We start from the raw sequence: 288,358 nt of genomic DNA on the forward strand, positions 1-288,358 counted from the left end.
AATACAGTTATTTCAGCACATTTAATATTGTGTCAAACATTTACCTTCCTTTAAAAAAAATCACACAATTAAAAGAAGATTTTACTTTCAAAAGCAGAATTTAAATGTTCAATTTGCTTAAATTCACCAAGTCAATGACAAGACATTTATGAATTTAGCCCAGCAGTGACAGGCTGAAGTGGGTGGTGGGGCAAGATGAGCAGCTCAGCCCCAAAGTGTGGATCTATTCACCTTCTGGAAATGGAGTGGAAACAGCAGTAAGACGTTGATAGAATATTGGAGAAGAAAAGAGAAATTTGCTAAATTCCTCCTTCCATTTCCAAATAACCAACAGATATGACCAAACATCCACCACGGGCAAGATGTTGCGTTGGCATCTTGGATGTAAAAGCCAATTCCTGACCTCAGCTCATTCCTTTCTGTGCAAAGGGCAATCTCTGTTGGATCATTATCTGGCCACACTACATGACAAATAATGACAAAGAATTTCATTCCTTTCTTCTGCTAATATATAAGCCTTGCTGCTTTCTTTATTTTTCCCTTTGGACTTCACTTTCCTTTTTTCAAAGAAATAAAAGTCTGGCCCCTGCTTCCTAAAGGCAATTTTATTCCTTCAGTACTGCTCCCAAGACTCTGCTTAAGCTTTGCAAAGTCAGAGATGTTAGACATAAATTATCCTAGGGAGAGAGGTATGCTGACTTAGTAGCTGTCCTTTGTGAAATACACCGCTTTTTTGTTGTTGTTTTAAACAAAGCCTATAATACCTTATTGTATCCTATTCATGAGGATTGTGGTGATAAGGATCATTGGTATAAACATATTTTAGACTAAAATGGTTGAGCAGTGAAGAAAGAAATTTAAAACTCTGTGAACTATTTGGCTGGAGCTAAGCCTGAAGAAATCAGCTTTATTAGTTTTGTTTCTTAGGCTTGTGGGTAAGTCAGTGTCTTAGTTGGTTTTCTGTTGCTATGACAAAATGACTGAGACTGGTAATTTATTAAGAATTTGTTTGGGCTCATAGTTCTGGAGGCTGGGAAATCCAAGAGCATGGTATCGGCATCTGTTTTGGCTTCTGGTGAGGGTCTCATGCTGTTTCAACTCATGGTAGAAAGAGCAAGAGCAAGTAAGCATCCAGGGAAGAGATGAAAGACAAGAGGCAGCTTTACCCTATAGCAACCTTCTCGAGTGATAACTGATATTGTCCTTTGAGAATAACCTAGATAGAAGAGAAAGGAGTCAACCCCCTCCAACCATCCAAGGACCTATTAAGGCCCCACTGAGTCCCTCAATTCTTGTATTGGGAACCAAGATTCTAGCATATGAACTGTTAGGTTTGGATATGAGGTGTCTCCTGCAAAGGTCCTTTGTCAATGCAGGAATATTCAGAAGTGAAATGATTTGATTTGGGAAGCTGGAATGTGATCAGTCCATCCTGTTTTTGAATGGACTGACTGGGTGGTAACTGTAGGACGTGGCTGGAGGAGGTGAGTCACTGTGGAGGTGAGTCACTGTGGATCTTCCCTGATGCTCCATTCTGTCCCCCCTCTCCCTGCTTCCTAACCCTGCCTCCAGGTGAGCAGTGTTCCTCCACCATGCCCTTCTGTCATGGTGTTCCACTTCACCCTGGGCCCAGAGCAATGCACTCAGCCCACCTTGGACTAAATCTTTGAAACTATGAGACAAAAAATAAACATTCCCTCCCCTAAGTTGTTCTTGCCAGGTATTTTGATCACAGAGAGATGCAAAGCTGACTAACACAATAGCCATCTGTTTATACCATGATATTCTTATCCACTTCTAGAGTTTTCAAAAGAAATTACCAATTGAGAAGATCTCCTCTAATCTGGTTCAAATCATAGAAGTTTTGCTCCTGTTTCTGGTGTTGCCTTTGGTGTGGAAGACCAGTTAGATTTGTGGTTGCTGCTTGCATGTGTGGTGGTGTGGGTGGGAGGGACCTTTGTGGTAACAGGACTAGCTTCTATTCATGGACATAAGTTGAAATCCCAGAACTACAATTACATTTGATTGAGAGGACTTTATTGGCACTAGAAATGCAGAATTCTGGGTTTCACCAGAATGTCAGCTCTGGCTTTCTGAAGGCTTTTTTTTTTAATTGGTTGCTCAAAACATTACAAAGCTCTTGACATATCATATTTCATACATTTGATTCAAGTGGGTTATGAACTCCCATTTTTACCCCGTATACAGATTGCAGAATCACATCGGTTACACATCCACGTTTTTACAAATTGCCATACTAGTGTCTGTTGTATTCTGCTATCTTTCCTATCCTCTACTATCCCCCTTCCCCTCCCCTCCCCTCTTCTCTCTCTACTCCATCTACTGTAATTCATTTGTCTCCCTTGATTTTTTTCCCCTTTCTCCTCACATCCTCTTATATGTAATTTTGTATAACAATGAGGGTCTCCTTCCATTTCCATGGAATTTCCCTTCTCTCTCCCTTTCCCTCCCACCTCTCGTCCCTGTTTAATGTTAATCTTTTTCTCATGCTCTTCCTCCCTGCTCTGTTTTTAGTTGCTCTCCTTATATCAAAGAAGACATTTGGCATTTGTTTTTTAGGGACTGGCTAGCTTCACTTAGCATAATCTGCTCTAATGCCATCCATTTCCCTGCAAATTCCATGATTTTGTCATTTTTTAGTGCTGAGTAATACTCCATTGTGTATAAATGCCACATTTTTTTTTAACCCATTCATCTATTGAAGGGCATCTAGGTTGGTTCCACAGTCTTGCTATTGTGAATTGTGCTGCTATGAACATCGATGTAGCAGTGTCCCTGTAGCATGCTCTTTTTAGGTCTTTAGGGAATAGACCGAGAAGGGGAATAGCTGGGTCAAATGGTGGCTCCATTCCCAGCTTTCCAAGAAATCTCCATACTGCTTTCCAAATTGGCTGCACCAATTTGCAGTCCCACCAGCAATGTACAAGTGTACCATTTTCCCCACATCCTCGCCAGCACTTGTTGTTGTTTGACTTCCTAATGGCTGCCAATCTTACTGGAGTGAGATGGTATCTTAGGGTGGTTTTGATTTGCATTTCTCTGACTGCTAGAGATGTTGAGCATTTTTTCATGTACTTGTTGATTGACTGTATGTCCTCCTCTGTGAAGTGTCTGTTCAGGTCCTTGGCCCATTTGTTGATTGGGTTGTTTGTTTTCTTATTGTTTAATTTTTTGAGTTCTTTGTATACTCTGGATATTAGGGCTCTATCTGAAGTGTGAGGAGTAAAGATTTGTTCCCAGGATGTAGGCTCCCTATTTACCTCTCTTATTGTTTCTTTTGCTGAGAAAAAACTTTTTAGTTTGAGTAAGTCCCATTTGTTGATTCTTGTTTTTAACTCTTGTGCTATGGGTGTCCTATTGAGGAATTTGGAGCCCGACCCCACAATATGTAGATCGGAGCCAACTTTTTCTTCTATCAGACGCAGAGTCTCTGATTTGATATCAAGCTCCTTGATCCATTTTGAGTTAACTTTTGTGCATGGTGAGAGAAAGGGATTCAGTTTCATTTTGTTGCATATGGATTTCCAGTTTTCCCAGCACCTTTTGTTGAAGATGCTATCCTTCCTCTGGAGGCTTTTTTTTTTTTTTTTCTAGTCTCTTCCTAAGCCTTGTCAAGTTAATTCAGTCATCAGTCAATATTCCAATCCATCAGCCACCTGGGCACTTGCCACAGGTCATGTGCTGTACTGTGTGTTAAATATACATAAATTAATATAATATCCCTAAGGTACTCAAAGACTCATAGATCGAATCATTCTACTGTTTTTTTAAAAAAATTAGATTCTTCTTCATATGCACTTATGATAACAAAGTGAGACTAATTTATTTTTTTGATATGTCTGATATGAACTTGACTCCATCCTGTTCAAGGATAGCCCCTTAGTAGATCTCTACTGAGCTCATCTGCTGACAGAGCTCCCATTTCATCCCTCCTGTCAGGAAAGTAGGAATGGCAGGATTCTGGCTTGAGCACTCTAAGTATGTTTGAGCTTCTATTACAAAATACCATGAACTGGGGGGAGGCGGGGAGTGAAGAACATGGTGCCAGAAAATTTGGTGTCTAGTGAAAGCTTGTTTTCCCAAAGATGGAGCCTTTTTGTCGTATCTCCACATGGTGAAAGAGACTGGCTGGCTCTCCAGGGCCTCTTTTTATAAGGGCATTAATTTCATTCATTATGGCTTGACTCTCACGACTTGAACAGTTCCTAAAGGCCCCACTTGCTAGTACCATCACACTGGTGCCTAAACTTTAATATATGAATTTGGGGAAAATAAGCAAACACTATCACTTGTCATAAAAATGCATATTTTATTGTTTCTTCAACTATCTAGAAGCCCCTGGAATATTATCATAACATTAACCTTTTACTTCCTCTTCCCACACTGCATTTGGAGAGTATGTGGGAAAAGTTTGCAGGACCTATAGGCATGTGGGGCCACAGGAGAATTTAGACACGTATTTTCAAAGATCAATATTAGCTGCCACGTTGGATCAATTGCTAAGTCATTTCAGAGTTACTTTCAGGGGCTGGGGCTATAGCTCAGTTGGTAGAGTGCTTACCTTGCATGCACAGACCTTGGGTTTGATCCCCAGCACCACACACACACACACAAAGATTTACTTTCAAACACTGCTCTAATTTGTCCATTCTCTACATCCATGCTAGTAGCAGTCCCATCATTCCCTGCATGAATTACTCTGGCCTCCTAATTGGGCCCTTACTTAGCATCCAGGTTTGCCTCATTTCCATCCATTTTCTCTGCATTCACAGCAATCCTATCTGCTCAGGTCACTCACCTGCTTACAATGACCACCCTGCTTTGCAATGGTGGTCACAGAGCCCTTCCTTTTAACCTTCCTTTTTTCCATTTCTCCCCAATTTTCTTTACTCATCATTCTCCAGTCCTACTGGACAAGTTAAATAAGCAATGCTACACTCTCTTGCAACTCCAGGACTTTTTAAATACTGTGATCTTCCTTTGAATATCCTCCATTTTCTCCTTCCTCCCCTTCATCTTCCTAATCCCTACTTATTCTCCAGGTTTAGAAGCCACTTCTTGCAGGAGAACTACTCTGGGCCTCATAACACCTACCATGAGCTCTACCCATGAGCTCCCTGAGCACCTGAGTAAGGAAGCCTTGACTTTGAATGGACCCTGGGTAAGGAAGCCTTGACTTTGAATCCAGGATTGGCCATTTCCTTGCTATGTGGTCTTAGATCAATTTTCCTTTTCAGATGCAGTTTCCTCATCTATAAAAATGGGAATGATACTAGTAGCTACTTTTTATTGCTGCTTTGTAAATTAAATGGGATAATGCACGTGGTTTCCTATGGCTCAAAGAATGAAACAGAAAGTATTCAATATATTTTTGATGTTGTTGTTATTGTGCTAAAGGTCTGCAGACCATTAGTCTGAAGAGAAAGTGCCTTATTATATAGCAGCTTTCGCACCTTAATATATGCTCAATAATGAATGGAGAGATAGAAGGAAGTTGTAAGTTATTCCTGTAGCCACATTCTCCTTCATTTCTAAAGGGGTTTAATTCCATTTCACAATAGAAAGGTCTTAGTTTGAACTAAGTGGTATGTAAAGAGCTTTACATTTGTCAACTCAATTAGTTTTCATAAGCACTCTAAGAGATACTTGTTATTCTTCCCATTTTATGGATCAGAAAATAAGCTCACAAAGAAATGTATAATAAAGAGTAGAGCTCAATCCAAATTCAAAGGTGACTCAAAGGTGTTAATGTCTTGTCCCTAGAGAAATAAATCCTCCCTTGGGCAAATTCTGAGGAGGAGGATGAAATCCAAGCTCTTGCTGGGTGACTGTGGAGCTGAGGGCATAGTGATGAAGAGGTCTGTGGTTCATTCTTGGGTGGATTTCTCATTCCTCCTCAGGGGTTCAACTGTGAGGCTTGGAGAGGATGTTTGTTCCTGGCACAGGTGAAGGTACATGTGTACATACCCACTGGAAACCTGGGAATAAAGAAACACATCTATAGCTCACCCTGAAAGGGCAGCTTCACACAGAACCTGATACAATGGTGCTGGAGGTGGGGGCGGGGGGAAAAGCAATAGCTAGGAATGGAAAGGTCCACATGCATGTTTCAAATGGTACCTGTTTGCAGGAGCAGCTGTCTAACCAGATACTGTGCCCAGGAGCTCCTGGTGAGGATGGCTAACAGTGACCGTGGTCATGACAGGGCGGGGTATACAGCTAGGGCTGAGAATCATAGAATAACTATGTTGGTCAACCTAGACACAAATGAACCACACTTCCCCTGGAACATTCCCTGACTCCCACAAGGAGGCTGAGGGATTGGCTGATAAATATTTTGTTGGTTTATTAAAAGTAATTTCAAATCTGTCTTTAGCATCCCTTTCATCTAGTACAGTGTATTGCTTAATCACTGGGATATATTCTGAAAAACGTGTCATAGGTCATTAACTTGTGTGAACGTCGAGGGAACCTGCATACACCTACGTGGCATAGGGTAACCACTTGACAGATCCTCTTGATGTGGTGAAGAAGCATGCCAAATACAAGTAACACAGGTTGCTGCTGCTGGTGTCACACGGCATGCTATTACCTTTGATGGTAAACTTATTATTATTTATTCATGTTGGTGCTAGGGATTGAAATTAGGATTTACACATGCTAAGCACACGATTTACCACTGATCCACACAGCCAGTAAACTTAAAAAAATAAGTAGAAATACATTTTGAAATAATGATAGACAGTAGAAAGAACTGGACATAGCTTTCCTATGTTTATATATGAATATACCACCCGTGTAACCTATATCGTGTACAGCCACAAGAATGGGAAGTTATACTCCATGTATGTATAATCTAGCAAAGTATACTCTATTGCCATGTGTAACTACAACAGATTAAAAAAGAAAAAAAATAATGATAAAGAATATAGTAAACATACTAGCAGGACTGGGGTTGTAGCTCAGTGGTAAAGTGTTTACCTTGCATGAGTGAAGCACTGGGTTCAATCCTCAGCACCACATAAAAATAAATAAAGACATTGTGTCCATCTACAACTAAAAGAACATATATATAAAAAACCATACCAGCATCATCCTCATTTATTGCCATTGTGAAGTTTTTACTGCATGTAACTATATGTACCATATTTTTATGTGACTGGCAGTGCAACAGGTTCCTTTACACTGGCATCACCACAAATGCGTGAGGCACTGTGATATGATGCTATGATGTCATACTAGTCAACGGGAATTGTTGGCTCCATTATAATCTTTCTTTTTTTGGGTACTGGGGATTGAACTCAGGGGCACTGGGCCACTAAGCTATACCTCCCATCATATTTTGTATTTTATTTAGAGACAAGGTCTCACTGATTTGCTTAGCACTTCACTTTTGCTGAGGCTGGCTTTGAACCCTTGATCTTCCTACCTCAGCCTCCTGAGTCACTGGGATTATGACCACTGAGATCACAGCACCCAGATCCATTATAATCTTACGGGACTCTCTTTGTATGTATGGCCTGTCATCGACTGAACATTGTGGCGATGTGTGTGTGACAGTTTTTATTGGAAAGGTGCATTTTTTTTTCTGCTTGGGAATGATGTTAGGCACGTCCCCTATGATGCTGATGAATTAAGTCATGCAGTTGCATACCGGCCACCCTTCCTTCTTCTACCAGCCTTGGAGACCGATACCTTTCTCCAGGGCTGTTCACCTAGTAGAAGTCTGGCTGTGAATAGAACACGTTTTCTATAGAATAGAAAGTCAGACTGGGGAACATTTTATAGCAACATAATGAGCTAGCTGGACATAGAATGAGACTGTAAAAGCTATTCAGGGATGTATGAAATTTGGGTGAAGTCTGAAGATCTAAGAAGTCCTAGGGAGAGAGAGAGAAGAAGCGTAGACCAGGAGAAGGCAGAGTAGATGGGATCCTTCATTTTCAGTGGATGTGAGGTAGGAAAGTCACTGAGCTGGGTCAGGAGGTGGAAGAAGCAATGGAGAGCCTGAGGGCTTGCTGTCTATCAAATCCCTCTCCCAGACAACTGCTCACTTCTGCATATCCTCCTGAAACTAAATCACACTCTGATATGGGGTGATGATCAGGAGGGGACAAAGCCAATGGATGAAAGATGGATTCTTTAAAAACAGTCAATAACAGCAACATGTTAAGGCAATACATAAATAAATTAAATAAACTGCATGCCTCTCAAGGAAGCTGGCCAGGATTAAATTGGTAGCCTGGTTCCCTTAAGCTTTAATTCTGGTGGATATGCTTGGAAGTTAACTGGATAAGAATGCGTACTTCATTTTCTCATCCCGTATTTCAATTCCTTTTTATAGTTCGTTATCTGTGAAAGATAAGTTAGCTATCACAGGCTTCCAAATAACAGACTATCAATAATTAACTGATTTCTGATCACAGTCCTTTGTGTATCACCTTAATAGTGGTCTTTCTACAGGTTGCCTTTCTTCTGCCAGAAAAAATAATTTCCACATTTTTTTATCACCCATGATAATGAATGCAGGGAAATCTTGCTTTTCCCAAATGTGCTCCAGATAACTGGTGTTACTCAGAGCTAAATTCAAGTGCTATTCTCATCCAATAGGAAAATGAGAAAGAAAATGAACAGTCTCTAAGCCTGACAAAGAATATGACAGAAAATGACCTGATTTGCAATTTAACTCCATGGAGGAAGAGGTTAACAGTTAAAAGATTGAGATACACCTTATCTAAATAATTGCATGAACAATTTAAGTTGCAAAATGAGGTCCAGATGGAAGAGCTCAGAACTGTTCACTGTAGGAATGAGACCTGCTATGCTGGACATCTCTAAATCCAGAAAGAGACCATCACAGGATGAAGGCAAAAGTCCTGGCCAGGTCTCAGATTTTGAGATAAATGGGTTCCTCAGTGATCCTGCCACAAGGGTAGGAAACCAGTCTCATGACCTCTGAAGGTTGCATTTACTTCCATGGTAAAATTATTTACATTACTAAATTTTATCAAAAGCAGACAGGAGCAAATAGGATACAGATGCAAAACTGGCATAGTTCTACAGTCCTCTTATATACAAGGCACCAAAAGTGAGGGTCTATAGATGTGTTGGATGAGGTGATGTAAAAAGAAAAATGAACCCAGCAGATAATTTTACAACAAGAAATAAATTTCTGTGACTTGTGGTCCATTCAGAAAAATCGTATTCTCCATGACTTTTATTTACAAATCACCAAAGTGGGGGAAGAAAACAGGTGACTAGGGCTATATGAAAACATGAACTGGCAGTTGCACTATTTCAAGATGGCAACCTAAACTGTGAAAAATGGACTTGTTAGTGTCACAATACACAATTAAATCATTCAGGGTCACTCCAGGTGAATTCGAGTTGGCATGAAATAATTGCACAGACACAGAAAGTATCTTTTTCTTGGGGTCAAGTGATGGCTCTCAACCTTGGGAGTCCATTGGAAAGAGAGTGAGTCACCTAAATTCTTTATTTTTATAAACACAAAGGGAGGTTCCATGGAATGTTCTTTCCAAATAAGGCAAAGGGTCAGTTTTCAGGGGGTTGACTCTAGCTTCATGATGTCTTGTGGTCAGTAGATTGATTGACATCTTGGCAAGTCACACCCATCTCAGATGCTGTGTGGGATCAAAGGCAGAGGAAAGTGTTGCAGGCCCCAAAGAGCCCATCCAATCCTCCCATATGCTCAAAAGCTCAGAGCTCACACACACCGCCCCGGGCTGGCCTGCAACATGTTAGTTTACTGGATTTATAAAAAAATTAGTTCCTGCTTTAAAAGTTGAACTGAAAGAGACTTGCTTTACTTTGTCAATAACTGTGATACAGAGTAGTAAAGAACATAAAAAATGAAGTGGAAACATTTATACAAAAATGGCCATTTGACAATTTCTTTCTTCTTCTTCTTTTTTTTTCTTTTAGATAGGGTTTATCTCGTCTTTGAAGGAGGAGGCTTTTTCAATCCTAACTTGAAAGACAACTTTAGCACAATGTTACTTGATTGATGTTTGTTTCAGGTTATGGGCTTTGTTGCTCAAAATCAACCATCGAAATAAAACAAACAAACAAACAAACAAAAACCACCTTTTTAAAAATTTATATATGACAGTGGAATGCATTACAATTCTTATTACATATATAGAGCACAATTTTTCATATCTCTGGTTGTATACACAGTATATTCACACCAATTTGTGTCTTCATTCAGGTACTTTGTATAATAATGATTATCACATTCCACCATCATTTATAACCCCATGCCCCCTCCCTTCCCCTCCAACCCCTCTGCCCTCTCTAGAGTTCGTCCATTCCTCCCATAAACCAACTTCTTTTTACTTAAGAGCTTCTGACTCACATTATTCCCTTTCAAAATCCCAAAGACTCAGAACCAAGAATGAGCCAGGCATTATTATAGGTCCACTTTGCACTTTGAAAAAGCCCTCTACTCTCTCCTGAGCAGACATCTGGTTTGAAAAAACACTGAGCAGTGCCCCGTTTTCAAATTCCTTGTCTTTCTTGAGCCACTCTGTTTACTCATTTCCGTAGATCCAGGATTCCAATGCCTTGGGCTGAGGAAAGTAAAATGACAGATGGGAAGACAGGCCCCTCCAACATGCCTAGACTAAATAAACATTAGACTAGGCTCTGATCCTTGATTCCCCATTGTAGTTTAGCTAGAGTTGACTGGGGTAATCCTTGGGTAGTCATGGGCTGTGTGGAAGAGCCTGGCACCCTGTGGCCATGTTTAGTACTACAGCTGCTTCTCCACGTAAGTGCAGTTTATAAGCTCTCCCTAGCGGTGGGATGAAAGGTCTGTATGGTGCTGTCAATCTTTTACATTTTATTTTATTTAAAAAAAATTTTTTTTTAGTTGAAGACAGACACAACACCCTTATTTTATTTACTTATTTATTTTTATGTGGTGCTGAGGATTTAACCCAGTGCCTTACACACGCTAGGTAAGCACTCTACCACTGAGCTACAATCCAGCCCCAATCTTTTACATATTATGTTTACACCTCATTTAGTATCTACATTGAGTCGTTCTTCTTGATCAAAGGGAAAAATGTGTGTTCTAGTGTCTTGATTTGCACTTAGTATTGTTTGGGGAGTCTCAGTTGAGGGTTATCTTTTAATTTTTCAGCCTTAGAAGAGAGTATGGGGACTTGGGTAGGAAATTCCATGCACTACGAAACTGTTGTTATTGTTGAAAGTTAAAAGTTGAGGAGACTGGGAGCCAGTGTTATGATGGAATGAATACAAACTAGAAAACCAGATCTTATTTCCAGTCTTTGCTCTGTCACAAATCATATGTTGTAGTCTGGGGAAAGTCATTTACCCTGTATGGGTTGGATGTCTATGAGGTTAAAGAGGATGGGCCAGTTCATTTCCAAAGTCCTTCTGGATTTTAAACTTCTGTGCACTGCCTGTGGATGGTATTTTCTGAGGCCTGAACCATGTTTCCTGGCCAGTTTTAGAGGACACAGAACATCTGCTCCTCTTTCCCATCATTGTCCCTCCCTGAGAGCAGTCTTAGCTTAGGTTCCAACCATATCTACTACTTTTCAATAGCCCGTGTCTGTTAGAGCTAATATCTGTTATCAAGCATTGATCTCTTTGGTTCATTTTATATCCATCCAAAAATGAAAGTCATTGGCTTATTCATTGATAAATGATGTAAACTCAACCTGGCGGTCTCTGAAACAAGTTTCTGTCTTGCTTACTTTGGTCTACTCAGATATTTTGAGTATGTGTCACTGATATCATTCATTTGACTTATATTTTTGGTGCTGAGGAATGAGTCCAGGGCCTCACATGTCTAAGCATGTTCCCTGCCATCAGGCCACACTCTGGCCCTCATTTGACTTCACTTCATTGTTATCTTGTGGTTGCAGTCTTGATCTTGATGGCACAATTGGACACTATCAGGAAACATCATGGCATCCATGCTGTCATTCAACAGAACCTCAAGTCACATCTACTTTGAAGAGACTATGAAGACACATACAAGCCCAGATACCAAGGAGCTTGTAACTCATAGGAGATTTGTACAGGGAGCTCTAACAGCACAGAGTGAAACCTAACTAGCCTGGAAATGATATCTGGTAAACCTGGAAGGATGTATATGAGTTATTTAAGCAAGAAGGAGCTTAAGGAGAAGGTAATTTCAGCAGTAGGAATTTAGCCAACATTTCATGATTGTTTTCAACGATATGCCCCTTTCTAACTTCAGATATATAGGAATTGGAGGACGTTCGAGTCTAAACTTATGTCTAAATTCACTCTGCAATATCCAATTTGGAGTCAAGTGTCCTGGTGTGTACCTGAGGAAAGTACTCCTAGGTCTTGAGATAGATCCTTGGAAGTTTTAGCCAACCTCCATCAAGCCTATGGATTCTTCCAGCACACACCCAAATCCAGCAGGTGGCTATATGTGGGCTATCACAGGTCTTAACCCCGTGGAACAGGAGAGCAGGATTAAAGGCTTAAGGAGAAGGCAGAGTGAACAGTTTGGGGATGTTTTTAGTCTAGTAAAAGAAGACAGGAAGATTGAGGGCAGAGAATGCTGGGAAGCCATTTTATGTTATTTTGAGTAGAATAAAAGCTCTCTTAATTGACTTCTACTTGTTTTTCTCCAACTTTGCTGTAAAACTTACTGGCAGATGCCATAGCAGGCTGAATGCTCATGGCTCCTCTCTGGTACTCTTGGCCATTTCTGCTCAGTTGTGCTTACATAACTGAAACACATGTATTATACCTCTCTTGCACCCCATTTGAACATGCAGACTTTACTTAAAAGCTTACCACCTAAACTATATTTGTCTCGAGCTCCATCTCCTGACTGTACTGGTACTGAGTTCTCTTTGGATACTACCGGGTCACTGGGTTACCAGCTTCTTCTATGTACAATAGCTGTGGTCTTCACACTCTTAATCCAGGATGGGGCTGTGGTATTTGGAATCCCTCTAGACCAGCTACCATATCGCTTAATAAGGACAGGGGGAAAGAGGCCCTAGAAAACTGTACTAGGTTTGCTCATCGAGGAAAAACTGGAAGAAGAGCATCTTTGAAAATTTCTTTATTTATAGACATTTTGGAACCATGTAGATCAACAGACAATGAGTTCTTTTAGACATAACACACTGTGTTTATCTTGAGGTACACACTGGGCCCACTGGAAAATGATACAACTGTTAACTTATAGTTAACAACCTCAGTTTTCCAAGCCAAGAAACTGTAAAGACAGTTACAAAATTCTCTGCAAACAATACAACATCTCCATTTAAGTTGAAGAGAATTCCCCAAATTCTTAATGGAGTTCAATTTTTTTTTTTTTAGGCTGAGTTGAAACAATATTTTGAATGGAACTGAATGTAAAAATGGGAGTTTATAGTTAAGAAATTATCTGAGCCCTATTACATGAGATTGTAAACAAAAAAATTTGTGATCTGATAAGCTCTATTACAAAAATTCATAGCTACAAATTAGAGCAGCAAAATTACAGAAGATATTTATATATAGACATTTATATATAGTTTTAACCGAAATTGCATTTACTCCTTGTTTCTGGCTACCACAATGAGACAAATTTCAAAACTCCAAGTTTTGAAAACTGACTGATGTGATTTAACAGATGCGGCCTAAGAATCTCACAGTATAACCACCCCATAGTATGAAAGTCCTATTTGCCATCATTTGTACGTTGGGCCTTTTCACTGTTCTTGCCTTAGTAGCCTTAAGATTACTAGAAAAATGGTGGAAATTGATAATAATGGACATGTTTCTGAAGGCCTTATGTGTCCAACAACAGATTTAACTTTTCTGGGAGATTGAAACTAAAATTTTCTTTGAACAGTTCACCAGGTTCTTGGAGAACTAGTTTGCTTTCTCGTTTGTGGAATGCCAACCTTATACTACTTAGGCTAGACGAGTAGCAACTCATTATACCAAGTGTTTGGAAAATGAAAGACTTGTCTATCCACACTCACCCCCTGCACTTCTCCGGGAGATGTGTGGCTGATGTGCAGGTGGCTATGGAATGTGAGCAGAGGCTGTTAATGTGTCTGCCATAGGTTGGAATGGACTGTCATAATATTTCCCATAAGATTGCTGGATTTTTCCAGGAGACAAGAATAAACACTGCGATTTAGCTGAATGGGTGTCTGCTACAACTTCATAAACTTGGATGGTATATGTGGGTTGGTTCAAAGAGTGTGAGCGTACATTTCACAGTTCATAAAGTTGAACAGCTCAACTTAAAGAAGAGACAACTTGAAGGCGTTTACAAGATTCTGAGAAGGAATTGATCTGTGTTTGAGTTCTCCTTCTGCGTTGGGTCATTTTACGTTTCAGCTGCTTGGCTTGGTTTATTGCTGATTTTCTTCTCTGATGGGGGCTGTGAAGATGATTTTAGCCATGAATTTAAGTACTGGAAAAAAAAAAGGTACTTTCCCCCAAACACCATGGTCACTCTTCCGATCCTAGGGACCTGTCAAACAAGGATGCATTCAGTCTTGACCAGCTGGTAGAAAAGATTCTGCTCATGGGATCTCTGCACACTGCTTTTCATTGCAGATCACAGCTCTCAGAAAGGAGGGGCTGTTTCCTTCAGATTCCTGTTCTGCATTTATTGTCATGATTCTTTTGGGGGCTGTGCATACTGTCTAATCAAGGGCATGCCAGACAGGTGCTCAGATCAGAACAACAGTTACGTTTGTGGCTTTTAGAAATGCAGAAGATACTTTTTATTAGGATTAAACCAAAATTCCAAGTCAGTAAAAGAAAAATACAAGACAGTGAGAGGACACTTTCTGCCTCCATGTTACAAGTTTGAACAGTCTTGTGGTGTTTATTTAATACCCTTAGCTGCCACTGCTCTCATCTGTGCATATTTAAAAGACAGGACACACTTCACTCTCCATACAGCCAGCTGCCCAGAGGAGTTCACGTCTCTCTTATCCATACCTACACCGTCTCAGCAACTGTGATTTTAAGTATGAACAAAGTGAGCTCCAAGAAGGCAGGGGCTGGGTCTTTTTATGGTATTGGGCCTGGCACAAAAAAGTTGCTCCATGAATGTATCATGAATACATGAATCTAAGGCAGGTCCTTGTCCTTGAGGACTCCAGGTTGCCAATCAATATAAACTTGGCACGAATACACCAAGATCAAAACAAATGAGCAAAAGGAAAATGACCCTATTTTGTCTAAGGTTTTTCCAAAAGAAAAAAAGACAAATGGAGTCAAGTGTTTATGGGAGGTGACCTTTTGTACGAAACCAAAACAAACCCTGTTTCTTGCTTTTGAGTTTGAGAATCGTGTCCAAGTGCTGAATGCTGAAAAACTGTTGGGAGCAAGGGTGTACCAATGAAAGCAAGCCGCTTTCCAACCACATCTCGTCTGTTTTTATCCTAAAGGGAAATTCTGAGAGGTTAATTTCCTAAGAGGGATGTTTTCTAAATAACAGTCTTGTGGGTCACGTGAGTGTGGCGTGGGAAACTTCTTCATACATCTGACAGCTACTTAGGAAGAGGTGCTCCAGTTTTGACAGTTTATAGGTTACTCTTTTTACCTGGAGTATAGTATTTACATTTTGGGAGGCATATTAGGAATGAAGAGCTGTTTTTTTTTTTTTTTTTTTTCTTTTTTAAAGGACTTCTGAGATGGAAAATTAAAATAGGTACCGATTCACCTCACTACTACCATCAGATGCATTAGAAACATTTTACTAATGCTAAGAAATAGTAGACATATTTCACAGAAATACAAAACCCAGACTGGCGGGTCTTGTCTTTAAATTAACTTATTTATTTTTTAACTTTGGGAAGTAGGAAGAGGAGACAATAAAATATGACCCAACCCTGCAAGGCATGATGACACCCTAGTGACTGATCTGCCGGACCTGAGAGGCCACAGCGCACACTTGTCGAAGGCTGTCTACACATTCAGGATCCAGGGTCGGACTTGGGGGCTGTCTGGATGCCTTGATAAGAGGACTCAAACTTCTCTAAGGTTAATAATGGTCCTTCAAAAAGTCAAGAATGGGGATGAAGCCATGATGTTCTAGAATAGTTAGTCACTGTTTAGCAAAAATTCTCCGACTTCTGGAATTCTTGGAACAAAAGTATGGTGACCAAGTATTTTCTTTGGAAGAGAGGAAAGAAAAGGTGTATGAAATTAACAAGTATATTTATTGATATTTTAAAAATAATTACCCATCAGATGCAGGGCATAGAATAACAGGGTTGGTATGTTTGATTTGTGAGCTCTCAGAAGGGTGTTGACACACCTCATACTCTGAGAAGTACTTTTTGGACCGATTATTGGCAGGCACCCAGGAAAAGACCCTCAAAGCTGAGAATTATTATTTGACAGAAACTATCATTTCTCTGGATGCCAGCATGGATATGCAAGAATTGGCCCTGTAATGGGCTTGAAAACACACTAATTTCTTCATTACAGATATTTCACGGGTCTGTTCAAAGTTTTCAGCAATGAAGCCTAGTAAGACTGAGCTTCAAGATTTAGGGTGTGGAGAATCTTTGGAATCATCCCATCCACCGTTCCTAAGATAATCAACTTTGTTGAAGGTCCCCAAACCTCAATGGATATTTATTTGAATGCGAATAGATGTTACCTGAAATATCAGACTCAAAATTATGTTTAAAACATAGGCTCACATATGTATATGTCTTTTTTTTTTCTCTGCTCAATAAAAATTAGCAGCAGTTACAGATCAATTACTGTGGTCATGATTTGTATTATTTCTAAGGACATCATCTATCTTCTATCAGCACATGACTTTTGGAAAATGCTTCTAGATAAAAAGATCCCCACCAAGCATAACAGTAAAGTGTCATTTCATATCACTAACATTTTCAGGCACAAGAGTAAAACAATAAGCACTAAGCAATCCAAACAACAGAGCACAGAATATAGTTAATTGTCTAAAGTCAACTCCCCCAAAGAAGGGAATTGCTAAAAAAAATGTTTATTTATTTATTTTTTTAAGATTCTTATGTCTTTCAGCTTTGGCTATTTTGTAATAAATATCATACCTTCTCGCATAAACCGACTGGGTAAGAATGAGTTCTCTGAATATGCCTTTGTTCTGGTAGCAGCTGCTGAGTGTTGAGGGACGTACAAGGCACACCTCTAAGTGTTCTGTACAGCATCTTTATTGATGTACAAAATAGCCTGTTCACCATTCAAAAATGTAATCTGCATAGTAAGAGTTTCTCTTATCCCTATTTACAGAGAAGGTTTTTTAGTGCAAAAACATGAAACTGTGTCCCAGCCCACCCCTCCTGGCACATGTGCCAATTAGTTCTGTCCCATGCTAGCTGGGGATATTTGGCTATATTTTGGGCCTCCAGCCATTAATGAATTGCATTATTTTCTTCACCTGCAGTTTGCTTAACTTGAAATCCTCTGAGAGAATTTCTTCCGTTAGTTGAACAAGCAAATTCCCATCAATCTTTTCGGTGACAAAGAAGGATATGACGTCTTCGGACAAACCAATGAACCGCAAGGACTTGGACACTTCTTCTATAGACAGTCCAGACAGGTCCGCGGGTGGCTGCCACGGGGAACCATCACCACAGGACCTGGGGGCCAGCTGGAGGTGAAGCGGAGATGAGAAAGGGTAAGAGACAGCAAAGATGTCCTGCATGCCCTTTTTAACAAAATATTGGTCCTCAGAGAGGTCCGGTGACCCCCGCTCGGGGTCCTCCTCAGCACCATCGATTTTCAGAGGCAAAGGAGATGTTTCAGGGACGGTTTTCTGTTCCACTGGCTTTGGGGCCCTGGGGGGTAAGGCAGGGCAGGAGATACTCTGCTTGGTCATGCAGGGTGCAAGAGCACTCTCCTCTGTGCTCTCCAGAGAGTAGCTAGCTGACTTGGGACAACCAGAGACAGTGCTACTGAATTCTGCAGTGACTGAGCTGGGGTTGCTGCTCAGGAGCTCACAGCCATCAAAATCGAAAGGTGCTGGGCAGTTTCTCTTTGGTGTGCCTGGTGTCTTTTGTCTGGGATAACTGTAACTCCTGCTTGGGTCCAGCAGGAAGTCACTCCTGGTCTGGCTCTCTGATGTGGCTGAATAATGATTAGGCCATGAGAGCCGGGAGGACAGGGCCTCAGCAGAAGGACTTCCGAATGGGGATTTCAGGTCCACAGAATCAGCTTTCACTCGGTTGCACGGATAGCAGGAGACAGGAACACTTTCAGAAGGACTTGTGTCACTTTTAGTAGAGCTGCTTAAAAAAGCAAACACACACAGAAAAGGAAATTAGTTTTTTTTTTTTTAAAGCCACATCTCAAGCCTTTTGTTCTTCACCGATGTTAGTTACTTCTGAGCAGAAAATACAATTAGGAAAAAGTATATTTCTTATCATGAAATCAATGAAGTACCTGCTAACCTCATAGTTTTTTTTTTAAAGAATCTTTAATGACATATATTGATAATTATAGATATGTACGTAATGATTTAAAATGCTACCATGGAGATAGGAACAAAAATAATTTTTAGTTAAGAAGAAAAGCTTTGTTAGTAAACGCTTGGATCTTTATGATGATAAAAAAATTCCCAAACCATGTTTTGGGCTTTGCACCAACAGGTGTCAAAATTGATTAGTGATATATGCGGTGGGCAAAGGGGAGCAAAAGAGTGGTAATGGGTGTCTCATCCTTGCCAACCTTGTGAGACAATGACAGAACACATCACTACCACCCATGTCTCTATTTACACCCAAAAGTCTGACACAGGAAGACATGTTTCCAATAATATGCTTTCCTCACCTTGGTTTCTACACTACTGAGTTACATTAGCATAAGAATTTAAGTGTCCAAAGGACAACAACAACAACAAATATGGAAGAGAGTTACTTTAAACTTCAAGGACACATGTGGTGGCACATTTAGCCTGGGGGCCCTATTTTAAGAGGGACAGTGAAACTAGAGTGTGCTGGAAGATGGGTAGACAGAGCCAACCTGCTGTCTCTTTGGGATAAGACTTATAGAGACTTTAAATTTTCATGGGCTGACAGAAGTGTGGCAGACCTATTTTATTTCTCTAGATGTAAGAAGCAGTTGAGTTACATGGAAATAGATTTTAACTTGACAGTCTGAAAAACTTTTTTTTTTTTTTAAATAAAATGTTGGCATTTGCCAAAAATGGATGGATGGCACTGCCAAGAGAACTGAGCTCACAGCACTGGGAGGATCCAGACAGGAGGGAAGGACCACCCAACAGCAGTGATCAACGAGGCATTTCTGTGTCAATGGGAATTTAGAGCAGAAAGCCAAGGGGACCCTTTCAATTTGAGGTGCTGTCTGCTTGTGTCAAAGTGGAAAGAACTAGGTGCTGGCATGTGAGAATGGATGGCATCCTCTACACGCTGTTTCCAAGAGAATCCAGAGGCTTTTACACTGACTTCTCATAGACCCCTGACATCTTTTCTTCCCAAGACACTGGCTCTTCTGTCCAAGGTGAAAAACAACAAGTGCCACCCCTTCATGCTCTTTCAGTAAAATTACTTTAAATGATAAAAACCATTTCCTTTCCCACTGCCCTGGCTAGAGGACACTCTCCTGGCTGAGGAGAAATCAGGTTGCCGTGAGCCCTTGCAGCCAGACTTACATGTTGTGCAGCCCTGAAGAATAGTAGGACAAGGTGGGGCTGGGAGAGCGAGTCTGTGGCCGTGCTGGCTTGACTGTGCGAGGAGGGATGGAGGGACTCGTGGACAAAGGCTTTGTGCTTCGGGGTGGAACAGGTGGGGCGTTCAGGAGCCGGCATTCTTCCCTGACCTGGTGTAAAAAAGAATACTCCAGATTAGCAACAAACTGACAAGGACCCTGGGGCCAGCTCCATCCTGTGGGGTCAAGTGGCTACTCTTTAAGCAATAACGGCGGGAGAGAGAGAGAGAGAGAGAGAGAGAGAGAGAGAGAGAGAGAGAGAGAGAGAGAGAGAGAGACACACACACAATGGGAGCAAACAAGAAAGATGGTAAACACAGAGCTGCCAGGGATAGAACTAGACACCTGTCACATACTTGCTGGGAACCGACTGATTTTGAAAGAACCCTGTTTGGTGAAACATTAGCTGCTGCAGAAATATAGCAAATCATGTGCAACACAGCAATTACAGTGCCTTTGGTCAAAGACCTAGTGAAATGTGAGGATGTACAGCAGAAGTATTAGGAAATAAGGATAGAAGGTGGTTCCCATGTTAGTAGCGGATTAGACTTTCTTCCGTAGATGTGTTTATTCACTGTACAAATGAAACTCACTTTGACCCAGGTTGGGAATGATAGACTTTCTCTAGGATTAAAGCTCCTGAAGCTATGTTGTGTGGACACGCATGTGTATGTGTTTATTAGGGGCTGACAAATGGGATGTGTCAAGTGTATATGTTCATGTGAATCACCTGGGGAATCCTGTCAAAATGCAGATTCTGTTCAGGAGGCCCACAGTGGGGACTGAGAGTCTGTATTTCTAACAAGCTACTAGGTGAAGTGGAGGCTCCGGGATCAGGAAACAAGGCTGCAGAGGGTACAATGGAGTAGCACTCCAATTCCAAAAAGTAGAACTTTTTATAAGAGCTGCTTCTGACTTGCTTGCTCTCCCTTCAACTTCACACTGGCGAGGATCTGGGTGACTTGTGACGTTCAGGTCTTTGGAGCTGGCTGTCCTGTGCAGCTTTCCAGCCCGTGCAGGCATTTCCCAATGCAGTTCTTGTTAACCTGGTGGGCATTCTGTATGTAGTTCTCTAGGTCAGGCAGCAGGGGGCAGTTTCCACCTGGTCCTTCTAGTCAACTACAAAGGTAAAAACAGCCAATTTGGACTCTCAAAAATCCTGTGCTTTGAAATGCCTCATGCCTGTTTTTAGGCCATGTTCCCACCACTTTTCTCACCTTTGCCTTCAACTCCTTTCTGTCCCAGCGGTTGTGGGACAGAAAGACAAGGAAACAGCAAGAGCAAGCTTTGGTGTTGAGTTTGCTTCCGATGAAATGAAACGGGCTCCCACTATTGACATCACATCATCCACCTCCTACGCCAACTGCACACTGGGCCTCCTACTGGCGTCCCAGGCCTGAATCACTTGCCAAAGAAAACCAGCCTTTAAGGAAAGTCACTTGGTCATGGGCAATCCAGCAGATCTTGATTCTAAAGTGAAATGGAGGCGATTTAAAAAAAAGTCTCATCCACTGTGTTTCTTCCTGGGGCTGGGATCACTACTCCCATCTGCAGGACCCACAGCCCTCTTACTGGGGACCCCTGGGTTGGTAAGAGGAGTCTTTTTCATATGGAGAAACTCTTTAAGCTAAAGCAAAATATTCAGAGAAGCAGAATTCTTCCCTAACAGCCGCATGCTTCTCCTTTTTAAGCTTTTAAAAAGGTGGCAGGTGAATGGGCGCAGAAAGAAAACCTGGAGGCAACGAGGCTAGTGTCAAGATGAGGGAGGACTGTTCAGCTCGGGCACCCTTTCCCCAAAGTCTTCTTTCCCTTCAAAGCTAAGCTCGCCCTAGAACATGGAAGGCCTGGCTGGGTCACCCCACACCCTGGCTTTTGGGGGGCATTGTTCGTCTTCCTTTTGTCTTATTAGTGACCTGTACCGTAGCCAGTTGTGTTTCTTCTCTTTTTTCAGGAGTGTCTACCAAATCTAGGATGGACTGGTGTAACATTATAACAGGTGGCCTTGGTTGGGTGGATGTTTATAAGTAACAGGCAATATGGGAGATGTGAGCAAAGGGCTCTGCTCACTTAAATATTAAAACAAACAATCACATCTCAATACTGGGGTTGAGTGGAACTGAGGAAAACAGGTCAACGCTTAATTCAATTTAGAATTTTCTAAGTTTTGGAATCAGTCATTAAATATGACATTTCATTAGGCACTGCTTACCTGGGATGTCAATTATAATATGCTGAGATGTCAATTATAATATGCAATTTAAAATAATTGGCTGGCTTAAGTCTTGGCACTCAGAACAGAATCCACTTGTAGTTGAATGTGGTGTAAGGGAAATCCAGTCTTCCTATTTTTATAACCAGCCCCAGATACCCAAGGTCTGCCACTTCATTCAGAGCGAGGCAGTCCTGAGGGCTTCTCAGGGGCTTTTCATGATGTGGGGGAGGTGGAAAGTAAGTTTGAGAAACAGGCTATTTCTCAAACAGAGAATCACCTCCCCCAGAGGATCCATCACCTCTGGCACAAAGATGCTGTGCAGGATGCCAGGCAGAGATTAACAGATGAACAGGTTCATTTTTTTTTTTTTTTCAACAAACATTACAACAAAAGGCATTTTTACTTTTAAACATATACCACAGAATGCCTTTTCTATTTTTATGTGGAAACTGATATTGATGAGTCATTCAGGCGGGGGCTAGTTTCTGTGACACCCATATTCACTGATAACTTAGGGAACAAAAAGAAGCCCCAGACCTGGGCACATGGCCCACCATTGTAGGCTCCAGGACGTGGCGAACAGAAAGTTATGGCCACTGGGAATGTTTACAGCTGAGACCCTAAACAGAATCTGGGACATGGGCAACTTTTTTTGCCGGGGGTAGCGGGGACTGGGAACTGAACCCAGTGACACTTTACCATTGAGCTATATCCCCAGTCCATTTTATTTATTTATTTTGAGACAGAGTTTCTCTAAGTTAATTAGGGCCTCACTAAGTTGCTGAGTCTGACCCTGAACTTGTGATCCTCTGGCCTCAGCCTCCCCAGTTGCTGTATTATAGGCATGCACCACCATGTCCAGTCATGGGCAACTTTTGGGTGGCCACATGGCTCCTGAAAGGAGTTTGGGTGCAATTATGAGTTCAAAATAAAAGGATTAAGCTTACTTGAAACCCACTTTGGAAAAATGGTCGTTTAAAAAAAAGACAAATTTAAAGGTATTCATCTCATCCATGATAAGAATTTCAGGTGTCATTGTGTTGAGGCACAAAACCAGTGCTGGACCAGCAGGTGGGAGGGGTGGGCATGGATAGGTGAGCACAGTTGATGATCCCTCCAGGGAGCTTTGGTATTTTCAACTTGGTGCTGCAGATGTGGCTGCTCCGGTGAAATCATATTTCACAGCATTTTATGGGAAGAATTATATGCTTTGGTGGGATGTATACATTTTGGGGTTCAGAGTTATACTTTCTGTCTCATACCCTTAAAACAGTAATCATTCTTTGCTTTTTATTTGATTCAACATGGACGGTTTACATCCAAGAGGAAGGTAGTTATGCTGTAAATGAATTTTATCTGACAATAAAGGACTGGAAAGGTCAATCACCCTATTTCTAGCTTCCTCTCATATTCAATTTCACTTTTAAGGGCTACACTTTTGGCACATTCTTTCTAAAAGCCTCAGCATATGGCTTTCATCATGTTGTTCCCATCTCCAGTGACACCCCCTTCCTCCCATTGCTGGATAAAGGCCAGACTCTTCTGCCTTCCACCCAAGTCCCTCTGCCGCCTGTCTGGCTCCAACCTACCTTTCCTGCTCTCTCTCCCGCTAGTTCTCCTTAAGAACACACCTTGTGCTATTTTGCCTCTTTCCCTGCTTTAGTGTATTTTGCCCACTCTGACTTAAACACCCATTCCTACCGCCCAGCCCAATGTTACACGCTCTGTCCTGGACCATCTCGCAGCCACTAGGGCTGACCCCCACTTCTGAACACGCTGTCACACTTACTCACCCCCCACATATACATAATTAGCCTGAGGGCTAAAATAATAAGGACTGTCTTTATTGTGGTTCTGAGGACAGCAGAATTGGGGATGCCACATAGGATGCCTGGCAGAGATTAATGGATTAACAGGTTCATTTTTTTTTTCAACAAAAAATTACAACAAAAGTCACTTTTATTTTTTATGTGGAAATTGATATTGACGAGTCATTCAGGTGGAGGTTAGTTTCTGTGACACTCATATTCACTGATAACTTAGGGAACGAAAAGGAGCCCCAGACCTGGGCACATGGCCCACCATCGTCTCCCCTCCATACTCGGATGTAGTTTGGAGTGAATGGCAATGGCAATGCCTATGTTCTCCAGTTAGGACATGTGGCTTTGATTTGTCACAGCCCCTAGAGTAAATTCATTCCAAGATGAAGATAAAATAGACTATTTTGTGCCTGGTGGATTAGAGCCTTTCTGTTATTTCAAATGTAGTACTGAAGACTGAACTTTAGTCGGTGACTCATGAGGGAGAGGTATCTGAATTTTCAGGAATAATATCAGTACCAAGTGAGGGGTTGGCATCGTTTTGAGGTGGGTGTTAATCTACTCCCAGTGTAGATTATGGGTGACCTCTGCTTATCTCTAGGCCATTTATGGCTATGAGCAGTTTGGTGTTCACAGAGAAACTCTGTGGCACCAAAGTCTTACTGTTTAAGACAGAGCCAAACCAGGTTGTGGCACACACCTGTAACCCCAGCTGCTTGAGAGGCTAAGGCAGGAGGATCTCAAGTTTGAGGCCAGCCTGGGCAACTTAGGGAAGCCTGTCTCAAATTGGTGCAGCCAATATGGAAAGCAGTATTGAGATTCCTTGGAAAACTTGGAAATAAAACCACCATTTGACCCAGCTATCCCTCCCCTTGGTCTATACCCAAAGGACAGCATGCTACAGGGACACAGCCATATCAATGTTTATAGCAGCACAATTCACAATAGCTAAACTGTGGAACCACCCTAGATGCCCTTCAGTAGATGAATGGATCAAAAAAATGTGGCATATATACACAAAGAGAACAAAATCATGGCATTTGCAGGTAAATAGATGCAGTTGGAGAAGAGAATGCTAAGTGAAGTCAGCCAATCCCCGAAAAACAAATGGCGAATGTCTTCTCTGATATAAGGAGGCTGACTCATAGTGGGGTAGGGAGGGGGAGCGTGGGAAGAATAGACCAACTCTAGATAGGGCAGAAGGGTGGGAGGGGAAGGGAGGGAGGGGGAAGGGGGTTAGCAATGATGGTGGAATGTGATGGACATCATCATCCAAAGTACATGTATGAAGACATGAATTGGTGCCAACATACTTTATATACAACCAGAGATATGAAAAAATGGTGTTCTATATGTGTAGTGAGAATTGTGATGCATTCTGCTGTCATGTATTTAAAAAATAAAAGCAATATTAAAAAAAGGCAGTGGGGAATGGGGGGTGGGGAGGCTGGTGATATAGCTCAGAGGTAGACTGTTTCTGGGTTCAATCACCAGTACCACATGGACAGAACCAATAAGCACAACGCAGATCGAGTGGCAGCACGGAGGGCTGACTCCTGTCACATCCAGAGCCTTGTTTTGTGAGCAGTTTCCTAGTCTAAAGCTTTTCTCTGAAGCTGCATAATTCTTGATCCTTGCTCCTTCACAATAGTCGTTTCCCTTTCTCAAATGTCAATGACTTAATTCTTATCAAATGACACCGCTACCCTGGGCATGATAACCCTTTCTCTGGTATGCACTAGCAAGACTGCTAACCTAGGGTTAATAAACCTAATTCATAAAAAGGGAGAAATGGTGAGTTCTGTTCTAGAGTCTACGGAGCACATTGCTAGGGAGGCGTATTCGAGAGACTGCCACTGAACACACTGAAATAATCTAATAGCGGGGGCTTAAATAAACTGTCCAAGGCGGAAGAGAGTGGGGGACCACAGGCACCGCCTGCTTCCACTGTCCCCAAGAGTCTGCAGGACACAGCTGTCACTCCGCCCTTCCCTGTGTATTTATATTAACTTCATTTTCCTGCTTATTTGTTCAGATGCATGTTGAACGCCTGTCATGTGCTTGGGGAGCTCGTGTTGAGTATACAAAAATGAGCAACTTGTGGAATTAGCTGTGACTGGCGGGAGACAAATACAATTAAGATACAAATTGTTAAGGGTAATAACAAAAGTATGTGCAAGGGCTCATGGGAACACCAGGAATTTACTCAAGGTAGTAGAGAATAAATTCATAGGAAATTTTACTGAGAAAGTCTTGAGGAAGAAAGAACCACCGGCATGATGCTCTGGCCTGGGAGCTTTGATGATAAGGCAGACACTGGTGCCATTTATCAGACAGAAACTCAGAAGGGAAAACAGGGCTTGGGAGAAATCGAGAAGTTCAGTTTGGAGATCCTGTTTTCGTTTTATTTTGTTCTAAAGTCATGGTGACATTGAGATCCAGACAAGAGGCAAAGAAGGGTGAACCCCAGCGGACGGGCAGAAGATGAGGAAAGACAAGGGACAGCATCTTACTGCTCACAGAGCATAACCATGACTGAAGGAAGCCAAAGGCGGGGGAGCACAACTGAGGAAAGATGGAGACAGGCAGGAAGCCATGGAAAGCACTGCAGAGGTTCACCACCGTGGAAGTTAGCAGGTCCCTGGAAAGCTTAGCAAATGAGGCTTGAATTATGTGAGGTAGCTAGAAAGCAGATTCCAATGAGTCGAAGCTAGACCAGGAGGTGAGAGTGGAGTCAGTGAGGCAGTCTGCTCTTTTCTGGAGCTGGTTAGAAAGGAAGGGGTGCAACAATTGTTAAAAAGGGATACTGGATGGAAGGCAGCATGCTTATTAAATTTTTTTTTGGAAGAAACTTGAAAAATTGTGACTGGGTATGTATATACATGCACATAACCCAGAGGTTAAGTTACATGCACCCCGAGCTCAACTTTTATTTGAGGACAGAGAGGAGAACGCACAGTTCCCACTGCTCTCTACCTTTGCTGTGCCATCACTGGCCACATAAAGCTAGAAAAATCACTAGTGATAGCTTACCAGAGAACTACTAAAGGAAGAATGAAATGTACCCAATAGAACCAACAGCTGGAAAGCTTCAGGTTTCTAAGCAAAGAAGGTCAGCAAGAAGTCAAACCCAATTCCAATCTCTGTTCAAAACCTAAAACATCATGGAAGGGGACTACTTTGTTAACTTTTAGAAGACTCTCCAGAAAGTTTAACTCGATTTCATGCCTGCTGGAATAGGCATTTGCCCTTCCTTTCCTCTCTCCACTCCCTGTAGTTTGGTTTAGTTGGGAAGGTCCTGAGCACAGATTAAAGGGTCAATAATTTGTGAAAACTGAAAACAAGGTCTTTTCTCTAAATATCCACATTAAAAACAACACATGAGAATTTCTCTCTCTCTTTTTTTGTGGTGCTGGGGATCAGACCGAGGGTCTCACACATGCTAGGCAGTAGGTGTTTCACACTGAGCTACCTCCCAGCCCAAGAATTTCTTAATCAACCAAACACATTATTGCGTGATTAGAAAAGAAAATGTACATGTTTTCAGGACAAAATTGCATACACTACATTACACTATATGTGACTGGAATATTTTATAAATATTACCTATAAACTAATTTCTTTCTTCTGTTACCTATCTTTGTCTGATACTTCTATGAAATAAAAGACACACCAAAGTGTTTATGAAACAGTTCAGTGTGAGAATGGGGCTTGCAGGTATCTATTTTGGGGAAAAAATCAATTTCAGAGCAGTTCTTGCTCAACTCCATAGAAGACAATGGATCTGGAGACCCCTACTAGTAGGGCCACACACTTCCTTAGAGTTCACAGTGGAAGATCCAAAGCACACACCTGGTGGGGATGGTGGTGGTGGTTGGGGGAATGTATCCTGTCTCAAAGATCATGCTGCTCGGAACTGTGAGAAATCACTAAAGAGGCTTTGGAATATGCAGGTGGGGGCATGGATCATTTTGTTTCCATATTGGTGACTCAGAAAACATAAGATCTAAAACTGGGCTCACCTTTATCATGAATATTCTCTAAAAAGCCACATTCAGGATGCAGTCAATTCAAAGAAAGGAGTTTTGTAATCATCCTTTCTTGAACTTTGTAACTTTGCCTTCACTGCATGCTCCCTGCCCTGTGTTTCACATTTCTTCCCATCCTCCCTCTCCCCCAGATAACAAAATCATTACAGCCTTAAGAAATCTTATTTATAAAGAGGCTTTTATGCAGAGTTCACAACCCTGTCATAGAGCTATCAGTGGGTATTTTCAGCCAAACAAATGAAATGAACCTCCATTTAATTCATTATGTAAGGTCAAGTGCGATTTACAGTCAGAATCCTGACTGTCAGATGAATATGTTTCTTTTTTCAGTTTTATACATTGATAACAAGGACCTAAGAGACCTTTTTCAGAAAAGCCCTCCAATCCTCCAATATTCAAGCCTCAGGCAAGGGAGACTGGGGGAGGAGCCTCTCAGTCTATGGCAAGAAGGGCAAGTGCTCTGAAAAAAAAAAAAAAAAAGCTCCTGATTAAAATCTAGGGTGCTTCCATGGACTCTGGATAAAGTATACTCCTTTGGGGAAAGACTTTCCCTGAGTAAAGAGTATAGTAAAAGTTTAAGACACGACAGACAACTTAAATAGTATTGTATCCTAAAAGCGGAGATCTGAAATGAGACTTATCCAACAGAATATTACAATTATCTTCATTAACATTTGAGTCATTGAGATTTTCCATGGACACCCAAGAAAACAAAATGCTTGGCCAAGAAGGTTTCATTTAAAAGCAACCTACATGAAACGGAAGGCAATTATTTTTGAAATTATCAAAACACAATAATAATTGAGGCCTTATTTCAATTAACAAAGGGAACACAGGTAGGCCTTGCTTACAGAGTACTCTTCAAAAGTTGTAATTAAAATTAATTAAATGTCAAAAGCCCTATGAGACCTCATTAATTAGTGGAATCTTGAGTGAATGTTTTTGTAGAGCTGTTATTTTGAGAAGTAATAATTGCTTTTGTACCTTTTTTTTTTTTTTTTCCCCTTTGCAGTGCTGGGGAATTGAACCCAGGGCCTCTTGCACACTAAGCAAGTGCTCTACCACTAAGCCACATGCCAGGCCCCATCACTTCCATATTAATCTTTTCAGTATCTAAACTTGAATATTAATACACCAGATTTATTTAAGAGAACCTGTCTGTTAGTGCCTTTTTAAAATATTAATATTTGAAAGAGCCCAAAGGCAAAGTAAAAATAAAAATTCGGAATACAATCAGCCTTCATAGTTGCTTTCCTCATCTTATAAACAAACTTTTTCATAGAGCTTTTTTAGCTTGGGTAGTCACATGAGGCTCAAATACTATGTGACGGACTTGTCCAGGGTTACCCGTGCCCAAGGAATGAAGTTACCCCGGCAACTTCTCAGCTTTAAACATGGCTATCCAGCTTTGCCTGGGAATAGTTTCTTGACACTTGTTTGAAGCCTTCAGGCACCCTATAGCTCTTCAAATCCTCTAACTCCCCAATTGAATACAGGATTGAATACAGGTCATGGGATCCACAGGATGTTAAACAGTTCTGTAGCTCTTTTTTTTGGTTTGTGATGATTACAAAATTCATGATGACATCACAGCCAGGTAACAGTAACATAACCTTATGCTATCAAATAGAGTTTAGAAGTCAGATGAAAAGGTTCTCTTTTGAAAATCAACTATGTTTTTGTAGTATCTATCAAATATGAAACTACCACAATTTAGGGGGGGGATGTGAGGACTAGAGGACCCTGTCTGAGTGTCAAGGACGCCTCTGCTGATCCACTAGTAGGTGGATATGCTCATCTCTAAGAAGCTTCTGGCTCTTGTTAGGGCCTTATGAATCTAAAACGGTGACCTCTTCTCTCCATCTCTTAGTCAAGGAAGGATAGAGGGCCTCTAAAAAATCACTTTCTATCAGGCCCTACGCTGGAATCCATCCTATATTAAATTATTGCTACTCTTTATTTAATGCTTACCAAGTGCCAGGGAAAAGTGCCAAGACTTTGTATAATACAATAATGCAGTGAAGAAGTTATTATCCCTACAGGAACTGACCCAGGGAGGTTAAATATTTTGCCCCAGGTATAAAACTGCTAAGAGGCAGAGTGAGAATCCACATGTGGCTCTCAGACACAACTACCTGCATGTAATGCTTTATCTCCTAATACGGTGGACTATTTCTCTCCTTCATTCCACTAAGATGGGAAATGAAGACTCCCAGGAGACATGGTAACTCCTTCCATTTTTCCATCAGTTGTTCAGCCTGTGGGGCAGACTCAGGACCTCTAACTTATGTTATGTTAAATCAGTGTTTTCCAGTACCTTCTGGACTAGGCCTTTTCAATCTGGTATTATATTCATCCTTTGAGTGTTATTTTTCTCAAACTCCAATAACACAATGTGCTTCATCAAGGGAACTTTATTTATGATGGACTTCCAGCCTCCTAATAAGGAATATATGCTATCAATTTATCTCAGAGCTCAGTACCTATGCCCTGTTTCTCATACACCATAGGGCATCACTGTCATCAGTCACAAAGGTTAACAAACTCATCAATATTGCAGTATAACTTGGTTGACACGAGTGGTTTGCAGCCTAGAGCCCCTTTTATAAATTTCCTTTCATCAGCCTCAGGTATCACTGTAATGGCAAAAACCAACCACAGGTGAATATAATTATTCCTGTTACCAGAGATGGAGGACACTGATCACTGGCATTTGGGGTCCCTGGTAGAATACTGCTGCCCAAATGGCTTTAGAAGAACTGCAACCTACAGTTTTGATAACCATTTGCAATTCACTGCATAGACCACAGCACTCTGGAAGTCATTTTTATTTTTAGAATTTCATGCAGTTTCATGTAGTATAAAGTGTTCCCATCACTGCTCTCCAAAATGACATTTTCTAAAGAGAGAAGGGGGGAGAAAGAAAGATTCTGAAGACTGTCACTTATAGAGTATATCTGGGTAAATGTTTTAGACATATCAGTCAATACCTAGAAATTAAAATGATGAATAAAGGCCCACAATATTATGAAATGGAGGCTGTATTTAGAATAAATACATGGATCAATAAGGATAATCCACTTAAGGGGGATTGTCAGGTATTCCAGTCTGGGGGCTCCTTGCAAAATTTTGAAGAGGCAATGCCAACACTTAGTGAGCTGGGCATGCTCCCTCACCCTGCCATCTGCCCCAGCAGGTCTGGGGATACAAGTGGCTGTGTCCCTTCTACCCCTGGAACCAGAAACTGTTTATTTTTCCCTAGGACATTTCTGTTAGGAAGGAAATACCTTCTCATACTACGGAGAGGTGAGTGGCAGAGCTTTCTCTAAAAAAAAAAAAAATCTATATTAAACAGCGTTTACAAGCACACAAGAGACCAGTGTGTAATCCCAAAGAGCCACGGATACAAGGTGGTGAACCAAATACATTAACAGGGCTCAAACAATTCCTCTGCCACTAAGGGTGCTCTGGCTCTGCAGCCTAGCTTCCCTGTGTAAGATGTGAGTGGGAAGGCGTTCTGGAGAACCACGCAGACCCGCCAGGGCTGCAGCACGCTGCGCTGTGGGAAACGGCAAGCATGATCGAGATTCATTCTCACTTTCAAACAAAACCCATCAAAATCTGCTGGGGAGGGAGCATAAACATGTCACAACTTAGGATGCTGGAGCGGAAAGTGAAGAGTTGAGGAGCCGGGAGACAGGAGCCGACACCTCTGCACAGCCAGGGAGCCTCCAGATTGTAAGCATGTGGCTGGGTTGAGGAGGCGGTTCATTCACCAGTCGCCAGCTATGCAGACTTACGATGAAAGAAAGACACCTCTTCTCTGACTCTTCATTGCACCAGCACCTTCTCTTCCTAAGGACCTGGGTGGGAGTTGTCCTCTTCCCAGGTGATATCCCCCAGCCTCACTTGAAAGCTCACCACTATCTTTATTTATTGGGTGAGATGGCTGTTAGACACAGGCCTGTCTCTTCTAGGACTCACTGCATTCTAACTATCCGAGGCAGATTCTTTATTTAATTCTGTGGGAGCACTTGAATTTATGCCCCATTAAAGTTCCCTTTTGAAAATTACAAGCCGAAGCCACATCTAACAATTATGACGTTTTCTGGATCACACACACATCCTAAAAATGGAAAATTCATTTCATGGTCACAGAACCAATAAAAAATATGACTTAATTTAAAATGCTTCATTTTTTTTCTTTAAAAATAAATTAAATGATTTCAGGTGTTTATAAAAAATTTTATGTTTATAGTGTTTTATAAACACTGGACATACTCTGAAAAGATTCTCTTACATCATAAGAAATTACAGTTTAGACTGGGGACTAAAATCTTTTCTTTTCCTATGAAATCTGCATCAGTTTCAAATTTAACTCTAGTTGTTTTTCTTTTAGCACCAAGGTCAAGATTGGACTTCTTAATATTTATGTTCTTACTCCTCTTTCATCAGCCACTGAAAAAACAAGTGATGCTAATTTCCTACCTCTAGACTTGACTACGTAAATGATCCTGGGTGGGACCACCTTGGATGAGGACATCAGTCAGTCAACAAATATGAGGCCCACAACACACCAGGGAGGACCAAGATTCAGTAGGAAAAGCTCACACTGTCATGTTCCTAATAAAGATCAAAGTCTCAACCTTCACATAACATCAACTACATAAGCTGGATTTCCATGCCATTAAAGGTATTACAGTGCTTGCTAGGAGGGGGTCCCTTTACTTTTTACCTGTCTTTTGGAGTCTCCATCAGGGGACCTCTGACATGAATACAGGATTGAGGACCTTAGTTCTACCAAGAGTTCCCCAAATATTCCATGATCTCTAATGAATACAAGGATCTCTGTGCTTGTGCCTTAGGGTCCCTGGAAGATCCTAAAAGGAGCATGGGAAAGTCCAGACCTGCAGTTTCTGGGAGCCAGAGGTGGATTCTCTCTTGAGAAAACTTTGGAGAAGCGAAGGCTCTGTATGGACAGAGAAGCAGAGCACCTGGCATGAACTACTGCCCAACATTCAGGGCTGTCTATGTCCTGGCTCCAGCCTGTCAGTCACTGCTGCCCTTCATGCTCCCTATCCAAACTTATTCAACTCCATCTAATCTATCCAACCCTGTCCAAACTTATCCAACCCTTCCCAACCTTATCTAACTCTATCCAACCTTATCCAACCCTATCCAAACTTACCCACCTTATCCAACCCTACCCAACCTTATCTAACCCTATTGGACCTAGCCAACACTATTCAACAGAACTTAATTCCCTCATGGGCTTAAGCATCCCAGCTCTCATACCCTTGCTCACTCTTTACTCGAAATGTTCTGCTTTCTCATCTCTCTGCTCTTTCAATCTATGTATATGCTCTAAACTCACTAAAATATCAGAATCCCCATGAAGGCTTCTTTATTTCATTTCCAATTACAAGTTTCTTTCTGTCCTCTGAATTCCCCCCCCCCCACACACACTGTGTCCCTCTCTTTAAAAATTGTTTCTCTTTTAACCTGTATAACAGTCATCTCTTTTTGTCTGTTACCTTCTCCATAAAATTAAAAGGTCCCAGGGGCTCAGAGTCTAGGTTTTACTAGACTAGGTATTCCTAACATCTAATCAAGTAATTCCATGGTTTGGAAACTGGGTTCTGCACAGCCTAGGGGTCCAGAGAGCTGTCCCAAGACACCTGTGGGGGAAGAGAGTGGGTGGGGACACAAAAAAGACTGCCTTTTCTCAATCTGTGCTTAAGTCAGGTGGGTTTTAAGTTTAATTCTTATAATATATCGGGATTTATGTAACATTTTTTTTTTAAAAAAGATTTTGTTAGAGCTAGAATAAAGGAAACCACTGTAATAGATATTGTCAAATACATGAACAGAATTATACCTAGTGCCTCTAGTACTCCTCCCTTCAGATAAAATGAAATTCAGTGATCAAAAATGAGTAGTGGAGGTTCAGAGTGGCTGTCAGTCAAAAACATGATCAAAACAGAAGAGTTTTTTTCCTGTTTGTACTGAACCCCCTCTTTTGTGGGTGTTGAGAATTGAACCTGGGGTTCTTATGCCTGATAACCATGCATTCCACCACTGAGCTACACCCCCAGCCCCACCAAGCTCTGAGTTATGCTTAAGGTGTTTAGAATCACCTGGTTCCAGTGTGCACACCCCCATGCATTGATCTCAGTGCAGTTTCAGAGATACAGAAGAGTCATGAGGGATGCCAACACCTCCTGATTCCCCTTTGCCTCCAATCAATGTTCTCCTCTTTCAATCTTTCCTGTACTATACATGACAAGTATCTACTCTGTTGCTATGGTTAAGAATCTAGTATAGTTTAGATGTGGTGTCCCCCCAAAACTCACGTGTGAGATAATGCAAGTACTGGGTTATATTCTTAACCTAAAAAGTGAATTAATCCCTGTGGGATTAGCTACATGGTAACTGCAGGCAAGTGGGGTGTGGCTGGTAGACGTGGTTCCGTGGGGGGCGTGGCTATGGGGTATATATTTTGTATCTGGAGAGTGGGGTCTCTCTCTCTCTCTCTGCTTTCTTATCATCATGTAAGCTGGTTCCCTCTGCCACACTCTCCCACCATGTTGTTCTGCCTCATCTTGAGCCACAAGGAATGGAGCCAGCCTTCTATGGACTAAGACCTCTGAAACAGTGAGCCCTCAAATAAACCTTTCCTCCTCTACAATTGTGCTGGTCGGGTCTTTTAGTCGCAGCAGAGAAAAAGCTGACTACAACAGAAGCTAGGGGTTTGCTGCTCTCCTTCTTTCCCACAGCTGCTTCATCAGTGAACATGCTGGCCTACCTCTGAGCCATATTCCAATGCAGCTCATCTCTCCCTGCCACCCACTGAACCAGCTGCTCTGGGCCAGACATCATCATCTCATACCTCTGTCACTTTAACTGTCTCTTCCCTGGTCTCCTAGCTTCTACTCTCTCCTCCCCATAATCTGTTTTCTAGACAGCAGCGAAAGTTTTAAATGTCTCCTTCTTTTGTGGGGGTCGCGTGGGGTGGGGTGGGTACTGGGGATTGAACTCAGAGGCACTTGGCCATTAAGCCACATCCCCAACCCTATTTTGTATTTGATTTAGGGACAGGGTCTCACTGAGCTGCCTAGCACCTTGCTTTCGCTCGAGGCTGGCTTTGAACTTGTGATCCTCCTGCCTCAGCCTCCCATGAAAAACTTGTGGAGAATTTTTCATCCAACACCGAGTACAACTTTAACTAGTGAGATGATCTAACTAACAACTATATTTCATGCCAAGTCAAACAAATTTGTTCATTCTGATCACCTTCCATTGGGAAGTTTTCCTTTTTTAAAGAAAATGAATGAGTAGATGACCATGCAGAGAGACATGGAGAGCAGCACACCACTCACAAACAGGAACAACTTACGGCTTCAGACTTGGGAGGCACTGGAGGTGGAGGTAGGGCAATTTCTGAAGACTTCATTGTGGCTCCCAGAGTCTCAGGGACAGGAAGAGGAGAAGTTGCGCATTTGGACCGGGCAGATCCTCTCGACGGGTCACATCTGCTCTTCTCACTCAGAGAGCGAGTGAGAGGCTGACGGATGGGCTTGCCTTCCTCCAGCCACAGCTCTTCATAAGGAAGTTCTGACTTCCCTGGGACACCTGCTGATTCTTCGGTAGCTTCTGGGAAAAGGTAGTCACTCCCACTGTCACCAGAGTCCTGATAGGGCAGGATGTCATGAGGAAAGGGGGCCCAGTCTCCCCCCAGGTCCCTGCAGCCATGGAGGTTCACCTCACTGTTGCCATGGAGATTGTTGCCATACACACAGACTGAGAGCCGGTGGAAGGACTGGGTGAGCTCATCCCGGGCATAGCTGAGGGAATTGGGCACGTGGTTGTGGCCAGAGCACCGGGCCTTCTTGGGGCTCTTGCAGTCCTCATTCCAGTCTGTCTTCACATCCCGGACAGCCCGTGAATACTCATCAATGTCAAACTGCTCTTGGCAGATACCCAGCCAGTGATGGACCAGGGTTTCAGGCCATACCTCTCCCTTTACCAGGTGTTCTGGGAGGCTGAACTTGGGGACGGTCAAGTGCAAAGGGAAGTGCATGGGGAGGATCTTGTTGTTCCGCAGCACGCAGCAAACCACCACCGTCTTGGTCTGGATGTTCACAAACTTGTAGCGGTGCCCCTCTCGGATGAAGTGAAGGTCGTATGGGTTTCTGGGCGGAGGACTTGGGACAGTCACATTCACAGGAAGCCTGGTTTTCTCCACGATGTTGCGGATGGTGTGTTCCCCTTCCTGCATCTGAAGCTCCAGGGGGCTTCGGGTGCTGAATCTGCCCTTGCACTGGAATGGAAGGCTGATGCTTTCGTTGGTCCTGTGATTCATGCAAATGAGGCATGGCATTTTGCCTTTTCCTAGTTTGCTGATGGAATTGAGCTTCCCAATCTTTTTGAAGATTGTGTTAAGTCGTGACTTTTCCTTGAAAGTCTTTGCATAAAGGATTTCTGCCTGACCCATTAGAGTGAGTTCATCCCCAGTACACAGGGTGATGTTGTAAACTTCAGTGTCCTCATTGCACTCTCCTGAAGCCACCTATGACAAATAAAATTTCAGGTTGGTTTTCTTTAGTATATTCACACAAATAAGTAAAGAATCTTTTATCATGATACAAACACACACGCGCGCACACACACACTCACACACGAAACACTGTGCTTTAATACTAAATTTAGACAATTTCCTTTATAATGTTTTGTAATTTCATTTTTGGATGGTCAATATTTAGATGATTAACAAGTACCACTTTTCACCAAGATAATATTGGTTTATATTTTTAAAAATACCCCTTTTCTGTTCATCATCACTAGCAATCAGAGAAATGCAAATCAAAACCACTCTTCAGATTTCATCTCACTTCAGTCAGAATGGCAGCTATTATGCATATAAACAACAATAAGGGTTGGTGAGGATGTGGGGGAAAAGGTACACTCATACACTGCTGCTGGGACTGCAAATTAGTGTAGCCAATATGGAAAGCAGTATGGAGATTTCTTGGAAAATTGGGAATGGAACCACCATTTGACCCAGCTAACCCTTTTCTCGGTCTATACCCAAAGGACTTAAAAACAGCATATACGGGGACACAGCCACATCAATGTTTACAGCAGCACAATTCACAATAGCTAAACTGTGGAGCCAACCTAGATGCCCTTCAATAGATGAATTGATAAAAAAGTTGTGGCATATATACACAATGGAATATTACTCAGCAATAAAAGAGAAAAAATCATGGCATTTGCAGGTAAATGGATGGAGATAGAGAAGATAATGCTAAGTTAAGACAGCCAATCCCAAAAAACCAAATGCCAGATGTTTTCTTTGATATAAGCAGGCTGATTCATAGTGGGATAGGGAGTGGGAGCATGGGAGGAACAGATGAATTCTAGATAGGGTAGAGGGGTTGGAGGGGAAGGAGGATGCATGGGGTCATTAATGATGGTGGAATGTGTTATCTAAAGTAAAGGTATGAAGACACAAATTGATGTGAATATACTGTGTATGTAAACAGAGATAAGAAAAATTGTGCTCTATATGTGTAATAAGAATTGTAATGCATTCTGCTGTCATATAAATAATAAAAGAAAAAATACCCCTTTTCTCCTTACACATGCAAAATTATTATGGAACATTATCTGTCTTTCTTAGTTGTAAATAATTCCTTCATGAACACCACTGCAGAATTTTTTTAAATTATTTAACAATTTACTATTGTTTTTAAAAATTTTCTAACTTTTTAAAAATTTGGAATTGAGACAAAGGATTAAAAAACTTCTTCTTCTTTTTTTTTTTAAATGTGTGCTTCTGGGGATAGAACCCAGGGTCTCATTTATGCTACTTAGGCAAGCACTCCACCACTGAGCTACAATCCTAGCCCATAAAAAATGTTTTATTTCTCCATTAAAATTTTTTTTAAAGAGAGAGAGAAGAGAGACAGAATTTTTAATATTTATTTTTCAGTTTTAGGTGGACACAACATCTTTATTTTATTTTTATGTGCTGCTGAGGATCGAACCCAGTGCCCCGCGCATGCCAGGCGAGCACATTACTGCTTGAGCCACATCCCCAACCCTCCATTAAAAATCTTTTAATACTTTATTTCCTAGTTATAGCTGGACACAACTTATTTATCTATCTATCTATCTATCTATCTATCTATCTATCTATCTATCTATCTATCTATCTATTTATTTATATGTGGTGCTGAGGATTGAACCCAGGGCCTCTCACGTGCTAGGTGAGCACTCTACTGCTGAGCCACAACTCCAGCCCCCATTAAAGTTTTTTAATTATTTAAACTATTCATGTTCAGTGGAAAAGTCAGAAATACAAATACAAAAATTAAAAATTCTATACTCTCTTGCATATAATCTATCAAAATTTTTACATAAATAGAAAAAAAGAAATGGTATCTACTGTTTCAGAGATAAATACCTATATACATAATTTTATTACCTGAGTTTCTAACTACAATCTGTCCATTTTCCATGTATATACTTCATTGATTATAGCAGTGATAATATATGTGTGTGTGTAATTCATATATAATGTATTCATATATGAATGTATATACATGTATTATATAAGAATGTGCCTTAATTTATTTTGACCAGTTTCTTATTATTGGACAGATGGGGTTTTTCCAATATTTAGCAATTATTTAGTATAGTAATGAACTTTTTCACAGTCCAGTTATTTCCAAAGGATAAGGTACCATAAGTAAAAATGCACAGACAAAAGCTAAGTATATACAGGAAAGGTGTAACATGTATTGTCTATTGCATTTCAATGTTATATTTATTTATACTTTTATCAGTTGATGAAAGTACCTATCTCCCCAAATTCGAGTAAGTTTATTTCATATTGACTAATTTGAAAAGTCAAGTCTGCATTTTGAATTTTTTATCTTCCCATAGCAAAGAATTATTCAGTTCAAAACTTAAACAGTTGAGAGTTGAGAAGTTGAGAAATGCTTATATAATTACTACTATTTTCTCCTAGTACTTTGAAGGTTTCATTTGTTAACTATTAAATTTACTTAACTGAATTTTCTTTGGTGGACTGTTTAAAGTAGGGATTTAACTTTATTTCTAAACAGTTTGAAGGCTGGTATACTTCCTAAATAACCATCCCTTTCATCACTGATTTGAAGTGTCACTTTTTAATCTATACTAAATTCATTAAATACATACACTTTATGTTTATATATACTTGCATCTATTTTGAGGTCATTTATCCTAGTGATCTATTTTTCCATCATAATTATATTGCTTAAAATTCTATGCTTTTATCATAAATGTCCACATCTGAGAAAAAAAGCCCTCGCTTGTGATTTTTCTGACTAAAATATTTTTGGGATAGCCAGAAACAAGAGAAGCAAAGTCAAAAGTTAAACGACTGACTGACAAAAAGCATCTGCAAAATATAGCACAAAGAGCAAGTATCCCCAATGTATAAGAACCTTTTTAAAAATGAGGGCCAAAAATGCTGTAGAAAAGCCAGCAAAAGAAATGTAAAGCCAATTCACTAAAGAGGCACACCAGCTTTCATATCTATGAAAAGATGTTCGACTGTTCTCATAATAGGAGAAATGTCAATTAGAATCACACTGAGATACCATTTCTCATCTACCACACTGATGAGGCTGTGGGGTCACTCCAGAACTCCTGGCCATAGTTAGTGGGAATGCAACATGATACACCCCTGTGGTAGGGAATTTGGCAATACTCAACCTAAATATGCATACATTTATCCCTCCACCAAGCAACCCTACTTCTCATGATTTATCTTGATGATAATCTTCCACAAATATGAAAATATACATGTACAGGGTTATTCACTACAGCATTATTTATATTTGCAAAATACAGGAACTGATCCAAATAACCAAATACAGGAAACTGACTGAGTAAACTACAATATACACATATAATGGTCCCATGTGAAAAAGAATGAGAATAATGAGTGCAATGAATTGATGTGAAATGACTTACAGAATATATGGTTAAGTGAAAAAAAGCAAAAAGCAAAAAAGTCTATACAGTGGCTTTCTTAAGAAAAAAGTGAAAATTCGTGTATGTATTTTGTCTGTTTTTGTAAAAAAAGAAAAAAAGAAGAAGAAAAAGAAATACTGCAAAAAATAATGAAAATGGCTACTTATAGGAGGTAGGGGAGGAAAGAACCACATTGATGTTCTACATATATATTAAAAAATTACCAAGCTGGGTGTGGTGGGACATGTCTTTAATCCCAGCGGCTCGGGAAGCTGAGGCAGGAGGATCATGAGTTCAAAGCCAGCCTCAGCAAAAGTGAGGTACTAAGCAACTCAGTGAGATCCTGTCTCTAAATAAAATACAAAAATAGGGCTGGGGATGTGGCTCATTGGTCGAGCGCCCTCGAGTTCAATCCCTGGTACCCTCCTGCCAAAAAAATTTTACAATGTTCAAAAACAAACAAACTTAACTCTGAATGCAAATGGAAACAGATGACTCAAACTGCATTTTAAATTAGTAAAATAACCACTTTGGGAACAGAAGTGGAGGAACAATCCAGTAACTTTGGAATCCTTATTCTCTGACCACATAGTGCCCATGCCAGAAGACTACCTTTGGCAACATAATGCTGGTAGGGGAAAAAGACCAATAAATATGGTGTTTCTGTTAGTAAACCTGTTTTTCACAGGGACATGGTAGAGTGTGAGTCAACTGGATGTGTATCATAGGAATGAAGGAATGAGTCAATGTGTTGATGTGTTGAAAGTTACAGTTTTCACTGGGGAAGAAGAAACAGAAATGTGAAATGGGACAAGGCAGGAGAGGCAAGATAGAACTCTGTGGGGTATCAATATTAACTTACAATTTTCAGAAACTGTACACACTGGAACATACACATATAACATCTTTGTCTTTCTAAGCTACTAGAAGCTATGGCTCTTAGTATCCCCAATTCAGTGCCCAAACCACTCCCCATCAAAAGGAACTGGGGCTCCTTGAAGAAACGACTGATTCCAGCAGTCGGGCAGGAGAGACATAAGATGAGCTTGGAACATTTTGTTGTGCCAGAAAGTAAAGTGCTTATAAGTAATATGTCAAGAGAACACAGGAGCCAGCCCGAATTGGCTCCCACTGGCAAAATCTGGGACAAACTGGGCATCACTATAAACATACCATAATGAATTATAATCTACTGAATAAAATAGGAATGTCTAAGTCTCTACTGACAGCCAAAAGATTAATGAATGAAAAAATGGTGGAAAGGAGGAGGAGTGGTAGGATTAGAAAATTTTGATGATGTAACTGTCATAGTAAAGGCTAGTTTTTTTTGTATAAAAATTTTTTCATACTATTCTTGCAATAATTCTTTAAGATGCAAGTGATATGCATGGCTTTAAAGAATCTCCCAGAATATTTATTCACTGCAAGGAGGAAAAAGTCAATAATATAGAAAAGAAATTAGACAACTCCTTGGTAGGGTGATCAAATTTAATACCATTCAAGTGACGTATACCAACAACCTGAGATACTCACAAACTCATGGAACATTCCAGCCAAGACTGTATTATGAAATCCTATCATGAGAAAATATTAGACAAAATGAGAAATATTCTAATAAAACACCTCGTATGTATTCTTAACAAAATGTGAATGCCATGAAAGACAAAGGCTGAAAAACTGTTTCAGGCTAAAGTGAAATAAAGAGAAAGGAAAAGTCAATGGAATAAAGTATACTATTGGGACAACTGAGAAACTTTGCTGAATGCACTGTGTTCATCTAATAAAATTTCCCTTATTCTTAGGTAAAACACACTTAATACATCAAGGGGTAAAGGGCATAATGTATTCAATTAATTGTCAAATGATTCAGAAAAAGATCCATAAGTCTAATACCTATGTACATATATGCACGTGTGTGTGTGTGTGTGTGTGTGTGTGTATAGGTAGAAAAGCTAGACCATGATAAAAATCAATGTGGCCAAGTGATCAGGGAATTTTCATACTATTCTTGTAATAATTCTTTAAGATTAAATTATTTAAAAATGGAAAAGAAGAAAGCAAAAAAAAAGACATGAAAGTTTTAGGTATTTCGCTGGCTTATTTTTCCATATGATCTTTAAAATCATTTGTCTGTGGTTTGAGTTGATAATTTCTTTGAAATGTATTAAATCACATGGTGTTTTGACAAGAAGCGACATCATTAGAATGGTATTTCCAAAAAGGCACATAATTCTCATAATTTATTTAGATTTTTTATTTCCCTAATTAGTACTCATTACCAACCCAATTCACAGTGACTGAATGTTATTGCTATTCTGTATGTCCAGTATCTTACTCAATAGTTTTTTTTTTTCCTTTCCAGTTGATTCTCTTGAGAATTTATCTCCAACTTTTCAATTTTCATTCCTTCTCTTCCACAACCGAGTGGTGGTGGTGAGAGTATTTTTATGTTGTTTTCAGATTTTAATGTGAATACAGTCAGCATCTTTATATAAAACTATAAGAAGTACGTTGGTTGGAGATGTTATCATATTAGTAAGTTATCTTACAATTCTCATTTTCTAAAAATTTCTACAAAAATTTTGAGTCAAATGCTGTTTCAGTATCCATTAATATGGTCATGCTTATTTTTAGCTTTGTGTACTGTTTTGATAACAGTAGATTCCCATGCATTAAAATAACTCTACATACTTGAAATAATCTGTTCATCAACATGGCATACTTAAGACCACATTGCATAATTCCCTTTGATAGTATTTGATCTATGATCTATAGATCTTAGTCACTGATGAGATTGGCCTACAGTTTTATTATGCCATCTTTATTATGCTTTATCAGCTTTAGGTATCGGGTTTATACAAGAGCCTGAGACTGAACTTGTATGTTAATAAAAGGTGGCGGGGTAAAGTAATTGATGGTGTTCATAATGCTTACTGAGTGGCAATTGCCTGTTAAGTGTTTAGAAAATGAGGTAGAACATGCTTTGTAAATAATTTCTCATTCTAGGTCATCTGGGTATAATTTTAATCTTTGCAACAAGCAATTTGTCAATCATCATTAATACTATAAAAAAACAAACAGCTTTGCTGTTTCCATGGTGAAGTGAATTTCTCTGTAGGAGTCATTATTAAGTACATAAATGACAGCGCAATATTGTTTTAATGGCAATTCATGCTGATAAGGTTTAAAGTCCATTTTACTTTCAGACTCGGTACTCACCTGGCCCTGACATGGATGCCACGTGTCTATACTGGAGTAAGTCTAAGGAATGTAAGTAAGTAAACGAGCAAATTTTAACTGTTTACTTGAAAAAATTCCAGATTGGCCAAAAACAAATTGCTAAGTAGGAAGACAGTTCCTGTTAACAATTACCGTGACAGCCACACGTTTACCACACCAGTCCAATATGTAGGCTACCAGCTTTCTTTAGATTTCACCAGTTTCTCCACTGGTATCCTTTTTTCTTTTCCAGAATCAGACCAGTATACCGCACTGCATCTAGTTCTCCCCTCTGTGATTTTTTTTGGTTTTGCTTTTCAAAATTCTGACCATTTTGAAGAATATAGCTTGGAGTTTTTATTTGTTGTTTTTTTTTTTTTTACCACTAATAAGTCATTTTTTAAAATGCCAGCACTTGGCACATGTGAGGGGTTACTTTCTTTTATTACAGGATCTTTAGTGTTCAAGGCTTTAGTTATTTTCTTCACTTTGGTCTCCAAGAATTATTCTGCTCTTCATTTTAACTTCAGTGTATTCTTACTGTCAGCCAACAACTCAGCTTAAACACTATATGTAGATCAGAGGTCAGCAAAAGACTGCCCACAGTCCACATCCGGCCTACCACCTGATTTTGTTAATAAGTCTTTATTAGGCTACTGCCACACCCATTTGTTTATGAACAGTCTATGGCTACAAACAGCCTATGTTTTGCTTGACAGTGCAGTGCTGACCAGTTGTAACAGTGACTGTATGTCTGCAAACTCGGACGTATTTATTTTCTATCCTTTTCTAGAAAATGTTTGATAATCTTGGGTATAGATGAATGGAAAGAACCATAGCTTTGGAATTTGACTGGCACAATACTATTAGTTAACACTATTAACTGAACCACAAGTTGAGTTTGAATCCCGCCTTTACCATTAAATGATCTCAGATAAAGTGTTTACTGTTTTGTTTTGTTTTGCTGTTGCTGCTGTTGTTTTTGGTAGTGGGGATTGAACCTAGGTATGTTTAACCACTAAGCTACATCCCCAGCCCTTTTTGTTTTTTATTTTGATTCAAGGGCCTCACTAAGTTGTGGAGGTTGGCCTTGAATTTGTGATCCTCCTGCCTCAGCCTCATGAGAGGCTTCATATGCAGGAAGGTGAACACACCATCAGCAACATTACAGAATAAACCATGCTTCCTGTGAATGTGACTGGTACAATTCCTCCACCCAGAAACCGATATGACCTCCCCTTCATCCGAGAGGGGCACCATTACAAGTTTGTGAACGTTCAGACCAAGACGGTGGTGGTGATATGGTGAAGTAATATTAAGTGCGTTATCTAAACAACTCTAATAGGTCTCATCCAGGAAACAATCAGGGTTTTACTCATAATAGCACACAGAACTGACACTCCACGGTCAAGAAACATTTTAAAACAATGAAGTAAAATCTTACATGAACACACACACAAACACACACAATGATGGTGTTGTCAACAAGCAATCTGTTCTCCAACGGACAAACAATGTGATAGAGGTTAAAATTCTAACTCTTAAATGGCAACCAGGATTGATCTGATTGATACACAAGTATTATATTAAGATACAATACTTGATCAATATTATAAATGTTCTGCCAAGTTCAATTCTTATAACTCTTTTCTTTGGGAAAATGGAAGAAAATGAGAATGATTACAGGTGTGCACCGTCAAGCTGGGCAAGTAAGTGTTCGCTGTTTTGGACCTCAGGTTCCTCATCTGTAAGATGGGAACACCACCGTTATTTTGCAGGCTAAATGAGTGTTATGCACACAACTGCCTACAGTTTTTGGAGTAAGGTAGGCTCTCAGTAAATGCAGGCCATTTTGACTAGGACTTTTATTAACAATAAAAACATTTTATTAATCATTCTTGTGGTTCTGTTTTCCATTGCTTTTCACATTCTGTATTTTTGTGTTGATTTCTAAGTTTCCATCTACTACGGCTTTCAAGCCCAGACCCTTATTTCTAAGCCTTATCCTTCTCTATGTACTGAAGTCTAGCTCAAGTTTTTACTGAATACATTATCCCAGAATAAAACTTAACGTTAGAATACAGCCTGAAATATCATTACAGATATATCCCAAAGGAAGTGAGCATGTGGAAATGATTCAAAATATACCAGTTTGGAACAGAGGTAGTCTGCAATACTCTCTGCTCATTGCTGTACTTCCTTTTATTGGAACTTTGTGAAAGACTTGGCAGTTCACCCATTTGGATAAGGATGGAGACGAGGATGTTGAGAAGAAGGGGTGCTCATGAGATTTGAGACACACTCACAGAACCAAGTATTCCCAATTAGTGTACAGGAGAGCCAATTTGCTATTTGCTATTCCAAACTTGAAGGAATAGCAAAGCACAGTTTCTTTCTATTGCATTCAATTGATACTATATTTTCTCTAATTTACCTTTGTAAACATACATCTTGAAGAATGAAGAAATTAGAGGCCTAATGAAATACTGACACCAAATGAGAATGTCAGTTTCTGAGATGCAAAGTAGACAGCACATGCACAGATTAAAAAGATCAAAGTTATCCTTAATAAATGTGGCTATCTGGGCACATTCAACAGTTTTGTGTGTACTCAGTAAGTTACTTCTACTCCCATATATGAAAACGCATAACATATGTGAATACAATCTGTAATTCTATGCTTCCAACTCTAATGTCATCATTAATGCTAGCAATTAGCCTGCATAAATTACAAGACTAACATACCGACCAATTTTGTGGTCCCTGTCAGTGACAGATGAGGAATCTCATAAATAAATGCCCTTCCTTTGGCAGTTGAGCCAAACAATCTCCTTAGGTTTCTACAGATGTGATTTATTTGCATAATGTCTTTCCTTTTTTATTTTTTAATAGCAAAAGAAACAATGTGTTCTAAGTGCTTTGGCATGTGTGCCTGGTTAACATTTCCAGTTTCAATGTTTCCTGAGAGGAAGTAATTCAAAGTGTGTTATCTAAACAACGCTAATAGGTCTAATCCAGGAAACGATCAGGGTTTTAATAATAACACGCAGAACTAATACTCCATGGTCAAGAAACATTTTAAAACACTAAAGTAAAATCTTATAGGCGTGCACTCGTGCACACACACAATGATGGTGTTGGCAATAGGCAATCTGTTCTTTAATGGCCAAACAAAATGATAGAGGTTAAAATTCCAACTCTTAAATGGCAACCAGGATTTATCTGATTGATAAATAGATTAAAATACAATACTTGATTAATATTATAAATGTCCTGCCAAGTTCAATTTTTATAGCTCCTTTCTTTGGGAAAATGGCAGAAAACGAGAACAAAAGTGCCTTAAGAGTTAAGATAAATATCAGTTCTGAGTGGTGCGGTGGTGTTTTTAAACAGGAAATAAGGCAAGAATGACAAGAGCAATGGCAGTGATTTAATTTGTGACGGCATAGCAGAGGCTTGCCAACTGGTAGTTTTTCAGAGGAGGTCTTAAAACCTCAAATGATTAAAAAAAAAAAAAGCACTGAGCTGTCTTCAAACACTAAAATAATTAACCCCACAATTGTATCCAATTTATCATCCTGATTGAATCTTGAAAATAAATGACATCTGACTCATCCTGAGGAAACCATACAACTTTTCAAAAATGGAAAATAAAAATAAAAATTGGCTACATCTAAAATTCACTTAATCTTCATCTTAAAAAATCCTTTTTATATCTGACAAAATGCATGTTGCACAGTCATGGATCATTTCTGACCTCTCTGGAACGTAGCCAAGAACAAAGCATGAACTAAAAGGGCACTAGCCAAAAAGGAGAGAGAGATTGCTGATGTGAGGGCTTACAGGAAAAGCCTGCATTGCCCTGCTCCTATCTAATCAACACCCTGCTAAACCGGGTTCACCATTTCCAGCCCATGGCAGACTGAAATGAAAATGAAAACTGGGAAGACGGACTATTAAGGCAGATATTCTAAGACACAGGAAGCAAAAATCCAACAAAAAGTTATATAAGACCATAAAACACCAAATTATCAGGGTATAGGGGCTGGGCATACAAAAGCAAAAGTCACACACATCTCAAGAAGTATTAAGAGTTTCAGTGAACTACAGAACAGGAGATGAAGGTACATTCAAATTTTGCTCCAGTACTCTTCTTTAGTGGCAGAAAAGTGCAACATGTTATTAAGGAAATGAAAGGAAATTAGAGTCATTTTGGAAAGAATTTTCTTAAAAATCACAGCTAACACTGGTTGTCTAGAACAAATTTGTACTCCAAAGGTCATTGAGAAAATGCTGGAGCAAATGATCCCTTGTCAACTTCTGAAAAATCACAGGAGAAACTGTGTCCCTGATGTTATCATAAACATAAAACACAAGCAGACCCCTTTTCCGAACTATCAAGTCAGAAACTAGGGAAAAGTATTTTAAACTGCCAATGGTGGTTAGACCAAACTACACTCAGAAAGCAAATCAAAACAAACAAAAAACGCCCCTCAAAAAACTGTTTTAGAACTACTCTTTTATATTACTTTACAGGACAACCATGAGATGCCAATGTATTCAGGACAATTATCCACTGTTTTTGCATTTTAAAAGATAAACATGATCAGAAATCTCTCAGAGCATAAATAATTACTAGAGAATAATCACAAACAGCCCAAACCTCTCCACTAATATATTTTCAAGGTCCTGTATATAGTTTGTGCTGTTGTAATGAATATGGTCAACTTTGATTTATGTTTAATTCAACTAACTACTTTATCTATGAAATAGACTGGCAGAAGGAGAAGGTCTTTATTTCCTGGGTACTTTTTCAGATAGCAACTTTAAAAAGGGTAACTAAAATGCTAAGATAAAAGGCACAAAGATTGCCTCTAATCTTTGACTTGTGAAAAAACTGGCTGATTTTCCATAAATTGGAATTCTTGGAGGAAACTCAAAGTTCAGCATCAAGGTGCACTAATCAAATTAAACTTGAGAACTCTTGCTTATTTATTCAGTGATACATTTTAGCACCTTCAGTTTATCTTTAACACTGCTTCAAACAGCAATGCTGCAAGAACTCAACTCCAGTCTTGCTTCTTACTAACACTGGTTAATACTTCAAAAGTTCTGAGTTAATACTTTACAGTGATATTTCTGATAGAATTCAGTTGGACCCATGATATCTAATTAACTAGAAACTACACTGAAGTTGATAGAAAGAAAACATCAAGATAACTGGTAGGATTTTATTCTTTAAATACTAGCATCATACTTTGGGGTATATGTAAAATATAAAAAGTGACAGGCATAACATTCAACAAAAGTTGCCAAATCCTTTGTGTCAGACCATATATTTCAGAAATACAAAAACAAACAAACAAAAAACCAAACCAAAACAACAACAACAAAAACCCTGAAGGATCTTGGTCATATATGTATTGTATAACATGCAATAATTATTGAACACATTTCTTTAGATTTTAAAAAAAGAATAAGCTGCACAAGCTACTATGTCAATGTTAATTATATATTATGATTACAATCTTGAGTCTTATCTCAAGTCCAGAAACAAAGTGATGGAGGAGAAAGATGACTAGATTGAATTACAGTTTCCACACTATGGAACTTGCTGCAACCTAGTATTGTGACTTTGTGTGAGTCAATGAACTCGGCTAATGTATCTGCATTTTAGTTTTCATATTTGTTAAAAGGGATAGAATTAGGTCATGTCATGTCTAAGGTCCTTTCCGGACCTAAAATTTGATCATTGTAAAAAACTCAAAGTCTGTAAGCTGCCTAGTTCTGCTGGATTATTTATAGTACTTCATTATTTTATTCTTGGTCAAGTTTCTTGGTATCAAGGGGCTGAGGCTGTAGCTCAGTGGTAAAGTGCTTGCCTCGCATGTGTGAGGCACTGGGTTCAATTCTCACACAAAAATAAATAAAGATACTGTGTGTTCATCTACAGCAAATAAATATTTTAAAAAAGAAGCTATTACTCAAATTCTCTAAATCTTACATGAAATTGTTTCCGGTTAAAAATGGCACATCTGGGTAAATATACACAATGAAATATCATTCAGCCATTTTTTTAAAAAAAGGTAATAATATAATTTACGACAACTTGAATAAGCCTGGAAGATACTATGCCGAGAGAAACAAGCCAGACACAGAAAGATAAACATTGCTTGTTCTCACTCCACGTGGAAGCTAAATAACAAAACATACAGAAACAAAGAGCAGAATGGTAGTTACCAGGGGGTGGGTAATGGGGTGAATGGGAAGATGTTGATCAAAAGGTAAAATGTTACAGTTAGGAAGAAAAGTATTTGAGACAATGGGTTATTTAGCCTGATTCAATCATTCCACATTGTATGCATATATCAGAGCATCACTTTGCATTCTGCAGATACAGCAATTATAATTTGTCAATAGCCCCAAAAAGGCACCCTTAAAATCCTTCGCCCCAACTACAGTAGCACTGTTGCTTGACAATGACACTCCTGACACATAGCAGGTGCCAAATACAGTAATTAGGAGCTGCTATGCAAGTGACAAGACTGTCAGTTCGGCTCCCTGCCTATACCACACAGTATGGAAATGGTACTTAAGAGGTAGGAGCCAGCAAAGGCTGCTCCACCACATTTGACTGGAATCTCACACTCCTCAGTGGGTCATTTTCCCTAGCTGAGACAATGTAAACTTGTTATTTTTGCCTCTGGGGTAAAATCTCTGCTGGAACAGCTGAAAGCATGGACCAAACTGGTTGGAACTAAAATTAGTGACATTAAAGCATCCAGATTAGACTATCTGGGTTCTCTGACTTGAGGGCAGTAATTTTAAGGTATGAAGCCTTGGGCTGTTGCAACGAAGACAGGGAACCTCAGATCCAATGCTAAATCGAAATTCCCCTTTCTTTCCTCTCCCTCTACAACCTTCACAGTAAGGACAGAACTGGATCAAAACTTAATTGATCAATAATTATTCTGATGGCAGAAAAATGTATGTTGGGAAAATTTCTCATGATCAGTGTGCTGGGTTTGAAAAGCTGGAGATATCTGTACTTTTTTTTTTTTTTTTTTTGGTACCAGGGATTGAACCCAGGGATGCTTAACCACTGAGCCACATCCCCAGCCTTTTTATTTTTTATTTTGAGACAGGGTCTCACTAACTTAAGGCCTTGAAATTGTGATCCTCCTGCCTCAGCCTCCTGAGTTGCTGGGATTACAGGCGTGCACCACTGCAACCAGCTGGCTGAAGATATCTGAAATAGTTCACCAGGTATCAGTATAATGTCTCCAAAAGGCGTATGAAGTGAAGGGGTATTCCAAGAAAAAATAACAAGTAGCAGCTTCTCTGTATTAAGTTCTTAATATTAAGACACTGGTTGTAAAGTATTTAATAAAGGTAAGTTATAACCTGTGGTGGGAAATTATTCATAAATGTGAAACAATTTAGTACGATTTTATGCTCTGAATTAGGTACTGGCAAACTTTTTCTTACAGGGCCAGACAGGCTCTGGGCCATATGGTTTCTGTTGCAACTAATGCAGCTCTGCTGGTGGTACAAAAGCAGACACCAACAATTCATAAACAAATGGACTTGGCTGTGTTCCAATAAGACTTTATTTACAAAAATAGGTGGCCTGTCCACAGGCCATAGTTTGCTAACTCCCCTACTGGACACTTGCAAAGGACTTGAGTGCACGACTTCATTTAATTCTCACAACAACTCATTTTGCAGGTGAAGATTTGCCCTTGGTCATGGTCAAGGCCTGAAGCTGGGAGCTGAACTCAGCTCCAAAATGCAGAGACTGAACTACCACACAGTTTGACCGGTGACTTAAAAATGATTGATGTGGCTGTTTAATGATTGGCGTGACTTCACAGTTGGGATGGCCAACTCAGAAATGACACAACTTTTGACTTTGGAAATAAACAGAATAGAGATGGTTGATGAAAAACTAAGAGATAAGAGAGGAAAAGTCCATTGCAGTTAAAAACAAATATTCAGGAAAGAAAAAACAAAAAAACAAACAAACAAAACAAAAACACCAATATCCTCACCATGCAAACTAAAAACTGGATGAATAAAGGAAAAAAAAAGTGACAGAAGCATGCAACTGCTGTTCTCTAAACATGGAAAGCCTTTAGCTCTGCAGGAATTAGAGTAAAAATGCACATAAATGATTGGCAAGAGGCTACCTGCTCACATATTGTTGAATTTTCTGGACCATCTTGCCTCCCGTTTCCTGTTCTTATCTGGGGCTACTTTCTGCATTTGCACTTCTTTTCCCAGTGAGGGTTCTATGGCTCAGTGCTACCTGTCTCTCTACCATATATTCACTAACACCTTGGCTAATCTGGGTAACACTCACCTGGTAGAACCTCAAATCTGATCAGCCCCAGCTCTCTGTCTACTCTGTATCTGCATCTAGGCAGCTGCAGATGGCGGGAAGAAACACAGGATGGTATTGAGAAATCTCACTTGAATCTCACAGTGACAAAACTCAAAGACTACCTTATGTATAGTTCTGCTTAACTTAACCTTCCAGATCTTACAGCCGATTAATATTTCCTCCTGTCAAGGCAACTAATGGGCACCATTTTGCTAAATTTGTCCTCAACTCACTCAGCTACTAAGCAGCATTTGACACAATTGTTCATTTCTCCTTGAAACTTGGCTTTGGACACCACCTGCTCCTGGCTGTCCTTCTACCTCACTGCGGCCCCTTTTTAGACCCCTAGATGCTGGGGTGTTCCAAGTTCTATCCTCAGACCTCTCTTTATCTGGTCTCTAGGTTAAGGCTTAGAGGTGGATAATTCTTTGTTGTGGGGGCCTCTTTTCTACCTTGTGGTATGCTTAGGGACATCCCAACCTCTACCCACTAGATGCCAGGAATGTCTTTCACCCCACAGTATGACACTTAAAATTATGTACAGGTATTGCAAAATGTACCCTGAGGGACAAAAATCACCCCTGGTTGAGAACCTATGGTACAGGTTAAACTCAACTGGATGCATGGCTTTAAGTATCTTCCCAGAGGTGACGAGTCCCAAACTCCAAGCTTAGACCTTTCTTCAAGCTCCAGATCTGGACACCAAACTGTCTTCTTGGTATCTCTACTTGGAGGTAGTATTAACACTTTTTATTTATCTATTAACCTTATTAATCAGACTGTTTACCTTATTAATCAGACTGTGGTCTCCATGCAGGTAGCCATTTGCATATTCACAATGTATTCCCAGGACCTAAAACACTGTTGGGCATATAGTAGCAGCTCAAAATATACTTGCTGGTTAAAAAATTAACACTTTATATATCGGAATTCATTTCATGTAGTTAATCAATGATGGGGCAACCAGGCAGATAATTTTAACCCACTAAGTCTTAAGTTTTCAATTCTGTGCATATTTCAATGAAATTGACATAGGTACATTAAAGTGTGTTGCACTGTATATATAATATTATTAAAATCATTATAGTATAATACAATTATATTCTTGTTATAACATACTTATATATTACATACTATATTTAAGTTTTTATAGGTGTTTTACATCTGGGATGATGAGACAAAATGGGTTCAACATATCTTTAAAGACAAATTTTTGACAGGTATGGTGATACATATATGTAAACCCAGCTACTAAGGAAGCTGAGGCAGAAATATTACAAGTTTGGGGCAAGCCCAGGCAACTTAGGGAGACCTTGCCTCAAAACAGAATTTTAAAAAAGAGAGATATACCTCAGTGATAGAATGCTTGCCTAGCATGCGTGAGGCCCTGGTTTAATCCCTAGTACTGGAAAAAAACATTAATTTTGGGTTAAAAGAAATGTCTCATTTTTAAATAAATGTGGAAATGGTACTATGTAGTAAATTCGTTTAGTTAAAATTTTACTATAGTCTTGGACAAAAAAAAAAATAGAAATAGAGTTCTCATCCTTTCAACATACTTGCTCTTCTCTAAATCCTTTAGATTTGATTTTAATTTGGGCATATATATGAATATAACATAAAAGTATTTATTTATACTTAATGTATAATATTATACAATATTGACTTCAAATAATACTTGTGTCTTGACTGTTATCAGGCCAATTAGATATCAATTCTTAACTGCAAGTGGTTTCTTCAATGGTATATCCTATTGGTCTAAGTTATATTGTGGATGGTAGAGTGTGAAGGTTTGATTTCATTTAAAAAACTGTTTCCTGGTAATATCTACATCTGTGAGTAAACGCCACTGTTTTCATTTGTTCTCCTTCTCCTAGGGAAGTAATGAACCAATGTGTCATTTCTTTATCCCCCACCCCCTTAATGTTCACAGACACTATAATCATGTTTATTTTTAATTAAAGAAGACTATGATTCCCAGTATTTACTTTTAGGCCAGGTAGCATCTAGACAACTTCTCATAGCTTTCCCCAGTTTATTTATTTGCTTGGGTGTCTATTCACTAAGCTTGCAAACACTGTATTTCCTTTACACAAATTTCCTGAGGTTTCTATATCAATCATCCTTTGAAAAGAACTGAATAATGTCTTATTGATTTATGCAAGCTGGAGGTGATGGCTCTCAAAACTTTGTAAGTAACAGACTATAAATATTTATTTTTGCATAGCATGGAACTCAACCCAAATCCAATTAGCTCTATGGATATGATAAGCTCACCTTTTATACACTTATCTGTGCCTTCAAACTGTTAAGAGACATCTCTACTACATACACTTTAATGAATATACTCAAACACGGTATTCTATATATTTAAGACTATTAAAGTTTATAAATTTAGTATTATCTTTTTTTTTTCTAATCCATTTTTAGTTATTTGATTTGACTTCAGTATGGCTCAGAAGGCCTTCAGTAAGCCTTCAGAAAAAGCTAGATGAGTTTTCAAGGTCCTTTTAGCCTGAATAGTAAAAATTTTCATTCATTTTTTTCCTTTTGTGAAGGGCTTTTTAAAAAAATGTTCTAATTAGCTATATATGACAGTAGGACACATTTAGACACACTGTATACAAATGGAACACAACTTCTTTCTCTTGCTGAACATGGTGTAGGGTCTCACTGGTAGTATAATCATACATGTCTACAGGGTAATAATGTCCTTCCCAACCCCACAGCCCCCTCCTCCCCTCACTCCTCTTTGCACAATCCAAAGTTAGTATCACCTTTTTAATCATCACTTCTTTAGTGCAAAATTTACAAAAAGAAAGCCTCTAGAAGCATTTTTTTAAAATACTGTACAGGAATAATATGTCACAAAAACTGGAATGCTAACTTTAGTACTAGAGGAAATCTTTAAAATCATGAAAAATTTTTATGCTTGATTTTTCATCATTTATTTTTGTTTATTTATTTATTTTTGGTGGTACTGGGGATTGAATCCTTGTGCATGTGAGGCAAGCACTTTACCAACTGAGCTATATCCCCAGCCCTCATCATTTATTATTGATGAAATATTTTTTTTTGTGGGGGACTAGGGATTGAACCCAGGGGCATTTTACCTTTGAGATACATCCATGGTCCTTTTTATTTTTTATGTTGAGATAGGTAAGGTCTTGCTAACTCGTTGAGGATCTCTCTAAATTGCTGAGGCCTTAAACTTGTGATTCTCCTGCCTCAGCTTCCCCAGTCACTGAGATTATAGATGTATACCACCTTACCCAGTGCAGATGAAATATTTTTAGAAAAAAGTTTAAAGGTATTAACCTGCCTTTTAAAACATTTTTTTTTCATTAAGTAATTCTAAATATAAGTTTTAAGAAGAGCTTTAAATCATATGGAGACATTAATGAAACTGATTCAACTTCTTGGTGCTGGGAATATGGCCCAGTGAAAAGCACTACTAGCCCACCATGCTGAAGGCCCTTCCTTGTTCTGATCCCTGGAACTGATAAAAACCAGACAGAGGGACAAATAAAAACAGATTTAACTTCCCACAAACCAATTAATGCTGGTAAGTTTAAAAAGTACAGAAAATGTCCTCATGAACTTTGAGTGTAACTGAATGCACGTTGTCTTACATTCTGGGCCACCGAAGGAGTAAAAAAAATTATATAAATGTTCTTGCATATAAATAAAATTTATTTAGTATAAGATTTTACAAATTATAAAATCTCATTCACCCTAAAAATAATGCTAAAGAAAGTTGATCAGAGGAGATCCATATTAGAAAAAATGACTTAGCTTAGCCAATAAAATAGACAGAACCACCTCTGCAATAAGAAGTTTGATTGGATGTCTCCATCTTTCCTGAAGAGTGTGGGCAGACTGACTCACCCACAAAGACACTGATGCATTCTTGGGCCAAAATGCCATGCAGTCTGTTGTTCACAGAGAGCGGATTTCTAAGAAACAGAATTCTGGCCTCCTAAATCTTGAAATGTTCAGAGAATGTGACTTAATTGGACTTCCTGTGGAAATGAGGTTAAATAGGAAATCCTTTCAATGTGAACACTTTCTAATGTGGTTGAATATAACTGTGGGTGCTGCTGAAGAAAACACAATAGACGTGTGGGTCATACGACTGGACCTAGTTGGTGGCAATGCTTCAAGATCAAGTCTGGTCAAAGGAGCTCACTGTAAGTGTGGAAGGGGGAGTGCCTTGTTCCTTTAAGAAGGCAAAGCACATGAAGCAGAGCAAACCTTAGCTAGCATTTTTTTCTGGGTAAGATTTTTATCCATTTTTTTGGTGTATATTGCAATAGATCGTTCACAAAGAATGGAATGAATCGAGGCTGATCTCAGGGCAGCTTTGGAAGTCTTTTCTTTCTTCCTTAATTAAAGGTTGAGTATTCATTTCATCATATGCCTTTGCTCTGAAGAGTCGAATACCCAGCCCCACAGAAGGTCTAATCAAACATATGTTACACATTAGGGAATAAATTAAAAAATATCTTTTATCTGCTTTTGCAATTTTATTTCTGAATTCATCACTTAAATTCTAACAAAAGACAATGCTAATGAAGAGAGTATGTGGTCAGGAGCCAGGTTAGCTCTGTAATACATGCAGTTTTGGTGGCTAACACTAATCCACTGGGAGGATGGAACTCTCCTGGGAGGCAGACACGCACGTACTGTGTACATACAGACTTGAATGTTAAATTATTTTAGTGAAGATAAATATTTGGTTGTTCAAGAGCTACCTTCACGTTGAAAGTAATTTCCTCCATGACGTACACGCGTTCAGGAAATGCTTTAGCCACCTCCTCCACACTGTTGAAATATTGCACTGGCTCTTTTATGTCTCTGTCTTGTTCCAGCAGCTTGAATTGCCCTAAAACACATGATAAACAGAAGAGATGTGAGATGTTTCTGTTGGACAGCTGTCACCGTGGCGACAGCACCCTCTTCATGCCAACCTTTTTTTTTTTTAAATCAAAGATTCCTATTCATCATTAAAAAAAGGATTCCCATAGCACAGAGGTTTTGTTAAACTGAAATATTACATATATCATTATTATACTATATATACTATGTACATATAGATCAGCTTAAAAACGAAAACAAAGACATAAGTTTTCTCTTTTTCTGTTTATTTTCAGAGGTCCCAAATTACCTGGAATGAATGCTTACTTGTCTTTTGGTCTCAAAGTGAAAACCTACAGATATAAAAGGTTGCTTATTTTGTTTTTAACAGTAAGGTAACTTGTCTTTTAGTTATAATAATACCCACACATGTTACATTCTAAACCAAGGTACAGCAGCCTAGCAGAACTAAAATTTTAAAGTTAATATATAAAGTCGAGTAAAGCTGGGTGCAGTGGCACATGCCTGTAATCTCAGTGGCTCAGGAGGCTGAGGCAGGAGGATCACAAGTTCAATGCCAGCCTCAGCAACTGAGTGAGACCCCATGCAACTTAATGAGACTGTGTCTCAAAATAAAAAAAATAAAAAGGGCTGGGATGTGGTGCAGTGATTAAGCAACCCTGGGTTAAAATTTCAGTACCAAAACAAAAACAAAAACAAAACAAAAAAACTGGCCTGGGGATATAGGTCAGTGGTACAGCATTTGAGTATTATGTATGAAGCCCTGGGTTCAATCCGTAGTACCACAAAAAATAATAAATAGAATAAAATAATATAATGAACTCTAGCTTTCACAAAATTGAAATTCTTGGTTTCAACAATACAGGGGAAACACTCTGTATCCAAGAGCTGTTGTAATGGTGACACTGCAGAGGCACAAGCATGAGGCAGACCCGCTGGGTTACAGGGTGAGCCCCTTCCCAACAGCTGAGCCTGGCCAGATGCACAGGAGCCAGGGCTTCACGTAGCTTCCTTCTTTTCTTTTGACTGAAATCCAAGTTAGTAAATATACTATTGCGGTGTACACGAATTGGGGAATTTGTGAAGAACATTGAATATATTCTTAAAAATGTCAAGGATCAATTATTTACACATTTTCAATATTAGTGGATAGTGCTGCTACATTTTAGGGGAATTGTTTTTCAGTTTAAAATAAAAGACAATTTGTAATCAAGACTAGGACACCATTTTCGGTGGTTATTTTCTGAATCTCTTTCTGATATAACACTTGAGAAACTTGAAAGGAATCAAAAGCTATCACCAGGTGCTCTCAGCAGATTCTGCGGGGCATGAGGCAGAAACAGAAAAACTCTTGATTTATACCCTCAACACATTGCTTAGTGTGTATTCTAGATGCTGAAGATCTATCAAGAAACAGAACAGACAAAAATCTGTGAAATTCTGAAGGTTACATTCTAGTAGGAGGTAGAGAATGTAATAAATATCTGAGGAGGTGAGAAGAAGTACAGGAAACAGGGCAGGGTGAGGGGCAGGCCAGAGCACGTAATGCTGAATAGGTGACCCTGGAGACAGGTGAGAAAGTGTTATGCTCAGTAGCGGGGGTAGAGTTCTCGGAATTCTAAACACAGGCAATAGCTTGTGAAAGACCCTTAGGTAGTTGGGTACTTGCCTGCCATCCTGCCAGCACGGCTGGAGCAGGCTATAAGCAGGGGTAGTAGAGGGAAGAGAAAGAACTTCAAAGTAGAGGAGAGGTGCTTTGATAGTTGAAGACCACTCTGGATGCCATGTTGGAAGATGTTGAAGTGTGCGGTGTAGAGTTAGGAGGCTCCTGCAGTAATTCAGGAAGGAGATGAAAGACGTTTGGGAACAGCAAGAAAGTGTTAGGAACTGACCTGGGCCACTGAAGGGACAGAACTGTGATGAGATGGAGCAGACTGTGGGGGATAGAAGGAAGACCAGGTAAGTCTTAGACAAGTAAGTCTGAGATATGTATCGGACATATAACACAATACAATGAAGATACCTAAAAGCTCTTAGTTGGGCATATAAATGTGGAGGTCAGGAGAGAATCTGACTGGGAATAAACCTGGGAGTCATCAGCACATAGATGCTATTTCAAGTCATGACCCTTTATTGATGATGAACCATAGTCTTGGGTGCAGACAGAGAAAAGGTTTAAGGTCTAAGTCCCAGGACACTGAGAACGAATGGCCAGGCGAGTGAGAGGCAAATCAATAAAGGGCGCATCCTGGAATAGGCGATGGAGTGCTTCAAGGCGAGGGAGGCTGAATGTTGTGAACGGACATGAGATGATGGCTGAAAACCAGGGGATTTAACTGGGGACTTGGATAGGAGCAGTAAAACCACTGGGCCAAACATTGAACTGGATGCAGGAAAGATCCAGAAGGAGAAACTGGGAGACATAAGAATGGGCAGCAGATGATGTCTGCAGAGTACTGCTGAACAGGGGAGAGGAGGCATGGAGTGGGGGCTGCAGGGAGGGATGCAGTGGGGTTTGGAAATGTATGTTTTCCTAAATATGATGGGAGAAGCATCAGAGTCACTGCAGGTGGATGGGAATGACCAACAGAGAGGGGCAGGCTGACTTTGGGAGTTACTAGAGCCCCGGTGTTGAGTAGGCAGATGGGACACATCTGACACCAGAGTGGAGGGGCTGCCTTCAGACCAGAGTGCAGGCAGCCTATCTCCAGCTACAATGGGGCAGCAGCAGTGGGAACTGGTGGAAGCTCCCTGTTATTGCTTCAATGTTTCCAGCTAGAGCTAAAGCTCAGTGATAGTGAATAACATATAATGTGCCTGCTGGGCAGCATTAAGTACCCACTTGAAGTTTGTGGGCATGAATTAAAAGTGAAACCAGAAAGTACAACCATGCTTTTCTCCAGTCAAATTCAGAGGGAAAGTCAGTAGATGTGGTTTCTGCTAGTGTGAGAAGAGAGGGAGGACAAAGGAATAAAGTTGTGTGCACGGGAGTGATTTTGCTGCCTGTCCATGGGCCTTGAACTGAGTAAAGAGGGATGCAAGATCCTGAGTGATAAGAAGAGAGATAGTGAAAAAGGTAGTGGGATCAATGGATCGGGGGCTTTGATGAAGTCGATTTTTTTGGCTTTGGAGGCAGTTATCTCAGCAGTCACAGAGCAGAGTGGCCTACTTAAAAATCATTACGTAAAAGCTACAGACAACATGAAGAAATACTTTTCAGGGTCAACCCTACCAAAGAATAGAGTAGGTAAGCACTTTGAAAATATCTCCCACGATGAAATAGACGATCCTTCAGCATTGCAATGGGGTGGACCCAGGGCAAAAGCGGTTGTCAGCTGGAGTTAAAATTTATAAGTACACTTGGTTGGAATCTCCAGAACCATCTGACAGAGACACTGGATGTTTGCCAACATTTCCAATTATCTGTAATTGTGATTTATATTTTCTAATTTGTTAGATGAATAAGAAAGAAATTATAGATTTGGAACCCGAACACAAATCAGACTATCATTAAACCAGGCATGGTTTTGTAAAAAACTGCAAATGATATCATTTTTTTCCCAAGAGTATGAAAGTTTATTTTAAATTTGTGATCAATATTTCAGAAAACATGTCCTAAGATGGTGGGATCTATATGTACATTATTCATTAGGTTGGCAGATGCTTAATCTCTTGAGTTTCATATATTTTCTAGTAGTCATATTAAAAAAAGAAGAAAAATTAACTTTCATAATACATTTCATTTAAGCCAATACATCTAAATTTAATATGAACATCAAGAGATTATTTTACACTCTTCAAAAAATTTTGTCTTAAATCTAGTGTATAATTTTTATCTCTTGACATAATAGAATGTTTCTTCTCATGAAATAAGAAGGTTGAGAACTCTTAATTGATGTAACTCCTTCTCTTCTCTTTTCTTCCAACTTGAACTCTTGTTCTTTAAGCTTCTTTAAGCCTTCTTTAATTATTTTTCTATTGCATCTACAGTTTTGTGTGATACATCTCAAATTTATTTTGGCCAAATGAGACCAGATGAATAATCACATTTGGTATGGCCATGATGTCAATGTTCTATAGTCTCACCTATGTTTGTCACCTTGTTGGACATGAAGCCCAGAATCACATATTTGGCAGCATTTATAAGAAAAAAATAAAGCAACAGACAAATGTGACCAAATATAATAACTTTTAACATTCGAACATGTTGTACATCAAAAAGTAGGTTCTTTTCATTCTGTAGTTTTTTTCAAATTGTCACGGAAAATTTTATTTGTGTGCATGTTTTAGCATATTTTGACCATTCTCTTGTGATATGTTTAGTTTCCTAAAATGAATTAGTTACTTTACATTTCTTAAGTCCCACAAATGTCTTTAAAACATCTCAAATAGCTAAGACCTATCAAATGTCTTCTTAATGTGGCAGGGTCACAGTACACACATGACTTCCTACTGCAGGGGTTGGCAAGTATGTTCTGTAAATATTTTAGGCTTTGTGGGCGAAATGGTCTCTGGCCAGGTTGCACAAAAGCAGCCACAGACAACACAAACGGCCAGAGTGGTTGGATTCCAAGCAAACTTTATTTACTGAAACAGGCGGCAGGTCAGATGTGGCCCTTAGGCCACAGTTAGCTGATCTCTGACCTGTTGAATGGAGTGGAAAGTACAGATCAGGGGAGTGGCAAAATAAGACAGGAGAGTGAAATAACCAGTCCTTTCATTCCACATGACTAAAGCGTCACACCAAGGTCTCTTGTGAGGTACCTAGAACCAGATCCTAAGCTGCCCATGTTTATCTTAGAATTGCAGTTTCCCCTTTCAATAGGTGTCAAGAATCAACATGTAAAAGCTCTAGAAGTGGACTTGTATAAGGAGAATAATGTGCATAACCACACGAATGCCTGCATTTTCTCATGGTGCTTTACGAGACTCAATTTCTATGAGCTTTACTTATCTTCTATTCTTTTATTAAAAAAAAAAGTGACATTCTCTGATGAGTCAACTCTGTGTCCTCTGGGAAAGATGCTGAGCTCTGCTATTACTGCATTCCCTGTGACTGCTGTGGCCTGGAAATGGGAACTTGCTGGAGTCCAACCTTGGAGACTTGGATGAGTTAAGAGCCGGTGCCCTGCCAAAAGTGAAATCAATTGACATAACACATATTCCCACAACCCCCCTCATGGAGGAACTAATTTTTTAACAGACCATTTCATGAATAACAGAGTCTTTTGTGCCACCAAATAAAAACATTTGGAGGTTGTGGAAACATCTGTTCTGAGATGTCACTGTCAAACTCTGTTCTTGGAGAGGGGGGGGAAGCTGCATTGTCTTGCAACAGCTTTGATGATTCTGTTGTGAGGGCTGGTCCATCTGCAGAGTCTGAAATTTCCCAGGAATCGATCCAACATCAATGACATGCTCACTGACTACAGTTTAAATAAATTTAAAGGAATATCTAGAAGGCAAAGATGGAGGCTATATTTCATGAGTTATTTCTCAAACTATATTTCATAATTAATATGCTGAGAAATAAGTGTCACCTAGAAAATATCCATTTTTTTGCATGTTTTCTCATGATAGTCTGTGAATTACCTCACAATGGATAACACATTAAGCACAGCCAGGAGGCCCCAAATCTTCCCTTGAGCATCTGAGTTTCCAGAACTCGTACAATACTGAGACACCACACTATAATACATTCTCCTTTACTTACAGAGAAAGGTCACTTGTCAGAAATGAAAAATGGAAATGAATTTTGCTAATTAAGAAGAGAGAGCCACAATGTTGAGATGCATAGATATGAGAGGGAGAGTGCAGAGGTAGTAGAGTTCAGGCTCAATGGGCACTGGGAATTCACTCTGCGGCTCTGGCAAGGACAGGGCTCTCCATGATCTGTGCTCCTCTGGTCCCCATCACTGTTGGCAATAAGCATGGCTTGTGGTAAATCTTCTTTTATGGCCATGGTCTTACTGTTTCCCATCCCTTCAGCACAGTGGTATACTTTATGTAAATAAATAAATAAGTAATGAAAGCCCAGGCCTACGGAATCCATCTGTGGGCCTGTAACTCAAATAAACAATACTTCTTACTGAAGTCTCCCTCATTGCTGGTAATAGGAAAATGCTGCAAAAACCAGCCCCAAATGGTTAAACAGAAAAGAAAGCAAGAACAACACAAATGGTACCAGAACACCAAAGCAAGCAAAAGATGGCTAAAGTGAGCAAAAGTGTAAGCAAAGGAAGCCCCAGAATGTTGGCAATGTCACTGAGGGGGTGGGCACATGTCTGCCACTCAGTGTGGTATACCTTCAGTGTGGTATCACGTTGGCACAGAGTAGGTGCTTACTAAATAGCGGATGAGTGATCAAACTTAATTTAGATGGCTCCAAGTTAGTTATGCAAATGAAATGCATGTTAAATGGCTCAAATAACTGAGCCTCAAACCACCTGGCTATCTCCAAATGTGAAGAAATGAGCAATTCTCAAGTGATAGAAACAAACTAGTTGTTGTTTTTCAAGGGAAAAAAAAATCCAGGCAATAATTTGTACTTATAATCAAGATCCACATCCAAAATACTCTTTTATGTTTTTATCTTTAGTATGTGTGCAGGCTAGAGTCTCTACAGACCTTGAGTCAAAGTAGAACTGCCAGGCAGAAGGTATGCCCCTTGTTACTGTGAACAGCAACAACCAATATGTTGCCTTTACAAAGTTTATGCAAGTGTCCTCTCCCACCAACAGAGTATGAAGATTCATTTACTTAAACCTTTCAGTGACTGCTACTTAGCTTTCTTTGTTTTGAGTAATGTTAAGAGTTTGATCAATACCTGTAATTAACAAAAAATTCAAATAGACTATACAGGGTAGATGGTGAACTTCTTTCCCAATTGAATCCTCCAATCTCACTGAGATAGTCAGTACCATTCTCTTGTATCTCTCTCCAAAGGCAGTATCCAATGATGTATCTACACATATAATGCCACCCTTTACAAAACAAGAGGAGTGTTTTGTACCGTTATTTCATCAATGTGTAAAAATCTGTTCATCCTAATTACCACACCGAGTGGCAGACATGGGCCCACCCCTCATCCTTATTAAGGGCTGCATAATCTTCCATCCCATGCACATACCATAACTAATTTAACCAGTTCTCTATTGATGGACATTCAGATTTATTTCAATTTTCTGCAGTCACGGTGATGTTGAAGTTAATATTCTTGCACTGAAGGCTTTCTGTACTTAATCCAAGTACATTGGTGGGAAAATGCCTAAATAAGGCTGGGCCACAGGCTAAGTGCATTTTTACTCTTGATACACACTGTCAAGCTAAGTACAAGGCTGTGCCCACTTACACTCCCACCGACAGTACATTTCCTCATGCCTTTCCTAATAGTTCATGGTCAAGCATTTTTTAAAAATTATCACTGTCACTATGATAGGCAAAACACAGTATCCATTGGGATTTAACTACACTTTTCTTATCATACAGGAGGATGTGATTATTTTTATAAGTGGTTTCTATTCATATTCTGTGAATTTTCTGTTCATTTTGCCAACCTTGGAAATTTGTGCTAATCTTAAACATAGCTTTAAAAATAAAAAATGCAAATGTGAAATACTATGACATGACATTTCCTATTCTAAAATCTGATTCCCTGTATCACTTTGAGGTAGTTCCTAAATTTATAATTTTGGGAAGAGGGAAGGGAGAAAAGAAGCAGAGTTGGGGAAGAACACATCCCCAACAAAAGAAACCAATCTCAGGACAAAAGCTCAAAACATCACTGCAGCGTGACTCCAATTGGAGAGGGGGCGGAGCGGAGCCGCCACCCGCACCCGCAAGGTGGGCAGACCCGCGACCCAGTGGTACATGGGCGTGGTAGGAGGGGCAGGGCAGAGCCGCCGCCTGCACTTGCAAGGTAAACAGACCTGTCACAGACTGGCGGGTCAGGCCCAGTGGCCTGCCAGTGTGGTACACATGTCACCCCAACTGCAGTAGGGGCAGAGCAGATCCTTCTCCAAAGCCCGGATCAGGCCCTGCCGGTGTGGTGGCCACGTGACCCCAATTGGAGTGGGGGCGGAGCGGAACTGCCACCCGTGCCCGCAGGGTGAGCAGACCTGTGACCAACCTGCAGATCAGGCCCAGGGGTCCGCAGGCGTGGTAGGAGGGGCAGGGCAGATCCGCCGCCCGCGCCTCCACCTGCGACAGACCGGCGGATCAGGCCCAGGAGCCTGCCTGCGTGGTACACACACCACCCTAATTGGAGTAGGGGCAGAGCAGAGTCGCTGCCCGTGCCAGGAACAGGCCCAGCGACCTGCAGGCGGGGTAGTCACGACACCCCAATTGGAGTAGGGGCAGAGCAGAGCCTCCACCCATGCCCGAAAGGTGGGCAGATCTGCGACTGACCAGCGGGACAGGCCCAGTGGCCTGCCGGTACGACAGACACGTCACCCCATTTGGAGTAGGGGCAGAGTAGAGCCGCCGCCCGCGCCTGCAGGGTAGGCAAACCTGCAACCGACCGGCGGATCAGGCCCGGTGGCCTGCCGGCATGGTACACTCGTCACCCCAATTGGAGTAGGGGCAGAACAGAGCCGCCGCCAGCGCCCAGAACAGGCCCAGCGACCTGCCGGCGTGGTAGCCACGACACCCCAATTGGAATAAGGAGACAGCAGAGCCGCCGCCCGCGCCTGCAGGAAAGATACGCAAGCAGTATGAAAAGACAAGGAAAGAAAGGACCACAAGCAATGCAGGTCAACGCAACTTTAGAAGAGGTAACAGCTGCAGCAGATGGAATGTCAGATAAAGAATTCAGGATATACATGCTTCAGACGATCTAGAGTATCAAGGAAGACATTAGACAGCAAAATCAGACAATGAAAGATCACTTCGACAATGAATTACGCAAACAAATCCAGGAAGCAAAGGATCAACTATACAGGGAGATAGAGGTTATAAAAAACAAACAAACAGAAATCCTAGAAATGCAGGAAGCAATAAACCAACTTAAAAACTCAATGGAGAATACTACCAGCAGAGTAGAACACTTAGAAGATAGAACATCAGACAATGAAGACAAAGTATTTCAACTGGAAAAGAACATAGACAGCTCAGCAAGACTGTTAAGAAACCATGAGCAGAACATCCAAGAAATATGGGATAACATTAAGAGACCAAACTTAAGAGTCATTGGGATACAGGAAGGTACAGAGCTCCAAACCAAAGGAATGAGCAGTCTATTCAATGAAATAATACGAGAAAACTTCCCAGACTTGAAGAATGAGACAAAATCCCAAATCCTAGAAGCCTACAGGACGCCGAATGTGCAAAATCATAAGAGATCCACACCTAGACACATTATAATGAAGATGCCCAACATACAGAATAAGGAGAGAATTTTAAAAGCTACAAGAGAAAGGAAGCAGATCACATTTAGGGGTAAGCCAATCAGGATAACAGCTGATCTTTCAACACAGACTCTGAAAGCTAGAAGATCCTGGAATAACATATTTCAAACACTGAAAGAAAATGGGTTCCAACCAAGAATTGTGTATCCAGCGAAATTAAGCTTCAGGATGGAAGATGAAATTAAAACCTTCCACGATAAACAAAAGTTTAAAGAATTTGCAGCTAGAAAACCATCTCTTCAAAACATCCTTGGCAAAACATTACAGGAAGAGGAAATGGAAAATAACAATGAAAACCAACAGTGGGAGGTAGGACAGTAAAGGGGGGGAAAATAATCAAAGAGGAAAACAAACCATGTTTAGTAACAGAAATAAACAAATATGGCTGGAAGAACAACCCATATCTCAATAATAACCCTAAATGTTAATGGCTTAAACTCACCAATTAAGAGACACAGGCTAGTGGAATGGATCACAAAACAATACCCAACAATATGCTGCCTACAGGAGACGCATTTGATAGGAAAAGACATACATAGGCTGAAGGTGAAAGGTTGGGAAAAATCATATCACTCATATGGACTTCGGAAACAAGCAGGCGTGTCCATACTCATATCAAATAAAATAGATTTCAAGCCAAAGTTAATCAAAAGGGATAAAGAGGGACACTACATACTGCTTAAGGGAACCATACACCAACAAGACATAACAATCATAAATATTTATGCCCCAAACAATGGTGCAGCTATGTTCGTGAAACAAACTCTTCTCAAGTTCAAGAGTCTAATAGACCACCATACAATAATCATGGGAGACTTCAACACACCTCTCTCGCCACTGGACAGATCTTCCAAACAAAAGTTGAATAAGGAAACTATAGAACTCAATAACACAATTAATAACCTAGACTTAATTGACATATATAGAGTATACCACCCAACATCAAGCAGTTATACTTTTTTCTCAGCAGCACATGGATACTTCTCAAAAATAGATCATATATTATGTCACAGGGCAACTCTTAGACAATATAAAGGAGTAGAGATAATACCATGCATCTTATCTGATCATAATGGAATGAAACTGAAAATCAACGATAAAAGAAGGAAGGAAAAAGCATACATCACTTGGAGAATGAACAATAGGTTACTGAATGATCAATGGGTTATAGAAGACATCAAGGAGGAAATTAAAAAATTCTTAGAGATTAATGAAAACACAGACACAACATATCAGAATCTATGGGACACATTGAAAGCAGTTCTAAGAGGAAAATTCATTGCTTGGAGTTCATTCCTTAAAAAAAGAAAAAAAACAACAAATAAATGATCTCATACTTCATCTCAAAATCCTTGAAAAAGAAGAGCAAAACAACAGCAAAAGAAGTAGAAGGCAAGAAATAATTAAAATCAGAGCTGAAATTAATGAAATCGAAACAATTGAAAAAATTGACAAAACTAAAAGTTGGTTCTTTGAAAAAATAAACAAAATCGACAGACCCTTAGCCATGCTAGCGAAGAGAAGAAGAGAGAGAACTCAAATTACTAGCATACGGGATGAAAAAGGCAATACCACAACAGACACTTCAGAAATACAGAAGATAATCAAAAACTATTTTGAATCCTTATACTCCAATAAATTAGAAGATAGTGAAGGCATCGATAAATTTCTTAAGTCATATGATCTGCCCAGATTGAGTCAGGAGGATATAGACAACCTAAACAGACCAATATCAATTGAGGAAATAGAAGAAACCATCAAAAGACTACCAACTAAGAAAAGCCCAGGACCGGATGGGTATACAGCAGAATTTTACAAAACCTTTAAAGAAGAACTAATACCAATACTTTTCAAGCTACTTCAGGAAACAGAAAAAGAGGGAGAACTTCCAAATTCATTCTATGAGGCCAACATCACCCTGATACCTAAACCAGACAAAGACACTTCAAAGAAAGAAAACTACAGACCAATATCTCTAATGAACCTAGATGCAAAAATCCTCAATTAAATTCTGGCAAATCGGATACAAAAACATACCAAAAAAATTGTGCACCATGATCAAGTAGGATTCATCCCTGGGATGCAAGGCTGGTTCAATATACGGAAATCAATAAATGTTATTCACCACATCAATAGACTTAAAAATAAGAACCATATGATCATCTCGATAGATGCGGAAAAAGCATTCGACAAAGTACAGCATCCCTTTATGTTCAAAACTCTAGAAAAACTAGGGATAACAGGAACATACCTCAATATTGTAAAAGCAATCTATGCTAAGCCTCAGGCTAGCATCATTCTGAATGGAGAAAAACTGAAGGCATTCCCTCTAAAATCTGGAACAAGACAGGGATGCCCTCTCTCTCCACTTCTGTTCAACATAGTTCTCGAAACACTGGCCAGAGCAATTAGACAGACGAAAGAAATTAAAGGCATCAAAATAGGAAAAGAGGAACTTAAATTATCACTATTTGCAGATGATATGATTCTATACCTAGCAGACCCAAAAGGCTCTACAAAGAAACTATTAGAGCTAATAAATGAATTCAGCAAAGTGGCAGGATATAAAATCAACACGCATAAATCAAAGGCATTCCTGTATATCAGCGACAAATCCTCTGAAATGGAAATGAGGACAACCACCCCATTCACAATATCTTCAAAAAAAATAAAATACTTGGGAATCAACCTAACAAAAGAGGTGAAAGACTTATACAATGAAAACTACAGAACCCTAAAGAGAGAAATAGAAGATCTTAGAAGATGGAAAAATATACCCTGTTCATGGATAGGCAGAACTAACATCATCAAAATGGCGATATTACCAAAAGTTCTCTATAGGTTTAATGCAATGCCAATCAAAATCCCAACGGCATTTCTTGTAGAAATAGAGAAAGCAATCATGAAATTCATATGGAAAAATAAAAGACCCAGAATAGCAAAAACAATGCTAAGCAGGAAGTGTGAATCAGGCGGTATAGCGATACCAGACTTCAAACTATACTACAGAGCAATAGTAACAAAAACAGCATGGTACTGGTACCAAAACAGGCGGTGGACCAATGGTACAGAATAGAGGACACAGAAACCAATCCACAAAACTACAACTATCTTATATTTGATAAAGGGGCTAAAAGCATGCAATGGAGGAAGGATAGCATCTTCAACAAATGGTGCTGGGAAAACTGGAAATCCATATGCAACAAAATGAAACTGAATCCCTTTCTCTAGCCATGCACAAAAGTTAATTCAAAATGGATCAAGGAGCTTGATATCAAATCAGAGACACGCCGTCTGATAGAAGAAAAAGTTGGCTACGATCTACAGTCGGTGGGGTTGGGCTCCAAATTCCTCAATAGGACACCCATAGCACAAAAGTTAATAACTAGAATCAACAAATGGGACTTACTCAAACTAAAAAGTTTTTTCTCAGCAAAAGAAACAATAAGAGAGGTAAATAGGGAGCCTACACCCTGGGAACAAATCTTTACTCCTCACACTTCAGATAGAGCCCTAATATCCAGAGTATACAAAGAACTCAAAAAATTAGACAATAAGAGAACAAACAACCCAATCAACAAATGGGCCAAGGACCTGAACAGACACTTCTAAGAGGAGGACATACAGTCAATCAACAAGTACATGAAAAAATGCTCACGATCTCTAGCAGTCAGAGAAATGCAAATCAAAACCACCCTAAGATACCATCTCACTCCAGTAAGATTGGCAGCCATTAGGAAGTCAAACAACAACAAGTGCTGGCGAGGATGTGGGGAAAAGGGTACACTTGTACATTGCTGGTGGGACTGCAGATTGGTGCAGCCAATTTGGAAAGCAGTATGGAGATTTCTTGGAAAGCTGGGAATGGAGCCACCATTTGACCCAGCTATTCCCCTTCTCGGTCTATTCCCTAAAGACCTAAAAAGAGCATGCTACAGGGACACTGCTACATCGATGTTCATAGCAGCACAGTTCACAATAGCAAGACTGTGGAACCAATCTAGATGCCCTTCAATAGATGAATGGATAAAAAAAATGTGGCATTTATACACAATGGAGTATTACTCTGCATTAAAAAATGACAAAATCATAGAATTTGCAGGGAAATGGATGGCATTAGAGCAGATTATGCTAAGTGAAGCTAGCCAATCCCTAAAAAACAAATGCCAAATGTCTTCTTTGATATAAGGAGAGTAACTAAGATCAGAATAGGGACGAAGAGCAGGAGAAGAAGATTAACATTTAACAGGGATGAGAGGTGGGAGGGAAAGGGAGAGAGAAGGGAAATTGCATGGAAATGGAAGGAGACCCTCAGGGTTATACAGTGGAGGGGGTAGAGAGAGAGGAGGGGAGGGGAGGGGAGAGGTGGGGAGGGGGGAGGGTGGAGGATGGGAAAGGCAGCGGAGCACAACAGACACTAGTATGGCAATATGTAAATCAATGGATGTGTAACTGATGTGATTCTGCAATCTGTGTATGGGGTGAAGGTGGGAGTTCATAACCCACTTGAATCAAAGTGTGGAATATGATATGTCAAGAAATTTGTAATGTTTTGAACAACCAAGAATAAAAAATTAAAAAAAAAAACAAAAAAACATCACTGCAGAGAACAGGAATTAAAGCCAAGTTACAGAAAGAAATCACCAACCCCAAACTAATGACCTTCATCATAAATAAGCTTTGAACAGTGGCAGTATTATAGTCAGTGAGGTTTAGCTGAGGCACGATTATTACTAAAAAATAATCTGTGGGTATCTCTGTTGATTTCTGTATCTGAGATTGTACAAAACAAGTGGTCACTCCACCAGTCTCCATGGTGAAACTCTACCCTTGAACTTGAACCAGAGATCAGTGGATTCAATGCTTAATAAACTACTCCATGCCCTGCAAAAGGTTTCCCTACTTTTTGAAAAGGGGAAAACTGCATTTTTCATTGCATCTAATTGATTATTGTTTCCTCAGAATTATGTGAAATTTTCTGGGGCCAATTTATCATAAACATGGTGGAACCTGAGAAGGTCTTAGATTTGAACAGGGTTGCCACCATGTCATAATGGAAATCTTGGTGGCATCTTTATCTTTCTTTTTCTATATTCATTTCTCCCCAACTCTTTTCCTTTCTTTCCTTGAAATCTCTTTGCCCTAAGCAATCACTGTAACTGTCCTGGTTTTGCTCTCTGTCATTTTGTAATGATATAACTGCTTCAGATTTTAAGCCCATTTCCACTCCTGCCTTTCCATGATCACATTATTCACCTTAAAATACAATCTAAAACATATCCTTCTCTCTCAAGAACCCTAGTTTCCCCACAAGCACTTGTTGAATAAATGAATAAACAAACAACATAATAGCCCTTTAATCTCTCACCACCAAGCCAGGCTCCTCTGCCTGGGCTTTTTAAGTCTCTCCATGATCTGGCTCCACTCAGCTTAGGCAAACATTTCTCCACCATCTGTGTACTAAGTGCTCATTCTCTCCTCTCTCCTTTTGCTCATGCTATTTCCTCAGTCTCTATAAAACTGTGGATCCTTTTGTGACATTCTGAGTTCTGTGATGACCAGCTTTCTCTTATTCTACTTCTTCTCTAACCCCTTCAGCTCTCTTTAATCTTGGCTTCAAGGACCACCAAGCTGACAACAACACACTAACCAGCCAGATCGCTCCAGAACTCAACAATGGCCTATCCAATACCTGGTACACATTTCCAGTGGCTCTCCCACAGAGATCTCAAAATTGACATATGCAAAACTAAACTCATCTTTTCACTTCTTGCATCAAACAGACACCATGTCAAAAACCTGGGTGGCCATTGTTACCTCTTTATCTCTCAATCTAAAAATTTCAACTCCATTTTCTTTACTATATCAATCAATTTCTTTCTGTCTCCATTTATACCATATATTCTCAACCATACTATTTCTCACTTTGGCTAGTTTTCTTCTCCAGGGAACCACCCCATACCACTGCTTAAAAATACAATCTAAACCATATTTCAAATTAGGATAATTTGCACAGTATTTATTCACAATGGGACTATTGGTAATGGTTTCCCATATACCAAAAGAGCTACAAAATTTTTTTCTTTGGCTTCCGAGATACTCAGGAAGATTCACCTTTTCACTATACACATTTTATTTTTCAATGGATGAGCTGTAGGTGAACCACAGTGATAATCTGGAGATTATACTGGGGGAGAAGATGTCACCATCACTGAACCAAAGCGGCAAGAAGAGAAACTCATTACTGGAAGGACACAGTTGTGTAAATACCATGGCTGTGAAAAGGGGAGATGCAGCTGGCTCTGGGCAATCTTTCAGGGGAGGAAGTAGAAAATCTGACCTCACTCTCTTCCTGCCTATCACCTGCTGGGGTTATCTATCCACTGGTAGAACCTAACTGGGAATCAATTAGTATGAGAGCTTATTCATTTAGTCCTACAGGTTACCCTCTAGGGCAGGGCAGGGTAGAGGTAGAAAAGAATGGATACAGAAGAGAGGTGGTACATGCAAAGTATGTACAGAGTCTCTCCAATATCTGGCTCTCAATTTCCTCTTATCATGACAAAACCCACCTAGATTCATGTATGGTAGACTATGGCTCTTCTCATACTGGACCATCTGGGTTAGCTCTCCTCTATTCCCAGGTTTGGCCAATCTATTTGTCTTCCAAATTCAATTCATTTATCATCTACTGTATTAAAAAAAATCTTAACCTGGGACATAACTGACCATATTCCCTTTAGAGAACACATTATCTATCTATAGATTTTTTTCCAAGCATGTAAAATACTTCATTGTCTTTATTTGTTTACATGTCTATCTTTGTAAACTAAGCAGAAAACTCTAAGCAGGGTGTGTGTCTTTTACTTCTCAGTTCCCAACTTTGGGCGAGACATATAGATGGTACTTAATAAGCAACAGATGAATGAAGGGATGAATTTAAGCATTAGGTCAAGTCCAGAGTCATGTATGAAGTATTCCCTAACAACCTCAGCCTGTTTTATGGTTATTATTTAATAATAATAGTTTAATATTTAATTACTCCCTGCTTGTTTCACCTGCTTTTATCTTATTTTCTTAGTCTACAGTGCCCTGACAAAAATCAAGTCTTCTGCCTCCCTGAGAGCAGTTTAAACCTATAATAAGAAACTATTTTAATAAATGCTTCTGCTCTATGCTTGCCTATTTGCACACTATTTTAATAAATGTGTTGGCATTTGGAGGGAGAACTATACGTGTGTGTGTGTGTGTTTATATATATATTTTTAAGCCTCAAACTCAAAATGCTTATGGGACCAGAGAAGTCTTATAGATTGGTAAAACTGATAAACAAGTTGAGATGGCGACCTCCTAAGTTTTATCATCTCTGATTCCCAGAAGCACATTTTATGCAAATGCATGCAATTTTTAATATTTGTCTCAAGTAAAAAACATCTCACCCAGCTCAAGGACTATTATTCATTTGTGAAAGACAGGGCACAGGTGTAGTTTGATCAAGGGCTTATCACATCACCCATCTCAGTGATAATATATTCAAGTAGATGAATGTTGATATAGAAATGTTCAAGATTTAGGTGGGGAAACTAGGTTCCAGGAACACTTCACTTTCCCTTAATCTGAAACCATGAACCTGAAGTGAAAGAACTCTATTTCTAGCTTTTAGTGTAAACACTATGATCAAGTTCATTTACAACTTACACTTTTGACACTGTTTTGCTCTGGCATAACCTTCTACTTCCAAGGCCTGCAAATGTATTAAAAATGTGGTAACAATCCACTATTATGCATTCATTATACTGCACCAATAAAAAATTAAAAATAAAAACAAGGTAACAAAGGATGGTAGATCCTGAATGATTGAAGGCCAAAATGTGTCCAGTGCTAGTGCTGACAAAGAATTAGAAGAGAGAATCATAGACCAAACAACCAGCTTCTTAAGAGACTACCACATCTGGAAAGACAAAACAGAAAACATGGAGCCTGACCCTCTGGACTAGAGTCATCTCAGGACGATTCTCCACAGTTAGCCTGCTTTCCCACACACATTACCCTGTTCAACAATCCATGGACATGGGCAGGGAGTATTAGAGATTTTACTGGCAAGAAAACTGTATCCCACAGAGGCTAAGGAATTTGTCGTGGTCAGAGCAAGTCAGTAGCAAATCCAGGATTATAACTCTATGTTCTGACCCAAATCCACTGTTGCTCTGATGCATACAAAAAAACCACCAATACTTTCTTAGAACGAGGTGCTGGCTATGCCTTGCCTGTATTTTTGAAAGAATATCAAAAAGTTAGTCAGAAGAGGGTTATTTACTATTTACATATGCAATGAATTCTTTTGTGATAGAATTTCTATTCAGACTGTCTTTTTTAATTCCCAGAGTGACCCCAGCAACTGGTTAAATGGCAAACTTTATCTTCATTCAAATGTGACGTAGGGTGACTTAAGCATGAAGGTCCACAGAGTCAGTGGGGATTCACCCCATTCTGTGTAATCAGAACCCAGCCACCCTTTCACAATGTCTGGCATTGTGGCTGGCGGCCAGGATGAAGCAGCTGCTTCTATTAAACATCAAAAACCTATATTAAAAAAAGAAAAAGCACGGTTCTAATATGTAAAAAGCAATTTCGTCTGATATAGCTCCTTCTTGGAGAAATAGAAAAGTGTTTAATTATTTGCAAAAACAAAAAAATTAATTGCATCAAAATAAAATTTTGCTTATCAAATTTTAAGTTGTATTACATGAAAAGCGAAGGGGGAAAACAAAGCTGACTAGAAAACAAGGAGCAGGAAAGATAAAATGGAGAGAAAGGAAGATGTGGAAACAGATGGGTAAAGAAAGAAAATGCGATGCAGACACAGACACAAGAAAAAGACATTATGCCCAGATAGACATGATTTCATCTCAGGAGAAAGGAATACCACACCAACATAGATGCAATATGGAGGTTCACAACACAGACGGGCTTTAAAGCCTCACTGTCACTTATAACAACAGGCCAAAGCGAGGGCATGCTGTTTAGAAAACTCCTAGAAAGTCTAGGAGTTTTTGATACTATGGACCTTCTGCTCTATGCTTGCCTCCCATGCCTTATGGAAGTATTTAAAAAAAGAAAAAGAGAGCCAAGTTGCATGACCAAAGACGGGGGAGAGCCAGGAACACACTCAAGGATTTTAGCATTCCACCATTATTTCTCTATTGAAACATGACCCCGTTCTTGGCTTCTTAGGCGCTCCCTTTTCCACAGCCCAACAGTAAACTCCCACACACCAGTGGGACCACAGAGGAGAGACAATAATACAAGCAGCTGCTCAAGCTGTGGTTTTTATTAGGGAAAAAAGTGCCTTGATTATAAGAGATCCAGTTTTTAACCTCTGTGCCAAAACTGAAGTGATTAAAACACCATGTAAAGAAACAAGAATGGTTTCTTAAAAGTATGTTACAGAGCAGACACTGAATTATCCAGGGAGGGACAGCCCAATTTTTCACACCAACACTGGTTTAGTGCACTGAAATCCAGCAAAGACAAAATAAAAACATGCTGGCATAGGTCCCACGCTGCCCTTCTGGAAAGGCTAAGGATACGTTTCCACCAAATTCTTTAGCTGCAAAGAGCAAAGTAATCAAGCAAGCAATGAAAAGACACGAAAGAAACTTAAATGCAGAAAGAAACTTAAATCACAGGGTAATAACCCTGTGAAAGACGCCAACCTGAAAAGGCTCCACAATTCTAACTATATGACATTCTGGAAAAGGCACAACTACGGAGCAGAAAAATGATCAGTAGCTATGGGCTGGAGGGATTAAGAAGAAGGGGAGGATGAATAGGTGGAACACAGGCTTTTCAGGACAGTGAAGACATTCTGCATGCTACTGTACTGGTGGTTACACGTCATTATACATTTATTCAAACCCACAGAATGAACAGCACCAAGAGTGAACCCTGTATAAACTATGAGCCTTTGGGTAGTAACGTGCCAAGCATAGATTCATCAACCATAACAAACATACCACTGTGGTACGGGATGCTGATAACAGGCGAAACTGTGTACAGGTGGGGGTAGTGGATATATGGGAAATCTCTGTACCATCTTCTCTATTTGGCTATGAACTTAAAACTGCTCTACAGAAAAATAAAGCAAGGCAATGCCTTGAAGTCTGGCACTTAATACAGAGCAGAGCCAAGGTAGGAGGCCTCCAGAGGCAGGTGTGTTCTGCTCTCATGGCTCAGCACAGGGTTGTTAGCTTGGATTATCATTTTGGCTTCACATCTTTGCCTGGGAGCTAAGTGCATAAACTTCTGAAGTCCAAATCCCAGTTTTCTCTCTTACTGTGCGACCCTGATTGAGTCATAACTTTCCATGCCTCCGTTTGTTTCCTAGTTCTTCAATACAGGTCAGTAAAACCAACATTACACTTGGGGGTGACTGAACACATATAAAGAGCTTAACCCAAAGTGTCACACAGCACGGGCTCAGTGAGTGTTATTTATTAGAAGGGGTCGGGGGGGGGGGATGAAGCTGTACTTGTCATCAATGAAGAGAAGAGCAATCCTGGAAAAAACTCCTCCAGAATATGAGACATCAAAGGTATTCTAAATGTGACGCAAGTAAAGAAATAGAGCAACTGGTAATGGGGTAATGGGGAAGAAGAGAGGAGGAAGAAAGGCAGAAGGTCCTAGGGGTGGCTCACTGGTTCTAGGAAAAAGACTGAAAAAACATCAAGCGTAATCTTTTTTAGGCTTACTCAACAGTGTGATCCATTATCTCATGCTTAAAATTAAAATGTATTTGTGACCATGACGACAGTGGACTAGAGTCCTATGCTTCTTAGGAATCTGTTAAAACTGCAGGGGGAAAGAGAGAGAGAGAGAGAGAGAGAGAGAGAGAGAGAGAGAGAAAGAAAGAAAGAAGAGAACTCCATAAAATGAAGAGCTCTTCATTCTTGCCAATCTTTTTCTTTAATTAAAAAATGCAGAATACCCTGCGGTTGGTTCTGTTGGCTTGTAGCGCCACTTTTGCTAAACTGCTTAATGAATGAGCAAGCTTTCAAACAGCAAAAACATACCTTTGTCCTACTCCAAAATCAGCAAATGGGTTTCCCTTCTACTCCCTCTTTAGTCTGTGCTGACAAGAAGCCCCGGCTCTTGCTCTAAAGCTTTATTTTCCTCCAAATGCCTCTATTCTTATTCAGCACAGACCTGGCTCACTGGGCATTCTGTGGAGCCTTTCAGGTTTGACCCTCTTCCATGTTAAACAGGCTGTGGTGCATGTGTAGGACGGTGCTCAGTAAAATATTCCAACCAACAGGGGCAGTTATGTAAATAGGGCTGCTTCTGGCAGGAATGTCAGATGGGATCAACAGGGCTGGGGGGCGGGGGAAGGATTTTGAGAATGAGGAATGACTTTGTCAGGGAATAGAGATACATTCCAAATAAAAATACTCTCACTCCAATGTGAGATCAGGCTTTTAATAAACAGAAATCATTGGGAGAAATTTTAAAAAGATCAATAACAACTGAGTCAGCAACTCTGACTCTGTACTAAAGGGATCACTTTTTCACCTGGTTGCTTTAAAATTTTATTTCTTGAAAAAGAAAACCCCAAAACATTTAAAGCTCCAGGGACATCACAGAAAGCTACTTTAGAATTTATAGTATCGAAGAAACTATACAGATGTTGAAAGGAAATTATGGCTAATAGTCAATCAATTAAATAAGACAAATAATTATCAGATTTAGTGGATTGTACTCATGTTGACATTTGTTGTTTATACTAAGGCTTAATATTGTTTTCATTAATGTCTAGGTACAAGTGATGAAATAAGATATTTTAGTCCTGTAAACAAAAGAGTATAAACAGAAAATACATTACATGAAGGTGACCCAAGATCATAATCAAGAAAACAGATATTGATAAAAACAAACAGAAATTGCAATACATAAAACTGGACATCAGGAAATATATGTGACAAGGAAAAGATGACAGGAGAGCTAGTGAGTTAGGGCTGTGTTCACAGTTTTATTGTAAAACACACAGGACGTGACTGAAGGCTGAGTTCTTGGTATGAAATGCATAATGTAATATTCAAATATTTTTGTGTAAATATCAACACATCCTCATTTAGTGTGATGGCACTTAGTTTTAATTCACACTAATGGGAGCGGTTTGAGTAGCGGCAAGAGCCTATCTTTGGAATGGGCTGAGTTTGACTCAGCCTTGTTCCTTAGTAGATATGTGATCTTGGGAAAAGGACATTTCTCTGGCCTTCAGTTTCTCACATATAAAATGGGGATGGTAAAACATACTTCATGGGGCTTTTGAGGATTAAATGAGGTCACTTATGTACCATGATCAGCAAAAGGCAGTATGTCCTAATTAACAGTAATATTAATAATATTTTTATTATCAGGATTCAATTGATAATTGAAAATAGAAATATAAAATTATTTGTTCTTCCCTATTTTAGCTATTAGTCAAAATAACATGGCAAACTTGAAGAAATTTTAATTTATTATTCTGTCCAAGGCAGTGTGTAAAGTCCTAAAGATATTTCAAGGCACTCAGAGATTACTAGATGGAAGCATTCTTAGAAATGTTTGTGCTTCTTTGTCTTTCATTTACATATAGGTTTGAATTTCCCCAAAGTCTAATTTTTAAGATACAAATGTTTAGGGTAGCACATCTGTTTATGTATTTTTGCATGCCCTATAAACAATTCATAAATCCACAATGAGCAGAGGGTTGATAAATGAAATCACTACAGGATATAGTTGGATGGGGCCAGAATTAGTTCAGGCTGACATGGTTGACACTCTACAGCCAGAATGAACAGAGTCAACAACTAATAGTTATTTCAGCAATTACACTGTATTTCCACCTAGCGTGTAGATGAAACTAGGTGGAGGCAGGGTTAAGAGCAGGTTGACATCATTTTTGAAGTGTTATTCTTACTACGCAGTGGGAGGCAGCTTATTTTAGTAAGCTTCTGGTCATTTCAACTTACACAAGCATTTTTGTGGAATAAATGAAGTTAGAGTTAGGGAAATGGAAAAAAATCTTAATATTAAATGATAAAAATATTTTAACAACCAACTGGAAAAGGTTAGTCTTTGGTGTTGGTAAGACTGGCTCACTCTGTGGAGAAAAACTTAAATGAACTTCATAAGCAGAAACTGTAAGGTAAGACAATGATTTCGTTAAAACTAGGGATTTCTGTTGAAGGAGGGATACTATCAGAGCAATAGATGGGTGACAGGACAGAAGATTCTGAAATGAAAAAGAAACAGGTAATGGGAAACTTCAGTGAACTCCTATAAAACACCAAGAAAGATACCAGCACCAATACAATGACAGAGAGGTAAATGGTTGTTTACCAAGGAAGCCATCCAAAGGACCAGCAAGCATGTGAACAAAAAGAAGCTTGAGTGGTCCAATATATGTAAATTAAGAGCTATTATTTTATACCCATTAATACTGCACAACTGCAATTTCCTGCCACGGGTTAAGGAATCCAAATGGACTGTGGTGGAACTGGGGCTGGGGCAGCCACTCTGGAGAGGGATCTGGCACTACCTAATCGATTAGTTCTTCATGAGTCTTAACACCCAGCAATCCCACTCCTGTGTATAAGTTCCGAAGAATATTCACACAAGACCAGGAGGGGAGCTCATGAAGATGTTCACTCTTGCTGACCACACTTGGGAGAGATCATTCAAACACACCATCACAAGAATGGGTTCTGAAATAGAAGTATTTCTCCAAGTGTTGATGAATAAAGTAAAATAACGCTGAAAAACACGAGACTGAAAATAATACGGTTTACATAAATTAAAAGTATTTGCCCACAAGCCACTGCACTTTTGAAAAAACACACCCAAAGAAATAAGTCACACTAAACACACTTGAATGGTTGTGCATGCAAGAGGATGGCAGGGAGAGGGCTCTCAGGATGAGATAGGGTAAAATCAAACTTTCCAGAGAGAAAAAAACCTAAGGCTGGTATTTTAAACCCTTATTTAAAAGATAAGGAAGGAAAGAGGAGGAAGAGGAAAAGAGGAGGAAGAAAGAAAGAACCTGATGAGTATCTTACAGGCCAAGTGTTGAGTTTGAGGAACAAATTAAAATATTCTTTCTTCAACCACATTTCTAGCACTCTCTTTAAAATCCCACATGGGCCCCCATGGAGACATCTTCTGACCCAAACCATACCCTAACCTCATGACCTAACCAAGAGTCCTAGCTCACAAAAAAAATCTGTTCCTTCCTCTTCTTAAAAAGCCCACAAAGAGTGGTTTGGAGTCCAGCCCCTTCCTGTGTTATACTGCATCCTCTTCCCATGAGAACTTCTCAGCTGGTTTCAGAGGTTGTGAAGAATGTAGCAATTCTCTCTATAAACCATGGGTTCCTAAGCAGATCAAGATGAAATTATTAGTCACATGGAAGGAGATGAAAACAGATTGAAATGTCTATCAACGATTTTATCCAAATGTGCATTAAACTTAAATGCATCACTCTGTAAACAGACAAATGTGGGCAAAACAGTGGACTTAGGATTTCACTGTGGAGGTGAAATATTAATATATGAAATAAGCAATCAGGCAGCACACAATTAAATTCTAAAGGAGTCAAATAAATGAGTGGTTCTTAAAAGTGAGAATTCACCTGGAAGTCTTGTTAAAACAGGCCACTGGGCTCCACCCAGCCACCATGTCTGATTCAGGAGGTATGGGCTGGAGACTAGACTACATTCCTAACCAGGTCTCAAATGATACTGATACTGCAGACCTGACCCCATATTGAGGACCATTGCCATCAACAGAGGAGGGACAGATCACAATGGCATTTTGAGAGAAGGGAAGAGACTGGGAAATGAGGGAGGCTGGAGGTGGACTGGGCTTTGGATAACTAGAAGGTAAAGGTGGAGAACTGAAAAGAAAAAAAAAAGTAAATGAAAACATCTATGCACAGGTAGAGCCAACTGGGTGGGAAGGACCAACAGCAGGGACGGTCCCAAGGGTTTGATGATAGGTGGGAAGACGAAAGGAGGATCTGGATCAATCTACTGAAAATCAGTGCACAGAGACCAGCACAGACCTCATGTTGCCCCATGGCCCTTTTGTCCCCTTAATCAATCAGCACCTTGTCCAGCTGCTTTTGATTCTTTAGACAGAAAGCTGGGAGACAGCACAGTTACATGCAGACAGACGAGGGCTACTGCCTGCCACGCTCTCAGAGCTCTTATCACAGTTTCAATTAACTTATAACTAAAACTAGCTGGGTTCTGAATAACTAGAGAAGGTAGAGGTATTTCTCCTGGTTATATGTGATAGCTGGGGCTAGGCTAGATCTCTAGCATGTCACTCAATACATCTGTGTACCATAAATATATACTGAATGAATGACTGTGGATGTGCATGACTTCAGTCCAAGCTGGACCGAGAACAGTAAACTCTCCCTGGCTCCTTCCATCACTCTCTTAAAACCTAGTAACAAAGCTCACACTGAGTCTTGTATTTTTCACTCCTTCTCTGGACAGAGCCAAAGGTGTATCCCAGAAGAAGGCACAGTAGCTGGGCACGGTGGCGCATGCCTATAATCACAGCAGCTTAGGGGGCTAAGGCAGGAGGAACTCGAGTTCAAAGCTAGCCTCAGTAAAAGTGAAGGGCTGAGCAACTCAGTGAGACCCTGTCTCTAAACAAAACACAAAACAATAGGGCTGGGGATGTGGCTCAGTGGGCAAGTGCCCCTGAGTCCAATCCCTGGTTATCCATCCCTCCCTCCCCCCCAAAAAAAAGAAGGCACAGCAAAACTATATCTTACCACTTCAAAGGAAAGAAAAGGGGAAGGCGATTCAAGTTTCCAACCACAAATTCCCTGAGAAAGGTGCCTCACCAGGCAACCTAGATTTATAATCATTCACACTTCCCATAGTAAGAGACAGTCAGTCCTGGATGTCTGACAGGAGGAGAGAAAGAGCCATGCCTGTTCTCATTACCTCTACAGAGCACGGGTCCTCCTATTACCATATGACAGGATGCTGTGCGGACCACCTGGAGTAAGCCGAGGAAGCGCTTACTGGAGTGCTTGGCACTTAGTACTTCACAGATGGAATGAGTCATTTTTTAAGCTCTTAATATGGATCCCTCATACCTGTGCCCTGGAAACTTGCATGGGCTCTTTCCTGAAAACACTGGCACAATGGAGCAATAGTACTGGGGATCAACATGGTGGCCTAGGACATGGACTGAAGTGACAATGACAAAAATAACAAAGGCATATCCAGCTTAAGGGAGAAACTGTATGTGTATGTGTATGTATGTACGTACGTATGTATGTATGTGTGTGTACATATATATATATATATATATATTTTTTTTTTTTTTTCTTTAGAGAAGCTAAGACTGAGATGATAAAAAACAGAAAGTGAAAATGTATTCAAAATGGGAAAAGTCAAGATTAAAGAGTCAAACCAATAAAAGGAGAGAGTGGAAGCTGTGAGGCTTATTAGTTTCTGGGGAGATGGAGAGAGGGGGAATAGGAGAGGGAGACATTAAGAGGAGGAAGGAAGGGGGTAGGAAGGATGAAGAGAGACTGGGGAGGGAACGGGGGAGGTCGTGAGAAAGAAGCAGGAGGGGGGGGTAACAAACAGGCACAGAGTCTTATAGCCAACACAGTAGGGATGAACCAAAGGGGACAGAGAAGGAGCTGAGAAGGTGGAGGAGACTCAGAAACATGACCCATTAGGGAGAGTGGGGGAAGAGTTCAAGGACAGTACCCACTAGTGCTCAGTGCTGCAGAAGGTCAAGGAGCAGACATGGAAAGACTATGGGTCTGATGATGAGAATCAAAATCTACCCAACACAGTAGAGAGGAACCAAAGAGGACCCTTTTTTTAATTCAAAAGAATCCCCAATACTGATTTCCTGTGAAGAGGCAGCTCATGGCAATAGACCTCCTCAGCCTCACTGGCTGCTCCAAATGAACTTCTTGGGCTGATAATGACATTGATGTTTTGATGTGATTTTTTTTAATTCCCAATAATTTGGAAATTATCTCTAGGTGCTAATCATTGGTGTAAATAAGGGGGTAGGAGCAGCTGTTTGGAGGGAAAATTGAGATCTCAGCTCAGGCTGGATCTGCAAAGGCTCTTCTGGTCCCACCTAAGCATGGAAGCCATCACCATCCAGGAAGATGAGTCAGGGCAGGACTCATCAGGGATGCTATGGACCATATTGTGCATGGAGCAGTTAAGAACATTGTGAAATCACAGAAAGCAGCAGGTGTCTAAAGGGGGGAGGGAGGAGAATGGGGGGAACAGAGAGAGAGAGCAAGAGAGAGAGAGAGCACAAAAACCCACACAAGCTGTAACTAAGCCAAATATTTCAATTCCCAGCCTAATTTAGCCACGTTTTCCATCAGAAAAATCCATAACAGAAGAGAGCTTTACAGAAGGCTTAGTCAATCATACCCTGAGAGGGGCAAACTTCCCAAGGGGGTCTGATGAGCGATGAGAAAGCCCAGAGGTATATTTAGACTCCACTGAGAACAGCTTTGAGACACATGACACCTTGAGATGTCAAAAATGTTATTTTTGTGGAAATAAAATCTGCTGCCAAGTTTTTATTTACCAAGACTTCTCACCTTACAGGAAAAATAAATAGAAAAGTGCAAATACTCTAAAACAGTCCCATGCTGGGGGAGGGTTGCAAGAGCCAAAGCCAGGATGATCTTGATGTTTTTCTAGCCCAATAAACAGATGCAGAAGAGGCTTCAACTTCATGTGGCAGAAGGCACTCCCTCAAAGTGGGGGTTCCACATGGGAAGAGCATGAGAAACAGGCAGAGGATGGTAAGAGATGGAGTAGTTCTGAGGAACACTTGTCCATTACAGTATGGCACAGCGGCTCCCCCATTTTTGCTGGGTTTGGGTTTCTTATGGATGTTGACTTCAACAAAAATTAAGGATATCTTCACCTTTTTGTGTTCCTCCCTCTAATATCTTTGGAGCTAAACAGGGCAATATGACCCCCCATTAAGCCATCCCTTCACCCTGGCTCAGTGAAAACCCTCTGCTTCTTTCCATTTCACTCCTTTTGATAGAAGTGGGAAACAGATCTGGGGAGGAGACGTGTGGGAACTATCAGGAGAGTTGACAAAAATAACATGGACACCTGCGCCAGAGAGGGTGGCTGATATTGCCCTCTCTTTGCCGGTGAATGCCCACTCAGACCAGAGGGCTTTAGGAGCGTTCTTTCCACCCACTCCTTCCTTCCTCCTCACATACGGCCACCACTTCCCTTCACTGCCAATTTTCAAATCGACACAATGATTAACGACCCCGGCAAGATCTTAATTTCCTGTCCAGCAGTCCGAGGCTGATTTCCAATAAAAGAACTCACTCAAGACAACTATTCCCTCTCCACAGCTCCTAATCTTTTATTCAATTGTGGCCATTCTTTCCTCTCAGTGTGAAAGCTGAATCAATTTTCAAACTTCCATTTGGTGAATATTCCAAAGAACCACAGAATAACTAAATCTGGAAGGAACCTTAAAGGCAATGGGGTTGAGCCTCTTCTTTCCCTGCAATCACAAAGAACTGAGGGGGAAGGCTTTGACTCTTACCGTTCTGTGGGTACAGGGTCAAGCGGCCAGTGAAGGAGGTTTGCTCTCACTAAGGGAGGCTGCTTGGGTCCTCACTGGGCTCATTATGGAATTACCTTTAATTAAACAGTCTATTTTAAACTGGGAACTGATCACCATGGGAGCATATTTTTGCAATTATATACTTAGGCAAAACACAAACAAAAACAAATGTCAGCGAAACCCTTCATATAACAGTTATCACATCCAATTGCCTCAGGACTTCTTAATACCCAGTGCAGACAGAATGAGCCATCCTGATGTCAACTCCATGTATCCATCTCTTGCATTTTTTTTTCTCAGAAATGCTTGATTGATAGATTCCACCACTGCTTTCTGTGAAATGAATTCTGAAAAGCAGAGGTTCCTAAACAAGATGCTAATGACTGCATAATATACCCTCTTCAGTTGTATGATTTCCTGTAGACAATTCCAGTTAAAATTCAGAAACTGCTTTCTGCATCGAAGCCAAAGTTATCTAAAATTCACAAGTAAAGGTATGCAAATGGCAAGCCATAGGTTAGGCTGAGTAACAGCAGAGTGACCATACAGGCAATCAAGCATGCTGTGAGCGGTGAACATCAGCTCTGCTACGGAGTCCAGCATGTGAAGTCAAAAGATTCTGGTTCAGATCCAGCTCTATTCACTGTATTCCTTTCTCCCAATAATTCATTTTTTTTTAATCACACCTTCCTTATCTGAAAATATGCAACAATTAAGGACTGTAGGGATGTTATAAAAACCATATTAAAGACTATGCATAAAAACACCCCTCACAGTGCCTAACAATTCTGATGCTCTTTAAGTACTTGTTGAATTTAAAGATCTTAATTTTGTCATGTAACATTTATTCCTGTTTGACACATCTCAACGGCCATCAAGCATGCAAATGTAGGGATTCATATCATTTCATTATTAAAATTAGCATATGCAGAATATGGCTTGAACAAGTCAGATCCGTACCAGCTCTACCCTATTTCTTGGCTCTGATAAACTAAAAATTACAAATGGATCTTAGACAGCCACAGAACTTAAGGATATCAATCTGAATACAATAATGAGGCACAGCTTGAATACTAGAAAAAGCATGGACTTCAGACCATATGGGCTCCACTTCCCAGCAACGAGCCCTTGGTAGATTATTTAACTCCCCTGAAACTTGCCTTCATCTATAAAGCGAGGTCCAGCAATATCAACAGATGCGTGTAAAATAACTAGCAAAATTCCTGACTTGAAGTAGGAGACTAAAAATGGTAATTGCTAAAAATTTGCAGCCCAGGGGTTCTCAAGGGAAGGCCATTCATTCCTCTGTTCTCACTTAGTTTATAAAGCAGTGTTGACATCAGTTCTTCTACCTACTGCACAGATTTGTTATGGAGGTCCAGTGGGAAAATTTAAGCGGAAATTCAAAACTTTAAGTCATTAGGTATAGGCACTTCTATATTCAAGGTGAAAATACATTGTACTTTGGTACTGTTTTTGGGAAATCAATCATTGTTCAATTTTTTAACGTCCCAGTTACAGCTCTAGAAAGCTTGAAAAAGTGCCAGAATTGGGACTAGCAGAGCCATATGTGATTTCCTTGCGAAAGACCAAATGGAGCTTTGGCTATGAACTTAAAACTGCATCTATAAAAACAAAGCAGATGAAACATTTGGTGTACACAGAAAAAAATCTGGGAGGGGGGCAGTGCCAAGGATTGAATTCAGAGGCACTTGACCACTGAGCCACATCCCCATCCCTTTTTTGTATTTTATTTACTGATGGGGTCTCACTGAGTTGCTTCATGCCTCACTGTTGCTGAGACTGGCTTTGAACTCTTGTCCTCCTGCCTCAGCCTCCTGAGTTGCTGGGATTACAGGCATGCACCACTGCGCCTGGCAGGAACATTTTTTTGAAAGGTTAAACAATGTATATACGTGGGAGCAGTTAATCCACATTTTGGAATACTACAATTCGGTACCTGGCATAGGAGCTTCAGAGTAGTAACTGAGGCAGATTTTGTAGTCGTGTGTGCCATTACCCAGCATATCCATTGAGGGGTGAGGCTGCTGCCTAAGGCTTACTGCATCCCATTGATATTAGTCACAGAAAAGGGCACCAGCTATGCTTTCATGACCTTTGAGATTCAAATAATCTAAGGTAGAATGCTAAATTTTCCAAACTAAAATCCTGACCGCACTTAATATGATAATGAGCAGGGATATGAGCCTTTAAAATGGCCAAGAACTAGAGAGCCAGAAGACAGTTCCAGTGGCTATAGGAATATCTTAGGAGGACATTATTTCCTATAAAAATTTCAATTTGTGCTCCAAGCTCTTCCAGCCTAAAATTAGTGGGTGGTTTGTTCAATCATCACCCCAAGAACTTAAGACAGCCTGCCACTTGTAACTTGGATGGCACTTCCACCCTCACTAGCTTTCAGAGACAGTATTTTGAACTTCTTGGTTGAATGCAAAACACATTAGCTAACTAACCAAACAAGCTAGCAGGAGGCATACCACAAGACCCGAGCCTGGCAGACTGGAAGACTGTGGAAACTCTCTCCGAAAGGTTAAGGGGAAGTAGGAGGGTGATCCAGGGAGTGAAGGAGATGATTTCTTTAAAGTTTCTAATACATATTCATCTGCAACTATAGCCACCAAAAATGCAGACCTACTAAGAAATGAACTATAAACCTATATCTTTCTTATATTCAGGTAGCGTGAAATACCCATAGCCCCAGAGAAATTAAGTAAGGACTATAATCTTGTGTATAATTTCTGTTTTTAATTTTTCCTATGATGAATTAGGTAGTTCTGTGAATATTTCTTTTCCTTTTCATTCATATATGCTGCCTCTGTCTCACTCTCCCCCTTCCATCTTCTTTAGATACACAGTCTTTGAAGAGGAGAGGAAGGGGAAGAGCTCAATATAAGGTGAGAAGACCTAGGTTCAAATAAGCCACTTAATGTCCTCTATTTGGCATGAAATCTAATGTTGCCCAGCCTTGGTTTCCTCATTTGTAAAATAGGAAAAAAAAAAAAAAAAACAAATCACAAAATGCTGGTTTCATTGTGTGGATGTATTTTAGTTCAGAGTGTTAATGTGAACTACAGAAAAAACAACAACACAGGAATCATCATGCTTTCCACAAGTCTAAAGCAACAGCAAAGCTCATCAATTAATATACATAACAACAGTCTCTAGTTCTTCAAGGTCTCAAAATTCTGTATGTTTTGGGCACTTGACACTTAAGCTCTAGGTAACTGGACACAGAGGCAAACTTGTGAGACCCATGGTGCTCTAGAGCTTTCCTGGAGCAGGCTAATGACATAGGCCATAGCAGCCACCTTCATCCCCCACAGTACAGCTCACGACTGCGCCATCGCATGGCATTATTAGTTCTTCCATCTGCATACTTATCAAGCTGTTCCCACCGCTCCTTCCCTGCTGCGGAAGTTCTGGCCCTAGATGATTTTCATCTCAGCACTGAGCTGCCTTCTGGCTCCCTACTCCACCTGTCCACCACAATGGTGTTGGACTGACCATTGCTGAAATGTAACCTAACCCTATAATCATCGGTCCTGGCTGGAATTCTTGACCAGCTCCTCAAAGATGTCTGGATACCATACAAAATCCAAGCAGAGATGCCAACATCTTTCAAGATGCAGTGGCTTTCCTCCTCTCTAGTGTCACTTCTCCCAAGTCCTCTCAGAGCCTACACTCTCTCCCTTCACTCCCAGTTCCAAAGGACACCGTTTCCTTCTCAGTTTGGCAGACTGCTGGGCTAAGGAACTTAGGGATATAACAGTGAGGGGAAGAGAATGGCCTCTTAGAGATTCTAGTCAATTGATGGGGTAATGAAATTGGTTATCAAATACTTAAAGAGAAATGTGTGATTACAACTGGGATAAATGCGCTAAAGAAAAAGTGTCAAGAGGTGGAGGGAACTAGACTTTGTCCAAAAGGCCCCTAAAATGAGCTTCCTAAGGAAGTAAGTTTGCCTTGAAATCTCAAAGATGAGCAGAGGTCAGGCTGCAGAGGCTGAGAGAAGACTGGCGTGACTGGAGAAGGAAAGTAAAGGGAAGAAAAACAGCCAGAGATAAAGCTGCCAGAGAGGTGGGGACTGGCAATATAAAGCCTTGGAGGCAGTAATGCAAATTTCCCCCAGACATCCTCAGACCCCTTCAATCCTCCCATTTAAAAAAAAAAAATGCTTCCTTTAAATTTTTAAATGTGTTGTAAAAGCAAAGGATATTTATCACAATAAAGCATGTTTATCACAATAACTTAACAATACTGACAAAATAGATAAAAATAGTAGCACTTGGTAAGTGCTTTCATGCAATGAGTATCCATACAGAGGTAGAAAGTGGTAAAGTGTAAGTAACTGCACTGCCATACAGTTAGCAAGTGACAGCCAGATCCTGAGCTGAGCCGTTTAGTCCACATGTTAAAACCCCTCGTTGGTATTAGCCTCACTCCAATCTTGCCCCCTTAAAGGCTGACAAAAAGTGTGTTACATACCTTTGTATAGGTTTCTTTGCACTCAAATATATAAAAACAACTGAAAAAGAGAGAATCAACATATTTTGGAAAAACTTTCTTCCTTCTCTTAAGAGCTACAGGAGGTCACCAGGGTTTGTTTCTTTAACATGGTGGTGATACAATCATATTTATTATTTTTTTTCCACAGTAATGGTGATTGAATCCAGGGGTGCTCTACCACTGTGCTACATCCTCAGCCTTTTTAAATTTTTCCTCACTAAGTTGCTGAGGTTGGCTATGAACTTGCAATCTTTCTAAGTAGTGGATTACAAGTGCTTGTTACTGTACCTGGCCAGATTTATGTTTCTAAAAAATATTCACACTGTGCTTCCTAAGTGGAGAATGGGGTGTGGGGGGAGTGGGCAGAGCAGGAAGAGGAGGATAAGAGTTGATGTCCAGTAACCTGTGGAGAGCTGACAGCAATTCTCTGAGTGAAGATACCTATAGTGGAACCAGAGAGAGCCGAATGGATTCCAGGCTTATGCAGAAGATAAATCATCAGGAATCAGTGATAAAAATCAATATAACAGGAGAGAGAGGGCCTGTCAAGGCTTAAGTGAGTTGCTGGCTGTGCATCTGGACAGATGATCACAGTGAGATGGAAGGCACTGATTTTGAGGCCAGTAGAGGAATGGTATGCTCTGGCAAAAGTTGAATTTGAAGGGCCTTTGAGACCTGGAATCGTAATAAGTAATGTAAGTATTACTGCACACTTTACTGTGTATAGGCATCACATAAGTGTCATTTCTATCTACCTCATACCCTTTTTTTGAAGTTGGTACTATCATTATCTCGACTTTACAGACAAAGAAATCAAAGCTGAGAGGTTCAGCAACTTGCTTGAGGTCTCAAGGCCAAGGAGAATCAGAGGCCTGGAGCACACTTAACATCAGGACTCTCCTGGATTATTTTATTTGCCTCTGAAATGATCCTCTGCACCTAGGCTAGTCCCCTCCTCCTTCTCACTGCAGCTGCACGCTCACCTGCTCATGATACTGCCTTCCTGAACTCTTCTGGGGCTCCAACTGCCTCCTCCTTGGTACGACATGGAGTCTTTCATGACCCAGGCTCAACCAACCTGTCCCATGGCTTTTCACAGGGATGTTGGGCACATGGGGCTCCCAGGACAGACAGTGCATTGTGCCATTTTTCCTCTACTTGCCCCTTGTATTTCCAGACATCTTAGCTCACAGTGGATTCCACATCCCTATTGCACTGTAGCAATTATTCTAGCAGAATTGTTTGACTGTCTTTGTCTCTCCAATAGACCAAAGTTTCCTTGGGGCAGTCTTGTCTTGAATCCCTAGCCCCCAACACACACACTCCTTGAAATGAAGAATAACAGTCGATTAATATACACTTCGAAATGTCTGCTGAATAAATGAACCAAGTGCTGCTGAACAAAAGCTTGAGACACTTTGCAACAAAGAACAGGAAATTTCTACCTTCTAACAGAGGATGCCCAACAACCCATTCATTCTATCTGCAATCTCCTTTGCCTCATCTATGTATTTTTCCACGCTTCATTTGCACCAAACTATTTGGTAGACATTTATTAGTCCCAATTTGTAAATGTGATCAATAACTTGAGCCTTGAAGTGGCCGGGAGCAGTGGCACACAACTGTAATCCCAGCTACTTGGGAGGCTGAGGTAGTGCAAGTTTGAGGTCTGCCCGAGCAAGACCTTGTCTCAAAATTTAAAAATTAAATAAAAAGGGCTCAGTGGTTGAGTGCCCCTGGGTTTAATTCCTGGTACCACAAGACAAAAACAAAAGCCTTGAAATATCAAGAACACCATGGCTGGGTCTCTGAAAACCATTCCACTTTGTAAATATGTTGCTACTTATTTTATCAACTGTTATATTCCAAAATCATTCAAACCAATTGAAGTTTATTACTGGATTTTCCGCTACATAACACATAAATTAAGAAAATTATTTTTCTTACAGAAGGCATACTATCTAGACAGAAAATACTAAAAGTGGCAACCCCCCCCCCAAACAAACAAACAAGCAAAAAACGAAACAAAAACAACATTAAGAAGAGGGTGGGCAGATGCAGAAAAAGCACCATCCTTGAAAGTCCTCAAGTGATCTTTTGAAAAGCCACAAAAGTACTTATAAATCAAACCAGTTGAAAGAAAATGGACAAAACCTGTACTACCTATCCTCAACCTCACATATTCCAGATCATGATGTATTTTACCGTAGCATTACCATTTGCCTAACATGTATCAGAGCATCTTCATAGGAAAAGTGTGGTTGCCATCTTTAGCACTGTCTAGATCCATCTGAGCAGCCAGAAGGCACATCCAGTGTCAGCAAGCCACCCACTCCGGCAGCCTGAGGGCAGTAGTCAGGATATCCAGAGGCACCTCCCACTCCCAGCTCTACAGAGGGGCCGCAGCCTGCCTGCTTCTCTACCCATAAGCTTCTCTGGTCCCCTCCTGGCACACAGGCAGTCTTTGGATCACCCCCTGCTTTGTTTTTGCCAAGAGTCAGATCTCCAGGGGGCCTGTGTGCATCCTGCTCTCATCTCCTCACATCCTACCTCAAAGGAAGTTCTGGCAAGCCCACCTGGGTAACTGGCATTAACATCGCCCCTGCATTATATTCACAGAACTGGGCTGCTTCCCTATCACTACCCCAGTTCAACTGTCAGTATCCTTTTAATTTTATTTTATTTTTTGTATTAAGAATTGAACCCAGGGGCGCTTTACCTCTGAGATACCTCCAGGGGCCTCTTTATTTTTGGAGACAAGGTCTTGCTGAGTTCCTGAGATTAGCCTCAAACTTGTGATCCTCCAGCTTCAGCCTCCTGAGTTGCTGAGTTTATAGGTGTGCACCACAGTGCCCAGCCTGTCAGAGAATTTCATTTTGATCTGATATCTTTTTGGACCTAGACATTCAACTTAAGACAGAACAGGCTGCCTTCCTTGCTTGCCTCTTTCCTAAAATTTAATTGTTCTGAAAATTTCCCAAAAAATCAGAGATAATGCTAACCAATAACTTCATTCCTGTTGAGGAAAGGCAATATACAACCTTCTGCTGAGAGCCAATGAGGTTAAGATGATGCATTGATGGTCAGACATTTAAGGTGCAGAACAGATTATAAACACAGAAATTATCAATGAATATGTCTAACCATGCTAAATGGGAAAAAAGTGCTCACTATGCTGAATAATAGATATACCAATTTGGTATATGTGGATATGCCTAATTACTTGAATACTATTTTGGGAACTGAAACACTGTCAAATGATAAAATGCTTATACTTATATATAAATTTGTAATAATGAACAGGGCACATTGGAATAAGCCTGTAATTCCAGCAGCTTGTGAGACTGAGGCAGGAGGATTGCAAGTTCAAAGACAGCTTTAGCAGCTTAGTGAGGCCTAAACCAAATCAGTGAGACCCTGTCTCAGAATAAAATATATAAGAGGGATGGGGATGTGACTCAGTGGTTATGTGCCTCCTGGGTTTAAAACTTGGTATAAATAAATAAATAGTAATAATGAAGTAAAAGGTCAGAAAGCTAATGATTAGTCTACAATAAAACAGTCCACAGTCTATAAGCACAGTCTATAGATGAGAAAAATCTATGTATGAATAAATCCAATGTATGCAGAGAACATGAACTCTCAATTATCTAGGGTACAGAATAAGCACAAAGTTTTCATTTGTGAGGAGGATAAAATGACTACAAATCAGTGAAATGTCTATGTACTAGAAAACCATTATTAGGAATCCAGAATTACAATTCTAGTGTGGGAAATCTTCTGCCTAGCATATTTCATCTGTTCAATAGTTGAAATCCAAATCAAAATTATAATTTGGCAAAAGAATTTCAACTATCTTGACAGTCAAAAATATTTAATGATAACAGAGAAAATGTGTGATATGAAAGAAGATAAAGGATAAAAAAATTCCACTGAATCTGTACTAGTTCTTCAAATAGACTAAAAAATAGGAATGCCTATAAGAAGTGGATCCTCAACAACCTTGATAATGGCAACGACACTTTGGTTATGCTGGCAATGAAGACAGGAAATGCCAATTTCTGGTTAAATTTGTCCAGAAAAGCAAATGCTCATTTGACTCTCAGAATGAAAAGTAACTAATGAATTTCCGGCTGAGATTCACATCACTATGTTGATGAAAATGACACTGGGGGCAACTTGACCTGGGAGATGATGGCACTGTGGCCGCTGGACAGAAAAAGGGTCCAACCAGCCGAGAGCAGATGGCCCCAATTGCACAGTTCTCACCCCATTTGTCTACACGCTGGGTTTGCTTCCTATTGAGATGACACTAACTTCCTTTTCTACTACATTCTGGGCTGGCTTTATTTTAACTCTGACTTGAGTTAAAGTCTGAAAGTTCTCATGTAAATCTCAACGTTTCTCAAAAGTTGACAATAATATCAATGTCAACAGATTGCTTAATTATAGGCCTAACTGGAAATGAGGCAAAAATCTCACATGCTTGGAATTTTCAATATAATGATTAAATGCAAATATTTTAGAATATCCTCACAAAAAATAAAATTATTGACCTGGCTTAGCTCTACCAATACAAATGGAGCATACTTTTATGGAAATTTCTTTAAATATTTTGCAAATGTTTCATCAATATAAAGTGAATCTTCTTAGCAAGGTGATAGATATTATTAGAGGTAAATTGCTACATGAAAAAAAGTACCCAAGCCCAAGCCGATGGTTCTTTTATTTTAGACCATATGTAAAAATAAAATTCTACTACAACCCAAGGATATGGGCCCTCCTTTCGTAGCAACAGAACAAATGGCTTTTTGTTCTACTTATTTTTTAGTGCATTCATATATTACGGGAACTAGAAAAATCAATGAATTACTACCCTGGTTGTATCAGACACTAAAAAGTGAAGGGGTGCAGAATCCTTGGATTGTGTTGCATTTAACAGGATTTGATTTTAAAACATCGAATATGGGTCCCCAAACACAACCTTAACACTAAAAGGATGTTTATAAAGCAGACCTGAACTGCAGGGGAGAAAAGGCCTTGCAGACGGCTCCAGATCTGAAAAGAACTTTCTACAAAAGGGAAGAGGTCGATCACCAGGGCTAAAGAGAAGAGAAGAGACACTGTGTCGGCTCAGTGCAATTCAACCTTCAGTCTCTGCTTTGTTCACACTGCATTTCTGTTTGGAAATCGAATCTGGAGAAGTCTGAATATGAACCCACCCCAAGAGAGCCAGGCTTGAGGCCTTTTATTGATGGAAGTATGTACGGTATACATCATGTCTTCAAATGCTAGCTGTGAACACAGGACAATGAAAAATAAAGTGATTTTTTTAAGAAAGTTAAGGATAAGAAGTAGTAGTAGTAGTTGCAAGAATAAAAGATTAACATCATAGTAGCAAGACGATTAAAAGAGAAACACAAAGCATAATGCATCTCTGATCTATGAAAAGTAATGTCTGTGGCAAGGGATATTAACCTTATGTCCTTGTTGAGCAAGGACTCTAGCTGGGAGAATTCTAGTTTGCTGTTTGTGAACAAGAGGAACAAATCGGAGTTTATGCTGGAAATAAGGAAAGTGTTAAACATAATCAAATTCAGAAAAACAATCTCTTTAAAGAGGGAACTATACTAAAGGTGGAGAATGAGTTAGGTTAACTGGGAAACATCTAGAAGGAAAAACAAAATCTCTCTTTTACAGGAAATGCTATAAAGGTACATAATACAAATAACAACTTTAATTCAAGCATCACAGAAATGCCAAATTAATGTCAATTACAACATTTATATACTTTATGCAATCAACAGAAGTGGGAAGAAAAAGGAAAAAAACAGTTTTTTTAAACACAGCTCCTGCTCACAGGGAGACAAGAGTAGTATCTAGAATAATACAACATGGGACTTAGTAGACAATTTTGTCTATCTTTTCATGCCCAGTAACTATTGCATGTTTTTGAAAATCGTTACAGTATTTCTATTGTATAAACACATCATAAGCAATTCACTGAATTTGATCTGTTGTCATCATAAATTAGCTCAGGGAAGGCAGGATCTGGATGCCTGAGACTTTCTGGAATTCAGGTCCCTTTCTGGTTCTGGTAACTAACTCTTGAAATTCTAGAGAACATGATGAGGAGTTCTAAGATGGGAATGAAACATTGGTTGAGGCCTCCTTGCTAATTTGGAAACTACTTTTGGAATCTGCAATTATTTCTTAAAATAGAGATTTAAAAATCTCTGCATTCAACTAGATTTTAATTTGCCTAGTTTAAATTTGTTTTTAAGATTTCTATAAAAAGCCACAAGGGACCGCTCTAAAAATCATCAAAAGGATACATGTGCAAGAAAGCAAAGCTAGTAGGATTAAACTTAAAATTCACAATGGTCTGAGCTTATGAACTGGGATCTCGTCAAAAGTAACGCTGCTCAACGAGAACAAAGAACAGAGGGTCAGGGTTTTGCCTGTTATGAACAATACTTAGTGTGTTGGCTAGTATCTGTCTCAAGAAGTTCCATGATTTTGAATGAATCAAAACTTAGTGATTAAATGAAAACTATTAATAACTCATATTATGATACGAGAAATGAAAAGCAGGCAATATCCAACATAAGCCTAGAAAGTCAACCAAAGCTCAACTTGAAAATTTAGTTTACAAAATCCCCTTTTCTCCCTTATAAACGTGTCATTTACTAACTCAAGAGAGAATACAAAAAACAAAACAAAACAAAATCAAATATATTTACAATATTAATAAAAATTTACTGGTACTATTTCTTATACTAATTATTAAGTCATTAGTGAATGTTAACCATAATAAATTCATGTAAACATGCTCATATTTATTGGGTATTTTTACAAAGAATTCTGAGGACTAATATTTTTTTCACAGAATTGATCATATTTAGTCCAATTTTCCCAAAATGGACACTGTCTGAAATCAGTTATGTAGGTCTCACTTAAAAAAAAAATAAGTCAGACTCATAATTCAGAACATATTCTTTAAGGATCATTTCGGAACTAGAATTCTACACCCTGCGTTGAATTACATGGAATAAATAGTTTAATGCAGCAGATATAAAATAGAACAGGTTTTATTTCAAGCGTTTGTTCTCTTAAAGTCCATAAAATCAAGTTTACACACTCTTCAAATGCTGAAAGGTCCTAACTCTTCACGGATCTTATAACTTCTCCATAAATGAGACATCTGTTAAGTTGTCCAGACAAGTACATACATACATAGTTAAATTAGTCCCTCCAAATGTAGTCATCTCTCTATATAAATTTCAAAGACTGTCCAGTTTTTCCTCATATTTATGGCTTATGGATCCAAAATCATTTGCTAAATGATTGGAAATAATCATCTATAGCACCCTGGTTTCCAATGAGCTAGAGAAGAACAAAGAAATACTTTGAAGATAACTGAGAATTCTATATACCAAATACCACCTGCAAATAGGAAATACTTTCCCAAAATAAATGTAATTGTAGTTTATGAAATGAAACATTTTGAAGTCAATGAAATAATATATTGTAAGTAAATTTATCATAAATGTAAATATAAAAAAGACAAATATTTGCCAAATGAGAGAATACTAAAAAAAAAAAAAAAAAAAAAAAAAGTCAATTTACTGGAATAGCAAATCCTACTGGTTCCAGTACTTGATAAACTTTTGGTAATTCTGTATTTTCTTAATTAACAGATACAAAATGTAATGTGGGCTTGTAAACTGTCATGCTATTAAAAAGGGATCCTTGGTTCTGAAAAGGTAGCATATGTAGGGCAAGGGCTACAAACAAGGCATGCTTTTAAAATCCAATCCTGAAACTTCAGTGAGCTCTAAAAGGACATTTGCTGGAGTCAGGGAGTGTGGAGCACAGCATGAGAAATGTGAACATTCTTGGTAAACTGACATCATCATGACAACTCTGGCAGGGCTCCAAGTGTCTGAAGCAGGACGGACGGAGTCTTGTTTATGAAGTGGGAGAAAGAAACTTGGGACTTTCTGATTTACACCTTGGCAACAAGCAGAGATAGTCAGAAGAAAGGGAATACTTTTTGTGTACAGTAACTGGCAAGTTTCAGCAAAGAAAGGAGAAGAAGGAAAGCTATTTGAAAAGTTAAAAACTGCAACCCCCCTTTTCTTTTTCCAGAATGAGTCATTCAAAGTCTCGCTCCTCTCTAAATATATATACACTCAGAAACATTAAAAAAGTCTATTTATGAAAGCAACAGAACCACTTTACAGTTTGGAAAGTAAGAAATAAAAATTATCTATAATCACTTTACCTTAATAGAACTATTATTATTTTCTGATTAGAATTTGGAGCTAATATTGGTATATACTCTTGCTCCAAATCCTTTAAAAATAGAGCCAGGGTCTTTTAACATATTAAGTATGGATCAAAAGATATTTAAATTAAATGGCATAAGGACTGATGTTTCTTCCTTCTCCTCCTTCTTTGTACCAAGGGCTGAACCCAGGGCTCTCTACCACTGAACTACATTCTTAGTCCTTTGTGTTTTTTATTTTGAGACAGAGTCTCAACTAAGTTGCTGAGATTAACCTGGAACTTGGGTCCTCTTGCCTCAGCCTCCCTAGTAGCTGGGATTACAGACAGGTGCCACTGTGCTTGGCTCAAACTTATTTCTATGAGATACTACTTCACATTAAAGACAAGACCCTTCTCTCTAGGAAATGTGACAGCTGCCTTCAAATGAAGTTTTGAAAGATGGCTTTACAGGCCAAGTGAACTCCTGCAGGTTGTAGGTCACTTTAAAGTTTTTACTTGGATGTTTGTTCATTGTGGATTCAATGAAAAGTTCAAGTTTTCACTCAATGTGAGATAAAAACGTGTATTATAGAAACATCAAGGTTCATACTGTAGAAACAAACCAAGTGATAGCCCGCTGGTTTCAAACTACACATGAAACCCGACTGGTCAAGTTTTAAATTTCTGCTACTCATTAAATTTTATGGCATATCAGGGATGTAAAGCATGATATTTTAATACAATTTAATAATAATTTAATACAATTTCATTTATTAGAATAAATTCCTACCTTTTAATAAATACACTCTGTTCTTGAATAGTGTATACATTTTTAAACAAGGAAAAGGGCAAATACTAGCAAAATACATTGTGAAAAGTTGACTCAGAAATTTACCTAGCAACCTGTATCTTGAATTAATTTCTCAGTCTTTTGGTTAAACTTCCAGTCCTTCTGTCTTTCTCAGCTTCCAATTTTTATGACGCACTGTTGTATTTCCTTACATCACTTCTTAAGAGTTTAAAAGTAATTAATGATGCTGTTGCTGATGGAACTAGGAAGTAATTTCCATTTGATTGCGTTAAATTACAAAAGAATACTCCATGTACCCTATGAAATGCATTGCGGTGCCTTAGTCACATACTTTCAAATCACAATTATAAATTTACTTTCTTGGCTCTCCAATAGTTTTAAAAGGTTATCTTTAGATTTATTACTCATTAATCTGACTCAACTATATCAGTGGTAAGGGCTTATGTGAAACTACTGATGCGAGCAGAAGAACAACAATTACAATTCTCGGCCCTCATTTAACTCAGATATAAATAATCCATTTTCCAGGAGAAGTAACGGAGTGTACATTAAAGGGAGTGGATGATAGGACTTCACACAATCCAACCACGCTCCTGAGTATATACTTCATGTAGTCTAGTACAACCAGGAGAAGTGTGAAGATAATACTTCAAGGATGATCTTCAACACTCAATGTCCCAGTGCCCTAGTGAGTAAATATTTTAAGTCATATTCTGAAAAATGAAAGTAAGTATCTCTAAAATAACACATTCCCTTACTTATCACATACCTGAAGACATCACTATGGGAAAAACAACAAAAAACAAACAAAAATCCACAAGTTTGTTTGACATGATTTATACCATAGTTTAAGTCAGACCAGCTACCCAACATTAAATTTCTCAGTACATTCTTTGAAAAGATGGATTAAAATATTAGTTTTCATGCCATAAAAAATGTCTGTGAAAAGGAATCTTTTCTTTCACAGAGGTACACAGCTGTTGATACATAGATTTATGGAATTATGTATCTTTTTCTATGGAATACACATATTTTCCTGCACACATTCATTATATATAAAATGCTCAAACTTCAATAGAAAGAAATATAAATTAAAATTATAAAGTGCTTTCAGAGATAGAAATTCTCAATATTCGAGCAAACCAGAAACGCCTCTCTCCCCAACCTCCAAACCCAAACAAAGCCCCTCTGAGCAGCTGCAGGATACAGCCTCATCAGAAAACAGACAGCCCCCCACTTACAGAGGAATGGGATTCCAAGAGTTCATGATTAGTTCTTCAAAACTTTAACATTTTCTCAGGGACACAAGATTACAACTGGGGACTAAGTTGCAGATCAGTGCACAAACCCTGATTTAATACAGCATTCTAACTAAGATGGGGCAGGAGTTCTACAGAACACAGGGAGAATACACCCATGGTCAACCCCAATGGGTGTCCTCTTCCTGTGTTGCTCTGAGTGGGAAATCCTGTCCCTCCCCCTGAGAGTCCACAGTTTTCATAGCCCATCTCTCCTAGGAGGTACAGGACACGGAAAGGGCTGGGGGTGGCCTCTAAGATGGACATGTTAAGGGGTAGAGCCAGGGGTTGGGAGTGGAGTGGGAAGCAGAGGAGGAAGAGAACAGGGGCCTAGGGCAGGCTGGTGTGGGCTGATGCAAGTTGACCTCAGAGCTGGAACACTTGTGATTAAAAGGAAAGGCAAGAATCTCCATGGAAGAAGGGGAGAAAATTCCAGGCCCATCTGGGGAAACTCCCTAGTGGGTGGCCACAGGACAGAGGGTTTCCCAGCAACTCCCTTCTGAAGCTGCTACTAAGACATAAGTGGTGCAAACTGGAAACAGAAAGGTAAGTAAGCCATAAATAATTACACAAGTCAAATTTTCATTAATAAGACCACCCCACACTAAATATTTCCACTATAAATTTCTGTATTCCAACTAGATGGCTAGACAACTAGATGTCTCTTTTAGAACAGACAGATGTTAATATGGAGATAAAAATTATTAATTTCCTATTTAGAATGAGAAACCATAAGTACTATTTTCCATCATTGACTTTTATTTTTTATTTTATTTTATTTATTTATTTTTTTGGTACTGGGGATTGAACCTAGGGGTGCTTAACCACTGACTCACATATCCAATCCTTTTTAAAAATATATTTTATTTAGAGATAGCATCTTGCTAAGTTGCCAAAGCTGGCTTTGAATCGTGATCCTCCTGCCTCAGCCTCTTGAGCCGCTAGGATTACAGGCATGCACCACCTCGCCTGACTCTTATTCTATTTTGTTACATTAATATCTTTAAAATGTCCCCACATTAAGAAATGTATAAAAAAGTTCTAAACAGACAATAATAAAACCAGAAGATTTTTTTTTCAACAATTATCTTTTGAATGACTTTGTGGGCCATATATTTTCTGCATGGGAGACAATGATGTGGCATCAGAGAAGGTTTAAAGGCTGTTTTTATTTCTTAGTGACAATACTTCCAGTAAGGGTGGTATCTTTCAACTCCTAGCTGGCCTTATGATCACTACGTATGTATATGCTATGTTTTTAGTGTATACCAACTTTTTTTTTCTTTACCTTAGTGCAATCTTATGTGTTAAAAGGATCTGTCACACCTCAAGTTATCAGGTAAGTGCCGAAAGTATTGACTTTCTTGCTTTGACTACAATAGGGCCTTCTTAAACTACAGACTTCCGTTTGCCTGCCCATAGATAAAGCCTAAGAAGACAAATTTGAGTCCCAGAAGGAGAAAAAATTATTAATCATCTGAGCACACTGAAATCACATCACTTTTGGCAAGGTGACTCTAAGGTACTTCATGAAATAATTCTGTGCTGTTCTATGTGTGTGGAATTACTGGCAAATGAACCTGGACCTTTCTGATTTAGAATTAAGAGAAGTTTGGAAAAAACACTTAATGGGGGAGAAGGAGAAATAGTGAATGGAAGAAGAGAAAGGAGAAGGAAGAACTCAAACTCTCAAAGTCAAGAAAACAAAGTTATAACTTTAGGGTGATAAAATCTTCTATGGATAACTGATTATTGTTTAAAAATGAATGATTATTAATAAAAAAATCTCCTTAGTCAATGGTAAGTAACTGATGAATATTAGCAAAGCCAAAGGAACTGAAGGCACCACGGGTAAACATCTTGACTATCTAAACTAACAAATTCATTGGTATTACCAGGTTGCCGTAAAAATGAAAAGGCACAAACTCAGTGCCACCGAGTTTGTGCCTTGTCTGCTCCAAATTTATGTTTCCCATTTCCTACATAGAAATTCCAAATTCATGGCAAAAGCATTACATAATAATATAAGCAAAGCAAAATTAGGGAAGGATTATGTGAAAGGGGTTCACAGACTTTGAGTATACTTCTAATCATTAATAACTTAGTTTGAAAGTATGAAAAATCATTAATATTCATAGAGTTGCCAAGTTTAAGACAACTATATTATGCAGTGTGTTTTACTTCGGTGCCATTAAGACAAAGGAGAGATAGCTGTGGCTAGAATGTGGTTCATCTGGGAGAGCCAAAATTAACTCTATCGTATCTCTGGAATTATGCCCAAATGAAGTCTTGTTTCTTTTCTACCTATGATACAAACTTAAAACCTTAATAACACATTGAAGCTAGGGGAGAAACAAACCAGTTATCATCCTCTTTTAACCTCCACAAAAGCAAAATAGATGTTTGGATCATCCAGACTGGGCAAGAGGAGACCTCAGAGAGGGCAGAGTTCAATTCCCTCTACAGATTGGCTTACTTGGTCCAGAGAGATTAAATGATTTGCCTGAGGTCAAAAAGCACAGCAGCATCCAAGGTTCTACTCCTCTGACCCCGCTTCAGTGTTTCACTCTTTTTTAATTTTTGAGAGAGAGAGAGAGAGAAAGAGAGAATTTTTTTTAATATTTATTTTTTAGTTTTCAGTAGACACAACATCTTTATTTTATTTTTATGTGATGCTGAGGATCGAACCCAGCACCCCGAGCATGCCAGGTGAGCTCGCTACTGCTTGAGCCACATCCCCAGCCCAGTGTTTCACTCTTTACTGTGTTTAAATTAATGTTTTGTGGGGAACCAGAAAATTAAATTAATTTATAAAGAAAAATAAGAGAAAAGGGAGTGACAGAAACAGCTATTGCTTTTGCCTGGTGATCAATTTACCATAGAGATCACTGTGTCAAGGGACTCTGTTGCAGAAAATTCCACAAACAAAATAGACTTTATGGACTAAAGGAATAAAAATCGGGAATGACAGAACAAAGAAAAAATTTTACAAAAAAAATTTTATGACCATTATCAATATTAAAGAGCTCTTGTCTACTTATGGTATTCTTTTTGCAAAACGATTTAGTGATTACATGGTTTTCACATACCTATAACTAGCTTCTTTTTAAAACTCTGACAGTATGAAGTCTATGATAAAGAACATAATAATTCCACTTAGAATTGCATTTTTCTTTAAAAAGCAAAGTTTTCTTTCTTGACAAGGTTTTTATCTTTGCAAAATAAATTTTACATACTGTCATTTTATTTGGATTTCTGTTTATGCTAATTACTTGTGAATTTATAAAATCAAGAACAGAGAAGAAAATGGTCAAATTGCTGGTTTTACATGCATGTTTCAGAGCTTTATGCTCAATGTTTCAGTTACTAGCAATAAGGGGAAAAAAATCAACAAACATACAGAATACATAATAGAAATTTATTTCTTTTCTTTTTTTTTGGCAGTGCTGGGGATTAAACCCAGGGCCTTGTGCATACCATGTACACACTCTTACCACTGAGCTACATGTCTGACTTCTTCTTTCATTTTTATCTTTTAAAATAATAACATAAAAATTACTGATTTCCTTCTGCTGTTTATAAATATAAGGGAACTAAGGCCTTTTTTTTCTTTTTCCTCTAGTATCTGGATACCTGCAAATTTGATTTAAATTCACAGAATGAACGAAGAACAGTGTTAACAAGTGAAAAATGAAAAATATTCTGTTTTTAAAAAAAGAATAGGGTGGGAAGCTGGGCACCACAGTGCATGCCTGTAATCCCACCGAATCAGGAGGTGGAGGCAGGAGGATCACAAGTTTGAGACCAGCCTCAGCAACTTACCAAGACACTGTTTCAAAATAAAACAAAAAGGGCCGGGAATGGTAAAGTTCAGTAGTAAAGTGCCCCTGGGTTTAATTCCCAGTACCACCACAAAAAGGGGGCGGGAGGGAAGATTTTAAGATAAATACAAGTATTCTAAAGCTTAAAAGTCTACCAAATGAAATATTATTTAGGTCAATACAATTGCTGAAAAATAAAGAACACTCAGTACAGTAGAACAGGAAAATTCCATACACACTTATTAGAGAAGGCTTATTTTAGAAAATTAATATATCTACAAGTGCTCTTTGTTGCCATGAGCAACACTCTTACAACCACAGTCTGCTGCTGAATCAGGTCATGATCACCTTCTCAACAGACCTTGTCATTCTAGAGAGGCACTTTTTCTTTCATTCAGATTTCTAAGGAAATAGCTTTCATCCTGGACAACTAAATGTCTGGCTTCTCGGTTTGTTTTAAGGAGCAAAATGGGAAAAGAGTGAATCATCATGAAGCAGGTCAGGTTAGCAATGTTTTCCTAATTAAAAAAAAAAAAAAAAGTTAGTTTCCAAAAACTTTCCTTGAGAAAGTGAGTAATCCAAAATGCACTGATAATTATATATCAGGGATTTTCACATTTGTCTAATGATCATTCTCATTAATCTCCCAAGTTTGCTTTCTAGACTCTTACATGCACACTGTTAAATCTTGTAATTCCGCAAAATGAAAATACCCAGGAGGAAAAGAAGTGAATCTATTCAAATTTTACTGCTATGCTTTTTGAGTTTTTCTATTGCAAAGATAATTAAATAAATGTAATTTTTGATTCTTCTCTTTAATTCTTGGAACAAATTATTTTACTTTATATTTTTCCTATTTAATGATGATAGTTTATTTATTATTTTGGGCCCCTCTGTCCATTTACATATGGTTAAAATCCTCAAATACATAATTAGAACAATTTCTATTATTCCTAGCATTACCATCTAATGAGAATGTGCTACATATAAGATACTGCACAAGGCATTATATGTGCCTTAATCTCCCTACGGCACATGGTATTATCACACCAATTTGCAAGTAAGAAAACTGAGACTCCCTGGACTGAAGTCATCTGTTCCAGGCCACACAATGAGCAATGAGCAGAACCAGGATTTGGACCCACACTTATCTGATTAAGTCAAAATCTTCAGCTAAATATGAAAATAACCTTCTATGGGAACAATTAATCGTTATGAAGATATTTGAATATCCAAGATTAGTTAAATCAGACCCGACCATCAATGGGTTCCCTGTGTGTGTGCACGTGTGTTGCTGAGGACCAACCCAGGGCCTCACACATGCTAGCCAAGCACTCTACCACTGAATTATATCTCCAACCCGATATAATTTTAAAAGGAAAATCCTTAATAGAGTTTTTGGTCCTGATTTCTTTGCCCCTCGTTGCCTTCACAGCACAATCCCACGTGACAGCACTCCTGTTCTGAGAGGGCTCACTGAGCCTCTTCTGATTCCTTCCATTCAGAGCCCGCTGTTGCTTTGTGTCCTTCCATTGCATACTTGGTACCTGGTGCTTGCAATTCTCTTTCTCCTAACAAACCATTCAGGCTTCAACTTATAAGTCATTTCCTCAAAGAGATTTGTCCTGAACTCAACCTAAATTAGCTTTTCCATTTAAACTCCAGGACACCTTGAACTTTTCACTTACAGCCTTCATCTTGATGTGCAACTATGTAACTGTATCCCTCCCTCCCTGAACTGTGGGCCGGATGACAAAGGCAGACATGTTATCTTGCTCCACCCTTTAGCCTAGTGTCTAGCCAGTGCTGGGCACGTGACCTGACTGGGTATCAAGAAAAGCCATTAAAGACAGTGCAGCAGGGTTGGGTTGTATCATCGGCTTCACCTAGAGCTTCATGGCATGCCACCATTTCATCCTTTACAAAACTACCTTATCCAAAACATAGAAAAGAAAAAAGTTTCATCTAAGCCACCTACTGCTTTATATTAAACATAGACATCTCTAACATGCTGCAATCTTTAATAATTTGATGAATAAAAAGGACATGACTATAGTTGATATAAGAAATACAGCACAACACATATATCCAAATGAGCAGTGCCTTTCTCATACATCATTCTGGGGGCACCACAATGATTTCTATGACTGTATTACTGCTCTAAAACATTTTAAGGCTCCTCTTTGGCAAGTGTCTTTAAAATCAACCTCTGATTAAACCTGAAAGCCTGCCTGCTCTGTCTTCATGGTGACGAGCCTTTATCCCTCAGTTGGCACACTCTGTCCTCTCCCTACTCCCCACATGACACACTCAGCTGAACCCCTATCACTGCACTTGAATGACATGCCATCCCTATGTAGAGGCCTAAGCCACTCTGGCCTGGGTATGGGAGACCTGCTGCACAAAGGCCACAGGCTCATTCTGCCAGTGTAGGAAGGGGACAGTGGAGGCCTCTGAGCAGTACACAGGGCTCCTAACCTCCCCTGTGCAGTCTATAATGAAGTTACCAGCCAGGAAAAAAGAACTGCCTGTGGGGGACACTGCTCAGCACAGGAAGCCAAACGAAGTCTGGGTAGTCATAGGGCTAGGTTTTAGTCCTGTGTCCTCCTTGCTGGATGGGAGAAGGGAGAGAAAGGGAAGGTCCAGTCCCTTCACTCCTGAGGGTCACCATGAGGTAACCAGTCGGGACAACAATCTGAACTTCCTCCTTTCCATAAAAGGGTGAGCAAGCTTAGCTTTCCATGTACTAATATTCTTTCTAGTGAAAACCATTTCACGTAGTGCAGAATTTAAAATAATCACTTCATATGTCCACTGTCATCTTGAAAAGGACACAAAAGTCATCCAGGAAAGATGTCAGAATAACTTTCTAGGTATCTGTGCAATATATGACTTCCAAATTCCTTTGTGAAGAATGTCAGTTTACCCCAGTCTTTGTTGATATAGGACAAAACAACAGACCAGGAAAAGGTCAGGGTCAAAGGAAGGAGTAGTAACCTTACTCAGGCCAAATCTCAAACAATGTATCCATTAGAGGCAGACCTGGCTACATAATTTGCAGGGCTCACTGAAAAATGAACTTGTAGGGCCCCTGGCTTCTAACATTATTAAGAACTTCAAAACTGCAATAGCAGAGCATTAAACCAAGTGTAGGGCTCTGGTACTGCAAAGAATGTACCATCACCAAGCCAAACCTGAGTAGGAGAAGCAGTTGGCTACTCTCAAACTGCCTTGTCATGCAGTTTACATTCTTTATATTGTGACATTTGTATGTTATGTGAAAACTGGATGTGGTAAGCTTTGTTAAACAAAACTTTACCCTCTGCTACTATAACAAATACTTGAGCTAATCAACATGTAAAGAGAAAAAGTTTATTTTGGCTTAGTTTTGGAAGTTTCAGTCCATGATTGATTGGCCCCATTTCTCATCATGGTGGGAGCGCATGGTGCAGAGCCACTTACCTATGGCCAGAATCCCACAATCCCCTTCAAGGGTCCTCCCTAACTACCTTAGGAACCAAGTCTTTGGGGGAGGCACTTAAGATTCGAACTATAGCAATACTAAAAAGGCTTGTAATAAAAGAAAACCTCCCAACCTGACTCCTGCTCCCTAGAGGTATGTATTTTTTTAACTCTTTAAACAGTCTGTTATCTGTCTTTATGCTCCTGAATATGAATGACTGGTACATTACAACACTCAACTGATTTTCTATTATGTGGGAGGCTTATGATGTACCTCCACCCCCACCCCACACTTGCTTTCCCCAATCCCCCTGGTCTGGTTCTAGGATAGTCTGGGGATTACAATCAATTTTCAGTGTTTATATCATACAGCTCATGGATTATATATCCAAGTGGATTCTACATCCTTTCCTGTGCAATATGTAAGCAATTGCCTTACTTTTACAATTGCTTTGTTTTTTAACTATCACTAATTCTTGCTAATCCAAAGCACAAAACCACTACAATATGATTAAACACATCATGTAACCTGTTCCCCCTTTCCTTTAAAAAAAATTCACTTTTATTCATTTCTTTCTTGGAACACCTATTACTCAAATGTTGAACCCTGAAGATACTTCCTTCCCCCTAGTTGTTGTTTCTTTCCTTTCTGCCTCTCCCTTTGAACATTTTAATTTCTGGAAAAATTTCTCATCTTTAGTTAGGTAATAATTCTAATGAATCAATCTATTTTAGCTTAAAAAGAAGAGCTTGCATGTTCTGACTGCTTTTAAAAAAAGTCATTCGTAATATAAAAATATCAATATATAGTAATTAAAAATAACTAGTAAATATCCTCCATTCTGTGATCTTTTAAAAGCCATTAAGAAACTTTTCTTTTGATTCCTGGATGGTATTTTTCCCAAGTGTGGTTTGCTCCCAGCAATCACACTGCAGACATTCTTCACAGGCCTCCTGCTTGGTTGCTGGTCCTCATTTAAGAAGAAGGTGGGAAGTTTGGAGGCAAGAAAGTGGAAGTGGCTTGTTGAATGGTTAATTTCACTGCAGGGTGATCAGAGGAGAGCCTATTTCATTGAAAGTCCTCAAATGTGTCTATAGATCCTTTCTTGGGAATGGGGGGGATGTCATTTTTCCAGAAAAGGATCCTCCCACCTGTAAGACCTAAGCCTAGCCAGCAAATATGCAAAAGCCTGATGTGGGAGGGCCATGGGGATTACATTGGGGGATTTGGACTTCAATAAACCTCCTATTTTTGGTACAGGCATCTTGTCCCCACTATGGCTCTATTCTGCTGAAAATCTGGTAGATTAAGGATGAAATTTCCAGAATTTATTCCAGAGATGTATTAATAGCATTCATGCTCTGTCATCTCCTTTCCCCTTTTATTTGTTTTTTAGGGTCAGAATAACATTTGTTCCTCACTTCATTTTCCTGGGTATGGGGAGGGAACAAACAGTAAATATCTGTGCTGAAGCTGCACATTTCTTTTTTTTTTTTTTTTTAGTTTTTATTGAACCCAGAGACACCCTACCAGTGACCTATATCCCCAGATTTTTTTTTTTTTTTTTTTTTTTGAGACAGGGTCTGGCTAAGTTGCTGAGGCTGTTCTCAAACTCGACATCCTCCTGCCTTAGCCTCCCAAGCCAACAGGATTATGGGCATGTGTCACCTTTTGCCTCAGATGTTGAATAGAAATACTATTAATTATGGCAGCATTTCCAGTTAGGTGGAAATATCCTCCTACTAAGTATTTTAAAAATATTAAAATTCTCAAAACATTACAAATTTCTTGACATATCATATTCCACACTCTGATTCAAGTGGGTTATGAACTCCCACCTTCACCCCATACACAGATTGCAGAATCACATCAGTTACACATCCATTGATTTACATATTGCCATACTAGTGTCTGTTGTGCTCCGCTGCCTCTCCCATCCTCCACCATCCCCCCTCCCCTCCTCTCCCCTCCCCTCCCCTCCTCTCTCTCTACCCCCTCCACTGTATAACCCTGAGGGTCTCCTTCCATTTCCATGCAATTTCCCTTCTCTCTCCCCTTCCCTCCCACCTCTCATCCCTGTTAAATGTTAATCTTCTTCTCCTGCTCTTCGTCCCTACTCTGTTCTTAGTTACTCTCCTTATATCAAAGAAGACATTTGGCATTTGTTTTTTAGGGATTGGATAGCTTCACTTAGCATAATCTGCTCTAATGCCATCCATTTCCCTGCAAATTCTATGATTTTGTCATTTTTTAATGCAGAGTAATACTCCATTGTGTATAAATTCATCACCAATTCTTGATAATATTTAAGTTACTGAATTTATCTAAATCTATTGAAACTCCAACTTCAGTGTGTTTACTCTTCATTTGCTTGACCAGTATTTTCTGGACACCTAATATTTTAGGCACAGCTCTTAAGTCCTGAAGGTACACAAATGAACACAACAGGAAATAACACCTATGTTCTGAAAGAGCTTGCCTACTGTTAACAGGCACATGGCTTTAGAGACACCTGGTAAAATAAGTACTTTTCTAAAACTATTTTTTGTATTGATTTCAATTTTTAAGTCCTCAATAAAATCTCTTCATTGCCTAAAAAAAAAATATTAAAATTCTCAGACATTGCAGACTTGAATTTTTACTTAATCTTTAGGTTGAGCCATGCAATTATATGAAAACAAAGCCAGGGATCTTGTCAGGTCTTCCTTCCTCCCTGTCGTCACTACCACTGCCACCATGGCTCTACAGAGGGACACATATATAGGGAGACCATCTACTTCAGGGATTGCCTACAGGTAATTCTGAAACCTCAGACTGGCTCTTTCACCTCTCCATTCCATCAGACTTCTACCTAGCTGACTTCTTCATCCATTCTTCTTGTCATAAGTCTGAGAACTCAGGCTGTTTTCAATGTTAGAGCAAGTCAAGTAGGTCTGATGCAAAATCATTTTGATATTAAATAAAATATCATAATATCCAAAACTAAGTAAAATCATTTTTGGATTTTTGGTTTGCCTCAATGAAATTAAGACAACAAAATTAACTACAATAAAATTTTTGAACAACTGGACTTTACTAACTTTAATAGTATGATTAACCACAAATTTATTTGGTACACAGGCAAACTCTCTTCCAGTTTTGATATCAGAAAATTAGATTGAAACTTTGACATTCCGTCTTCCCTCTGAAAAGCTAACAGGAAATGGAATTAAGACATTCTAGGAGAGATTTTACATCAATACTTCATAATTTCCCATTATCCTGAAGAAGCCAATTACTTTAGGAAACTATAAACTGTTTCCATTTCCTAGTAAAGTTTATAAAAAAGTACTATGTTTATCTCACATGACATCAATATCAAGAGGCTAAATTAACAGGTAGAAAATGGAATGGAATGGGGTCTCTTTCCCTTGTATACATTCCTCTGATTCTTTTTTGAAGACATAAGGGCTGTTAAAAAGTTGAATACAATACATATCTTTATATCTGTGTTTATGTGCATATTAAGTGTAATCTATATGAAGTGCTTTAAAATGACTGTTTGCATGCAGAGATACAAAAATAAGCTTATAAACCATTTCTGTCACCTTCAAATGTTACTAGAAACTCCAACTGGTATGGTAAGAACAGCAGATGACAGGGTCCTGGGGTTGTGGCTTGGTGGTAGAGCAATTACCTAGCACGTGTGGGTTTGATCCTTAATACCACATTTAAAAAATAAATATAATAAAGTAAAAAAAAAAAAAGGTAGATGACAAAAGAAATCCTCAAAGGATTTGGATGATATAACAATGACTATCAGTATTTCCCATAACAGATGTTCTTGTTAAGAATTCTGAATTCAGGATACAGTCTTTCATTCCTTCATCTCTCCACCCATCTTCATTTTCCATTCCCATATGTTTATCCTATGGGTATCCAATGATGTATCTATCTAAAACAAATTGTTTTCTAGCATAAATCCTTTTCATGTCTCTGTAAAGATCTTTTAAAGAAATTTAGTGATTATTAATCTAACTCCTACTGCACTTCTAAATTAAATTTACTTAAATTACAGTATTTAAAAAATCTTACTTTCCTTCAATTGTTAAATATTTGTGGTTATCAATAAGAATCAACAGGAATACGTGACTTTTCTCATTTTCCATGTATCTAGTTTCAAAGACAAATTACAGAAAAAAGGGAAGTTATCTAGAGACACGAAAACCTCATGAAACCTTAGGAGACACATTTATATGAGTTTAAACAAATGACTAAGCAAGCTAGTGTTTACTGAGATATAATCCTTGACATTGTGAAAGACATCAGAGATAACCTAACCCTCTATTTATACTTTAATCTGCCCCTCCAGTTTCAGTTTCAAAAGAGCAAAATTCACAATATTTTAACTATCAAAACAAGAGTGGATGTTAATGTGGAAACGAGATGTTTATCAGCCATGTTTGCATTTTAAAAACAGTAATATCTCACTAATTTTATACTTACTCATTTGTAGAACTAAATTTTATCTATAAGTAAATTGTTTTATACTGACTAAGATTCCTCTTCTAAGGAATCCTTTGGGCATAATAATTTAATTCATATACCTTCATGTCTGTATTCATTTATCAAGTTTTCTTACATTGGAATTGTAGTTTGTAAGTATTCAGTTTTATCCATGAGTTATATGAGATGATTAGTTCTGAGTCCAAGATGATTGATCTATTTTAAGAAAAGCAGAAATATTCCTGAAAAAAAAATGAATATACCACAATTTCCCTAGTGATTCTTATAAAAGTAAACCTATGTTTATTACAGGATAAAAATAGTTTTCTGTCTCAAAGCAAAACAAAAAACAAACAACAACAACAACAACAAAAAAACTTATTTAAGAAACGGTCCACTTCTACAATATCAATTATTTTAAGAAAAGTGAAACTAACTGCCTAGGAGTTAACCATAAACTATGGCTCTATCCTCTGCAAAGGCAGATATTACTTTATGAACATTTCCTTGCCACTGTTTCTTTATAAAACAAATATGGTATCATAATTGTATACAATTGTAAAGTTAACTATACAATTATAGTTAAAATATTAATGATCATCTAAAACTATTTATAGTAGGTAAAAGTGAATCATTTCCCTGATTCAACAAGATTTTCTACTCCTGGTGAAGGATCCCTTTTGACTCAGGCACTGATATCCTAACTCTGTCTTCATCCTTAATAAATCAGGTTTTGGTAAATTTTCAAATGCAAATGATAGAAAAGGTTTAATGAGTTAACTTAATCTCATTTCTCCTATTCTGGGCGCTCTGGAATATTCTGAACTTTCAAAAATGACGAAGTCTTAATGTTTATGGACTTTTTGGTCATCCATATGCAGAGGAAGGGTCATTTTGAAGAGGGCTGAGATAATCTTCCCAGAACTTTCTAAAACACCACAGGGGAAGCCCTTGGCAGATCTAAGACTTAAGGCTTATTCTGGTCGAGATTATCTAGTATCAGTAAAAAAATAATTTTGATATTTGACTTCCATGAGTACTTTTTCCCCAGCCACACAGAGAATGCAACATACACAGTAAGTATGGTAGAAAAGCAAAATTCAAAATATATTTAAACTATATTTATTGATTTTATCAAAGTCTGATGTGCCATTATTAACACTTTACCTTTTGCAAATAAAAGTTGGTAAGCTACATTCATAAAATTTTCTAAACTAGCTTGCAGCACTGATGAACAGAAAAAATATCTGTAAACATGCTAACAGAACTAGAAAAATGCAAAAAAAAAATATACCACGAGATGAAAAGGATCAGATCAAAGTTCTTAAATATAAGAAGGTACCACGTAACAGGCACATAAGAGTACAAAAAGAGTCAAATCCTCTACATTTCTCTCTCAAGACTTCTCAATATATAGTTTTAAAAATAAACCGAGGAGGAAACCTATCTCCAAAGCATTCACTTCATGAAATCTCAGAGTAGTGAATGGCAAAGCAAGATTCAAACTCAAGACTGCTTCCAGCCTGTGACCTTGAATATCTACAAGGAACTTTTAAAAATGGGGCCAGGCAGTAAGATGGGATTGTCTTCACTCCCAGTTTTCAGAAAGAACTTTGGTTCAGAATAATCAAACTATAATAAAGACCTATATAAGCAGAATTAATTTTATTCTTACTAGGAAATGTTAAGAATCATTCGAATGGTCTTTCACATTGATGATCTGCTCTAGCAATGAGATTTTTATTTACTTAACAGAAAAAAGTATCAGTCATTAATATCGTGAAATTTATTTGTCATTCCACACCAGTGGTCACTAAAGCAACAGAAACCGTCTTGATTTCAAATATTCTGTTTACTATATAAATATATCATGGAGATTTCCTGTAACATTACTTAAGGGCCAAAATAGCTCAAATAAAGTAGTAGAAAAATATGAACACACGAGGTAAATGCCCTCTTATACCATGATAGGGAAATGGAAGTAGAAAAGAGGGCTGCCCCAAACCCTAAAGATGGTGACAAGCAGTTCCTGACCTTCTTCTACTCCATCCAGGTGTCATTTCAGGATTTTCCCTGCTGTACACTCCAACTTCTGGCCTCTTATTGCCTCTGCCCCCAAGCAGCTCATCCAAAGGCACTCTTGACACTAATCCTAATTTCTCCTGGGATCATGGTGGAAGGAAAGCAACACCATTAAGAGAATGCACAAGAAGTGTGGGGATTTTTTTGTTGTTGTTTTTTCATTATGAGTTGAACCTCTGGAAGGACTGCATCTGACAAGTGAAAAGCTAAAGGAGGAATTGCACTGTTGGGAGGATTTATGGGGGTGAAGGATTTCCAGACTCCCTCCGATGTTGCTTAATGATTTTAGTAAGTCATAAAATGTGCTCCTGATGTGACTCTGGTTTAACAATGCAGCTCCATCTCTCCATTTTCTCTCTTCAAGCTGCTGGGGCCAGCAGTTTCAAATGTATTATTTTTATTTCATTGAGACACACATACTGCCATTTGTCTCTACCTATGACACTGCTCTCTTCCCCCATCCACCTTGTCCCCCCAACCCACAGCAGGAATATCCATCCTCCGTGATTCCCCCAGCTCTACCTAGTCTAGTTAGGAGCTCTTCCCAAATAGTTCTGTTAGACTCTGTCCTTCCCTCTTTGCTTATTATCTTACACTGTAATCATCAGGCAGGCTCCCTCCAGGTAGGCTTATGATTTCTCTGTGTTCCAATGACTGGTCCAGTGCCCTGCATACAAGAGTCCTCAACAAATATGTACCATATGAATGAATTCATTTTAAGAAATTGTGACAAGAGCTACCCCAGAAGAAGGCAATTAAGAGAATTTAAAGTATACTACATTTCTATAGATTTATAGAAAGGGAACCTATAAACAACAGAGAGACTTACTTACTTGTTCACTGAGATCCATCCATTCAAAAAATTACAGGGCTGAGAAAGCAATGATAATAATTTTTTTTTTGTCATTTTCCTTACACATTTTTTACCAGAAAGGTTAACCAACACATCATAAAATGAGATAAACTTTGAATAAAATCATTAAGAGTTAGCACTAGAGTCAATTCCTAGTTACGCAATACAGGAGTGACTTGAAATTATGTTTTGCTTCCGGCTAGCTGGGAGGTCTACATACCAAAACAGGGTTGGCAGCTCTTGCTGAGAAAGTCATACAAATATTCTGGAAAAACCAGTGGGTGGAATTTAGGTTCTCAGTAACACAGCTTTTGTTGTCAACAGGTGAAATGTAAGGTTGAGAAAGCAAGTATCGTCATTTTAATAAGGTCATGCACTTCACAATGAAGGCCCTATGTATTAAAAAATACTGGAAATACTAATAGTTCTCTTTCTCTCCCTCCCTCCCTCTCTCTCTCTCTCTCTCTCTTTTTAAATGAGAAAGAGTTACTGATGCATAGACAAGGGCAAACTGTGAATATTAAAAAACCCTAATCTCACCTAAGCCCTTCCCTAATCCCACAGCTATCTAGCAGTGCTAATAGTCTTTAATTTTTAATCTTACATTTCTGATTTTCAAATTGATTGGTGTCAAACCACATGAAATAAACTGGGATATTTTCTTTGTTTTAAAATACAGCTATGTCAATCCTTTCATTTTCTTCAAAGCTCAAGAAAAATAGTCTCTATTTTTAAAACCAATGAACCACTGTTTTCAAGCAGTATTTTTTTTTTTTTTTAAATACTATTTAACAAATAGTTATCAGTGCTTAGGGTTAATATCAGATACTGATTTATTTTTTTGGTACTGGGAATTGAACCCTGGGGTGCTTTAATACTGAACCATATTCCTAGTCCTTCTTATTTATTGACTTTATTCTGAGACAGGGTTTTACTAAATTGCTTAGAACCTTGCTAAATTGCCCAGGTTGGCCTTGAACTTGCGATCCTCCTGCCTCAGGCTCCTGAGTTGCTGAGGTTATAGGTGTGCACCACCGTGCTTAGCACAGATACTGTTGTCTGATTGGTAGAATATTGCTGAGTAGATAATATACATCCATGTAATGTAATAACAGATAATGATGATAAGAGTGTGTTCTTCCTCATGATAAACTCAGAGGCAATAAATTTGTTAAGACTAAGATTGTACTTTAAGCCTAAAATTCAAACTAAGTGTTTTTATTCTTCTAAAATATTTAGTTGTGTAACATCCGGGGATAGCAAAATCCCATTGATTTACAGAAGATACACTGCTCTGAGAAGTTTCTGAAACTTTAATCACTGAGTTTTGAAATCACCTCCCTTACCAAACGATGCATAATCTCTTAATAAGTTCTCCATGGCCAAAGTCCAAATTTTATGTATATTTATTTACTTTTGTTTTGTTCGCTGAACATTTCCAAACTGAGTACTCACATAGGTCATAGGGAAACAAGAGTGATGAACAAGGCCCACTCCCATTCTGAGCAAGCTAAGGAGGCACATACTTAATGCAATCAACACACAAAGAGAAACACTGCAGGGAAATAAGAAGAGCAAGCCAAGCACGTTCACAAAAGGATGACTAACTGCCTAGGGAGTTAGGTAAAGTTTCACATGGGAGGCGACATTTAATCTGGGGCTCAAGAGTTGGTAGGGAGAATGGCATTCCCAGCAGAGGAGGCAGAGGAAATGAAAACTATGAAATGGCAAAGTGCAGTGAGGCACCTGTAATCCCAGAGACTCAGGAGGCCGAGGCAGAAGAACCCCAAATTCATGGCCAGCTTTAGCACTTAGCAAGGCCCTAAGCAATTTAGCAAGACCATGTCTCATTTTTTTTTAAAAAAGGGTAGATGGGGATGCTCAGGGGTAGAATGCTCCTGGGTTCAATCCTCAGTGTCAAAAAAACAAACAAGAATCTATGAAATGTTGGAATGTTCACTCCTAAAGTCCTACTCCAGGCAAACCCATCTAGCTGCTAGCTGCTCACTTTTCTCTAAATACATCAAACACATTCTCATCCTTGCTTAACCTCTCCTTCTATTGGCCCTTCTCTTCTGCCTGCTGAAATCTTAACCATCTTTCCAGGACCAGCACAAGCCAGGCCCTGGCAGCGACCCCTGGTCTTCTAAACTAACTACCACGGTTCTCATCAGTACTCCTCAATAGATTCGGGGTACTTTGACTATGAGGCAACTTGCATTTAAGCCTAGGTCTCTGTTCTAGAGGGTAGGGGCATAACCTTTTATCCTCTTCCTCATAAGACCAATGTCTGGTCTTATATAGGGAAAAACCGGTTAGTGAATGTCAGCTGCCAATAAAGAACCCCTGATCAAAACTGAGCTGTATTATTGCCAGAATTTATCAAACTTCTGGGCACCTGTGGATCTTGACATCCATTGCCAATGTGTCAGGGCTGTCAAGTAATCTTCATGGAATACCAGGCCAAATCCTACACAGAGGTCTCCATGTTTCAATACATCTTCACTTGGTAAAACACCATTTTCCTCCGCTCTGAATCATTGCTCCTACCACCTTATTTATTACAAGATGGCAGGAACTCTGTCTTTAACATGTTAAAGTCATAAAGTTTCCTATGGAAACGAATCCATAAAGACCCTTCATGAACCAGGGCTGTAGCTCAGTGGTAGAGCGCTTGCCTAGCAGGTGTCTGGCACTGGGTTCGAGCCTCAGCACCATATAAAAATAAATAAATGACAATATGTGTCTATCTACAACTAAAAAAATATAAAAAAAAAAAGACCCTTCATCAGTGAGCCTTGGTTACTTTTCCAGCTCTTCTTGGTCATTATCCTTTATTCTTTCTCATATTCTCTCTTCCTCACACACAGACATTATGAATGTGGCTTTTCAGTGGCCTCTGTTTTGATTAGGAATTGGCAAAAACTTAGCTCCCTGGTAATAATACCAAGAGTAAAGTTAAGCAAACAAAAAGTAATGCCTAGTACTTTAAGTAAAGCTAACTAAGGAAAAATCCACTTTGTGAATTCAATACAAAATGTAATAATTGTCCTTTCAGAAAGGACAGTTGGTGTGCATTGGATCTGAACAGGATACCTATGCCATTGTTCCTAGGGAAGAAAACATCTGAACAGGGGCAGCATTTCAATGTTACCTCCATTATCCTACCTTCCCCACCAAAAGGCTCTATGTATAACCATATTCTGGCACAACTGCAGGATGTCAGAGACAACCTGAGAGTGAGCGAAAGGAAAAGAATTCCAAATGCACATTCACATTTCAGGGCCCAGATGCTTCCTCAGAAGATGTGGAACTATATTTTCTCCCTGTTTTTAGTTGATACACTGTAGCTGTACGTGGTGATAGGATTTGTTGTTACATGTTCCTACATGCATGCAATACAACAATCTAGTTTGTCCAGTATTATTCCCCAGTATTTCCCCTCCTCTCTGCCCCTTGGTGGAACTACTTTCAACATCATGAATCTAGTCAATAATCCAAATTACTTTGTGTCTGCATATATTAAATAATTTTACCTGTTTTTGAGCAAAAATAGTTAGAAATTGATCCTGCAGAGAGATTTCTGATGGCTATCAGTTTACCAGTCTGAAACTCTTTCCTTGTATTTTCAGGCCTAACAGAAGTTTTGTTGGTAACGGCATTTATTGAAGGTTAAAAATTTTTTACAGAGATAAGTTTTATTTATAGATTAGGAATATCTGGAGGCCTACACATAGGTGAATAGACTGATCTCAAGCCTCAAAGTCTTTAAAAGTAAAGAATGATAATTTTGTAGCTGGTGATAAACACTACTTTTGTTTAAATCATCATTTTTTTTTTCGGTAGCAGGAAGGTCAGATATTATTTAAAATAAATTTACTTAATTTTCTTCCCGATAATTTAAACCCTCATGACAGGGTATCCTGTCCTTTTTCCTCCAGCTACATGCATGCCATTTATTCTACAACTGCATGCATAACCTTAATCCTGTAACTGCATGCATGTTCCTTATCTTCTAATTGCATACGCATCCTTTATCTTCTTCAACTGTTCAGTTTGGGGCCAAACAAGATGACTCTTTCCTTTCAGGTACAAGCTTTGATAAGCACCATCAGAAAGTACCTGAGACAAGATTCTGTTTAAACAGGCCATAGTTAAAGAAAATTACAAAAAGTTCCTAATTGGTAGTTTACACACTACTTCATGGTAATTTTAAAGTTAATCATTTATATCAACAGGCTTATAAAAGTGTAAGATGAATATTCACCACAGGCATAATTCCCAACATTTACATTAAAATTTTATGAAATTACTTAAGCCAATGTTTCTTAATTTACAAACCATATTTCTTGGATTCCCAGATTTTCCACATTTCCCCTGTAGTTGAAATTTGAAGTGAAATAAATACTGTGTAGTACCTAAGACAAGGCAGGTTTAAATGTTGAATATACCCCTTGATACTGCTTGAGCAGTACGAAAATGCTTGTCACCTTCATGGCTTAGGCTGGCAATCAATGACAGAAGTCAAGGTAACACTAACATTAAGATGATGTTCAAACTACCTCCTGTTTTATATCCTAATGCCTATCAGCAATTCGAATTACATAAACACATCATTGATCCAAAAGTTTATCTTGTTGCACTCCAGATCTTCTGATAGGTGCTGAGACACAAAGGGAGATCTGTACCTGTCCTCAAAGGGTTCAGGATCCACTAGGGAAAGAAGTAGTTATTAATGACACTATGTAATCTCAGGGACAGGAGTATAGAAATGCAAAGGAAGCATCTGAAGAGACTTTGCAGATGATGGATGATCAAGCCAAACCATGCCACATGCAGAGGACAGAATGACTGGGGACAGACGTGGACAGGAAGTGCACTGAACGTTGCAGACGTGGGCAGGCAGGACCTAGATTGGGAGTGTGCGGTTTGGTCATACGGACAAACCTGGACTTTCTCTTGGCCTGGGGAATCCATGAGAGAGGATTTTAAAGCAAAGTTGTGAGGCAGGCAAATTTTAAATACTGTGTGTTTTAAATACCGAGGGCCTCTCTGGCTGTTCCGTGAGTAGGACAATGTAGGGGAACAAAGCTAGAGGTAGTGAAAAGATAGCTATAAGTAAAAGATGAAGGGAGTTTGAATTAGGGCAGCAGAAACATGTTTCTTTAAAAGGCACATCTGATACGCAGAGATGATAGAAACCAGTGGGACTTTTCATCACAGGATGTGGGGGATGAAGTTGTGGGAAGACTCCCAGATCTCTGTCTTGGGTAATGATGCCACCAAACAGGATACAGGAAGGAGAACTGCGGGTGGGGGTGCAGAAATGTGGAGGGAGCTGAGCCCAAGCTGTTAGACATTCCTTTAGATATATCCCAGGGAGGGAGAGGAGTGGACCACGGATGGCACTCTGTGTGACACTGAGCCTCACGGGCAGGTCAAACTGACAGTGAGAGCTTGAAGGGGGAGCCAGAGGCATAAGATATTGTCTTAGCAGCCTAGAGGACAGGAACATCAAGGAGAAATTGTGAACAAGTCTCAAGCAAGATAAGGACTAGAAAGGGCCAGCTCCATCTAGACAGCAGAATGAACTAAGAAATCTGGTGATGTTTCAGTCAAGTAATGAGAGCAGAGACTGAACTCAAAGGAATTACAAAGTAAATGCGAGGTAAGAGGTAAGGAATGGAGATGTTTGGTTGAGAAGCTGTTAAGTGGAGAAATAGGGTTAAAGGTGAGGTTTAGCTTGCTTTATTTTTAAAACTAGTTGAAACTCACCATCTAGAGACAGCCAACATTTAACATCTTGGTGGCCATCCTTTCACACATTCTTGTATATCTGCACTGCCAACACAATGCAGACACACACAAAAAAACATTTATTGTCTATATTACCATGTACTAATAAATTGAATTGCATCTTTCATCTCAATTTCCCTGTATCAGGATCACAAACATACACATGAAGTGCAATCTCTTTTCCAAATCAAAACCCAGTACTTCTTTGTGACACACACTACCCCTTGACAACAAGCCTGTATCTTCCTTCTGAGAAAAACAACCTAGAACAGTCAGCCTAGGAAAAAGACATACCCAACCCCCTTGGTTCCCAGGAAGCAGAACACAATCACCCCATCTGGTGTGCTTCCAGGGATTTAAACCCACAGTCCTGGGAGGAGAGCACCAGGAGCCATATCTCTGAGGACAAACGACCTCTCCAGCAAGAGGGCACTGATGACATACACCCAAAGAGTGGCACCCTGTGAGTCATCAGAGAGGAACAAGTCCCACCCTGTGAAGCTCCCACACCTGCCTTCTGTCTCACCCCCCACCAAAAGAGCAGCACACAAAGCTCTCTGGGGTGGTGTGGCAATGTCAACAAGGCTGAGAATACTGGTTAAACTGGTCTCCTCAGCTGAATAGCCACTGGATTTGGCTTGGGTTTGCTCTACCAGGAAATGGGCAAGAGCTCAGAAGTGTAAGGTAGAAAAGGCAGCCCATAAAAACTTCCGGGGAAGACAGCAGGGATGGTTAGAAAACTGGGCACTGTGTATTCTGCCCACCCCCCCCCCCAGTAGAGGAACATAGCAGCTCCCAAGCAGCTTCACTTTGGCTACAGTTCACACCCCTCAGCCTCACTCTTACCAACACTGCTCTTAGCTACTTCCCTCCCATAAACAAAGTTATCCTAGCAGACATCAGAAAGAACATGGTTCATAATGCTTTTCTGTGTTAATCACCCTCCCTAATCTGTATACAGACTTCAAAGCATTTATGCCATATCTTTAGATTTATATATTAGATAAACCTGACTTTTCTCTCTCTCTCTCTCTCTCTCTGGAGAATAAGAAACTACATAGTCAAACAGCTTAGCTGGAAGGGGTACATAAAATTGTTATATCAACTCAAAAGTTAATCCAGTTTCTTGTTAGTAATATCAAAATTCAACTTTTTCTGAAATGTTTTAATAAAAGGAAATACTATATACGTTGAGAATAAACTAGATCCCATTTAGAAGGAGGGATTTCTTTCTACCACTGCTATAGACTGAATGCTTGTGTTTGCCCCCTAAAATTCCCAGGGTGAAATCGAATCTCCATTGTGATGGAGATGAGGCCTTTGGGAGGTGGTGAGGTCATGAGGATAGAGTGAGTCTTCACGCATGGGATTTGTGCCCTCCTAAGAGAGACCCCAAAGAGGTCTTCACTCCTTCCACAATGTGAAGCTGTAACAAGAAGGTACCACCATGAATCAGGAAGTCATCCTCACCAGTCACTGAATTTACCCATGCCTTGATCTAGGACTTCTCAGCCTCCCAGAACTGTAAGCAATAAATTTCTGCTGTTTATAAACCTACCAATCCCTGGCATTTTTGTTATATCAGCCTGAATGGACTGAGACAATTACCAGGAATAGACACTGGTGTACAGTTGATGAAATCCTGGGATACAGTAGACAAGACTATACAGAACCCAAAATCCAGAACATTCTATGGGCAACCAACATGTTAGGTGGTAGAATGCTTCCTAGTCTCCTTGGCTGCATCTTCCAGGAAACCGGGGAACACTCAGTAGCCATGTGCCTCCCCTACTTTCACTCACAGAACCAAGAGGAACATGACATAAAAAATAGAGGGCACTCTCTCTTTGGTAACAACCTACAAGTTCATGTCTGGTTTGGGTAAACAATAAAAAAGGAAAAGAAAGAAAAAAAAATACCTGCATTTTCTCTTCCTACACAATTTCCCAAGAAGACTCTCACAAGAAGTAATGAAACAGTGAATTTTTCAGGCCTTCAGGGAAACCATTGATCAAGCAGAGCTCCTTGAAAATAAGGCATTTGGAAGATGCCAAAATGGAACATCTGTCACACAATATGTTCTAGCTGCCCACAGTATTTCCATGAGAAAATTGCGAAATTTGGTCACTAGGTACAATCTTGATTTTCTTCAACCCCCAGAGAGAGAAACCTAGTAATCTCTTATTATCTGCTTCATAGTGGACTAGATTTACAGGTCATGATGTCAGTTTATGGGAAGTCTCTTACACTATTTCTGTAAATGAGCTTTCCAAGGTCTTATAAAACTACTGATAACAATTTTTGGCAAAATGAACACATTGCTTACACCTAAGAAAACCATGTGTATTCAGTAGCGATGGACAACATACTTACAGATTTCATTTTGCCAACACACTGAATGCTTAAAACATGGTGTGTGATTTCAGCAGCTTTCACAAGTAACAGAGTCACGGCTTGTTTGAGTTCTCAGATGCAAAATGCTTCAGCTTCCAACAAAGACCATGAACCTAGCACTCACACTGCGTATTTCCTATCAAATGCTTCACACATGGTTTTCAAAGACATGAGGGACATTCAAGTAGATGCTAGAAAGGTGACACTCTGCTGAAGGCATGCACAGTGAGGTCACTCGGTCATAAATTCCTTCTCTGGGCAGGTAGCCAACTTTTTACATTGTGTTTGGTCATTACATACTACTCCACTTCTTGCTCTGCACAATAATTAAAGTGTTAATTTTTGTAGATTAGTTTTCTAGATATGAGTTTATGTGTTCTTGGATCATTGACTTAACTCCTCACCCGCCTTGCTGATGATCTTATCCTTGTTGCAGGTGCACATATGATAATATTCAACCTCTAGTTTAAGACAAAATGAGTAATCAAGGAATACCAGATCTTACGCTATTCCCTTTCTCAGGTTCAAGCCAAACAACTAGCTTGAACAACAAGCTCCAACAAAACAACTAAAATTTGCATTTGCTTTAAGTAGCACCTCTAGAGATACACATACATCAACATGATAAAGAAGAGTAGAGTATGAAAGGCAAAAAAAAAAAAAAAAAATCCTGAATGATGACAAAAATAAAAACCGTTCTGTATAATATGTGCCTTTGAGAACAACTCTTTGTGGTAAGACAAGCAATAATTTTATACTAGCTCATGTATTCAACTGTTCAACAATTTAAGTGCTTACTATATACCTGGCACATGGCAAGGTACTGTGAATGCAAAGATAATGAGATGTTATATTTGAGCGCTCACAAAAGAAAGTAGCAGATGTGTGTAAGAGACATTTTATATGCTGAAGTGCCAGACATAATTCCAATAAAGTGTTATGTGATTTACAAGAAGAAAAAGTTCTTCCAATTGGGAGAGTTAAGATGAGGGCATTTAGGATGGATTAAAGATCAGATACCATCTGTTTTAAGTACAAAAGACACCAATTTGTTACAAAAGAAGACACTAAGTATATGAAACATCATGAAAATGCAGACCTATTCAGTAGGTCTATAATCAATATATTTACTAATCTAAACTCATGGCAACCCAGGTATTATAATTATTTTGAAAAATTGGAAACTGTGGTTTATAAAGGATAAAAGCACTTTTTGAGGTCGCAGAGCTAAAAATGTAAATTTCAGAGGCAAGCACCACAATTTGCCCATTCCATCCCACCTCAGTCACCCAGGATATACAAAAGAATAATTCCATGTCCTGGTGGGACTGAAAGTCTCAAGTTATATGGATTTTTCCATGGGTTCCTCTGAATTTGGGGAACCTCCATATCTTACTCAGATATCAATTAAATTAAGTGAAGAATTACTTGAGAAATAAATCCATTCTATAGCTGTCAACCAGAGCAATCTTTTCCTTGAGTTACGTCTCACACTGATATAGCACTGTCATCCTACCTGTTCTTCCCAGCCAAGCTGGAAGTCATTTCATTAAAGGTGATGGTTGCAAGTTAGATGAAACAATTGGAATTGATTCCATTGTTGAACAGATTTTAAAAGACAATGGTACATGTCTGGCTCTTCAGTCCAATGCACATCTACTTTGTAGGGAAAGTAATCAAATAGATTTTGTAAGATTAAATACTGACTTCAAATGGCCACTGCTGAGCAAGAATGTGATTGGAGCAGGTGTCTTGATATAAGGTTTGAGTGATGCTTATTACTCTCCTCAAACCTCCACTGCTACAGTTGCTGCTGCACAGCTCCCATGGATCACCACCAGCCTTAATTTCCACCAAGTGCTCTTCATGGACTTTCGCTGAATTTGGAAAAATAAAAATCAGTCTTATAAAAACTGTTTCATCGTGCTTCGTTGTATTTAGGAAAATGGCTAAATCAAAAATATGGCACAGATTAACCAGAATTATCTCAAAATAAAGGCAACACCCTCCGTGTAAAGGTGTGAGAAGCACTTAAATATGTAAGCAAATCAACACATATCACTTGGCATGTTTTCACACACCATCAAAGAATCACTCATCTTACTGAATAATTGATGTGATGACCTTTCAAACTGTAACTGTCTCCATTTAGATCCAGGCAAGGACTTTTCAAAGTAAAGAAGAATGTGTGCTGGATGCTGCTCTATATTACTTTGTAAAAAATATATTTTGACCTGGCTATTTCTTGTATATTAGAAACATTATTGACATTTATAAGCTATACTGATATTTGTCCACTAACTTCAGATATTATCATCTGTGGCTCAGCTTGTTTACTTAGATTTTCTAGCCAGACTATTATAATCTACAAATAATGTTTTTCTCTTTTCCATGATTTAAGATATCATCTCCCCCCCCCACCTTTTTGGGGGGTCTTACTACATCTATTACAAAGTAATAGCAACCCTGGCAAGAATGTAGACAAAGAGGAATACTCATACATGGCTGGTGGGAATACAAACTGGAATAGCCATCAGGGAAAACAGTATGGAGGTTCCTCACAAAACTATAGATAGAACTACTATTATATAAATATAAATAGAACTAACATATGATCTAGCAATCCCACTACTTGGTAGATAGCCAAAGGAATTTAAATCAGTGTGTTGAAGAAACTTCTGCACTCCCATTTTTATGACAGAAGTATTCATGACAGCCAAGATACAATCTCAACCTACCTGTCCATCAATAGGTAAATGGATAAAGAAAATGTGGTATATATTTCCAATGGAATATTACTCAACTGGACAAAGGAAATGAAGTTCTTTTTCATGTTGCAGCAACATGGATGGTACTAGAACACATTATGATGAGTGAAATACGTCCAACACAGAAAGATATCACACGTACTCACTTCTGTGGAAGCTAAAACATTTACCTCAAAGAAGCAGAGAATAGAACTGTGGTTACCAGATCCTGGTAAGGGTGTGAGAAAGGGAGGGATGGAGAAAGGATGGTTATTGAGCACAGGGTGCAGTTGGTTAGGGGGAATAACTTTTAATGTTCTATAGCACAGTAAAATAACTAAAGCTGACAACAATTGAATATTTCAAAACAGATGATAGAGAGGATTTTATAAGCTTTCAACACAAAGAAATGATAAATGTCCGCAGTGATATGCTAAATACCCTGATCTGATCTTTACACACTGTAAACATGTACCAAAATGTACTAAATCCCATAAATAGGCATAATTACTATGTATCAATAAAAATAAAAATGTCTTTTTAAAAAGAGCAGCAGAGAACACTTACATGGTGCTTAACATAGGCCAGATATGCTTCTAGGTATCATTTAATCTTCATGATAAGTGTATTAAATAGTATTATTATCCTCATTTGATAAATGATGGAATTGAGGCAACATATGTTGAACGGGGTTGAGCCAGGACTAGGTACCTTGACTCTGCATCATCATTTTGGTACAGTACTTTACTGTAGTTGGGGAGAAAACTGCAAATTGTTGGTCCACAGAAAGCTAGAGGTGACGCCAGGAACCTTTGTCTTGGTCCTGACTCCAATGGCATCAGTATCATAATGCTGTTGTTTGTTTTAAGCGACAAGGAAGGTGGAGTTGAACTTGAGTCTTTGCCAGGAATCACAGAGATCACCCAAGGTGGTTGTTACCACCTAAGCATCTTGGAGACAAGGTCACTCTGGGTCTGATGTGACTCCCGGGTCAGTGTGGCATTGCCCAGCCACCAGGTGTGAAGACAGTGTCCAGGTGAGTGGGCCGCAACACTAGAGGACAATGTCCCTCTAAATGTCAACATGCTTGAGAGTTGCCACATGGAAACTCACCAGAACCACTATATAAAGGAGAAGATAATGTCTCCATGGCTCCTGCAACAGGTAAGAAGCCATCATCCGATTTTCCTTCCACCTACTCAGAAAAGGTTAGTCATTTGTTGTATCTGTGTGCACCTAGGAGGAGAGTGGGGTGCAGGTGAAGTGAGTTATAAATGCCAGGAATTCTGTAGTTCCACTTCAAAGTCTTCATTCTTTACCTTTCTTTCTTTTTCTTTTTTTTGGTACTGGAGATTGAACCCAGGGGGTGCTGTATACCCAGCCCTTTCTAATATTTTATTTAGAGACAGGGCCTTGCTGAGTTGCTTAGGGCCTCACTAAGTTGCTGAGGCTGGCTTTGAACTCCCCATCCTCCTGTGCTGCTGGGATTATAGGCGTGTGCCTCCGTGCCCAGCGGTCATTCTTTACTTTTCTATGTTTGTCCTCTTAGTTCAGATATGGGAGTTTTTTCAAATGGAAGGGCTGCCTTTTCTCCAGCCCATTTACACCAAAGACCTTTGGGAACACACCAAAGACCTTCATTGGTGGTACTCCAATGCCAGGGGAAGGAACAAAAGCCCTGGCATCTGTGAGCATTTCCTAGTGGAAGAGCTATCATTAAGAGCACAGGCTGATGAGAGGGCTAAAGGTAGGGGAGAGAGGGAAAAAGAGAACAATTACAGCCTCAATCACAGTGCTTTCTCACACCTGAGATTGTATCATCCCTTTCATCATGATTCATATGGCCTTCCTGTGAAAGAATCTGGAACAGTCCCTCCAGAGTCCTGAGACTCAAGGAACAATGGAATATATTATGTGCTCCTTCCACTTGACTTATGCAATTTGCTCATTACAAAGGGCCATTCCCACCTACTGCCAAAGGGTTATCTCTGAAACACAACACCAAGCCATAAGCTTACTGCTCACAGATACGGTTCAAGCCCTTCCAGAAGGTTCACAAAAACACTGAGATTGTGCCATGGTAGCAGGCTGCAGGTTAAGTGCTTAGGCTCTGCAACTGCGAGGCTACAGGTGTGACTCCCTACTTCACCTTCTGACTGGAGGACCCAAACCTTGCTTTCCTGATCTAGAAAAGGACAGTTTTTATATTAAATGAGATAATGGTAGTGTGCAACACACTGACCTAGCCACCATGTGATAGGTGCCTCCTGATGCTCAATTAGTATGATCCTCACTTCGACACTGCCAATTATTCTTCCACTCTCTGTATCCATCCACTGCCAGCATCTAGTAGGTATTTGATCATTCAGTTACTACCTGAATCACTCCACATACCTGAAGGGAGACTGCTTCAATATCCATGTTCCTACTTTCTAGATTAGGTTCTCTTTGCAGTTGCCTGAACTTAAGAACAAAACAATACTGCTATTAAAATGCTGGGGGAAAAATGCTGGGAAGAATAAAGAATTAGCAATATAAGAAAAACAATGATATGCTTTTGCAGGGGTTGGGGAGGTAGATCAAGGAAAGACCCAGATTATGACCTCATATGGATAGATGCTAAACTCTTAATTTCAGAGCATTTGAAGCACCATATGTCATGTAGCTGTGTATCTGATCTGTAGCAGGTAGACCTGGTTTTCTTTTAAATCTGTTTATTCTAGGCATTGATACATGTACTTTCCTTAAAACAAAGGATGAAGAAAAAGGACAGTTCTGTTAGATAAACAAAGCTTTGCAACTGAAGGGATTGCTCTACTGTTGTTGCCTGAATATGCTGGCCATGACATGTAGGGCTGCTGTCAGACTTATGCAGTGTGTGAAGAAAGTAATGTGGACTCATGACTTACTGAATTTTTGTTTTTCCAGTCTGGGAAATGGCTGGTTATATCCTAAAAGTCAACTCTTGACACTGATTTTCTAGACAATATGTCTGACAGTTTCTATTAAAAAGTTAAAATTTGGCCAGGTGTGGTGGTGCAGGCCTGTCATCCCAGCAGCTCAAGAGGCTAAGGCAGGAGGATCACAAGGTCACAACCAGCCTCAGCAACTCAGTGAGGCCTTAAGCAACTTAACAAGACCTTGTCTCAAAATAAAAAATAAAAAAAGGCTGGGGATGTGGCTCAGTGGTTCAGAGCCCCTGGGTCCAATCCCTAGTAACACCCCCCAAAATTAAGTTTTGATAATGTAGGGGAATATAAAACTGATTACAATAATAATAAAGAAAGTAACCTAGTTTTTCTATCTTGGCACCATTTAGGGCTGGACACTTCTTTGCAGTAGCAGCAGTCTGCAGCCTTGGTTTCTACCCACCAGACCATAGCAGCTGCCCTCCAGCTGTGACCACCAAGTATGTCTCTAGACATTGCAGTTGTCTTTTCAGTGGGGAAGTGGGTGTAAACCTTCAGCCTGGTTGAAAATAATGGTATACGTTACACAGAAAACAATTATTTTTTTCTTAAATAAAGAAATAATAGTGAATCATGAGAAATTCCTTAACAGATGTTTTGAGCTTAACCAGTTGACCTACATTACACACATTTTCCTTCACAAAGAAATTCATCATCATATTGAAAATATATAACCATAATATTTCATGTGATTCATCACTGTCCTAGATTTTGACACAAAGAACAAATTCTAACTGGATGTAGGAAATACATAATTGTTAAATACAGGTAAAACTATCAAGTCTTCATGGTATTTATCTTTTAGAGCCTGAGGTTTGTATATACCATTTTTTTTCTATCTCTTGATCCTTTACTCCAAATACACTTTTCTAGAAAACTCCTAACTCTAAGTACCAGGCAGGCCCAAGAAGTTAAGAAGAGTATTTTTTTTTTCCAGTCTAGAGTCTAATATCTGAGATGATAAGAAACTTACTGGAAGGCCCCATGTGTCCCAAAAGATCACAAAGAATTTTAAAAAGAAATCTAAACCTTTATCTTCTTATTCTATTATTTAGGAAGAACTTGAAAGGTTGCATTTTGTTGACAAAATTTATTCTAAGGGGAAAGGGTGTTGTAGCAACAAAGAAAATACTAGAAATAAATTAAAGCCATTGGGAAAAAGTATGTGCAAGCAAAGAGAGGACAGGAGAAGCGAGGAGAGGAGAGGAAAGAAATCCATTTCCTTAAAAACCGGACAAAAGCTTTTAAAAATTCTCAGATTTACCTCCCCTGTTTCCATACTCCTTTTATCTAGACATCAACTTTTAGCTCATCAGACCTCCACCAGCCCAGCTCTTCATATTCTTCCATCAGGTCGATTTCAACAACTTCCGAATCAGTTTTCCCACCAGCAGTCTCCTGCTGCCTTTGCCTCTTCTACTCCCAATGGATTTAACTCACATGTAGAACAGATTCTGTGAGTGCCTCCCCAGGCACAGAGGTTACAGCTCCCAGTCGTCTACCTGGATTCAAATCCCTTGCCGTTTCCTGCATACTAGACTTCCAAACTTACCTCCTCAATGTTCCTCCCCTATCCCATACCCATTTAAGAGATGCCCACTGTTTCCCATAAGCCAAAGCTTTGTTCAAGCTGGTAACATAGAAAATGCCTTGTCCTCCATGTCTGCCTAAAGCCTTCAGGTCGCAGTCCCAGACAGCAGCCACTGCCCCTCCTTCAACAGTCCCACCCACGTGGCATCCAGTTGCACTTCCATGAAAGCATTCCCTATGACCCCCTACGGTCAACGTGAGGTGTACAGTTGCATCTGCCTGTTTCAAGGGAGTAAGAGACCAGATTTGTTTCCTAAGTGGTTCTCGGACATCTCTGGAAACCCACTTAAAAAAAAAAAGTCCTTAAAAGATGAATCAATTTCTGTTGGGTCAGAATTATTTACTGAGCCCTTATGTTCAAGCCTGTGCAGGATGCTGATAGGATCAATCCTACTCACGACTGCCCTTGAGGAGCCTTTAGTAATGGGAAAAAAATAAGAGCTAGACAACTTGTTCTAGACACAAATGGTTACAGGGGTGCTGAAGTAGAAGGAAGGAGGAAGAGTATCTGTATGGCATGGAAGATGGGGAAAATTTTCTGGAGGAAAGCGGTATTTGAGGAAAGACCTCACAATTGGGGAGTGACTATGACAAGAGAGAAAACAGAGCAAGACAAGCAGAGCCTATGTGAGTGACAACCAGCCTGGACTGGCTCATTCCCCAGGGGCATCTGTTGGACTTCAGGGCCCAGCACTAATCAAGAACTTATATCACATGGGGAAAGTTCTGAAAGGTCTTGGCCCGTCATTAAATGAACAGAGGTGCACTTGAGAAGAACAATCTGACAATCACATATAAAAGGACCTATGGGAGAACGGCAGGTCTGGAGCAGGTGAGAGAGCTGGGCTTGGCTGAAAAGGAAGAGCAGCTAGTTTCAGGATCAAGGGGGCAAAATCAAGATTAGACACACACCTACCTTGGGGGCAAGGAGGAAAGGGCCTGAGGTGGATGGAGGACTGGTTTCCCCACACATTTATGTCTAGTTTCATAAGTGGAAAAAAGTTGGGACTATCAAACGTTGTAAAGGGCCGTAAGAAAAAAAACCAAATAAATAACTGCCACTGAGTATTAAAACTTAGGGAATGCAAAAGGCACGACTGGAGAAATGGAATATTTCGAATGTCTATGTGCCCACTGCATTTCATTTACCTACAATGATTTTTAACATCTAGAAAATAAAAGCTCTGTGTTTATTTTGCTTGCCTCACATTCACTAACTGGCCTGACTCACGGTGAGGGGCAAATCCCACAATGTTCTGTCAGCCAGTTCTGACAAGCTGGAGTACTGTGTAACGTTCAGCTGAGAAAAAACAACATGGAAGCATTTGAATGATCTATCCTCTTGTCTCAAGTGGCAGAAGTTTGCACAATACACTTGGTTTTGCAGTTTTCCTGTTGGAGTCCACTAAAAAACTACCCATATGGGTCAGAGTCTTACCAGAGAGCCAGCATACAATGTTCCCTGGATAGTCAGTCAGAAAGGCAAGTGATTCTAACCCTAAGAAATGGAGTGGAGTGATTTCCAAAAGTTTTACTAGCATCAAATTCAATTTTGGAACACGTTGGTAAGTCTGTTTTCCGCAAAGAGAGAAAGCTCAAGGCAATTCTGAAAAAGCTAAAAGGGAACCTTTTGAAAGGTCACACTAATTTTTAGAGGTACAAATCCAATATGGAAACCAAATTATGAAGTGACACAAATGTATTCCCACCCATGCTATAAACACTCCATTAACAGTGTGGTCACAGGCAGCTTGTTCAAACTTTCCGCCTGATGTTAATCACATTATCTCATAGGTTAAAATATACTTGAACTGGAGTTAGTCCTTTCCAGTACCAACTTTCCATTGAGTGCCTAAACAGAAGTAGAAAGGAAATACAAAATGGCAGCCTAGGAGTTTTGAACCTCGAATGCTATTTCTGATTTGAGCGAGAGTTTTTTTGGTTTTGTTTTTAGGTTTCTGGGATTTTTGTTTGTTTGTTTGTTTGTTTTTAATCTTGGTGTTTTTTTTTTTTTTTTTGTATAGTCAGCATATGATTTGCAAGATGATGAGCAAAAACAGGCTGAAATGTGGAAATACCAACTGAGGAATTCTAAAATTTTTGTTAAAGTGATTTTTTACCAGTGTTTATAGGATAATCAAGAAAAGCCACTTGATGTGACATGAAAGAACTTTCCAATGTATTTGCTCACATTCCCTTTTTCCTCCCTATATCTCCCATAAAACTCCTATTTTAAGAAGAAAATAAAGGGGGAAAAAAGTAGTTCCTTTCTCCCTAAGTTTTACATCTATCCACCAATCCCTCTCTCCTTTAACACTTCAGGCACTAAATTGGGTCAACCCCTGGAAACCAGCCACAATCTCCATAGGACGCCACCAGCTAAAGTGGCTAAACAAAACCTGGAAAACAAAACCACTTATTCCTAAGTTCAACCTTTCACCGTACTATTTGACACTGAAACAAAATGACCCAGTGAAAGGGAAACTTTTATCCCTAGAAAAATCAGACTATATAATCCAAGGAGGGAAGCAGAGTGGTTTTGGTAAGAATATCACTTAAGAGTCCCACAATGCAATTAACTTTGCTGCTGGCTACCATGTTACCAAGTCATTTTCTTATCCATTACTAAAGTTTTCAAATGTAGAAAATCAGGGTAATGAATATCAACATTCCCTTTACCTAGTTTTAACAGTTTGCCAGATATCCATCTGTTTTTATCCTTATGTTTTTGCCAAAGTATTTTATAAATTTTAATCATATTTTACCCCTAAGTAATCCAGTATGTCTCCAAAAAATGAGAATATGTCCCACCATAACTATAAATGCCAGAATCACAACTAACAAAACCAAAATAATTCACTAATATCGTTTCATCTTGAATTATCATTCACATTCAAATTTCCTTGGGTTACAAGCAAAGAGAAGTGAGACTAGCTATACCAAAGTCATACCAAAGACTGATAACCTTCAACTCATTCTTGAAGCAAAGGTAGATATTTATATAATTTATACTGACCTTCAGTTCATTGGAAGGGGCTCAGAAGCAAAGTCTACTTGAACTTCCCCTGCTCTTAATTCTGCTCCCATTTTTCCCCCAAGGAAGGCCATGGAAACTAAGAATTTTTTTCCCCTGAGCTGGGTCATAAAAACTAGAGCCCATTCTCTCTGGAGCCTGCCATAAATCCCAGAAATATTACTCTAACCTCCCTTCCATGACTCCACCTTTCTGTGAAGGAGCTGGCCATAAAGAACTTCTCTACTATGTCTGATAATAGCTCTTGGGACTCTCATTCTAGAAGGATCCTGACCTCTACCTGGGAGGAAGGAACAACACACAGAAATATCATGGAAAGTCTGAACAGACCCAAGCCTTGCTGGTTTCCCCTCAGTCCATTACCCTTTGTGAAAGAGTTACACTCTTTGTGGAATCACATTTCTACACGACTGTCCATCCTTAATCAAATCTAACATAAAAATGGACATTTTCACTGGGTCTTTATTCTGAAGGCTTCCATGTCATGTAAGGCTTTGATAAAATAAACCTACTATGCTTTTCTCTTGCTAACCTGGTTTTTGTTAGGAGTGCCAGCTGTGGCCCTTGTGAGTGGTATGGAAAGGGATCATACCTCTCCACCCTGAAGAAATAGCAAATGCCTCTTGAGGGAAAAGTGGCAGAAACAATTTCCCTGACATCAAGCTGTTATATTACTTAATTATTTTCTCTCTCTTTTCTCTTTAGAATCATTCCACTTAGCCTAGAAAGATTCCTCAGGTTGCATTATTCTTTAAACATTAAATATTTAAAAGGGTTGTGTGTGGTGGCACACACCTGTAATCCCAGTGGCTCAGAGGCTGAGGCAGGAGGATGACAAGTTCAAAGACAGCCTCAGCAATAGCGAGGCACCAAGCAACTCCATGAGACTCTGTCTCTAAACAAAATACAAAAAAAGGTCTGGGGATGTGGCTCAGTGGTTGAGTATGAGAGAGAGAGAGAGAGAGAGAGAGAGAGAGAGAGAGAGAGAAAGGGGGAGAGAGAGAAGGAAGAAGGAGGAGGGGGGAGGGAGGGAAGGGGGGATGGAGAGGGAGAAGGAGAGGGAGGGGGAGGGGGAGGGAGGGAACATTAAAAGACTTTTATTCCTGTATACTTTCTTGGCTTCCTTTTAATACAAAAATCTTAGAGAACAATTGATTCTTGCTTGCTGTCAGACTTCTCACTCATTTCTAATCTCCTCCTATGATCTAATTTTCCTGTTTTATTCATTGAGACTGCCCTGTTGAAGATAACCAGTTTCCTTAGTCTCTATGTGAACGACCCTTCTCCTGGCCTTTGTTCAACTCTGGGCCCAGCAGGTCCCCTCTCCCTGGAAGCTCTTCCTGTCTTTTCCTTCTTCCTGGCAAATACTCAGAAATGGGAATAATGTTACTTCTATGGAAATGACGTGTATATGTTAAAAGTCAAAACTTAATTGTTTACTTAAATTTTCCCTGGAGTTAGAACACAAGTGGGGAACTATATGTGAAAGGAAAGAAAACAAAAGATTTACTCATATGTTACTTATTATTACTCATGGTTAATTCTAACAGACCTCTCTTCTCTAGGATGCATACACACCTTCCACATAGAAGGTGCCTTCTAGCACTTTCCAAGGCATAGTGGTGAGGGAAGCAGGCTATGGAGCCACATACCCTCAGTTTGAATCACACTTATTGGCTGTATTATATGACAAGATACTTAACATCCCTGAATCTCAGTTTGTACTTCCCTGAAATGTAGATAATAATGAAATAAGCCTCGTGTTTTTGTTGTGAAAGATATATATGAAGAAATCAAGGTAAAGGCTGAGTTAACAAATGCCTAGGAAATAATAAGCACTAAATATATTTTAATTGTTAACGGTGACCTAAGGATTCAATCATGAAAAATGGTTACTCCTTAGATCTTTTAATATTTATTCATGGCAAAACTGGCTGGGATAAATGTTCCTTAGTATACCAAATTAGTTTTTAGCACATTTCAAAAGAAAGTTCAGTTATTTTCCATCTTATCACAGAAGCTTTATCCCATGTAACAGAGAAAGTACACAAAGTGTTGTTCAACATTAGCAGTTAGTTTTGTAAACTGATGATTCATGCTAATTAAACTTGCAACCCAGGAGAATAAAATTAGCTTGTTTCAACATTTCCTTTTGTTCAGTAATTACAATTCAAGGTTATGTTAGATACTGCGTTACTATAATTTTGCCCATGAGACAGACACTGCACATCCCACATTTTTAAAATCAGGCACTGCCAATGTAATTCCAGGTGCTTGCTGAATAAGGACCTTGAAGACTACATAAGCATTTCTTACCAACCTTGCACGCAAGTGTCACATATTTCTGTACATATTACAGCTCGGAGGGAAAGCATTGAGATCATTTTAGCTTGTTATAGATTCACGGGATTTGCAGGAGGATGAGCATTTAAAAATAGAAGTCAAACGAGGCTGGAGTTTATCTCAGATGCCTATGTTCATGGAGCAATCTGTTCATCCATGATGACAGCGAGCACTCCATTGAATGATTTAAATTTTCATAAAGCTACTCAGTATTCTATTACTTTGAAAATTGGTGAACCACAGATGCAGAGACGCCTCATATTTGGATACCTTCAGCTTCCCCAAGTTATGTCTTGGCAAGGTTTTCTTTGTTTTTTATAAGAAGAGTGTGAGAGAAGAGTCCCTTATTCCAAACTCATCATGTGCCAGCACAGTGTTGAGTCATTAGGGACCTGAAGTTTAGATTCCATTTAAAGAAAACAAATACCAAATTATGAACCCCAAATATGTAGATCCTAGAAGAGGGTCACATAAGTGAGACACATGCTTTCATGGTAAAATTTGGGTCTGCTTGACTCACTACTCTGAGGTGCAGAGACACAATGAACTTGGTGAATAGATATGTGAAAGATAAAATGAAAACTTCACCTTTAGGAACTCTTGAGCTAGGGTTTGGAAAAAGTTTGTTTTTTTAGAGTAGGTATTTTTTGTTCAATGTGTCAGGGTAAAAGAGAGGAAAGGATGGGCATACAGGCTGAGCCAGCAGTATCTGATGAAGTTCCAGGCAATTCTGAAGTTACATGTTTTGAGTGTGCAGAATGCAGAAAAAAATCTGAGTTTAATACCGCACGTTTCTTAGGAAATCTTTGCCCTTCTGGTAGCAACATGAAGTCAGAAAGTTAAGATAAAATTCATCTGCAGCGCCTTTTGAATAAAACTTGTGTGAAACAGGCAGCCTCTTTCCTCAACACTGAGCCAATTTCTCTCAGTGGTTTCTTCACTGTTAGGAAAAAATGTGGTGCTGACTGAACACATTTTATCTCTTTTATCAAACTGATTACTTGTTATACCAAAAACTCTTCCTGTTTTCCAAAATTAAAACTTTTTTTTTTTTGCCAGAATGAGGAAAGTTTTTTTGTTCTTTGGTTCTAGGGATTGAACCCAGGGGTATTTTACCACTGAGCTTCATCTCTAGCCCTTTTTATTTTATTTTTGAGACAGGGTCTTGCTACATTGCTGAGGCTGGCCTCAAACTTATGCTCCTCCTGTCTCAGTCTCTCTAATTATTAGGATTCCAGAGTGTGTGCCACTGTGCCTAGCTAAAAAGAGGAAAGTATTTGTCAAAAGCACACCTCTAATCATCTCAGAATTTGGAATAAAGAATTTTATACTTCCATTTCAGCGTGTAGTTGTAACAGACTTCAAGTCACAGTTTTTCTCAAAGTTTTATGACGTTATTTCTTTTCACATGAGGAATTTCATGAAAGTCTTTGATGTGAACCATGGATAAGGCACTCGAGTCATGATTTTTAAAAAGTGCTCAGTCTCACCACTTTCCAAGGTATATGTGAACGCTACTGCTGTGTGTGGCTGCCCAGGCTGTGTACTGCCCAACTCCACGGGACTCTATCTACAAAACCACAAAATGGGAAGCACTGCCTGGAACAGAATGATGTTGCAGCCCTGACTCAAACAGTATACTGACTGAGAAGAATGCTTGTTACCCACACCAGAAGACAAGGGTATACCTGAAAAAGACAGAGGGAGATAAAAATACTAGCTCATACCCCAATGCACAAATCTGGGACAATATGGGCGCTAATATAAATTAGGAGAGTAATATGTTGTAATCCATCAAATAACACAGAATCTGTATGTCATGCTGATTACAACAGATAAGTAAGTAATAAATGGGAAGGAAAGAAATGCTTTTCCTTTCCATGGAAGAAGGCTAAGAAATAAGAAGGAATGAAGCAGTAAATGTTTTGCCACCTTCAAGTAAAAACAAAATTAGATAGAAATCTTCAACAGAATTGCAGAATCAGGTTAGGGAGGAGGGGCTGGAAGTTTTAGAGAAGGAGCAAGGATACTTATAGGGTCTTGAAGTATCCTCTCTCAAACTCCCTAGTAATGCCAATTACACAGCCAAAGCAATCAGACGACAACTTAATCTAAGTGATCAAAACTGACATCACCAATAAGGGGCACAAGGACATCCCTGGTGCTAAACTGTAATTCCTGAGAGAGACACATCACGTATGTGGTAAGCCAGCCCAAAATGCACAGCCTGAATCTAATCACAAGGAGAAGGGAGACCAAAGTGAGGGCTATTCTATAAAACAACTTGCCTGCACCCTTCAGAAAATGTCTACATCCCAACACACAAAGACAGCTGAGGAACGGCTCCAGATTAAAGTAGGCTAAAGAGACGTGACAGTGAAATACGATAGGTGGTCCCAGGCTGGATGCTGTCCTGGAGGGGAAAATGCAAAAAGGGACACTGTTGGGACAACTGACAAAACTGGAATATGGACTGTAGATTAAAGTATTAAGTGTCCTGAATTTGCTAAGAGTTACATAAGAGGATATCCTTGCTCTGAGGAAACGCGCAGTGTGTGCATCCACCTGTGCATTGGAGAGGGAGAGAAAGAACGAACATGACCAAATGATGCTAAAATGGGCATAACAGGGTAAGAGATATAAAGCAGCACACTATTGCAAACTCAAAATAAGAGTTTTTAAACATCAAAGCAAAACAAAACAACAACAGAAAGAAAACAAACAAACAACCACCAAAACAATTTTGAGGGATGTCGTTGTTCAGCCGGCTTCAATGAAGGAAATTCAGCATGTGATTAGTGATACAAGATACAGTTAAATCTTTAGAAACATTTTGTTAGTAGCATTATCATGATGGTCACCATTAACATTGAGGGAGCACTTAAAAAGTACTAAGCACTCTGAAAAGGGTTTCACACGCATTATCTCTTTTATACTTTACAACCACTTTAGGAGCAGGGCATTATAATTACCCCCACTTTACAGATGAGGAAAATAAAATTTAAAGAGATCTGTTAACTTGCCTCAAGTAAAACAGACAGTAAATGAGAGAACTGGGAATCAAACTATGCTGTTTGATTTTAAAGCTGGTGGGCTCTACTTTAATTATTAACTATTTATTAATTTCCCTCAAAGAATGAAAGATTAATCTTAACCTAGATGAAATGTCTACACTTGATCTTAGCCAAAAGCTGGGAAGTGATCCTAGATGAAATTTCTGACAAATTAGTCAAATATGCATGGATAAAGGTAAGCTAGAGAGATATAAATGATATTTTTTGGTCTCCACAACATACTTTATGTTCTTTTTCTTCTAAGGGATGAAGTTCATAATAAGTCCATGCTTCAAAACAAAATATTTGCTACTACAAGCTGGACATGGTGATGCATACCTGTAGTCCCAGATTCTCAGGAGGCTCAGAAAGGAGAATCCCTTGAGCCTAGGAGTTTGAGACCAGTCTGATCGAGAGAGCAAGACATCATCTCAGGAAAAACAAACAAACAAACAAAAACAGTGTGTAATACCCAGTGTGTGGAATCACATTACTTCTGAAATGATCAAATCCAGACTCATAAGTCTCAATTTTACACTATAATCAGAACGCAATGTCCTCTTGTTTATTGGTTAGCTAATAGTTGTTTTTATTTTTTAAAATAACTAATAAGTCACTAAATTTGTCTTTGTAAACTTTGCTAAAGGAACTTTCTTGATATTATCTCTAGATGTCATATCCCTAAACAAAATGATCAATCACCTATTTGCACCCCAAAACTTCTACCTAAGTGTCCTGCTGAAGCAATTCAGGCAGACAGCTCAGGAGTATCACTGACCATCCATTCTATTGTGCTTAATGGCAGATGACCTCATAAACCATTTGAACCTATTTCAATTTTTTCTTTCTTTAATATGTTTTATCTGCTTTCATGTAAAGTGGCATGATCCTAATGTCCATATTTCATTTTAATCTTGGCACCTCAATTTCTTTAAAAACAATATGTATCATTTGTAACAGGATGCCCAGTTTCCCAGTTATATTCATCATCATTTTCCTTAAAAACAGAGTAAACTGCTGAATGTACCATCTCTGTCTTTCCAGTGAAAACTGAATGGCTGTGAGTATAAAAACATACATTCAAATACTATTATTACATTTGCAAATATTTTTAGGTGTTTGGAGATATCTTATTTATCATCTGCCACTGTGGGTGTCCACTCCCCACTTTGGTTGCGTTTTTTAACCTTGGGGAGCTTTTAAAATCCTTTAATTAGTTCCACACTTCAGACCTATTAAACCTGAACTTCTGGAGTTAGGACCCTGTCCTCTAAAACTCTCTTAGGTGATTCCACTTGTAGCCAAGTTTGGGATCCCTAGGTCCAGCATCTACCTCCATCAAAAAGTGTATCTCTTCTGTACCAATTCAAGGGATAGGCAAGAGTTTCTCAGAAATGCTTTAATTTGTTAAAGGTTCTATAGTCCAACTGGTGAAAACGTGTGTACACAGGAAGAGGTAACTGAAGAGTGACCAAATGTGCCCAATGAATGTGACATGGTGAGTACATCAGGAGACCACATGGGGCAGTGGAGAGCCCCTGCACACTCCCAACCAATGGCAGGCTCTGAGAAGCAGCAAGGCTGAGGGAATCCACTCTAGTGGGGATAACGGTACAAATGGAAAAGTGTCCCAGGTATTCAGGAAACAGTGGGAGGTCTAATGTAGCCAGAAAGAAAGCTTCACTCTCCAGAGTAGAAAAGGCTGGAGAAGTAGCCTGGAACTCTCGGGGGAATTACCCAACAAGGCCAAGAATCTAATGCAGCAGGAAGTCTCCAGAGATCTGAGGAAGTGACCAAACCAAAGCAATCCTTTGGGAAGACTGATTTGGCAGAGCTATTTATTCACAATGGTTTTGGGGGGAAGACTAAAATTATGCAGTCTTCTAATAAAAAGAATACAGCAGATTAGGTAAAATCATAGATGTGGATGAAGCAATATAACCATTTACTTTTCTTTTTGGTTTTCTACAAAGAAATCAGAATTTGAGCTTGCTAAAAATAACGGGAAAATCACCTTCTGTGGGAATCACAGGGAGAGAGAATGGGCAGCCTTGAGGGTTTGTCTCATTCTCTGCACCTAGGAAAACTGGTCCATTGTCCTGGCTCCTTTCTCCCAGGTGCAATCTCTTCAGCACCCAAGTGATTTTCTGTTTTCATGAAAGCTACTCATAGGACTAGGAGATATTCTAAAGGACCAAGATTAAGGCCAGAGAAATTCTCACTTTCGTATAATATTTTGAATAAGAAGGATCTTTGAGTCATATTAGCAACTAAAGACTTCCATAAATTGAAAAGGGTACCAAAGCACCCATTCATAAAACATTTATATATTGAAAAAAAAAATTACTATTGTTCTAGACAGTGGGGATTCTGCAAGATCCCTTTTCTAAATAGACAACTTCTTCAGCATTGTAGAGGCCAGTCCAAAAAAAAGTCAGTCTAGGGCTACAAAATTTATGCTCCATTGGTTAAAATGTTCTGCTACTGACTTTTTAAAAACCAAGCAACAACAGTGAAAAACTTAAGATTCTTTATATAATGAACTATACTCACCAGAACAAAATATAAAGCAATACTAGGGTTGTTTTTTTTTTAAACATTTATAAGCTACCACTATTGAGTTTATTCAAATCACTAAACATATCCCAAGCTCATTGCTTGGTTATAGAATGAGCTCAATAAAAATTAGTTAAAGGGCATTGTTGAACTGAATGGAGTTCAAAGAGAGGTGAGAAGGCAGCTATCATCCCCATGGAATTGGAACAGTGAGGTCATCGCAGGGGCTGTGTTCTAAAAGCCTCCTTGAAAAGAAGGACACACCCACTCAGGTATCTGAACTTCCAAGTCAATACTTTCAAACCAGACTCAGTGGCCACTTGTGCAATGGCACCTCCTTGGAAATCATTACGTCATAGTCATTCACAAAAGCAATGTTCAAGCTGCACAGGGTTATTCAGAGATATGAGTGCTTGGAGCTCAGAGGGTGGCTACATATTTTCTTCTTAATTCCAAGACTACAGAGAAGTAATTTGTGTTTGTAAAATTTTCATCTTATAAATATCCAGCTGCATTAATTAGAGCTATCAATCACAAAATGCATCTGAACTTTCACTGATAGATAATCACATAAAAGTGCTTAATTTTTCTTAAGAGTCCCATTTTCCCACTGTGAAGGTAAGAAAAAAAAAATCAACTGTTCAAGTCCCCTTCTTCTCTTTGCTTTTTCTTGCCCTTTGAGAGGAATCTTACCTGCATAGTGTACCGGAATCTCTATCTTTGGCCCAATGACGTAATGGCCCTCCTCCAGGCTATGGGCAGTGATGGTGGTCCACTGCCGGCAAGAATGAATCAGAAGGTAGTCATGCTCCCGAAGCCCTTCTATGCACTCTCCTGCAAAACACAATTTCATATAAGAAACTTAGAATTCACACCTAATAACTCCATACTTGAGTTAAAGTGTCACTAATGCAGACGTTAACAGCTCATCCCAAGATAAGACAAAGTTTACCATTTGAGTTGGCGTAAAAAAAAAAAAAAAAAAAAAAGTATTCCATACCAAGTTTAAAATTTCACATAGGGATTCCATAAAAATCTTTCCCACCTAGGGGCAAAGTGATATTCAAATGGTTCATTAGATCTAAATGACTATATCTCAATGATAATAAACATTGTTAAAGTGCCTGCAATACTCTGGCACTATTTAGATGCGTTTGTATTATTTCATGTAATAAAACAACTTTATGAAGTAAGTCCTGCTCCTTTTTTATAGGTGAGAAAAATCAAGGGTCAGAACGTTAGGTAACACGTCTAAACTCAGATTTAATCAGAAAAAAAAAGCCAGATTCATTTCAAAACTTATGCTCTTAATCACTATAATAAAGCTATCAGAAATGAACTTATGCCTCTGTTGAAAGAGTACTTGAAATGAAATGCCTATATTTCCTTTTAAATTTTATATGTTTGCCAGTTCTCTCTGGCCTTCTACCAAACCTCCCAATCAATTAAGCATAATGAAGCCTTATAGCATACAAACAAAATTATTTTTCATCTTAATATTTTCTGGAGTACCTTTTTAGCCTTTGAACTGATGACAAACTATTGCAAAGAGAAATCCATTCCATGAAACATTAAAAAAAAATGCTTTTCAGATGGAGACATAATCCACCCCATTAAATCTGGGTTGGTTCTTTTAAATGTGTAATGAAAATATCTGAAAAGGCTAATTCCTTTACACAGAAAATAGCCTTTCTTATATTTTATGTTAACTTTATTATAACAATTAACAGTTATTAGTGATATAAGTGTGTTTTGAAGTGGCATCTGCAGATCTCTCTAAAATTAGAAGACTCAGTACTTTTCAAATCAATAGAAAGGACAGTAATGATCAACTTGGTTATCTCAACCATAAACCATCTCATTTGTTTCCAAACCAATAATGCAATGATCCTTACAACAGTCTTAATGCAGGAGGGCTATATCTTTGCAGTGGAAAATAACAGAGTTAAAAGCTTTATTTTGGGGGACGGGCCACAAACTGGAGGCAGGAGTACATTAGCAGGTGGGGAAGGATCTAACTCATCCAGGGGGCAGTTTCCAAACAGACTCCCTGCCCTTCAAGCTTTGGGGGGACCAGGTTTTTTCATAAATTCCTCCTTGGGGGCCACTGGTTTTCAGGAGCCCTCTGCAAACCTCAAGAATATTATGGCAGCAAAGCAGCAAGGTAAAATCTAGAACCCCTGCTCCAAAGGAAAGGTCCAGCAGCCCAGGAGGGGCACACACACAATTGGCAGAGGCATTAGGAGCATGAAATTTGGAGTTCAGCAGACCTGTCAGTGCTATCAATGCTGTGCCACCCACCACTGTGCAGGACCCTTCTTCTTTTCATCTATAAGATGGGGGTAGCCCTCTTCTGCTTCACAGAATGGCTCTGAAAATATACAGTGACAGACAAATGGAAAATGTGTCGCAACATGTCTGGCGAACTAGCAAAGATCAAGAAACGTCAGCTATTAACTTCACTGCATGTGTTTTTCTTTTTTTTTCCCCCTAAAATTTAATCCTCATGTAAACAATGTAATTTAGGTTGTGTGATCCTCGAACAGGAAATTACCTTCAGAGCAGTTAAGCAACTTGCACAGAGCAGCAGAGCTAGTAAAGAGCAGAAACTAACATGAAGGTCTTACTACATTGCTCCCTGATCTTCCAACACCACACTGTCCTTTACATTGAAAACCACTGACAATAACCCAAGAAATAGGGGGAAGCTGACCTTCAGCTTCAAAGTTTTACTTATTCACTCAACCAGTACGACAAGCAGGGTTCTGAGCACCAGCGATACATCCCTGAACAAAATGAAGCACCAGGTATCTCCCAACAGGGAGGAGACAGCCAATGCCCAAGGACGAAAATGAAAAACTACGTTACAAACTAATCAGAAGCTGGGGGGAAAGGTGAAGGGTGAGAGGCTCACACATTCATAAGAAGGGGCAGTGTGAATGTTTGTTATTTTAAAATAGTCCCTTTTCATTGACCCAGCAAACATCTGTTGAGACTCTTCTATGAACAGACAATGGCGGGGTGTACAAAAAATAAATAAATAAATAAATAAATAAATAAATAAGGAGACGTGGCTCTTGCATTCAAGAATTCCACATTCTCATGGGTGAGATGTGTTCCTGTAAGGCAGGGCATGACCCATGCAAATGCAAGAGGGACAGAGTCTACCATGGAGACAGGGACTTCAGCAGAGGAGGTGAAGGAAGATGTTCAGGGGAAAATACAGCATTTGGGCTGCTGCTTCTTTGACGAATGAGCTGGGCTTAGATGAGAGGAGACGATGGGGAGCCATTGAAGGAAAAGGGAATGACCCAATCTCTGCTTAAGAAAATTAATCTGGTGGTATTATAAAAGATGGATGGGAATGGGGGAGAAACCAGAGCCATGGGACAGATGCAGGAAACTCAGGGATAGCACACACAGCCATTCTGGGAAAAGAGAAAAATGTCATTTTCTGCAACTAAATTGTTATATCATAAAAACTGTTTTAATTTTATTCCACAGTGGGCTCTAAAGAGGCAGCCAAGAAACGACTGCAGTCAAGTTAATCAAAATGAAAATTTAATGTTAAATCCTACTGCTTGCTGTGGTAAACACTCCAGCAAGAGGATTCAGAATGTCTTTCAAAGCCATAAAGTAGTAAGAAACCAATGCCTATCTGAGCTTATGTCTTTTTTTGTTTGTTTGTTTTGTTTTTGTTTTTTTAAACAACTGAACTGTGTACCTGCTTTGGGCAAAATAAGTTTCACCAAAATTGTCTAGACACAAAACTTAATAAGTTAAAATATCCTAGGGTGGGCCGTTAATAGAGACACTACATTAAATGAATTCACAAAGTAAAAAAAAAAAAAAATTTTGTGATATAATTATCCTGTCGCTTAACTACTATGTATAACGTACTAAGATTTATATATTTAGCTCAATGATGTAGTAACAAGAAGTCTAAAAGAACTGTGTGTCAAATTCCAAAATATGTAAACACAAAACTGAAATCTCCCCACATTTAGCATACTTCTGGGATCTATTTTATTTGCTTGGTTTGACCTTGTAGCCCTCAACAGTAAATCATACATACCTCTTAAAATAATTATTGATGCAAGGGTAACTTTCAAAGTCTGCTTTAAAAAAAAAAAGTTTAAATTTCAAAATCCAAAATAAGTCTTTATAAGCTAGACAGGCCAAATGGGCCATGGATATCTCCCTTCTGTCTTTTGGCTTCTGGGCCAATATCTCCTCCTGAGTCACCTTTCCTTCCCTTGTTACCATTTCTGTGTTTCCCCTTAACATCAATCACAACAGTAGCTAAGGCTCCACCCTTGGCCTATTCCCTGTCTCTCTCCCCTTTACAATCTTTTTTTTTTTTTAATTTATTGATGCATTATAATTACACATAATAGTGGGATCTGCTGTTACATATTTGTACTTGCCCACAATATATTTAATATATTTAATATTTAATATTGTTCTCCTTTACAATCTTATACATTTCTCAAGGGTTCACTTCGATATAGATGACTCCCCAATCCACACTAGCAGTTGCTAATTTCTTTTTTTTTTTTTCTGGACTTTTTTTTTTTACATTTAAACAATGTCTTCCTGCATTTTTGTACATTAGCTTTTAACATCCATTATGACACAAATGTGTTCTAGACCAGTATTATACATAAACGCTTAGCTCACAAAGCCTCTTGGTTTTCTATCTTATTTCCACTCTCTCAATGTATTACATATTGCTACGATATATCTTTAAAAAGACATATATCGCAACATCATGTGCCATAGATTCTTGACAATACTCGCATGTAGGTCAAAAGCCACATCTCCATCGCTCCTTACTGTCTCTAAGGGACACTCTTGTTTTCTGCTGACATATAAGGTAACTGGTCCTCTCACATTGTCCTGCCTGGCCTTCCTACCTCCAACTCATTGCCAGCAAAAGACTAGTCACTCTCACAGACCACCTCCATATGTGCTTGATACAATGTATTTGCTGAGCCATACTGGGGAAAAGTAATATTCCTGTTTTCATTTTTGGAAGTAATTATTAGCATATTTACACTTATTTCCCATTATTTTGGAAAACAATAAAGTTAGTAAGCTAAACTAGATTTTAAAAAAATTTTAGTATATATCTTTATCTTAGAAGTCAAAATGTAGTAGTAGAGCTATATTCAAGGTATACAGTGTAACTCTTTGGGCAAGAGATAAGAACATGAACAAGTAGCCCTCCTCATCTTACACCTAAAATGGAGATCACGGCAGGTAAATATAACAGAGTAGCCTTGCTCAGTGCCTTAGGTCTTCTTCTTTTTTTTTTTTTTTTTTTAGGGGAGAGTACTCTTTAAATCTGGACTATCCCAGTGTTGAATTTTTGTTTTTTATAGTGCTTATAACTATTTTGGCTTTGTTCACCATTACAATTAAGCATCCGTGAATTACTGAATAGACTACAGAGTCTTTATGTATGAATTACCTAGGATGGCTTCGAATCAGTTGAAGTAGTTATATAACACTTGTCACAGTAGGATCCAAGTTTCTATTAAATGTTTAAAAACATTTTCAAAATAAAGATGAACTACAGGTTAAATATCCCTATTTCAAAACATAGAAATGACCCAAAACCCCCCAAAATTTTGAGTGCCAACATGATGCCACCATGGAAAATTCCACACTTGACCTCATGTAAGAGTTGCAGTTAAAATGCAATTGCCCTAAAAATACTGTATAATGGAAACCTTCAGGCCATGTGTATGTATAAGGTGTTTATGAAATATAAATGAATTGGGCTTAGACTTGGATTCTATCCCCAAAATGTAATTGCAAACATTCCAATATTTTTAAAAATCTGAAATCCCAAAACACTTCTGGTCATAAACATTTCAGATAAGGGATGGTCCATCTGTGTAAGCATATTCAGATGACTAAATACATGTTGTTATTAAACCCATTAACACACTACTGACCAGTTTTCTTTTTGATTTTCCAGTATTTTAATGATAAATGCTTTATGCATATGTAACTCAAATTTAACCATTTCTAGTCATTATTTACCTATTTATTTTATTACAGCTTTATAGTTATACATAGTAGTTGAGTTCACCCCAACAAACTATCAGTGTTTCCTTGACCTTACAATCCCTCTCATGTAGAAAGGAAATCAATTGGGTCAATTAAATGCTCAAAACACTGGGTTTCTCTTGCATCTTAAACATTTTGAAAAGTACCTTCTATGGCAGGGACAGATCCCCAAACGAGTTTCCTCTTCTTTCCAGGCATGCAGTGGACCACAGTGCCTAACTGCCTTTGCAATTACTATTGGCAAGTCAATGAGTTCTAGTCAGTGGTGTATGAGCAGAAATGACATTTCCCACTTCTTGTCCTTACCCATAAAGCAGCTCATAAGCTATCCTTTGAGCATTGCTAAATATTGCTACATACTGATTCCCCGGAACACCTTGGAACAAACTAAAGATAGTACAGTTGCCAGCAGTCTGGGTTCCTTAATGATATTTGGTGGACCAATGCACCAACCCTGCCCTGATGACATACTGAACTGTATGTAAGGGGTACCCTCCACTGTGTACTATGCCAGGGACACGCTGCAGCCTTCCTTTCTCATTCCAGTAGTTGGCCTACCTGAACTAACACTTCCATACACATAAACTTCAGCACCAGCAATGTCTCCTAATTATAATGATCAAAAGCTTTTGTTATAGACGGTATTCTAGATAGTTTTCATAAAAACAAACTTTCCTCCACTTTGCAAAAGTAGCTTAGGTTTTGCATTTCATTCTATAAGGTGAAGGATATGAATTAAATGCTATTTAATTAACATCCTCAAACATTGTCAATTTTTGAGATCCTTAGGTGGTTATGCTGTCTCCCAGACAAACAAGAAAAGAATGCAGCGTTGTGATAATATTTCTCTGTTCTCAAAGGACTAAAATCTGAGATCTTTGGTACTACAAAAGGACATGCGGGAAGAGGAGGTGAAAGGTGAGGCTGTAGCAACATGTTATGGAACAGTGGAAGAGAGATCACAAAATCAGAATACTAACACACTGTCTTCCTCGAAAAGGTGGGAGGGTACTCCAAAGAGGAAGTAAGAGAAGAGGAAGAGAATCCTGAAAGAAAACAACAAACTGGCAACTAACTATTAAGAGGGAGAAACTATAAAGTGATCAGGAAGGAAGGGGGTACAGTAAATCACTGAAGCACAGGTAATAATTTGAAATCAATGGGAAATGAAGAAACCAAAGCTCTAGGAACAAAAGAATAAATTGCTTTTAGCCTAATGGTTGAGGTATTATAAGAATGTGTAGGACTGAAGAAGAGGGAAAAGATACGGATATCAATCAAACACATGTGTTGTTTATCCACAGTGAATTGATAACAGCTTCCCCCAAGTCATTAAATCAGAAAAAAAGAATTGAAGCTTTGAAGACAGGTAGCATGAATGTAAAAAATAAAATTAGTGTCCCCCCAGCCACATCAATGTTTATAGCAGCACAATTCACAATAGCTAAACTGTGGAACCAACCTAGATGCCCTTCAATAGATGAATGGATTAAAAAAATGTGGCATATATACTCAATGGAATAATACTCAGCAATAAAAGAGAATCAAATCATGGCATTTGCAGGTAAGTGGATGGAATTAGAGAAGATAATGCTAAGTAAAGTTATCCAATCCCCCAAAAAACAAATGAAAAATGTTTTCTTTGATATAAGGAGGCTGATTCATAGTGGGATAGGGAGAGGGAGCATGGGAGGAATAGACAAACTCTAGATAGGGCAGAGGGGTTGGATGGGAAAGGAGGGGGCATGGGGTAAATTAATGATGGTGTAATGTGATGATCATTATTATCCAAAGTACAGGTATGAAGACACGAACTGGTGTGAATATACTGTGTATACTACCAGAGATATGAAAATTGTGTCCTATATATGTAATAAGAATTATAATACATTCTTCTGTCATATATAAATAAAAATTAATTACACAGAAAATAAAATTAGTGTCCCAAATCTGGGCCGATACGATGAATAATTTTAGCTTCCTAAAAGTCACCAATAAAATTCCACTATCCAAATGATCCTCCAAGGATGTGCCTACACCTGCGTTTCTACACTCATTCACTCCAACAGTGCAGCCCATTGCTAGGCAATGTCATTTTGTGAATCTCTCCTGTGACACAGAAAGGGCTCTGGAAAAATGGTAACAACTACCGTCAACCACGGAACCTCTGAGGTTAGTGGCTGTCCTGTTTCAATCACTTCCAGAAATGAGAACATATGTGATTATCTTAGGGCCAATCACCCCTTGTGATGAGGGGACCCTAAAGCCCCGAGTAAGACAGTCCTGAACCTGGGCTGCATGCTCACTGTAATCATCCAGAGACTCCAAGGGCAGGTCCTCAGATGGGCCAATGAAATCAGAATTAGAGGGGGGTGTGACCCAGGAATCTGCATGTTCTAAAATTTCAGTGGTATCTCAAAGCTCAACCAGTGTTCAAAGCAAGGGACCTGGAAACATATCCGAATGACTCAGTTCTTGTACCTGTTCTGAGAAAGGTGAGAGATGATGCAGATCAGGTGCTTCAAAGTATGAGCCACACAGTAAGCTCTCTAGAAGTGTTATTCCTATGACTGTCGTCAAATACCTCAGGTCCTAACATTCTCAGGCAGCTGAATTTGTATCATTTATTGTCATTTTTAGGTAATTTTAAATTATCATGTGTTACTTGACATTTTATGCACATATACAATGTTTCTCCAATTAGACATTAGCATTCAAGGGAGTCAAACACTTTCTTTTTCCTCCTTCCAAACTAGGATCATTCACCTACCTGGTATCAATACACCACTGATACTGATAACTGGGCATGATCATTTTCTCACTATTCAGGTCCCACATAATCATGGTTAAACCACCAGAAGAAATTAAAGTTCACTGAAATCCAAGAACACTATGTAGGTGTTTTTAGGCTTTTTAAATCATCTTCCTTTAAATTAAATTACCTATTTATTCTAATTTGTTATATGCAATGGCAGAATGCAATTCATTTCATATTAAATATATAGAGCAAAATTTTTCAAGTCATTGATTGTAACACAAAGCATTTTCACACTATTCGTGCCTTCATACAGGTACTTAGGGTAATGATGCCTAACTCATTCCACCATCATTCCTACCCCTTTCCCCCCTCTCTTCCCCTCCCTCCCCTTTGCTCTATCTAAAGTTCCTCCATCCTCCCATGCCCCCCATCACTGCCATTATGAGTCAGCATCCTCATATCAAAAAAAAAAAAAAAAAAAAAACAACATTTGGCCTTTGGTTTTTTGGGATTGGCTTACTTCACTTGGCATTATATTCTCCAACTCCACCCATTTACCTGCAAATGCCATGATTTTATTCTCTCTTAATGTTGAATAATGTTCCATTGTGTATGTATACCAAAGTTTCCCTATCTATTTATCTACTGAAGGGCATCTAGGTTGGTTCCACAATTTAGCTATTGTGGATTATGCTGCTATAAACACTGATGTAGCTGTGTCCCTGTAGTATGCTGTTTTTAAGTCCTTTGGGTATATACTGAGGAGTGGGATAGCCAGATCAAATGGTGGTTCCATTCCAAGTTTTCCAAGAAATCTCTATACTGCTTTCCAGATTGGCTGCACCAATTTGCAGTCCCACCAGCAACGTATGAGTGTTCCCCACACCCTCACCAACACTTATGGTTGTTTGTATCCTTGATAGCTGCCATTCTGACTGGAGTGAGATGAAATCTTAGAGTAGTTTCGATTTGCATTTCTCTAATTGCTAGAGATGTTGAACATTTTTTCATGTTTATTGATTGATTGTATATTCTCTTCTGAGAAGTGTCTGTTCAGTTTCTTGGCTCATTTATTGATTGGCTTATTTGTTTTTTTCGGTTTTACGGTTTTAGGGTGCTTTATATATCCTAGAGATTAGTGCTCTATCTGATGTCCTAGTGGGAAAGATTTGCTCCCATTCTGTAGACTCTCTATTCACTTCACTTATGGTTAATTATTTTGAAAATTTGTACTCCAATAAAATAGAAAATATCGAAGGCATCAACAAATTTCTAGAGGCATATGATATGCCCAAACTAAATCAGGATGATATACCTGATTTAAACAGATCGATTTCAAGCAACGAAATAGAGAATGCCATCAGAAGCCTACCAACAAGAAAAGCTCAGAACCGGATGGATACATAGCTGAATTCTACAACACCTTTTAAAGAAGAACTAACATCAATACTTCTCAAACTATTTCATGAAATAGAAAAAGAGGGAACACTTCCAAACATATTCTATGAGGCCAATATCATCCTGATTCCAAAACCAGACAAAGACACATCAAAGAAAGAAAACTCCAGACCAATATCTCTAATGAACATAAATACAAAAATTCTCAATAAAATTCTGGCAAACCAAACACAAAAACATCAAAAAGATAGTGCACCATGATCAAGTAGGGTTCATCTCAGGGATGCATGGTTGGTTCAACATAAATGTAATTCATCACATGAATAGATTCAAAGATAAAAAAAAACATATGATCATCTCAATACACGCAGAGAAAGCATTTGACAAAATACAGCATCCCTTCATGTTCAAAATGCTAGAAAAACTAGGGATAACAGGAACATACCTCAACATTGTAAACGCTATCTATGCTAAGCCTCAGGCCAATATCATTCTAAAGAGAAAATTTGAAAGCATTCCCTCTAAAATCTGGAACAGGACATGAATGCCCTCTTTCACCACTTCTATTTAACATCGTTGTTGAACCTCTAGCCAGAGCAATCAGACAGACAAAAGAAATAAAAGGGACACAGATAGGAAAAGAAGAACTCAAATTATCACTATTTGCAGACAATATGATTCTCTACCTAATAAAGACCCAAAACATTCCACTGGAAATCTCCTAGAACTAATAAATGAATTCAGCAAAGTAGCTGGATATAAAACCAACACCCATAAATCAAAGACATTTCTGTTCATCAGTGACAAATCCGCTGAAAGAGAAACTAGGAAAACTACCCCATTTACAATAGCCTCAAAAAACCAACCAGCCGACAAACAAACAAACAAACTTGGGAATAACTTAATGAAAGAGGTGAAAGACCTCTTCAATGAAAACTATAGAATGCTAAAGAAAGAAATTAAAGAAGACCTTAGAAGATGGAAATATCTCTCTTGTTCTTGGATAGGCAGAATTAATATTGTCAAAATGACCATACTACCAAAAGCATTATACAGATTCAATGCAATCCCAATCAAAATCCCAATGACATTCCTTACAGAAATAGAAAAAGCAATCATGAAATTTATCTGGAAAAATAAGAGACCCAGAATAGCCAAAGCAAACCTTAGCAAGAAGAGTGAAGCTGGTGGCATTACTATTCCAGACCTTAAACTATACTATAGAGCAACAGTAACAAAAACATGCATGGTATTGGCACCAAGATAGACCTGTAGACCAATGGTACAGAATAAAGGACATAGAGTCTAACTCACATAACTATAATTATATTAGACAAAGGTGCCAAAAACATACACTGGAGAAAAGATAGCCTCTTCAACAAATGGTACTGGGAAAACTGGAAATCCACATGTAACAAAATGAAATTAAAACCCCATCTCTCACCATGCACAAAATTCAACTCAAAGTGGATCAAACACCTAGGAATTAAACCAGAGACCTTGCGCTTAATGGAGGAAAAAGCAGGCCCAAATTTCGTCATGTCGGATTAGGCCGCAACTTCCTTAATAAGACTCCTATAGGGGCTGGGTTTGGGCTCAGTGGTAGAGTGCTTGCCTAGCATGTGTGTGGCACTGGGTTTGATTCTCAGCACCGCATATAAATAAATAAATAAAATAATAAATAAATAAAACAAAGGTCCATCAACTGCTAATAAAAATATTTTTAAAAAGACTCCTATAGCACAAGAATTAAAACCAAGAATCAATAAATGGGATGGATTCAAACTAAAAAGCTTCTTCTCAGCAAAAGAATCTATAATCTAATTTTGATCACTACTATGTATCACCCCAAAAAGAAACCATATCCCTATTAACAATCATTTCATAATCTCAACCCAGATTTTGGCAACCATAAATCTACTTTCTAGGTCTATAACTTTGCCTCTTCTGGACAATTTGTATAAATGGAATTATAAGGGGCTGGGGATGTGGCTCAAGCGGTAGCGCGCTCGCCTGGCATGCATGCGGCCCGAGTTCGATCCTCAGCACCACATACAAACAAAGATGTTGTGTCTGCCGAAAACTAAAAAATAAATAAATAAATTCTCTCTCTCTCTTTAAAAAAAAAATAAATGGAATTATAAAACACGTGGGCCTTTTGTGTCTGGCTTCTTTCACTTGGCATGTTTACAAGGTTCATCTATGATGTAGCACATATCAGTACTTCATTCCTTTCTATGGCTAAAAAATATTCAATTATATGGACCTACCACATTTTGTTTATCCATTCATCAGATGATAAACAATTGGACCATTCATATCTGATAGTTACTGAATAATGCTGCTGTGAACATTGTATACAAGCCTCTGCATGGACATGTTTTTATACTGTTTGGATATATACCTAGTGGTGAAACTGCTTGGTCATATAGTAACTTTTCAGCTGGGCCTAGTAGAGTACCCCTGTAATATCAGCAACTCAGAGGCTGAGGTAGGAGGTAGGAGATGGAGGATCACAAGTTCACTAGTCCCCTCATCACAAGTTCACTAGTGGAGTACCCTTGTTCACTAGGAGTGCCCCTGTAATCTCAGCAACTCAAGAGGCTGAGGTAGGAAGATCACAAGTTCAAGGCCTACCCAGCCAACTTAGAGAGACACTGTCTTAAATACAATTTTAAATGGAGATAGGGATGAAGCTGAGAGGTAGAATGCTATGTCTCCAGTATTATAATTAATCAGCCAATCAATTAATTTAGCTTTTCAAGGAATTGTCAGTCTTTTTTTCCAAAATGGCTGCATGATTTTACATTCCCATCAGTGATGAATGAATATTCCACTTTCTCCACATACTCATCACGTATTGTCCATGTGTTTAGTTATAGGAGTGAAAAATTACTTTTTAGTTACAGGGGTGAAATTACAATCTGATGATTTGTGATTCCAATTTGGGTTTTTCTTTTTCTTTTTTTTTTAATTGATTTTATTTTTTAAATACAGGACAGCAGAATGCATTACAATTCTTATTCACATATATAGCACAATTTTCATATCTCTTTTTGTATATAGAGTATGTTCATGCCAATTCATGTTTTCATACATGTACTTTGGATAATGCTTAGTGATGGGGAGCATCTTTTCATGTGGTTGTGTTCAATTTGTAGATTAATGTGGGGAAGTTATGATCTTACAGTGTTAACTCTTCTGATCTATGAACATGAGATGTCTTGTCATTTATTTGGACCTTATTTAGCTCAGATGTTTTGTAGTGTTCCATACATAAGACTTGTACTTATATTTGGAATATATTGTCCAGTTTTGGAATGTTTGTTTCTAATGTACAGAAATACAATTCTTTTTTGAATACTTATATCCTTCAGCTTTGCTAAATATGTTCTAATAGCTTTTTAAAAAATGTGTTCCTTAGAATTTTCTGCATAGAAGTACATGTCATCTATGAACAGAGATAGTTTTATAACCCCCTTTCCAATTTGGGTACTATATATATTTTTCGTTTTCTTGCCAGTACTCCTACTTAGAATCTCCAATACAAGGCTGAATGTAAGTGGAAACACAGATGTATCTTAGTAGAGGATGTGCCTTTCTTTTACCTCGTTATTCTTCCTGAAAGACGGAATGAAGATACGATTACTACAATAGAAACAATCATCTCAGACCAAGAGGAACCAAGGACTAGAATTAAGGCTATTATGTCACAATAATTGAAAAAAAAAATGTGTCTCTGCTATCTTGGGCACCATACCAACTTCAGATCTCCTATATGAATTTTGTCTTTGGGTTTCTGTGACTTGCAGATAAAACACAGCCTAAACGGATACTTAGGAACATCTAAATAAAGCTTAAGGATTACAGTGCCTGCATACTTAATCAAAATATATAAACTGTCTTCAAAACACGAGAGTTTTGTCTTGTTTTAGTTTTTTAAGCCAATTTTTGTAAAGATGCTCACCTAATAAAGTACTATCTCAGCCTGGTTTGTAAAATTTGAACTATGTCTGGATTTTTTTTTATTTCAAAAAGTCTACAGGGTTTATAGCATTCATCATTATGCTTCTGATAGATTCTTTCAAACTTCCTAACTAGTTCATGATTATAGAAGCTGCGTTATGCTTACTAATCCAAGTTTATTTCATAAAGACTGGAAAGCTATCCTAAAAATCACCAAAATATTCTGATTCACATTTAATAAAACTCTAAAAAGTGAAGAATATATAAAACATATCTTCTAGAATTTATCACCAACAGAAGAATTTACATCAGCGTGAAATACCTCAGTGATAACTTCCCCACATAGTGAGCACCATAAAAGATAAAAATCCAGTCTATAGGCTTCAGGTTGTATATCCATTTGACCATGAACAAGACCAAGTAGCCAGTAACTTAACTTTCAGCTCCCCTTGTATCTTATTTTGGCCACGAACCTATAGCCCAGAAATTCGAGTGTAGCCCCATTACTAAGACAATCCTGTTTTCTGAAAATGTGCAAGAATTTAAAAGAAAGAAATTTAATTCTTTGAAGTAGAATCTATAATAATATGCCAACAAAATCAGGAAGGTTATTGCCTTGGTCCCCAGGATATTGTTATTTAAAAAAAAAAAAAATCTGATTAAGTTAAGCTATCCATCTGCCTTGATGGTATACTGACTAATCAAAAAGTAACTTCCAGTTCCTTTACCACACACACATTTAGGAAAATAAAATATATGCTAAGAAAGCATTTAAGTTTTCTTAGACCTATCTTTACTTTGAATGCATAGTTATGAAACAAACAGGATCATCCCTGTTTCCCCACCTAGACCATTAGCTCCTTAGCTCCAACATTACCCCTTTTTCTGTTCTATCTGTATTTCATAGGACAGTTGAGCAACATGTTAGGTGTGTAAAAAAATGTTTTCTACATGAACCATCTTGTGTATTAACTAGTGAACATTCATATCAAATAAATCTAAATGTAAATTAAGGACTCAGAACTTATTCAAAATTTAAGCCTCTCAGGGAAAGAAGAGGGACCATGTGTGTGTGTGTGTGTGTGTGTGTGTGCGTGTGTGTGTACATGTGCATGTGTGCAGTGCTAAGGATTGAACCCAGGGCCTTACACATACTAGTCCACCACTTAACACTGAGCCATACTCCCAATCCCAAGCAGAGTATTTTCAACAAATCTACATTGTCTAAGGTCCTATTTTTAGATGAATACTATATTCAAAGGCCCAAAGACTTGAGTTCTAAACTAATGAAAGAATTGTGTTTACAATTTTTAAATATTTATTGTGATATCCCAGCAAGAAGGAATGAAAATTAATTTAGATAAAGCATTAAACAGTAACGTGGTCTCTAAGAACTTCATTGTGAAATCTAAGCAAAAAAGAATGTATAAAACAAAAGAGAAAAAAGATTAGAGATATATTATTATCTCCTTTTTAAATAAACCCTTGGACAAAGGACTGCTTTTTCAACATTAGGATTTACCAGGAACTATACCTAATTGAATTCTGATGTGTGAAATAGAAGTATGTCTACTTAAGTCAAATCTGAAATTTTATGCTTGAAATATTGAACTGTACCTAATATTTAAAAGATTAGGAATTCTACACCAAGCAATTTTTTAGAAAAACAGGTGAGCAATAGTAGTTCTAATATTTCTACCAACATGCAAAACACACTAAATTTCCTAGCACAGTGCCCAGCTCATACCATGGAATATTTCTGGCAGGTGAGGGAGGAGGCTAAGATTTATATAGGAAAATCCATTATGTTACAGTGGACAGATATTCCTCTTTCAGTAAGTCTGATGCATCCGGTCTACTCTCCCTCCATGCTGGATGGTGAATGTTAGCTTGGTGTTAGGTTTGTGTGACATGGGCATTTACCAGGCTGTGTGAGCACACACACAGCATGAGACCCACAGCAGCAGGCAGGCTCAGCTCTAGCTCCACCAGTAAAGGAGAATCAACAGGCACATTTCAAGATTTCCCTTTTCCCTGCCTCCAACTCTCTGCCTCTAATAGTTTAAATGAACACCTGATAACTCCACAGGGTAGGCTGGGAGGTTGCCTTGGGTTTGCAGCCAGATTTAAATTGCGGTTTTAATATTTATTATCTGCACAGCCGTGGGCAAATTACTTGACTTCTTTGAACCCAGTAAAGAAGTTGGGATGACGGAATGAGAATAAAGATAAGGGATTCAACAAAGTACATGTGGAGAGAAGGCGCCCCACAAATGGGACTCTGGCTTTATTTACTCCTCCATCAGTTCCCTTCCCCTTATATTAGCCTGGCTGAGAACACCACACAGTTCTTTTACCCATTGCTACTAAAGTGCAATGATTCACACTTTATGTTTCACTTCAACTAATAAAATCAAGGGGTGATTCCCATCAGTTGTAAATACTGTGTAAAACCTACTTTCATTTCAAGAGTATAAATCAAGCCACAGACCAAACTTAAAGAGATCTGCAGGGCCATTTTGTTTTAAATTTGGCTTAAGCCCCCTTGGAATTTTATTATGTGACAAAATATAAAATATGAAAGAATTATATTAAGAAATATAATTCACTGCCACAGAAGTTACACCAGAGATATGGTCTTAAGAAAAATGTTTGAATTAGGTGTTTGACAGGTTTTAGAATCTTTTCATATTATGTGGATTTCCAAAAGTACTGTCTAGCCTTGAAAACCAGACACAATTTAAAAGAAACAAGACTCATTCTTAGACCAAAACGTTGAAAATCTAATGATGCTTCCAGAATCAATATACGAAGCCAATGAATTTTAATAGTCTCTGTACACATAACAGTTTTTAAAATGCAGATGCTGAACAAGAGTAGAACTTTTTTTCCAGGTGGTTTGCCCTGAGAGCAGCACCAGGTAACTCTCTATAACTTCAAAATACAATTGAGAATTTCAACATGAAAATCCCACTATATTAAAACTATGGCCATAAGCAAAGAATCAGATCAAATTTACAGACAAGTCTATAAAGATATGACAGCTAAAAATAACTACAAAGGGTTTCAGTTAAGTAAGGTGCACCTTTTCCAAATAGAACTGGAAAATAAAACATTTCTTTCTAAAATTCTAAAAAGAAGAGGATATTGGAAATATTCAGAGCATTAGAGAAATCTGACATGAGACAGTTCATCTGTTGCTGCGATGAGGAGGGGGCTACAGAGCAAGGACCTGAGAGTGGCCTATAGGAATGGAAAGCAGTATCTGATTAATAGCTAGCAAGAAGTCTCCATCTCTTTCCTTCAATGTTACACAGGATACAAGGAGAGGTCAGCAGTCTGCAACCATGAAGAGCATCGTCCCTAGGATCCAACCATACTGGCAACTTTATCTCAGATTTCCAGCCTCCAGAACTGTGAGAAATAAATTTTCTGTTTTATAATCTACCTAGTCTATGGTACTTTGTTATAGCAGCCCAAACTAAGACACCTCCTACCTTAACATCAACTAACTAGGGACCATAATTACATCCGTAAAATCCCCTTTACCATATATACAACATAATGTGGCATAACACCAGAGGACAGAGAACAGGAGGCTATCCCAGAATTCTGCCTATCACAGATGTTAATCCAGGAAAGAAGCCAGTCATTCAACTATGGAATAAATACAGAATTTAAGAGTATTATGGGTAAAATTCTGTGTTTATGTAAGAACTTTCAAAGAGACTTTATGAGTATAAAGCAATCAAAATCAGTTTAAACTTGGAGATATTATAATATAAAACAGTTGTTATCCTGTCTAAGGTGAGTCATAGGAAGAGTCCAGCAAGAGTAATGTTTTTCACTAACCCCATCACTAGGCAAAGAACATACTTCACTTAAGACTCTGGAGACAAATAATCATACCATGAGATAAATTTAAGAGATTAATGAAGCCAAAATCCATTATCCGTATTTAAAAATAAAATCTGAAATATTTTTCAACAATTTCACTTGGCTTTTATGAGTTAATAACACATAATTCCATTGCTTTTTACATAGTTTCAAAATTATTATTCTATATATCATGCTTATGTCTCAAAACTTCTTTGCTATGCTCCTCTGTACTTTTCGACCCTAGAATGAAAAAGGGAAAGAAAAAGGAGAGTCTTTTTCCACCCCAAATTAAGTATTTAGGCCCAATGAATATTTAAAATTTGGAAAAGTGCTAGCCACCCCTGTATTGAGCCAATGGACACAACCTTTTACACTCTCCCACCTCCCACCTCCCTGGTGGACTGTATAACCTGCAGCTGGACACCTACTATTCTTTGGAATCCACGTTCCTACCCTGATCTGCCTTTCTGTCTGGAACTAAACCTCCCAACCTGCTTGTGGGGGTCCAGGTTTCTCCTTTTAGTACTTTTTTTCCATACAAGTGACTGTCAGGAAACCACAGACCTGCTGAGTTTGTGAAGAACATTCCCATTTAACTTGGAAAGAATAGACTCCAAAGCTGGGTGCAAGAGAGCTATATGGTACTTAGCAACACTGTTTTCATAAACATGAACGCTTTTTGCTCTGGCAGAGAATTTTCATGGCAGAGAATCCAGCCTCAGGCTTCTCAGACTGTTCCCCCTCAGGATGAGGGTGGACCTCCCTCCCCTGTATTTGTGCTGCATGTACCTATTTTAGAGAAATGTGTGTAAATACTTCTGGGGAGATATAAAATGAATATATAATAAAGTTCCACCCAGGGACCTTCACATAGAAGCAATTATGAAAGGGTCACTGAAACTATATGCAATGAATGAACTTCACCATTCATTGGTTTGTCCTGTTAACAGCTGTAAAGTTACATACTGCTATCCAGCATAGGGCCCATTGCTTCAGTAAGCTACTTAACTTCTCTGTGCCTAAGTTCCCTCATCTGTAGGATGCAGACGCTAATAATAGCAGTGTCTAGTTCATAGGTTGTAGTGAGGATTAAAGACTTTGTGGACATTAAGCACTTGGACGAGGCACCTGTTCATCATGGTCACTAAGTCTTAGCCAATAGGATTTATCATTCTTCTAACGCAGTACCTCTCAGCTACAGTCCCTTCTTCATGTCCCTTCTATAGTCCCTTCATGTCCCTTGGCTTAAAATAGGCCCTGGCACCCCTTTAACCTAGCTTCCATTCTGCTACTGCTGGAATCTTCCAAATGCAAATCTGCTCACATTATTTCTCTGCTTGGAAACCCTGGATGATTCTTCGCTGCTCAGGGAAAAAAATGCCTAAATTCCACAGGATGCAGGGTGAATCCTCCAAGATCTGGCCACAGCAATTACACTGATAAAATATGAGGGAAATCAGGGGCAGAGAAGGACCCAGAGATAAAGGCTGCCGCTAATTCAGGTCCCCAGGGTTTTTCCCACATTTACCTGTTGCCTGGAATATCCTTCATCCTCTTGTTGCCCATAGGGAAATTCCAGAATCTCTGTCATCTCTGGAAGGGATCTGTTCTTCCTTGCCTTCTTAAAAAAGTCACCCCAGTGCCTACAGCACTCCTGAGCTGGACACAAGTTACCCGTCCTGCATGGCATTCTCCTCCAGTACAAACAGAGCTACCTGAGGTTCTCTGAAGGTATCTCTGTCAGTTCTTGGATCTTCTCTACATGCCTCCTTCTGCCTAAAATGATCTTTTCCGCAGCTGGTAAATCTCACTCTCAGTGAAGCCTCTGCTGATACATGCCCTTCCATCTTCCCTGCCACAGATGGAACTACTTCCTTCTCCTTCCTCTCTTGGCACTCTGGGAACATCGCCCCAGTGTCCTTGTAACTGGAGTGACATTTCCTATTTGTGGGTGGGCCTTCCGCACTAAGCTGGCTGCTCAAGGTCTCAACAGCACAAGTACTTTATATTGATGCTCAGTGGATGTTCACTGAACTGTGCTACTGGCACTGCTCTATCATTGTCTATTCTTCAAGCTCAGGATAAGAGCTTCTTCACCCATGTCTATTTCTTAGAGGACAGAATTGGGTGGGGAAAAAGGTTTTTGGGAGCTACTGCAAAGAGATTTCATTATTACACTATTCAAAACTCAGAGGGTATGAATTCCTGGCTTAGATAGATAGAAGAAATTTTATGTCAAGATTTGGGCTCATGATATGTGGTGGAAGTTTGTTAAAGCAAGTAGAGGAATAATCATTAAATTTGGAATCATAGAATTTTAGAACAAGAAGGCTGCTCGAAGAGCCTATAGTCTAACTGCTTCCACTTGATCATCGAGGAAATACAAAGTTCTGGATCATTTCCTGGTCAACAGCAAGAATAAAACCCAGCTTCCTGCTTCTTGGTCCCAAACATTATTCCACCTGAGAAGAAAAAAAAAACTGCCTGTTCTATAAACTAAATAGGATGCTCAGATTTCATACAAGCACATACACAGTTTACCCAAGTTCTATATCTCAATGGAGAATCAAAGCTACTACGAGTGAAACCCAGGAGCATACCAGGAGACACTGGACAGTCTGGTGGCTTAGAAGCCTGAGAGCTGAGTGTGAATCCAGTCTGACACTAGCTGTGTGCTCCCAATTAAGTCATGAGATTTTGGAGGCATTTTCTAATCTCAAACGTGAGAACAATACCTCTTTTATAAGGTGTCAGAGGATCAAATGAGAATGATGGTGAGTGCATTCTGTGAACCATAAATGGTGCACAGATGCCAGTTATTGATAAAAGAGAAGAGAGGTATTAGTTTACACTAATACCTTTTTCTCAGTAGTGAAAATTAGCTACAAGTTGATTGTTCTTCTTACCTCCTCTTTTTGTGACTCTGGCATTTTTTATGTTTGATAGAACTGCACCAGTGACAAAGTAAGGAAAAGAAAGAAAAATGCGACTATTTGACTATGCAGTCAGATGTTTTCTTAGGCTCTACTGCCAGTGACAAAATACCAACATCTCTTCAAAATAAGGTCACAAGTATATTATCACTGTGTAACACAGATTGCTACTTGTATATTCAGAGACTATACCTTTCACACAAGCTTACTGTCAGTGAAGCACAGAATATTTTGAGTTGCAAGGAACATTAAGGACCATATAAATATTATGTTTCCTCCAAAGCATATCTAAGGAAGAAGTCAAACTGGGGTGGGGGGAACCCACAGGTTATAATATTTTATACTTGAACACACAAAAGTTTATTGTTTTACATGTTGTACATGACCAAAGATCGTAGATTGTCTATAAAAAAATGGAACTAGGTTTGAATGTCCCATAGGAATATTTTCATATAGTAAAATCTATTATGGGGGGCCGGGGTTGTGGGTCAGTAGTAGAGTGTTCACCTAGCACGTGAGGCACTGGGTTAAAACCTCAGCATCACATAAAAATGAAATACAGATATTGTGTCCACTTACAACTAAAGCACAAATCAATTTACCAGAGTCCGATACATTTCACACAAATGAGGCCAAAAATCTGAATTCTAAAAATAGCATTAGCTATATTTGAGTTATTGCATATATTTGGAACTAGATGAAATCGTTTTCTCTTAGCATACATATTCATATGTGTTGAACAAAATTTTAAAAATAAAGCTTTCAGCACGGGGCTTTCTATTGCTATCAACTTACATATAAATAGAACTTGTGAACATCAGATGTTTCACCCACTTTCCTTTGTGAAACATCCTTATAACATTCTCTTAATTCAGCATGTTGTCAAACAGTACTTATTAAGCACTATTCTCAGTAACTACAACAGAACAGTCTCTTGTTCTGGGTTGTAATTTGGCACAGACAACATCCACAGAGGCCAGCCCTGCAAAGGGTCTATCAGAACTGTTCTAAAGAAAGATCACAGCAGCAAGGCCCAAGAAAAAGGCACTTAAAATTCTGTACCAGTCCCAATTTAGTGTCTGTGATGCAGTAAAGGGTCCACGACACCATCACTTGGCCCCTCCTCGCCACTATTTTTATATTAACTCATTATCACTCACTTACATATTCCATTATAAATGTGCTTAGCGTTTTCCATATACTTAGCTTTTAAAAATCTGTTAACATAGCAGCTCCTACTTAAATATATTTGTAAATATGCAGTATACATTTTACATATTTTGTGAGAATAAATGCGCTTGTCTAGACAATTGACTAAACTTTATCATTATGGCACAAATATTTGCTACAGACTTCCCATCACCAACAGTGTACATGTCTCAAGGAAGGTGTTTCTCTTTTTAGATGGACTGTACTGTTCTCTGAAGTAAACAGTGATTCCAAGTGTATTCATAAACACTGAAGGGCGAACTCCCTCTGTAGTCTGCTAATGGATCAGGTCTAAAAGAGTCTCTCTTAGTGGCCACAAGAATTCCTGTTGTCTCTGTACTGCTGTACAATTGATTTGTAACAGAGAAAGGGGAGTCCGAGATGCCAAAAAGAGACAACGTGCATGAAAGATCCAAGAAATAAAAGCTACACATGATAAAGTGCTAATTTTGAGGCTGAGTGCTAAATTTGTGGCAGAGACTGTAAGTCAACAACTGCTCAGGAAGACACGTAGTCCACCTCTAGGAACACAACCAAACATCAAAGACAAGCAACACAGTCAGTCTGTACATGACATACCTCTCTCTTTTGCAAGAAGTACTTTTTCTTATCTAACCTAAGTTTCTTCAGTTCTTAGTGAGAAAGAAAACAATTCTTCACATTCTTTTCATTATAGCCCCTCACATATTTGAAGACAGTTCTTAAGTAGCCTCTTAAACTTCTCTTCAAACTAAAGATTCACAACTCCTTCACCATTTCCTTAAGAGCCATATTTTCATAATGCTTTGATTAATTCTACTGCTTCTCCATGGATCTTTTCCAGTTTTCTTTAATTCTAGAATCCAAAAGACAAAGCAAGAGGTTCAATTAAAGGTCTGCCAACAATGAGCAAAGCAGAATTGCTTTACTGTTCTTAAACACTATATTCTTTTATTGACATTAAGATATGAATCCCAGGATCTAAGGTAAAATACATACATGACAACATAAGTTTCAGCCCATGCTTCAATTTACCATGTAGTTTTTTGTTCCTTCGATTTCTTTTCCACTTCAGTATTAGAGTCTCCAAATGTACCAATGCCATTTTCTTATTCTGCAATCTGTATTTGGGGTAAAAATGGGAGTTCATAACCCACTTGAATCTAATGTATGAAATATGATATGTCAAGAGCTTTGTAATGTTTTGAACAACCAATAAAAAAAAAACCTTATACAATTACAAAAAAAAAAAAAAAGAAAGTCCTCTTTTAACTCTTGAGTTTTCACAATTTAATCAGCACAAGCAATCTGACATTACCTGAAGAGCTAACGAGTTTGACCCTTATTTATTCTGTTTACTCCTAAATTTCTATTTCTCTCATCCTACCCTGAGAGCTCCAAGTCTGGAGAGCCACAGTAACAAAGGAGATAGCAAAATAATGGACAGGAGTTTGTCACTGGTGAAGCCATGTTGCACAGGAAACACGTGCATCATTAACTAAACATTCACAGTGGCTCCCACCTACTGAGCAGTGATGATTTTCCAGGAACCGTGCTGAAGTTTTTAAAGGTCAACAGCTATATAAGCTCTTTCCCCAAAAAATTTATAGATGAGAAAAACTCAAGTTCAAAGAGGTGAGATATTAGTCCAAAGTCACTCTGTTGATAATGACACATTTGCAGAGAAAACAAAAGAGTTTTCCACATCCTTTGATGTGGAAATTGGGAACTCAATCCTGAAACAGTGATAGGAAAGGTAGCTATGGTCCTGGGACACCACCACTGTTATCAGAGGCACAAACAGAAAAAAAGCTGGTGGAAGCAACAATCCACCCACAAGCACACATGAAAATTTCCTACTCCAAGGGACTGTGTCACTGTATTCTGTCACACTGCAAAAATTAAACATGGACATATGGAGGTAAGTGGTACTCTGTATTTAAATCAAGCATCTAACCTTGGAGGGAGAGAAAACTGGCATTGAACTCACTTAGACAACTAGAATGACTCACAAATATTTCCGATTTTCCTTCCAACCATTAAAAAAAAAAATGTGACCTTTCAAAAATGCCACATCATTTACAGCTGTATTAAAGCTATATTTTCTAAAATTGAAAGTTGAATTTTTTAGGTTGCCAAAACGTTCCAACACATAACAGGAGAGAAAAGGTCCAGTGTGATGACCACAGAGGGAGGACTTCGCACAGAGTTACAGAAATGGTGACGGATTATGTAAGAGGGGAGGAAGTCATCCCTTTTAGAAAATGTAATGCTATTAGGAATGCAGTGATCTCTGAGATTCAGAGCAGCCACCTGGAGGAAACCTGTTCAAACAGTCTGACAGCTTGCAAATGAAAGTGGTTGGAAAACTATATTTGCAAGTTTGATAAATTTTGTAACCTTCCTGAAGGCCACAGGCCATTAGAGGCTTTAATTATAAGCTGGTGAATTTTAAACAGGGTATTAGAATAGATGGCTTTGGGGGGTTCTGTCAGGTTTAACCCTTCACTATTAAGTGTCACTACTCTGCCTCCAAGGGAAACTCCAGACACAACATTTATAGTAAATGTTTCAACCTCCTAGAGGATTACTCAGGAAGGACAGGTGACCCAGCAGGAGCAATCAAACCATCCTCCACCCTTTGGGTTCCTGGTTTCAGTCCTTTGCTACATTCTTGCCCTTGGTTTCCTGGATGGTCCTATACTCTCCTTTTCTGATTTAAGCTCAGGCTTGTTCTGTATCATCTGCAAGGCCCTAGCAAGCATTTGCATTTTTATTTTTTTGTCTATTTATTTATCTGTCTACCCACCCACCCACACACCCAGGACCTCATACATGTGAGGCAAGCATTCTACCACTGAGCCACACCCCCAGCCCAGATTTACATTTTAAAAAGCATTTATAGAATGAATTTTATGTTTTGTGTCTGTGTGTGGTGTATGTGTGTATGGACCCCGATTCTTCACTCGAGGGAAAAAGAAACTCTAAAATGAGGACGGCAATGATGCCTTCCTTTTATTAGCGGAGTAAAAAGGACACAGTTGGTTTTGGATCTCTCATCTACGGCCCAGATTAGTTTTGCTCTCTCCATCAAAGAGTAAATGCCCTCAACTCAAATCTGCATTCAATGCTAGACTTTTTTTTTTAACATCTGTAACAACCAACTTAATAAAACTACATATCATTCTACACTGGTTATTACAAACTTATTCCTCACAGGTCATCTGAGTGATATTCAAACTCAATTTAGTGGTTTTGGAGCCAATGGGCTACCTCTTAGGATTATTTCTCTCATGAGAATCATATATAAATAGTTCACAAACAACCTCAGCATTCTGGACAACGATGTTCACCCCCCAAAAGGACTGTGATCAATAGTCAAGACTGAATCTTTCCAGCCAAACAAATCCTTTCTTCAGCTACAGCCATAGAGTCACCTCAAAGGAAGGGCGGCAGGCCATTCGGAATTCTGTTGCCGGCATGATACTTTTCAACCCCGTAACAGAATATTTCAAACTTTAAAAGTGAATTCAAGCTGTGAAGATAGGAAGTGAGAAAAGCCAGAGAGCACTTCAGTTAGCCAGCTGCGTTTCTGGCTTAAGTCTTTGATAACATTTTAATCTAAGCTGACCAAGGACATTTTTACTTCTCTACTGAAAAGCAGTGACCCAAGTAGAGGTGAACTTTATTCTAAATGAATAGCCTTTCCAGCTCACCCCTTCCTAAAACAGAAGAGGAATGACATTCTTCTATTTTAACTGTTATTGGTCTAGATTTTACATGCAAGACAGTGAAACCAGACAAATACCTGCCCACATTCTGCACTATAGAGATTAGCTAACAGAGTTGAAAAAGACTAGAAGTCATGGTTTGTCATGGACAATCCAATGACATGAAACTGAAGTACATGATATGGTAACAACTTGATTTCTAACATCATGAAACACAATGGCTGTCATATGAATTTAAGTCTTTTCCTTTAAAGTTATCAAGCATATTGTATGTCAAATGCCATGAAATAATCACCGATCCAAAACTAAAATATTGCTCACATGTTACTACTCTGGTACTGCAGTAAGAACAGATAACAGTTATTGATGCATAGGGTCAAAGATGGTAAGTGGAAGAAACGATATTGAAATACAACTTTGCATATTGCCAGATGCAAAAATGGGATCCAAGAATCATGTTAGGCCATACTGGTGCTTCCAAGTATCTTAAAGCTGTGAAATCCAACTTTTATAATACCACACTGTCTTACCAAATGAATCTAACTATATTACAAATTATAAACATAATACAAATATATTACAAATGAATGACTTACGCAAATACACCAAAAGGGGTGGAAGGAGCAGACGCACAATAGCTTGAAAACAGTGTTTCTGACTTGATACAATAATGCTAACAAGAAAAAGACCTGTACAGAAATACTGGATTCTGGTTGCTAATTTTGTTTCTCACGGGAGTATGGGTCCATAAACCCATGGTCTGTATACACTATGGTTGAACAAACAAGCAAATATGCTGAAAGCAAGGGGGTCTCAGTCTGGCTCCGACTCTCAGGATAGTCATAGCCTGTCCAGGAATAGCCTACCCACCCTGTGACTCCACCTAATGCTGTTATAAATTCTGGATAGAATGCATGCAGCAGCATTCTGAGAATTCTAAGAAATAAGCAGTAGCAGGCAGAACAGGAAATAGGATAGGAATATGAGGAAGTGGAACATCAGAAGCTTCAAGCAATCCAGTGCAGTGGTGGTGGTGGCAACAGCTGGGCAGCTACCCCAAACCCTACAGAGGCCAGAAAGGAGCAGAACAACATTTTTCAAGTCCTAAAAGAAAAACTCTATCAACCCAGAATTCTATGTCCAGTGAAAATATCTCTGAAAAATAAAGGTAAACCCCAAACATTCTAAGATGAAGAAAAACTAAGGAAAAAAAAAAAAAAACCACCAAATCTGTCACCATTAGATCTGCTCTAAAAGAAATACTAGAGAAAATTCCACAGGCAGAACTTTCTGGGAATAGGAGGAATGAAAAAAGAACAACAGAAATGGTAGATATTTGGGTAATTTAAAAATAACATTCTTCTCTTAATTTCTTCAAAATCTGTATGATAGCTCAAAGCAAAAACTATAGCAATGCCTTGTCAATGTATGTAGGATGCTACTAAAAGAGTGATTTGAAGGAAACTTATAATGTTCAATGCTGGTATCTTAAAAGTAGACGGGCTCAAATCAACAATCTAAACTTCTACCTTAAGAAACTGAAAAAAGCAAAGCAAAACAAACCCAAGCAATCAGAAAAAAGCACAATAATCGGAGCACAATTTCTTCTTCAGTTTTAAGAAGTCAGAAATGAGAAATCAAAATTAAACAGACAATAGAGGAAGAACTCAAGCACATCTGAAATGAGCTATTTGAAAAGACAGTAAAATTGGTAAATCTCTAGCCAAACTAAAGAAGAATAATAGAGAAATCACAAAAACTGTCCATATCAGAAGCAATATCACCACAGATCCAACAGACACGGAAAGGAAACAATAGGGAGAACAACTCAAGATGTATAAATCCAACAATTTATATCATTCAGATAAAAGGACCAATTTCTTCAAAATCACAAACTGCCAAACTCACTGAAGAGGAGATAATCTAAATAGTCCTTTATTAAGAAAATTAAATTTATAGTTAGAAACCCTTCCCTTAAAAGAGAACTCCCAAAGCCCAGAGAGTTTCATTGGCATAGGCTACCAAATGTTGAAAGAAGAAATAACACTATTCCATTCAATCTCTTCTGGAAAATATAAGAGAAAGGGATAATTCCTAACTCATTCTCTGGGGCAAGCATTACCATAATACCAAAACCAAAGGCAGGAACAGGAAAAAAGAATTAGAGTAACATCCCTCATAAACCTAGAGGAAAAAAAAAATCCTCAACAAAATATTAGTAGTAATATAGCACTTCCAAAGGGAGTTTATTCCAGGAATTCAGTTTGGTTCAATATTTGAAACATAAATTAACATAATCAACAACATCAATAAAATAAAACACAAAACTCCACAAATGACTGTATCAACGGATATAGAAAGAGTACTTCACAAAATTCAACATCCATTCATGATAAAAATTTTTAGCAAACTGGGAAAAGAAGAAGACTTTCTAATCCGCTGAAGGTCATATGCCAAAAAACCAGAGTTACCATTCTACTTTGGGATAAAAGAATGAAAAATTTCCCCTTTAGTTCAAGAAAGCGGCAAGGATACCCATTCTTTCTATTCCTATACAAAATAATTCTGGAAGTTCTATCTACTGCAATAAAGGCAAGAAAAACAAACCAAGAACTTACAGATTAGAAAAGAAGAAATAGAAATTCTTCCTATTTGCAAAGAACATGAATATCCACATAGAAAATCCTACAGAATCTACGATGTAGTTTCTAAAACTAACAAGATTTGCAAGGCTGAAGAATATAAAGATGATTCACCAGAGTTGAGCAGATTCTATATATTAGCCATAAATAACTGGAAACTAATTTTAATGTACTGAGTCTGTGTGCTCAAAATGACAAAACCTTTGAAAGAAATCAAAAGATGTAAAAGACACAGCATGTGTATGGACTAGAAGCTCATTATCGTTAAAATGTCAATGCTTCCCAAATGATTTCCAGATTTAATGCAATCACAATTTTGGGTTTTTTTTTAATTATTATTAATATGTACAGAGGAAAGCAAGGTTACTAGGATTGCCAAACTATTTGAGTAAAGTTGGAGGACCTGTATTCTCTAATTTTAAGACTGGGTTGTACTGGTGAATAAGTGACCTAAGATCAGGGGAATAGAACAGAGAATCCAAAAATGGATTCCTCCAATTATGATTGATTGATTTTTGATAACAAAAGCCAGTTTCTTGTCAGAAAAAGAAGTTACCAATAAGCAACCAATAAGTAAAGGAGGAGATAAAATAAATCTTCTTGTGGTAGATATAAATCATTTATATATCACAAATTCCTAAGTTCATACACATAGATGGATTAAAAACACAGAGATGTATATATATACATATATATATAAATTTGTAATTAAACATACATATATTTTTCTTTCTTTTTTTTTTTTTTTTTGTGGTGCTGAGGATTGAACCCAGGGCCTTATGCATGCAAGGCAAGCACTCTACCAACTGAGCTATATCCCCAGCCCCACACATATATTTCTTATCTCTGCTAAGAGGTCTAGAAACAGTTTTGCTCCTGGAGCAACCCCCATACCTAAGGCCAGGATCTTCATTACAAGGAATCAGGGCTCGCTGGAGAAGTGGTTGATTTCAGGACCAGGCTGGGGAAAACAGACAGTGAGCCTGGAGCATCTCTTTTCAGAAAACAAGAAAGAACATTTTAAAAAGAAGAACGATGGAGGCCCATTGAAAGATACAGAAACCAAAAGGAGAGATTCCTGGGGAAAAGCCGGAACAAAGTAAATAGAGATAATGCTGGATTAAAAACCCAAAGAATAACATAAATATTCATGAGTCATTCTGATAAAAATTAATGATAGCAAATAAGTAAGTATGGGAGGAAAAAAAAATCTTCCTTACAGAATTTCTAATTAATAAATGTAGAAAGAATGAGAGAAACAGAAAATTGCCATCAGGACAGCACCATAAGGTTGTTACAGGCAAGATCCACAAATCAGTGTTCAAATAAGTGAGCAAAGTTTTAGGGAGAAACAGCATATATTTATGCATAGTCTCCAAGTATTCCACCCCCCCCCCATATTTATTAATTACAAAGGAAACATAGTTATTTTACAATGGCGAAATCTGGCAGAGACCATCTTGGCCAAGACATCAAGGTTATCATCACTACTAATAAGCTATACCGGGGCTGGGTTTGGCTTGTGGCTCAGTGGTAGAGTGCTTGCCTGGCATACGTGAGGCCCTGGGTTCGAGTCTCAGCACTGCATGAAAATAAAGGCCCATTGGTCACTAAAAAAATATTTTTAAAAAATAAGCTATACTGACATAACACTAAGAAGAGCCAATCAGCTCACCTCTGCAACCCTTCCTAATAATGCACAACCTCGATGCCATTAAGAGAAAACATCAGACACACCCAAGTTGAAGGATGTTCTACACAATAAATGACTTGTATTGTTCCAAAGCGTCAAGGTCATAAAAGACAAGAAGACGGAAGAACTGCCATAAATAAGACTAGGAGGTAGAACAAGGGAATGAACGCAAACTGGGATACTGAATGAAATCCTAGAATAGAGAATGGACAGTAGTGAAGAGTTCTGAAACTGAAAGGAAGTCTACAGTTTAATAATAATGAAGTAAGAAAAAATAACTTAAAATGAGAAGAGGACGTATATTTATCTATGTTCTTTTAACCTGAAAGAAGCTTCAGATTAACACCTGGTCTAAAATTCTGGCTATAAAAGTTTACAAAATTAAGAGCAAGGCCTCTGACTGCAGGCAAACATCAGTCAGTGTTCCTTCATATGCTCGTAATTAACCTGAGCAGCTAAAGTCAGATGTCATTTCAGCTTCATTCTTAGGGGCGGGCCTACATGCACGGCCCCAGTCATACTAGCTGCTTCCCATGAAGTTTGTTTTTAAATGAAAGTAAAGCAGAATAATAGTTTAAGAAAAATAGCTTATTCTGATTTGATCATTTCAGATTTAAAATTGATAAAAATCACAAGGGTGAGAGGTTTATTTACTCTGAATGCACCTATTATGACTGTGGGATGCTCACAGGGTGGCGATTCTGGAGACAGAGAAAACAGTTTTGAGTCTTAGTCCTCCCCTAACTTTAGCTGTGGGACCTTACACAAGCTTGATCCTTTAAGTCAACAGATGCAAACCCTACTTTTACGGTTATCCCAGAATTAGCTGAGAAACTACATGTACAACTCCTAACCCAGGATCTGCACAGGATGAGCCTTTAATACATGGGTTGAGAGAAAGCAACTATATCATGTGCTTATTCAATTCACATGTAGATTTTAAACCTCTGAGTGCTGATAGGTAATCATTAAAATGACAAAAAAAAAAAAAAATGAAAGCTGGGCAACAAACAAGTCTAAGCAACCAAAGCAGTGTTACCATGAAGAGAGCACCAGGCAGGCCAGCAAACAGGAGTGTGAGCTGTATTTCCACTGTCAGTCAGCAGTGACCCAGAACCCTGCATCCCTACCTGCTTCCTCCTGCTGACCCTTCTGTCACAGGAAGGGGACAGCATGAGATCATCTTGGTGCTTTCCTTCCAGCTCCAAGGTTCAGAGAGCCTAGCATGCCAAACTGTACTGGGTACTTGAGAAAGAGCTGAATAAGAAAGTCATAAAGGGAGAAAAATTGGGACTGCAATTAGTTCTACAACAGAGAAGAGGGAAAGAAAGAAGGCAACCTGATGGTCTCTCCCAAATGCTTTGGTGTCTACAACTTCCGGACCAGAGATGCATGCCAGTAGAAACCAACTTTCACTTTCAAATGGTTAAAGTTCAAGAACTGAATACCAGAGATGATGAACGTCAAAAGACAATGATTAAACCCCTGACACAGGCTGCCAGGCTAGATATCCCGAGGCAGCCAAGGTAGATCCACCTCTGGGAGCAGTGACAGATTTTCCTATAGACGGACAGCATACTAGGAGGCTTCCAGACCCAAGAAGACAGAATGAAATCTTAGTCACTCTTTCTACTTTCTTCTTAAAAGTCCAATGTAGGAAACAGCAAGTGGACATTTTAAAGAATGTCTCCATATTCAATTATTCAGAAATGCATGTTTACGCAACTCCTACACTCTTTGCATACTTAAACTGGGCAAACTGGTGCTTACCCAAAGCAGCATTACCTTCGTGTTTCATTTAAAAACAGTTGAACTGGCCTCTTGAAAGTGAGGAGCTAATGTCTAATAGTTCAAAATAAGCAAGACCCAGAACTTTCAGCTGCTATTTCTACTCTCAGCAAAAATATAAGGGAGAAGAAGGCCTTCAACATACAAGTAAACAGATAAACGTAAGAGGCTTTATCTGGCAGAGAAGGCGTGTTTGCTCTGGTTTAAGGCTAAGCTCCCATGCAAGCAGCAGACTCCGGATCACTGTGAATTACAGCTTCAATCCGTGAACTTCCTTCCACAGGTCTTGCTAAGCCCTCACACTTTCCTCACCTTGGCCGCCTGCCTGACTCCTGGATGACAGCTAGCCTCTTCCCGCCGCCCCTTCTGCCTAGAGGCAGCTGAAGCCTGATCAAAATGACTCTTTGCAGGGCAGGCTATGAATACCAGGAACTGCTGAGAACAAGAGGACATGGAGTTGGGGGGACGATAGTCCTCCATTCTTTCCAGACTCAGTGACGAAGGAGAGTCAACAACAAAAGCATGTCAAATCCTCATTCTGACCAATTAACACCTAAACCCCCAACCCAGGAACTCTGGCTCATTTACAAGTTTATAACAGGACTTACCTTTTACTTCTGTCTTTGGGCAATTACCTAACCACTGATGAAATTCTACCTTTAAGATGAAAGCTAGGGGCTGGGGATGTGGCTCAAGCGGTAGCGTGCTCAGCATGCCTGAGGCCCGGAGTTCGATCCTCAGCACCACATACAAACAAAGATGTTGTGTCCACTGAAAACTAAAATAAATAAATAACTCTCTCTCTCTAAAAATAAATAAAAGGCACTTATTTTAAAAAAAAAAAGATGAAAGCTATAATACTACTTCTTTTCAAGAATGCTTTCAAGATTATATATGATTGTCAATAAATATTTTAAGGAACTGTCAGTGAACCAGTGTTTAACTTCTCATGGTGGCTAATTTGGAAGCATGTTTCAGAGACTGAAGGAAGGTGGGAGGGGATGGAAAGAGAAGCAGCCCAGCTTTGACTTCTGTCCCTCCACATACTCCCATGAGCAAGACTATTATTTGCAAGATCAAGAGCTTAAACAACCTGATTTCAGAAGATTCTCACAGCTTTCTGGGGATAGATACTTTTGCCCCTGTTTGATAGACATCAAAACTGAGTTTGTGGAGGCTTTGCCAGGCGCTGGGAGGCAGGCCAGTAGGGATTCTAAAGCCTACTTTCCTGGCCCTATAGTTACGTCTTCTGTTATTTAACATGAGGAATTCTTTCCCAAAAAAACATGGGGGTGGGGGACAGAATTACATGAAAATAAGAATTTTGGTTCTATGTTAGGCTGATATCAGATAAGCATAAAACTGGCTTGGGAAAAAAGCCCAAAGAAGGCAAACCACATAAGGAGAAACTTTGTCACTGCTGAGGTTAACTGACTTCTGATAAGGTAATGCATCCTTCCAGAGGTCTCTCCCATCCTATAAAACCTCTCCAGTAGAAAAGGATCCAGCGGATTTACAATCCTGCACGTTGGCTCTTATCCTGGGTCACTTCTGGATAAAATGAAATGGAGAAAGCAGATGAAATGTTCTGGTTGCAAAACTAACAAAATGACCAAGTGACCTTTAAAAAAATTGTTTCTAAACTTTAAAAAGTACAGAGTTACTTCTTGATAGGAATACTGGAGGTCAGTAGTTGACACAGCTGAGCAGGGGTAATGTTGGAGAGAGGAGCCTTACCACCCATTGGTCCCAGCCCACCTCCCTGTAGACTCTATGAGCCGCCAATCTCCACTCTGGAACATGCATGTGTACACACACACACCTGCACACACACCTGCACGCACACGCGCGCACGCACACATACACACCACACCTATATTTACACTCCAGTAAAGTTCTGTGCAGAAGAAGGTACTTCCTGTCCTCCCTCCTGCTACAGGACTCCCAGGCTACATTCCTCCAGTAAGGAAGCAGCTCAAGAAATTCTTTGATCTTTGCTGTGCCGTCAGCATGGGCCACCTGATGCAGTTTCTGCATGTCTGTTCTACTCTCCTCTGCTTCTACCCAGTTCCCTACTTACTGATGATATTGGTCATTTGTTTACTTACTAAATAATTTAACACAAATAGTAGTCACCAGTATATCACTGTTTTAGAAGCTCTATAGATATTAACAAATTGAACTAAAAAACCCGACATGAAAACTATTATCCTTACTTTTTTTGCATGAGGAAACTGAGGTTCAGAGAAGTCAGGTAACTTGTGAGATCATATAGCTTCCACATGGCTACAAAGGGCTTTTGGCACCTCTCTACTTCAGGGTATTCTAGCTTCAGATTCCAGGACTATTGATATATCCAAGTTCAAATTCTCAAGAGAGAATTAACCAAGCAGTCCTATTTCATACTATAATTAGCACAGTGCTTGTACTCTGTTATCATTACTAATAATGAGCACGAGCACATTCAGGAACTGTTAATGATGAGCGCTTACAGGTGATGAAGTTCAGAATTCTCGGCTTTTGATTTTGTTTCTTCCTTTACTATTACAGTCATAGTAAATAGTACTTTACTATTATAGTACTCTGTTTTGGTTCCATGATGAATCTCCAAAATTGGGCTGTATCTCACAATCACTGCTGGCCTGATGCAGTGGTAACAATCCTCATTGCCTCTGTGTGCCCATTAGCACTTGTGGAAGGGGTGTCAGACACTTGGAAGAAAATCCTGAGAAAACAGTGGCATTCCTAAGACATGCTGTATCAACAATTCTCTTGATGGAACAGAAGACCATACTGTGTTGGAAAACATGGACCTCTATGGTGGAATGGGAAAATGCGGCAGAAGAACACAGCTAGGAACATAAAACAGCCTTTGAAACACCTTATTTCATTATACGAGCCCTAGAGTGAAGATCTTTGTGTAAATAAGTCTAGAAGTCTCAAAGAGCTAATTATTTAACATGTAGAAAATAAAAGCTTAGGTAATTAAAAGCACCATAGTGTATTTGGCATCTTTTTTGTTTATTTGTTTGTTTGTTGTTTCTTGGCTATATATAAAATAATAGTGTCTGTTAAACTGATGCTTTCTTCGGACTTAATAAAATATAGAATTTAGCATCAAAACTAGCAGACGCTGTCTCTGGAACTCAAGCACCATCAGGAATATAGCTCCTGCATTTTCTTGGAGAGGGAAAAGACCCTCTAAAATTTCACATAGGAATTTGGATTCTGCATGGACGGCCAGCTAGACTCCAACAGCAACCAAGTTCTTGGCCAAGTGCGGATGACAACCCGACTTAACAGAGCTGCAGATGTGAAGACTGAGTGATCCACCCGACAAAGCACTTGCCTGGTTGACAGTGAACGCTCAACAACTGTGAGCCAGTCCTCATAGACAACCATCCAGAAGGCACAGCTTTCGACTATGGACGGTCAAAACAGCAGAGGCATAAAGCTGCTACCTACGGTGCTCAGGCACACAACCAGGACTTCCTCCGTGACCCATGCCTCTCTGCTCTCCCAGACACAACATCTTTTAAACATGCAGAAGCATCCCCTCATACCCAGAAACAAAAGCAGCCCTACTACAGTTTTACTTCCCCTCTTCTGCAATCAGATCTGAATCTGAAAGGGCTCCTTCTTTAGACACAATCCAACCCACTCGGCAATCTCTCCACACACAGCCCACCCTCTCCACCCGCACAGAAAGAAACGTGCTCTTAAAAATTGCACTGGAGAAACAATGTGCCAATATTTTTGCTTGCATTCCAAAATACAGCAAACTTCCTGTCCCTGCTGCAGCCAACCCAGCCCCCCAGAAGGTCACAGTGGAGACACTTGAAGCAATTCACAACTAGCCCCAGAATGCAGCCCCCTGTGGCTGAAAGCTGCTTCTGTCACATTCCAGGCAGGTGCAAATTGCCATTTCTCTTTGCAGAAGAAATCCTTCTGAAGTGCTAGAAGCCCTGCCAAATACTAAATTACTGAGCTGCTACATGAAAATCATTATTGATCTACCTTTGAAAAATAAAATTTATACTGAAAATCCATTGTTCTATTTATTACTGCTAAGTAAACTATTTTATGGTTTTATGTAAAGTCCACTGCCACAATGGCAGTATCTGTCACATAATTCTCAACTTTTACATTCATCAGCATCAAGTGTGAAACTACATTATTTGTAACAAAATAATTTTTAACAATCTGAACAGCTAAGTATACCAAAATAATAACTAAGAATAGAAACCAATTTATGTGACTTCAATGTAAAAAGTCCATTTCGGTTTCTTACTCAACCTGGGATGTGTTCAGGGAACGGCAGTTCTTTGAAATACGAAGCATATTTTAAGAAATTTTGACATCTTTAAGTTTAAAACACGCTGTTTATGAATGGAGCAGTGTCATTGAATGCTGAGCTAAGCATATGAAAAGACCAGGAAGAGCATCCAGTTTTAATGAAAAATTTAAAAATAGGTGACTTTATAATAAAACTGTCCAGCATATTGCCAGATGAGAACAGACTGAGAAGCTGCACATTAGACTCTGGAATAGATGTTAATCTTCAGCACCAACAGCATATGGGATGCGATGGTTTCCAAGTCACCTGCACATCTTAAGCTTTTGCCCTCTACTCAGTAGCTTTATTCATTGTGCAGATAAGAGGCTGTTGGGAAGAGAGATGCTTTCATTGAAAGATCCCAAACAAATGTTCTCAGAAAATGAAGATATTGTTCTAGAACAGAGACCAACTGTTCAGGTTAACAGAGCAAGAGCCTTCAGTAGTACACTGACTTGTATTTGCTACTGTAAAAAAGAACATGTGTATTCTTCAACTCACAATAGCATTGGGTTAAAAAAAAATTGAAATTAATAACTCTGTCAGTAACTAGATTCCCCCTAAATGATCAAACACAAAAAGAGTGAAAAACAGCTTTTTTAAAAACTTTTCAATTCATGTGGTTGAAACACTTGAAATACTTTAAAAATAAAACAGAAAATACAAATAACTCATCACCAAACAGTAATCTTTATAAAAATCAATGTGAAATAGAACAATGTGAAAACCAAAACTATACAACTCTTAGAAGAAAGCCTAGTTAAAGTAAAGCTTTGTGACCTCAGATATAGCAATGGTTCTCTTTTTATGTAGGACACCAAAACATAAGCAAGATTTAAAAAAAAATAATAATAGGTAAGTTGACTGTGTCAAAATTTAAAAATTTTAAAAATTTTAGGCTTCAAAGGATGTCATCAAAAAGTGAAAAGTTAACCCAGTATTTGTCACATAATTCTCAACTTTTACATTCACCACCATAAAGTGTGGAACTACATTATTTGTACCAAAATAATTTTTAACAACCTGAACAACTAAGTATACAACAGGAGAAAATATTTACAAAACATTTATCTGACAAAGGGCTTGTCTCTAGAATGTACTACGATCCCTAACAAATCACAATAAAAAGGTAGATAACCCAATTTAAAGATGTGCAATATGAATAAACGTTTCTCCAAAGAAGATACACAAATGGCAACATGCAAATAAGAAGATGCTCAACACTATCAGTCATTAGAGAAATGCAATAAAACCCACCATGAGATGCTACTTCACACTTACTGGGACAACTGTAGTAAAAACAAGAGACAATAAGCATGTGTAGAAATGGGAACCTTCATACATGATTGGTGGGAATATAAAAAAGTTAAGACACAGTGGAAAAAAGTCTGGAAGTTTCTCAACATAGTTAACTATTAAACATAGTTATTATGACCCAGAAATTCCTACCAGTGTATCTATAGAGATATGAAAACAGATGTCCACACAATACCTTGTACATAAATGTTCATATTAGCAGCATTGGTGGAAAACAACCCTAATACCCAATAACTGCTGAATGGAAGAACAAATAGGTTAGATCCATGTAGTAGAACATTATTCAGCCAGGAAAAGGAATGAAGTATTGTGATAAGCCACACATGATGAACCTTGAAAACATTTGGCTCAAGTGAACCAAGAGCAGTAACAAAAGGACATAAATGTTATGATCCCATTTACAGAAAATGTCCAGGATACGAAAAGGCATACAGAGAGAAAAAAGATTGGTGGTTACCAGGCAGTAGGGAAGGCGGAAATGAGAAATAACTGGAAATAAATACTTATGCTAGTGATAAAAATGTTCTGTAATTAGTAAAAATAGTTATATAATTCTGTGCACATACTAAAACCTACTGAATTGTGCATTTAAAAGAATGAATTTGTGGTATATGAATTATTCCTCAATAAAGCTGCTCATAAAAATAACTTTTAAGCTACTGTGTGTTAAATACCATGGACCTCAGAGTTAGGGGTCTCAAGTCCTGGCATGTCTTTTCCCAAAAACTATGGTTCTTCAGCCTTAGTTTCCATGAATATGTTATCTACTTGGCTTGCGTGCTATCATACAAGGCCTTCTCTGACTTCAGTGAGGTGAGTTTATGATCACACCACAAAGAAGATATCAAAACACAGCAACAATCCCACTACATATTTGAGAAACAATAGAAATTTCACATTCTGTGCTGGTTTAGGTAGCATCACATGAGACATAATCATCAAGAGAGTTAATACCTCCAAAAAATAAAAGGAACTGCAGGAAAACCAGCTGAACGAGGCCAACCTGGAATCTCCAACACTCAGTAGTGCCAGGTCCCACCCCAACTCTTTTCAACCAGCCCAGATGAATTAACTCAGCACTGGAGAAGGGATCATCTCTTCTTCTAGATGAGTTGGTTCAAAAACTTACACATTGAATGCATATATTGTTACAGCACAAACATTTGAAAGGGTAGGACTTTCAAAGATGAATAGAAGACCACATGTGGGTAGAAAGTATTTGAGAGACAAAGGAAAACACAGCTGGCCCTCTTCACCTGCTCAATCCTCTCTGTCCTTCAAGACTCAGCACAGTAACTCTTCCCCCTGGAAGCTTATCCCACCTTCCTTCCCAGGCAGTCCGGATCTGTGGCTGGCCTGACATTTCAGAATGTGTGTCTGTGCCCACAGACATGCACAGGTAGATGAAAATGTCAGCCACCTGGGGGGATCTCCACCCTGATGCTCACCAACAACTTCAGCTCACTAGGTCCAACCTCACCATCTTGTTTCTCTGCTACCCACTGCAAAATTGCCCTTTGACTCCTCATTTTAGAAAAGGACATCACCATCTCTAAGAATAATGGATACAGGTAGAAAAATTCGACACATCTGTAAAACAATGAATAACAGAACTGTTAAAAGACATACAGCTTTTGTTCAGGATCAGACACATGAAAAATCCAGATAACTGCTATAGAGCCTTCTGAATACCTTTCATGAATAGAATAGAATTTATTCATAAGTCCCATACCTGTGAGCTATGTGTAAAATAGCTCATCAGAAATGCTGCCACTCAAAGGGAGTGTGGGAGGAATAGATGAACTCTAGATAGGTCAGAGAGGGGTGGGAGGGGAAGAGAGGGGGCACAGGGTTAGAAATGATGGAATGTGATGGACATTATTATCCAAAGTATATGTATGAAGACATGAGTTGATGTAGATATACTTTGTATACAACCAGAGATATGAAAAATTGTGCTCTATATGTGTAATAAGAATTGTAATGCATTCCACTGTCATATATAAAAAGAAAAAGAAAAAAGAAATGCTGCCACTCAAACAGGGTGTTATATTTCCTCAGAGCCCTATTCACATTATTATTTGGAGAGAGAAAAGAAAATGAATAGCATAAGTGAAAAAAAATCTTGTCAAAATTATTGCATATGACAATATTTAGAATTCATAAATTAATAATTTCTTGTCATTGAATACAAACCAGAAATCTTCTGATGAAAAATGACTACGCCTAGATGAATGGCTGAAGCTTCAGTGTCCTTGTTCAAACAGCCAAAGTTCCAAGTGTAAATACGATTTGGTTTGTTTTGCAGAATTATAAAACTCAATTAATCATCTCACTGTAGCATGACAAATTATTCCTACTTCTTAAAAAGTTTAAAATCTCTATAGTAAATCACAAACATTTAATTAGCATATATAACAACCCCAGAATCAAACCATATGGTATTAAGCTAAATTCATCTTTCTAGAAAAAAAAAATATAAGGCAATAGCAGCATGATAGAAACTACTTTCACAAATTATGACTTCAGTAGCAAAATCATGTTATTCCAGGAAATGTGATGTTAAGGTAAGATGTATGCTGCTTTTCAACAGAAACGCTCTTAAATTTGAATGATCTTCTGCCACAAGGGTACTACAGCCTTCAAATTAATTTAAATAACAGATGGGGACTCTGAAACAAGGATACACAGAGCTGTGTGGTAGAAATCTCTAATGACATAAACACCGTAGCGATTATTTCTTTTAAAGTGTAGGGAGTTTTGATTACTAATACAAAGTAAATGGTAACCAAAATATTCTCTCCATTTCTTGGACAGCAACTTCCTCATTGTGAGTATGTGCAAATAGTTCACCATGGTTCCATCATTCAAGGCTATTTGCTATAACAAAAATTTTATTTGTGCAAACCAGGAATCCCGGTGTTCATCTCCATGTTATTTTATTTAGTCATCACAGTGAAACAAGGAGGGAGGTACTATCTCCACCTATAAACAGAAGGCCCCTATAAGGTGTCACCCAAACTAGGGCATTTCCAAGAATGGTAGGAGAGCTCCAGGAAAAATGACACTAGGACCAGCAGTGCAAACAGGGGATCCCGGGATTCCCCATATGATGAAATAAGTTCAGAAAAGTTCCTTAATCTCTCAAGTTCGCACACAGGGACAGGAGGGAAACGGACATCTGCCTGCAATTCAAAACAATAAAACAACTTCCCAGACACACAAAAACCAGGAGGAAGCTGGGGATGTAGTACCAGTGTCTCTTTCTTTCACAATTGGCCACAACTGTCGGCTCACTGATGGAATTTGTATGAAGCTTCCTGAACTGATTATGAACTGATTATTACTGCTTCTTCCATGGACGACTTTTCCCAAATCCTCTTGCAATCCCTTAATTATGCTAGCTTAAAAAAAAAAAAAGGTGGGTGTTAAATTTTGAAGGCACTGAGAAGATAAAACTGAGTAGAATAGAAACAAAAAAATTCAGCTGAGTCCTGGTGCGTGTTATCAGGCACAACCTCCAAACAGTAACTGGGCAGCAGTATCTTATTAAGGGACATTTACTGTATATATCAATCCAGCAGGCTCAACTGCCACAGCCATCAATGGCCCTGATTGTACTGTATACACAGAGAACACTAACTGCACGGGACTTCACTGCTTTTAAAACTATATATGCTGTTCCTATCACAAGCACACACAAACAGCAGTTAAAACTGTTTCACAGCAACTCTCACCGTCTAATTTACATTCAGAAGAAAGCTGTGAGTGGATTTCTGATAATTCATTTACATTTACTACAAAAATTATCTCCCATGGCTTAAGCTAAAGAATCTCTGAATAAAATATTTCCTATTGCTAAATTTAAGACCAACTTTTTTTTCTGGTTGGAAAAAAAATGTGTGTAGATACACAAACACACACACACTTTTGTATGTGTGTGCGCACATATATTATATATGTGTGTTTGTGTATATACATATATATCTAATAAAGATATCAGTTAAATTACCTATATAAAAGTATTCAACTAAATTGTTTTCAAATTTCATCTTTGCATATTTAAAAGCTTATTCAACAAAACACTAATCAAATAAATGTCTAAATAATGGTCTTACTGATATCTGATATAAACTCCCTCACTCCATATTATAAACAAATTTCCTCGGCTTTGTAGAAAAGCTAAGCCTCATAAATACAGATTTTGTGTGTGTGTGTGCTAGAGCTTGAATCCTGTCTCATGCATGCTAAACATGCACTTCACCACTGAGCTGCATCCCAGCCCAGGAGACAGACATAATGCAACTTTTTCTTTTCTTACATCAATACAATGGCACCATCTAGAAAACTGTACCATGTTTGTTTCACAGGAAAGCAATAAATGATGAATAGTTATCTCTCTCAATTGGTATAGATTTAATTTTCCTTCTTAAATCTTTCAAATCTACTGGAACAGTTGTTAAAAAAATGATGTAACTCTAGTAGTAAAACATCAAGTGCTAAATTTAAAAACCTCTAAGGCCTTACATATCACAAGCATGTTCACAATTTACTTCTACAGACAACTCTCAGTCACACTAATGAAAGGATGTACCATGGATGACCCAAGAAACCACATAATTTGAAGTTCTGTTGTTGAAATTCATTTTATGTTATTATTGGAGTGGTTTTGGCTTTCTGGCTCTATGCTCTGTAGGGTTACATTGAATAATTTAGCTTGTAACAGCTAAGAATACTGTGAGAAGTCACCAGAGAGCCTGGTCTGGGATGAAAATTATGCTATTTCACAGATAATAAGGACACAGATAATAAGGAATTGCCATACTGAATTTCTAAAGAGTTTTATTCTGGGATCTCTCTTGCCCCATTTTCTTTGAGTTCATTTATTAATGAGCATACATGAGTCTCATTTAAATCCATACTGGTTAACTTTGCAGGGTTTACAGATATCTAACTTTCATCCATGTAAATGAACACTGGTCTTCAAGGACACTGGTTAAGAACAGATGGTTTAAGATGAAGATTGGTGCACTTCTTTTAAGTGCAAGACAGTCAAGATTTTAGGCTTGGGGTGGGGGGCGGTTACACATTTTCTGTCACATCTATTCGCTTCAGCTATTATAGTCCAAAAGCTGCTATAGACAGTATGTGAACCAATGGGCATGCTATTTTCTAATAAAATCTCTTTTACTTCACCAGGCAGCAGGCCAGATTTGGCCCATGGGCCATAGGTACCAACTCTGATTCAAGGTAAACTCATTGCTGTTTGTGGGGGGGGGGGGATGACTTGAACCAAGTGACAACAGATTTGTGTGAACTGGAGAAACCTCTCACTTCCTATTCCAGGGCACTATCACCTTACCCACATACTCCACCCCCACAAAAATAATCACTACTTGTCTAATAAACTGAAGATTTTAATGTAAAACAATAAAGCTAAAATAAATAGTGTGTTTCTTTCCATTCTTACTAACATCTGCAATTTTATTTTGTTGCCTGGTGATTTGTCCCATGTCCAAGTCCCATGGAGTGTCAGACACCCCGGCCCTGGGGAAGGTCTGACTAGGGATCTGAACACCAGAAGCAGAGGTATACTCAAAAGAAGGATGCAATTTCTTCAAGTCCTATTCCAAGGTAAATAAAGTGCATTACTATACACAAGGGTTTATGTGCAGAAATATCATATATATAATGTGTGTGTGTGTGTATATATATATATATATATATATATATATATATATATATATATATAAAATGTGTGTGTGTGTATATGTGTATGTGTGTATATATATGAACAATTGTGGACAATTTGGGGATAAGTGTTTTAAAAGTCAAGAGAGAAAAACAAACCATTCTTATTTTGCTGTTATATGTCACCTCTCACCCCTATTGCTGGTAAGATTAGGGTGGGGGAAGATATGAGCATTTCAAATAAGAAACCCACCTCAGTTAGGAATCTCCAGGGTCCACACTTTAGTTCCTATCCTCTAGAAACAATTCTGAGTGGGCCTTGTGCTCTCTTTACTTCAGTTAGTGGGATCAGGTCTATCCTTGGTACCTGTGCCTAAGAGGTTCACTTTTTTAAAAATGATGGTTGAGCGGGAGGGGCTGGGGCTCAGTGGTACAGTGCCTGCCTAATGTGTGAGGCACTGGGTTCGATACTCAGCACCGCATAAAATAAATAAAGATTTTTTTTTAAAAAAAAAAGGATTAGTAATCTGTCCAAAAAATAAAGATGGTTGACAAACGATGTTCTTGCTTTGTAATGTGCAACGCACATGGGGAAAGACTCTTGGTTGTTTGGAGACTTGGGAGAGGCTCTAAAACTGCCTCTGGCTGCTGGCTGCCACTTGTTCACTCCCTGACCTTGAGCGTATTCTTCTTCTGACAAGGGTATTATGAGGAATAAATGAGACCATGTATATAAAGTGATGTGCAAGAGCCAGCACCATTATTAATTCTCAACAAACCTAACTATAATTATCATCCAGGAGTAAACATCCCTGGCTTTATTTGCAGAATATGAAACAGTTACTAGTTTTACATGCCTGTGTCAAGAAGTTAAAGCTAGCTTCCTATTTAGAAAGTAGTAATAATAATAATAACAATGCATGGATGGTATAGTACAATCAAAAAAAAGAAAGAAAGAAAGAAAGAAATTTAATGTTGTCTTGACCAGGAAAACAAGAATTACCATTTGTACCATTCCTGCTATTATTATGCTGCAAAATCTTCATCAAAGAGAATGAAGGCATGCATTAAACCAGGTTTTCATTTTCAATGATACATATACAATCGTGGAGAGAAGAGAGTTTATTTTGGATAATCACTGAAGTCTACGCGAAACATTTGAAAAGTGAGTAATTTTGGTATAGACACATTGAGGACAGGCTGGCAAAAGTCTAAGACCCTTTAAAGAGAATGAAGAACAGAAAACACAAGTCTCCTTCCGTATGGGGAAAACTGTTATTAACTACCTCCCTTTGCCAGTAATTGAAGCTATAAAAAGAACATCATTACAGCAAGGCAGAGCTGATCCTGCTGTCTGAGGCACAGTCAGAAAAAATTTAAAGGTATGCTAATTTTCAGAGTACTCAGCAACCTTGGCATCAATCAACTTATAACTGATCTTCTGTTTCAACTACAATGGCTATTCTACGCAATATGTTTTCTTGCCTGCTGGGTCAGAGAACTGGTAGAAATCCTACCGCAAAATCTAAGGACCACCTTTTAAACTACTAAATGCAAGTCAGCAAATTTAGTCTTAAAAAAAGTTAAATTCTATTTAGGTAATTAATTGAACCTCTATGGTAACCATTAAATAAAATTTAAGTTATAACTAGCTGCTTAAAAAATATATATGGTTTAAGGGCTGCAACATTTGTAACCACAAACTTATTAACCTTGATCTTTTCCCATCAATAGCACTGGCTCTAATCCCTAATGTTATTCACTTGATTTATAACTATGACACAGATCTCCCAACACTATTTCTCTAGCCCTGAATTCTCTCAAGATGCAAGATTTCTAACTCCTTCTGGAAAGAATTCTCTTTCAATACCCCAACATATCCATATATTATGCTACCTTCCCACACCTGTCACCATAGTAGTTAGTGGATTCATAAGGTAGGTGTGGATAGGGAACTCTCCACCAACAACTACATGTAAGGGAGATCTGAAGAGCACCACTTATAGGCAGCATTTAAAAAAAATTAATTAACTTACTTTTTCTAACTAGGTATATATGACAGCAGAATGCATTTTGATTCGTTGTACACAATTGCAGCACAACTTTTCATTTCTCTGGTTGTACACGATGTAGCATTGCACTATATGTGCAGTCATACACATATGGTAATGATGTCCATCTCATTCCACCATCTTTCCTGCTCCCATAACCCCTCCCCTCTTCTCCTCCCCTTTGCCCAAAATTCCTCCATTTTTCCCATGCCCCCCATCCCCGCCATTATGGATCAGTATCTTAAGGGGCCAGTGGATGATTTGCCATGATGCTCCAATCCCTCTCCTTCCTCAGTAAACATGGATGGACGCACAGTTATGGGTCCCACAGTGGGAAGAAGGACAACAGAGGGCAGAGACACTCTTCATCCCCCCAGCCAACCAGTGATGAACATGTAGTACAAGAAGAGAATAAATCTTTACTGTTTTTTTAAATTAATGTATTTATGGGGTTGAGGATAAAACCGAAAAATTGTGCATGCTGAACAAGAAACTACATCCCAAGCCTAACCTTTGCTGTTTTAAAAAAAACTGACATTTTGGAGTTGTTACAGTGCCAAACCTGGCCTACCTTGACTATACACTTCCCTGCAACCTGCTTTTCCGTGTGTGTTCTTATAGAATTCTTATAAGGGCACTGGCACCTAAACTGGTCACCTCAGCACTAGTTGATGCTTCCTTCTTTGTTATATCCATATCCAATCATCAGTCCTGGAAATCTCTCCTTCACATAGCTCCTCCTCTTCTACGTTCCCACCTTTAGTTTTGGCTAGAGGCCATCCTTCTCCTTGATTATAACCCTATAGCTTCAAAAACTGTCTTTCCTATTCCATCCTTTCTCTATTCTAAATGATCTTCCAAAAGGACACTAGAGTAATCCTTGTAAAAAATAAACCTAGGTCTTTCCCACATTTAAAGGCCTTCAACATTTTCTGACTGTTTAAATGAACATCTGAGGAGCATCCCTGTAAGTGGACAGTATGCCATGCGCCTGGGAACAAAGATGAGCCATTTACCTGCATACTCATCTTCACTTCAACGGCAGCGCTGTGAGCCGGCTACCTATAGAACGCATTGCTCAATACTGCTTTCAGTAAAATACTAAAATATGTGAAATGATTCACTTTTTAAAAATACTTTTTGTAGTTGTAGATGGACACATTACCTTTGTTTTATTCTTATTTTTATATGGTGCTAAGGATTGAACCCAGTGCCTCACTCATGCTAAACAGGCGTTCTACCACTGAGCTAGAGCCCCAGCCCGAAATAATTCATTCTTATTTTTAATATTTATTTTTTAGTTGTAGGCAGACACACTATCTTTATTTCATTATTATGTGGTGCTGAGGCTCGAACCCAGTGCCTCACGTGTGCTAGGCAAGCGCTCTACCACTGAGCCACCATCCCAGCCCTAATTCATTCTTAATATGAAAACAGATTCAAGTTTCTCCATGAAAGCCTGATACACACTCACATTCTGACTTGTTTTCTTGATGAGGACAGAAACATGATGGTTATCATGGGCTGGGGAAGGATGGATACATAGCCCAAGATTCTACATTGAGCCTCTCCTGAGACTGCTACTGATATGAGTAGCTTATATATTATTAGAATACATATCATTGTAAGTTTGTTATTTGTTAATTTTTATGCTGGAGTTTATAAAAATTTGGGACCCAGTGGATTCTGCTGTGATCTATTCTGTTAGAACATTCTGTTATTTGTGTCCTGGAAGGGGACCAAAGGTTAAGGGCTACCAGTGTAGCCACGGGATAAAGGTCAATCTTCAGTATTCTATGGCTCTACAAAATCTGCTTCTAACTTGCCTTTTGGGCCTCATCCCCTATTTCCACCCCCACATTCCCTTGTTCTGGATGTTCCAAACCTCTGTCGGGAATACCATTCTCCCTCTTCCAAACCCAGAAAATTCTACTTGTACTTGAACTTGAATGACCAACTCGGTAGTCAATTAATGTTTTCTGTAAAAAAACTGCCCCAAGAGTTGTTGGCAAGGTTAACTGACCTATAGGATGGAGCATTTCCATGCTTATCACATGATAACTGTCTAAGAATCTGGGCTTATGAACTCCTTGAGAATCAGGACTGTTTATTTGTCTTTGTGTTCCTAGCTCTTGGTACTGTGCTTCTGAGACAGCAAGCTCATGTTCCGTTGTTCTAAATGAATGGCATTGTGAAACCACATACCACACTCCCACTTATCCATCAGCCTATTGATGGATGCTAAGAGAAACTTTTTATTTTTTAATCCAGAGGATGTAGTTCTATATTTATAACTTCCATTTTTCAAAAAAAATCTGGCATTTTACTTAATTATAGGCTAGCAAAATGTGTGTGTGTGTGTGTGTGTGTGTGTGTGTGTTTGTGCAGCAGTTTCCTGTGGGTGATATAATAAATTAACACACAATAAGTAGCTAAAAACAATAGAAATTTATTCTCTCCCAGTTCTGGAGGCCCAAAGTCCCAAATCAAGCTGTCTGTCGGCAGGGCTATGCTTCTTCAGAAGTCTCTAGAAGAGATTCTGTTCCCTGCTTCTTTGGGCTTCTGATGGCTCCAGGTAAATAAACCTCAGCTTAGAGCTGCACCACTCCAATCTCTGCCTCCCTGGTCACACTGCCTATTCCTATCTCAGATCTCCCTCTACCCTTCTCTTATAAAAAGACACCTGCCATGCCATATGCAGGCAAATGGATGGCATTAGAGCAGATTATGCTAAGTTAGCCAATCCCTAAAAAACAAATGCCGAATGTCTTCTCTGATATAAGGGGGGGGTGACTCAAAAAGGGATAGGGAGGAAAAGCATGAGAAGAAGATTACCACTAAATAGGGAAGAGAGGTGGGAGGGAAAAAGAGGGAGAAGGGGAGTTGCACAGAAGATGAAAGGAGAACCTCATTGTTATACAGAATACATGTATGATGTTGTGAGGAGAAAAAAAAGTGTGTCACATTAGATTGGATAGAGAGAAAGGATGGGAGAGGAGGGGAGGAGTGGGGGGACAGGAAGGGCAGCTGAATAGACAATATGATTGATGTATGTACTTTCCATGTATGTATTATATGTCAAAATACATTCTGCTGTCATGTATGACTAAAAAAAATAAAAATAAATCGTATGGTTTAAAAAAAAAAAAAAAAAAGACACCTGCCATGCATTTACAGCCCACTCAGGGAATCCAGAATAATCTCATTTCAAGTCTGTTAGTTACATCTGCAAAGACCTTTTCCAAATAAAGTGACATTCACAGGTTCCAGGGATTTGTACACGGACATCTCCTTGGGCAGTGGGGGCGAGGAGACACACACAACCATTAAACCCACTACACTACTTGTGTTTGTATATTGTATATCGTGCCCCCACCCCTCAAAAAAAGCCTTTAAGGCTCTACTGAACACCTACATGTTGCCAAGGTAATGCAATTTGAAAACCATCTTGGGTCCTGGGGACACTTGAGACAAACATGAAAGACACAATCCTAGCCTTTAGAGGGGTCAAAGTTACTGAGGACACAAAATTAAGTTATTCTTTGAATTTGGAAAATGTAGCACAGAAAATCATAACATGTTTGTGTACAACAAAGAACCTAACCTAATCTGTGAGTAAGGAATGCATCATGTTGCTTCATGAGTAACCCAGCAGCGCTAGAAAGTCAGCCTTAGCTCACTGTAACGAACACCTGAGAAAATCAATTCATACAGGTAAAAGGTTTACTTTGGCTTATAATTTGGGAGATTCCAGTCCATAACTAGTTGACCTTATTGCATTTTGGGGCCTGTGAGCACATCATGGCAGAAGCACATGACAAGAGTAAAACCATTCATTTTGTGGACAGAAATCAAAAAAGAGAAAAAGGAAGAGACCAGGGTCCCAAATCCCCCTCCAAGGGCACAGACCCAATAACCTGAAGACTTCTCCTGAGGCCCCTCTTCTCATGTTTCTGCCATCTCCCAACTGTGCCAAGATGAGGATTTACCTTTAATACATGAGCCTTTGAGGGACGTTCCAGATGCAAACTGTAGCATTCTTCATTAGAGATGGATGTTTCAGGGAATATTCCTTGACTTTCAGTTTAGATTATCTCCCATCTTGTACTGGGACATTCACTAATACTCTTTGTCTCACTTGTTTGCTTTGTACATGGGATTATTTGGCTCAAAGATATCCCATGAATGGACCATAATTCATGTACTTAGGATGCTTTTGATTAAATGGTAGTCAAATCCCAATGATCTACCAGCAAAATTTTAACACTGTTGGCTTCCCCAGCCTCAATGTCTCAACTTCTTTCCATCCATCAGTAAGTTTTAAAGAAAAACATACTCTTGTCTATGAGTTTCTTCTAAATTTGAGATACTTTGAAAACTAAAAGTCTTAGAAAGAAGCTAAGTCCCTAGAGCTAAAGCAGAAAGGAGTGGTTGCTATATTCATTACTTCTTTCCTTGCCCAGAACCTGCTACTAAGTCAAGGGGAAGAACAGAGCGTGTGCAAACCTGTGTGTAAGCCAGAGTATCCTGATAACACTGTGGAACAGTCAGACAAGATTTCTGATCCCTCTGGGGGAGCATAGTACCAGACCTGTGAAACCTACAACAGAAAGAGAAGACGGGATCCCTGTTCTCAGACAAATCTAAGAAGAGAATAAAACTTTTAAATACCCTCTATTCCAACCTGATAAAGTTCCTCAGGGGATCCAGGACTGAGGTTCAGTTGTAATTTTACACAAGGATCACGTCGTACACAAAGTCTCAAAAAAGAATCTATGTGTTCTCCTCTCATTCCTCTATTTATGCACACACTCTGGGTTTTGAAATTAAGATCGACAGTCCACATTGCCCTACATTTTTTCTAGAAAGTTTTAATTCTGGTCCTTATGTGTAAGATTAAAAGGAATCAGGAAGACAATGCTATCAAAGAGTTTGGAAGAGGTAAACAAAATGTAAGAGAAACTTAAGTCTTCAAAAGTAGATAACAGGACATTATGGGATTTTAAAGAAATAGACACATTTATTAAATAAGAATAGTGCATGAAAATGTGTATGGGGAAAATAATGGGGAAATACACGTTTAATTAAGTAACCTAAAATCGAGTATGACTGCAAATCCTTCTTAAATTCTGAATCTCTCCCCACCATACACACACACACACACACACACACACAAAGTATAACAGCTTAATAAAGTATCAATTTTAAAACAAATTCTTCCCTGGAGAAAACTTTTTGCCAAAGCATCTGGACTATGCTTCTAGAAGGCATTTAACAAGTTACTATCACTTCTAAATCTCACCAGGGTAGCTCTTCTTCAAAAGGAATTTAATTTTTCTTTAAAAAACAGACCATGGGTCTCCCATGGCCATTGGAAAAGAAGAGTAAGTCAAGACAAGGGGCAGTTCTAGCTATAACTTCTCTTCTTTGGGGAATAAAATAATTGTTTTCAGGGGCTGGGGTTGTGGCTCAGTGGTGGCGCACTCGTCTGGCATATGTGAGGCACTAGGTTCAATCCTCAGCACCACATAAAAATGAATAAATAAGTAAAATAAAGGTATTGTGTCCATCTAAAATTTAAAAAAAAATTTTTAAAAAAGAATTGTTTTAAGACTTCACTAATCTTATGTGTTCTTAGAACACAGCCAAAAGCATATCCCAGAAAGACAGGTGTGGCTCAAGTATATTTTTCTACTGTTAAAGAGCAAAATAAATTTGACAAAGATAGTTCATATCAGCAGTAACAGACTTTTGAATAAATGGGCGGGCACAACAGCAGCCTGCAAGAAAATGCAAAGCTTGCATCATATGCAAAAATTAATTAATTCCAGATGGACTAAAGACAAATAAAAAAAGTTGTAAATCTTCCTAGACATTCTAAAATACTACACGTACAATCTAAGAGAAAGGAGATTCTTCTTAACCAAGACTGAAAACAGGAAAAAGAAACTTTGTCCACAAGAAAATTTAAAAATCTTAAATGGAAAAATACAACATAAATAAAATGAATAAACAAAATAAATGTAAACAAGGGGAAATATCTCCATAACATACAAATAGCATCTAGAAACTGATGAGAACAAGCCAACAATAGAAAAAACAAAGAACATGATTTTAATTCGCTTCTTAAAAAGCAGCAAAATGTTACTAATAGCTATATGCAAAATAACAATAAGCAATAAAGATCTCACTTCATAACCATTAAGCTGACATACATATGTATGTGCGTATATAATAACTGTGCTTGACACAAATTTTGAAGATATAGTATTTTCATATTTCTTGAAACAAATGAGAATTGTTATGGACTTTTTAGATTACATCTTGGCAATTAATTACACTCTGTAAACTGAATTTTGAGTGGGACATGAGATTAATTTAAAAAAACCTTAATTTTGCACATGGGATTAAAGGAATCAGGAAGGCAATGCCATCAAAGATGGTTTTGGGGAGAAATTAACAATATTAGCTAGAAAATGCAAATTCTAGGGTAACAATGAACAAATTAATGACATTATATATGGTGAGGTTTAAGGAGGTATAACTCAACAAAAGTCAATAACTAGAAACAAACTGAACACAAAACAATGAAAAGAATGAGCATTTCTATGTTATAGAGTATTAATGCAATTGTTAAAAAATGAGTATGTATGATACCAGATGATTTACAAAGATTCCCATGAGTGACATGAGAATCCAAAAAGTATTTGTAATACAATCCAATTTTATTTAATAATAATAGAATTCTGTAGGTGTCTCTTTACACATATGAAATGCCAATGTAAAATAAATACAGAGGAAATATGAGAACTATGTGCTGATTGTTGAAGTAGATTATGTGGGTAGGCAGGATGGTCAGGGGGAGGGAAGGGTTTGATATGAGGGGAGAGAGATGTTTTTAAAATAGTTAAAATGACTCATTTATGTAAAAGTTTAAATATGTATGTGTATGAGTAAGGAATGCATCAAAATGTTAGATAGTGCTTATCTTAAGATGGTGGGGACTTCGATTACGTCACTGTTTATGTTTCTATATCCATATTCTTCATAGGGAATACATTATGCTTCATAGGGAATACAATAGTTTTGTTTTATTGTGACACTTAAAACAATTAGGTGGATTATAATTAGTGCACAATCTCCTTCCATCTCTTCTAGTCGCCAGTTAGCCTGGAACTCTCCTCTGATATGACGCAGTGTTTTTCACCTGTATGCTCTCTACTCAGATAAATATCTTTCAGTGGAGTCAAAGAAAAAGGAGAGAGGCTGGGAGTTAGCGCAAGCACAACTCACAAGTTACCTGATCTACTTACTGGGAAGTTAATTTGAGGCTTTTTCTTTGGCACTAGAAGATACCCTGAACGTTATCTTACACTTCACTTTCAGCAACTGTCACCTCGACACTGATAAATACAACTATTTATAGAGTCTTTAGGTGCTAAATTGGCAGACTGATAATGTATTTTATTTCCCATCAATCACTGGCTTTACATACAGAGAGAATTAAACTGGTCTCTTCCTTCCATACCTGTCTCCCTACCTAATCACTGCAGTGAATTCAACACTTGCACTGTTATTCAACAGAAGAAACGAAATGACATCTGAATCATCACATTTGCTTCTATGGGTCTTGAAATGATCTCAGAATTTCTATTATATATCTACTAGAGTCAAGACTCAATTTCTAAGCTTCAATATACTGTGAAGTTGCTCTAGTCTGTCTCATTTAACTGTCCCACACACAGCACTTCAGGGTATGTTAGAGATTACATAAAAAAAGAATTCAGGGGCTGGGGTTGTAGCTCAGCGGTAGAGCACTTGGCTGGTATGTGTGAGGGAGGCCCTGGGTTTGATCCTCAGTACCACATAAAAAGATAAATAAATAAAATAAAGGTATTGTGTCCATCTACAAGTAAAAAAATATTTTTTAAAAAAATTCAAAACTTTTTATCAACTTGTCAACTGCATTCTTAGTCTTTAAAGTCAGGGTGATGAATCTAATCTGTCATCTTAGTTTTATGCAATCCACAGGAATTTACCAACAATAAATCATCTGCAGAAAAACTCTTGACTCCAACAAAAATAGAATTACGGTTGTGAATATACACATGGTCTGACCAAGATTTTCACAGGATTATTTTATTTTATTTTATTTTTTTAAAGAGAGAGAGAATTTTAATATTTACTTATATATTTTTTTTTTTTTTAGCTTTCGGCGGACACAACATCTTTGTTTGTATGTGGTGCTGAGGATCGAACCCGGGCCGCACGCATGCCAGGCGAGCGCGCTACCACTTGAGCCACATCCCCAGCCCAGATAATTTTATTTTAAACAATGAAAGGGGATTCTTTCTTTCAGAGGATCAGTCCCAATATGACAGTGATCACTATACATTTAAATCTGATATTTACTTTGATCAAAAAGTAAATTAATCACAATTACTCAATTTCAGAAACAACAATAACTACTTACAAACATAACTGGAGAAAAATAGAAAGCTTACAAAGTGATTAACTGACATTAAATTTGAAGATTATAAAAATTCTGTAGAAAATAGAGAACAAAGTACATTAGGATTTTTTTATTATTATTATGCTACCAAAGAAAACTGAACAAAGAGATCAGGAAATGTAACAAACAAAAACATATTACTGAAGTTATTCTATTAGTAACCAAAGAAATAAAATAGAAAAAAGTGGCAATTTCTTAAATTATCAAATACTAAGAAACAACTATGATACTCAAGGATGTACAGAGTGATGTGCTTACTTACTCACTGCTGATGGTCCCAACTTACCTGGATGCAAGTTAGTGATGTCCATCCACAATCTAAAAATAACAAAACTCCCCCTTCTACGAACCCCAAATCATGAAATAATATAAAACTGACAAATTTAAGTAGGAAGATATTATCAAAACCAGGACACTCAAAATCTCATGTCTCACAACTGAAAAACAATCAAGGAAATAATAGTTTATTGATAATAACAGAATCCCATTTAGTGATAAACATTTTATTTTCTAATAATAATAATAATAATAATAATAATGAAGAAACTTGTTCATGAGCAAATGTAAAATTCAAGAAGTAGTTTCATATAGTTTGGTTCCACTTTTACATATATTTTCCATGCCTGCATAACAACAAACAATGCTTATATAACAAATTATACATGCTCTGGAATAAAAACGGATAATCAATTTCATATTTATTTTTCTCTATATTTTCCAAAGTTTCTATAATGATAACACTGGGGTAAAAACAGAAAATATTGTTTTATACACAAACATGAAGACCCTGGCAAAAGGAATATAGAGTGGTGGTGGGGGGGGAGCACCTTTAAAAACTGAAAAGCGGTTCCACTGTGTATGGAATCAGAGAGAAAAATGTTGAAGAGTACGCAAATCATAGGAAAAAGACAGTGAGGAGTGCCTCTATCACTGCGACTCCTTACAAGTAGCTTTCGTGCCTTACTTTTTATAAAGCACTTCACCTCTAATAACAGGCTTCTTAAATACAGAACCACTTGGAAGTTACAGTTGATGCTCAAGGATGAAAAGAGGAGAGGTCAGGGCAAGAGGATCATACCATCTTCGCTGAGGAAGAACCCGGGCAAGGGAGGTGTCAAGAGGCTGAGGCCCAACACGTGGCTATTTTAATAGTGTTTTTGAGAAAGAGGGAAAATGGGAAGACAGAGCACAAAGCAACAGTCTGAGTGGCCAAGGTTGCTAAAGCAGCTCCTAATACCCAATGTTCACCACTTCTTCTGCCATAGGAACCCCTGGGCATCATGACTCGTTAGGACTACAGTTCCCTGCCTTCCAGTAATCCTGGACAGAGTACTTAAGTCCTGACCAATGAGATCTAAGTGAAGGGTTGTGCAAGACTAGGGGTAAAACAAGTTTGGCCCTACTTGCTGTCTGGGATGCAGACATGATAGCTAGATCTCCAGCAGCTCTTCAGAACCATGAAGTGACCCTGAGAGTGAAAAACTACTTGCTCAGGATATCAGAGCAAAACACATAAGCCTAGGTCCTTGATTCTGAAGTCCTGGACTACATGCCTCAGGGCTTCTTTTATATGAAAAAGAAATTTCCATGTTGTATAAACCACATTTTGTCTGTGTGTGTGTGTGTGTGTGTGTGTGTGTGTGCATGTGTGTGTTACCCCTGTTATGCACAACTAAAGTTCACCTTCACTGGTCTACATGGATGTGATGAGCTTAGGAAAACTTCTAATCCTATCTACTCTCAATGGCAACCTTACTCTTAAATGGCCAAAACATGGGAACAAACTAAACCGCAAAATATGAGCAACATTTCTTATAAAACATGGTGTGACTTGGCTTTCTGTTCCTTGGTATTTTTAAGTAGGTAATTTAAACCTTCTCAGGTTCTCTCTGCCATGTGCTCGCTTGCTCTTTCTCCAACTAATTGTTTTTTTTTTTAAACTTGGGTTTGGTGCTTGAATGATTTCGTGGCCCAAAGGTAAAAATGAATCCTCTTTCAATAATGACTTAAAACAGACTAAAACTGAAGATCTGGGAGCATAGGCTTCTGAGGACCAGGAATGACAATGGAATGGATACAGGATGGTTCTTTGATTCCACCCAGCCCTCATGGGCTCACTGTTACTAAAGGAAAAGAACAGTAATCCAAAAAAGGAATATCAATCATGGAATGCAGAATCTGTACCAAAGAAGCACTGAAGTTGTTCTAGGTTTTCTCAGGCATTTCATTAACCTTTTTATGAATGGATGATAGGCTGTTATAACTGGTGCTTTTACCTACAAGATCACAGATGTGATTAAAAATAGGAATGCAAACATGTACCCTTTTCTGTTATTTTTAGATATTTCAATCTAGTTCCCCGCTAGGAAGAGGGCAAATTTTCATTTCCAACATCCTAAAGTCTTGGATTAAAGAAAACTAACACCTTAATATAAAAGTGTCTAGCCAAGGAAATTTTTCTCTACTAAGCTGAGCAAAACATAACAAAGCCTAACTTGTTTAAAATCTTCTCAAGGATATATACATAAGCTCTGCTCACAATTATATCACCCTGTGCTAGAACCTGGCCCAATCATAACAACTTTCCGTACATGTTAAATATTATCCAGAACAAATATCTTTATACCTATAAGGAATTTGTGTTGCATTTTAAATTCAATAACTTGGTATTTATTAAACAACCATTAAGCCCAAGTGGTATTTAAACATTTCAAACTGGGTTAACAATTAGCAGAATCAATTAAAACAACTTGCCCATAATGGTAACACGATTCACACCCAGAGTTTTTCTTTTCTTTTACCACAATGTAATACTCCTTCAGGGACATAAAAGGAAACTCACAGTTTGAAATTAAGACACTCTCATTTCAAGTCAATCTTGGGGCTATTCTAGGAAGATGACAACTGTACCAAATTAGTAGTTGTGGTTTTATAACACCATTTGAACCAAGTGGCTTGCTTTGCTTAGAAATAAAATGACTGTATACGCATATCTATGTTTATAGCAGCAAAATTCACAATAGTCAAATTATATGGATTCAGCCTAGTTAGTTGTCCGCCAATTAATGAATAGATACAAGAAAATATGGTATACATACACAATGGAGTTTTATTCAGTCCTAAGAAAAATAAAAATTATGTCATTTGCAGGAAGATGGATGAAACTTAAAAATATTATGTTAAAGCCAGTTGTATGTTTGCTCGTATGTGGAAACTAGAGAGGAAAAAGGCAAAGAAAGCAGGGTGGGGGCGTCTCATGAAAATCAAGGGTTGATCAGTAGAAGAAAGAAAAGGGACCAGAGAAAGGGAAGAGGGGAGAGAGAAAGGGAAAATACTGAGGAGTGATACTGGTCAAATTATACTGTTATGTTATATACATATACAAATACGTAATAACAAATCCCATTATTATGTATGACTACAATGCACCAATCTAAAAATATGGAAAAATCTTGTTAAAAAAACTAGAAAAAAAAAAGAAGTAAAGTCACTAGCATGCCAAGAGGAGATGATGGATAAATGGTTAGCTGAATGTCCAATCAGGTCTTTTCTTTATTGCAGGGACTAGTTTCAAAGACCGTGAAAGATATCAAAGAGTTATCTTAATATCAGAGGGAAAAACTGACTTATTTAAGAAGAAAGGGAAAAATCTGAAAATGAATTGCAATTTCCAGAAATAATTTATTTAAAATATTGATAATAGTCCTAAGAATCATTTCTTTATAAACCATGATGGTCTAATAATACTCTTATTTTTTCTGCTGCTAATATTAATTAAGTCCTATCATTTTGGTTCTGATTTATAAATTTAAGCATACAACGACTACCTCAAATGGAACAAAAGCGAAATTCTATTTCAGACATGCTGAGCTAAACAGTTTTAGTGACATAGGTATCTTGGACCTCATAGTTGCTAATATTGAGATTTGCTCATTGATTTACTAAATGTTAGCACTGAGTGCCTCCTACATGCCAGGCATTGTGCTAGGCGCTGAAAAAAAAATAAAAACAATTTTAGATACTTTTAAACTTGAAATTCAAATAAACATTTTTGTAAAACTGGAAGTAGGGGTAGGGTAGGGAAGTTTGGGGGTAGGGGCATTTCATGTGAAAATGGCTTCTAAAGGAAATTAATTTCATGAATTTCCAAGTACTTTAGCAAGTATTTTATATATTTTAAGAAGCTGTTGTTGAGAATCATTTTTCACGTTGCATCCAAATAGTTGGTGTTCTTAAGATTGAAAGTCCTGCTCAAGACCAGAGGGGAGTTTACGAGTCTTCCTAGAACCGGAGCTCAGTAAGTGAAAAGACAGATACCTCAGGAATCTCAAATAAAAATAAACGAGTTTACAAGCTGGTCCACAAGAACTTGCTCTTTCAATAAGGTGGCCAATGAGCAAAAGAGATGAAAATACTCCCTCTTTAAACTATGATGCAGATGATCACAACAGTCAAACCAGTTTTCCTTTCACAGATGAACCGAGCATCTAAAGATTTTTACCGGCAATGTGGAAACTCATTTCACATTAAGACTTTCAAAACAGCTGTCTTATTTGAAAAAAACTAGGACACTGAAGGATATATAGCCAATCCTGTCTTTTGGGTCTAAATGTTTATAACTGTCCACTGCCCAACGTCCCTTCCTATTCTTTCTTCATAGTTTTTAGACAAAACCAATATTAAGAATAGGTGAGCACTGGAAGAGGGTACAAGTATACTAAAAACATCATGTACAACCACAAAAATGAGAAGTTACGCTCCATGTATGTATGATATGTCAAAATACATCTACTGTCATGTATAACTAAACAGAACAAATAAAAAACAAAATTTTAAGTATACTAAAAGCTAGACACAGTGGCGCCTGCTTATAATCCCAGCGGCTCAGGAGGCTGTGGCAGGAGGATGGCAAGTTCAAAGCCAGCCTCAGCAAAAGTTAAGTGCTAAGCAACTAGTGAAACCCTATCTGTAAATAAAATACAAAAAAGGGCTGGGGATGTGGCTCAGTGGTCAAGTGTGCCTGAGTTCAATCTCCGGTATCAAAAAAAAAAAAAAAAAAAAGTCTACTAAAAAATGACCATCAATCAATAAAAGTAACAGGTACATCCTAGAAGAAAAAAAGATTCAAGTTTCTCAATTCATTGTTTTGGTCCCATTTAGTAGGACTTATATGTCCACTCAGATTTAAAAGTTTTTCCTAACTTCCTGCTTCAGTCCCTCCCAAGCCCAATCTCGGGTTAGTTTATAACACTTCTGATAAAGACTTTATTCCTTTTCATATACTGCAGATAACTAATAACCTGAAGACTCAAAAGGAAATAAATTCAATCAGAGAATTTTTCTGTTTATTTATCTGTATAAAGATAATAAACCCCATTTATTCTTTAGTTTACTTCAGTTGCCTAAATGATATACTCTGAAGCCTCCCCTTCAAATGATCTGCGCTTCACTATGCCAATCTCATAGGCATGCTGTTGTGTATTTCATATACACTATTGTATATATGCATATATTTCACATATGCTAAGTTCCATGAGGACAGAGGTTTTTGTCTGATTTGTACAGTACTGTAGCTCCAATAACTACAATAGGGCTTGTCATGTAGCAAGGGCTTAATAAACACTAGGTAACCAAGTAAACAAATTAATGAATAATTATGAGATACATTCACAACTATAATATTCATTTTTTTTTTCTGCATGAGAAACCTACACACCAAAGGTGTTAAGAAACCTGACCAAGCCAGGTGCAGTGGCACATACCTTTAATCCCAGTGACTCAGGAGGCTGAGGCAGTAGGATCACAGGTTCAAGGCTAGCCTGGACAACTAAGTGAAATCCTATCTCAAAATAAATAAAATGAAAAGGACTGGGGATGCAGCTCAGTGGTAAAATGTTCTGGACTCAATCTCCAGTGAGTGAGAGAGAGAGAGAGAGAGAGAGAGAGAGAGAGAGAGAAGAAATCTGACCAAGAACACACAGCTATAAATGGCAGAATCTGTAACTAACACAGGTCTCTTGGTTCCAAATCCAGCATCCTTTAAACCATCATCTTCCCTATCCTGGGTGTGTATACTCTCTGTATTGTAAATACAGAACACCAGAGGAAATGAAGCCATACAATAAGCACATATCATCCTGCAGCAGGACTTATACACTGTTTGTTACTTTTGAAGAAAAGCAAAATGAACACATACGAACACATACATACACACATATATAAAATAACATCAATCACAGAGCAGATTTCGAGAACTTACATCAATTTCAAAGATAATACATAGACCCGCAAAGACCTTCCACACTTGCAAATAGCCACCTGGGGTCTCAGATCTATAGGTGCTTAAGCCCTTACATAAATGATAAAGCTGTAGACGCACTGGAGCACAAAACAAAAACCAGAATTCCCATGGCCCCAACACACTCAGGGCTTGGAATCAGATCTGACTCCCCCACAACGCTAGCAAGGAGAGACTGCTGAAATCCTACCTATTTTTTTTTTATTGGTTGTTCAAAACATTACAAAGCTCTTGACATATCATATTTCATACATTAGATTCAAGTGAGTTATAAACTAAATCCTACCTATTTAACTATCTCCAACTTGTACCGCCTTCCTTTTTTTCCTTTCCCTGTCAATTCATGAAAGTATGACAGTGATCAATAAAGTACTTCCAAGCATAAAAATATGTTGCATTGGGATAGTCTATTTCATAAATATGCACTTATGGAGATAAAGGTACTAATTTTTAAGTGATGAAGAAGTTATCTATGTATCTTTATAGTAAGACCCATAGTTTTTAAAAAATGATATAATTAAAAATGTCAATATTTTTAATACTCTGAGAAATTACACCTTTTTCAACTATTTAAACTTAGGAGGAAAAATTTCAGAAACTTAAAATGTGTTTAGAGTTTCATAGAATTTTTTAGGAGCTAGAGGAACAAAATAGGTGGAAGAACATTGCTCTAGACCTTCATAGCCTTTCCAAGATGAAATAATGAGAAAGAAAATGAGCAATTTTCCTCCAACCCAGTTATGAGTAAGGATGGCTGCAGGTGGAGCAGGGATTAGCATTCTGTCTTCTTAGTCCTAAACGTATTTGTTGAACCTGGTTCTATAGCCAACAATTTACAAGATTGATGACCAGTTGGAATATCACCATGAATAAACAACTAATGTTTAAGGAGATATGTTTAATGTGGATTCAACATTATATAGTGAACATGTGTGTTGAAACATCACATTACCCTAATATGCATAATTTTTATGTTTTCATGTATCAGTTAAAAAATAAATTTAAGGACTAAGGATGTAGCTCAGTGACAGGGCACTTGCCCAGTGAATGTAAGGCCCTGGATTTGATCGCTACTGCTACCAACAAAAAAAAAAAAAATTAATTTAAAAAAATAAACAAATTTTTGATCTTACTGGCCTCAATGACTGGAGTTAGGCTTGGCTAATGAGACATAATCCCAGTAAATCTCCCAAGGAAAACTACAAGAGTACTTTTCTCTGGGTTCTCCATGAAGACTTATGGGACAATACTCAAAAAGGCTCACTAATTTTGTATTTATCTTAGCATACAAACACAAATTTTAACTTTGGATACGTAAAATTGAATGCATCCATCTAATTGGCATTTTAGGAGTGACATGCCTAATACAGAGAACTGGATTTTTTTATATACGATGTAATTAATATTTTTAAAATAGCAAATGTACTAAGGAGTCATCCCAATAAATTCCTATACACATATACCCTATTCCCCCAAATTCCACTTCTTTACTTTTTTCTGATTCTGTAACCTCTCTTCTTCCCCACTGCTTCTCTTTCTACCTCACCGGGAGGTAGAAAGTCATCTAAATATGATGAATGATGCCAGCACTTAATTCTGTGTCTATACTATTTTAAAAATATTGACTTTCTGGTTCTCAAGCTCTGAGAGACAGTGAAGCTATTTACAGCAGACATCAGACCTACTCCAAAACTACTCCCACCTTAGAAAAAGGTGATATCAGAGCCCAAGATAAGAGGTCAGACTTTAGGAGGCACAAAGTCCTATGGAAATCCTACTCCATTTACTAACTGAGTCCTTCACTTAATTTCTCTGAATCTCAGGTTTCCAAAGTCCTTAAAATGGGGCTGTTGAGGATCTGAGGCAATATATATCAAGCTTCTAGAAATGTACCTGCATTTGATAGGCACTCCATAATAAAGTTAAGAAAAAAGATTTCAAATGTTCTTTCAGGATAGCTTAAAATTAGCCAAAAGTTTCCTCTTGGCATAACGTCAACTAGTGGTACTTTTTTCAATTTCTTTTTAGTGTCTTTTAAAGCAAGTGATTTGGAAAATGACTACCTTTCACATCTAAGTATGGGGTAGGCGTGTGTGTGTGTAAAATGTACCTGCAGTACTAAAACTGGCAAAACGATATACACAGAATGAGGACTCAAGGAAACTTGAGATTTCCCTGATAACATTTAAATATATGACCACATGTCCTCAACCTGTTCTAAGCCCTGCTGTGAAACATGTTCAAAAATAAGCAGAGAATTTTTCACTGGCTCTTTCAAAGTCTACACAAATAAAATTGCTAAGATAACACACTGCTCAACAAATTAGCAAAGATTTTAAAATCCTAATATTATAATGATGTGGGCAGAGAGCAGTGCTCCTACAATGCCCATGTTAGTGTAAATGAGCATAACCTTTAGTCTCTAAAACAGTGACAATGTGTGCCAAGGATTTAAAAAGAATTCATAAGCATTCAGCAAGGAAGGAATATATTCTAAACAAAGTGAGTTATGCACAGCAGTGTTCATTGTATCATGATTTATAGTAGCAAAAATTGAAGCAACAATGTCCACAATAGAGGACTAAATTCTATGGTTCAGCTATCCCAAATAATATTATGTAGCTATTAAAAACCATGCTAAGGAAGAGTGTGTAAATGAGAAGGGACCTTTAAAGTGAAAGAAACAAGGTAAAAAGCAGTATTGGGCTAAGACTTTGTTTGTATGTGCCATGGTGATTCTCAAATGATAATAAGAAAGGAAGTGAAATTTACAATAAAGAATTGGAATTACACATAATGGTCAAAATCCATTCCAAGACTTGAAAGGACACAGTGTTAAAACTCACAACCCACATTCTGATTTTAAAAAGAAGTGTGGGATGAGGACACTGCTGATTCAGATCCTTTTTATGAATGGTGAGGACAGGAAAGTGGGTAAGAAAACTAAGAGTTATGTCTGAAACTGGTACTCACCCTCTTCAAACTTGCAGTTTAATGAAGCTTTTGAGTGACTTTTACACCACATGCACCAATCTTGCCTAATTAAGAAGTTTTGGCAGCATGCAGATAAAAAGAAAGGTCACAAACGTTGAGGTCTCACAACCTTCCAGTATTTACAATTTTACACAGTGGAGGAATAAATAAAACACTGAATACATACGCAGATTCAGACCTGCAAGTGCATATTTAATGCACAAAACTCTTTTCCACCCCCACCCTAAACAGAAATGCCTCAACATACAGTCTGTCCTCCCCTGGATTCAACAGCTATTGTCATTTGCATTTCATCACTAGTTTAAAAACTCCCAGTTTATTTCCAATGTCCATCACTGCCACCAACAATCAAGCAAGCATGCCAAGATTGTTTTCCAGCTTTCATGAATTTTCTTGCCCTTATTTTTCACAACAGTGCTTCAAATGTCTAATCTAATCCCAGATAAAAAAAATGGAATAAAAATTTCTTTGGATATTTATATGGCTCACATAACCCCAGAAAACAAGGAATAACATAAGAGCCTGTGACTCGAAATGACATCTTTCTGCTTAGTGCTATTTTGACTTGGCCTGTGTGTGGCCACAGCTCTATCTGCCTGCCTGTGGGCCTGGAGCCAGGCTGCCCCAGAGCAGAGCAGGCTTCTTTCTGCAAACAGTCTGAAATCCTATGAAGTCAAAACCCACTGAAGTTATGGTGCAAACAAAACCCAACATAAACTGCCACCTTACATGTCACAACTCTCAAAGTGAAAGGAACCTGCTTGCCTGATAGTAGCACATCTACATATTTGTTTGCAGACCTCACACTGCAGAGCCAACATTTCGGGGATATTTGGTTGGTTGCTGGTGGTCAATTTCAGGTAAGACACGCGTTTCTTGGTTCTGAACTCAAGATTACAAATCAATATATGTTTTAGTGACTTAAATTTTCTTCTAGCCTAGAAAAGCCCTAAGCTAATAATTAACCTTAAGCATACCAACACTTCTGCTGAAGACATTTTCTACACACAGCCCTAAAATTACTTTCAGTTGGGTTAAACAAAACAGACAAGCTGTAATAAAAGGTCTTTGAGAAACGTGATCCCTTCCATTGGTCACCCAGGAGCTTTTCCTCTTTAATCTGCTGCTTCTTGATGAAGGGGGATGGGGGCGGGGGCGTCAGGGAGAGCACCCAAAATAAGATGCCACCCAGAGCGCAATTATTTTCCTAAGAAAGTTGCCTAAGATAACTCCTCAGGGTTTCCCAGGTTGTGTAATTCTTGCAGGCGGCTGGGGAGGAACAGCGTCCACGATTACTATCTGCAGAGGTTTCCCCTATGTTGATTTAATTTAATTTTATTTTATTTTTAAGGCGTCCTTTTAATTACACTGCAAGGGCTCTGATTTCCACCTCTCTGGCTGCTGCTGGGGAGAGTTGATCGCAACGCGCCAGGGCTGCGACAGCCGCACGGGCCAACTCCAGCGCGCTCGGAGGGGGAGCTGGGGCGAGCAACCCACTCCCCACCGGTCCCACCCTCACGAGCACACGCGCGCACACCCGCGCCGAGACGGCGGTCTGCGCGCGTCTGCCCTGCGCCCCAGCCAGGACTCACCGCTGTCCAGCCGCGCGATCTGGGGCAGCCGGTAAGTGCTGACCAGCAGGTCCAGCGGCACGGCCACCGAGCTCCACTTCACATCCTTGAGGCTACAGCCCAGCAAGGGCGCCGTGTCCATCTTCCCCGCCTCCTCTGGTCCCGCGCTTCCCCGCCGCCGGCACCAGCGAGCGTCGGCGGCCGCCACTGCTCGCGCTCGCGGTCTGGGGCGCGCGGGAGGCGCCGGGCAGCTCTGGCCGCGGGGAGCCGGGGGGGGGCGCGGCGGCTGAGGTGGCCCGGAGGGAGGGGGCCGGCGCCTGGCTCAGCTGCCTCTGCGGGGCATGGCTGGGGCGCCCCGCGTGCCCTCAAGCCCAGAGAGGACTCGGAGCAGCCCCGCGGCGGCGGGCGGCAGCGGCGGCCCGGCTGGCTGCGGCGGCTGCTCCCGCTCCGCCTCCTTCTCTGGCCCCGGGTCTGCAGCTGCGGCGGCCGCCCGCTCGCCTCCTCCTCCTCTTACCCCTCCTTCCCTCCGCCTCGAGCGTGTGAGGAGGAGTCGCGGGTCTGAGAAACGCCATAGCAGCGCTCCCAGCACTGACTAATCAACAAGGTGCGAGCAACGCCTGCGCAGCTCGGGGAGACACCGCCTCCGCCTCCGCCTCCCCGGCGCCGCCCGCTCCGCCTCCAGCCCGGCCTCCGCCTCCCGCCACTCCCGCCCCTCCCGCCCTGCCGCCCGGCGGGTTCGGCACGGCGTCGGCTTCCCGGCCGCGGCTGCCGGCGCCGGCGGCTCGGCGCACTCCGCTAGCTTTAGCTCTCGCTCCCCCGTCCGACCGCTTAGGCGCCCTGCAGCCTCGCCCGGCGTCGCCGTGCGCCTGGCCCTTCCCGGAGCCCAGGAGGGCAGAGAGAACTCGGGGATCCTTCCCTCACTCGAGCTGTTCTCCACTCCCACCTGGGCGACGAGCCGCTAGACCTTTGGGTGCTCCCCTGTTGCTGCCCAGAGTCCAAAGAGACAGGCCAGGACAGAGTCACAGACGGACGAGGATGGGAAAGCAGACGTGGAACACTGCTTGGCATTTACCCCCAACCCCGAAACTCCACAAACGGAGCTGGAAGTTACCCCAACCAGTTGAAGCTTTGGCTGCTAGGCAAGACGAAAAAGGTCGAAGCATCGAGAAGCAGAAACGTGATGAATGGGCAGTACCCCCCCAAAAGGACGGTGGCCATCCACTTTAGTAACGCCATTGTGTGAACAAGCTGCTGAAGACTGGGGGACATGAGGCCACACACACACACACACACACACACACACACACACACACACACGGTGCCCACCAGGGTCAGCTGTTTCCACGTGCTTTTCCCACTTAGTTCTTGTCAATCTTAAAAGACTGGGATAGTTCCCAGTTTGTAGACATAATACTTCTACATTAGGCACTGGTCATGCTGGGATTGCTTTCCACGATAAATCTGTTTCTCACATTTTTAAGCATGGCCTGTGCACTGCGGACACAGTATAAAGGTGGCTGTGTGATTCTTATTTCTTGAATGCACATCCTGGCTTGCATGGTAATTTTTCTTTAAACCTAACATTAAACTAGCAGAGGTAAGTGTTGCTGAGGTGAAAGGGTTGTATATCACCTCTGTTTTCAACACACATTTTCAGTATTCAGTGTTTGGTAAAAGAAAGCAAACATCTGCTTGGCCAGCCCAAAAGGCTCTCAAGAGATTCAACACCACCTGAGGGATGACTTCAAAGATCTGTGCCAATGAACAAGGAAGTCTATTAGTGTTTGCATTTGTGAAAAACCAAGGAGATTATTCTTCACCCAGCCTTCTGGTCCTCTCACTTTGATGCATTGGTGATAATTTTCACAAAATTCTTCCACTGAAAGTTTTGAGTTTTATGTTATTCATGTTAATTTTTTTTAAAATTCTTGGGAGAAAACTGAGTATTTTGGTATATATTTTACTCAGAATTAGAGGTTCCTAATGTTCTAAGATTTGCTTGCATAAAGAAGAATATTTCAAAACCATAAAAAGTAAGGTACCAACTTTTTTTTTCTAATAATTATTCATTTCTGAAAATAAAGCTTAGACTTCAAAATGACACAGGAAGGTCTGGGGATGTAGTTTAGTGGTACAGTGCTTGCCCAGCATGTGTGAGGCCCTGGGTTCAATCCTCAGCTCCCTGGAGTATTGGGGGACCTTTGAGATTGGGCAAGGAAGTCAGGAGCACTTCAGCCAGTGAGTGGATACTAAATCCTTATATGGTAAATTGATTTAAAAAAAATAAGTTTCTACTACTATTATATCCTCTTTAAAAGCTTCAGAGAATCTGAGAAGTAATTCCCTCTCACAAAAGGATTAGTAACTTATGACCTAAAGACAAGATAAAAAGGAAAAAGATTAATGCAATCAACTTTTTAAAAATCAATAAAGGTCTTACATTAGATTTGCTCTTACTGCTGACCTTTAAAAAAAGATTTCATTTCAATTTTCAGTATTCAATGGAAGACACTCTAATGAGCAGCAAATTCTTAGTCTCGTGTCCTGGAGGTGGAGATGCAGAGAGTTTTGGTTGAACTCTTAGAAACATCAACTGAGAAGGGTAATCTTTTGGTCTGGCTGAACTATACTTCCAAAGATGTTTCTGAAGATTGTTTGAACAATGGAAACTATGTATATAAAAGCATAACAACTGGGTTCCCCTGTGCTATAGTTTGGCTATTACATGTCCCTCAAAGGTCCATGTGTTAAAGGCTTGTTGTTCCCCAAAGAGGAGCTGTGGAAAGATGGTGGAAGCTTTAAAAGGTGCAGCCTAGTGGACATGTTCTTGAAGGGTATGGTGTGATCCTGGCCTCCTCCTCTTCCTCTCTTCTGCCCCCTGGCGGGAGGTTGATGGTTTGTTCTACCATTGTGCTCCTACTGTAATGTCCTACCTCACCACAGGCCCCAAAGCAAAAGGGCCAACTGATCATGGACTGGAATCTCCAAAACTATAAGCCAAAATAAAGGTTTCTCTCTTTAGAAGTTGTCTATCTCAGGTGTTTATTATAGTAACAGAAAACTAACATAATGGGTAAAACATACAGTATTTTGCAGTTTATGGGAAAGGAACATAAAGTTTCCTGTAAGAAAAAAAAAAAATTCCTATAAGGCAAAATTTGATATTCTGGTTCCTTGTTTCTGCTGAGTACTTTTTAAAGTGAGATTTGTGAGAGGCAACATATTATGGTGATTAAAAATATAAATTCCCAAACCTGATTTCTTGGGTTTGCTAAGTGGCTCTACTCCTATTTACGATATTGGGAAACTCGTTTCCTCCTCTGAAAAATGAAGATAATACTAGCATTCATCTTAAAGGATTTATCATTTATGTTGACATTTAGAATAATGTCTGACATATAGGAAATGCCATAAAAGTCTTTGCCAGTACCTGAAATTTTTAGGACCAGAAATCTTTTGGATTTCAGATTTTTTTGGATTTTTGAAATGTTTGCATACACATGATGAGCTATCTTGGTGAATGAGAACCAGGTCTAACCATGAAATTGATCCTATATTTCATATATATCTTGTACATACACATAGCTTGAAGGTGATTTTTTTAAAGATCTCACTGCTGAAAATTGAAACACGGCTTTGTATATGCTTTGTATACATAAAATTGAAACTGAGCTCCCCTCGGCCTCCTGAAGGTAATTTTACACAGTATTTTAGCGTGCCTGCATTTTGACTTTGATCTGTCACATGAGGTCAAGTGTGGAGTTTTCCACTTGTGGCATCCTGTCAGTGCTCAAAAAGTTTTAGATTTTGGAGCACTTCTAATTTAAGATATTGGATTAGGGGTGTTCAACCCGAATTTATTAAAAGAGCTATTGGCTCTGGAGGGGCAAAATTTAGAGAAAAGATAGAGATTTAGATGTAATGAAATGATTAGATTTCGGGAAAAACAGTTGTATAGGTCATAGAACAGAAACACATTTCTCAAGTGGGAAACCTACATGTAGTAATTTAGAGTCTGCAGGATTTACTTGTTCCACAGTGAACCAGCCTACTAGCAGCAGATCCAGGCAGTGGTCGGTGATGACTGTTTGTATTGTATACTAAAGAGTCTACAGCTGTTATAAGTCCAAGAGGAAATCAGGCATTTGACACTAGAGGATTCTTAGGATGGACATGCCCCAGCTTCCTAACTCTGAGTCTACTATTCATAGATAACTTGTTAATTCTCTTAAAATATCATCTTTGCAAGATAAAAATATTATGTGTTGGTTTTCCTCATATCAGAGTGTCCTAAGTCACATAATATGTTGGGGATCAAATGTGATATTAAAGTTTACAGCCCTAGTTTTCTAGAACTCTAAGTTCGTTTTCTTAAATTCCATACTATCATCAGAGTTAACTTAAAAGTCACTCACTGCCTAAAAACCCATATAGTATCTGTATCCTCATTGTCTATGGGGTAAAGTGTAAAGTCCTTTGCAAAACATAAAAGTTTCTTCCCTTATGAAGTTTGGTCTGCTCCCCAGCCTCATTTCTATTGACTATCTTCTGACACCCTGTGATCTGGTAGTTCAGCCTTTTTGCAGTGACCCAATGTGCCATTCTGAAGTATGCCTTTGCAGGTATTGTTCTCTCAGCATAGAATGCCGTTCACCTTTCTGCTTACTGTGAAACACCTGTTCCTGTTTCTACTTCTTGCATTCTGTGAAATGTTGCCTGTCCTTTACCAAAGAATCCCCTTTTTCTGTGATACTATTGCACCTGGCAATACCCTCTTTAACTATGCTAATTGCACTGTGATTTATTATCTGTTTTCATGTTAGCTTTCCCCAGAAGATGACAATTAGCTGTTGCCACTGAAAGTGTATTTTATTTACCTCTTTTTTTTTTTCCAGCTCATGTTTCCATGCCTGGCACAGGAAACATGCTCAATTAATGTTTGTTGAATGGAGTAGTCAATGATCTGAGTCATCTTATAACTCTGCATTATTTCATAGGTCACTGCATCTCTATTATAAACAATTCATCAAGCCTATATCTTTTCATAACTTTTAAGTTCTAGTCCCATGTGGACAATGTTTCCTGTCAGATTGACCCCTACCCTGCCCCCAGGTCTTTTCATTCATCTAAAAATTTGAATTTTTTTGAAATCAAGGTGTGCACTCTTATCACCACACTAGAGATTATGCTTCTTGACTAGCAGTTGCAACACTTATTAAAACTATTAGCATATTTATTGTTTGTTAGTTTATTTGTGGTCTCCCTGACTAGGACTTTATCCCTCCAAAGGGCATGTTTTATTATCTCATCTTCCATAGAACTTAGTATATAGTAAGTCACACACACACACACACACACACACACAAATGAATGTGTGCATTTATATATTACATGTATATATTTTTTCATATGTATATTGAGTGGATAAAAGTACCATAAAAAGCATATACAGCATACCCTATATCCAGTATGGACACTTTCAGAAAGGCTCTAAAAATATTCAGAACTTTACTTTGTCATCTCTCCCTTTATTGCTTTTGATATAGAATATGACTTTCTTTTTTTATTTTTAAAATTTTCAAATTTGTTTTAACTAGTTATACATGACAGTAAATGCACTTTGATACATCATATATAATAGAGTATAATTTCTTATTCTTCTGATATTCTCCAGCTTCATCCATTTACTGGCAAATGCCAAAATTTTGTTCTTATTTAAGGCTGAGCAATATATATATATATATATATATATATATACATACATACATACATATATTATCTGTTGAAGGGCACCTAGGTTGGTTCCATAGTTTAGCTATTTGAATTGTGCTGCTATAAACATTGATGTGACCGCATCACTGTCATATGCTGATTTTTAAGTCCTTTGGGTATAGACGGAGGAATGGGATAGCTGGGTCAAATGGTGCTTCCATTCCAAGTTTTCTGAGGAATCTCCATACCACTTTCCATAGTGGTCACATCAATTCACAAAACCATATGCAAGAAATCTCCACTTAAAAAGACATATCACACTATGATCCAACACATATATAGTTGAAACAAAACTTTTACAAATGATACTTATTTTGTATACTTAGAATGCATACTGTATCCTGATCTTTTAATCTATTCTTTTATGTTTAATTTTTTTAACATCAGTCATGACTCATTAACTTTATTTCACAATCCATAATGGGTCACAACCTACCATTTTAAAACCACTACGTTAAATAATAGTTTTGTGCATTAAGTATTTACAGTTCATCAAAATAAAGCACATTCTAAAATTCAAGATTAGTCAGAAATAAAAAGGTAAAACTAATAAGAATTTAATTATTTAGTTTAGCAAAATCATAATTTATGGGCATATATGTGAGCACGTATGTATGTATATGTGTGTGTATATATAACTTCACAGGTGGTAAGTGTGGATTTATAAAGAATGTACCCCTTTGTGAATGATGCTTTTGCTCCCAACCAAACACAAGACCTCAGCTAGAAAAGCTGCTAGTAGTAAAGACTGGTCCTTGGCTGGGTGTGGCTTTTGAAATTATGGGCAAGGCTTCCCAAAGGAGTGGTTAAAAGAGTCAGAGGTTGTCTATACAATTCTGCAGTTTTAAAAGATCTTTCCAAAATACATCAGAACCATTAACACTATTTTGTGTATGTTAGCAAGTTGCTTTTAATAATCCACTTAAAGTACTGGCTAAAGAAATAGCTGAATTAGCTATATTCCTTGTGAAGTAGATGAGCTAAGTTTCTTTCCTCTTAAAAGAGTCTATGATTCATGACATAATTTAGATTTTTTATCAATGAATTTATCTATTTAGTGTGACAAAGCATAGGTAGAAAACATCTCATTTTGTTTTTCTTAGTGCCAAAATAATAATTCCTATTACTGAACATTTATTAGTGCCCAAACTCTTCCCAGGATGTGTAAAAGTTCATTGTTCTGGTGATCTGAAGCAAGGAGTTTCGGTGTTAGAGGCAGTTACAGATGGCTTCCAGTTTTAAGCCTCTCCCTGGAAAGATAATGAGATTTTAGCTCCCTGCTGACAAATCCTCTGAAGAAATGCCATCCTATATGTTTTCCTAAGTTGCACATTCTTTATCCTCTTTCGTAGCAAGCAATGAGAATAGAACAAGGAGGATCGTGGTCATACAAGCACCTCCTGGACACCGTACAAATGGGGCATGTTCTCCTCCCTGACCTCTCCTGTCGTTCAGGTCCTGGTCTATGAAGGCTAGGTAGTGTCACATGAGCTTGCTTAGAATCGCTCCAGATCATTTTTAATTCTCTAGTAGATTTTCTACTCATTCCAAAACCCACATTTTAAAGACTTTATGACTTACCCTCACCTCACAATCAAATGAAAAACTTCTCCAACATAACATAGTGTTTATAATATTTCATAAAAATTTTGACACATAGGAAATTTCAATGAAGAAAATATATAGCCTATGATCCCATCAACCTGAATTAACTATCACTGTTAATATTTCTATTTAATGTGTATCAAATTGTACAATAATTATGTGTCCTACCTTTCTTACACACATATATTGTGAACATTTTTTCCATGTGCAATATATGCCAAAATGTGGTTTTTGAAAATGACCAGATAGTATTTTATCATATAAGCATAACGTTATTTTTCTCTTTATGATTTGGCATTTTTATTGTTTATGATTTTTCTATTATTAATAATGTCTTCCTGGCTAGATACATATTTAGGCATAGCCATGACTTCTCCCCCTTAATATAAGTTAATGATAAATTTCTGCATTAGGATGTATGAACATTTGTTTTAAGGCTTTTCTTTGTTTGTTTTATTTTTTAAATAAATGACAGCAGACTGCATCACAATTCTTATTACACATATAGAACAATTTTTCATACCTCTGTTTGTATATGAAGTATGTTCACACCATAAGGCTTTTGATATATATGGCTGATTTGCTCTCTAGAAGTATGTGAATTTCATTTCATTGCTTGGAAACTGAGGATTCTACTTTTTTTAAATATATTTTTTAGTTGTAGGTGGACACAATATCTTTGTTTTATTTTTATGTGGTGCTGAGGATCGAACCCAGTGCCTTACTCGTGCTAGGCCAGCACTCTAGCACTGAGTCGCAACCCCAGCCCGAGGATTCTGGGTTTTTTTCCCCATACAAAACACTTTTAAAAATATTTGAACAGTTGGGAGCTGGTAATGTATTTCAGTGATAAAGCACATGAATAGCATATCTGAGGTCCTAGGTTCAATCCCCAGTCCTTCTCAAAATAATGTGAACAAGTATTAGCAAGTAATAAAAATTGAATATAGTTAGCAATTAGTCTATATAATTATATGAATGGGTAAGAATATTTAATAAGATCCATGAATCTGAATAAGCTCCTCCTATATAAGAGCTCTAATAAGAGCTCCTTTAAGTAGAATAGGAAAAGAAAATTGAAGATATTTGGGGAGGCCTAAATCCAACAAGAAAAGTACCAAAATACTGGGTTATACAGTAAAAGGCTAGTGGAAATGTTGAGAAAGAAGAGGGAGATATTTATATACATAATTATAAGGACATAATTAAAATTTGTTATTTAAAAATTATGTTCTTTTTTAGTGCCTCTGTTCTGGCCCTACATTTGTATTTCTTCCACAAAATGATCCTGAGCTTGTAATTTTTTTCTATTTCTTGGACTCTATTATTAGAGATAAACAAATCCCTTTATTTTTTTTTCCTCACCATTAAATCTAAGTGAAAGATAAACATGTCTGTAAGCAAATAACGTGGTTTAAGTTGATCAACCCTCACAGTCCCAAGACATTTACACAGGCACTGGGGAGTCATGGGGGCAGAGACCATTGAGTTTCACTTTGCTCTAAGCTACTCCAGCTAATGTAGTGGAAGATGGTGCCATTAGAGTGATTAGGCAAACTTTCGCAGGTCCTACCGGAGGTTCTGATGATTCTGATGAACACTATCTCTACTCTCCTTCCCAAACTCCCACCCAAGTTCTATTTTAAGACACACTTATCTGGCACTGCTTTTGTACCTAAGATGATTAAAATATGCTATTTTTTACTACCTCACTAGTTGTGACAAGTCCTAGCTCCTGTTTTCCAAATGTTTTATCATTATATTATCCCATACTTCAGTCACACCTAAACTTGGTAACCATCAGCTCTTTTGAAGGGACTGAAGTCAATTTTGAGTTGATACAAATAGGAATGATTCACTTTTTAAAAAGAAAGCAGGGGCTGGGGCTGTAGCTCAGTGGCAGAGCGCTTATCTAGCACATGTGAGATACTGGGTTCAATCCTCAGCACCAAAATAAACAAATAAAATAAAGGTATGCTGACCATCTACAACTACAAAAAAAAAAAGGGTTTTTTAAGAAAAGCAAAGATATAAAATATTTTTGTTACTTCTTTTTAGTAATACATGACTGTAGAATCCATTCCAACATAATTATACAAGCATGGATTATATATTGTTCTAATCAGACCCCAGTACCTCTCCTTCCCCTTCCCTCTCCCTACCCACTACTCTCTTCCCTCTATTTCCCTCTATGGATCTTTCTGCCATTTACCCATAGTTATTATTTTTTAAATTAATTTATTGTGGATGTACATGACGGTGAAATTCACTGTGGTATATTCAAATATATATTTATATAAAATTTGACTTTTACTCTTTCAGTTCTAGCATTATATATGCTTCACATTTACCACTTCCAAAGAGACTAAATATACCAACTTGAAAATATTAACTAAGTTCCAATTTATCTATTCCATGTCTGGCTTGTCAGGAGTTTAACAGAAGGGGAAAATAAATATTTATAATTGGTGAAACAGCAGGCAGCTATTGTTGATATGTTCTATCATGGTAAATAATGCCCTTTGAAATTACAAACATATTTACATTTTTCCTTTCATTAAAATTTTAATGTCTTTGATTAAATTGGTACATAAATGTCCATAACTCAGCAGCCACTCTTCATCCATCCATCCATCTACCACTAATTTAATAAATATTTATTGTATATTCATGTACCAGGCACCATCCAAACTGCTAGGGATAGAAAGATGAATTCTTGGGGGAGCCAGAAACATTGTAATTACAATCCCAGTGGTAAAGTTAAGAGAAAGGTAATGACATCTTGGGACCAAAAAGGAAGACTCCTACCTGGCAGGAATTTGGAGGACAGCAGCATGAACTGCTTTGAGAAAATGACCAACTAGAGAAGCATGCCATCGGGCAAGTTTCCAGGTCAAGACAAGGCGTGGGGAGAGAAATAGGAAGGGACCAGTGTGAGAAATAGCATTGAGGCCAGAAGCATGTTGCGTGAGAGGAACAGTCATCAGTTTGGTTTTGCTGTCTCTTGAGATTTGAGGTAGGGAGTGGCTTAGATGAATTTGGAGAGTTTGACAGGATTCAGATTGTGGAAAGATTTGTCTGTCCTGTGGCAGAACTGAATGTTTATCTCCCAGGACTTGTAATAGATGATCTCTGGTATAAATGATGGCTGCTTCTAGAGTGTGTAAGACAGAGGATTAAGTAGATCAGGTTTGTGTTTTGGAGATGGATTTGAAGAGGTTAAGTCAGAGGAGAGAGAGGACAAAGAGGGCAGGAGAAGCAGCACCTGATGACATGATCTAGGGTTTAACCAGGATAGTATATTCTGAGAGGTGGAAATAAGGTAACAGAGTTAAAGTGCTTGTTAAGGAGGCAAAATCCTCAGAACTTGTTTAGTAATTTACTTCATGGGGTGAAGCAATTCTTCAAAAATGATCAGGACTCTATTAAATAACCAGCAAACCTAACTGAAGAATCCAGTATAGGTAAGCATATAATTAGCACATAGGGACAATTATAAGGAACTTTGAACAATATGGAACTTTCAAGTCAATTCATAATAAATCAAGAGTGGAGATAAAGCAGTCACCTTAAAGGGACAGGACGACTTCCAGATAAGTGTAGGTTTATTGACAAGTCAACCCTTAGTATATTCTAGTAGCAAAGTTAATCTCAGGCTGATACCCTTAAATTGACTTCGTTCTGTTGACGTGCCTGCCTAGCAATGAGAATCCTTTATGGATTTCTTGCTTGGAGACCTGGGAATGATTATTCCATTAATGGGAGGAAAAAGAGAATATTTTAGAGGGAAGAGAGACAATTGGTTCAATTTTGACATGTTAAATTTAATTCACCTGTGAAATATGTGAAGTAGACAATTGGAAATGAGCTAGAGTTTAGAAAGAAATGAGAAACATGCATATTTGGTAGCAGAAGCCATCGGAACAGACAACAACTTCACAAGAAAGGAGAAAGATTGCAAAGAAAAGTAGGGCAAATGACAGACTCTTGGGGAATACAACACCGAGGGTCACAGGGAAAACTAGTAGAAGATACTGAGAGAGAATGGTTATAGAAATAGGAATAGAACTATAATGCTTTTTATGCTTTTCATTTCCCATGTAAATTCCTTTCCTCCACCTTGAAGCTTCTTTAACTGCCTACATGAAACTGTTTTTTGGTCAGAATCAATTTAGTCCCTCTTTATAGTATTTTGGTGACCGTAACCATAATTAAAGCATGTTGTGGTTATATTTGTGTGTTTCTTAACCTGCTTATTAAATAGTTAATTTCTTCCTGGCACTCTAAAGAGCTATAAAGTGCTGAGATTTTTATCTATTTGTAAGTCTGCCACACTTTTATGGATGTTGGAAGAAGACAAGAGACTCCTGTATCAGAGACAAAGGATTGATTAGTCTTGGCAGTTGGAGCAGCAGAAACTTCAGGATCTCATCAGTTCCTCTTGCCCCCAGTCACGCGGGGTTACTCAGTGGCCTGGGTAGATGCTCCAAAACACAGTAGGTTTGTGTTATACCTAAGGACCCCTGTGATTAGGAAATGAGAACTTTATCAAGCAAATCTGCCCTACCTTTTCTCCAGGAGGATTATCATTATTATGTTGGACAGTATAGAAATTGTCCTGTGTTCCATAGAGAAACAGTATCTCTCTACCTTCTAAGGCTGTTCACTACACACAGATCCTGGAAAAGATGACCCATAATAGAAGCCGCCAGTGTCTTTGCCCACAAGATGTGTAGAAAACACTCAGTTTTTATAGACTGTCTCCCAAAAGGCACGCTCAATGTCTTGTATGTTTTTATGTACCCCTTGCATCTTCGAGGTTAATGCCTGGCATAGGACAATTGCAAATGAACAGTTGCTGAAATAAGATTTAGAATTAACATCAGCATCAAAGATAGTTTGAAGGAACATTGTGTAGAACTATTTATCATGGGCAGCATAAAGGCTGCTTTGAAATTCTGCTCTCTATTATTCAGAAAAATTGTTCAGTCAAAGCTGTATCCTCCTGTTGAACAACAGTGTGTATTATCTCTTTGGCTTCTTGTAGTCTAAAACAAAATCTGGAACATAATAACAGATCCACAAGGATTTGTTAAATGAACTGGAACATGTGGGAGATCCCATAGATCCAAATGATACAAAATAAAGTAGGTTATTTGCTCTTCTTCAGCACTTCCAGCCTTTTTGGTAACCATGCCAGACTGTAGTATATCCTCCAAAGCATCTGAAGAAAGGAAAAGATGAAAATGCCAATTCCTGCTAACTGCTAGTAACTTGGTAGATTACTCCCGCACAAAGCAGTTTTACTTTGTTTTGTTTTAACATACAGAGCAGGCTAGATGTCAAGGATATAATAAAATGGGTTTCTCATACCTTGTTGGTGGAAATGTAGATGGGTATAACCTTTCTATATGCACTTGGCTATTTTCAATGAGGCTTTAAATGCCTACCCAGCAATTTAGTATTGTCGAAACTGCTTAAAATAAAGTATTTTTGCTATAGAAAGGAAGTACAATGCACAAATATGTTGAACCCAGAAATGTATTTATAATAGCATGAAATTTAAGATTCCTTCTTGAAATTAGGGATTACATGATATAACATGATAAGTCACTTCATAGATCATAGAAAGATGTTATTGCCAAATTTTCCTCCAAAAAAGAATAAATGATCACTATTCCTAGACAATTTCAATATCGGTGCCATGTATCTTTCCAAGGTCTCTTCCATTTCATTTCATCTAGGTTATGTGATTCATCCTTGTCTATAAGGAAAGGTAATAGCACTTGCAGTTGCTTCTTATTTTTATTTAGTGGTTGATCTTTCAGTACAGTGATGCTCAGTTGGAAGCACAGAATCAAATTCTCTGGGGAATGTATATTCAATATTACAATATTTTATATTTCCAATAGATGGGAAAGTTATTAACTTCAAAATTGTTTCAGGTCTACAAAATTCTTTTTAAATTTTATTTTAATACAGAATTATCTGATATTATTTGGGCTTTTAGTAATTACACAAACATATTCAAGAAATCACATGGTATCCTACCTATTTATATCCTATTATTCTCTCCAAAAAAGTGTCAGTAAGTGAGATCAAATTAAGAATTGAGAGGCAGATGATGAGAATACTTACATAAGTCTTATTTCATGTAAAACTATAAAATCCTGATGAAATCTACTTGGAGCTTTCAGAATTTTGTTAAATTAAGTGTTGCCACTGAGTTTGTGCAATGTCAAAAAGCAAACCCCACATCTGGAGGAAAGATGGCAGTAATTTAATAAAGTATTTGACCTTTTCACATTAGTCGTAATTCCATCCAGAAAAAGAATTAATAAGGTTCCTTTTATTGGTAAATCTCTTTGATGCCAAGATATATATTGGCGTACTTAATTTGCTTTTATTTGAAGTAAGCACTCTTGGATCTCAGTGACGTACATGTGAGATTTAGTGCCTTTGATTTTCAGGGAACTCCCTCAGTAAGCAGTTTATACTACCTTTTTCAGGATTAAAGAAACATAGAAAAGTGCAGTTGCCCCAAGGGTTTTTTTCTGCTTTTTCTGCATTTATATAATCAAGGTACAAAATGAAATATTGACAAAAGAAATAGGGTTATGATCTTCTGAAGTGAATCCATCTCAAGATCCCCACAAATAAAGATGAGAACAACTATGCTTCCTATTACTTTTCTCACTAATGTGATAGAGAAGGTAGAAGACAGGGTAGAAGCTGAGGGAAAAAAAACTGGAAATGGAAAGGGATGGTCAAAGTGGAACATAGGAGGAGGTGGGTTGTGAGAAAAACCTATTGGAAAAGATGAAGAGAATAGGTACCAGAATGCAAAATTTTTCCTGACTTCTGAGTCTCCAGCCAATTTTATTTTAATCATTTGTAATATACACCAGTGGGAACGTTGCTTCAAACATACATGAATGTTAATTTAATCCAATGAACTTTCTATTTTCATTACTCAAGCACAGACATTTCACATTTTTCTTTTGGTACCAAATGGAAATTTTATAGGTCTAACAACATGGGCTACCATATATACTACCTAACAATAGAAGAAATGGATTATCATTTTGTGAAACATTAAGCATTTAAAAGATTACTGTAAAAAAGTCATCCTAAAAATTATGAGTTGTAAATTTGTTAGTTATTTCAATAGAACCAATTTGGGGCCTATTTTGGGCTTGGTAAACCCATTTATTTTTAATTTTTATTTTATGAGTTTCCCAGCGCCCTGTGCATACTAGGCAAGCACCCTACTCCTGAGTTACACCCTCGGTCCTGTTTTATTAATTTCTGATCTTTTTCTTTCACTCTCTTCCACTTTATTTTGTTTCTCATCTGAGTTAAATTCTTGACTTGTTAATATTCAATCCTTCTTTTTTTTATTTTTCATGAATATTTTCTGTAGACTCTAACTTTCTAAGATCTACTTTGGCTTTCTCCTGTATGTTTTGATATATAAAAATATTTTGATGTAACCTAGTTATCATTTGGTTCTAAATATTTTAAAAATTGTATTGTGAGTCCCTCTTTGACATATAAATTTCTAGAAGTGTATTTAAATCTTTCTAAACATCTGGATTTTATTGATTATTGATTTTCAACTTTGTTGCTTTGTGGTCAAGAAATGAATTAATTCTTCAAAATTTATGGAAATAATTCTTTTATGACTCATTTGTAATCAATTTATGTAAATTTTGTAGATACTTGAAAATATACTTAAAGGTGTATTTTTTATTTGTTTACTGGAAGGAGTTATGCCCACCCATTTGTTCAATATTATTATGTTTACAGTTAAAAATATTCTCTGTCTTACTTGCTTTTTTCTTTGTTCAGTTGCTATGTCTGATTCTCTTTTTTTCCAAATGTTTATTTTTTAGTTGTAGTTGGACACAATACCTTTATTTTATTTATTTATATGTGATGCTGAGGATCGAACCCAGGGCCTCGCACATGCTAGGTGAGCACTTTACCGCTGAGCCACAACCCCGGTCCACTGTTCTGATTCTGATAAAGACTTGTTAAGATTGCCGATTACGATTTGGACTTCTTAATTTCTACTTGTAACTGCTTTCTTTCTTTATTTGTTTATTTATTTCTGTTTTGCTTTGGCATTAAGCAAGGTTAGTGGTTGCCACATCTTTTTGGTGGCTTGTTCCTTTCACTATTATGTTGTCCATTTTTTTCTTTATTTGTCTCACATACTTATATCCTACACTAGTCTTCTTTTTGGTGGTGTTTGCCTACTAGATCTTTTCCAATGTTTTCCTTTATATATTTCCATGTCATTAAGGTAAGAGTGTCTCTTAAAAATGATTTACAGCTAAATTTTCCAAAGAAGACAACCCAATCAGAGAAACAGAAGAGCTGTCTTACTGTTAGAAGAGTGCCAGGTCTACTTAAGCCCTTCCAATTTGTCTAGAGCCTTAATCTCCTTTGTCTCTTTGTTATAAAATTTGTTAGTGAGAAATACAAGATGCCTCTGTCAACAGTTGCAAGGAAACAGAGACTTAAGTTTACACAAGTAGCACATCAAGATGCTCAATGCAGGCAATAAATCCAAGACTTAATTTGGTTTTCTTATGTGCCTGTGGAAATTAGGATAGAAATGATTCTTCAGGTACACTAAAAGAACAATTTAATAAATTCTACTTTGCTTTCTATTATATTCCCCTTAGGTTTTTCATACTAGACAAATCTTGGGAAGGAATTTTGCCATGATCTGTGCAGATAAACTCTTTCATACCTTCACTAAATTGTAAGGCAGATGTGTCTTGTCCATGTTTGTATAGTGCATATAGTGGAAGCACAAAGTCAACTTGACTTTAATTTTAAGGAAGAATTTTAAAAAAGAGAAATTTACCAATTTATAAAATGATTTATTTTTCTTTCTGGCATAGTTACTGGAAAAAATGGCAATAATACTGGAATTTCCTCTGTACTTTATTACTGATTAATGGCCCCCAAAACCATTTTACAAATATGGCCAAGCATACTATTCATACTTTTCAAAAAGATGAATAATAGGAAATCAAAATAAAACTGCAAGGTGTCCATCCCCCTGCATAAATTCCTATACTGTAAGAAGTTCCAGGTCTTCTCCCTAATGTATCATATATATATATATATATATATATATATATATATATATATATATATATATATATATATATAATATATAATACATATAATATATATAAATATAAATTATGTATTATATATCATATATATACATATATATATATATATATATATAGTTAGTTATAGTTGGACACAATACCTTTATTTTATTTATTTATTTTTATGTGGTGCTGAGGATTGAACCAGCGCCCTCTCCTGTGCTAGGAGAGCACACTACCACTGAGCCACAACCCCAGCCCCTCTCCCTAATGGATTTTAACAGTGCCTAGCCCATCATAGGATTTCAAGAAATAAATGAATAATGGATGGATGTCATGCAGATTTCTATTACATAACCTTACCTACACTGAAAACCTTTCAAATTCATGTCATTTCTTTTCTGACATTCAAGTACATTCAAGTTGAAACTTTACCATTTCTGCAAAAGAGTTCTGACAAAGAAAGAATAAATCTTTCCCTTCTCCATGTTCTCACTTTGTTCATTCTCCCAAGCAGCATTTTTTTTTTTTTTTTTTGGTGATGGGGGGTTGAGGGACTGGAGATTGAACCCAAGGTGCTTAACCCCTGAGCCACATCCCCAGCCCTTTTTTGTATTTTATTTAGAAACAGGGTATCCCTGAGTTGCTTAGCACCTTGCTTTTGCTGAGACTAGGTTTGAACTCACGATCCTCCCGCCTCAGCCTCCTGAGTCACTGGAACATTTTTGTTTTTATATCACATTACAGCTACTATTTATACATCTGTCCCCTTTGGCTTATGGTGGATCATTTTTAAATAACTTTTCAAATCTCTTTTTCAGGCCCAGCAAATCTTCCTTGAACAGGATTTTTAGGAAGTAAATTTGAAGTGCCAATACTTGTTGAGAGCCACAGTTTAGTCGGAATGACGCCTGGCATTTTGCTAGAGGGAATGGTTGAAAGGTGACCCTGCTCCGGGATTAGGGCGGATCCTGCGGCCTTGGGCGCCTGCTACTTTGGAGTTCCCGTTGAGTTCTCGCCAGGTTCCGGGAGAATTGGCGTAAGGAGCCCAGTGGAGTGTGTGTGTGTTCCCGGGAAGTGTGTGTAGAGTGCCGGTGAGAGTTCAGGAATAAAGAGTTGCTGTTTGAACCTACAAGGCTTTGTGGCGGCTCGGTTATTTTGTGCCCAGCCAGACTGAGGCAAATACTTATTAAGTATCTACTACATTTTAGATTCTTTGCAAGTAAATTTAAAGAGGTTTTTCCCTTTGGTTCTCATAATCATCCTATGAAGTATATATTTTAAATCCCTTTTAATGTTTGAGAAAACCAGTGATGGTGAGGTTAAGCTGGTCATGCTAGGCCAAAGGTGCTGGAAGTGAAGAACTTGGTGCTACCCCTATGCTCCTTTCACTTAACCATGCTACCCCTAATTTATTCCCCAAACCAAACCAAACCAAGCCCGTGAGAAATCTCTGCATATTTGCAGGGGAGGTGGTACCCGGGATTGAACCTGGGAGCACTTAACCACTGAGCCATGCCCCCAGCTCCTTTTTAAAAATTATTATTTTGAGACAGGGTCTCCCTAAGTTGCTGAGGCTAGCTTGGAACTTTCAATCCTCCAGCCTCAGCCTCCCAAGTTGCTGGGATTACAGGCTTAGACCCAGCTAAGTCTTTGCATATTTAAATTTTTCCACCAAATTGCCTCAGAAAGTGCATCATACTGAAAGTAGGATATCATTATTTGCCATTGGAGTCTGTTTAGGACCATCTTGTTTGCCTCAGAATATACAACACTGTTTCTACTTGAGACATGTTCACTTCTAGGAATGAGTATCCCTCCTAAGGTCCAAACACCTAGAGAGCGGGGATTATGCCTATTTATACTAAATGATCATTGGATCATTTGTCCAGAGCATTTCTCAGTGTGGTACTTGGGCTGCAAGTCTACCTTATAGATAATTGTAAGATCTGAAATAATTTAAGACAAATTCAAGACTGAAAATGAACTAATATTAATGTACAAAATGATATCGCAAATAAAGAATATTCTTCACATTTTTTGGCTTTGTGCTCATATGTCTGTACTTAAAAGTTTTGCTCTAATTCCTTACTAGCACAGGGCCTTAAATGGATTACTGAATCTCCCTGGGCCATGGTTTCCTCAGCTGTAGAACAGGGATGAACACACCTTTCTTATGGGTTAAAGAAGATAAAGCCCATCCTATAAATAGACACTGTAATTATTATTACCCCTAGGAAAGCATGTTCTCCAAAAGCAGCAAGTAAATTAGATTTGTCTGTATGGGTTAAATTCTCTAGCGAATGCCTCCATTTAATACCACCGATTGGTCTTGAGGCTACTCTAACACTGACACAGAGGCAAATGGATAGAGAGGTCCCCCAGGCAGAGGTCAGTGCCCCAGACAGACATTAAAGAGAACAAAAAGGTCATTTCCTTCTATTCCTGTGCAGCAGTTTATAGGGGCATTAGAGTAGGATGTGACATAAATTTTATACAGATATTATACATTAAATATACATACTATTCCACCCCATCTAGAATTACAGCAATATCAATTATGAGCATTACCTGTCAGTCCCTATTCTCTAAACCAAGCTGAGCTCTTCTAAGGAAGTCTGCACATGGTATTTTCTCTATAAACAAGTGCAGAAGTCCTGTGATGATCTATTAGAGGTTTTCTGTATCCTTCCTCTGCCCCTTCTGATCCTTTTAGGCTCTTATGAGCAAACCGTTGATCATGACTAAAAGCAGCTAAGTGCTTTCTTTCTTGGTGCTTGGCAGTTTCTCTGGAAGTCAGCAGACAATAATGTAGCCCTTAATACAGACTCAGACCAAATTTAGTGAGCGGAGGAAAGAGCATGATATAAAGTTAAGAAAACACAGCCTTTCAAGAAGACTAATGAAGACAGATATTTTCAAGGTAACCTTTAAGTCACATGGCTGTGAACATTTTCCTTTACAGATTTCCTTTACAAATTACTTCTGAACCTTTAGTCCTGCAGGAAATAAGACTGAAAGAAATGAACTGAGCTAGTTGCTTGAATGACAGGAAGAACAAATTTTAAATTTATTCACATCAGATATCAGCTTGTAAGATGATAGAAAATTACCTTTAAATCCTGACATAAAATAAGAGTAAATTCTTGATTATCCTCTTCACAATTTCCTGTAGAATAAAGATACCTTCGGTAGAGATAAGCCCTGTTTTTTGTGGGTACCCTATTAATCAGGGGCTGATTGGGCAATATTCTTGCCTTTTCTCTTAATGATCATTCACACTGGTATCATAGTCACCATTTCTTTGGGGTAAGGCCCAAAGAAATGCATATTTCTTTCCCTGTATCAGAGTCAACTATTTCCCCCCTTAAAATTAGTAAATGCTCATTTTATTTATAGTTTAACTTTAGGGTATAGAATTACCTAACTAGGAATGCTAAAGAAATATCACACTAATAGTAATATTTTTGAAATATACATTTTGTAGCTGATTTGTTTTGTCAATAATACCTATTAGAATAAGAAAAAAATATTGTAAGTTCCTAATTGATGAATCCATTTTATTTTTAAAAGTATTTGAAAATTGCTTATTAGGAATTTGCATTTTCCCATAGAAACAATATGTGATTAAGGTCCTTGGGCCACAATATATCTAATGTATATGTAACCTGTTTATCCTAGAACCCACCATATTTTGGATACAAATTATGGAAAATCCACTCTGATAATTCCTCTTCCTGTTCTTCCCTTTACTTGCTTAGATAGAATATTTTGTTTCTCCAAAATTATTTCTGGAATCCCTCAAGGAATTCAGCCCTTTGTCACTGTGACCAAAATACCGAGCAAGAACAACTTAGAGGAGGAAAGGCTTATTTGGCTCATGGTTTTAGAGGTTTTAGTCCATGGTGTGACATTTCCATTGCTTTGGTTTTGAGATGAGGCAGAACATCCTCAGCTTATGGTAAACTAGGAAGCTTGAGGGCGTAGGGGAGGGACTGGAGAGAAGATAAAACCCATCCAGGGCCCCCTGAATGACCTTCTTCCTCCAGCTAGATCCCACCTCCTAGTAGTTCATTGAGATGCTAATGCATTTAATCCACTGATGAAATCAGAGCCCTCATGGTCCAATCACTTGCCCAAAGCCCCACCACTGAACCCATAAGACTATGGGAGACATCCCATATCCAAACCATAACACATATTGATATTCTTATTCTGTTGATCTATATCATGGGATAAATCAGATATGTATGCTGGTTTACACCTTTTACCATAAGAAGGAACCACATCTCCTTGTTATGGTGAACCCAGAGGTTCATGTGTGACACAATGCAAGAAGGTTCAGAGGAGAAACGATTGGGTTGTGAGAGTCTTAACCCAATCAGTGATTTATTAAACTGAGTGGTACTAAAGTGGTAGAGTGTGGCTGGAGGAGGTAGGAACTGGAGTGTGGCTTTGGGTGTAGATTTGTATCTTGCGAGTGGAGTCTCTCTGCTTCTTGATCACCATGATGTGAGCCGCTTCCCACTGCCACACGCTCTGCCATGATGTTCAGCCTCATCTTGAGTCCTGATAGATGGAACCAGCCTTCTATGGAGGGCCATGAGCCCTCAAATAAACTTTTCCTCCTTACAGTTGTTCTGGTCAGATCCTTTAGTCACAGCAGTGAAAAAGCCTAAAACACTCCTGAAGAAATGGCTGATTATAGATCTGAGACAAGAAGTCTACAATGTGAACCCAGAATATCCTTCATACTGGAAAGCAAGGAAGCAATCCAAGACTAATGAAGATGGACCAAAAGAGCTCAGGAGACAAATTGTTAAGGTTCTCAGTGACCAGTTGGAACTTCAGTATTTGAATTGGATTGAAATTTATTATGTAAATTCATGAACAAACTCATTGGTCACTATTGGAAAGTACTAGGGAGTCCATTTAGTTTTTTAAGTCAGTAAGTAAAGAGAAAAATTCAAATGTTTTCCTACCTATTTGAAAGAAAAACTTTATCTTAGAGAAACCAAATAATTGATGAGGTAAAATATCCCTTAACAAAAGTACTCTTCCAATTAGCCAACCAAGAAGGACTTCTGATATCACTGTAAAATACCCCTTACTAAATTAATGGATCTCAGGGATAATTACCAATACCTGCTAGCATCACAAAAAAAAAAAAAAAAAGAGACAACCTGTTAGCATGTGCTTCCTGTTGAAAGTCCCCAACATCATCTATCAAGTAGTCTAGACAGAATAATTGAGCCTGAATCTGATCAAGATTAGATACAACAACCAAGTTACAGGAAGTCCTAAACAATGAGGAACATGTTTAGGAACACCACAATGATGCCATAAGCCAACCTAGACATTTAGGATTGGGTTTCTTCAATAGGAAATTGAAAGAAATTTTCAACAAAATTTTCTTCTTTTTACAAATTTATATATATATGACAGCAGAATGCATTACAATTCTTATTACATATAGAGCACAATTTTTCATATCTCTGATTGTATACACAGAATATTCACACCAATTCGTGTCTTCATACCTGTACTTTGGATAATAATGATCATCACATTTCACCATCATTAATAACCCCATGCCCTCTCCCTTCCCCTCCAACCCCTCTGCCCTATCTAGAGTTCGTCTATTCCTCCCCTGCTCCCTCTCCTTGTCCCACTATGAATCAGCCTCCTTATATCAAAGAAAACATTTGGCATTTGTTTTTTTTTTGGATTGGCTAACTTCACTTAGCATTATCTTCTCTAACTCTATCCATTTACCTGCAAATGCCATGATTTTATTTTCTTTTATTACTGAGTAATATTCCATTGTGTATATATGCCACATTTTAAAAAATCCATCCATTTAAGACACTTCTCAGAAGATGATATACAATCAATCAACAAATACATGAAAAAATGTTCATTATCACTAGCAATTAGAGAAATGCAAATCAAAACCACTCTAAGATTTATCTCACTCCAGTCAGATTGGCAGCTATTATGCATACAAACAACAATAAGGGTTGGCAAGGACGTGGGTACCATGTGGAAAAAGGTACACTCATACACTGCTGGTGGAACTGCAAATTGGTGCAGCCAATGTGGAAAGCAGTATGGAGATTTTTTTTGTAAAATTGGGAATGGAACTACCATTTGACCCAGCTATCCCTCTCCTTAGTCTATACCCAAATGACTTAAAAACAACATACTGCAGCGACACAGCCACATCAATGTTCATAGCACCACAATTCACAATAACTAAACTGTGGAACCAACCTAGGTGCCCTTCAACAAAATTTTCAAGGGAAAAAGAATGTTGAAGAGAGAAACCTAAAGATAAACAAGACTCAAATCACACAATGGCCTTGCATGGATTTTATTTTGATTCTGATTTTACAAAATTTTTTAATTAAAATTGTGGTAGAATTGGGGAAATTTTAATACTGCCTTGTTAGTTTCAATATTAAGTAATTATTACTAATTTTAGGTATGTTAATGTATTGTGGTTATGATTTAAGAAAATCCTTAGCTCTTCAAGATTTACAATGAACATTTTAGAAATGAAATGAAATGATACTTTTGATCTACTTGTAAATAACCTGGGGTTGGGAGAAAGGAGTAAATGCAGATGGAAATGAATCCAGTTTAGTTGACCACAGTTGATAGTTGTTGAAATTGGATCCTAGATACATGAGGGTTCATTATATTTTTCTGTCCTTTTTTTTTTTTACAATGAATCCCGCTTTATGTATAATTATAATGCATCCATTTAAAAACGGTATACAAATAAATAATTGCATACATTTGTCAAAACAGCCAACTGTACAATAAAAGGATGAGTTTTATGGTATGTAGATTCTCAATAAATCTAATTTTTAAGTATCTAAGTTTTTTTAATGATTAAGAGACTTTAATTAGTTAATGATTAAGAGAGAATTAAGAAAAAATTTTAAATATTATTCAATATTACTAACAACTTATAATTCATTACATATCTACTGTGTTTGGACCTTTATCTACATTGAGTCATTCAGTCTTTATAAGTAAATTAAGTGAATTTCCTTTTTTTTTTTTTTTTGGCACACACTAGGGAGGTACTTTTATTTATTTTTTCTCTGTCCTTTTTTTTATTTTTTAATTTTTTTTAGTTGTAAATGGACACAATACCTTTATTTTGTTTTTATTTTTATATGGTGCCAGGGACTGAACCCAGTGCCTCACGCATGCTAGACAAGCGCTCTGCCACTGAGCCACAAACCCGGCCCCTCTGTCCTATTTTTATGTTTGAAATTTTCTATGATAAAAGCATTTAAAATTTACCTGTAACTCATTCATTAGGACAATGGTCATGTGATATCTGTCTGTTCTTATTCTCTTTCTCATTTTCCCCCTCTTAGGCTTCTCCTCAACAAAGTCCTTTTCTATCTGTGAATTCTGAAGGGATGTCTCTATTACTAATGAAATAATTATAAATTATAATGATTCTAAGAGCATCTGTCATAAAGAGAATGTCATTGCATCCTGGGTGCTAAATTTTGAGGGTCCCAAAGATTCCTGTATCTTTCTATGTTAATATATTTTACAAAACTGTGATATATTTTACAAAAATGAGATCAACAAGAATACGCTGTTCTGTATCCTTCTGTATTTTACTTAACAAGTTACTACACTTTTAAATTTAAATGAATATCTTTTAGTAATATTTTAAAATGAGGCCTGGTATTCTCCCACATAAATGAGACTAGTATTTACAACAAGACTTTACTAAAAGAGCAAACAGGAGAATGTATATAAAAATTAGACACATACCCACAGAAGTCATAGCCATCTGGTTGTAAACCAAAGTTATCTACTGCTATTTGGCTGGATTTCTCTAGAGGCTTATTTTAGGCCTTTCTCCAATTCACTTGGAATTTTCAGAGAAAGGATCCCTTGCTTCTCCTGTGGCCTGTGGGTCTAAACATATTTTAGAATACTATAATTATCATAAGATTTGATAATGGCATACAATAATAGTAGGATTGTTGTTTTTATCATTATAGAGTAGAATATGGGAAGAAAGATAAAGATTAATTAGATCGAGATGCTTTAGGAGCTAATGTGACAGTTTCAGGTGAGAAAGGATGAACTCTACCCCTTGCAGTAGTGTGCTGGAGCTGGCTCATGTTGTCTCGTGAGTCTACTGTGGACATCTCTTCCCAATTCTGTGTTCAGTGACATTGTGTTGGTAGTTTGAAATAGGTTGTGTTGAGAGTATTTACACCAGGGAAATGGGCAGATGCTACAAATCAAGGACTTTTTTTGTTTTTTTCCTCCTGGAAAAACTTGTTAAGCAGCTGTGGTGTATTTGCCAGAACACCACAATCCCTCTGCCATCTTTCATGCCACTAGATAGTTCACCACAGGACCAGAACTAGAATAATTTGAGAAGCTGAGCCTGGGGCTGGTTTGGATTGACAGGAGGTACAGCCTTAGGAAGCTACAAACAATATTCTTGTACTATTGTTTCATGATTGATTAATTTCAGAGATTACTGATAGACTTTCTGTTATGTTAGTTAGGGATTTAGTTATCTATCTTATGCCCTCCTTCCCTCTATCACATTCTCCCAATATTCTTAAATAAAATAATGTACATTATTTTGTCTATGTAAATACTGTTCATAGTGGAGCTAAGTGCAGTATGATGAGTACATTTTCTTAGATGAACAACTTTGTTTTTTCATAATTGATTGTTGACTAATTTTATTTTGCTTAGTTTTTAATGTTATAAAACTAATTCTTCTCACATTCAGCATATTTCTAAAATTGCTGTCCCAACATAATTTTTCATGTATTTAATGGCAACAAATAATATGTCATTTCTATTTATTTTTCCAGTAGCAGTTTCTCCTGGAGAACATTTTCCTGCTCCAATCAAGATTGGATACTCTCTATTCCTTCTCTACAGCTATTGTTCTGAGACTTTTCTTTATTGCTTTCCATTGTTGCATTTGCTTGTCTTCTGAATTCCATGTTTTATGGGATTATGGTGTAGTCTCGTCCCCATTTTTAAATGTTCCTTCTGCCTATCCTTTCTTAAGGAAGGAATCATTTGAAATAAACTGGTTTCTTTTCATGTCTGAAAATGTCCATTAGACCTTTCCCATTGATTTTGAATACATTGCTCCATTGACTGCTTTCAGGGTTGCAATTGAGAGATCTTCATATTCCTTGGTGAACCCTGGGTAATGCATATTGTGGTATCTGGTGTAGCTGTGATTCCAGGTGGTATTTTTACTGGATGAAATCAATACAGTCCATAGCACCTGGTATGAAAATACCTTTTCATCTATTTCTATCAGTGAAATCAGAAACAACTTGTAATCAGGGACAACAGTTTGCCCTTGTAATCTTGCTCCATGAGGTCACCAACTGAGTTCTCCAGGAAACAGACTTTGAGAAAAAAAATTTAATGTTCACAATTAAAGGGGAGCTGGATATGCTTGCCAGAGGAGAGAAACTCTAAAAGTACAAAAGCCTACAGTTATCAATGAGATTTATCAAGGACCCAAGACATCTCAGGACATCCCTTCTAATGTAGGAGAGAAGCAACTGTATTTTGTCTGACTCGTAATGTTTTATGATCCTCTGTATCGTTGGGGCAATAGCCCAGAATTCTAATCCCAGAGTTAGGCATGCTGTACTGACTCATTGACTGGGTAACTTCTTATGTCAACAGTTTTTAGTGGGTCCTGAAATTAGAAGGAGCTGTGAGACAGTTCAGGCTGCAGCTCACTCAGTCTTGTCATGTAGACCCTGTGACCAGGCAAAAACCAATGGTCTGTTCTGTCAGTGGCAGATAGGACTGCTGCACAGAGCATCTGGCAAGCCCCAATAGGAGAATCACAACAGAGACACCCTAGAGTTTTGGAATAAGGCGATGTTCTATTCTGCCAACTACTATTCATTAGGAAAGAAGCCTCTGACTGGCTACTGGTCTTGGAACAGATTGAATTCTTGACCATAGGATATCCAAATTGCCAAACTTGTGTTTTCTGATCCACTGAACCATAAAATTGGATGTGCACAGTGCTTTCCATTATAGAATGGAAATAGTATATATCAGGGGTCAGCAAATTTTATCTATAAAGGGCCAGAGAGTAAATAGTTTAGGCTTTGTGGGCCTTATGGTGTCTGTTACAACTATTCAACTCTGCTACTGTAGCACAAAATTGGCCATAAACAATATATAAATGAGTGAATGTAGCTGTTTCAATAAAACTTTATTTATTGATGCTGAAATTTAAATTTCAGGTAATTCTATATGATGTGACATATTATTCTTATTTGATTTTTCCCCCCAACCATTTAAAAGTGTCAAAATTCTTAGTTCGCAAGAAATGCAAACTACAAAAGAGATTTCAGGCTGGATTTGGCCCATAAGCTTTGATTTGTCAATCTCTGGTATATGGGAAGCCAGACCCAAGTAGGTCCAGAAGGTACAACACACTGCCTGAGCAGAGCCAGTGCTCAAAATCCCATGACATCTGCTCCTACTGCTTTCCCTTTTCTCCTCTCTCCTTCCTGTGATGTGTTAACAGAAGAGAAGGAGATGTGGGTTCAGTGTATGCTTGGATCTGCCCAGTATGTGGAAATAGAGGCAGCCATGCAGCATGATCCCACCATCAGTAGCCTCAACTTTGAGCAGTACATATGGTTGTCTACTCATGTAGGAGGAGAAACAGCCTGAGAAGTGGATCTGCAGTCACTCAAGAGAAATTAATAATAGGTTTTACACTCAGGAACTCGGAAAGGACACTACAGGAATTTTGATCACAGTGTTAAAGGAGAAAGAAACAGATGTGGGTGGAATCCTTGGACTGGACAGGTATCAAGGTATTTGTGCCTCATGCAAATGCCCATCAGAGGCCATCCACAGTGGAAGAGGCTGTCAAAAACCATATATACAAGAAGAACTATTTCATCATGTCAGTTTCTTTCTTCAGAAACCTCAGTGCATGCTTGATAGGCTATGGTTAAAGAGACAGTGGTTGTGCACTGGCTTACCAACTGGATCTGTCATCAAAGTTGATTGGAGTGGTACAGCATTATCAGATTATGGTTACTGCACTTGCCCATTAATGGTTAAAAGCGGGCAAAGGAATAGCAAGAGACAATACAGTAGATCACTTGAGTGACAGACATTTTTTTTTGCCAAACTTATATTGTGGCAACTTCATATACTTGTGGTAATTAGAATCATTCATCCCTCCCAGGATGATTACTCTTTTGGTGCCCACTGCATAGGGAGCCCAAAGTTACCAGATGCCAACTATACTTTTAAATTCAGGGAGACTCTTAATGTGTATCCTAGTGAGAGCACACTCCGTCTAAGAACCAAGGTTTATAGCCTCCCAGAACCTAACACTGCAGAACTGGGAAACATACTTTCTGCAAGAGGGTTGGTTCTTAGAAGGAACATGGAAAGAGCCATTTTCATTTTATTACCCGATTCTCTGACTCTATATATCCTACTGGGGACCCAGCATAATATAATGACATTGGTTTAGGATACATCCTGCATCTTGAGAAACAAAACCTCATCCTCAGAGAATGCCATCTTGAGGCTGATGCCTTAACTTCACTTGCAAGAGGCCACTCTGTGCTCCATCAGACTGTCATACACTGGATAATGACATAAGTGATAAGACCAGCGGAGCCTTTGATCATATGCTCACTTGCTCACTGATCTACCTCTTTGTCAAAAGTGTCCCTTTATACAAAGTGATGTGGAACAGCAACTTTTTTTTTTTAATAGAAAACCTGATACTTTAGGGCCCTCAGATAGGAGTACTGGTTGAAAGCTGATGGGCAGCAAAGTCCACTCCATGCCTAGAAAACTTGTCTATCCCTGTCAGTGTTTTCAGAGCAGAAGGGGTCCAATAACTTGCCACCAATAGCTGTTTGGGCTCCCTGAGGGGTAAAATGGAGTGATGTTCTAACATTGTCCTTATTAACAATAGACCAGGTATTCAGCAGTAGAAGTAGCAGCTGAGCCATGGTAAGAGGGAGTTCACCTTTTTAGATATTGCATAGCATCCATTTTTTTGTCACTGTGGTTCAGTTACGTGACCATTATTAGAAACGATGGAGAGGCTGCAGACAGGAATAGCTGACATCTAATGGCTCTTTAGGTTTACTTGGTGGTTTTGTGCTTCACCTTCAGCAGATGCTCTCTGGTGGGCACTCATCTGATACAAGGTACTCTCTCTTTGTGCCTTCTTCCATAGGTCCATCCACATGGGTCTTCTCCCAGACCTCTTTGTCTGTTTTTCAATCTGTCTCCTTTTAGCTTCTAAACAACCAGCTAAACTATTCAGAACTGCCATTGAGTCCATATGTGTTCTCATTTTGGCTACTTTTCTCTCCTCCTCAGACTCTGCCTACCAGGAAGATTCTTCATAGATGTTTTAGGTTCCCCTCTGGTGGGTCTATAGTGCAATAACAATTCATTTTTGGCTCATGCCAAACTCTTAGGTCATCCCATTTACAAACCAACCCTGTGATTTTCTTCCCTAATCAGCTGGTGATAAGGAACTCCTGTGATCTCATAAATTGAGGACACTGGTCATGGGTTATATGTGAGTTTGAGCCATCTAATTGTGTACTTTCCTTGTGCCCTGTAGAACTTCCTGGGCTTAATAAAAATTCCTTCATTATCCTTGTTTGACAAATTGCTGATATGGGCCTGTTCAATCTTATGACTTGGGGTGGGGGGCCAGGGGCCCTCTGGTAGCACCCAGTTCATAATGGGCATGTCTAGTTACATAGTCCTGTGATAACCAGTAGTCATACATAGCTTGTTTGTAGCTAAACCCAAGAACATACCAGCAGTTGCTTTTGAAATGGTATATAGTTCTGTGCTGCAGGCACATGGTTTTGATTCAGAACCCTACAGCTCTATACCACAACTTCCTGTTGGAGCTTGCCAAATATCCCTCATGATTTTTCTATTAATTGTCATCTCTTGTACCACAGAATCTTTCTTATTATATGACAAAAAAACCAAAACAGAATTATTTGTACTGCAGCCTGGCCTGTGCTTGTTCCATCAAAACAGTCTGATCTCTTGGTATTGGCAGCCTTTTGTCCCACATGATGAATAGATGAGAACAGTATTCCCAAAAGTAGTATGTTGCCTCCAAAACACAAAAAGGCCTACTGAGAACTGCTTCATAGTGTTAGAAGGTACTCAGTTCAACCAGGAAGTACTAACTTGCTGCTTACCTCGGAGGAGTGTCCTGGCATGCCTCAGACCATCATACCCCTGAAAAAGTTCACTAACATGGTATCCTCTAAATTTTAATAGGACTTATACCCTAGCCTCTGGAGCATGGGTCTTAAAAGGCCATCCAGAGTGCTTTGCACTTCTTGCTCCTTAAGTCTGATTGTATGGTATCAGTAATTTAGCAGAGCAATGTGATGTTCTCTGGAATGCTCAGATGGTCCAAGTTTGTCTGGACTATGTCTTAATAAAGGGCCATGAAAGTTGTAGGACAAGGCTGTGAGTAAAATCTCTTGTCCATCTCAGTTAAATCTGTACCGTCTCTGATTCCCTGTTCTCATGGATGTTAAAAGGATTCAGCAGTGTATTCAATAACAGAAGCTGAGACTAGAGTTTGCCCTTGGTTAAATTTGTGGTAATTCAGTATTATCTGATCTACTCAGTTTTTGCAAGGGCCAGACTAGTAAAATAAATGGGAGTAAAAAACCGGGACTAATCTCCTCCATTCTACCCAGGATGTGGCATTGTTTTTAGATCATTATCTTGGCAGAAACTGGGGGATAAATTGGAAGCAGAAATTATTTCCTTATTTCTCTTTCTTTTTTCTTTTCTTTTCTTTTTCTTTTCCTTTTTTTTTTTTTTTTTAGCATACTCCTGCCACTGCATTGACAGAGGAGGAATTGTTGCTGTCAGATTGAGAGAGTGCCACAGGTGTCAAGGTGGTGCATTAAAACAATGAGCCAAACTGAAAGAACATTTGAATCTTAATTCACTTTGACAGTACAAAGCAAAGGCTAAACAGGAGAGGGTGGCTCCCCAGTGTTAGATTTTTCTCCCCCATGGAATGGCACCCCGCAAGGTCAGAAAGTGCTCAGAAAGGTCCAAGTAAAATGTTCCTGGTATTTCATGGTCCCTGGGGCTGATGGAGAGGAGAAAAGAAAGGCTAACTCCAAAGTTGAGAAGCACAGAGTACTAAGTTAAACTAGAGAATAAGGGTTCATTGTCCCAGTAAGGACATCTTGGCAGGGCCATCTGACAGAGGCCTGACCCCACAGGGGTTTCTAAATGGAGGCACCAAGGCCTGGAATAGAGACATGCCTAAGAGCATGGCCACCCACAGTGGCCCAAGTCCTTGATTTCAGCTCCCTCCAGAGACAGCATGGCACCAGCTGGGCACAAAGTCAGATTGGGGAGGATGTGTCCCAAGCCATCCCCACCCCACTCTTACCCAGCCTCAGGCCTGCCAGCGAGAGCCTTTGCAGTTGTCTCAGGTGGGCCTGAAAGACCACACGGGATTTTGACTTGGAGCCAAACTCCTCGGTTAATGCACTGCCTTGATTGTTGATTACTGAGGGAAATTGGGTCCCTGCGACACCATGGAACAAGGAGGACTCCAGGAGGAGCTTTGAGGACTCACTTTTGGGGAGGGGTGCTCCTTCTTGTTTAGTAATTCTTTCCCTAATAATCTTATCAATGGAAAATCAAGACAATAAAGACCAGACCACCAGAGGCTTACCTGAGATGCTGGCTAAGAGCAATGGGAACATGGAGTGGCTAGAGGAAGAAGCAGTGACAGTTAGCAGCTGAGGCCACACACACACACACACACACACACACCCCAATATCAGTTATGCTTATGCTATGAAGCTGTTTATCTCCCATTTCTCTCTGCTACCTTATTTGAAAAACACTGGTAGTAGCCCACATTTAGGTTCAGATGGCACCCTGCTGTGACGTGGTAGCTGACTAGACTTCACACCAACTGTGCCTTGGAGACAGGTATTTTTCAAATGCATAGTAGGGACCACATTAAAAAAAAATCACTGTTGCCTTCTGATTTCCAATTAGGCTTGGCTAAGGAGGAGCCCAGGGGAACAGGAGAGGGTAAGGTAAAGGTATGTGTATTTCAGCTTTCTCCCTTGCAGTTTTGCCCTAGGTTGGCTGTGACCCTTATCCAGGGTCATGTATGCTCTCAAGGTGGTCTTTTCCCACAACGTCCCCCTTTGGGGTTCCAGTAATTGCCCTCTTCTCTTGCCCTTCAGGCCACTGTTACTAGTCCCAGGGTACTGAGCTATCCCTTGCATTTTCCTACATCCTGCCCAGGACTTTGTTAATAGTCTTCTAGCTAAACCTGCCTTTAATTATCCTAATTAGTATGTGCCTCTGTTTCCTGTTGCAACTCTAATTTATAAAATCTCCTCCTTTTTTTTTTTTTATTATTCTAAGCCTGTGTCCTCAAGTCTAAAAACTTAGAAGTCATTCCTTAATAGTGATCAGTTTAAAGGTGAATATTCCAAGTTGATGTCATTTATGACTATTATGCATCATTTACTAATAGGCTTCCTGGCCTACCCTCCGTGATTAAATCAGTTTTCTGTATTAAATCAGGTTCTATTTCTGAAAGGCAAATTGTAGCCAACCCACCCCCCATCCAAAAATTCCTAATGACTCTAACTTCCACAGAATGATATATACATTCCTTGGCCTGCTGTCTATGTAAGGGTGGTTTCCCAGCCTCCCAATACAGCCTCCCGGAGGCCCTCTGCCTTCCAGCTACTGAGCAGCATACTGATCCCCAGATGGGGACTCTCTTTGCCTCCAGGCCCTTGTACAGGTTTCCCCTTGACCACAAATGGCCTGTCTCCTCTTCCTGTGCTTTGCAAACTATTTATTTTGTTTCAAGACTCAGCACAAGTTCCCAGTGTGGTCTGCTTTTGTTCATACAGGATTATGTACAAATTTTATTTAAAAATTGAAGACTGTTTATTTGATTCGTCTCAATAGACTCAAGGGTCTTTAAGCAACAGAAACATCCCTTTTGTCTAAACATATTAAGTATCTTGTAAACTGTTGGATGAAATACTTTAATTTTTAAAACCTGAGCTAGGCATTGTTGAATGTCTATGATTCACTTCTTTCTTGGGCTTCAGAGCAGCTGGTCATTTTTCTGAATCCTCCTCCTTTTGAAGTCAAATCTTCCTTTCTCCCTTCGGATGCAGTTATCTCCTCTGAGTTTTAATTCTTACTTCTTTTCCCTACAGAAAATCTCCCTCGTGAGAAGGAGCAAATCTTCCTCTGAGTTTCCAAATTGTCATTATCCACTAGAGACCTGTAGTAATTTGATTATTCCTCTGATTCCAGTCAAACCCTGTAGAATTCTCTAAGTAAATAAATTACCAGTAGGCATTTTAAGCCACATACATATTTCAGTATGCAACAAATTAATTAAAAATTAATCGCATTCAAATCTGGAATATATACAAGCTAAACAAATAGAATTTTGCATACCATTGCTCTCTTCCCATGAATTAAACTAGCTTGCTGCAAAAGCACCTTTAAACTGGATAGAAAACAAAAACCGACTTAGGCCTAAAAAATTTAGGTAGTTGGTAATCTTTTAAGTCATAAAACACAAGATACATACAGAAAAAACATCCATAAATTGTTAAAATTTTTAATTCCTATAACTGGATATGATAGGCCATATTGCTTTGTGACCCAGACTGTGCCCTGACTCTGAACAGAAATTTCAAGAATATCTGCTGCAAATTATGTGTATGCATATGTAAAGAAAGTTAGTGTATTATTTTCTCTTTTTTTACAAAAGACATAAACATAACAAAAATATGTGCTATATACAAAAGCTCTTTTTAATAATTATGTTTCAATTTTCTTTTTGAATAAGCTTCTGAGTACCTTCCTTGAATTTCTATGGATGCAGTTAGTAAAGAAACAAAACAGATGATTAATTATGTTTGAGTTGAGTTTGTGGGCTTCCGCATAAAGTGTTTTGGTTTTTAGTCTAAATTCCTAACACAAGGGCAAATCTTAAAAAGGAAATAGGCTTGCATTAGCATCTTTTCCTCTCGTTTCCATGTGATTTGGAAGAAAGTGTAGAAGACTGAATCACTTGCTGGAATTCAGGGGTGAAAATGACAATTTATCTCAGTACAATCATTCAACAAGAATTCCGCATTGAGAAAACAACAGATCCTACCCTGCCATTCTATTCCAAGTAATATTTAATTGCTTTCTGAACCTCTTCCAACTTCAATTAGTGTTAATTTAGTGTGTAACTAAATACATTGTCCTAAAATAATTAGGAATGGTACAGTGTCCTCTGAAATATACGTGATTTGTATTAGCAGCCTGCTTGAGAAAGAGTCTTAAGCAGGAAACAGACACAGAAACTTGTTTCTCCACGTGGTCTTGTCTCAACCCCACCGCAGACACACAGACTTAACTAGCAATAGGTTCTTTTGGTCATTTGGGGGACCCAGGGTGTTACTGTTTAGGCAGATAAGATATGGTCCAAGATACACCTGGACATGTTGTCCTAGACCGTCCGTCGTCTGACTTCTGCTTTATCACTGGCCTTACATCCCATACTCCAATTCCATTAAGATGCCATGCTTTGTTTTGTTTTTACCTGTGGGTTTTTGCTTTAGTTGGGCTGTTTCCCTAAAAGGCCCTCCACTTTCTGACTGAGCCACACCTACTCATATTTCCAGGATCCTGTCAAGTGTGAGCATGTTGAAGAGTATCATCCATTTGCAACTCAGCTCTACACCTCCTCTTTCCCACCCTGCTCTGAGGCCCCATGGCTGATTTTGGAGGTCTCTTTTATTACCATGCTCCCTAAACTCTGGTTGGCCAACAGGAGGTACTAACGGAAGACTGGAGGGCAGGAGGAGAGAGGTCTGGGTATTTCTTTCCCCCACTTCCGCACACTGGACTATCATGTGGCAGTGACTTTGCTCCTTCAATTAATGTCACAGGTCCCATGGCTACAGCAATTCCTGGGTACTGGAAAGTAACCTTCCCATCCCTTTTGGCCTGGGAGTGTCAACTTCTTCCCATTCCTGTTTGTCCCTAGGAGCTCTACCATCCTTATGAATTCCCTTAACCCTGTCAGTATCTCTGTAAATTGTCCTTCCAATAAACATGTCATTTACATGCTTGAGTGTGCTGTCCTCTCTTGGGACACTGACTAATACAGCTAGGTTTCTTATGACACCACCTCCTTGGGTGAGTTGAATTTTTAGGCATCCACTGAACCCATCACAGATTTATGCAACCAGGCATACTGGATTGTGCCATTTATCTGTTTATTTCCTTCTTGAGTCAAAGGAATTCCTTTCAATATCACCAAGGTGGAGTGCCAGTGCCTGACACTAATCTGGCCCTCAGAAAAATTTTTTTTAATAAACTGATCAATGTCATGCATAGCTAGTATTATTAACAATGATATGCTTTTTGAATATTTTTAAAAAATTTTAGATGTTGATGGACCTTTATTTTATGCATTTATTTATGTGTTGTGCTGAGAATCGAACCCAGTGCCTCACACATGCTAGGTGAGCGCTCTTACCACAGAGTCACAATCCCAGCTCCCTTTTTTGAATATTTTTAATGCAGCAGTATCCTTACATTATCTCATTTAATCTCCTTAATAATCTTCAAAGTGAGCTTAACATTCTTATTTTACAGGGTAGATTTAAACCTAGAGAATATTGATATTTTTCTAAGTCACATTAAATACAAGATTAAGCCTATTTTTTTTTCAAAGCCTACTCTTTTACCAAAAATACTATCATGCCTGAATAATGATGGGTTTCTACATAAACACCCAGGGCTCTCTGCCCCCCACCCCCAACTTGAACCATTTTTAAGTGGTTTCCTGACATTTTTTCTTTTTCTTTCTTTTCTTTCCTTCCCTCCTCCTCCTCCTCCTCCTCCTCCTCCTCCTCCTCCTCCACCACCATCAACACCAACACCACCAGGGATTGAACCCAGGGGTGCTTAACCACTGAGCCACATCCCCAGTCCTTTTTATTTTTTATTTTGAGACAGGGTCTCGCTAAGTTGCTTAGGGCCTTGCTAAGCTGCTGAGGCTGGCTTTGAACTTTCAATCTTCCTGCCTCAGCCTCCAGAGTCACTGGGATTACAGGTATGCACCACTTCGCCTAGCTGGTTTCCTGATATTTTCTAAGATGCTCCGGTTCCCATCTTGATTCTTGCATGAGAACATATATCTGAGTGTTAATAACATTAACATGGTCATTCACAAACAATAGATGCTAATTTAGTGCTATTAAATGTGAATTTTGAAAGATTCAATGGGAGAAACTCCAGTTTATACATTTGGCTTTTGACATGTCAAACTAATTATTTAATTTTTTACTTGGAAGAGAATAATTCCTTTGTCATGAGGGTAGGGTGACAGTGGGATCTGTCAAGGAATGGGAGAGGCTGGAGAAGAGTAATATCCAGTTAGAACACATTTCAATCATAGATTCAATAGAAAACCACATGTATTAGACCCATGCCAAGATTGACCAAGACATCAATGCACTTGAAAGTGTTATTCCTTTGGCACTTGGCTCTGTAGTGTTCACATTGTATACAAATCTCTTCTGTTAACTATTTAAAAGTAGAGTTTTTACCCAACTGACTGTGGGCCAGCTGTGAACCTGGTTTGTATCTCAGAATGTTTGCATGCTCTACTAAAACACTCAACCTAATTTTTGAAACTCCAAGAATTAAAAAAAAAAAAGTGTCATAGATGTTTTTAATAAGAAATCGTTCCCAGTGCAGATTTTTAAAGATGCCAGACAGAGAAATTAGACATATTTCTTGACTTTGAAAACCTTTCTTTGGAACTGTGACCACAGACAGAAAAGGCCCAGTGGCCCGCGGAGGGAAAGAACTTCCAATCACTCCTGCAAGGTAGGCAGGCCTGCGACCCACCGGCAGAAGAGGAGCAGCGGCCTGCTGAGAGGCAGAGCCGCACCCTCCCCCTGCCCCGGCAAGGTAGACAGAACTGTGACCACCCACAGAGCAGGCCCAGCGGCCTGCTGAGAGGCAGAGCCGCCCCCTCCCCCCGCGCCTGCAAGGTAGACGGAACTGTGACCACCATCAGAACAGGCCAGACCTGCAACCGACAGACAGAACAGGCCCAGTGGCCTGAGGAAGGGTAGAGCCGCCCCCCCCCCCCCCGCGCCTGCAAGAGAGCCACAGCCAAAGGGGCCCCAGCAAACTTCCAGCTGCCAGCAAACTTCCAGCTGCTGGCTGATGATTGGCTCACAGCGGCCCCAGCAACATCTAGCTGATTGGCTCCTCTGCGGTGATGCTCATTGGGCTGTTTCCCTGCCCTTTCAGACCACGGAGCTGCTCATTGGGGGACTTTTTTGGCTCCGCCCACGTGACCCAGCCAATCGGCCTCAAGAGCAGGAGGATTGTGGGAGGTGGAGAGAAGCTTGTGTGGGAGAGAGAGGCTTGTGGAAAGCCGGTGGTGGCAGTTGAGGCTCTGAGGGTTTTTCCTGAGAGGCTGTTTTGTTTGGCGTGTGTGGTTCTAAAAATAAAGTTAGTTTCTTTTGACAAGTGGCTCCTGATTGTGCCCAGCCAGACTGCGGCACTAAGTCCTGATGAATCCAAATTTAAAAAGTTTAGAGTAAAAAGGGTTATTTTAAGTTTATCTTTGGGGAATATATACCCCTTCCCAATTCCTTCTTTTTGCTTTAATAAGTACATTTTAATAGTTTGATGAGCTCTTTCAACTATGCCTTGTCCCTGTGGATTGTATGGGATTCCTGTTATATGAGTAATGCCAAATGTTGAGCAAAATTGTTTAAAAGAGGTAGAAGTATAACCAGGGGCATTATCTGTTTTTAACTGTTTTGGAACACCCACAGTGGCAAAATTTTGTAAGCAATGAGCTATAACATCTTTAGTTTTTTCTCCGGCATGAAGGGAGCCCATCAAAAATCCAGAAGAAGTATCAACTGTAACATGCAAATATTTTAATTTTCCAAATTCTGGCAAGTGTGTGACGTCCATCTGCCAAATATGGTTAGGTATCAATCCTCTAGGATTGACTCCAAGATTAACTTGTGGTAAAAAGGTCACACAATTTTGACATTGTTTTATTATTTGTCTAGCTTGTTCCTTAGTTATTTTAAAACGCTTTTGTAAAGTATTAGCATTGACATGGAACTTTTTATGAAAATTTATAGCTTCTTCTAGTGTAGAGAAAATATGTATGTCATGTGTAGTTTTATTTGCTAAATCATTGCCCAAACTAAGGGCTCCAGGCAATCCTGTATGTGCCCTGATATGTCCTATAAAGAATGGATCTTTTCTGTCCCAGATTAGACTTTGTATAGTGGAAAGCAAAGAGAAAACAGTAGAAGAAGGGGAAATCCTACCAGCATCTTCAAGAGATACTATAGCATTAACTACATACTGACTATCAGAAAATAAATTAAATACAGAATCTTTAAACATCACAAAAGCTTGTAAAACTGCATTAAGCTCTACCTTTTGAGCTGATTGTTTGGGTACTAAAAATGTAAAAGTTTGATCAGGGGTAACTACTGCTGCTGTACCATTATTTGACCCATCAGTGAATATATTTGGAGCATTCATGATAGGTGTTTTTCTTGTCATTTTTGGAAAAATTACAGGATGCAATGACCAAAAAGACAATAAAGGATTAGATGGTAAGTGGTTATCAAATGAAACATTAGATTTGCACATGATTATTGCCCAAGTATTTAACTCATTAGCTAACTCATCAATTTGATTCATAGTATATGGAGTAATAATTTTATTGGGAGAAATTCCAAACACTCCCTTTGCTGCTTTTATTCCTTTGAGTATTAATTGTCCTACAGCCTCAGGATACCTAGTAAGAATAGTGTTAGGAGAATAAGATAAATGTATCCATAATAATGGACCTTCTTGCCAAAATACTCCTGTAGGAATATTTTTTGTTGGTAGTACAATAAATAATAAAGGCAAACTTATATCAATTCTATCCAAATGCATATTTTCCATATATGTTTCAATGATTTTTAATGCCTTTCTTGCTTCAGGTGTTAACATTCGGGGTGAATTTGGATCTGATGGACCTTTTAGGATATCAAATAAAGGTCCCAACTCTCCTGTTGGTATACCTAAATAAGGCCTTATCCAATTTATGTCTCCTAATAACTTTTGAAAGTCATTAAGTGATTTGAGTTGATCTACTCGTATTTGAATTTTTGGTGGACGGACCATGGTTGAGGGTAATAGAACTCCTAAATAATTAATTGGAAAATTTAATTGTACTTTATCTATTGCTATCTCTAGATTATAATTTTTTAATAAGTTTGTAAGTGTGGCATAACATTCCAGCAATGTGTTTTTATCTTTGTGTGCTAATAATACATCATCCATACAGTGAAATATTTGTAGTTCAGGATTTTGATTTCTAAGTGGCTGGATTACTTTGTTAACATAAATTTGACACATAGTTGGGCTGTTAGCCATCCCTTGAGGGAGTACTTTCCATTCATATCTCTGATCAGGACCTTCATGATTCAGTGCAGGGATAGTAAATGCAAAACGTGGACTATCCTCAGGATGAATTGGAATTGAAAAAAAACAATCTTTAATATCTATAACTAAAACATACCAGGTTTTTGGCAAAGCAGACAACTGAGGAATCCCTGATTGAGCAGGTCCCATAATAACCATCTCATTATTAATGGCTCTTCAATCTTGCAATAATCTCCATTTACCAGATTTCTTTTTGATGACAAAAATGGGAGTATTATGGGGAGATACAGAAGGTTGTATATGTCCTTCTGCTAATTGTTGTTTGACCAGGTCATGGGCTGCTTGTATCTTTTCTTTAGTCAGGGGCCACTGAGGAACCCATACTGGTCTTTCTGATTTCCAAGTAATTTTTATTGTCTCAGTGGCCCTTTCTGAAAATCCAACCCATGTCTGTCTGTTCCTTGATCTATTTGTATTGGTGCTGCTATACCTTGTTCTTGTTTTTCTAATCTTTTTCCTTTCCTAAAACCTTGTCTAGTCATAATAGTGGGTGCATTTTGGTTGATGTTATTTGTTAATGTCAAACCTAATTGATCTAGGACATCTCGTCCCCATAAATTTACGGGAAGATGATCCAATACATATAGCTGTATAGTTCCTTCACATCCTTCAGGATCCTTCCAATCTAATACCATTGCACTTCTATGGGGATTAGTCACCACTCCTAGGCCTCGAAGCGTTTGAGTGGCTTGTTGTAATGGCCAATGTTTTGGCCATTCTTGACGAGAGATGATGCTAAGGTCTGCACCTGTATCCAGTAGCCCATTAAATTCATGTCCTTGAATATTTAGTTTTAGCATGGGGCGAGAATCTAAATTTAAAGAAAGCATAGCCCAATCTACACCTGTGGAGCCTAATCCCTTGGAACCTCTTTCTACAGTACGACTGGAAAATTTATCATGTAGGCTGGGTATTATTAGTAACTGTGCTATTCTATCTCCTGGTGAAATTACTGATATACCCTTTGGAGAACTGGCTATAATTTTTATTTCACCTTCATAATCGGGATCAATTACCCCAGGACTTATCATAAGTCCTTTTAGAGTAGAAGAGCTGCGTCCCAATAATAAGCCTACTGTTCCTTTGGGAAGAGGTCCTTTCACCCCTGTGGGAATGATTTGAACTCCCATCTCCGGAGTTAGTACTGCTCTGGCGGAGGCGCAGATGTCCAACCCTGCGCTCCCTCTGGTTTGTCTGATGAGGGATCTGATGGACAATGTGTCCTGGGCACTACCCTGATGGGGTTGCTGGGTTCCTCCAGTGCTCCGTATATTTGTGGTTTTGGGCCCCGGAGCATTGGGCCCCCCTGTCCATTTTTTGGCAATGGAGCCCGATGCCTTTCTCCACGATATCGTGGATAAACACCTGGTCCTTGTTCGTTTTTTGATAATGGAGTACCCTCTATGGTGGTTTGAGAACGGCATTCATTAGCCCAATGTCTCCCTCTACGGCATCGTGGGCAAATACCTGGTATTCTACTCCTTTGATACCTAGTTTTGTTAAACCCTCCTCCAATGGGGCAATTCCTTTTAAAATGTCCTGTTTGTTCACAATTGTAGCATGTTCTTGGCCTGGCATCTAAAGCCTGTTTTACTGCAGCTGCCACAATTTGCCCTTGTTCATTAATGTCTCTGGCATCTAAAGCCTGTTTTACTGCAGCTGCCACGACTTGCTCTTGTTCATTAATGTCTCTACATAATTTAATATATGTGTTTAAATCTTCATGTTTCCATGGTCTAATGATATCTCTGCACCAACGATTCGCTTGCTCATAAGCCAGGTGTTTTAGTAATGGCATTGCTTGTTCTGTATTCCCAAAAACTCTGGTAGCTGTTTGAATAAGCCTATCTACAAATTCAGCATAAGGTTCATTAGCTCCTTGTATTACCTTAGATAATTGACCTTGTAAACCTCCATGTCCTTGTAAAGTCTTCCATGCCTTAATTGCATCTGCAGCAATTTGTGCGTATACGCCAGGATCATATGCAATTTGTTGCTGCTGATCCTCATAAGGTCCCTTTCCTAACAACATATCTAGATTTCTCTGAGGATAACCAGCTGCTGCATTTCGCCTAGCCGTCTCCTTGCAAAATTCCTCATTGGCAACCTTCCATAACAGGTATTGTCCTCCATTTAGCACAGCTTTACACATATTAGCCCAATCTGCTGTCGTCATGTTCAAGTTGTTAATGGATTCGACCATGCTTACAGTGAAGGGTGCTTGAGGACCATAGGTTGTTACAGCCTCTTTTAGCTGCTTCACTGTTTTGAAATTTAAAACTTGGTAAAATCGCTGCCCTCCTGCCTCAAATACAGGGCATGTTAATATTTGAGATCTTGTCTCAGGATCCCAACTATCAACTGCGGGGGTGGGGGCCTCCCAGCATATGGAGGTGGCGCTGTTGGTTGGACACTTACGCCCTCTGGTGATAGAAAGGTGTTAGTAGCAGACTCCTGTAGAGGTGGTGCTGTTGGTTGGACACTTACACCCTCTGGTGATAGAAAGGTGTTAGTAGCAGTCTCCTGTTGTAACTTTCCCCCTGATGGCTTTTTCTGTTTTACACTTTCTTTCTCTGTCTGACTAGCTTGAGAGGCCTTCTCTTTTACTTGAATCTTTATGTCTTCTCCTTCCTCTACCATTGTCTGAACTGAAGGCTTTGGACTAAGCAAACAAGATACGAATGTCCACAATGGCAATGTGCCAACTGGCAGAGTCCCTGGGCTTTTCTTTTCTATTCTTTTTAAATCTTCACCATGATGGTTCCATTGTGATATATTTAACAACTCCTCCTTAAAAAGCCATGGGCTACGTTTTTGTATTGTATCAACGTATGCCCTGACTGCTCTTGATTTCACTGAGATGCCTCCTTCCTCTAACAATTTACTTAACACTCTTTCAGTTTGTTTTTTACTAATTTCTGATCCCGTATTTCTACTATAATACAACCCAACAAGATGACGCCAAACAAAACCGAGACAGAATGAAATAAAAAGGGAACAACAAAAAGTCATTATAGCATTTCTATCCTCCTGACATGTGCATCCGTCCTTTCTCCCTATCTGTTCCTCAGATGTAAATAGTTTTTCCTCAGATGTGAGCGGTTTTTCTTCCGTCTCACTCATCTCCAGGGACAGGCAACTTAAAACAAAAGTGAAGCAAAATAAAAGAGGAATCTTAAAATGGCTACCCATCCTCTCGCCCTGCCCTCAGGGGCGAGCAGTTTCACTTACCCTCAGTCGCTCCCCGTGCGAGCCACCAAATGCTGCAGTCTGGCTGGGCACAATCAGGAGCCACTTGTCAAAAGAAACTAACTTTATTTTTAGAACCACACACGCCAAACAAAACAGCCTCTCAGGAAAAACCCTCAGAGCCTCAACTGCCACCACCGGCTTTCCACAAGCCTCTCTCTCCCACACAAGCTTCTCTCCACCTCCCACAATCCTCCTGCTCTTGAGGCCGATTGGCTGGGTCACGTGGGCGGAGCCAAAAAAGTCCCCCAATGAGCAGCTCCGTGGTCTGAAAGGGCAGGGAAACAGCCCAATGAGCATCACCGCAGAGGAGCCAATCAGCTAGATGTTGCTGGGGCCGAGGAGCCAATCAGCTGGATGTTGCTGGGGCCGCTGTGAGCCAATCATCAGCCAGCAGCTGGAAGTTTGCTGGCAGCTGGAAGTTTGCTGGGGCCCCTTTGGCTGTGGCTCTCAACATTCAACAATGAATTACATAAACAAATCCAAGAAGCAAAAGATCAACTATACAGGGAGATAGAGGTTATAAAAAACAAACAAACAGAAATCCTAGAAATGCAGGAAGCAATCAACCAACTTAAAAACTCAATTGAGAATACTACCAGCAGAGTAGAACACTTAGAAGACAGAACATCAGACAATGAAGATAAAGTATTTCAACTTGAAAAGAACATAGACAGCTCAGCAAGACTGTTAAGAAACCATGAGCAGAACATCCAAGAAATATGGGATAACATCAAGAGACCAAATTTAAGAGTCATTGGGATACAGGAAGGGACAGAGTTTCAAACCAAAGGAATGAGCAATCTATTCAATGAAATAATACGAGAGAACTTCCCAGACTTGAAGAATGAGACAGAATCCCAAATCCTAAAAGCCTACAGGACGCCAAATGTGCAAAATCATAAGAGACCCACACCTAGACACATTATAATGAAGATGCCCAACATACAGAATAAGGAGAGAATTTTAAAAGCTACAAGAGAAAGGAAGCAGATCACATTTAGGGGTAAGCCAATCAGGATAACAGCTGATCTTTCAACACAGACTCTGAAAGCTAGAAGATCCTGGAATAACATATTTCAAACACTGAAAGAAAATGGGTTCCAACCAAGAATTGTGTATCCAGCGAAATTAAGCTTCAGGATGGAAGATGAAATTAAAACCTTCCACGATAAACAAAAGTTTAAAGAATTTGCAGCTAGAAAACCATCTCTTCAAAACATCCTTGGCAAAACATTACAGGAAGAGGAAATGGAAAATAACAATGAAAACCAACAGTGGGAGGTAGGACAGTAAATGGGGGAAAAAGAATCAAAGAGGAAAACAAACCATGTTTAGTAACATAAATAAACAAATATGGCTGGAAGAACAACCCATATCTCAATAATAACCCTAAATGTTAATGGCTTAAACTCACCAATCAAGAGACACAGGCTAGTAGAATGGATCACAAAACAAGACCCAACAATATGCTGCCTACAGGAGACGCATTTGATAGGAAAAGACATACATAGGCTGAAGGTGAAAGGTTGGGAAAAATCATATCACTCATATGGACTTCGGAAACAAGCAGGAGTGTCCATACTCATATCAAATAAAATAGATTTCAAGCCAAAGTTAATCAAAAGGGATAAAGAGGGACACTACATACTGCTTAAGGGAACCATACACCAACAAGACATAACAATCATAAATATATATGCCCCAAACAATGGTGCAGCTATGTTCATCAAACAAACTCTTCTCAAGTTCAAGAGTCTAATAGACCACCATACCATAATGATGGGAGACTTCAACACACCTCTCTCGCCACTGGACAGATCTTCCAAACAAAAGTTGAATAAGGAAACTATAGAACTCAATAACACAATTAATAACCCAGACTTAATTGACATATATAGAATATACCACCCAACATCAAGCAGTTACACTTTTTTCTCAGCAGCACATGGATCCTTCTCAAAAATAGATCATATATTATGTCACAGGGCAACTCTTAGACAATATAAAGGAGTAGAGATAATACCATGCATCCTATCTGATCATAATGGAATGGAACTGAAAATCAACGATAAAAGAAGGAAGGAAAAAGCATACATCACTTGGAGAATGAACAATAGGTTACTGAATGATCAATGGGTTATAGAAGACATCAAGGAGGAAATTAAAAAATTCTTAGAGATAAATGAAAACACAGACACAACATATCGGAATCTATGGGACACATTGAAAGCAGTTCTAAGAGGAAAATTCATTGCTTGGAGTTCATTCCTTAAAAAAAGAAAAAACCAACAAATAAATGATCTCATACTTCATCTCAAAATCCTAGAAAAAGAAGAGCAAAACAACAGCAAAAGAAGTAGAAGGCAAGAAATAATTAAAATCAGAGCTGAAATTAATGAAATCGAAACAAAAGAAACAATTGAAAAAATTGACAAAACTAAAAGTTGGTTCTTTGAAAAAATAAACAAAATCGACAGACCCTTAGCCATGCTAGCGAAGAGAAGAAGAGAGAGAACTCAAATTACTAGCACACGGGATGAAAAAGGCAATATCACACAACAGACACTTCAGATATACAGAAGATAATCAAAAATTATTTTGAATCCTTATACTCCAATAAATTAGAAGATAGTGAAGGCATCGATAAATTTCTTAAGTCATATGATCTGCCCAGATTGAGTCAGGAGGATATAGACAACCTAAACAGACCAATATCAATTGAGGAAATAGAAGAAACCATCAACACTACCAACTAAGAAAAGCCCAGGACCGGATGGGTATACAGCAGAGTTTTACAAAACCTTTAAAGAGGAACTAATACCAATACTTTTCAAGCTACTTCAGGAAATAGAAAAAGAGGGAGAACTTCCAAATTCATTCTACGAGGCCAACATCACCCTGATACCTAAACCAGACAAAGACACTTCAAAGAAAGAAAACTACAGACCAATATCTCTAATGAACCTAGATGCAAAAATCCTCAATAAAATTCTGGAGAATCGGATACAAAAACATATCAAAAAAATTGTGCACCATGATCAAGTAGGATTCATCCCTGGGATGCAAGGCTGGTTCAATATACGGAAATCAATAAATGTTATTCACCACATCAATAGACTTAAAAATAAGAACCATATGATCATCTCGATAGATGCGGAAAAAGCATTCGACAAAGTACAGCATCCCTTTATGTTCAAAACTCTAGAAAAACTAGGGATAACAGGAACATACCTCAATATTGTAAAAGCGATCTATGCTAAGCCTCAGGCTAGCATCATTCTGAATGGAGAAAAATTGAAGGCATTCCCTCTAAAATCTGGAACAAGACAGGCATACCCTCTCTCACCACTTCTGTTCAACATAGTTCTCGAAACACTGGCCAGAGCAATTAGACAGACGAAAGAAATTAAAGGCATCAAAATAGGAAAAGAAGAACTTAAATTATCACTATTTGCAGATGACATGATTCTATACCTAGCAGACCCAAAAGGGTCTACAAAGAAACTATTAGAGCTAATAAATGAATTCAGCAAAGTGGCAGGATATAAAATCAACACGCATAAATCAAAGGCATTCCTGTATATCAGCGACAAATCCTCTGAAATGGAAATGAGGACAACCACTCCATTCACAATATCTTCAAAAAAAATAAAATACTTGGGAATCAACCTAACAAAAGAGGTGAAAGACTTATACAATGAAAACTACAGAACCCTAAAGAGAGAAATAGAAGAAGATCTTAGAAGATGGAAAAATATACCCTGTTCATGGATAGGCAGAACTAACATCATCAAAATGGCGATATTACCAAAAGTTCTCTATAGGTTTAATGCAATGCCAATCAAAATCCCAACGGCATTTCTTGTAGAAATAGAGAAAGCAATCATGAAATTCATAGGGAAAAACAAAAGACCCAGAATAGCAAAAACAATGCTAAGCAGGAAGTGTGAATCAGGCGGTATAGCGATACCAGACTTCAAACTATACTACAGAGCAATAGTAACAAAAACAGCATGGTACTGGTACCAAAACAGGCGGGTGGACCAATGGTACAGAATAGAGGACACAGAAACCAATCCACAAAACTACAACTACCTTATATTTGATAAAGGGGCTAAAAGCATGCAATGGAGGAAGGGTAGCATCTTCAACAAATGGTGCTGGGAAAACTGGAAATCCATATGCAACAAAATGAAACTGAATCCCTTTCTCTCGCCATGCACAAAAGTGAATTCAAAATGGATCAAGGAGCTTGATATCAAATCAGAGACACGCCGTCTGATAGAAGAAAAAGTTGGCTACGATCTACATACTGTGGGGTCGGGCTCCAAATTCCTCAATAGGACACCCATAGCACAAAAGTTAATAACTAGAATCAACAAATGGGACTTACTCAAACTAAAAAGTTTTTTTCTCAGCAAAAGAAACAACAAGAGAGGTAAATAGAGAGCCTACATCCTGGGAACAAATCTTTACTCCTCACACTTCAGATAGAGCCCTAATATCCAGAGTATACAAAGAACTCAAAAAATTAGACAATAAGAGAACAAACAACCCAATCAACAAATGGGCCAAGGACCTGAACAGACACTTCTCAGAGGAGGACATACAATCAATCAACAAGTACATGAAAAAATGCTCACCATCTCTAGCACTCAGAGAAATGCAAATCAAAACCACCCTAAGATACCATCTCACTCCAGTTAGGTTGGCAGCCATTATGAAGTCAAACAACAACAAGTGCTGGCGAGGATGTGGGGAAAAGGGTACACTTGTACATTGCTGGTGGGACTGCAAATTGGTGCAGCCAATTTGGAAAGCAGTATGGAGATTTCTTGGAAAGCTGGGAATGGAGCCACCATTTGACCCAGCTATTCCCCTTCTCGGTCTATTCCCTAAAGACCTAAAAAGAGCATGGTACAGGGACACTGCTACATCGATGTTCATAGCAGCACAATTCACAATAGCAAGACTGTGGAACCAACCTAGATGCCCTTCAATAGATGAATGGATAAAAAAAATGTGGCATTTATACACAATGGAGTATTACTCTGCATTAAAAAATGACAAAATCATAGAATTTACAGGTAAATGGATGGCATTAGAGCAGATTATGCTAAGTGAAGCTAGCCAATCCCTAAAAAACAAATGCCAAATGTCTTCTTTGATATAAGGAGAGTAACTAAGAACAGAGTAGGGTCGAAGAGCATGAGAAGAAGATTAACATTAAACAGGGATGAGAGGTGGGAGGGAAAGGGAGAGAGAAGGGAAATTGCATGGAAATGGAAGGAGACCCTCAGAGTTATACAAAAGTACATACAAGAGGAAGTGAGGGGAAAGGGAAAAATAATACAAGGGGGACAAATGAATGTCAGTAGAGGGGGCAGAGAGAGAAGAGGGGAGGGGAGGGGAGGGGAGGGGGGATAGTAGAGGATAGGAAAGGCAGCAGAACACAACAGACACGAGTATGGCAATATGTAAATCAATGGATGTGTAACTGATGTGATTCTGCAATCTGTATATGGGGTAAAAATGGGAGCTCATAACCCACTTGAATCAAAGTGTGAAATATGATATATCAAGAACTATGTAATGTTTTGAACAGCCAACAATAAAAAATTAAAAAAAAAAAAGAAAATACATCATGCAGCTACTAAAAAAACAATGGCATACAACTGTATTTATTAAGATAGAAAGATATCTATAAAGTTAAGGGAAGAAAAATAGTTTATAAAATAGTACAATTGAATTTTTATTTATATACCTATGTATCACTTTACACGTATCTATAAGAATTGAATGGTCATATGCCAAAATACTAACAGCGTTTATTATTAGGTAGTATAATTATGCATGTTTTTTTTAGTTTTCTTTTTTGCTGATTAATGTCCTTTACTTTTTCTGAAATGAATGTGCAGTACTTGTGTTAAATTTGTTTCAAAATGAATAAAGGAAGGTAGAGAAATGCTTGAACAAATGAATAATTATAAAATACTTATTAATAATTTCATGCTGATTCCATCCCTAAGGGTTCAGCCCCAAGCCACTGAAGTGCAAATTAGGATATGAATTTTAAAAGGGGTGGCAGAGGTCATCCTAGCCTTTCCATTTTAAAGAGACTGACATGGAAATAGGACCTTGTTTTTCATTATGAATAAATAAAGCTACAAGAACATGAGGGAATATCTAGCACAAATGGTAATATACCTATTCTAAGGTAATTTAAAAATATTACTTGTCTAGTATTTGAGAAATCACAGTGATTTTTAAATAAAGAATATTTTCAAGTAAAAAAAAAAAAGAACAGTCTAAGGAAAATTTGAGGAGGTCAACTAGTTTCCATCATCCGTAGATTTGTTATTATTCTACCCCCTGAAAATAATGCAAAAAACTTCACTATTTGTATGAAAATTTGCTTATTTCTGTTATATGAGTGTGTGGCAGGGGTACCTGGGCAGTTTACCATCCAAAGTTACATTACTATTCTACTAGAGGATGATATTTGGGTAAATTATAAAATGAACTGGGCAGTTCCACCTCCCTCTCCCAAATGAATCTCTCTCTTGTCCTTTTCATAGGTAGGGTTGGTTGTTTTCTGGCAGAAGCAGTCACTTAGGTCTCATAAACATGCCCTAGAAAAGCAAGATTATTATCTGATAATCACATCTCCACTTTATCATCCATTTATACCACTTATTGTGTTCTCATATCACTGTTGTAGGTACTATGGATAGTTATAAAGAGCTACAAAAATATAGTTCTTGGCATTGAAGAACTTGAAGACAAACAGAACAGCCAGAAATAACACAAATATGGAAACTAAGGGTCTCAGACTCTTTGGTCTTGGAATTCCCTTACACTCTTAAAATTATTAAGGACCCACCCCCAAGAGCTATTGTTTCTGTGGATTATATCTATCCATGCATAGCGTGAGAATTAAAACAAATTTTAATACACAAACACATTCTATGAACTATCACGTCACACATGTCATGTAGCCTCTAGAAAAAAAAAATGATAATGAAAAGGCCAATAATATCTTCGAATTATTGTAAAAATCATTTTAACTTCACAGATTCTCCCTGAAAGGATCATTGAGACTCTCATAGGGTCTCCCAGACCCACACTTTCAGAATCTCCAGTGAAAGGATATCTGCATATTCCTCACAACACATAGCTTTGAAAGAGCTGGTAAATGAAATGACATTAGTTTTCTATGATGCAAAAATAAAGAAATCTTAGGGAGAAGAAATCAGAAGCATGCAGAGCATATGCCATTTGGAGGAATGCTATCAGGCTTAAGACTAAGGCGATCACTCTACTGGTTGCACTGTTATGTGCTATCCTTTTTCTCCATGGCTTATATACCTACATACTTCTTGGAATTTATTCCAGGAAAAATGAAAAATGATGTCCACACCAAAACCTCTATACAAATGTTCATAGCAGCTTTCTTTGTCATTTCTCTTTATTTGTAATTCAATTTGTTGTTTCTCTCTCTCGAAACAACCAAAATGTCCTCCAATAGGTAAAGGATTCCATAAATTATGGTATATCCATAGCACGGAATATTACAGAGAAATAACAAAGGAACAAACTACTGATACACACAACTTCAATGAATCTCTGAGTGAAAAAAAAAACAGTCTCAAAAGTTTACAAATTATATGATTATATTCTTACGATACCCTCAAAAAGACAGTAGTAAAAACATGAAGAGGTTTGTGGTTGCCAGGGCTTAAGGACCATAGCAAGGAAGGACATGGGGGATGAGTGAGGAAGCAGGAAGGAGATCTTTGTGTTGATGGAGTAATTTTGTATCTTGATTGTGTGGTAGTTAAATGAATCAACTCACTAAAATGAAATATGTACATTTTACCAATGGGTAATATTTTTAATATTATACTATGGTTATCTAAAATGCAACCATTAGATGAAACTAAGTAAAGGTACACAGGACTTCTCTATATATTTCTGCAATTTCCTGGAGGTCTACAATTATCTTCATATTAAAAAGTACATACTTATATATAAATATATATAGTTCTTTGTCCTGTCAGGGAGAGGACAGAGAAGCAATGGCACTCTAGTAGTAACAAGCACACCTAGCACCCAAATATTGCTTTCTGGTATCATTCTCCAATATAAAGAACCAAGATCACTTGGAATAATGACTGATCCCAGGCCCAGGATATGAAATACACAAGATGGCACTGGAACGTCTTGTAGCCCTAAAAAGCTAAAATATTCTAAGAAAACAGAACAAAACAAAATCAATGTTGGGGTTATAAAAAAGGAGCAAAGGAGCCAACTGAAGGGACTCCCAAAGGCCAGAGCTGGAACAATTTCAGCAACAAAATAAAGGAGTATAGGAGTATCCCCAAAGGATAAAATGAAAATCCATGAGTCCATATTGATAAAAATAAAAGACTGAATAAAAAAGCAAACAAGAAAGAAGAGCAAAATATGTACAGAGTTCCAACTATCTAATATCTAATCTGTGTAGCTATTCCATCCTCAAAGTGGGGAACCTCCCCAGATACACAGACCTCCTACCAATAAATACGGCTATCAGTAGTGACATTAGGCCTTCCTGCTATTCAGTCCCTCCAGAGAGTACAATACGGAAACGAGATTAGAACAAGATTAACTTTACAGTAAAGAAACATGACAAATATGGCCTCAGCCAGCTGATCAAGATCAATATGAACACTGATAAATCAGGTTAATTGTATGGACCCTTCATATGATGTAATGAAAATGATATACTTTATGTTTGTGGTCTTTCTCCCCAAAACATAGCCCTGATCCAATCCAAAGAAAAACATCCTGTGAGTCCCAACTAAGATCTAGTCTCCAAATGACCTATCCAGTACCACTCAGAACTGTAGAAGTCATTAATAACAAGGGAAGTCCAAGAAACAGAACCGAAAGGAGCTTAGGAAGACCCAAAAAGGAACCGCAAGGAGGGATCCTGGATGATCTCCTGAAACAGAAAAAGAACATTAGGCAAAACCTAAAAGTATCTGAATAAAATCTGAGCTTTCCATAACAATGATATGTAAATATTGGTTCATTCATGAGAACATGTACCGTATTAATGTAAGATTCTAACTTGGGAAACTGGGAAAAAGGTGTATGGGAACTGTGTATAATCTTTGCAATTGTTTTGTAAATTTTAAACTGTTTTAAAATTAATTGAGAATTTTTTTTAAGTGAGCTCCTTCACAGGGGGCTCTCTGAGTTATACTTCATTGATCTGCATGTCTCTCTGTCCTTTACTTTTTAATGAGCTTCAGATAAGATATACCTCTACTTAATGGCGACTCATTGATTCGCACTGATTCTCTTTCTTGGGTGTTTGAATACGCAACTGCATTCATATTCACAGATACGAATTGTCCAGTGGTGAAGATACCTAGAACAAGAAAATGGAGAAATGGGAAATCATGAGGCAGCTGTGGCCATTAGTCAGCAGGAGCCATTAGGTAGGGAAGAGAAGGAAGACATGAGTTCTTATCAGAGAGTGAAGCAGCAGTGGGGATGGACAGCTGAGTCACACACGTGGCAGACAACAGAGTTACTGCTGCATGTTCAGTGCCCTTGTTGACCTTCTGGGCCAACTGGCAAAGAGTGCCAGGGCCGGTTCATGGGGCTTAGTTGGAACCCTCTGTGCTTCTCTCTCTCTCTTGCCTTCCTCCCTACCTTTCTTACTCTCCACCTTTCATAGTCTCTCTCTCTCTCTCTCTCTCTCTCTCGCTCTCTCTTCCTCTTCTTTTTCTTTTTTTTTTTTTAAGTACAAAATGGCCCTTTCCTTGGATTTGTGCAGGTGCAGGAAAAGATAGATGACACGTAGGAGTTATTTACCATTTAAGAAAATGCCATGATTATAAACCTGAAGACCTTAAGGATGATATGATTCTAGGCGGAGCTGCCTTGTGTTCTTGCAAAGAAGAAAACTACTTATTCAAAGCAGCTGCGTGTGAGGGGAACTGGATTGAAAAGAGATTAAAATTAGTAAAACTAACTCAACAGAATTTTGCAATACCACAGTGTTATCAAAATACCTACGAAATCATATCTGCTTGATGCCTTTTTCTGTCATAGCTTTTGTCATTTAGTATGTTGTAATGAAAGACCATAGCTTCTGTCTTCAAGTAGTGCTAAATCACTAGGATTTAGGGGACACTGCCGTAGGTAAAATATTTATAGACAATAGTATGCACTTTAAATAAATTTGATAAATAGTCTTTTCTTAAAAGAAGATGAATTTTTACTTGAGAAAAGGGTAAAAATTGCCCCATGAGTATGAACTATGAACTATGAACTATAAACTATGAACTATGAACTATGAACTATCACGTTGCTGGAAAACTCAACCATTAATTCCCTAAATCTTCTTTATCAGATTAGATAGCAAAATTATTTTTGTTTGTACAGACTTTTTCTCAGATTTACTTCTATTAACACTTAGCTAGGTGTCTTACAGTGCATTGTTGGTGATTTAGATTTTATAAAATAGTCATTTTATTTTCAGAGAAAATTCAAAGAAATTACATGTTGCATTAACAAAAAATATGTGATATATGACAAATACTAAAATGTCGGGGCCAATTAACACCCTTTTGTTGTAAACAATGGGATTTGTAACTGCCCATTAGAATAATTGCCAACATTTAATTGTGGCAACGTGTAACTGCGTCCCAGTCACTGTGTCAAGTGCTTTACAATGCACAGTATTATCTCATTTAATGTTCCCAACAATGCGTTAGGTAATTATCATCATTATCTTCACTTTACAGATGAGGAAACAGGCTTAAGGAAGTTAATTGTGAAATAATTAGCTAATTACATTTTATTAGGGCACTCTGTCTTGAAATCATAAGCCTACAGTTTATTTTAACAATGACCTTTATTTTCTAAGAATTCAGCATGTCTTCAATTACCTAAATTTGTTATTAAATACATATTTTTTTAAAAAAATACTACTACTCCTTCTTAGAAATTTAATTATTTTTTTCTATTAAAAGGTAAATTGGAAAAAGAACTTATGAGTTCAGTCGTCTTATTAAAATACAATGACATTATTTGGTGATTTAGTATGTGTGTATCTTAAAAAGTTTTTTCTGCTTATACAAAGACATGACTAATTTGAAACAAATGAACGTGCTCTTTCTCATTTAAATTACAGAGTTATACAACATGAAGTACTTTTTAAAAATGTTTTATTCTAATTTGTCATATATGACAGAATGCTTTACAATTCATATTACACATATAGAGCACAATTTTTCATATCTCTGGTTGTATACAAAGTATATTCACACCATTCATGTCTTCATGCATATACTTAGGGTATTGATGTCCACCTCATTCCACCGTTTTTCTTACCCCCATATCCCCTCCCCTTCCCACCCCTTTGTTCTATCTAGAGTTCATCTAATCCTCCCATACTTCCCGTCCCAACCTCACTATGAATCAACCTCCTTATATCAGAGAAAATATTCAACATTTGGTTTTTTGAGATTGACTTACTTCACTTAGCATGATATTCTCCAACTCCATCCATTTACCTGCAAATGCCATGATTTTATTCTCTTTTATTGCTGAGTAATATACCATTGTGTATATATACCACATTTTCTTTATCCATTTATCTAATGAAGGGCATCTAGGTTGGTTCCACAGTTTAGCTATTGTGAATTGTGCTGCTAGAAACATTGATGTGGCTGTGTCCTTGCTGTTTTTAAGTCCTTTATATTTACTCTGGGTGTTTTTTGTTTGTTTATTTATTTGGTCCAGATTTGTCTTTTTAGAGATGCATTATTACAAGTATGTAATTCACTACTGTGTTCTTGAGATGTCTCAGGAAGATTTACTGTATCAATGGCAAACTAGATGTGATTAGGGTCATACATCATGGATAGAATATTGGAAGGTACAAGCCTTTCCTGAAAAGTCTCACATCATCTAAAACTGTGCACTAAATATGAAAAAGTGTATGGGTAAAATGGGCTTAGGAGCCAAAAGCTCAAAAGTTTAGAGAACTAATGGGATCAATAATGGTCTTTGAAAAAACATTATATAGCTGAAAAGACTTGCTAAATTTTTAAATAAACAAAATGCACTACAGAATACACAGAACATTACCTTGAGAAAAAGTGGTGGTAGCCTTGATGGATGTAGATTTAAGGAAGGGCTAATGTTGCTGAATTATAGAGATAAGAGAAAACTGCACCAAGATTTAAGAGACTCCCTTTCAATAAGCACTTCCAAGGCAGAGAGCAGAGCCCAAGAAGCAAGAAGAAATCTTGGTGCAGAAATACGAAACCGGCTTGATGCTTTCAATCCTGTCATTACTTAATGTTTACCTGCTTTACTTGGGATTCTGCAACATTAATATGCTCAAAATATTGATAAAGTATGGAGACCCAGGCATTTGACTGACAACCATTCCTCTATTTCCATCTCGTATGAGTTCATTTTGCTAATTCTCACTTCATAAAATCATAGCCAAACAAAATGAAGTCAATGAGATTATCTTTGTTCCCCCACCCCTTCTAGAATAGTGAATAAACTTCCCGTACAGGAATTACTTATAAAATTTTAATCATTAAAAATATCTACTCAAAGATGAAAACCTTAGTATATGAGGACTTCACTCATTGTAGCCACAACGTACATTTTGCAATTAGGTTTGGAAGAACAAGATAGCCATTAGCTTTTTTTGTCTTCTCCTTGGGGTTTCAGTTGTTTTTTGTTTTGTTTTTTAATATATGAAAAATATTTAGACACATACTTTTCCCATTGTAACCCATCATCTGAGACTTGTCCAAGTAACTGTCAAACTTGAAAATGGAGCCAGGTGTGGTGGTGCACGCCTGTAATCCCAGCAGTTGGGGAGGATGAGACAGGAGGATCGCAAGTTCAAAGCCAGCCTCAGCAACAGCAAGGTACTAAGCAACTCAGTGAGATCCTGTCTCTAAATAAAATACACATAAGGCTGAGGATATGGCTCAGTGTTCGAGTGCCCCTGAGTTCAATCCCTGGTACCAAAAACAAACAAACAAAAAACTTGAAAGTGGGTTTGAAAGAAAAACTTAGATTTTTCATTTGTCCTGTTATACGTTGCAAAATTAACAATTTTTCTTTCACCTGAATTAAAATTTTACCTGCAACAAAAGTAAAATTGTTATATAGTTATTTTTCACTTTTTAATGTGCTTTCACACCTACAATTTTATCAGAAGTACCTGCTCCCTAGAGCTTGAAATACAAACCAGATCTATGACAATTTCAAGGAAAAAAATTTGATGACAACATTTTATTTATAGAATTCCACTCTCAGCTACATTCTGTCTTCTTAGGTAGGATACTTACCTTTTCTCCTCACCTCACAGTAGGAGTCTACATGTTAGCTTTCCAAGCTTGGCTTCTAGGTTCCTTGACCTTTGAAAGTTGTTTGTTTTTAAATCACCAGACAGGTGAGCTTCTTTTCCAGACTTTAATCTCTTCTTTTGTGGAAATCCACTTTCCTGCTTCATTAAGCCTCCCTGTAATATCCAGGATTAAATAGCATACCTCATGTATTATTGTGCTTGAAGTTCTCTCTTTTTTTCTTTTCTTTTCTTTTTTTTTTAATGCAATGCTGGAAATGACTTTGAAAAGACCAATCTGAAGTTTTCAGCATTTAATTTATTTTATTCTTTACTTACCAGTAACTGTGCAATAAAAAGTTGTTTGACATTAAAAAAAAAGAAAAAGAAAAAGAAAATCCTTCTAAGCAATGGGTTAGGAAGAAGGATAGGGCAATGATGGCTTTCTCCCAAGTGGAAGGGGTTTGTCATGCAAAGGAGAAACAATGTTTTTCTGTCTAGTTTTCCAAATGAAAGTAGGGCCAGATAGAATAAATTATACATAAGCATATTTCTACTTAGGCTGATGTATAAGCAGTAAGTTATTCCCCTCCGGAAGTATTTTAGTTATGAGATTCCTAAAAGGAACAAGATATTTTTCCCAATGAGTTTATAAATCTGCATCCAGATCAACTCTTCTCTAACTCTGGCTAAAGGCCAATTACAACAAAACAAAATTGTATGGTGAGTTAGAACAAAGATAATTAAGAAGGGGCTGAAGATATAGTTCAGAGATAGAGCATGTACTTAGCATGTTTGAGACCCTGGGATCAATCCCCAGCACCAAATTTAAAGAAGACATGGGAATGAATGATCTGGGTTCAAGTCTTCACCTTGCTGGAGACAAATTGGGATGAGATCTTTTAATCTTTTTTGCCTCAGTTTCCTCATTTGTAAAAACGAGATGAAAAGTAGGGTCATGGGTTTTTGTGAGGATTAAAATGTATAGAGTATACCTGACTATTGGTACACATTATGTGTTAGTTATAAATATTGAACTCTTTTGTACAGATTGCTTCTAAAAATTCTTCCAGAAAAGAGAATAAAATTTAGGATAGACAACTCCCTTCCTTCAGTTGTGCATATCTATAGAATACAATCTTGTGAAAATCCACAGATTCACAAGGGTAGGAACCTTGGATGTGTAAACAGATGATTCCCAAGGAATCAGTTAGTGTGTAGTAGATTCTCAATAAATATATATTGAGATAATGAAAATGTCCAGTTATCTCACATAGAATAGATATATTTGTAAAGTGTGTATTATAATAACTTCCTTTAATCATAAATCATGTTTTTTTCATAACTAGAACATTCAAAGAAAGGTTTTCTTTTTTTTAAATTTTTTATTGTTGGCTGTTCAAAACATTACATAGTTCTTGATATATCATATTTCACACTTTGATTCAAGTGGGTTATGAGCTCCCATTTTTACCCCATATACAGATTGCAGAATCACATCAGTTACACATCCATTGATTTACATATTGCCATACTCGTGTCTGTTGTGTTCTGCTGCCTTTCCTATCCTCTACTATCCCCCCTCCCCTCCCCTCCCCTCCCCTCTTCTCTCTCTGCCCCCTCTACTGACATTCATTTGTCCCCCTTGTATTATTTTTCCCTTTCCCCTCACTTCCTCTTGTATGTACTTTTGTATAACTCTGAGGGTCTCCTTCCATTTCCATGCAATTTCCCTTCTCTCTCCCTTTCCCTCCCACCACTCATCCCTGTTTAATGTTAATCTTCTTCTCATGCTCTTCGACCCTACTCTGTTCTTAGTTACTCTCCTTATATCAAAGAAGACATTTGGCATTTGTTTTTTAGGGATTGGCTAGCTTCACTTAGCATAATCTGCTCTAATGCCATCCATTTACCTGTAAATTCTATGATTTTGTCATTTTTTAATGCAGAGTAATACTCCATTGTGTATAAACGCCACATTTTTTTTATCCATTCATCTATTGAAGGGCATCTAGGTTGGTTCCACAGTCTTGCTATTGTGAATTGTGCTGCTATGAACATCGATGTAGCAGTGTCCCTGTAGCATGCTCTTTTTAGGTCTTTAGGGAATAGACCGAGAAGGGGAATAGCTGGGTCAAATGGTGGCTCCATTCCCAGCTTTCCAAGAAATCTCCATACTGCTTTCCAAATTGGCTGCACCAATTTGCAGTCCCACCAGCAATGTACAAGTGTACCCTTTTCCCCACATCCTCGCCAGCACTTGTTGTTGTTTGACTTCATAATGGCTGCCAATCTAACTGGAGTGAGATGGTATCTTAGGGTGGTTTTGATTTGCATTTCTCTGACTGCTAGAGATGGTGAGCATTTTTTCATGTACTTGTTGATTGATTGTATGTCCTCCTCTGAGAAGTGTCTGTTCAGGTCCTTGGCCCATTTGTTGATTGGGTTGTTTGTTCTCTTATTGTCTAATTTTTTGAGTTCTTTGTATACTCTGGATATTAGGGCTCTATCTGAAGTGTGAGGAGTAAAGATTTGTTCCCAGGATGTAGGCTCTCTATTTACCTCTCTTGTTGTTTCTTTTGCTGAGAAAAAACCTTTTTAGTTTGAGTAAGTCCCATTTGTTGATTCTAGTTATTAACTTTTGTGCTATGGGTGTCCTATTGAGGAATTTGGAGCCCGACCCCACAGTATGTAGATCGTAGCCAACTTTTTCTTCTATCAGACGGCGTGTCTCTGATTTGATATCAAGCTCCTTGATCCATTTTGAATTCACTTTTGTGCATGGCGAGAGAAAGGGATTCAGTTTCATTTTGTTGCATATGGATTTCCAGTTTTCCCAGCACCATTTGTTGAAGATGCTACCCTTCCTCCATTGCATGCTTTTAGCCCCTTTATCAAATATAAGGTAGTTGTAGTTTTGTGGATTGGTTTCTGTGTCCTCTATTCTGTACCATTGGTCCACCCGCCTGTTTTGGTACCAGTACCATGCTGTTTTTGTTACTATTGCTCTGTAGTATAGTTTGAAGTCTGGTATCGCTATACCGCCTGATTCACACTTCCTGCTTAGCATTGTTTTTGCTATTCTGGGTCTTTTGTTTTTCCCTATGAATTTCATGATTGCTTTCTCTATTTCTACAAGAAATGCCGTTGGGATTTTGATTGGCATTGCATTAAACCTATAGAGAACTTTTGGTAATATCGCCATTTTGATGATGTTAGTTCTGCCTATCCATGAACAGGGTATATTTTTCCATCTTCTAAGATATCTTCTATTTCTCTCTTTAGGGTTCTGTAGTTTTCATTGTATAAGTCTTTCACCTCTTTTGTTAGGTTGATTCCCAAGTATTTTATTTTTTTTGAAGATATTGTGAATGGAGTGGTTGTCCTCATTTCCATTTCAGAGGATTTGTCGCTGATATACAGGAATGCCTTTGATTTATGCGTGTTGATTTTATATCCTGCCACTTTGCTGAATTCATTTATTAGCTCTACTAGTTTCTTTGTAGACCCTTTTGGGTCTGCTAGGTATAGAATCATGTCATCTGCAAATAGTGATAATTTAAGTTCTTCTTTTCCTATTTTGATGCCTTTAATTTCTTTCGTCTGTCTAATTGCTCTGGCCAGTGTTTCGAGAACTATGTTGAACAGAAGTGGAGAGAGAGGGCATCCCTGTCTTGTTCCAGATTTTAGAGGGAATGCCTTCAGTTTTTCTCCATTCAGAATGATGCTAGCCTGAGGCTTAGCATAGATTGCTTTTACAATATTGAGGTATGTTCCTGTTATCCCTAGTTTTTCTAGAGTTTTGAACATAAAGGGATGCTGTACTTTGTCGAATGCTTTTTCCGCATCTATCGAGATGATCATGTGGTTCTTATTTTTAAGTCTATTGATGTGGTGAATAACATTTATTGATTTCCGTATATTGAACCAGCCTTGCATCCCAGGGATGAATCCTACTTGATCATGGTGCACAACTTTTTTGATATGTTTTTGTATCCGATTCGCCAGAATTTTATTGAGGATTTTTGCATCTAGGTTCATTAGAGATATTGGTCTGTAGTTTTCTTTCTTTGAAGTGTCTTTGTCTGGTTTAGGTATCAGGGTGATGTTGGCCTCGTAGAATGAATTTGGAAGTTCTCCCTCTTTTTCTATTTCCTGAAGTAGCTTGAAAAGTATTGGTATTAGTTCCTCTTTAAAGGTTTTGTAAAACTCTGCTGTATACCCATCCGGTCCTGGGCTTTTCTTAGTTGGTAGTGTTGATGGTTTCTTCTATTTCCTCAATTGATATTGGTCTGTTTAGGTTGTCTATATCCTCCTGACTCAATCTGGGCAGATCATATGACTTAAGAAATTTATCGATGCCTTCACTATCTTCTAATTTATTGGAGTATAAGGATTCAAAATAATTTTTGATTATCTTCTGTATATCTGAAGTGTCTGTTGTGTGATATTGCCTTTTTCATCCTGTGTGCTAGTAATTTGAGTTCTCTCTCTTCTTCTCTTCGCTAGCATGGCTAAGGGTCTGTCGATTTTATTTATTTTTTCAAAGAACCAACTTTTAGTTTTGTCAATTTTTTCAATTGTTTCTTTTGTTTCGATTTCATTAATTTCAGCTCTGATTTTAATTATTTCTTGCCTTCTACTTCTTTTGCTGTTGTTTTGCTCTTCTTTTTCTAGGATTTTGAGATGAAGTATGAGATCATTTATTTGTTGGTTTTTTCTTTTTTTAAGGAATGAACTCCAAGCAATGAATTTTCCTCTTAGAACTGCTTTCAATGTGTCCCATAGATTCCGATATGTTGTGTCTGTGTTTTCATTAATCTCTAAGAATTTTTTAATTTCCTCCTTGATGTCTTCTATAACCCATTGATCATTCAGTAACCTATTGTTCATTCTCCAAGTGATGTATGCTTTTTCCTTCCTTCTTTTATCGTTGATTTTCAGTTCCATTCCATTATGATCAGATAGGATGCATGGTATTATCTCTACTCCTTTATATTGTCTAAGAGTTGCCCTGTGACATAATATATGATCTATTTTTGAGAAGGATCCATGTGCTGCTGAGAAAAAAGTGTAACTGCTTGATGTTGGGTGGTATATTCTATATATGTCAATTAAGTCTAGGTTATTAATTGTGTTATTGAGTTCTATAGTTTCCTTATTCAACTTTTGTTTGGAAGATCTGTCCAGTGGCGAGAGAGGTGTGTTGAAGTCTCCCATGATTATGGTATGGTGGTCTATTAGACTCTTGAACTTGAGAAGAGTTTGTTTGATGAACATAGCTGCACCATTGTTTGGGGCATATATATTTATGATTGTTATGTCTTGTTGGTGTATGGTTCCCTTAAGCAGTATGTAGTGTCCCTCTTTATCCCTTTTGATTAACTTTGGCTTGAAATCTATTTTATTTGATATGAGTATGGACACTCCTGCTTGTTTCCGAAGTCCATATGAGTGATATGATTTTTCCCAACCTTTCACCTTCAGCCTATGTATGTCTTTTCCTATCAAATGCGTCTCCTGTAGGCAGCATATTGTTGGGTCTTGTTTTGTGATCCATTCTACTAGCCTGTGTCTCTTGATTGGTGAGTTTAAGCCATTAACATTTAGGGTTATTATTGAGATATGGGTTGTTCTTCCAGCCATATTTGTTTATTTATGTTACTAAACATGGTTTGTTTTCCTCTTTGATTCTTTTTCCCCCATTTACTGTCCTACCTCCCACTGTTGGTTTTCATTGTTATTTTCCATTTCCTCTTCCTGTAATGTTTTGCCAAGGATGTTTTGAAGAGATGGTTTTCTAGCTGCAAATTCTTTAAACTTTTGTTTATCGTGGAAGGTTTTAATTTCATCTTCCATCCTGAAGCTTAATTTCGCTGGATACACAATTCTTAGTTGGAACCCATTTTCTTTCAGTGTTTGAAATATGTTATTCCAGGATCTTCTAGCTTTCAGAGTCTGTGTTGAAAGATCAGCTGTTATCCTGATTGGCTTACCCCTAAATGTGATCTGCTTCCTTTCTCTTGTAGCTTTTAAAATTCTCTCCTTATTCTGTATGTTGGGCATCTTCATTATAATGTGTCTAGGTGTGGGTCTCTTATGATTTTGCACATTCGGCGTCCTGTAGGCTTTTAGGATTTGGGATTCTGTCTCATTCTTCAAGTCTGGGAAGTTTTCTCGTATTATTTCATTGAATAGATTGCTCATTCCTTTGGTTTGAAACTCTGTCCCTTCCTGTATCCCAATGACTCTTAAATTTGGTCTCTTGATGTTATCCCATATTTCTTGGATGTTCTGCTCATGGTTTCTTAACAGTCTTGCTGAGCTGTCTATGTTCTTTTCAAGTTGAAATACTTTATCTTCATTTTCTGATGTTCTATCTTCTAAGTGTTCTACTCTGCTGGTAGTATTCTCAATTGAGTTTTTAAGTTGGTTGATTGCTTCCTGCGTTTCTAGGATTTCTGTTTGTTTGTTTTTTATAACCTCTGTCTCCCTGTATAGTTGATCTTTTGCTTCTTGGATTTGTTTATGTAATTCATTGTTGAAGTGATCTTTCATTGTCTGATTTTGCTGTCTGATGTCTTCCTTGAGACTCCAGATCATCTGAAGCATGTATATCCTGAATTCTTTATCTGACATTCCATCTGCTGCAGCTATTACCTCTTCTAACGTTGAGTTGACCTGCATTGCTTGTGGTCCTTTCTTTCCTTGTCTCTTCATACTGTTCGCGTTCCTTTCTACTTGGTGAAACTGTTGTGCTATTGAATTTTCCCCCTATATATTTATATTGGTCTTGTATAGTTGCAAAGTCTCCCTCACAGGCGCGGGCAGCGGCTCTGCCCCTCCTCCAATTGGGGCAATGTGCCTACCACGCCGGCAGGCCGCTGGACCTGCTCTGCCGGTCGGTAGCAGGTCCGCCTACCTTGCAGGCGCGGGCGGCGGCTCTGTCCCTCTGCGGGCCGCTAGGCTTGTTCTGTCGGTGGTCGCAGTTCTGCCTACTTTGCAGGCGCAGGCAGCGGCATTGCCCCTCTGCAGGCCTCTGGGGCTGTTCTGCCAGTGGGTCGCAGGTCCGCCTACCTTGCAGGCGCGGGGGGGGGGGCGGCTCTACCCTTCTTCAGGCCACTGGGCCTGTTCTGTCTGTCGGTTGCAGGTCTGGCCTGTTCTGATGGTGGTCACAGTTCCGTCTACCTTGCAGGCGCGGGGGGAGGAGGCGGCTCTGCCTCTCAGCAGGCCGCTGGGCCTGCTCTGTGGGTGGTCACAGTTCTGTCTACCTTGCCGGGGCAGGGGGAGGGTGCGGCTCTGCCTCTCAGCAGGCCGCTGCTCCTCTTCTGCCGGTGGGTCGCAGGCCTGCCTACCTTGCAGGAGTGATTGGAAGTTCTGTCCCTCCGCGGGCCACTGGGCCTTTTCTGTCGGTGGTCACAGTTCCGCCTACCTGGCAGGCGCGCGGGGTGGTGGGCGGCTCTGCCCCTCAGCAGGCCGTTGGGCCTGCTCTGTGGGTGGTCACAGTTCTGTCTACCTTGCCGGCGCAGGGGGCAGGTGCGGCTCTGCCTCTCAGCAGGCCGCTGCTCCTCTTCTGCCGGTGGGTCGCAGGCCCGCCTACCTTGCAGGAGTGATTGGAAGCTCTGTCCCTCCGCGGGCCACTGGGCCTTTTCTGTCGGTGGTCATAGTTCCGCCTACCTGGCAGGTGCGGGGGGTGGGGGGCGGCTCTGCCCCTCAGCAGGCCGCTGGGCCTGCTCTGTGGGTGGTCACAGTTCCATCTACCTTGCCGGCGCAGGGGGAGGGGGCGGCTCTGCCTCTCAGCAGGCTGCTGCTCCCAAGACTGTTCTTTTAATATAAAAGGCAATAGTGAGTTAACTGGTAATTTGGAGAGAATAATCTATCAATTCTAAAAAATAAAACATATATTAATTTACCTCTTATTTTGCACTGGGTTCTGTACTAGGCTTTTGGAATATATAGGTGAAAGATCATGATTTTTTTTCCATAAATAGATTTCCCATTTAATTTTTAAATCCCAAGATGAAGTGTCAAGCCCCTGGGAATTCTCTGGTTCTACGCTCAAAGGGAGGTTTTTGTCCTGGAACACTCATTTTTTTATAATTTGACTAAACAGTAGGCTCTAGTCTCCATATCCCCAGAACAATATACTTTGTAAGTAATAAAATGGCCAAATGTTCTGAATAAGAACATCTGGAGGAGCCTGTTCTGCTGAGAACCATGGCTACACATAGTGAAAAGAAGCTTTGTGGTCTTGGCCCACTGGAAGGTTATAATTTGACAAAGAATCTGTTTTCCATGATTTAAAAAGGTATTTTTCTTTATTAGGAGAAAAATATATTTATATATGGTTTTAAAAATGATATATTTCCAACCTTGTTACCAGGACCCCAAGTGGAAAAACTAGTTGGATAATGTTCATTTGACCTTTATGGGATAGAATGTCTCCTCTTTATTGTATGACTTAGTTCTTTTTATTTCTTTGCAATCCATGTATGGCCCATCTCCTTTCTCCTGTTACAGTTCTTGCTTTTTAATTAGGTTAGTGCATGCTAATGCACAGCTGATTGTAGGGGAATATTTTAAGTTTTATTTTAACTGCAATAAAATAGTCTTGTGCTAAATATTTGCAAAGGTCAAAATTTTTACATGAGAAAAGCACTTCAAGAGAGAGTAAAAGGATATAATTGAATAGTTTTTTATACACCGAGTACTTGACAGATGCTCCATGAATGTGTGTCAAGTAATGGCAAAAAGTGAACTTAACGTTGAAATTCTCCTACCATGTCTTTAACGTGGTTTAATTTATTGTGTACATTCTTTGTGCACAGGCACAGTGCAAGGAATAAAGAAATTAATAGTATGGGTTTGCCCTCAAATACCTTAGAGCAGAAACTTCTAAATGCAACATAATGGAAAAGCGACAGTGACAGTACATACATGCTCTGAGAACAAAAATTTGGGGGTACCTAACCCAGACTCAGGGGATCAAGGATGGCCTCGAAAATAAATACCCACTTCAGTAACAAGGGAATTCGTGTTGGTTGATGAAAAGAATAGGGAGGGAAAGGGTGCAGAGAAGGCAAGAGCCAAGGCACCGTAAGGTGAGCACCAGAGGAAGCAGTGAAAAGGGGGGCTGGAGAGGGAGTCCAGATGTGGGAAGGCCAGGGAGGAGACTCATGGACTGAAAATCCAATTCACTGGTGCAATGACAAGAAAGGGATTGAAGGGCTTGTCTCATTCTCTACTATGCTTTTCTTTGAGAGGGACCTCCCTTCTGCAGTTGACCTTAGGTCTGGCAGTCATGGAAAAAGGAAAAAAATATTCAAAGAAAGTTTTAGTGATATGCTTGAACCCCTGGGGCCCTTTCCCTAATCTATGCTGATCTATTCCCCCCACCCTCATGTGGAGGAGCCATTAAGGTGGAAGATCCAACGGGGTCTCCGCTACCCAACTTTAATGGATTGCTACCCTTTTGTAACCCTGACTTCTTCCTGCTGTTCTCTGCCATCATTAGGGCAATTCTCATATGATTTTGGTCCAGCAAGAAATACTTGGGCAGACACATCTCCCCCAAATATAGCAATTTGGTGGGATCTAACGTTAAATAGGGGTAAAATACTCTGTTTAAACTTCTTTTATTCTAGATATAAATGTGGATGGAAAAACTGATTCTCGGGTGTGTCTCAGCCAAGATCACCATGTAAGAGATCACCAGCATATTCTTGGGACCTGAGTAGTGATAGCAGATGTGTATAACAGGGCCTATTCATCCCCCTACATTCCCTTACTCTAGACACTTTGGAAAGGACCAAAGCAAAATTTTTCTCCTTTCACCACAGAAAGAAGCCAAGTCTTTGTTCATTTGGAGAGCCAGAAAGGGGTAAGAGAGGCCATGGTGACTAGACTTAAGAACTTTTGGTGAGTAGGTGGCTGAAGTAGAGAGGAAGTCAAGGTCACTGGAGCTGAGGAAGTCAAGAGACCATATCCAGATAGGTTGTTGGATGGTTTTACCATGTGTAGGAGGTAGGGTGGAAATGAAATCTAAATCCCAATCACCAGAGTCCTTGCTAAATTTGTTAGAATAATCTAGAAAGATTTCCAAGAAGTGTTAAGTGTTCAAAAAGTGTGAACATTATAAGTTTTTGTTGTGATGTTTTAATGTCAAAGAATAATATTTGGAAGTAACTTGTATGCATCTGTTGCTTACAACTGTGTCTAATGAGAACACATTATGTCTTAGGTATACTAGTTTGCTAGGGCTGTTGTAACAAAGGACCACAAACTGAAATTCATTGTCCCACTGTTCTGGAGACTACAAGAGTAATGTGTCTGTCAGTTTGGCTCCTTCTGAGGGCCAAGAGGAAGGATCTGTTCCACACTTTTCCCTTAGATTTTGGGGTTTTCTGGCAATCTTTGACACTCCTTGGCTTTCAAAGCTTAGCCCTATCTCTGTCTTGGTCTACACATGGTGTTGTCCCTGTATGTGTTTCTATTCCATATTTATCCCTTAGGGACATCAGTCATATTGGATTAGGTGCTACCCTAATGACCTCATCTCAACTGTAGTGACACTATTTCCAAATAAGGTCATATACTGAGTTATGAGGGGCTTGATTTTAGCATATATTTTTTTTGAGGGGATACAATTCAACCTTAACACCAGGAAAGTTTTGAATAACTTGATTTTATATTTTTTAATACTTGACTACGAAGGGAAGAGGTTTGACTCAGAATACTTACCTAACATGCCCTGAATTCCATTCCTAGCAACACACACACACACACCAAAAAAAGAGAAAGAAACAGAAAAGAAAGAGAGAAAGAAAACAAAAACTTGATTGTGAGAACAAAAAATACTGTCATTGGCAAATATAGGATAGAACAAATGACTTTTAAAAAAGATAAAGAACCAATAAACTCAGACTATTTAGAAAACACAGGCATTTAGTTGCAACTAGCTTTATTCATCCATATTCCACTTGTCCACCCATCTATCATTTAATATATATATATGTGTGTGTGTGTGTGTGTGTGTGTGTGTAAAACAAATATATGTGTATATATTTGTTCACCTACCACACAAACTAAGATATTGTTCATGATTCTAAGAAATTCCCCATTTCGAGGAGAAAACAGATAGGTAAATAGTCACAGAATATCTTGTGATAGGCTTTATTTGCTCATCATTAAACTTTCTTCTCTTAAGAAGCTAGTTAATTTCTAGTGTGAAACTTACGGAAGTTGTAGAACAACTAGAGCAGTGTCCACAGGGGGCTTTCTGTCTAGCTATTAAAATTGTGTGCAACTAAAACTTCCCATATATTATTTTAAAACTGGACAGGCTATTAAAGGAGAATTCTCACTGTGCACAAATGAGAGGCTGTTTTGTTGAGCCAATATAATTTAGAGTTAAGACACGCTGATTATAGACTTTCATAAATGTATGTATACGGAAGGTTTGTCATCCTTGGCACTATTGCCATTTTGGTCTAGATACTTAACAAATTATTGCACTTGTTTGTTCTGTAGCTTCGTGGATATTTTAGCAGCATCCCTGGCCTCCTATGCATGGATTCCAGCAGCATTTCTTCATCCCTCGCCAGCAGCACCCTCGTTTATGACAACCACCCCTACTTGTGACAATTGGATAGTATTGCTCCCCTGAAAACCACTAATGTATACCTGAATGCCATATTCCCATTGCATCTTATCCAATTCAATGTTCCCCATATTGATCTGATTTCTTAGCCAATCCCACCTTTCGCTTAAATTGAAGCAAGTAAATCCGCTTTAGTTGTTTGTTTGGGGGGGATGGCAGTGTGGGAGGTTAACATCTGCACTCTAAGAGTTTAAGACACTGTTAATATCTTTCAACTTGAGCTAGACATTTTAAATAAGTTCTCTAAATATCTATATGACAGATTAATATTGAATACAGAGAATGGAAGCAACTAAGGAAACTGAGAAAGGAAGGAGACAAATTAGATCAGAAAGATTGGAATTCTCTCCATCTTCACCCCAGGGACAAAATGTTGGGGCTTGTAGGAACTAAGCGGGGAAGAAGAGCTCAGCCCTTAGGTCAGTCCCTCTTCAGTGGCTGTTTTCCTTCTCCCTGCATCACTGTCAATATTCCATTAGCTGAATCCTGAGTTCTTGAAGGGGTTTTCTGGTACCCCTGAGGCCTCAGGTCATCCCTGCTTCTCACCATATAATACCAGGGACAGAGGTAGGAACATCAGACTTTAGGACTCTTGAGCCCTACTTTGTGTGCAAGTTACCTACAACAATGCCAGACATTCCTAGCTCTCAGAATTGAAAAGACCTAACTCAACTATCAGAACTTGAGTGATTTGCTGACCAAAGCCCTGGCACAAATAGTTCTCAACAGCAGTTATTTTACTGAGCTAAACTTTCTTAGCATATCAGATCATTACTCTTAAGTACAAATACGTAGTCTTAGTGAAGTAACGGGGCATAGCCTGTATTGGATTTTGATAGTTCTGGCATTTGGTTCAGCAGCAGCTTGACCCTGAGTTAATTAGTCTGACAATTCCTGCTGGCTGTTTAATCAAAATACTGCAACTTTCAACTTCATCAGTAATTTAGTTCATTTGTCTTTATTATGATTCCATGATTACTTCTGGTTGAAAGACTGGTATTTTTGATAATTGTAATGTTAGTGATGAATGGCAAGAATAATGTCTAAGTAAAAGTGTGCATTAGTATATCTACAATAACCTCATGAGCTTTAAAATGTAATTCTTTGAAGAAGATAGCAACTATTTCTCCAACATAAACTATCTTTCCTATGTTTTGATAATTTAAAATGTCACCAGTGATAGGAAAACCTGTAATCTAAGAGGAGAAAACACAATGTCTTCCCCAAAAATAGTTTTAATATTTTTGAAAACTGTACAAATAACTATAAAAAGAATCAGAATTTTAAAAGCAACCCTTCCAATCTACTTCCTTAACAAATTACTTATATTTTCCATGTTTTTCCCTGATCTTGTTTGCATGCATAACCAATTTTATATAGTTGCAATTATAGTGTAGATTCAATTTTGCATTCTGCTCTTTTCACTTAGCATTATTCTTCCATAATAATTTAAAGAGAGTTTTATTTATGGTTATTTCAAATGTAGAGAATATAATTTTCTAAACTGTACTTAAGTGCTCAATTTAAATATTTTAATGACCGACCCAGATCATCAAATGTACTCTAGATAAGGGTACGTTGTAGTTAATGCTTAACATTGCAGGAAGCAACTTGCATATACATTAGATTAAAGTCACATGTTATATGCAAGTGGAAATGAAGACATTAAAGGCTGGTCGTCTTTATGTATTTCTAGATTTTTCATCAGTCAGATGTACTTCTGGAGTTGGTTAGTCTGGGTGCTCAATTTTCATGCCCTGAACTAATTCAGCAAGTTGTAAAATTGTACCTTTCTGCAGATGACTTAACATGTGCACCTCATTTATACTTGAACTTGCTACGATTCAGGTAGCATTATCCTAAATGATGTTAAGAAATTGTTCATTTTCTGTGTCAGCGAAAAATGAGGAAAGGCCAACCACATTTCGCCCAAAGACAGTCATGTCAGAACTGACATCTTGGCAGATACAAAAATGCAAGTAGGATATTTTAACAGGGCATACTAAAACTAATGAACTGAGGACCAATATACACTTCTACATGGTATTGAAGTAGCATCTACTGAATTTACAAATGTTAAGAGATATGCTTTATTAGTTGCTGTAGGAGTTCTATTTCACTTAGTTTATCAGTTAAAAATAAATTTGTTTTCCTTTTGTGTAATTTTAACCCTTATTTTAAAATGAGGTTTGGAAAGATGGATTTAAAAATTAATTGTCTAAGTATAAAATATTAAAAGGAAAATTGACTTCCTTTGTCTATATAGGTATTAAAGAAACAGGAAATCTGAACAATACTTTTTTTTTTTGCTTGACAAACTAATCTAGTGAGGTCTTTCATAAGCAAAATTGTGCTTTCATCTAAAAAGCTAAGAGAAACTGGGATTATTGGGTTATTTGCATGATCTATAGCAAGTTACTTCCACTTAATTTACTATTAAGCCTTTATTAACATAAGGTGTCCAATTTTAATTTTCACATTTTCAGGTTTTTTAAAACCAAGATAATTTAGGGAACAGCAGAATTGATTAAAGGTCTATTTTAATGACCGACCCAGATCATCAAATGTACTTTATTTTTAAAGATCTTTGAGATGTTAATTTAATTGGAAAATTAAATCTGATTGGATTGTTTTTCTTGAAAGGAAATTTAGATGGTTATTTATTATTTATTCTCTTTAGGTGTATTGGTTACTGTAATGGGCAACAAGAATGTAATTTCAATTAGATACATCAATTTTATTTAAAGCAGAGGTCCTCAAAGTATGGGCCCCTAACCAGTAGCATCAGCATCACCCGAGAATTCATGAGAAATGCAAATTTTCTTTCCCCACCTCTGTGGGCTGGGCCCAGCAACTGGTTTTAACAAAACCATATAGGAGATTCTAATGAAAACTAACATTTGAGAAATAATGTTTCAGAAGGAGTTTAAAGAACAGATGATAAAAATAGAGATTTTTTTTTAAAGGAAAAGATGAATGTATTTGTTTTGGCCTGAAAAAGAAGCTTTCAAGGTATTGTGGCTATATTGTATCCATATGTTAAAGGAGATTTTGGTGTTTCTAGTCTTGTACATACTTAGCAGAAATCAAGAATTGCTTTATTGTGTTCGGCTCATTGTGTAGCCAGACAAGAAAGACTATTTTGTGATCTGTATTTATAGTTATGTGTACAGAGAGGCAAGTAGGCAAGTTAGTTCTTTACATTTCAGAATGACACATAATAATTGCATATATTTATGGGCACAGTGTGATATTTCAATACATGTGTGCAATGTGAGATGATCAAATGAGGGTAATTATTATGTCAGTCACTTCAAACATTTGTCATTTTTTTGGGGTGTTAGGAACATTCAAAAATCTCTCCACTAGTTATTTTTAATTACACAATTAATCATGGCCAACCACGATTGGTCAACCATGATATCCTGCTGTGCTAATAGAACATTAGACGTTACTCTTCCTATGGCACGTTTGTTCTTGAGGCTGCCTAAAGTGGAAGGGGACACATCTCCCAAAAAAGCTTAATTAGCCCCACCATTGCTTTATTGAAACATGAAAAAGTTTGCATATTATTTTGTATATTCTACTTAATCCCCTCTTCCAAGACATCTGAGGCTGCCTACACTTCACATTCACTTGTTTTTGAAGAATCAGGAGCATTCAGTCTGGAGTTTTAAAGTTGAACCAGTTCTTTAAGTTCTTTTCCTCCTTTGATCCTGTGAGATAACATCTCAAAGAGCTTTGAAAATAAAGTAAAATAAAGACACTGACCCAAATGAAAGATGAAAGGAAAAGTATAAAACAACTTGTTACCCTCTTCCAACTTTATTTATTTATATATTTATCTTTAAAGTTGAGGAAGGTACTAGCCCAAAGATTAAAAAGTAGATGTTTTTTCCTTTACTGGCTTCTCCGTGTCCCTGAGTTTATTCCTGAAGAAAGTTTTCGGTATTATCTGCAACTACCTTCAGGAGCTTGATAATATAAAGAGGGGCATCGGTGGCAGCATTAGATCCTCTGTTTGGGGCTTCCAGGCTGTGAATTCCTGGAGTCTATGGGCCAGACACTTGCTTCCTCTGTATAGTTGTGGTACCTTGGTGTTCAGGCCAAATTGCAGTAGCCAGGAGCCCAGTGAGCCTTGCTGCATTTCCAATGTGTGTCTCCACGTTGGTGTTGCTAATGTGTGGGTATTGAGAAGTGGGCCTTGGAGAGGTGATGAGGTTGTGAAGGAGATGAAGAGCCTATAACAAAGGCTTCACATCTGCTCTTCCATGATGTCAGGACGGACACAGCAAGAGGGTGCTCAGCACACAATCAGATGCTGGCTCTTGGGCTTCCCAGCCTTCAGGACTATGAGAAAAATCTCTTTTTTAAATAAATTACCCAGGCTCAGGAATTCTGTTAGAGCAACACAAAACAGACTAAGATAAACATTTTTCAGGAACTAGATTGGTAGTGTTTGAGGGGAGCGAGAGGAGGCCTACTTTGGATCACACTGACTAAATTTACCATCTGCTACCCAGTTCTGATTCTCTTCCCGGCTTTATGTTTTTTTTTTCTCTTATTGCAATTATCATTTTTCTAACATTCCATATAAATTACATTTAGTTTGTTCTTATTTCTCTCCGTCCACTCCAAGGAGATTTTTGCCTGTTTTGTTCTCTATTTTACCCTCTCTCCACATTCCCACCTATTTACAGTCAATAAATGGTAAGTGAATGAATGAGTGCGGCAGCAGGTCTTCATATATTCAAACCTTCATTGAAAAACTACCATTATACACTGTTCTCTTCTAGGCACTGCACCTGTGTGTGGCAAATAGTGAATAGGGGGCTCGGTCCACATTTTCAGTTAACCGTTTAGTGCCATCTCCTACCCATCCTAAGTCCTATTGTACATTCCTCACCTCTAGAGCCAGTGTGTCTATTACAGTCATAGTTCTGTCCTGCAACAAAGCATTCCCAGCAAATAATAGAATAGTGCTTCTCAGAGTGTGTTTGCCACGACAGCAGCATGTCACCCAAGAAATCATGAGAACGACAGCATCTCAAGTCTCACGCTGGAAGTGGGCTCCAACCATCTGTGTCTTAATGAGCCCTCCAAGTGATTTCAATATGTTCAAGTTTGAGAACAACTATAAGAGAGGACTGAATTCTGTGTGCATTATGTTTTATTGGGGATTTAACCCAGGGGTGCTCTACCATTGAGCTACACCCCCAGTGCCCTTTTAAAAAATTTTTTATTTTGAAACAGGGTCTTATTAATTCGCTGGCGCTAGCCTCAAACTTGTGATCCTCTTGCCTCAGCCTCCTGAGTTGCAGGGATTACTAGTGTCCAAGTTAGATGACTGAATCCTAAAGCTGTTTGGTGAGAACTTTTGACAAAAAACTTGGGGCTACTGATACAGCAGAAATTCAACTGTCCAATTCATCTTATATGGCATACAGTGTTTTCAATAATGAAGTGTCAAGAAGAGGAAAAGGTTAAAAGGCATTTGAGTCAGTTTTCTACTGATGTTGTATCAATTCACCATGAATTTAGTGACTTAATAACTTACAGTTCTGGAGGCCAGAGATCTGGACATGGCCCGGCAGGTTAACACCTGTCTGCAGGCTTTGGGTGGCTCTAGAAGCTGCCCACATGTGGTTTATGGAATGTTCCCCCATTTTCAAAGCCAGCAGTGCAGTGTGTCTCTCCGACACTGACCCCTCTTGCTTCACCATTTCACTTATTGAAACCCTTGTGAATTCATTTGTTTCAGCCCAGCAAGGCAGAATAATCTGCTCATCTCATGCTCCTTAATTTAATCCTGTCTGCAAAAAGTCCCTTTTGCTATGCAAGGTATCACATTCACATGTTTCAGAGATCAAGGTGTGGATATCTTTGGGGGCCATTCACAGTATTCATCAGGTGGAATAAAATCCAAGCTGCTCATGTGTGAAGAGCAGATGACTTTATAATACCAAAGCAATTGCGTGGGAAGTAGCAAATGCAGCAACTTACAGAGAGTTAGACCAGAAGAAGGCCTTTAGGGACTATTAAAATCCTTTTAAAGTCAGGCATGGTGGTGCATACCTGTAATCCCACTGGCTCAGAAGGCTGAGGCAGGAGGATTGCTATTTCAAAGCCAGCCTCAGCAAAAGTGAGGCACTAAGCAACTCAGTGAGACCCAGACTCTAAATAAAATACAAAATAGGGCTGGGATGTGGCTCAGTGGTTGAGTGCCCCTGAGTTCCATTCTCGATACCTGAAAAAAAAAAAAGAAAGAAAAAGAAAAATCTATTTAAAATGAAACATTTGATGTGGTTAGTAATAGTAGCTAACATTTGATGTGGTTAGTAATATAATAATATTGTCTTTGTATTTATGATATCTGAAACTATGGGCATGGGTCAGTTCTAAGGGCAGGTAAGATGGGCACTTCCACTGGGAATTGGGACAAATGACTTATTTGAGGGGTGCTAGGAAGACCCTTCTCATCCAGAACACCTTTATCAACAACCCTAGTGAAAGCTGCATCAGAACACCTTTGACTCTAAAGTGGAGAAATATCTAGAGAGGGCCATTCCTCATTAGGGCTTGAGCCAGTTCTTTGCTGTGTATGAAATCCAGTTGAAATGGATTTGGTTGCATGTAAGAAGAAAAGCCACATCCATGCCAGTAATTTACTAGCAGTATGAAGATGTTTCCTTTTCTGTAAGATCCAGTAAATTATTCTTACATTAGAATTATTGTGTGAATCAAAAGATATAGTGCATCCGAAACACTTATCACAAAGTTTGGAGCCCAGTTAATTGTTCAGGAAGGGCTGCGCTTAGTTGTGTGTTGTCTTCATTTTTATTTATCACACAAAGTTGAACATGGGAAGGCTGTTGCTTTGTTATGTTGTTTAAAGGTTGAACATATTGATGTAGCAGTGTTATGTGCTACTGTACTTTCTTCTTCTTGAATTGAGGTGAAGAGCGAGGGCTCATTGAATAAGGAAGGTAGAAAATTTGGAAATGATAGACAAAGTAAAGTTATACCATAACTCTGCTGAGGGTCAGCCAAGACGGAATGGACACGGGCCTGTGACTGTGTCCACGTCTGGCATTTCCTTTGCACAATGCTCATCACATGTAGCTGCTCAGTCAACATTTATTGAATGAATTCTGTCCTTCCCTGTGAGCCCTCATTATGTTTTCAAGGTCATAGTCTCCTTCTGAACAACTAAAACCTGAGATGACCACAACATCTGCCTCCAAGTCCCTTGGACTAAGTATCATAGCTGATGCCACTTTCTTTGTGAAGTCCTTCCTGAGACCTCTGAGAGAATTTGCCGCTCTACTTTTCTACCTTAGTCTGCACATTTCCTTAATGTTACCCGTATTGCTTTTTACCACTTAAAACATAACATTCTTATATCCTAGACTGGAAGCTCGTTGAAGACAATGATTATATTTTATTCACCTTTGTATTTCCAAGCCCTAGCTCATGGCCTAGAGCAGAATAGGTGTTTAGTCAATATTTGTTTTTTTTAATGAAAGTTATGATGATGTCTAATTATGATTAATGATATGTCAGTTAGGGGTTCTAGAGACATTTTAGACTACTGCTGAAGTGTCCCAGAAGGTAGAAGAGTTACCTGGGTATTGATTGGATAATGATGATAAGTAGAGAGAATGGCCTTTTAAAGAAGAGAGGCAGAGAAAAAGATATCAGGGCCAAAATGAGAATGGAGTTAAGTGAGCTGTAAATGTTGACATTTACAACCCAAGGAATGTTGGCAAGCACAGGCTGGAAGCAGGGCAAAGGGAGGATCATGAGAGAGACTGCAGTAGTTTGTTTAAGTATCCCTGAAAGTTTGTATAAGTATCCCTGAAAGCCCTAAGGGTTAAAGACTTGGTTCCTGTCTGGTGGTACTATTGAGAGGTGGTGAAATCTTTAAGAGGTGTGTCCTACTGGGAGGTTTTCCAGTTATTAGGGGCATGCTCTTAAAAGGAATACTGGGATTCTGACCTCTTCCTGTCTCTTTCTCTGCTTACTGGCTGCTGTGACATGAGTGACTTTCTCCACAAAGTACTACTGCCATGATATGCTGCCTTGCTTCAGTCCCAAAAGCAATGGGGCCAAAAGTCTTTAACAGAAACCTCCAGAATTATGAGTCCAATTAACTTTTTCTCTTCTTAAAGTTATTGCTTCATGCATTTTGTTACAGTAATGGAAAACTAACTAAAACAGGTTATTCAAGGCCATCTATTTTTTCAAACTCAAAATTTCTCTTTTTTAAATAAGATTTTAAAATTGTTCTAATTCGTTACACATGACAGCAGAATGAATTCCAATTTATTATACACAAATGGAGCACATTTCATTTCTCTGGTTGTACATGAAGTAGAGTTGTACCACTTGTGCAGCCATACATGTACCTAGGTAATGATGTTTGTTTGTCTCATTCCACCATCTTTTCTATCCCTATTCCCCCTCTCTTCCCCTCCCTCCCCTTTGCCCAATCAAAGTTCCTCCATTTCCCCTCCCAATTATGAATCAGCATTAACTTATCAGAGAGAACATTTGGCCTTTGGTTTTTTTGGGATTGGCTTGCTTCGTTTAGCTTGATATTCTCCAACTCCATCCATTTGCCTGCAAAGCCATGATTTTATTTTCTTTTAATGCTGAGTAATATTCCATTGTGTACATGTACCACAATTACTTTATTCACCTGCTGGAGGACATGTAGTTTGGTTCCACAGTTTAGTTATTGTGAATTGAGCTGCTATGCACATTGATATGGCGGCATCACTATACTATGCTGATTTTAAGTCCTCTGGGTATAGACCAAGGAGTGGGATAGCTGGGTCAAATGGTGGTTCCATTCCAATTTTCTAAGGAATCTCCATACTGCTTTCCATAGTGTTTGCACCAATTTGCAGTCCCATCAGCAATATATGAGTGTGCCTTTTCCCCTACATCCTCACCAACACTTATTATTGCTTGTATTCTCAACAATTGCCATTCTGACTGGAGTGAGATGAAATATTAGAGTAGTCTAACTCAAAATTTCTGTTGTTACCCAGCTTTCTCCTTTCCTCTTGTTTCAAAGAAAGATGCGCTACTCTTTCTTTTCAAGGGTGATTTCTCTACACACAGTGTTAGCCTTATTCTGTCATCTTGTTTTTGTTAATTTGATTACATATTTTCTTTCTTCCATTGTAATATTATGTCCTAGTCTTGGTCCTTGGGCTTCCAGTAAATACGACCAAGTCTTCCTTACTCTAAAACTAGTCCTCCTTTGCCCTTGCTATCTCCTTGAACTCTCTCTTAAGCCATTTCCTACCCCCACCCCATCATCCCAGATGTGGAGTACCTATAAAACTTTAAACTGAACTCAAATATACCACTTATGGTAAGTTTGGAATAATTGTTGCATTCATAGAATTTAAACTTGGAATTTAGTCCTCATTTCTCCTTCATTGCTAATCAGGTCATCTACATTCCTACCTCAATTTCTTCATCACTTATCAATTAAGTGGTGGCTTAGCCATTATCAGCGATCATCTAATAAAATACATGATTTTTTTACCCTTCAATCCACTAAATTTCTCTGAAGCATCGCATGTACTTTGTTTCAAAATATTATCATTAGTATTTTAATCTAGAAATATTCTCTATAGTAATCAACTGATTAAACAAATATTTATTGAATGGTTCATATGCACCAGCACCATTCTAAGGGGAAAAAGTGGTGAGTCATAACAGACTGGGTCCTTGACCCGAGTGGAAGTTAAAGCTTAAAGTTGAATTTGTGGATGACATGGTCAATTCATCACTCAGGTGATGCAACATTACAGTTATGAAGAGGTCCATCAAGCAAACCTTCCCCAAGGAGGTATGACCACAGGGGTCACATCTGGCAACTCCAGGAGAGGGCCATCTTGGTTAAGATCCAGGGGTGTGCATGAGCTGACTGGACCAAGGAAAAATTAGAGAGTGTTTAAGCAAAGGGAGCTAAAAGTTCATACTTCCTATGGTAGGAGGAAGTGTAAAGAGTAGGAGGGGCTGAGGAGAGGCCTGCTGGTTGGAATGGAATGGACTTCCAACTAGTTGAAATTATACAGTGCAAGCAAGAAAACTCCAACCCAAGAAATGGCAGCGACCGTTATGTATAGCTATAATCCACCAATGAAAAATATGGGAAAAATACAAATTAAAACAACATGTTAAAAAGAAGTGGTAAAGCATCATTAAAACAATTAATCCAGTAGTACTTAGTATGCAAAGTCAATCAAGAAAATATTAATATTCCTTCTGTTGACTGGTAAACATCTTCAGTCACCTGTGTTTTCTGCCTTATCTGCCTAGCTTCCCTCAGCAGGCCACCCTGTCCTCATCTCTTGTGGCATTTATTACACAGCACTCCCTTTACTGGTTGGCTTGTTCATCACCTCCAATAAACTGCTCACTCTTTGAAATAGGGACGATGAATTACATTAGTGGTTCTCAAACTTTAAGGGCCTAGGAATTGCCTTGGCATGTTATGAAAGTGTATATTCTGATCCATTATCTGTAAAGTGGAGTCTGAAATGGTCAGTTGGTAATGGTACCCAGGTGTGGCCAAAACTGGTTCCCTGAGGGATTTTGATTTGGGTAGGAAAAGTCTTCACCAACTTTTCACCCCTGTGCTTGGTAGAGTATATATTATTGAAATTTAACAAGCATCTATTGAATGAATAGTCTGATCTACTTTTCCAAGCTCATCTACTCATTTTTCCCTTCATGTACTTAAATCCCTAATGCTGCCTTAATATCACCGGCTATTTTCAGTTCCTCATGTCCGTTTCTTTGCTTACTGTGTTACTCTTACCTGGAGAGCTTACTTTTTTTTCTCATGCTAAAAACTACCACTACCTCAGCTATCATATCTTCTTCCCCTCCCCCCTGTTTTTTGCAGTACTGGAGATTGAACCCAGGAACATTGTAACTCTGAACTACATTCCCAGCCCTTTTCATTTTATGTTGAGATAGGGTGTCACTAGGTTGCCCAGGCTGACCTCAAACTTGGATCCTCCTGCCTCAGCCTCCCAAGAAGCAGAAATTACAGGCATGTGTTGCCGTTCCTGGCTCGGTATTTACAGCTCTTACCCTAGAGAAGCAATTTTTTTTTCTCCCTCCCTATCCAATTTCTGTTGCCATAAGAGATAGAAAATAGGCCTGTTTTTCTTTCTTACATAGTCTTATGTTTTCTCCTGTTCAAATTTTGCTCCAATTCTACCTCAAACCCTGAACCTCCAGACTGCTTTAGAGGAAAGAGAATCTAAATCTTTTATTCTCTAATTATTAGGTATATAATAGGGTCCAATAAGTATTCATGGAACAAACAAATCAATGAATATGGGTAATGGGTCAGGCAAACTTTGCAAAAAGAGGTGGGGCCTCAGCGTCCCTTCTTGAATTCTTGTATTTGGGGTAGCTCAGGGGAAATTACAATTATCAGACATACTTTCTAGAGTAAGATAAGCCAGTTGGTAACTAAGGAATGGAGGAGAGCACGTGAAAAGTTTATCAATAATGCAGTGGATTCTGTTTTTGATATTTAAAGTGTGAAGTTGGAGCAAGGGATGTCCTAGTGTCACATCTTTGTCCTCCTTGTTCTTCTTCCTACTCAGGAGATATAGTCACCCTGAATCATCTTGACATCTGTTTTTCTGAAAATACTCCATGTGAATATAAAACCAGTGTTCCAGAGATGATTCAGTCTTTTAATCTGCAGTCCTCTCACCAAAGGTCAGAGAATTGGGGAGTCTCCTGAACAAAGTGACTTTTTTTTTTCCTGGGGATATAGTGTCCCAGGATCCAGAAATAAAGTAACTACAGGCTAATACAAAATTTAGTCTCAAATTTCAACATTCCTATTTCAAGAATTAAGACTTAGCTTTTAAATTAAAATGAATTCTATCTACCCTGATTTTTATTTTGCTTTATAAACACAAGATTGATGCTCCAAATTTAAAAAGAAAAATCATCTATCGTTGGCAGAGTTCATGACAACCTATGAAAAATAGGTTTATAGCCTCCCATTTGAAACTTAGGTTTGTATGGTAGTTGAAATCTGGTGAGATGAGCTATTGTTTGCTTTGTAGGTCAGTTTCTCTTCTATTCTTTTTGCATTATTAATTTGCCTACCATTTTTTAAAAATTAAAGGTGATTTTTCTAAAGGTTAGATTTCTCACTAATTCTTAGTGGAATCTAACTTAATAGCGTTTCCACATTCTTCTACCATCTTACTTTCCTAGTTTGGTTTTCCATGATTGTATTAGTGGTCAGATCAACTTGATGACATCAGAACTGTATGCAAATAGCATAATTGGCAAACAACTAATATGATTCCTTTGTCTTTGTCTTCAGAGAGAATATTCAAAGAAAAATTGAAAGCAGGTAAATAATCACATCAATTTATTTGTCCTTAAAATAGAAAAAAAAACCATGTATTTATCCTCTCCATTAGGACCAAAAAGAAAAAAAAAAGTTGAGTCATACGCAATCAAGACTTGCCAATGTTTTGAAAAATACATCTATCAAAACATTAAACTGAACAGAGTTCAAAGCATTGAGAAATAATCAAGAGACAGGCAGGAGGCTGGCTGGCTGCAGAAGGGATGGAGATTGCTTTAGTAAGCAGGATACGCAGGGCAGAATTTCTTCTGAGAGGGTTATTTTAGGATTCCAGGTAAGCCAACCCTTGCTACTTCCCTCTCCCCACTTCCCTCTTCCAATTTGCCCTTATTCTTTAAGGTGCTATTTAGTAAATTATCCTGATAAAGATCTTCACTGTGTCTTGGCACTTACCTGGCTGTGGGTTTGTTTTCTCTCTCTGTACCACTCCCTCCTGCCTTTCCACCCACCACTTCCTGCCCTCTCTTGCTTGCTTCTCTCCTTGCTGGCCATCTCAGCCCTTCCAGCTCCTTCCCACCCACTCTTTATCTCCCACAGCTTGGCTGTGCTGTTCACTGGGGCCTGAGACCCAGTGGAGCCTTTGGCAACCATAAAAGTGACAGCTGCTGCTGTCATGACAGGAGACATCCGGTGCTCCCTCCTTCCCATGTCAGGAAAGGAGCAATAATTGTTCTTTCTAAGGGTTTGGGCATTTTTTTGAACACATTGACAAAATGCAGCTATCACCTATGAGGGGGAAATTGTTATCTTAATTCAGAAACAATTTTAGGAGTGAGTGTAAACACATATTTTCCGTCTATCCTTTGGCTGATCTCATCCTTACTCTTCCCACCCCAATAGCTCGTCTCACCTCCTGCAGATGTTTTTGTGCACCTTTGCTGACTTCCTCTGAACTTTGATTTGACTTTCAAAGTGTAGTTTTTCAGGGAGGCAAAAATAAATAAATAAAAAGCTTGTTTATTATTCTGTCATTATTGCTTTATCATCATGGCATGAAATACTGAATAATGAGGATGCAAACACCCATTTGATGGGCCTATTGCAATCTTCCCTGTATAATTAATATCTATCATTAGATGAAAGTCATATCATTTGCAATTTGATGCAGCTTTCTTTAGAATTTCTTGATGACTCTGAGGTAGTTTATATGCCAGTGCACCTGTTGCTTGTAATCAGGTTTTATTAGATAAATAGGCATCTATCCCTTTGCCTGCTCTCCTTCACCACTCATCTTCTCAAAGGGCTCCTTACAATGGGGAGAGCAGCCTTATCATAAGTTCTTTTGCATAATAAGGCCACTTCTGCCACCTCGCCTCTCACCAGAAGGAAATATTGCATCTGTCTCACTATAAAGGCATTCATTCTGGATGGCCTTGTTATAAAGCATGGAGAAGTCGGGGGCATATAAATCTAACACATACCCATAAAAAGAACTCATCTCCGACTAGGCAGAGGGCACTCTGCTTGAGCTCTCTGTTTTAGCCTATTCCTGGAAACATGAGCTGTTGCTGACATTCAAAACACAGCTTCTTGTAGTAGTTTTGTATCTCTTAATTGCACAGACAAAGCCAGAGAAAGTGGGTCACAAATCCACAGGGTTTAAGTTTGCACAGGGTCCTGCTCTTTCTCTTATACCAAGGTAGCGAAGGTTACTGCTACTGTTGACAATACCACTTCTTGAATCCCATGGCCCTCAAACACCTGTCATTGCTCACAATAGGTCACCGGAGCCTGTGAGCATACACGGGCGTGCACAGATACATCACCATTACTGTACTGGCAATTCCAGTGTCAAGTTCTTCATGGCAGGTCAGTGGCCTTGGCCTCACCTATGAAGGATGGCCCATACCCTCATTTGGCAGAGCTCTCTCCTGATCTGGAACATTGAGGATGAGTAAGCTCATCTAAACTGCAGAAGGCCGGAACACTAAATGCCTTACTGCCACCCACACAGTTCATTGCACAAGTTCCTTATTTATACAATTTCAGAACCTGCCTCCTTTTCTTCTGAGGTTTCCAGGTTTCACCCAAGCAATAGTTGGGACCAATGAGACAATGTGCTAATGGGCGCTTCTGCAAACATCAGTTAATAATTTGAGTGATGCATTTGTGGAAGTGCATTCTCTAAGCTTGATTCCAGTGACAAGCACATCACTCCTTTTTCTGTCTCTTTTTAGAAGTTATGCTTTGTACCTTCTATTATCTAAAGAAATCACTCCTTTGATTTTGTTAGAACACCGATTCTTAAAAACACATTCCTGAGGAGATAATCTGTGATACGGTTGAGTGTTGAGTCTGACAGCCTAGGCCTTGATCTCCTTTTCCCTACACACTTAATGCAAAGTAACTTGGGAACAAGTTACTTTGCTAAAAGTGTTTTTTCTCCTCTATACAATAGGAGTAATGGTATCCACCTTAGAAAGGTCTCATGAGTCAGTCCATGTGATCTGATGCTATAAGAAGCCGATACTGGAGACAGGTAGACTGGATGGGATCCTGGCTCCCTCTCATGAAAACTACATGATGTTTAGGCAAATATTTAACCTCCCCAAGCCACAGATTTGCTTGTTCATTTTTCATAAAAATAAGGACAACTTATTCCTATTAGAATTATTATGAAAATAGTTATGGTTAAGAATAGCTTTGGGGGCTGGGGTTGTGGCTCAGTGGTAGAGCACTTGCCTAGCATGTGTGAGGCACTTGGTTCCATCCTCAGCACCGAATATAAATAAATAAAAGACAACTAAAAAAAAATTTAAAAAAGAATAGCTTTGGTTAAAAAAATTAAAAAATTCGTGTCTTTAAAATATTTGGCATGTCAGAGGTGGCAAATACTAGTTTTCTTATAGTGCATTTGTAGGGTACTGATTTAGCATTCAAGCAGCTATCTTAAATGTTAACCACCATCTTATGAGATAAGTTTCACTTTCCTGTACTTTCTCTTATCGGAACTCCCCCCACCCCCATTAGTGACCTACCCTATGGCACCATAACCCTAAGCCAATCCCAAAAGGACACAACCCTTTTGCTCTGGAAAGCCCCATGGTGCCTTCCACCTAAGCCAGTCCCGCACTATTCCCCACCCGCCTAGCTCTGATGCAAGCACCCCTGAGCTTTCCCATAGTGCCATAGCTACAACTCCAAACCCCTACCCCAGGAAAGCTGAGCACCAGAACACCTGGGGCCTATC

At 38.6% G+C, this 288,358-nt stretch overlaps 1 protein-coding gene and 1 non-coding gene across 6 annotated transcripts; both read right to left on the bottom strand.

The window, feature by feature from the left end:
* Positions 1-13,106: 13,106 nt before the first annotated feature.
* Garem1 (GRB2 associated regulator of MAPK1 subtype 1) lies at positions 13,107-205,896 on the bottom strand. Of its 5 annotated transcripts, XM_058573956.1 has the most exons (7): positions 163,706-165,344; positions 163,271-163,526; positions 141,164-141,304; positions 56,202-56,332; positions 35,215-36,387; positions 19,682-19,848; positions 13,107-18,299 (listed from the first exon to the last, which is right to left on the bottom strand). In XM_058573956.1, exons 4-7 carry the CDS (start codon positions 56,226-56,228, stop codon positions 17,402-17,404), a joined length of 2,265 nt encoding a protein of 754 aa, XP_058429939.1. In that variant the 5' UTR covers positions 56,229-56,332; positions 141,164-141,304; positions 163,271-163,526; positions 163,706-165,344; the 3' UTR covers positions 13,107-17,401. The 5 variants fall into 5 exon arrangements, with proteins under 5 accessions (XP_058429939.1, XP_046284335.1, XP_046284334.1 ...); XM_046428379.2 differs by lacking the exons at positions 163,271-163,526; positions 163,706-165,344 and adding an exon at positions 205,316-205,896 and having other exon boundaries at positions 13,107-18,296; XM_046428378.2 differs by lacking the exons at positions 163,271-163,526; positions 163,706-165,344 and adding an exon at positions 205,316-205,896.
* On the bottom strand, positions 28,824-28,897 carry Trnat-agu (transfer RNA threonine (anticodon AGU)). Its single transcript has one exon. It is a non-coding gene; the product is annotated as a tRNA-Thr (tRNA).
* Positions 205,897-288,358: the final 82,462 nt, after the last annotated feature.

This window comes from Marmota monax, unplaced genomic scaffold (genome assembly GCF_021218885.2).
Source record: "Marmota monax isolate L192 unplaced genomic scaffold, Marmota_monax_Labrador192_F-V1.1 WCK01_AAM20220418_F8-fsc00031, whole genome shotgun sequence".
Classification (NCBI taxonomy): Eukaryota; Metazoa; Chordata; class Mammalia; order Rodentia; family Sciuridae; genus Marmota; species Marmota monax.

Excerpts from the sequence above, each read along its gene's own strand:
- Garem1 (XM_046428378.2), bottom strand. The coding sequence starts at position 205,436 with ATGGACACGGCGCCCTTGCTGGGCTGTAGCCTCAAGGATGTGAAGTGG. Across the intron at positions 56,333-141,163 it reads GATTCCGGTACACTATGCAG|GGCAATTCAAGCTGCTGGAA; the intron begins GTAAGATTCCTC and ends CATGTGTTTTAG. Across the intron at positions 18,300-19,681 it reads TCTTCAGGGCTGCACAACAT|CAGCTCTACTAAAAGTGACA; the intron begins GTAAGTCTGGCT and ends TGCTTTTTTAAG.